Raw genomic sequence first — 288,358 nt, forward strand, 5'->3', positions numbered from 1 at the left:
GAGAGTCAGGGAAGCCAGGGCCACTGCCCCCCACGGGGCCGCCACCTGCATTTCCCCTTCCCAGTAACCAGATGGGGGGTAGCGGGCAGAGGGGGAGTTTTGGTTCTTCCTGACCTCGTCAAGAAAGTCTCTTGTCCTAGAAACTTCTTTCTACCCATCAAAGTAATTGGAAAAACTACTAAGTCCCACCTCTCCCTATCCCTTCAAACCTGCCAGCCTCCACTTCCTCACTGAAAAAGTTCTCCATTTCTGCAGAAAACCTAAATGGAGGCCGAGTGTCTCACAGGCCCAGGCTCTGACAGACAGGACAGCCCAGCTCAGCTCCCGCAGTCCAGGTCCCTCATCTGACCCTCAGGTTCTGCATCTGTAATGTGTAATGTATAATGTGGGGTGAGGGGGCCGATGCTCTATAGGTCTGAACAGGACTTGTGAGAGGATGCCTGCCACCAGTCAAGGCCCAGGAAGCCTTACCCATCACTGTCACAGTCACAGCTGGAGACCAAGGGAAGGACGTGCAGTGCTCGGTGTGGGTGCAGGGTCCATGCAGCAGATGTGTCACTGCTGTGAGACCGCACCTAAGCACAGACGCACGTGGCTGCGACTCTCACCCTTCTGCCACTGTTCGCTTGAACGATGTCCTTCCTGATTGGAACAGTAGTCTGCACCTGCTGGGGGACATTTGGAAAGTACAGAAGAACATGGAGAAGAATCTAAAAACCACCAGTCGTCCCAGTCTTTAAACAGATGTTTCAGTTAAGAGGATCGATCATAACAAATGACATAACAACAATGTCTAAATACACACCGAGAAGGACACAAACCGGAGTCCTCTGAGATAAGAGTGGGGCCTGCACTTGTGTTCTGTGTGGGGACCACACGCGGAAACATGGCCAGCCCCAGAGCGGGCAGGGCCGGGGTCCCTGGCCCAGGAAAAGGGCAGGCTGAGGTCCCCAGTGGGTGTTGACAGGTGTGGGGTGGTGGCTGGCCATTCAGTGGCCTGTCTGTGGCTGTGTCCCTGGTCCAAGGTGGCGACAAGTGGGGTGAGGGTGGGGCGATAGCTGGTGGTTCGGTGCCCGGTCTCCCCTCCGTCACCTGGGCTCTGGCTGGCCCTGCGTCGTCGGGATCACTCCACTTCTCTGGCACTAACACCATTATTTCTCTCCTTCCTGTCCCCCCAGGATGGCACTCGCCCTGGGGCAGGGCCTGCTCCACACGCTGTGTCTCCATCAGCAGTCCCCGGGCCCGAGCACTTCGGTCAGCCCGTCTCCCCGCTGTCCTGGCTCACAAACCACTTCACCACGTTGCCAGTTTTGAATGGCACGCAGTAAAGAATGGGTTTAGGTTAAAAAAAAGGAGAGGGATTAATTTTCTATCTGCAGTTACTACAGATTTATTTTTATAATAGAGTTCATAGTCATATACAACCCTTAATTACATTTGTATCTAATATAGAAAAGACTAACAGCCAACTTCCACATACAGTGTTTATCTTACTTGTGTAAGAAAATTTCTTTCTTTTTTGTAAATAATATTTTAAACGGCACCATGATGTGTTTGATTTGGGAACCAAACACAGACTATAATGTTGATTGCTATTTAACTTCTTGTTAAAGCAGCAAAAATGAGCAGAGACTGTTTTTGTGAATTGCTGCTCCAAGTGCTTGAGCTACAAGCGTGAGCAGTTGTCAGGCTAGGTTCTGTGATGTGTTCTGTGCTGACAAGCGCCACGGCTTCAGGCAGCTCGCACTGTGCCCTTGTCCACAGACCATGCAGAGGGTCTTTAGGCCCGGAAAGGAAAGACCAGTTAACACAACGGGTCTTCAAAAAGTTCATGGAGAAATGCGCATTACTTTTTAATTCCATTTTCCACAAACTTTTTGAAGTACCCTCATACGCAATAACTGTCCAGCATGTCCAGAACCGAGTGATGCGCCCTGAGGGCTCTGACCACAGCTGGGAAAAGCCGATTTTCAGAGTCATGAAGGTCATATGTTCCTGTGGATTTAGGTCAAACTTTTACAAAGTTATGCTTTTAGGTGTATGAAGGTAAAACACACAGCTAATAACTCAATAAAGCAGTATTATATATAAATATGACTAAGGATGGAAACGGCCCAGCTGTAAATGGCTCAAGGCACCACAGGGGACCAGGGCTGGGCAGGTGGCTCGAGCTAGACCCCCACCCTTGAGCAGGTTTGTCTGAGCTATCCTCAGATCACACGGAGTCTCCCAGGTCGTTCCAGGTTTGATGTTGTCTGTCCAAATTCCTCTCTGTGTTGGTTACTTCACAGAAAATCAAAAAGATGTTGCCTGAATAATGACGTGCCTCTCCCCAGCCCCACAGGAACACTCTGGGGAGGAGGTTGGCCTCCGGAAGTCTTCATGCCCTGCTTCCTGCTGCCCTGCCAGATTTGGGGACCAATGGGAACCCGGGGGGGGGGGAGTCTTCCTGTCTGGGACCTGGCAGAGGGGCCAGCCCACTCCTCAGGCTTCCTCCTTGTCTGAGGCACAAGGAAGCTGCCCACACCCCTGAGCGCCCTGCTGCTGGGGTGGGTGGGGCGGCAGGCAGGCAGGCACAGCTACAGAGGGTAAGGGGGGTCCTGGGGCAGGAGTGATGGTGGTCTGTGTGGCCACAGCTGTGACAGGAGACCCCAGGCTGCAGGCTCCACTGGCATCCTCAGCCACAAAACTGAGACAGAGCCTGGCAGAGGAGGCCATCGTCATGGCTGGAAGGAAAATGAGGCAGAGCCAAGCAGAGGAGCTTATCCTCACAACCAGGAAGGAAACTGAGGTAGAGCCAGGCTGAGGAACTTATCTTCACAACCAGGAAGGAAACTGAGGCAGAGCCAGGCGGAGGAGCCGATGGTCACAGTCAGGAATTGGGGAAGCTGGGGTTGAGCTCAGGCTGCCGGGCCTAGAACCAGACCACTCCACCCCTGCACCACCCCCTTCCACCCTCACCAACTAACAGTTCAGGGCACCCTCCCACTTGCTGGGACCCCTCTTAGCATATGCTGCCGCCTGTGCCGGCTTGTCTCCAGGCAGGGATGCCTCCCCAGCGTGGCTGGAGTGCGGGCAGAGTATCCCACAGGTGCAGCTCACTTCTCCAGACCCCGAGCAGGGTCAGCCTCCCACGGAGAAACTGAAAGTCAGGGCAAGTCCCAGCTGCTTCCCAGGAAAGTCCCGACAAAGTCCCAGTTCCCTCCCGACGTTTTCAGGGTGTTTTATTATAGCCTAAGTAGGAAAGGGGATTTCTTCCTCCTGAGAGTCTGGCAGGCCACACTGTGCTTGTCACATGTCCTTGCCGGCCCTTCGGCCATCACCAGCTCATCCCACAGCCACAGAGCCATAATGCCTCCAGAGGTGGGAGGTTTCATGACCAAGCTACACTTGGGGCAGGCTGAGGGCCACCCCAAAGTCCCCATGACTGGGGGACGGCCACCCCACCCCGCCCTAGACAGCACCACCCTGCCATGACTGAGTGGCACTAAGACACTCCAGCACAAAATGCTGTTCCTTGGCCAACTTGCCATCAGGCCTGCAATCTCCCCTTTCTAGGCCATTCTTGGGGGAAGGTGCTCGCACATTGGATGTCTGCAAGTGCCCGATGAGGACACCTGCGGCAGGGGCCTGAGCACCCTCCCCACCAGCCAGAGCCCATACAGAAAGGCAAGGCTAGAAACAGGTTTTGTTTGGGGAGACGGGAAGGAAAGGCTCTGGAAAATGGAGGGTGTCCCGGGCTCTTGGCCAGTGGGGCCCCAGGGATGTGGTTGGGACAGTAGAAAAAGAGAAGTCTGGATGTGTCCACAGGAGAGCAGTGGGTGACCTTGGGGGATCATGATGCCCCTCACAGCCCTGTGAGATGCCTGGTCCCAAGCCCTGCCTCCCACCTCCCGGGACACACAACCATCACAACCATCACACCTGCGCTGTCCCTGGCTGTCTTCTTCCCTTTGGTCTCTTTTCTGTCTCTCCAACTCTGAGTCTGTAATACTGTTCACCTGACTTTCACTCAACAAGCAGGACACGAACCCATGCTGTGCCAGGACCTTCCTAGGCCCTGGGGGTGCAGTGGGAACCAGGCAGGGTAGGCCCTGCCCCTCGGAGCAGGCATTCTGAGGGACAGAAGAGACAGCAACACAGTGTGGCACAGGCACAGGGGAGCCTCACCAAGCAGGTGACACTGGGGAGGCTCCCGAGCAGGTGAGGGAGTGACTGAGCACGTCTTGGGAAAGAGCTTTCCAGGCACAGGGAATGGCAGGTGCAAAGGCTCCGGGGCAGAGTTGCTCAGACACATTGGAGCGGCCTAGGTCAGAGGTCGGGGGTCAGGGCAGGGCTGGAGGGTCAGAGGGGCCCTGTGGAGGGTGTTCTGACTTGGGTTCTGGGAGGCATCCTCCCAGAGTGTGAAGGGCGGGTCTCCCCTTAGGGCACTGGTGCTCCCCATGCCGCCTGGCTGACCTGGGTGACTCCACTTTCACATGCTTGGGGTTTCCCCAGGAGCCATATCCTGTGTCAAGGATCTGTCCAAGAAAGTCCCAGATCACAAGTCAGTGAGGAAAATTTAGCCCCAGGCTGTGGCTGGGCCAGGCCAGGCCTGCATGCCCTGCAGGGCTCTGAGGCCTGGGGCCAGCAACCCTGTGGCCAGGGCTCCAGCACCTTCCTGTGCCAGCCTGGGGGCCAAGGGCATGTGTCCGAGGGACCCGCAGAGCAGACTGGGGACAGGTAGCTCCCTGTAGGGAAGATGGGGAGAAGCTGGGGATGGGACATAACCTGAGGGATGGGTCAGGGGAGGACCCTTCCTCTGAGAGTGAGAGAAGGGGCCAGGAACAGAGGGGGCAGAGAGCAGGGGCACGGGTCGGCATCAGCCAGAGGGTGGCAGGGGCAAGAGGAGAGTGGGAAGGGGTCCTGGCAGCCAGAACAGACCCCTCGGTTGCTGGTGCACAGTGCCACTGGGTTCTGGAGCTCCCTGCTGACCCTCTGATCCCTGTGGGTGCAGGCAGGGGTGGTTCCAGCCAGCTGGGAATTGGGCAGGCAGACTGTGGAAAGAGATCTCAGAGCTGGGCCGGAAGAAAAGGAACCATGGTGGGGGAGTCAGAGAATGGTGGGGGGGAGGGTTCGGAGACCGGAGCAGGGAGTCAGAGGTCAGTGGGGGGGGTCAGAGCCCAGCAGGGTAGAGAGCAGATATTGTGGAGGTGCCCAGGGCGGCTGAGAGAGTTCCCACCCCAGCAGGAGGGGCCACATCTCAGGTCTTATTTAGAACTGACAGCCTGGCGGACGACTTCCAGACCATCCCACGATGGCTTTTAAATCCTCCGCGGTGTTCTCGGACCAGGAGGGCCTGCCTGCAGCCCCCACCCGCACACCCCGCAGGTCTGAGTGCATGGACTGTGGCACAGGGGCTGTGCCTGCGGTGACGTGTCCGGGTGTGGCCAGATGAGCAGACTAGGTCAGGGACCAGCAAGGGGCCGGTGGGGTTGGAGCAGAGCTGGGGCTGAGGTCACATGTTCAAGGTCTTCAATAGAGGGAGGGCACGGTAATGGTCATCTCAAACCATGGCCCCGCTGCCATGAGTATTCCATAAGAGAACATGTGGCCAGCACATGCAGCCCAGAACATGCCCCAGAGCCCTCCAGGGCTTGGTTAAGGCATGTTGTCGTCACTGGGAAATGGGCCTGCCCTGGGGGCTGAGTCACGGGCTCCACTGCCCTGAGGTCCCAGCTGAGAAGGAAGGGGCAGGTCCCAGGTCAGGAGAGTGCTGCTGGGGCCTGCGGGCATGTACATGACCCCTCCTATGCCCCCTTTCACCCACTTCACCCATTTCTGAGCACCTTCCCCCAACCCAGCTCAGACTCGGACAGTTCCCTGAGCCACCAGGTGGGGTTCAAAGGCTCCTGGCTCAGTACCCCACTGCTTCCCCATCGTCCTGGGCTGCTCAGGTCCCCCTCCCCATCTTCCCTGCCTATGCCCCTTCCAGTCACACCCTGACAGGTACACCCTCGGGCAAGGTGGCGTCCTCTTTTGGGCAGCGGTGGGTACCTGCCACACAGGGGCAGGAGCCCTGCCAGCTTCCTGGCAACCCACCCGCCTCCCCGGGGCCTTAGGAAGCAGCTTCCTTGTACCCCCCATTTCACAGGTCAGGAAGTTGAGGCCCAGACAGGTGGGCAGCTTGCCTTGGCAGCACGCAGGAGGGACGGAGCTCGTTCAGAGCTGCAGCCACCCGGCTCCTATGCCTGTCTCTTAGCTGACCCCTGGGCAGCGCGCAAGGAGCCGGGCAGGCCGGGGAGCAGAGGAGGGCCCAGGTTGCGGTCCTGGCCTGACCACCTGAGGGCCCAGACCGAGGTGGCCACAGAATGCTCTGCATGGCCTAGCCCGCCGCAGGGACCCAGGGCACCACGTGGGTCTGGGGAGCCAGCGGACATGCTCTGGTGGTGATACTGTCGCTCACGCTCAGAGTGTGACTCTTACCCGCAGTGGGGCAGCGGTCCTCCCTCTGGGAGCAGCGGGAAGGGCTGGGAGGGGGAGAGGCCAGGCTCTGCCAGGCCTGGGGACATCCTCCAACAGGGCGAGGCCCCTGCCTGGAGCACCAGCTGTCTTGAGAAGCCCCAGAGGAGTCTCCGCAGTCCCCGCTGGGAAGGAGGACGGCAGTGGCTGTCTCCTGGGGCTCGGAGCCACCAGACAGCCGATGGTGACCCACAGCCAGCAGCAAAGCCACTGCGGGGGCTGGGGAGGGCAGTGGCCAGGGTGCAGTGGTGACAGAGCGATGTTTGGGAGGATGCGAAGGTTCTGGAGTGGGCAGTGGTGAGTGTGCTGACACCTCTGAACTGGGCCCAGGAAAACAGTTGAGCCGGTGACTTTTATGTTATGTATGAGGGACTTCAGAAGTTCACGGACAGATTTGCATTATCTTTCAACTCTATTTTCCATGAACTTTTTGAAGTGCCCTTGTGTATTTTACCACAAAAAAAAGGTGATATTGGTTAAAAAAAAAAGAAAAAGTTTTTGGAACAGCATGCTGGGGCCAACACCCAGTGTCCTGAGCCCCAACTTCTCGCGCTCGAGCGGGCTCTGCCTGGGGCTCCAGACCCTTCCCAGTGAGGAACCTGGCCACGTCCCCTGCTTGCCGGCTGCGCTCAGTGCTGCTGTGGGGCGGCGGGGGGACTCAGGAGAAAGGCGAGCTGGGCCCCTGTTGCTCTGTCACTGGCCACCACGTGGGGATGGCTCCAAGTGCCTTCCCGAGGCTGAAGGTGGCAGGCCTGCTCACGCTGCAGTTGAGACCCATGCCCACCACCCAGCACCGTCCGAGTATTTCCTGAGACCGAGGGAGCAGACTTTCAGCTTGTGGGGCCACTGTGGCCTGAGAAATGCAGGGCCCGCCACCTCCAGGGTCCCAGGAGTTTCTTTCCACTTCCCTCCAAGGGGGTCCACTCCGGAGACCCATGCCCACCACCCAGCACCGTCCAAGTATTTCCTGAGACCGAGGGAGCAGACTTTCAGCTTGTGGGGCCACTGTGGCCTGAGAAATGCAGGGCCCGCCACCCCCAGGGTCCCAGGAGTTTCTTTCCACTTCCCTCCAAGGGGGTCCACTCCGCAGCATGGGCCCCTACCATCTGTCTGACTCCTCTGCCCCTCGGCTCCTCCCAAATCTGGGGGCTTGTGGGCAGGTTTTTGGGGCTCTGTGACCAGAACGGGCTGTGTCTGCAGCTGCCACGGGGAGTGTGGTCAGCAAGGCGGACCTCCTTCTCTGGCATCACTGCCCACCCCAGCCCGATGAGACCTCACAGGCAGGACCTTGCCTATGACCCTTTTCCTGGCACACTTGGAAGTGGCCCCCTGCTCCTCCCCCAACCTCTCCATCCACTGCGCCCTGAGAGTGAGTGGGCACAGGGGTCTCCTGCTGGAAAGGAGGGTCCTTCCTGGAACCCTGAGTCCCAGGAGAAGGGGCTCTGTGCAAAAGCTCATTGAGAAGCAGCAGGGTTAGGGTCAAATTGACCCCCCGCTCATCCCTGGCCTTGCGGCTGCCCCAGCCCATCCTGCCACCTGATTCCTAGGGAGTCACCACAGGGCTCAGAGGACAGCCTGTCCTGGGTCACGACGTAGGCAGCTTGGTTTGGCTGTGGGGTCCACAGAGCTGCAGGGCCGGAGGACTTTTCTCTGCATCTGCCCCTTGTAGAGGATTCATAAAGCAAATGTACCTCACAGGGCCTGGTTTTCCAAAGCCTTGCAGTTTCAAATGTTGACCTTGCAAAGGACAGGAAATTTCCCCCAGGTTATTGAATCTCTGTTGCAAGGTAAGAATCCTAACACAGCAAGGCTTCTGGTTCTAAGACAGACAAGTTACTAATTGATTTGTAAAGTTTCTAAAAAGCTGTTAGAGGGAAAAGAAATGTCGGCTAAATCAAGCCTTTGTTAGTGGATCACTTAATTGCCTAACAGAATGTCATCTGACTTGTTTTTACTGAATGTTACCAGCTTCTATTGTAAAACTTGTTAAATTGTACTTAGCAAAACCCCACCTATGTCTCTTCCTGTAACTTCTTGGTCTGGAGAATAAATGCAGGAAGAGAACCCCAATTCGTGGTCAATTTCCCAAATGGCAGGAATGCCTCTATTTTGAGGATTCTGGGAGATTAACCCCTTTCTGGGGCTTCTCACTGCTCAGAAGAGACGGGCTTTGAGTAATCTTTGGCGGCTCCATCACCCAGGGGAAAAGGGGTGACAAATCCGTGGGAGGCAAAGCAACAACCCCTGGCAAAGAGTTTCCTTCAGCGCTTTCCTGACACCACTGCTGAGGAGTGAAGAAGCCCAGGCACCAGCAGACTCCTGTCCTGCAGCAGTCCAGTGGTTGCTCCCTGACTCCTCTGGCAGAGCTAGGCCAGCCGAGGCCTCTGGCTCCTGCTTCCGGGAGGGGCGTGGGGTTTGGTGCAGTCTGGTGGGTGCAGGGACACTGAGTGTCCCCTCTCTGTGGTCACGATTTCTGGCTTAATGTGGAAGTCCCAGCACACCACATTCAAAGGTTTCCATGTGGATGTGCTGAAGGTCAGGGGTCAAGGAGGTAGCGATGCTGGCAGCAGAGTCGCTTCCAGACACCCCTTCTTGGAGCCCGAGCTCCTCCTACAGGACATTTCTGGGCATGTGTTCAGGCAGCTGTAAAGGTCATTGTTTCACAATAGAAAAGTGCAGCCTGCCGTCCAAGTTCAATATCCCATGGAACAAAGATTCTCCAGAGACGTCACACACATGGCTGGTACAGCAGAGGGGATATGCCTACGGGAGGCAGCGGCCACTCAGTGCACCCCAGGCTGCGGCGTGGCTGCCATGGCTCCTCACTTGCAGACGGTGCACAGGGCCTCTCTTCACCCTCAGGCAGGCCACAGACTAGGCTGGGCCTGGACAGGAGTCTGCCTGTCACCTGCCACCACAATCTATGCTGAGAGCAGACAGACCTCCCAGCCTGGGCCGTGCCCCTCCTCCTCAGGTGCTCCTTGAGTGAGATGCCAGCAGAGACTCTCCCTGCTGCCAGTCTGGCATCTACCCTCTGCCTGACCTGAGCCTCTGAAGCTTTGGGGTCCCACCATTGCCTCTCTGTGACATCGGCTGCAGCCCACTGCATGTTCTGGAAGATTCTGGAAGGCCTGGAAGGGGTGCAGAAGCAGCCCCTCCCCTCTGCAGCTCCACTAGTGGAGTGAAGTTGACGCTGGTCCAGGAACACTATGCCCCAAAGGCCCTCAGAGGTGGAGGTGGGAGTGGGCACCTGTGTCCTCTGTGTCAAAACCATGGTTTCCAGTCTGGCTGTGCATGACATCCCTAGTAGCTGTGACACATCCTGATGCCCAGGCCAGCCTAGCCAGGATGGTGCAGGTCCACCCATCAGCACTTTGAGAGTTCCCTGGTGCAGGCAAGTGGAGAACTTCTGGTTTTGTTCCTTGGCACTCATGTGTACCCCTGCAGCCGTGAGGAACAGCCCCAGCCCACTAACCTACAGTCCTCATTCCAGCAGGATTCCAGGGCCCTGTGCTCATCAAAGCTGGAAACATGCTTCATAAGAACTAGGTTCATAATTTGGAAGCAGCAGGGTCCAGCCCCGACCTGGCTGTGGGTGGGGGGGAACTTGTTTGGTGTCTGTGTTAGTCTCCTGTGGCTGCCATAGCCAATCACCACACCTGGGGGGCTTAAAGCAACAGAATTCACTCTCTGGAGTAAATTCTAGAAGTCTGAAATCAAGTGTCCACAGGGCCGGCTCCCTGGGGAGGCTCTGAGGGAGACCGTCTGGGCTTCTCCCAGTTCTGTGCTATCGTAGCCTCTGGCGCGCCTCAGCTGGAGGATGCGCCATCCAGTCTCTGCTCCACTGTCATGGTCCTACCCCTCTCCATGTGTGTCACGAGGACACATGGCACTGGATTTAGGGCCCAGCCAGTTAATCCAGGTTGATCTCATCTTGAGGTACTTAGCTTAACGACATCCAAAAAAGGCCACTTTCTGAGGTTCAGGTGGACATATCTTATGGGAGGCAGGTCAGTTGCTCACAATGCTCACAGCTTTAGCTCAGTTCCTGGAACAGCATTCCCCAGGGTAGGTTTCCAGAAACACTGTTCTTGCAAGAAGCAGAGGAGAAGAGCATCAGCAGGTCCAGTGGGGCCCTGTGAGGGGCGCCTCTCAGTGTGTGGGGCCTCTCAACAAATGCTGGCAGCCCCCTCCAACCTGGCATTTCCTGGCAAATGTGCTGACGCCTGCCATGGGATGCCTTCTGCGGAACGAGCCTGGGAGGCCCTGCCCTGCCATACAGAACCCCCAGGCTCAGCACGACTATGCCCAGCCCCTCAGGCATGCTTGGAGGGTTGTGCCAGCCCTGCAGGACTCTTGGGTGAAATTGGGTCCCAGAGACAGAACAGAGTGAGTCCTCATGGAGACTCCTACACGGATGGGCCACCTTGTGTGCAGATGCGCTCTGGACACTGGATCTACACCCCAAAGCCCAAAGGAGGCAGGGCCCATGGAGTTGGAGACACCTCCCCTGGGAAGCTAGCCTTTCTGTGCTGATACACAGGACCCCACCTCACTGTGCCCCCTCGGGTCAGACTCTCCCAGATCCTCAGAGGTGTGAGATTGAGAGACACAAACAGCAGCACCAGAGATGCTTAGCAGACCTCAGCACTGGCTGGGCCTGGGACAGAGCATTTAGAAATTTGCAGTCTATAACTCAGACTTTCCCTGGCCCAGACTGCAGAGAGCCAAGTAAAGAAAAATTATTCTGATACATGTGGCTACAATAAGGAGGACTTTATTTGGGTCTACTGCAATGGGGGAGAGAGTGGGCCCAGCTCTGAACACAGCATGGACAAGTGGGATTTGCAGCCAAGGAGCAGGGTGGGGTCAGTGGCTGGAAAATTCCCAAGAGGAGCATCAGGGGCTGGGGGATTCCTGCTGAGCCAACCTAACAGGCTTCATGCTGAAGGCACATCAAAGCATCAATGGTGGGGATGACACTTTGATCAGCTCTGAGGTACTCAGATATCAAGGGTGGGGGATCCTCCCTAAATTGCCTCAGTAGGATTCTGGCCACTGGGCTCTGCGAAGTCAACAGGGAAGTCCAAGGTCGAGGCTGGCTTAGAAGAGGGCTCAGAGAAGCCTGACTAGAGTTTGTCAAGGGAGCATCTCTGTAATGCAGTCATTGGGTGGCAGTGCACAGATGTTTGAATCCTGCGGAGACCCTATCCCTGCTTCACAAAGTTTACGCAGTGGTAGAGTCTGAAGCTCAATACGTGGTGGCAGACCTGTGTGGGCATGTCCCCATCTGCAGAACCCCCTGGGGAGGTCGTCAATACCCTCCTGTCCTACTCAGGCCCTGATTCCAGGCCTCCACCTGAATCCCAGGAGGGTGGGGGCCTGCTGGGATGCAGGAGGCCTGGTGGAGGAGTCCTCACCCTCTGCCTGGATCCTGGCACATGCCCCCTTCTCCAGGAAGTGGGCACAGCATGGGGAGCTGAAGATGCTGTCTGTCTCATGACTTACTTGATAAAGGACTGAACTTCCAGAGCCATTTGGAGCCCTCAATGTAAAACGGTCCCCGGCTAGAAATCCCCCTGAAAAGACTGACTTTCTCTCCTGATCCCGGTGGCTGTGGTGGCGTCTCCGTCACCTGTTCTTCTGGGCAGGATGCACCTACCCTGTTTTGGTCCCTCCTGCTTCCCCAGGGGTGATGTCCTTGTAGACCCCACCCGGATCCCCTGGGAGCCAAGACTGCTGCCCCATCTGGGCCTTCCTGTGGCGCTACCCAGCTTTGTCCCGAAGCCAGAGGCACCTGGGAACCTGTGGATGGTGCGGGTGGTTAAAGGAGGCTCACACACTACCTGGGCAGGGAAACCCGAGGCCAACTCACCCCCAGTGTACTTGCAGGATCAGCTGCACTCTTTTTTTTTTTTTTTTTTAAATTTTATTTTGTCGATATACATTGTAGCTGATTATTGCTCCCCATAGGATCAGCTGCACTCTACTGAGCTCATCTGTCCCCACACCCACCCCCTCACACGCCCCCCCCCCCCCATCCTTCCTGCATAAGTCACTAGCATGGGGCTCTTGCCTTGGTGGGCTTGGCCTTGTCATTTCTGAGGAAGCCTGTGGGCACATTTTTTGATGGCTGGCTGGTAGGGAATCAGAACCCTTGACCCTGGTGTTATAACACTGTGCTCTAACCAACTGAGATAACCAGCCAGCCCCCGTGGGCACCTGTTGACCTGGAAGAAGGAAGATCTGGAAGGGTTCCTGGGGCTTCTAGCACCCTCCCGGAGGGAGCCCTGTGGGGCTCGGGAGAATGGTGCTGTCAGGAAGTGCCCAGACCCAGGGGGCCCGACCCTCAGGCCTGTGTCCAGGACCCTCCTCAGTGTCCTGTACATGAGCTCATCACATGCACTGGCACCCCTGGGTCTGCCATCCACTCAATGACAGATGAAGAAACTGAGGCACAGGCCTTAGTCACACAACCATCAGTGCAGAGCTTGGATCCAAAACTTTAAACTTTTTAACACTGTTTTCCTCCTAGGAGCAGCTCAGGAGGTTGGGCAGCCAGAGGGGGTCCTGGGCTGGAGGTGGTGGCGGCTGCACACAATGTCCTTGGGGCCACTGAGTGAGCACTTCACAATGGCCAAAGTGGAAAAGTTCATTCTGTGTGCATCTCACCTCAATAAAACCACCTCCCCACCCCCCACATGAACCCTGAAAACCTCCAGACTTGCGGGCAGCAGGAGCTGCTTGGGTGAGGACCCCAGGAGGTTGCTCCTCTCCCATGGCTGTCTTGTGTCCAGCTCTGCCGAGAACAAGCTACTCTGTCACCCCATGCGTCTCACACAAGCCAGTTGGTGGCTTTGCCTTCAGTGCTTGTATGGACTAAAAAAAACAAACAACAACAACAACAAAAAATCAGAAAAAAGAGTGTTATAGGCTTGTACCTCACCCTCAGTTCAAGTGTTGCAGTCCTACCCCCACAACCTCAGAATATGACTGTGTTTGGAGGTAGGGTCTTTGCAGAGGTAATTAAGTTAAAATGAGGCCATTTGGTGGGCCCTGATCCAGTCTGACTGATGAGATCAAGACACAGACACACACAGGGACAACCATGTGAGGACACAGGGAGAAGATGCCACCTGCAAGCCAAGGAGAGAGGCCTTGGGAGGAACCAGCCCTGCCCTGCCTTGATCTCGGGAATTCCAGCCTCCAGAGTGTGAGAAAATAAATTTCTGCTGTTTAAGACACCCAGTCTGTGGTCCTTTGTTACAGCAGCCCTAACAAACAAATACAGGCAGGTTCCTAGTTCCCCCCCAAACCATTTTGCAATCTGAGTAAGTTAAGTGGTATTCTCCCCAAGCCTAGCGAGGGTCCCTGTCATGCATTCCCCACCAGGGTGGGAAGACTGGAGATGCAGCCATGCCCAAGGAGCCCACCTGGGCACAGAGACTTCTGGTGACAAGTCCCACAGAACTTCCTATTTTGAGCCAGTCCAGAAATACCATGAGATGCCAATGAGACATATTTTATTACTTCTGCTATTTGGCCTTAGCCAAAACCAGGAAGTGCAGGGATGCACGAAAATGAGACAGAAAATATGAAAAGAACACTTTAAAAGCTGCGTGACCAAATTATGTTATTTTGGGGGGGGGTGTCAGATTATGTTATTTGAAGACAATTTTATGATCTCTTTCCAAGCCCCTGCCTGACTCCTTCTCCTTTTCTGCCCCCAGTGGGAATGCTGTCTGCTATGGGGTTGAGGACGAGGTTGTGCAGGGTGCAGGTCTGGAGGGACACTACAGCACAGCAGGACAGCAGAGGGCCAGCGAAGCCGAGGCTGCCTGCAGGAGACAGGTTGGCAGCAACCACGGAATTGCAGCTCCAGACTGGTCAGGAAAGGGGCTCCAGCCCCCACTTTTGTCTTGTGGATGGACAGTGGTTTGGATCCCCACAATGTCCGCAAGCCTGGGAAGCCCCCATGAAGCACGCACCCACGCGCTTCTGCCGGCACCTCCCTCCAGGCCCCACACACAGCGGCCGCTCAGAAGAGACTTGGAGGAGGACGCACCAGCCACAGTCAAGGGACTCCTGGCACTCGGTGTCCAGTGTGGCTGTGGTTGAGGACAGCAAGACCACGAGGATATGAGCCGGGAGGCCCACAGCAGCTCCTGGGGAAGTGCCATGGACCAGGCCCAGCAGGAAGGCCCACTGCCACCTCACACCACCAGGACAGCCACCAGGCAAGTGGCAAAAACCAGAAAGCAGCACGTGTGGGTGGGAGTGTGGAGCAGCTGGAGCCTTACGTGATGTAGCAATTCCAATCCCGGGTATGCCCCAAAGAATTAAAAGTGAGTCTTGAAGAGATATTTGCACACCCACATCCATAGCAGCATCATTTACAACAGCTAAAGCGTGGAAATCCCAAGTGTCCCTCCTTGTATGAATGCATGAACAAAACGTGTCTGTCCACACAATGGAAAATCACCCAGCCTTTATAAGGAAGGGAACCCTGACACACACTACAACACGGTGAACCTCAAGAGCATGAGGCCAAGTGAAATGAGCCCATCACAAAAGGACAAATGCTATGTGAGTCCACTTACAGAGGCCCCAGGAGTCAACCAATCCATAGAGACAAACAGTGGAAGGTGAGAGGGGGAGTGGAGTGTTTCATGGGAACAGAGCTTCAGTTTGGGAAGATGAGAAAGTTCTGGAGGTGGATAGTGGTGATGGTTGCACACAATGTGAATGTGCTTAATGCCACTGAACTGTGCATTTCCAAATGGTTAAGATGATAATTTTTATGTTATATATTTTTTACCACAATAGAAAGAAAGAAAGCCCAACAAACACAAGACAGCAGCCCCAGCCTAATGTAACCTCCACCTTGGTACCCTGCTCCTCGATCATCCACCTCTAACCCTGGAACCCCCAGCACCCTTGGCTGCTGGCACCCCGAGCAGCCCTCTTTCCCCCGTGATCCCCCTCCTGCTCTTCCTGCCTTCTGATCCACGGCACCTAAGCCCACTGCAGAGCAAGCATGCTGCACAGCCAGGGGCAGCCAACTGGGATAGGACAGCCCAGCCCCACCTGGCCAGGTATGGCATTCACCTGAAGCTCCAGGTGCTCTGTCCACGCTTGGGGCCTCTCCCACACCCCAGCCACCAATGGGCCATGTCTCAGTCACCCGTCTTGCTTCCTTCCCTTATACCCTTATGCCTGGATGTGCAGGTGTCTGGGAACCCTGATGATCCTTGGCACAGAATGTTCCAGATCCTGCTCCATGGCTGCCTGGTCAGCCTGGTAGGGAGGCTCAGCTGGGGCAGCTGCAGAAGTCCCAGGTGTTCAGTCACTCAGTCCATAAATACTGACTCAGTAGGTGCCACACACCAGGCACTGTGCTGGGGGCCAGGATGAAAGGATGCACAAGAATTGGCCTGTCCAGCCCCTGAGAGCACCATGTGTGGGGAACAATGACAGAGCCCCTCAAGTTAGGAAAGTGAATGTGGGCAGCCCAGCCTGGTGTATCAGTTACCTCCTGCTGCATAACAAACCACCCCAAAACTTAGTGGCTTGAAAGAACCATCACTTCATTTGCTCACGATCTTGTGGGTCAGCAGTTTGGGCTAGTTGCCCTGAGGTCACTCACGCCCTACAAGACAGACGTGGTCTGGCAGATGTATGGAGTGTACATCCCAGCCCAATGTGCACAGCAGGACCCATGGGATTCTAGCTCCTCATCTCCAAGGCAGCCTCTGGGCTCAGGGTCAGGGCGAGGCTGAGGGAGATGGCACAGAAAGTGCCTCAGGCTGTGCCAGGGAGACTACCACCCACGCAGCACCTATCCAAAGCCAGCCAGCCCCTCCCACAGCCCCCACCCACTCCTTTCTCACCAAAGGCCAGTGGCACCAGGACAGCAACACAGATACTTCCAGATCCCACAAGAGCTGGTGACAGCTTCCAAACCACACCCCCTCTTTCTGCAAGAGCGCAGCAGGAAGGGACATTGTGCATTGTAGCACTTACTGGGAAAAGGGCAGGGCTCTATTCCCAGAACTGTCTGCCCTGCTTGGGTGCCATGCCTGGGGGATAAATCCTGCCTGTATTTTAGAGGAGGTTAGAAGTGCTACCATGCCATTTGGATACTCTTATAGGCTAGCTGCCAAAAATAAAAAAGTGATATCATGCCATAAAATCTACAACTAGGCATATAGTATTCAAGCTGCAGACAGTCAAAGATAAGAAACAACCTCAAAAACATCCAGAAGGGGGAAAAATCCACCTTACCTAAAGAGAAGCAAGGGTAAGAACCATGTCTGACTTTTTCTCAGAAACCATGCAAGGAAGAAGACAGTGGAGTAAAATACTTGAAGTGTTGTGAGAAAAAACCATCCAGCCTAGAAATCTGTATCTGCTGAAATTATCCTTCAAAAGTGAAGGAAAAATAAAGACTTTCTCAGACAAACAAAAATTGAGAGAATTTTTTACTGGTAGACCTGCCTTGCAAAAGATGTTCAAAGTTCTTCAGAGAGGAAAAAAAATGGTATAGGTCAGAAACTTGGATCCACATAAAGAAACAGTGCTGGAGAAGGAATAAGTGAAGGTAAAACTAAAACTTTTTATTTTTCTTGTTCTTGACTGATCTAACAGATAGAAGGTTTATTCAAAATAATAATAGCAACAATATATTTAATTATGTATGCTTATGTATAAGTAAAGTCAATGAGAGAAGTGATGCAAGGGACAGAAGAGAGGAACTAAGAATTTGTTGTTATTAAAAGACACTTACATACCCATGAAGCTGTACAGTGCTATTTGAAAGTGGACTTGAATTAGCTGAAAATAAACATTGCAAACTCTAGGGCAACCACTAAAAAAAAGTAAAAACAAAAACCTAGTGTAATTGCTATGCTAAGAAAGGAGAGAAAACAGAATCATATAAAGTGCTCAATTAAAACCACTAAAGGCAGAAAAGAGTAGAAGACAAAAACAGGAACAAAGAAAAAGAACAACAAATAGAAAACAGGAGCAAGCATGGTAGATGTTAATCCAACTAAATCAATAATCACTTTGAGCAGCAATCTTCTAAATGCGCCAATTAAAAGACAGAGATTGTCAGACAAGATCAAAAAACAAGACCCAACTACATGATGTCTACAAGAAATCCACTTCAAATATAAAGACACAGATAGACTAAAAGTAAAGTGATGGAAGAAGATATACCACACTGATCAAAAGAAAGCTGGAGGAGCTATATCAATTTCAGACAGAGCAGACTTCAGAGCACAGAAAGGCATCAGGGATACAGAGGGGCATTACATAATGATAAATGGGTCAATACTCCAAAATGACATAACAATCATAAACATTATTCACCTAACAACAGAGCAACAAAATACATAAGGAAAAAACTGACAGAACTGCAAGGAGAAATAGACAAATTCACTGTCATAGTTGAAGACTTCAACACCCCTCTAGCAGAAATGAATTCATCCAGAAAGCACAAAATCACTAAGGACATAGTTGAACTCAACAGTATCATTATTGGTCCAAGCCCGTGGCGCACTTGGGAGAGTGCGGCGCTGGGAGCATGGCGACACTCCTGCCATGGGTTCGGATCATATATAGGACTGGCTGGTGCACTCACTGGTTGAGTGCCGGTCACCAAAAAAAAAAAAAAAAAGGCAAAAAAAAAAAACCAGTATCATTATTCAGTTACATCTAATTGACATCTATAGACTACTTCAACCAACAGCAGCAAAATACACTTTCTTCTCACGGTATGTGGAACATTCACCAAGATAGAACATTCTGGGACATAAAACACCCCTTAATAAATATAAAAGAATAGAAATCATGCTCTTTTCTGTCAGACCACAGTGGAATTAACCTAAAATCAATAACGGAAATATAGCTGGAAAATCTCCAAATAGTTGTATATTAAACAGCACACTTCTAAATAACATATGTATTGAAGAAACCTGAAAAGAAATTCAAAAATATTTTGAACTAAATGAAAATGAAAATACAACTTACTCACAATTTATGGATGCAGCAAAAGAGGTGCTTAGAGGGAAATTTATAGCACTGAATACATATATTAGAAAAAAAGGAATACCTAAAATCAATGATCTAAGCTTCCACCATAGGAAACTAGAAAAAGAAGAGTGAATTAAATCCAAAGTGAGCAGAAGAAAATAAAAATAAAAATTAGAGCAGAAATAAATAAATTGAAAACAGAAAATTAAGGGATAAAATCAACAAAACCAAAAGCTGGCTCTTTGAAAAGATCAATAAAGTTGATAAATTTGTAGCCAGGCTAACTAAGAAAAAGAGAGTGAATACACAAATTGCTAATGTCAGAAATGAAAGAGGGAACATCACTACAGATCACACGGATGTAAAAGGATAATAAAGCAATACTATCAACAAATCTATGCCCATAAATTAAATAACCTAGAAGAAATGAGTCAATTCCCTGAAGGACACAATCTGCCAAAACTCACACAAGGAAAAAAGTAGACAATCAGAATAAGACTATATCTATTAAAGAAACTAAATCAATAATTAATAAATTTGAAAAACTGAAAGCACCAAGCCCAGATGGGCTCACTGGTGAATCTTACTAAACATTTAAGGAAGAAATTATGCCAATTTTCCACAATCTCTTCTGGAAGATAGAAGCAGTGAGAATATTTCCTAAGTCATTCTACAAGGCCAGCATTACCTTAATACCAAAACCAGACACAGACATTACCAGAAAACTACAGCCTAATCTCTCATGAACATAGATGCAAAAATCCTCAAAAAAATGTCAGCAAATCAAATCCAACAATGTATAAAGAGCATTATATACCATGACCAAGTGAGATTTATTCCAGATATGAAAGGCTGATTTAACATTCAAAAATCAACTAATACAATCCACTATATCAACAGGCTAAAAAAAAAATCACATGATCATACGAAAAGATGCAGAAAAAGCTTGACAAAACCCACACCCATTCATGATAAAAACTCTCAGCAAACTAGTAATAGAAGGAAACTTCCTCAACTTGATAAAGACATCTAACAAAACACCTACAACTAATATCATACTTAATGGTGAGAAGCTAGAAGCTTTCCTGCTAAGATCAGGATTAAGGCAAGGAACCACTCTTTTTCAACATCATACTGAAAGTTCTAAATAAGAAAAGGAAATAAAAGTTATACAGATTGGGAAAAAAGAAATAAAACTGTCTTTGTTCACAGATGACATAACTATCTGTAGAAAATCCAAAAGAATTAGCAAAACAAAACGAAACAAAAAACTCCTGGAACTAATCAGCAATTATAGCAAGATTGAAGAATATAAGGTTAATATACAAAAGTCAATTGCTTTCCTATAAACCAGCAATGAACTGGAATTTAAAACACAATATCATCTACATTAGGACCCCAGAAATGAAATACCTAGGTATAAATCTAACAAAAAATGTATAAGATCTATGAGGAAAATTACAAAACTTTGATGGAAAAAAATCAAAGAACTAAGTAAATGGAGAGATATTCCATGTTCATGGATAGGAAGAGCCAATATTGTCAAGATGTCAATTCTTCCCAACGTCATCTATAGATTCAATGCAATCCCAATCAAAGTCTCGGCAAGTTATTTTGTAGATACAGACAAACTGATTCTAAAGTTTATGCATAGAGGCAAAAGAGCCAGAATAGCCAACACAATATCAAAGGAGAAGAACAAAGTTGGAGGACTCACACTATCTGACTTCAGGACTTACTATAAAGCCACAGTAATCAAGACATTGTCGTACTGGCAAAAGCTTTACAAATAGATCAGTAGAAGAGAGAATAGAGGGCCCAGAAATAGATCCACACAAATATAGTCAGCTAGTCTTTGACAAAGGAGAAAAAGACACACAGTGAGGAAAGGACAGTCTTTTCAGCAAATAGAGCTGGAACTGGACATCCACATACAAAAAATTTAGACACAGACCTTACGCCCTTCACAAAAACTAACTCAGAATGGATCACAGATATAGATGTACAGTGCAAAACTATAAAACTCTTAGAAGATAACACAGGAAAAAATCTGGGTGACCTTGCGTTTGGTGATGACTTTTCAATCATAACACCAAAAAATATGAAAAAAAAGAATCGATAAGCTGGACTTCATTAAAATTAAAAAAATTCTGCTCTGTGAAGACTGTCAAGAGAATTAAAAGAGAAGCCACAGACAGGGAGAAAATATTTGCCAAAGACACATCTGATAAACGACTGTTATTCAAAACATACAAAGAACTCTTTAAACAAAAAGAAAATGAACAACCAATTAAAAGATGGACAAAAAAACTGAATAGAGACCTCACCAAAGAACATATACAGATGGCAAATAAGCATATGAAAAGATGCTCCATCATATGTCATTAGGGAATTGTAAATTAAACAATAAAACACTGCACACCTACTAGAATGGCCAAAATTAAGAACACCTACCACACCAAATGCTGGAAAGGATGTGGAGCAACAGGAGCTCTCATTTATTGCTGATGGGAATGCAAAATAGTAGAACTACTTTGGAAGACAGTTTGGTGGTTTCTTACAAAACTAAACATACTCTTACCATATCATCCAGCAACTGTATTCCTTGGTGTATTTACCCACAGGAGTTGAAAACTCATGTCCACACAAAAACCTGCACACAAATGTTTATAGTAGCTTTATTCATAATTGCCAAAACTTAGAAGCAACCAAGATGTTCTTCAGTACGTGAATGGGTAAACTGTGGTACATACAGTCACTCAAATGTTATTCAGCACTGTACTAGCCCATCTCTGTTGCTTACAACAAAATACCTGGAACTGGATAATTTAAGAAAACAAAATTTATTGCTTACAGTTTTGGAGGCTAGGAAGTCCAAAGCCCAGGGAACACATCTGGTGAAGACCTTTTTGATGGTGACGGTGACCCAGGGGTCACAAATGGCAGAATGGCGGAGCAAAGAGAGAGAGAGGCTCTCACATGCTCTCCTCTTAAAGCCCTCAGAACCATGCCCACGACCACCATTGTTAATCCAATCTCTAGGGCAAGGTCCTCACTATCTAATCACCTCTTCAAGGCCCCACCTTTCAATTACTGTAATAGAATTTCTTACCCTCAACAGTTACAATGGGGATTAAGCTTCAAAAACTTTGGGGGGCCATTTAATCCACTGAATTTTACCCCTGGCCCCCAAAACTCATGTCATTTACACATACGAATACATTTCTTCCATCCCTAAAGTCTTGTCTTGTTTCAACTCAAAAGTCCAAAGTTCAAAGTTCCATCTGTGAAATCAAAACAAGTTATCTACTTCCAAGATAAAGATGTAACAGTGGACAAACATAGCATACACATTCCCATTCAAAAAGGAAGAGGCAGGCCAAAAGAAAGGGGTAACAGGTTCCAAACAAGTCCAAAACCCAGCAGGACAGACATTAAATCTTACAGCTGGTAAATCAGTAACTGGACTCCATGTTTAACATCCTCTGCATGCTGATGCAGGGGTTGGGTCCTCAAGTCTTTGTGCAGCCCTGCTCCTATGGCTTTCCTAGTCTCAGGCCACACTTCAGCTCTCCCAGGCTGTCATTCCACTCTGGTAGCTCCATAGGTCTGGGGTCTCCATGGCAGTCCTGCTCTCATGGCTGCACTAGACATGCCTCTGATGGGGTTTTTCTGCTGCAACTCTGATCTCACATTTCCACTTGGCATTGTCCCAGCAAAGGCTGTCTGCGGTGATTCCGCCCCTGAGAAAGATCTCTTCTTGGGTCCCCAGTCTTTTCCATACATCCTCTGAAATCAGGGTGGAGGCTCCCAAGCCTCCACAGCTCTGGTATTCTGCAAACCTGCAGATCTAACACTATGTGGATGCCACCAAGACTTCTGGTTTGTATTTTCCAGAGCTGTGGGTCCAGACACCTGGGGCCAATTTAGCCACAACTGTAGCAGCCAAAGCAACCAGGGTGCTGCTGTGGGGAGCAGCACCCCAAGGTGGCCCTAGGCAATGAGTCCATGGAGGGTGCCCCGGGCCTGTTCCCTGAGACCATTCTGTCTCCCTAGGCCCCTGGGTCTGTAATGGAAGAGGCAGCCTTTGGAATGCCTTCAAGGCTTTTCTCTCTTCTCTTGATAATCCCTTTCTTCTGTACACATCTTAGCAAAGGGTTCCTGGGCTACAACCTTGCTTTCGTGGCCAAGCTGAAAGTTTTCCAATATTTTGTCCTCTGCTTTCTTTTGAATTATAAATTGCCTTTACTTCATGTCTTTTCTGCCAAAACTCAGCATAGGCTGTTGCAAGTAGCCATGCAGCTTCCTTAATTCTTTGTTGCTTAGAAATTTCTTCTGCCAAATACCCTTGGTCAGCACTTTTAAGTTCCACATTCCATAAAGTTTTTGGGTACGAAGAGAATGCAGCCAAGTTCCTTGCAAGTTCATAACAAGGGTGATCTTTGCCCCAGTTTCCAATAAACTCCTCATTTCTATCTGAGACGTCCTTAGAATAGTCTTTATATTCTGGTTGCCACCACTTAACCAGTCTCTAAGACATTCCAAACGTTCCTCACCAGCAACTAGGCTTTTCCTAGCCTGTTCCTCAAAATTCCTCTAGCCTCTTGTTAACACCCAGCTCCAAAGCTGCTTTCACATTTTCAAGTATTTGTTATAAGCAACACCCTAATTGTCTGGTACCAATTTCCTGTATTAGTCTGCAAGCACTAAAAAGAAATGAACTATCAAGTGGAGTATACTAACATTTATAAAGCATATGTATTTCACAGGGCCTAACTTTTTAGAATTACACATAGAAATGTTAAGCTTGCAAAAGACAGAAAACTTTCCCCAGGCTAAAGTATCTGTTATAGATAAAGAATTGTAACACAGCAAAATTGCTGGTTCTAAGGGCAGATGTCCTTGGTGCAGCTAAACCTAATGATTGTTGCCATGACAATTATCTTACTGTTTTTTTGTAACCACCTATGCTCCTTTTCTGTAACTTTATTGCCTAGAGAATAAATACTGAGAGAAAACCCTAGTTCAGGGTTATTTCCTGAGGAATGCTTCTCTCTTGAGGGTTCCTGGGAATTAACCCCTCCAGGGCCTCTCACTGCTCAGAAGAAATGGGCTTTGAGTAATCCTTTGCATTTCTGTCACCCTGGGAGAGGTGACACTATCAAGCTATGAAAAGATATTAAATGTTACTAAGTGAAAGAAGCCAATCTGAAAAGGCTGTGTAATGTATAACTCCAACTATGTGACATTCAGGAAAAGGGAAAACCATGCAGACAGTAAAAAGATCAGAAGTTGCCAGGGGTTTAGGCGGAGGAAAGATGAACAGGTGGAGCACAGAAGGTTTTCAGGGCAGTGAAGTTACTTTATGATACTGGAACAGTGGATCCATGTCATTGTACATCTGTCCAGAGCCACAGACTGTCTAGCATTGAGTGAACCCTAATGTAAACTATGGACTTTGGGTGACAATGACATGTCAATGTGGGTTCATTGGTGGGAACAAATGCACTACTCTATGGGGACTTGATAGCACGGGAGGCTTTGCATGATATGGAAATCTCTGTACCTTCCACTCAATTTTGCTGTGAACCTAAAACTACTCTAAAAAATAAACCATGTAAAACAAAAGAGGTGATATCAAGGGAAGTGTTACAGGAAAAGTGAGGGCATGTGCTGCCCAGCAGAAAGGTGGAGGAGGGTCTCAGAGCTGGGCTGGTGTGTGCCTAGGTAGGTCCCTGAGCCTCAAGGCTATCTAGCACTCCCTGCCAGCACATGCTGAGAGCTCACCACCCTCAAGCCTGCAGCAAGGCCAGGGAGACCAAGGTTCATGAGTGAGCAGTGCCTCCTCTCCTGGAGCTCCCAGGTGGTGACTTGGCACACATATGAGTGCACTTATGGGCAAGGAGATGTGTGAGAGCTGACAGCAGGTGAAGGGGCACCTCCTTGGCCAGGGACTGTGGGGAAGTCTTCTCTGCAGATCGACACTACAACCCACAGCTGAGGTACTAGGGGGGCAGGAATACAAAAGGGAGGCTGGGCGTTCCAGGCGGAAGGGACAGAAAGTGTCGGGACCAGATGTGGCGCTAGAGTGACAAGCCTTGGAAGGAGAGGCCACGAGGAGTGTGCAAGAGTCTGGGCAGGACCTGGGTAGGCACAGGAGAGGAGCAGGAGGCCAACCTGGACATGTCTGGAGGCAGAACCAAAAGCTGGGTGGAGTGAAGGGCAGGGAGAAACAGGGTGACTGGGACAGTTTCTGGCGGACTAGGTGCATAGTGGTCTCCCTGAGATGGAGGCATGAGGCACACACCTCGGGGGTCAGGTTTGGATGTACTGAGCTGGGGGTGCCCTGCTCCAAGTGTGGTGTCCACTGTTGAGGACTAGGGTTAGAGTTGGAAGCCTCCCTTGGTGGGGGCCTAGGAAGGTGAGGATAGAGAGGAGGGAAAGGAAAGGCACACAAGACAGCCTGGAGGTCAGGGTGGGAGAAGACCTAGAGAAACACACAAACCAGGTGCAGAAAGGTCAGCAGCGAGAAGGTGGAACAGCAGGGAAGTGAGTGTGGAGCAACCAGGAACTGAAGGAGCAGCAGTTGAGGAGGAGCAGCAGCTGGAAAGTAGAGAAGGGGCAGCTGAGAAGGGAAGGAGGAGCAGTCGGGAACTGGAAGAGCAGTTGGGAACGGAAGGAGCAGTAGAGAAGTAAAGGAGGAGCAGTTGGGAAGGGAAGAAGCACCCAGGAAGTCTGGGAGGAGCAGCTAGGAAGAGAAGCAGCAGCTGGGAAGGAGAGCACCTAGGATAGGAAGGAGGAGCCCCTGGGAAGGGGGCATGTCCACAGCCTGGGGCCCTGGTGGCCTGGATGAGAGGTGAGGAGGTGCCCTCAAAGAGAATCAAAGAGACAGGGAAAAGGTGCAAGGAATTGGGGTCTGGGTATGGCTTCTGAATAGACAACCCCCCACCCCTGATGATACTGACAAGGTGAGGTTCAGGAAGGCCTCCCACCCTTGGGCAACCTTGCGAGCCTGCGAGCCTGGGGCCGAACACAGAAGATAGTTCGGCCACACCCCCTGGTGGTAGAGCCTAAAATCACAGCCATATTTTAGGGACAGTAGGAGGGCCCTGTCCAGCGCCCCCTCCCATCCCCTCTCTCTGTGCTCTTTGAACTCCTTGACTGGCTCCTGTTCCTGCTGGACCTACTGTCCCCTTCCCTGACCACCTTACCTGTGCCTGGCACTGCCTATCCTCCTGTCTCAGCCTGTCCACAAGTGCCTGATGGGTTGCCCACCCAAGCTCTTTAAGGGCTGGGGTCACATTCACTACAGTACCCCCAGCCCCTCCACAGTGCTTGACATGTAGTGGCTACTAAATCGCTGTCAAGCTAATCAGTGACTGAAATCCCTGGTTCTGGGCTGCTTGTGCCTTCTCCAAGCTTCCCAAAGTTTCTGGCTGATTCTTGAGCACAGGGAGCAAGTTCCACCTGGATCTGCATGCCAGCTCAGCCTTCCACCCATGGGACCCTGGCAGGGCAGAGCCTGGTCTGCAAAGTTGGGATGTGGCAGGACCCACCCCCCGAGGCTGCCTGGGCTAAATCGGCAGATGCACAGTGACGACAGGATGGTACACGGAGCACTGGAGATCCGTGTTGCCATACTGGATCATTTCAGTGGGACTGAAGGAGGAAAGTACACACACAGTGGGCGTATTTCATTTTGAAAAAGTAAAAGATGGACAGTAACAAGTTACCCACTGGGACTGTGCAATGTTCAGAGACCACACGAATGTTCTCTGCGGATTTTCTTGGGAGCACTCACTTCTTTCCAGTTAGCTGCCTTCTTGCTGCCTTGCTCAAGGTGAAGGAGAACTGAGCGAGGGGTCCCGGGCACCTGTCATCCCCAAGTGTGGGTGCCATTTCTCAGGTACTTTATGCTCCCACAGAATCTATGAATGCCCATGCCATGTGGGAGGCCCTCAAGTCGGTGCAGGCATGTGGAGGGCTCCACGTGGTGCCTGTGGCTGCCCCTGCGCAGGGTTCGGTTCCTGAGGTGCCACCACTGTGCAGTGACAGCTCACAGGCTGTGGCACCCTGTCCTCTGCTTGGTAGGCAACTCTGTGGCACTTGTAGGAGAGACCAGCGCAGTGGCGCAGCACGTGAACTCACAAATGTGTTGCCGATGTGAAGGCGAAGGTGAGAGAACACAGCCTCTGGAGACTGTGCAGGACAACGCATTTGTGGCCTGGGAGGGGCAACATTTCTCCAGCAGAACCACCACCAAAAATGCCAACTGTGATGTTAAGTGGGCCTCCATAAAACCCGACATGATTCACTCATCGAGATGACACTGAGAGGGAAAACTGTGAAATCGTTTAACTGACAAAGAACTTGGATTTGGGATACATAAGGAACTCCAGCTGAGAGATCAGACAGACAAGTGACAGGAAAGTGGGCAACACCTTGAACAGGACTTCACCAAAGAAGATGCCCCAAAGTCCAAATAATATACCAGAAGGCGATTGGCCTCAGCAGACATCACGGAGATGCCAATGAAAACTATAGGACACTACCCATGCCCAGCAGGACGGATGGAATCAAAGATCCTGAGTTCCAAGTGCCAACCAGGAGGTCAAACAGTTGGAATCGTGTATGTTGCTGAGCAGAAGTGTTTTGGAAAACCGCTTGATGTTAGGTACTAAAGTGAAGTGAAGCCATCCCTGTAATCCAGCAGCCACACTCCAAGGTAAAGACTAAGTGTGCCAAAGACCCTGTCCATAAAGGCTGATCTTGCTGCAGCCAAACACGAAAGGACCCAAGTGGGGAAACACATTTGGTAATATTTACATGAAAGAAAGCCACACAGCAAGGAAAATGAAGCTACAATGTGGGTGAAGCTCACGAACAAAAGGCTGAATCGAAGTCAAGCGAGAGAGGGAGAGAGGGAGATAGGGAGAGGGAGAGATGGAGACAGAGCACGCCCACCGCAAGTCTCCCCGCACATAGGGCTCAGGCACGCATGCTGTGTGGTGTCACGAGGAAGGAGCCACCACCCATGTGGACTGGAGGTGGCAGGAGGCCTGGGGGCTCTGGGGACCATGCTGTCACTTCTAGACCCAAGTGGTGGCTCTGCAAGTGCATTCACTTTGTGGAAACTCACAAAAGTATATGCTTGTGATCTGTGCATTTTTCCATCCATCCACACACACACCCATGCATATATACCCACATGTATAAACACACGTGTACACACACACACACACACACAGTGCTTCGATACATAAGCTATGGGGAAGGGAGGAAGGAGACCTAAACCTCAGCACCTGACTTCAGATGGGCCTGGGAAGGCTCTTCAACAGCATCAGACCAGGGTGACCTGGTCAGTGTGGCAGGCCTGTGGAGCAGGCTCTGCCCTGTGAGGTCTAAAGACCACCAGAGAATCGAGTATCCGTGGAGGAATACACAGAAATGCCAAGGCTGGCTAAGGCGAGAGGCTGGGAGAGCTGACGGGCCTGCCCTCCCATGCTCACTGCTAGGTCCTGCAACGGTCAGGGAGGCACTGTGGCGGATGCCTGTGGGATCAAGTGTGAGCCTTGCTCTTGCCTGGGGCCTGTACCTGACACAATTAAGTGCAAACTGGACCAAGCCAAATGGTCACGTGTACTGACTCACAGCAACTTTCTTAACCAACCAACCCCAAACACTACGGCAGCCACTGCCACCTAGGGCAGGGACCTGTGTCAAGGCAAAGACAGACCAGAAGGGGAAAGAATACAAGGGGTGAGGTTTGCACAGACGCCCAGACTTCCACCCGAAATATTCTATCGCCAAACAAAGGCACGCACACACACAGCTGAATGCCAGCAAAGGTCAGTATACTTTATTCTCCCTTCTCTGCACACCTGTGAGCTACTGCTCCCTGAGAACCCCACAGCTTGGGATCAACTCTACAACTGCTGTCCAGCAGGTCAACCATAGAGTATCTGCCATTTCCCCTTAATTAAGAGAACTGAGATTAACTAAGAAACCTCAATTACATTCCTCTCAGTTACGTTACTAAAGGCCTGAAATGTAGCTGTCAGGAATTTCCATCTTGGAAAGGAGTTTATTCTCCATGGCTAAAGGGACTGCCTGCTGTAGAAATGCCCCTATTTCAATTAGCACATATTTACTTCGGACTAGAGGATTTTTCTTTAACTATCAATAAACATGGTATTTCTGATTTCCTGATAGATTTGTAAACTTAAGATTTTTTTTTCTCTCAAAAATTAAGTATCCTAAACCATTAAGCTGCATCTAAGACTGTACAACAGCATTTCTCTGCCTGATTCCATTGCTGAAAAAGCTGGTTCAGCCTTTAACCTCTGGCACATACAGGAGAGGTAAGGTACTGCTGCTCCCTTGAGGCAGAGGATGAATGGTGCACTGTCCCACAGTGTGTGGACTGTGCCTCCCTCTCTGTGTGACGGAAGCTAAGCAAGCCAAGGATGAAATGTCTGACCCCCCCTCCAACATCACAGAGCTCCCCTCTTAGGTAGAGAAAACCTACATATTTAAACAGAAAAATAAATTCCTGCTACACTCTGAGCTGGACGGAAAACAGGCTGCCAATTCCATGCCAGGGGGAAAAGCGGTGTTCCTCCCGTCGGCATCATTTTCTGGCGAGTTCCAGCACCTTCTGCACCATGGCCCCGATCCCATCGTGGATGTGGTGGATTTCTGTCTCGCACATGAAGGCTGGGGTTGTGACCACCTTGTTTTTCTTGTCCACATGAGCTTCGTGCGCAGAAGTTAAGGAAAAAGCACCACCTGACGAGGCCCAGAGGGGATTCTGGGTGCAAAGCACCAAAGCATCAGCCGTGCCCACCCCCAGCTGCCCCGTGGTGGTTCTAACTCCACATGGAATGTGGATTGGAGGAGTTCTTCCTTGGTGCAATCTGTGCTGACAGGCCCCACTCTGGACTATTCCTGCGACTCAATTAAATGAGGAGCCAGTTTCCAACCTACAGTATTCTTGAAACTCGAGCGACGCACATCACTCTAGGTGTGCATGGACCCATGCTCACCACGCACCTGCTGGCCACGTGATGCCCAGGACCCCACGACCCCCATGGAAGGCAGCAGCATCTCCATCTTCTGGATCAGGAACTAACCCTGAGGGGGCTGGGTCCTTGCACCACTGTGAGAGTGGGGCGGTGATCGAGGTGCAATCTCAACCTGTGCTACCCAAGCTCTTCCCCCGTCACACAGACCCACGTGGAGGCCTCATCTCCATACTAGCCAGACACCTGTCCCAGGCCTGCACCCCAAGCCCAGTCACCTCCCAGCCTTCCCGCCGGCCCTGCCCCGACTGCAGGTCTGCTGCCCTCTCTGCCCAGTAGGAAACACCATGGGAAGGGATATTTACTCCCAACACTGCCTGCGACTGAACTGAGGCTCTCCAGAGACAATGCCACCTTTACAATAGCTGTAGCCTCCAAAACAGACCCCCGGAGAGTGGCACTGATTGCTGCTCTAGCCTAGTACCTGCTGGTGCCCTACACTGCTCTGTCCTCTGAATTTGGCCCAGGTGGAAATTCTCCTGGCTCCAGGCAGACCAGGAGGCAGGACCATCCGTGAATCTCCCTGAGGCTCTTGGAGCACCCCAGACTCAGCTCTGTCCAGGTCCACGCTCCATCATTTCAGAACTGAGGTCCCAGCTTTATGGGAAGGAACGAGGCGGTGAGGCCAGCTAGGGTCACTTGTCCACATGCACCCGCACAAGAGACTCCCACCAAGATAAAGTAGGACGCCCTTGCTGGCACATCCTCCACGCTCGTACACACCTTCCCTCCCCCCGCACTAGCAGGCAGTTCCCAGCCCTCCTGGTGAGGGGTCGTCCCCAGGGGTCCCGCACATTCCCCTACCAGGCGCATCCCTCCTCCTCGTGCACAGGGCCATCTCCACACCCCAGCCATGGCAGCTCGGGAACAGAGAGCAGCAACTCATGAGCACAAGGTCCAGGATGAGCTGAGGGTGCCATGAACACCCAGAGCATACTCAGCAGGCTGGCTCAGAGGCAGAGACATTCACTGCATCACGCAGCATGCTCCCCCAGGCATGTGGCCCCAGGGACTGGGGAAACCCCAGAGACACCAGCAGGTGCAGCTCCCAGTTGAAGGGGCCACCTGCCAAGGGCAGCCCTAAAGGGCCAGAAGAGAGGTGTCCCCAATGCACCCTGCACCATCTTGGGGACAATGAAGACGACAAGTTCGACCTTGAGGCTAGAAAGGATATGGCCACACCCTTTACACAGTGCTTGGCGCCCAGGGCCTTGATGGCCTCAGCCGTGCCTGCATATGGCCACTTGCCGCCTTCCTCCTGCTCATGGCCCACAGTGACCTCGATGCCTTTGAGCACTTTGGCAGCGAGGACGGGTGCGATGCAGCACAAGCTGAAAGGAGAAAAGATGATGCATCAGTGTAGACATGTGCATGGGGACACAAGGCTGGCAGGCATGAAGGACAGAAGTGAAGCTCGAGTGGGAGCAGACGGTCTAGCAGCTATGGGGGGGCCTGTGGCTCTGAGAGGTGGAGTCGGTCCCGACTCCCCCTGAACCTAGGCTGCCTGTGACCCATGGGAAGTGGTCGAAGTGGCACCAGGTGGCTCAAGGCTTGAGGCTGAGGTGTCCTCAGCTCACTCTCCACACGCCCGCCATGCTGCAGCCCCCCACCCCGAACTCTCCTGCTGATGTCAGGGAGGCCACGTGGGAGTGAGCTGGCCAAGCTGTCTGAGTCCCCCAGCCCTGGAAAGGGAGGGCATGCCAGAGGAACACCACCATCCTCCAGAGGAGGCAGACTGGACACAGGTGTGCTAAGAACACGACACAGAGCTGCCGGAAGGGAGTAAGCTGTGGCACGTCGGGTCTGAGCACAGCAGCAAGGACAAAACTGGGCTTGCACATCCAGAATCCCAGTCGGCCGAGGCCTCTGCTCACATGAATTAGGACACATTCAGGAGCAAAGGGGCACCTACTTGTTTTTTTGTGATTTTGATTCCATTAGGAAGGAGTGGCCAACAGCTCCTCCCTCACGCCCTCACACAATGTCCCTCTAGCAAGGATGGGCTCCTGGGTGCAGCGCCCTCATCTGGGTGGTGGTGCAGGAGCTACAGGACCTCCTGGCTGAACCTCCGCCGAGAGAACACAGGTGTACTTTCTAAGATGTCACTAGGCACTGTCACAGGACATCCCTGAATGGTGTCTGGGCAGGTCCTTAAGCGAATGACGATGGCAGTTATTAACAGTGATCGCTGGCAGGGATTTTTTCAGCCTCTACGGCCCACTCAGACAGAGGATTCTAACGTCACCTTGTTCTTTTTTGGTTTGCCAAGAACATGGTGGTAAGCAGTCATCAGATAGTGGGTTGGGACCCCGTGAAGTGTGCATCTTAGTGAATCTTCTTTCAATCTGTGCACTGCTTTGCTCCAATTTCTCCAACCCAGTGAGACTCTGACATTGTGCAGTTCACCACACTACAGCTCACAGACATGGACAAATAATGGCACTATATTAAAGGATGACTGAGGAGCAACCACTGAGACGTTCGTGGAATCAGAGCTATGAGAAAATCACGTATGACGACGCTGACCTTGGGCTCTGTCACTGGACCATCATCAGGCTGCAGGCTGTGGACAGCACATTTGGCTTCCAGGACCGTGACCCATGACATAAACAGGGTTGTGTCAATGAATGAGTTTGGGTGTGCAAACAAGAGAGGACACTCACACACCACCTGCAGGATCCAATCCACATGTACGGGGCAAAGGAGTGTGATCAGGCATGGCTCTGCGTGCAAGGGAGGGTGGCCAAAAGTAGAAAGGCGCCAGGGACAGTGCACACACTGAGATGACAGGGGTAGCAGAAGACCAGGGGACTGTGGCCAAGGGGTACACTGACTGAGAAGGTGGCAGCTGGTAGAGGTCAGGGGTCAAGAAAGGACTGATTTGGGACCCTCTGGAAGATGAAATAATTACAAAGGCTTCGACCAGGGGAGTGGAGCATCCCCTCTCCTTCCTGTTAAGTCCCCAGAAGAAATTCATGTGACCATATGGCAACGAAATTTTTGGAGCTAGAAGGCACCTGTGAAATCACATGAAACCCCCTTAGTTAAAAGGAGAAAATGAGCAGAGGGTTTTCAGGACCACATGGCTCAGAGTGGAGCTGCCAGCTGAGAGCCAGAGGCTGCAGTCCACCATCCTCCCTCAACCCACCAGGCCCACATTGGCCATACATACCCAATGGGCTTCCCAGCACTGTGGAACTCCTTCAGGACACGCTCAACATCTTTATTGACTTTGCAGTCTTTCCCATCTACGGCAAACGTGCTCCTACCAGGACAGAAAAGGCTTTCCTCAGACAGCTACATACCTGGAGGCTGGCTTCCTGGGGAGCTTGCTACCCCATCCCCAGGGCTCCTGTATATGGCTTCCCTAACTCTTAAGCAATTGAAATGAATGATGTATGTGTGTCCATGTGTGTACATATATGTGATGCTCCAGAGACTCATTTAATTACGTACATAACTTTTTCCCTCTTTTTTTAAACCTACAGTCACATGGAAATCATGGAAGGGGGATCATCGAGGCAGGGTGGGAGAGGAAGGACACAAGGCACAAGCAAAGCTGTGGCCAGCCTGTGACCCACACTTGGCAGCCCTTCAGAGACTGCTCGCTAAATCAAGGGCAGCAGGAAATCACAGCAGGCAGGAAAAGGAGTCTCAGAAAAAACACAGTGAAAGATACTCGCTTCACTAACTAGGAAAGAAATGCAAACTTAAAGAAGATACCATCTTTCTCATCGTCAGTATATAAAGATTGAGCTCTGCTGAAAGGTGCTCGAGGAAGGTCTCCATGTACTGTTCATGGATTAGGCAATGTACTAACACCCATCAAATCTAAAATTGTGTACACCTGTTTGCCAAGTACTCCACTTCTAGGACTCTATCTTATTCTATTTATGTACACACATTTTATCCCTTTATTCTAGGGTTTTTATTGCAGGATTGTTTACAAAGGACTGGAAATCTTTTGGAGGTGACGAATGTTCATTGTCCTGATGTGGTGTTTCATAGGGTGCCTTCACGTGCCAAAATTTAGCAAATTATGCACTTTAAATACAGGTGTGTCAGTCACACTTCCAAAATACTTAAAAATAAAAAAGACTGGAAATCATCTGAGCGACCATCAGTAAGGACTAGTTAACTGAATCACAGTTCATCTATCCAGTGGAATCTATGCCATTGTTAAAACAGTTCATGAACTGTCTCCAAACTATACTGTTACATGAAAAATACAAAGCACAAAACAATGTGTTTAAGATACTACTACTTGGTTAAATTTTTAACATACCCACATACACAGAATCTCTCTGGAATATACACAAAGTTAGGAGCAGTGACCAGGAAGAGGGTTTAGGGTCAGCAGTGGGATAGAAACTGGATTCCTGCCATAAATTTCTGTCACCACTCAATTATCCCATTGCTGTGGGCATACACTAAACCTTAGTAACAGCAGCAGCCACCTCAGAGGAGCCACTGGCTGAGCGGTCACATGGGCTCAGGAGGAGCCAGCGTGTGGAGGGCTCCCTTTCTTCTGGAAAGGTATGTAAGAATGGGAGCAGAGGCCAGGAAGATGGAAATTTCCCCAGAGGGACATGAGCTCAGGTACATGCACATATCGATTCTAAGGCCCATTAATTCCTCAAATGCTGAGACAGAGAATTCCTCACACCTCACACTTGTGCTTCTATGTTAACAAAACCTGGATCATCGGCCACACTGGGAGATGTGACCCCTAACAGACCCTCCAACTGCCCCTTCACTCCATCAGGCAAGGTGTCAGCAGTCAGAGGTAAGGTGGATCATCCTTCCAAGAAAGAAACACTGGTCCTGTCGAAAGTATAAACACAGCTAACGTGGAATGTTCTCTGCCATCTCTCGCCAGGAGTCTTGTGAAGAAGGCAATGTTATGCGGAAGCCACGGGAGAAGAGGCCAAGTGCTGCTGTCTGACACAGGGTGCCACTGCAAGTCTGGGCTCAGGTGCATCGACAAGGCTCACAGGTTTCAGGAGAGGGAGTGGATGTGAGGCAGGGGCAGGGCTTCTAGGAGAAAGGAGCTGGGAAAACTAGGCTGGAAGCCAGAAGCAGCATTCTGAGGGCCACAGCAAAGGGGAGCCTGGAGGGTGTAACCTCACTGGAGCAGCTTGCCCAAAGCAGGGTGGACAGCCAGGTGGAGGTTGCTGTGCCATTGTGGGTGGAATGAAGGTCAGCTGGTCAACTGACCTCATGGGGAGAAAGGATGGACGAGAGCTCGTGTGACTGGAAGCTCCAGGCCTGCCCTGCCCCTCCCCCAAATCTACCAAACCCATAGTCAAGCTGCTGATTTTGAAGGAAGGTGAGACCAGCTCAGGGAAGTGGTCTTGACACATTCACAAGATACTGTGATGTGACTCACAGCAGGCAGAGGGAAATCGAGTAAGAAAAAGTCCAGGTGTGGATGTGATGGCTGCTGCCAGACACAGAAGGACGGACAGAGTACCAGGAGAAGGGAAGGCTTGCTGGGGAGAGCGGAGGGAAAACCCAGGAAGAAGTGAGGCAGCGCATGCAGGACAGCAGGAAAGTGTGGACAGTGCCCAGAGACGCAGAGAACTCAGGAGGCTAAAGGGAGGAGGAATGCAGCACCAGACTGAGTGCAGGGTGAGATGTCAGTGCAACCTTCAAAGGAAGTCGGGAAGGCAGAGCAGCCGAGCAGCTGGCAGTGCAAGGCAGGGGCCACCAGCCAGGGCCTGACTGGGGACGGGTGTGGGAGCAAGGTCCCCAGGAGGCCGGGAAGTGCCATCAGCAGAAGAGCGAGAGAGGGAGGCCCAGAGCACAGACGATCGCAGCTGCACAGCTCCTGGGGACAGCCTATTGGATGGAAAATCTCCTGCTCCTACAGGGCGTGTGAGCCACCTCCTGTTTTTCTGGACCATGACAGTGTGTGGTAAACACCCGTAAAGACTTTGCAGCACTGTGCCCACCTCTCAGGCAGGGACACACTAAGGCCGGCACCAAGAGAGAAAACTGCAGGAGAAGGAGAAAGGACTACAGAGAATGTAAAGAGGATCTAAAATCCAAAGACCACCACTGGGAGGGTGCTTGTCACATCCCTCAGTTCATGTTCCAGTTACTACTGCAACAACCCAAACAGCAAAGCAAGAAAAGCGTCCTTCCTTCTTTTAGGATGCCAACCAAACCACCTTATAAGGCAAGTGCTATAGCTTGAATGTGTCCCCCAGAATCTCACGTGGCGGAAACCAGACCTCAACGGTAACAGTGTTAAAAGTGTGAGAAATCCAATTACGGTGTTTGAAAGATGGGGCCTTTAAGAGGTGATTAGATCATGATCCATTCATGGAGTAATGGGTGTGGCTCTGATGGCTTTATTAGGAGAGTGAGTGAGCAGGTTAGCTCTCTCTTGCTCAGCTCATTCTCGCCACAAGACACCCTGGTCTCTATACAGAGCCACCACAGGAAGAAGGCCTTCACCAGATGTGTTCCCCAGGCCCTGGACTTCTCAGCATCCAGACTGTAAGAAATAAGTTTTATTTTCCTTATAAATTACCCAGTTTTGGGTATTCTGTTATAAGCAACAGAAACAGACTAATACAGCAAGTAATTGTTCATGCTGTTAAGATTCTACAAAATACTCTCAGTACCTGCAAGGAGTAAATGCTCAGAGACTGATTCACTGTGTCCAGACCCAGTAGCATGGTGGTTGGATAGCAGGGAGCCCTGGACACACTCTGACAGCTGTCAGGTACCTGAAGTGCTCCGAGAGAAGAAAGTGGAAAAAAACCCATGTCTTGCTAAACTGCTACCCATGCCCCATGCATAACTGGCTCTGAGTCAGACATCAGGCATGCACGGGGTTTGGTCCCTAAACCCCCAACATCTGCTCCTGTCACCACCTCCTCCCCTCTACTGCTCCATGTGGGAAGCAGCCCAAGACCCCGACACTCAAACACGTACAGGTTTTTGGCAGCCCCGAAGCCTCCGGGGAAGATGGCAGCATCGTGGTTGGCTGCGCTGAGTGCGGCCAGGTCCGCAATCTTGCCACGGGCAATCCTTGCCGACTCAGTCAAGATGTTTCTGGGAAAGAGCACAGAGCCTAAGAAAAAAGTTCAGGTGCAGGTGGAGGGTGGGAGAGTGGGATCAGGGGACAAAGTCCACAGAGGATGCATTCTACACACAGCTCTCAGCCAGAAGGGAGCATGTTCACACACATGGGGATTTAATGCTCTCCTAAATCTATGCTGGAGTGCTTGAGATAGGCACCTCTGAGCTTTTGGTGCCAGTCAGGTACACCAGGAAACAATCTCTCCACCTCCAGGTACAAAAGCAGACAGCTCGGTCAGTTTGATGGGATAGATGGGGAGTTCAAAGGCCACTATTCGTGATGAATGCATCAACCCAAGGGTCGGGCTCAATAGGGAGCTGCTATCACCCTAGGCTTACAGGAGAGAGGGACCAGGCGCAGGTTTTAGGAACCAGGAGCCAGCGTCCTAGGCAGAGAAAGGAACCACAGGGGTCCGAACTGGTGAGAAGTGCAGCCCCCAAGAGACAGAGCTGTGGCTTCTTCTGCCCCCACCCCCTCCACCTCCAGCTCCCACCTCTCACTGTCCGTACCCAGCTGGAGGAAACATAGGAAACAACCTGCAGGGGGCTGTTGTTCTGCAGTCAGAGTAGGACAGACATGGCCAGAACACACATGCCTCAACAACAGAAATGCTGCTAGAAACTAGCTCAAAGATATTGGGAGCCTAGACAGGTGAATGAGAGGGGTGACCAAACTAAGAAGCACCTCCTTTGGTCAACATGAAGGTATGAGTATCTTTATTAGTGGGAAGCAACACCATAGGTATTTTCACTCTTTGGTCAGTACTGGAAGGTAAGAGATATTCTGCCAAGGCAGCATAATTTCCAAAACAGCCTGAGGACGACTGCTTTGAAGGACACCATTTGAATACAGATTTGGGATGTGCTGCTGGAGTGTGTGCTGGAACAGCAAGTTCTCAGTAAGTTTCCACCCCCATCCCCGCACCTGGTTTCATTTTCAGAAGGCTGCCCCTTGATGTGGTCAATCACGTGCATCTGAGGGATGTCCGGGGCAAAGATCTGGACTTCAGCCCCCCCACGGCTCAGGTGCACCAGTATTCTGAACAGAAGAAAACCACAAAGAACACTTCAAAATATACCCGATCCAGGAGATCTGTGTTTACGCACTTTCAAAAAAATGATTTTAGCTAAGCATCAGGTGTAAATCTCTCATATATGTCAGTACTCCACTTGTTTTGCAAAAAGTTATGGTTGGCTTGCTAACAACACATGCCCGTGATTCCAATTCACTGTCACGTGGTACGTTATGTCGGAATCACAAACTGGTTTGCAGGGGCTGGTGATTTGGCTGGCATCAGCCCAGGCTGCGCTGAGCAGTCTGCCTTCATCCCAGGCATGTCTGACCTCCTACAGGACATTTGCCTCTGCGAACAGCAGCAGCGTGGGCAACACGCTCAGAGAGTATGCCTGGGGGTGGATGAGGGGGATGACGACTTCTGGTCACTGCTGAGTAACTTCAACTCCTAGCCTCCCCCAACCTTCCTGTCATGGGTGGAGACATGGAGACCACACAGTACGACAGGAACTCCCTCTCCGCAAGATCAACAGAAGCCTCCATGAGGGACAATGGCTGACATTTACAAGGGCTCATCCTGTGCTAGCCACGATTCCAAATGCCAACGTGCACTAGCTCACTAATATTACCCAGATGTGGGTGCTCTTACTGTCCCTTACACAGAGGAGGAAACAGATATGAAGTAGTAAACGGCCCCACGTCACAGTTAGTACCTGGCAGTTAGGATCTGGCCCTGGTACTTGGGTTCTGCTACTTGTAAGTAACCCACCCAGGTTACCCAGACAGCCTTGCCAGTCCCCCTGGGAAGTTTCAAGCTATCTCCTGGCCATTCCCCGCCTTATAGCTCTTCATCACCCCCTGACCAAATCAGGAAACTCTTCCTGGCCCTCTGCTGCCTGCCAGCTCAGTCTCTCCAACACTCACTCCATGTCTAGTGCCAACTCCAGATGGGGTGGGCATGGCAGCCTCCAGCTCGTTCCTCACCACCACCTCACACTCTCCTCTCCAATTTACTCTGAACCACACAAGAAGTATGGTTACAATAACTTTCTAATAAAATACAAATCAAAACACTACCTACTCAGCAATAGCAATAACTGACTCCTTACAATAATGACCTACGTACAAAAAACCCAGGATACTACACGACCCTTAAAATCGTGCTTTTGAGAACTGAATGGATGGAAATTAGCTCCATGCGGAATAAACATTAGCAAAACCCTCATAAGCGGGATCCCAACGTTTACAAAACGTTTGTGCTCTGAATAACACCAAGAGAAATGCTGGAAGTGACAGTTTAACAAGTGGTATTTTAAGACTTTCCCTGTAGTGTCTCCTCCTTGTTTGCCACTCGTTTCTGCCTTTTTAAACAGAGAAAGAGTATTTGAAACACAAGCTTTCTCTACACGTTCAAAAAAAGGAGCAAACTGCTCGGGGAGAGGTCGAGGACCAGCTGTCGCCGAGGGCTTACGCAGAGGCCTCGTGGATCTCGGTCCCGTCGTAGACTCCGCATCCAGACAGCACCTGCGAGAGGAGCGGGAGCTGGCCAGGGCAGGGCGGCCTCGGGAGAGGAGGGGAGGGGGCGCTCGTGGGCGGCGGGAGGGGGACAGAGAGGGGACGCCCTGGGGCGGAGGGCGGAGGGCGAGGAGGGGATGCCCCGGGGCTGCGGGCGGGAGAGGGGACGTCCGCGGGCGGCGGGAGCGCAACTGGGGGCAGGGTCGGAGCCTGGGCGGCGGTCCCTCGACCCCGCAGTCCACTCACCAGCGCGACCCTGGCACCGGGGCGCGGCGCGGAGCCGTGCAGGGCTGCGCGGGGAAAGGGCATGTGCTCGGAAAGCGGCGCTAACGCGGAAGCCACCGCCAACCTCGACCTCAACAGGATCCTGACGGCAGCCATGGCTTCGCGGGGTCACGCGGCGGGGCACTGCTAACCAGACCCTGACGAGCGCGCAGGAGGCGGGGCCGCGCCTGCGCAGACCCTTTGGGACGCTGCGGCCCCGCCCCCGCCCCGTCCCGCGATCGCGCCGGGGGCGGGGCCGCGCCTGCGCAGAGCCGAGACTGCTGTTCCCTCTGGCAGACGCTCCGCGGCTTCAGCAGGTGCTCCCCGGCAAAAATGACTTCTTGTGGAACACCCGGAGGTCACATTCCAGGTTCTCACGCACGTCCATCTTTTCTTAATGTGCTTAAGCGAGACCCACAGAGCGTCCCCCGGCGCAGCGGCCGTCCTGTGTCCCGGGAGGTGCAGTTCCACCTAGAGGCCTGGCTCGGGCGTTCTGGGGCCGCGGGCAGCCATGGTGGCCGCGTGGCCCTCAAAGAGCCCAGATTCTCACAGCCCCGGTTCCTCGGCGTGTAGATCCTTAGGCCACCGCATGAGGGGAAACCGTGTTTCCTGGACTAGCTGGAATTCTTGCATTAAAAAAAGACCCATTTGTTATGCCCAGACTGGCTCATAGGGGAACAGCTGGATAAATGCTCTCTTCTTTACTTTGACTTACCAACTTTCAAAGTGGGAAGTTCTCGGAATAATTTTGGGACTCTGCAGACACATTTGATGTTTCAACCAAAGGCTGTCACTATTCTGAGATTCAGATTGCCCATTGTGACTTTTACTGTCGATCTCTGCAAGATAATGAACTAGAACACGGGACATTCCATAAGTTATAACCAAAGATGAGTTCAGAATGTTCTCCTGTCCTTGTTCCTGGACCTCCCTGGCTGATCTCCACTTCTATGGATGGACCCAAGGGAGCCGTTCTGATTGTTCCCCACTGCTGGGGAAGCTCCCACAGGCACGCAGGATTCTCACGGTCCCTGGGGGACCAGCTGCTCCATCCCTTTCTCCCCTCAGCACCACATCCAGGAACATCAATTGATAGTGATAGGATCATGAGATAAGTCAGATCCGCTTTGAGAAAGGAGATGCAAAAGTACAGTCTGATTTAACTGGTCTGGGAGGCCAAGATCCTGCCTCCATCCCATGCTCAGGTGCAGCTGCCACTTTCTTGGAGCCTTAGGCACAGGCTCCTGGGCCCCTCTGTAGGGCCCACCTCCAGCTGTCACTCAGGGGTTCGCTCAGCTGTGTGTCACCATATACGTGACACTCACAGAAAAGACTGAGGTGAGGGAAATATTGGAAATTCTGTTTTGGAATAGGTAATCACCAATGATTCTATTTTCCAGTCTAAGTTACAGACAGATATGGTGTAGGGACAAAACACCCAATGATACCAGGCCTGACCTCCTCGTTTCTACAAACACCTCTGATCTGCAGGCCTCTGGGCACACATGCTGTGGTGACTAGAGTGCTGACAGGCTACAGAGTGCCCACCTATCTGAAGGTGGTGGTGATCACTGCAGCCCTCAGTGTAGTGGGCGTCATATGCATCACTTCCTCTCTAGCCCACTTGGCCCCACGCCAGCCTGGGGAGGCAGGTGGGCAGGTATCAACTCCACCTCCCAGATGAGCACAGGAGACGGGTGGTGCCCACCAACTGGTGGGCCACCCCTCTGGAGAGTGACAGGCTGGGCCTGACAGATGACACCCACAGTGTTGGTGAGGCACACTACATGGGGTCTGCCCGGTGTCCTGACTCTAGAGGCCGCAGTTACTGCACCACAGGGACAAGCACCCCAGCTGTGGTAGGGAAGCTTGCCCAAGATGCTGTCACAACAGCCCTTCCCAAGGGCACCACAGAGGGGAGGGGCTGTCCCCTCCCATGTGCCCCTTGTACAGCTGGCACTGCAGGTCTGAGCAAGCTTATGGGAGGACTGGCATCCCAGCCCTGGGGCTCCCATGCGCCCCCGTAAGGTGAGTTAAGTAGGCGCTCCCTACCCTGCTCACCTGTTCCTGATCCCCCCCGGATGACATTTGGTTTCTCACACCCGGGCAACATCATAAACACTCTAATTCTGAGTTTAGACTCAATCCCCACTTATGGAAAAAATTCCGTATTTTTAATCTCTGAGTCTGTCATCAAAAACTTACATTAAAAATATAATTAACTCTCATACAAAGTTCATGAGTCTACAAAAAGTGAGCCTTTCAACAGCAGATGTTTCAACATTCATTGTTATTCACACCGCCCGGTTCCAGGGCCCTGAGTGCCAAGTTTGTGCAACCCAGCACCAACCAACAGCTATCCTGGTGGCTGCGTGTTTGACTCTTATGGGAAACAGGTCACCAGCAACGGTATCTCAGCTGCTCTCTGCATTGCCTCCTGCTTCCTGGCCCGGAAGGCACAATGGTTTCATCTCTTCTGCGGGTCTTAACCCAAACAATCCGGTATTGCAACCGTGGCGGCCCTACTCCAGCATCCCTTCTCCTCCTCCATCTCCAGCCGCTGGTCTGAGCAGGTGCAGACTGTCATCGTCAGATGCTCCCGCTTCCGCCTCACTTCCTGGTGGTTCCAAAGGGCGCTTCATGCCCCGCTGCTTGGAGACTGCCAGAGCGTACTGAATGTTATAGCGGTTCCAGTCACAGCTGTTAACAGCACACAGGAATCAGGTCAGTAGAAGCAACAGCTATTTTCTATTCTACCCGAGAATACTGGCCATCCTACACCCACCCACCTTCTCTGGGAAAAACCAGTGAGGACCAACCCTGTCCCTCCCCACCCAATTCATTTCCTCCTCTCTTCCCTGCACTGGCAGTCTGGCTTCCACCCCCCTTGGTCCTGAAGCAGCGATGGCCTTCAAGGCCCCGAGTGTAAAACACCCTCTCTTCTGGTCCATCCTCCCCACCCCAGCCCTTCCCCTGGGCCAACCCAGATGGTTTCACCACCAAGTTCCACTAAATGCTTGAGAAAGGCACCACTGCAGAGCTACAGTTGTTTTAGAGAGCGGAGGAGTACTCTCCAAATCAATTCCCCACATTAACAGGATAAAGGAGAAAAGTCACATAATCATTTCTTATAGAAAACAACCCAGTAAGGAAATAGAACTAAGAGGTAAAACAATAAGAAAATAAAGCACACCACTGTGTAGGTGACATGACTGCAGGACTCTTCCCCCAAATTAACATACAAAAGCCAGCTGCATCCCTACAAATCAGCAACAAATCACTATACAAGGAAGTCCAAAGAACATCAAGTAACTAGGAATAACCCTGACAGAAGGTGCACAGTCCTGCTCTTCTACAGAGCTGTGGGAGTTGAGGACGCCTCCACCAAGGGAAGGCTCGGCGCAGCAGGGACCACAGCTCTCCCTGAGCGGATCGCAGAATACACAGCCCCTGCCTTCCTGCAGGGCAGCCAGAACACTTGGGAAGAAAAGGGGCGAGGAGGAAGGACTAGCTTTAAACTCTTAAGACTCACTATAAAAACTGAGGGACCATGGGGACCCCACAGGTCCTAGACTCAGGTCTCAGCCTATGGACCTTAAACAGAGTGACACATGGACAGGGCAGAGAACAGACTCTTCAGGATCGCAGCTGCAACACCTGGAAACTGATTAGTGGCCAAGGGAAGGAAGATGTCAAAAGGCCAAGCTATGAGGCCTTTACAGCCCAGGCTCTGCTTGACCTTAAGGGAGGAAGATTGCATGAGCCACAGAGACAACATGGAGAAGTGGAAGGGGGATACCCTCACAGAACACCTGTGGTGGGTCAGGCACTGTCCCAGGCGCCTGAGGATATTATGTTATCATCATCATCCCCATTTTCCTCCTGGGGAAACTGAGGATCATGGCAGTCACACCTCCAGGAATCCAGACAGCCTGGCCCTGAGGCCCTGTGACCAGCCCCCAAAGCCTGTGCAAGTGACATGCAAATCCAGGAGAGAGTCCAGTCCTGAGAACACAATGAATCCATCCTGAGAGGCTGAAGGACTCTAACTGAACCCAAGGCATGTCCCACCTCCATCCGCACCTGTGGAGCAGCCAGTTCACCCGGGCAGGTGAGAAAATAAGCAACTCCACAAGAGGAGTCTCTCGTCCCCCAGATCAGTCAACACAGGGACAATCCTCAGTATGGAACCAGCAGAGACAGTGCACCCCCCACCCTGCCCACCAACCATGCCAGCAACACGTACAGCTTAGAAACGTCATCTAGGTGCCTCTGGATACTCTTCTGGAGAAAATGAACCACAGGCAGCAGCTTCCCTGCTCTGAAAAGGAGAGTCCCCTCAGTGTGTGGCACTTACTGCAGTGTTACAGTAAGTAAAGGCCTCACTCCTGCTGTTTGGGCACCAAGTTTTCCTTCTTATATACCCAGAGCAGCTAGTCGAATGACTCACATCACAGATGAATGAGCAGGTGAAACACATCGTACCTGGACTTTAACTTCTGTCCGTGCAACAGGAGCAGTTTCTGAGTCCAAATAAGATAGAATTCTAGATGACGAGACACCTCAAAGGAAGAAGCTAGAAACTCAAGCGCTTTCTCTACATACAACTCAGGAAGAGAGGAGCTGACAACTTCAACTGTAAAAGAAGGAAGAAAAGCCACGCTTATTCTGCAAGGAACTCAAATTATGAGAAAAGACGGCAACACTCTGTGTTTGCAAAGAACATGAAAAGCCTGGCCAGCAGCCTGGACCCTGCGGGCTGGCCAATGCTCACTCTCGTCCCTGGGCACCGACTCCAGGGCCTCCTGCACCAGCTTCCTCTCGTTGAGCCGGAAGGCCATGAGGATGGCCCTGGTGAACTCCTGCTGGTGCAGTGCCTCACGAATCCGCCCGGGGGTGATGCTGGTGTCCAGCTCAAACGGGTCGAAGAGCATGTGGGCATCCAGCGAGTAGATGAGGAGCCCCTCGGTGGTGGTTGCTGCCCAGCAGCGTCCTGTGAAACGAAGCAGTAATTTTCTAAAAATTTAAGTCCCCCTCCCCCCTTTTCTTAATAAAGAAGAAGTGGTGAATACGTTCCTGTGATCCAAAAGGTGAAAGTACAAGAGGGACCTGGGCATCTTCCTTCTACCCCAACCGCAGCCCCCTGCTCCTCTCTTTGGAAAGAACCAATTGGGTCACTCTCAATGCTCTCCCGAGCTATTCTACGCATACACAAGCAAACGTGTACACACATTTTATCTCTATGCTTATACCAGAAGCCAGCACACTTTTCCATTAAGGGCAGATCATTTATTTGGCTTTGCAGACCACACGGTCTCTGCAGCTACTCAATGCAACATGGTGCCTGGGGAGCAGCACAGACAAGATCTGCAAACACAAATGTGGCCATGTCCCAGTATGACCTCGGTTAACAAAATCAGGTGCTGGACTTAGCCCTTGGGCCAGGATCTGTAGATCCCTGGTTCACAAGACAGTGACCCACCATGAGCTATTCTGCACCTTGCTCTTCACCCTCAATCTATGCTGGACAGCATCTGCTGATAACTCCACTACCCCAGGACCATGTGTACCTGACAGGCCCCACAGGTCCCTAGCACAGACCCTCCTTCCTGCAGCAAGAGGAAGGGGCTGGGCAGAAGAAAGGCAATGGGAAGGTCCAGAGCTGGCAGTGTGTGAGGGGCACTCAGGGAGACAGTACACAAAGAGCAGATGCCCGGCCTGCTCCTTTTTGAAGCTTGGTGTCCTTCCTTGGGGACAAGGGCAACCATGCAGCCAGGGGGATCAGTGTCACATTCTTACCCAAGGGGAAAGATCGCAGCACAGAGCCCCCAGCAACTCCAAGACAGACGTTGTCCCTGGGAGCAGAGGTCCTACACCCAACCAGGACCAACAACCCATTTCTTGAAGCTCACCGGTAGGAGAGAAGCGAAGTGAAGTCACCCTGATTTCAGGTTTAAAGTGCCGAGAACTCATGTCACCTGGGGGAAGAGAACCAATCACAGTTACAGGCAGCATATCCAGGCTGCTGCCACCCTGCAGGTCCTCCCTACTGGCCAGGTGGCTATGGGGACCCAACCAAGAGCAGCCGCCTCTGCCATAGGGCCCTGCACAAAGATGAAGTAAGCAGCAGCCCTACCACTGTGTCTGCAGATGGGGCAGGGAGCCCTGTGCCACAGCTAAGCCATGGTTCAATGGATGCTGCTGGCCTCAGAGAGCTGCTGCCCAGTGGACGAGCCCGTGGAGCAGGTGCTCCCAAGGGCACCCAGCCAGACCAGCAGACGGCTGGGCTGTTCCAGGAAAGGCCCTGGCCAGCGGGGGGTCTGCTGCATTCAACCTGATGCCCAGGGCCTATAGAGAGGTGCATGGGATTGCTGGCTGGTGGATGTCCCTGAGTCTTCCAGAACACCTGGCTTTCTACCTGTCTCAGAGACAAATGCACCTCAATAGCAGGTAGCCCACCAGAATCCTCCTGGTGCCCCACCAGAATCTTCCTGGTGCCCCATGCGGCACAGAAGTGGGTGCTCAGGCCCTGTGGGCAAACCGAGGGGGCCCAGCTGGGTAGGAAGGCCGCATGCAGCAACACAGGGCAGTTTCTCCTGCCTGGCAGGACTGGTGGCACCTGCACCCGCCCCAGGATCTTCTCCAGGCCCCATCCACCAAAACGTCACAATGCCATCACAGTTACTGACTTCATGAACTGCAGCCCAATCAAGGCAGCAACACTGTGGTCACCCAGGAAAAGAAGGCAGACAGAGCCATGGTACGGTGGCCTGGGCCACGGGGACATGGAAGGGGAGCCTGCTCACCTTTCTTTACACCTGGCAGTGGTATGGCGACTCCATTATCCTCCCCAGCATCTTGATCAATCAGTGCCAAGTTGCCAAACTCTGTCATTTTTCTCCTGTTCAAAAATTCCTAGAATGGTAAAAGCCACATGAGCCAAGCCTCTGGCAGGTGGCCCTGCCACCTCACTCTCCCTTGCTCATGTGCCACCAATGCTAGACAAGCCCTAATCCTGTCTAGAACAAGGACAGGACACACAGACCCCGAGGACACAGGGACAGAGTCCTATGGCACCCCCACCCAATCCACAAGACCTTCCCTCAGGGCGTGCTGCGGACGGGATGCATGTGAGGTCGGCTGCAGCGGGGCACAGGAGCCCACTCAGACGAGGCCACCATCACCATCACCACAAGGGGGCAGGACTCTCAGCCTGCAGGGAAGTCCACCTGGCACGTGGGGGCAGCCACTACCTCAGGAAAAGGTCAAGGACACTTTCCCCCCGACACACTCAGGAATGCGGTGGGCTTCTAGCCATGCACAGGAGCCTCTTGCCCCATAATGGGGCCTGAGCAGGTGAGCCAGGCAACTGCACCCCTGCTCAGAGGTTTCCACAGGCTCCCTGCCCACAACCCGAGTTCCTGTGGGAGCCATAGTGGGAGGAGAGGCCTGGCAAGCGATGCAGGGAGTGCCGAGGGCTGTGTGTGGACTCTGTGTGGACAGTGTGGGCAGGAAGCCACACCCAGGCAGGGCCCTAGCACCTGCTCATTCGCTCCCTCCCTTATGGGTCTCCAGTGGCCCCTGAGCCACCATGTGCCAGTACCCCACCTGCGGGACAGCCCCCAGTAACAACCTCGTGTGTGTACAGCACAGACTCCCACTGTGCCCAGGGACCTGGGAAGCCAGGAACACCGACCTCTGGAGCCTCACATGCTCAACTGGCACTTGAAGCAGCCCTAGCCCAGAGCCACTGGCTCACCTCCATGGCATCCAGAGAGAGGTTGCAGGAGATCTCGAACTTCTTCATGAGAATCTGCTCCCTGACGTGATAAATGCACACGAACCTGGACATGCCTCCTGCAAGGACACTGTGGCCATCCGCAGAGTAGCACAGAGTGGTGAAGGCCCTGGGGTGGAGAGGAGATGTGGACGTAGGGGCCATCAAGGGACCAACTTCGGGAAGTAGGGAAGATTCTACCTCCATATTCTAGAAAGCAAGCACTGCCCTTCACCAGCACTGAGGCTCACAGCCCAAACTCATGCAAGTGATTTAAACCCATGACCTCCAGCAGTGCCATCAGCCTGCTCTGAGACAGCACCACCCTCAGATGACAGGGACACACACTTGTGCTTCCTGACAACCAAAGTCTCTTTCACAGAAGAACCGAGCAGGTGAGGGTGTCCCTGTTGACAATGGCACAAAGAGGAAGCCAGTCCACCTCCTGCCCTCCAGGCAGCCTGCCCTTGGGTTGCTCAACAGCTTCTCATGACATGAAAAGAACAAGCAACAAAAGAAAAAACAGACACATTGGACGTCACTGGAACTTAAGATCTTGCATGTCAGGAACACCATCAAAAAAGTGATGATAACTCACAGAACTGGACAAATAGTTGCAAATCATCCATCTGATAAGAGTCTCATATCTTGGATATAAAAAGAATTTCTAAAACTCAAACAACAAACAAAAAACCAAACCCCCAATTCAGAAATAGGTAAGAGATTTAAACAGTCATTTCTCCAAAGAAGACATACAGATAGCCAACAAGCACATAAAACCCAAGTTGCAATGAGATACTAATTCACATCTGCCAGAATGGCTCTGATTAACAAAAAGGCATGGGGAGGACATGAGAAGCTGGAGCCCCGTGCACAGCCGGTGGGACCATAAAGGGTGCAGCAGCTGCTGTGGAAAACAGTGTGGTGGCCCCCAGGAAATTAAACGTGGAATTATCATACAACCCAACAATTCCACTTCTGGGTCTAGGCCCGTGAGAACTTGCAAGTTGGGTTTGACATTTCCTCTTGGAGGGGACCCCTCTGTTGCACAGGAAGCCCCTCAGCTCCCAGAGACAGGCCCAGACCGCAAGGCCGCACCTGCGGGCCCTGCTCCCGCTCCCAGGACACGAGTCCCAGCTCAGTGCAGGCAGCTCGCTCAGCCCATCTGACACCACCCCCTGCAATGAGGGGACATGCATATCTTCACTACCCTCGCCGTGTGAGGTGCCGTTTACTCTTATGAAGGTCAAAGGTACCAGGGGCTAACTTCTGCTTTTTTGTTTTAAACACCAGACTGATGACAACACTTGTGTGACCAAGGTTTGGAAATGGATTCAGCCTTTCAGCTGAATGCACTTGGGTTCGGCAAATCCAAATGCCTCCCATGTTGGGTACTGCAGGAGACTGGGAGTTAAGTAAGAGGTGGCCTCTTGGGACCACCCACCTCTACCCACAGACACTCAACAGTCTCGGGACAAAGGACTATGCAAAAAAGAAGAAGCTGTGAGAACCTGGCCATTGGGGCCTTGGGTTGGAGACAAGGCTCAGAGCATGCTGACCCTAACAGGCTAAAAGGAAGCCCTCTGTGATGTCCCAATGCACCCCGGCATGAGCCCCACATCCCCTGCTGGCCTGAGAACCGACACTCACTTCCCTTTGGCTGAGTGTTTGGCTGTGATCTTGTCCAGCTCCTTCCTGCCCGTCTTGAGGTCATGCCTGCCCTCGATAGAGCCTGTCTGCACGGCATTCTCAGGGTCCCAGAAGGTGATCTGCGAGTTCAGCGTGGCTACTGCCAGCTCTGCACCATCAGGGCGAAAAGTCACAGCCAGAGCTAAATGGGGATGCGAAGTTAGGTCCTGAGGAAGATCCCAGACACGCTGCCCACGGCACTCTCCACCAGTAAGCCAGGCCAAGAGATTGTGCCACCAGTTCTGCTACATAAGAAATTCATCCTGAAGCTCCAACCCTGGCAAGGAGGGAGGCTCCAAAAGCAACAGGAGCTGTCCCCTCGCCCCCGGCTCCTCCTCCAACAGCAGGAGCCTGATCATATGTTCCTTTCCAGAGCTCCCTGACTAAAAGCCAACCTGCTCTGGCTCCTTAGCCAACCACGGGGGCCATCATACACAAGCAAGTCTGAGTTTAGGATCGTTCTTTGAACACTTTGGGTTTATGTCAAGCACACAGCTAAGAACAGGGTACACGGGTGCAAGAAAAAAAACCACAGCTGGACGATGGTAGGGTATCATGATACTGGTCCCTGTTCCTGTCACTGACCCCCTGCAGCTCACCATCAGAGGTCAGGGCCAGTGTCTCTTTGGTCCTCCAGCTATCAAACATGTCCCACAGGCGCACTGTCTTGTCCCAGGAGGCACTGGCCAGGATGGACTTCATCGGGTTGAAACACAGACCACTGATAGGCCCCTCGTGGCCGGACAGCACCTACAGCAGCGGGCAGAGGAGATATCAGGAGGTGAGAGGTGAGAAACCACCGTCATGACTCTCCAGGCAGCTCTGCACTGGATGCTTGTGTGCACAGAGGCTGTGGCTGTCGAGCCAGGGCTTGAGGTGGCTGTCACACACACTATGTTGGTGAGAGGACGCAAGGGCAGGCCAGGCCATGCCAGAGACCTTTGAATGATGCTGCTGGCCTCAGGGCTGTGATCTTGATTCCCCGCTCTCCTCTCAGGTTGGTTGGAGGGGCCCTCCCTGAGCCCCCAGCCAGTGCATTGGCCCATGCAACATACACCAGGGATGTGATGGCCTTTCCCCAGGCCCACAGCTCTCTTTGGGCCTGTCCCTTGGGGTGTGCTGCTCTTACGTCCAGGAGCCTGCCTGTCTGCATGGACCACACAAAGATCTCAAAGGAATCCTGGGCCCCAGCAGAGATGATCTCCCCACTTGAATCCACAGCCACGCAGGAGAACTGGGTGGGGCGTGGAGACGTGAAGGTGCGGAAGTTTCGGTACCTGCCAGGAAAACGGAGTCGAGGTCAGCGCCCCTTGCCCATGCCCAGGCGGCAAGGCTGCGTGCAGCTCGCCCTCTGCTGTCACCTGCACCCGTTCCTCCATCACCTGTGAAGGTCAAAGGCTCGCACAGTCCCGTCCATGGAGGAGGTCACGATGACATAGCCAGTGGCAGTAAAGGTCACACCGGTGACCCCACTGGAGTGCTCTGTGAAGGTGACGAAGCAGAAGCCACTGAGGGTGTTCCACACCTTGACCTGCGGTGGGAGTGTGGAAGGGACAGGTGGACCGCAGCCCCTGTACTCACGGCTACCCCTCACTGGTCTCATAGGTAGGCTCAGGGGCCACGGTGAGTAGTGCTGAGGCGTGGAGAGACCCTCTGCCCCTTGCCGCCTCCTGTCCCCTCAGCGACCGCCCCGCCACAGACTCACTCCCGCCAAGCAGCCAAAACCATGCAGGAGACCAAGTCAGAAACCCACCCCTCTCCATCCAGGTCCCAATAAAATGTTAAACATCTTTCAGGAGTTCGGGCAAGACTGGGTGAACCCACAAACTCCAGGCCAAGCACCCAACTCAGGGCCTGGCCACAGCAGCCCAGCTGACAAAGCCCAGCACAAGGACTTTGTCCCCCCAGAGCCACCCTGTGCCCTGAGGCCCACAGGATGGGGCCAGGAGCCCACCTTGCCGTCATCACCCCCGGTCACAATGTACTGCCCATCAGGAGAGTAGGCCAGAGCCACCATGCTGTTGAAGTGGCCCTGCTGCTTGAGCACGTAGGACTCGCTCTGCCACTCCCACACCAGCAGCTGGCCCAGGCCTGTAAGCACATGAAACCAGGCCAGGTCACACAAGGGCCCAGCCCACCTTCTCAGCCGACACAGGTCCCAGGAACAGAGCACCGGGGAGGGGGTGGGATAAAGACCCAACATGTGTCAGCACTGGGACCACCTGCCTCCCAAGAGGGAACCATGGGTAGAGGCCCAGAGCAAGCAGTGAGCACCTCTGCAGCTGGCCCTGACTGAGAGACCAACACCAAGGTGTCATGCAAGGAACTGATGGAAGGCTGAGACCCAAGCAGGAAACCACAGGACTCCCAACCTGGAGGGCAATTATTTTGGAAGCTTCACTAGCTCTGCCTTTGCAAAGGAGCCCCTGAGGAGCCTGCTCAGAACAGGCCCTCGGAGGCGACTCTGCCAGGGCCACCCAATCCTCTGCTCAGGGCTCCAACAGGCCCTTGGAGGTCTGCACTGGCCCCAACCCAGGTCTTTGCCCCACTGTTCGACCTCAGGAAAGTTTTCTTGAGGAGAATTCCATTTCTACAATCTGAGCACGAAGACTAACCTGAGCAGCCAAAGGCGATCCAGTCCCCGGAGCTGTTGATGGCGACAGAGGCAATCTTTTGGTCTGAGATGCTGCGCAGAGAAGTACAAGTCTGAGCCAAGAGCAGAGCCCGGCCCAGCCCAGCCCAGTCCACCAGGCCCAGGCTGAGCACCCCCCAGCCTGCTCTGAGTGGCTGGTCACACGAGTGGGCTGAGGGGCTGGCAGGGGCCACCTGGACACCTCCTGTCCCCGTGTGGTGTTCTGCGCCAATGTCATGCCCACCCCTTAGACGTCAACAAGACACTTTTCTTAAATCAAAGAGAACCCCAAAAGACATCTTGCGTGAGAAACTTAAAATGTCTGAGTTTTGTGAAGCCAGTATTTTAGTTTTTCTACATTCCAAAAATGAAGAACAGAAGGAAAAATGTAAGGACAAAAAATGAAAACTACCTGGTCCACCTCCGAGGCCAAAGCTCCCTGAGAGTGCCCACAAGGTGGCAACACTGCGCTCCACTCTGACCCACCGTCTCGCCCACCAAAGCCAGCGGCTGGGGCAGGTTCACTGAGGCAGCTGTCCCTTGGGCCATGTTTGCGGTCTTCGGACAGCCCTCACTGCTAAAGGCAGGCATGGCTTGTCCCTCCCAACCCCCCACTTCTGGGCGAGCGAGCAGAGAACCCACCTCAGGGAGTGGATGAGATTGAACTCCGGGAGCTCATGAAGATGGAAAGTTCCAGAAGCAAAACCAGTGACTAAGAGGCGAGTCTTCTTGTGATACGCTGCAGCTGTCAGGTTGTTAAAATCTCCTTCTTTATTGAAGAAGTACCTAAGTCGATGGGAGACGTGAGAGGCATGGGAAGAGACCACATGGCCAGGCTGGCCCCGCCCTGCTGTGCCCCGCCACTCCAGGCCCTGGCAGCTGCCGAGAGCACTCTGCTCCACTTCCAGCACAGGGTTTCAAGGGAGCCTCTCAGAAGGATCTCCATCGCTGACCCCGAGCCATAGGCTGGTGGAGGTCTGGAAGGAACAAAGTCCACAGGGAGGTGGGCAAGGGGTGGGGGAGCAACCTGTGCCGCAGAGAAGCCCAGCAGATCCCAACACTTCCTGCCTCCTCCTCCTCCTCTACCATATCTAGATCCAGATGAAGGTGGCCCAATGGCACCTGCATCTTTAACACCTGCTTGGCCCTCCCTCCCCTATGTCCCCTTCCCAACAAAGTTCCACCCGACCCTCTTGAACGAGTGCCTGCTGCCCTCTCTGGGCCAACGTGGGCCACCACCTCCTTCACACTGACAGTCTGCACTCCCTACCAGCAAGCACCCCTCCTCACGGAAACTCCAGGAACCCTCCCTCTTCCTGGTGTCTCCTCCAGTGCCTGTCCAAGACCTGACTCCAGCTAGAATGTCCCCAAGTCCATGTGGACACCCATGGTCCACTCAGACCCCCTGGCTGGGGCCTGGCTGACCCTCCGCACTCAGAGTTGAGACCCCAACCACCCTCACATGTCTCCCACTACCTGTCAGCGCCAGCACACCCCAAATCCACCCTAGTCTGGCTGCTTAGCCTCCCTCCAAGGTCCTGCTTCTCTTCCCTCTCCATTAGCTTGCGTGCAAAGCCAGGGAACCCTCCAGAAGCGGAACCATCCATGAAGCCCTCCCCCTGCCCCCTGGGCCGTCACCCTGCACAATTGCTCTGCCCTTCCGGGTCTGCTCTCCTGGCTGAGAGAAAGCCTCACGAGGGCAGGTGGTATGTTCTAAGCACCAACAGAGCCCAGCACACAGAGGCGCCAAATAATTGCTGAATGGAGGAGTCTAGGCTGGGCAATTGCACAACAGGGCCAGTCACAGTTGGTGCCATGGCTGCCCCATGGCTGTTCCAACCTTGTGTGCCAGCGATTATGACCAGCCTCCTACACAGCCCCAGAGAAGGGCCCGACGCCCAGCACCCCACCATAGGGCAGCGCCCCCTGCAGGCGGTCCACAGGCCTGGGGCTCAGTCTGCGTCTAGGTCAAGGGGAGGGAGGTCGTCCCACTGGGGCTATGTGGGGCTAGACTGTCCGCTCAGCACCCGACAAAGCGCCCAGAGGCAACCACCAATGGGCCTGTCACACATGCCAGTAGGGCGTACAGAACTGACCACTCCTGCCTGGCTGAGGATCCATCCAGGCCTCTCCCTCCAGCTTTCCCCAAATGCCCTGTCCTCATGGTGTCCCCTCCACCACCTCGACCCCCATGGCTGCTGCTGAGAGTGCACCCCCCATGCATCCTCCACATGCCAAGGGACCCTCGCCCACCACAAACTCTGTGGGAGCTGGCAAAGCCACAGACGTCTCCCACTGGACATTAGGTGCTACCACATTCCTGTTATTGAACACCTGAACGCCGTCTCCATCTGGGCCTCCCTCCCCTTGCCTGTCCCACTTCCTCAGCCCTGCGCCCTGCCCACATGGACAGACACACAACGTAGTCAGCCGAAGCAGCAGCAGGGGCCTCTGGGTTACAGGGCAGGGTCTCAACACCCCAAGCACTCGAGGGTTCTCGAACCTAGACCTACAGGTACACGGGACTGTTCTCAGCACCTCCCGGTCCTTGGCCCTCAGGATCCAGTGTCCAGGTCCCTCTGAGGGCAAGAGACCCCCACAGGAGCATCACACAGAGCCCCGTGCGCCGGGGAGACCTACTTGGCCAGCCGCGAATACGTCACTTTCCCTCTCTTCTCCTCCCCAGCTGGCGCAGTTTTCCCACGGATGGTGCTCTCCCTGTCTTCTTCATCATTGTCCTCATCCTCCTCCTGCTGCAGCAGGTCCGCCTTCCAGCCCGAGGGGGCTTTCAGCCTCAGGCCCTCGGGGGGCGTGTCACATTGCCACACACACAGGGCTCCGTCCTGGCTGAGCGAGTACAGCTGCGAGGGAAGCACACAGGGTGACACAGTCACCACCCTGGCCCCAGGACCCTCTTTGCAGCTCAGCTTCCAGGAGCCAGTTCCCCTAAAGGACCCCTCCAATGTGGAAAGAAATGGCTCTTGAGGGGCAGCAACAGCTCCTGCAAGTCCCTAAACATCCCCCAGGCAGCCCGGAGCAGCCTGAGGACACTCAGGAGGAGAGGACTTATGGCTCAGCCCCGAGGGCTTCGGGGCTTTCACAGGGGCAACACGTTGGGCTAGGGGTACTGGGCATAGGGACATACGTCCAGACTGTTGGATTCAAAGAAGCAGGCCACGATGGCATCTTTGTGTCCTCCCAGTGCGTAGTAGATGAGGTTGTCCCAGCGCTCGGCTCCAAACACCCAGGTGGACATATCTTTGCTGCCGACCACAAAGCACCTGGGACAGAGAGGCAACACCTCCTCAGGGCTCACGACCGAGCGCCACTTGCCCTTGACCACACAGGCACTGTCTGCTCTCTGCAGACAGAGATGTACAGATACCATCTGCTCTCCCTGTATGGGTCTCCAGTGTGAGCTCTGGGAAGTCTTTAGCACAGGTCGGGCACCCCAGGACGACCCGTCTGCCCTGGTCTGTCCCCATCTCTTGCCCTTCCTGGAACAGGAGCCAGCTCCTCACTCCTCCCAGATGCAGCCTGAGACCCCGATCAGGGAAAATTCTGGCCACAGTACAGAGTCAACATGCAGAATGCTGGCCGTGAAGAGGCGGGACAGCAGAGATGTAAGATGTGTGATGACCCACATGCCACCTGGGGCCAGGGTGCTCAAGCAAGTCTGGTCCTACAAATAGAAGCCACACCACTGCCAGCCTCTACCTCCCCCTGCAGAGACACGCGTGACAGGACGCCTAAGGGATGGGGACCTTGTGAGGGGAGGGCATGGCGTTGGCATACTCCCCAACTCGCCTGACTGGTTTGAACGTTTGGTGACACACTCATCTCTCATCAAGATCCAGACCTCATGCTCTGGCTTCCAGCCACAAATGCTGGGGTGGTGCAGACCTGACCAGCCACACTGGACTGTCCTAACAGTGTGGGCTGCAGCCAGCCCCAAGGAAGGCTCAGGAGACATTTCAAAGTGAAACTTCAGGACTCCAAAGTGTGAATCCATGCTCTCCACGCCGAGACTATGCAGGGGCATCTTCTGGAGCCCCCTCTGCAGAGCCTCCATGGCCTCACCTGGAGTCGTCGGTCCAATCAATGCATGTGGTCTCATCATACGGCCCAAAGTAAGTTTTGTCCAGGACAAAGGCGTTGAATTCTCGCTTCTTACCAGGGGCATGGTACATCTGAGCAATGTTGCCCTTTGTGATGACAAATTTCCTACCAAAGAAGTGGGGACACAGTCGATATTCAAGACCAGCAACAGCCCTGACACCAGACAGCTCCGAGAGAACAGCCCAGCTACAGCACCCCGGGCCTCCCTGAGTCCTGCCTCTTTTCCCGCAGGATGCAGGCCACGGGACGGAGGCCGCGGACCAAGTCAGAGAAGAAATAGACACCAAGGGGCACTCCGGCTGCACCAGCCTTCTGCTCTGGAGAGGCTGGCCATGTGCCCAATGTGACAACCCAAACCTAGGTGGGAGGAGCCGGGCAGTCGGTCTCAGATGGGCATGTGCATCAGAGCTCATCCCACCCAGGGAAGCCACCTGCCTCACCTGCCATCCGGGGAGAAGGAGACACTGTGCACAGAGCCCTTGAAGTGGAAGCGGTGCAGCACCGACCTGCAGACCAAGCTGACCAGCAGCGCAACGCCCCCTGCAGGAAGCCAGAGGTGATGGCCTCTCTGCCACCCCAGAGGCCCTTCCCAGACCCATGGTATGGAAAACACAGGAAAGTTTGGCCTGAGTCCTTCCTCAGCTCGCCCCTTCAGTCCCCACCCAAAGGGGTAATTACCTTCATCCACGATGATGGCAAGGCGGCCATCTGGAGACAGCCCCACACATTTGACATTGTACTGAGTGGCCAGGGGCAGCGTGTCAGATTTGTTGCTGAGAAAGACAAAAACCACAGCATGCAGTTGGTCTCCTATCATCAGACAAGGGAGACAGGGCCAGCCTCAGACCTGTGGTCCACTCTCCCCATGCCATGCCCCTCCAATCCCACTAGACCCCATGTGCCAGGGAAAGAGAAACTGACATGGTCCCTTGGGGAAATCTGGCAAAACATATTAGAAGCCTTAAAAGTGAACTTTGTATACACCAATTCTGCCCCTAGAATTATATTCCAAAAGGATCCTACACACGTATGCCACAAAACCAGAAACAAGCAAAATATCCAACAAGAAGGATTAACTGTGGTGACAGCACATCTATGCAAAACTTTTTAAAATGAGAAAATGCACAAAAACAGAAAAATAAGCAGTGACAACTAGGTATATCTCTAAATGTCAGGACTAGCTTGTAATCTTATTATTTTATCTTCTAAGTTTTCTTCAATGAATATGTAATCATTACTCTAGAGAGCCCATTAGATGCTGTAAAGGTAATAACACCAGCAGCCGAGCCGGCACGCCTACACGAGGCACTGCTCAGGCATGTGAGCAGAGCAGGTACTATTGCTGCCCAGTCTCACAAACAGGGAAACTGAGGCCCGGGGCCACCCAGGTGGAGAACTGCAGAGCAAAAAAGAGACCCAGGTGGCCTCTGCGACAAAAGGATCTTGCCCCAGCTGCAGAGAGGGTCGGCCCACAGCCTTCCCAACAATCTAAGAAGGGAGCTATATGTATGTGCTTGTTCGGAAGCAACAACCTGAGAAACCAAAATTAACCTCCAGCTGCAGAAAGGGAAACTCTGGGTCTGCCAGTCCAACGAGTGAGGCCCAGCAGCATCCACAGTAGCTTCAACCTTACCAGCACCACCTGGCCTCCTGGCTGTCAGGGGCCTCCCCTGCCCAGGGAAGTGCTAACCCTAAGCTATACCTTCTCCCCACCATCCCACCTTCATACAAGAGAGGCAGGATCCCAAATAATACGATTCTTACCTTTAAGAGCGACACCAAAGACCTAGATACAAAGCACTACAAACAAAAACTTGGAATTCCACAACTGACCTATTAAGCCTACTAAATCCAGTACCCCTTTCTCAGGTTGCCTTAATTAATGGGTGTATTGGAAAAAGGAAGGCCAGGAAGGACACCGGCAGCTCCAGCATACCAACTATAACTGTCACTGTCACATCATTTTAACACACTTACTTTTTAAGGTCAAACACAGTGACTCTATTGCCCACAGGACTGATAACTGAATTTCCATCGCATGTAAAATTTAAATTTCCACGTCGATAAACTGTACCCAGCAAATTTGAAAACTGGAAAAAACAAACAAACAAATCCATATTTGTCTTGATATAAAGAAAATAGTGTCTTGACTCCCAGAAAAGGGCTAAGTGAAGCATCTGGGAAGAGATGGCACAGAGCTACCACAGCAGGGTCCTTGTTCATCCCCTGGGCCCCTCCAATCATCTCCTGGGACATTTCCTGGGCAAAAGAAGAAAAAATGAGTCCAACCCTCGGGAGCCCGGAGCTCCCACCCAGGTGGGTAAGAAACACCTGTGAGCAACAGGGAAGCCTCCCAAGACAAGAGGCATATGCGGGTGGAAAAGGGGACAGGAAGAGAAAAGCTCCAACAAAGGACTTCAAGAGCACCCAGTGTCAGAGCATCCTGAACGGGCACAAGCAGACGGCGCTGCACTCTCTGTATCCAGCAGGAGGGGTGAGGAGAAGCGGCAGGAAAGACTGCCTTAGAGAGAGGTCAGGGAAGGCTGCTGGGAGGGACCGCCTGGGCTGGAACCCAGGTGCGGAGGAGCCGGGCAGGCCAGGATCCGGAGACTAGGCGGGGAGCGCTCCCAGAGCCTCAGGGAGGAGGATGGCCAGCCGGACGGAGGAGGGCTTGAAGCATAGGAATGGAGTAACCTGAAGCACATGTCCTGACAGCCCCTCTGAGGCCTGGAGAAAAGCGAAGCTAGGCCCGAGGAGGGGCCGGGCGCTGTGCGGTGCCTTCGCCAGCACGAGACGATTTCCAGGAGTTAAAACCAGGTCCAGTTTTGGACAGAGTGGACGTGAGACAGGGCTGGGCCCAGCGGGAAGGGCGGCCCGAGTGGAAAGAGCGGGAGACCCTGCAGCCTTCAGGGGTGAAGGAGCCACCAGCGTCCCCACCAGCCCCGGGGTCGGGAGCCCCGGACACGCCCGGGTGGGATCGCCTGCTCCGCCCCACCCCACGTCTGGGGCCGCAGGTCTCGCCCCACTCAAGCCCACGGGCTCCCCCGGAAGGCCCCCTGGGCTCCCCGCCGGGCCTGCTCCAGCCCCGCCCGCGCCCGACCCCTCCTCAGCCCTGCTAAGATGCTGCTGCCACCCGCGGGAACGAGCCTCGGGTACAAAGCGAACCACGACCCTCCGCGACCGCTGCCCCCCCATTAGCTGCCCCGCCCCCGCCTCTCACCCGATACGCGAACTTCATCGCGGCGCCTCACGTGCACCGTTGCGCCAGCCGCCCGCCCGCGCGCCCATCCACCGGCGCTTCCAGGGCCGCCGCGCGCACTTCCGGGGCGGGGCTGGGGCCGCCGCGCGCACTTCCGGGGCGGGGCAGCGTGGCGCGTCTGCTGCTCAGATCGTCTCCTGCAGTCTGGAGGAGCGACCCGGGCCCCCGCGTGTCCGCGCACGCGCAGTTCCCCATGGTGGGGAAGAGCCGCAGCTTCCAGGGACACTGCCGGCGGCGCCTCCAATCCCCGGACGGGCGCCCCGAGGAAGTCGCTGTCGGTAGGCCGCGGAGAGCCGGCGACCCCGGCACGCCGTGTCGACGCTCGCGAGCACCGGAGCACCGGGTGGAACCGCGAAGCCCCGCTCCCCGCGGCGGTGCTCGAAGCCTGAGAGCTGCGGGGAGGACAGGAGGGGCGGGACAGGAGGGGCGGGACAGGAGGGGCAGGACAGCTTCCAGTCGTCACGACGTGCCGCGGCAGAGTCCAGCTCGGAGCAGCCAAGTTTCTCCTTGAAATGTGTATTTTCAGAATCGTAATGCTTACATTTTAAAGTTTAATAGTCACTCCAGTCTAAGAGTACGTTACAGAATGTGAAAAATGACTTCTCATAGTGAGCCATGAAAATGGGCTCGACACCTGCAGGTCAGAGTCCCCACCCCATCGCCTTGTCCAGTTCGAGTCCATCTGACCTATCAGTGGTGTCTGCGCCTCTTAGCAGCTTCACGTGGAGGACAAGCAAATTTACAGAGGGGCATTGTCATGAAAACAAAACTTAAAAATCACATAGAATGTAAAGACCGCAGTTGAAAGTAAGACACATGGTCGGCCCACTTTGTTCTTTTATAAAAAGTAGTCTAGTTTTTCATTTTATATACAAACCTGAAATGCGAAATTTCACTTTAAAACAATCTTATTTTAATCACTAAAGAAAAATTGAATAGAAGCCTGTGTGTATTTTCTCTACTAAGTCTTTTTAGGACATCTATGCTCATTGGCTGAGACTTACTAGTATAGGGATCTGACCCACCCCTGCTATGCTGACAATGGAACTGTAGGTAAATGTCATTTTCAGATTAAATTCAACTTCCACATCAGAATCAGAAGGGTTATAATTTTTCCAATCACAGGACACCCTCATGAAATTCACATAAATTACAACTTACTTTCTTTTCCATTTACTAGTATTTACATGTTCCACAGATACTTGTAAAACGGCTGCATATTATTTGCTCCTTAGATACACATTCTATATCTGGCTTCACAATTATTTAACAGCTGCTACACCTTTAACAACAAAAGCAGCTAGTCTCAGACATATCAATCTTCCTTTTATAACAACAAAAATCAAGTTACAGCCTTTTGGTTACTCTTACGAATATTAAGAAAAAATGACGAAGTTTTGGGTGACATTCTTTGTCTTAAAAAACAGGCAGAAGCACTCGTGTCTTAGTTTGCAAAAGACCTTTTGGGTAATTAGAGGGAAAAAGACTATAAAAAGTTTGATTTTATTCAATTTCTAGACAACAAGAAACCACCATAAACATTTTGAACTTCTCCTTTGTTTTCTTCCTTTAAATATATATGGAATTATATTTAAAGGAGAATTTCACCCTGGGAGTAGAACCCCAATATAGAAAACAATCAGAGTTACAAATGAGACAGTCAATCACTTCATTCAATCATTCATTCAATCCTTCTTCCAGAAGGTGCGAGGGAAAGCTACATTATACATGGAGGAAAGGTTCTCTTGGCTCCAAGGCTGACAAGGTGGATTAAAGCTTTTCTGACAATCAAATCTCAAAGATCTCTTCATTCACGAGACTTGGCAGATCTGTAGGGCAATCACCAATTTTTAAAATAAAACACCTTATTTTAGAAACTCTAAACTATTATTAGATTCTGAAGTTCTAATTTGCCTAACTAGTTTAATCAAGTTTATTAGTTTTAAACTGCACACAAGGAAGATTAATTTCTGAAAAGTTTAATTAAACACAAAAATATACTATCTGATTTACACATTTCTCCAATTTCTACAAGTGAAAAAGACATGGGGGTATCACACCACCTTTATTTACTGGATGAGTTAAAGACATCATGTACAATACTGAAAACGACTGCTCTGTTGTGTTGTATTATTTGATCTCCTGATCCCCCACACCACACCCGCCTCTCCTGAGCACAGTGCCAGCAGGGACCAGCTGCAGCTGCATAGCAACACCTTCTTTTTGCGGCACACATCCGAGTTATTCATGTGAGACTGCACCCTCTGTAGGAAACAACTTCAGCAGCTTACATTAATCTTGTCAAGTTCCACCCCAAGCACACTTTCCCAGTGAATTAAGAGTACTCTATTTCATATATACAAAAATACATCGCTTTGTAGAGCTGGAAAAGGTTTAATACAACACTTATTTACAAGCTGTGACTTTCACACCAGTAAAAACAAACATACATTTATTTTGTCCTTGATTTTTGGTGCAACTTAAACATTTCATCAGTTAGTCTGTACTTTTAAAAATAATAAATCAACCACATATGTACAATTAAATTTACAACTGAAAGCAAATTAATCCGTTGGTATGGTATGACTACACTTGAGTGGACCAGCAGAGGTTACTCCAGGAATTGAGTCCTTCCCCACAACCAGACTAGAAATACACAGCGAGGACCCTCTTGTCATCATTTTAAATGGAACATCTTAATTGCTAAGACTTAAGGTGCAAAAAAAAAAAGATTACACAGCTACAATTAAATGTAAAGACTAAGTTTAAAGGTGAGAAAACCAATAACATTTAACCCCCACATATATAATGATAATTAAATTAAATATAATTCCAAGTGCATATGATATTCAATCAACATTATGGGTGAAAACAGAGTTTCAGAAAAACCATTAATCCTAAACTGCCTCAATGCCAAGTTGCCCCTCATGCCCTGGGCTAGTCTTTCTCATGTACCTTTAGCATGGCCCAGCTGATGGCCCTCCAGGACTGCCCAGCTCTGGTGTCCCAGGGCACAGAAGGGTTTATGTTCCCTCCCCTCCCCACTTCTCACCCCACCCACCTGCCCTAAAAGGTGTTATTCTAGAAAAGCTCAACTAGATGATGTGGGCTAAAGTATTGTGTTTTACTCCTCAGTGGACTCACAAATCCACCCTGGTCCAGAAACTGAGCAGTTGTGTGACCAGAAGGGCACACACGTGTCACAACAACGGCAAGGCCTACTGAGTGGCTCCCTGAAAGATGGTGGGCTTCCACGCAGAGCCGGCAGATAGCATCTGCTCAGTGGAGCCCACAGATAAGTCTTTCATGAGCAGTGAGCGAGGAAGCAAGGGAAGCTGCGGCTCCGAGAAAACCCTGCAGGATGTCAGCACGGGGACGGGGAATAAGTAATCTTTTATCACAGACAACATAAAAATAATGACTTAACTCAGGGGCTGTACAATGACATCTCTGATGCCTCCACGGCCACGCGGGATCACCAAGAGTCTGGCTGCAGCCAGAATGGAGAACAACTCAGTCACAGTCCCTTTAAAGTGCACTCAAATCCAGGCTGTGTGTGGCATCTGTCATCCCCAGGCGATGTCATGTGACGCTGACTTCCAGGACATGGTTGTCCTGGCTGGGGAGGACCAGGACCTGCATGCCAGCACTGGAGTTGAAGACCTGGCCAGTGGGAAGTGCCTGGAGCCGGGGCATAGGCAAACCTTTGTGCTCGGCGCTGCTGGCTGAGTGCACACTGCCTCTGCTCCTGCCGCTGCCGCCATCTGACTGCTCATCCCCATGCCTGTCCACTGACAGACTGTCGTTTTCTATCCAGCTGTCTGCAAAACACAGGGAGTCAGATTGAAGCTGCACCGCTCTGATGCTAACTGGAGACTGGCCAAACCACACTGAGCTGACTTCTAAGTGCACAGGGAGGTCATCTGAGGCAGAGGTCCCCCGAAAGAGAATTCTACTACCAAGAGAGAGGATCAACCTTCAGAGCAGGGTCCTGCAACTTGTAACCACACACTAGGTCTTTTGTAGTGGTTGCTATTAGCACTAAAAACATCATGTCAATTCTCAAACCTGCTCTGTACAATGTCAATTCATTACCTCTCTGCCCAAAGCTGTCACCTACTCAAATACTGAATCTCTACTTTTTTGTAAAAAGTACTTACCAGCATCCAGTTGTGAAGAGTGTGCAGAATGATGGGGGAGGTATTTGAACAGCCTGACATCAGGAAGGGGGAGGTGACCCGCAAAGAGAGGCATCACATCCATGCGGACTCTGTGAGTGGCCCGCGCGGCCACCGGCATGGAGATGGCACCACAGCTCTTTCCACACACCGCCCAGTTGCTGCTATTGTCAACAACTGAAAGAGAGAGAACCCGTTTTCACCCCAGAAAAAGCCGTTCAGTACTCACAACCAAGTAAGAACCATCGTTAGCCAATCCTCTCATGCTTGACAGAGTAAAACCCAAAACTGGAGAATATATTTCTCAATGTCTTGTCACTGCACCTTAAAACAAGACATATACGCTTTACTAAGATATATATTTCTTTTAGTCCAACATTCAATTAACTAGTTCTAGTTTAGACTGGAACATGTTGGATGCGAACAGAAAACTACTTTTTTCCTGTGAAATGATTTAATGTTGATTTGAAATCTCCGTGAAAATTTTGTGTAATGCTTCAAAAGTATGGTTACTTTGGCTGTTAAATTAGGAACGGGCAATGGTATAGGGCAGTGGCTCCACCTGATTAGTGGCAGGATCAAAGACCAACGGGTCTGAATCCCAACCCTGCTGCTCAGACAGGCCTCCCTGTGTGGTGGCAAAAACACCAGCAGCCTCACACAGCTGCTTTCCAAGGAGGGAAAGAGAAGATGTATGCAAAGCACTGAGTACCATTCCTGGGATACAGCAGAGTATTAATACACAGCAGGTGTTTTTATCAGCATTAATTACTAAGACATACACAAATTTAGTTCAACACAATTCAAACACCTAAGTGAGCATTCATTAGGACCAGTCTTAGATGTATGAAAGTGAGTAGCAGGGCAGGATCTTCGCCTTCAAGAAGCAGACGACCTGACAAAGAGGTCACAGATCCCCATCATGGGGATGCTGAGTAACATCCCAGGTAACGTATGACCAGCAGGCCAGGAGCAGAAGAGAGGCAGGTCACAGAAGGGGGCTTCCTGCAGGTTGAGAACAGGGGTGCTGCAAGACGCAGGAAGCCGGCAGCATCAGGCAGGGTGCCTGCAGCAGCAGTCTTCAGTGCAGCACCCAGCATCACAGGCTCAGAGCAGAACGTATACTGCTCCATTCCCACCGTGCTGACCTTGGCACTAGCAGTGCAACAGCAGGGCACCAGACTACCACGTCGTTCACGTTCTTCACCACCATGAACTCACAGCAGAAAAATGGCCAATTTTATTTGAGGATGTCCTTCATGAAGCAGTCCAAATTAATAATTTTATTAAACAACTCCTGAGTACATTTTTTTTAATATTTCAAAATGTTTATAGACTCACAAGAAGTTGCAAAAACAGTAGAGAGGTGGACAAGTGTCCCATCGCCAGCTTCCCCCAGCTGTGCCATCTCCCATGACTACAGGAACCAGGTGCTGGCACCATGCAGGCCAGACTGCAGGCCTCCCTGGCATTTCACCGCTTTTGTGACACTCATTTCTGGTATGTCTTTGTGTACAATTTGATGGCATTTGTCACGTGTCAATTTATGTAACCACCACCACAATCCAGGCAGAGAACTCTCCCTCCGTCACCACAAATGATTCCTGCTATCCACTAGATCCACACCCTAGATCCACTCTCCATCTCCATATGGTCACTTGGAGAATACCACACGTAAACGGAATCACACAGTGTGTGACCTTATCTTATGAGACTAGCTTTTTTCACTTAGAATGATGCCATCGAGACCCGTCGAGTTGCTGCATGCACCAGCAGCTCACCCTGCTGTTCCACTGTATGGATGCACCAGTTTGTTAACCACTCAGGAGCTGAGGGATATTTGGGTAATTTCCAGTCTTGACTATTCATCTTTTTAATGTCCTCTGTGATGAAAGGTAACATGTATGAAGCATCTTTGCTGTCATGTGATGGCTGTCTTGAGAAAAAGCCTGGGTGCGGTTCTCTTCGTCGTAAGCTCCTTGCCGCTGTTTTCATGAAACACCCTTTTTACTTGAAAAGCTGACAAAATAGGTTTTGTGGGGGTCGGGGGGAATGGGGCAGGAGGCATGATCATAGGCAGCCTTGACTGCTAAGCAGTGGAGTCTGGACTTTGCTTCAGGAGCAATGGAAAGGTCCCGAGTCACATGCAGAGAGAAAAGGCATCTCTAAGCGCTACTGTACTCTCTGCACCAAGCTGGGCAACTGCTGGATAAATACTTGTTAGGAGCATGCTCCCTAGTAACAAGTTCAACATCCAGTAAGCCTAGGGCCATGTGATATAATGAAACTACCAAACAAGTTCTTTTAATTCTAGGACATTCTTAGGACAAGACGCACTACACTCTGAAAGACATGGCACGCTCACGTAAAACACTGCATTATCGCAAAAGTCATTAAAAAGAAGCCTCTAGACCTACCTTCATACATAAGCTTCGTCAGAAAACACTGGTCAGATTCCATCAGCGCCTCATCTTTATCCACTTCCAAGAGGTCCGAGAGCCGCGTGATTGACACCTCCAAGGAGCACAGCAAGCCTGTCCTACAGTGCTGCATTCCCGAGGGGGGAAATATCTCAGCTTTCACGTTGTACAATGTCTGGGCAGGAAAGGGAGAGACAAGTCCAAAGGGAATGTGCCTAAATGCTCTTAAGAGACGTGACTGAAGTCAAGTGTGGAGCTGCCGCAGACATGAGAACACCAAGGAAAGACGTCTGCTCCACCAGCCAGAGGAGCGGCAGCTCGCTCCGACAACTCCTGCTGTGGACACAAGTGTTTCGGGCAAATCCTGATCCCAGGGCCTTAAATTTTCTTTGCATAAACTGTGGACATCTACTAGCACAAGAAGGAAGGACAGACAGTGCATGACTCTCTGCACACCTGTCCCCAGAGTCAAAGGCCACCAACGCTTGCTTGGCCTCCTCTATCGATGTGCCCATTTGTGCTAGCCTGAGGTATCCTAAAGCACATTCTAGACAGCCTGGCACTTCATCCCACCCACCTCAGTGTTCATGACTAAAAAGCACAGACATTTTCTTACCAAAACACAATGACAACATCACAGCTAACAAAATCAACAAAAATTCCTTGGTATCACCCAACTCAGTTCACAATCTGCCTTCTCCTTAATCAACCTATTCTCAGTTGATTTTCATAAACCCCTAACATTCTATCACCACCCACGACAAAGGACCAAAACCAATCTGCCCACTGCACAGGTGACAAGGCTCACCTGCGACCTGCTGGCAGTTCCACTTAGGAAGTTAAGCATTCTTTCATGCAAATATATAAAACAATTAGTGTGTAACTCAATTTAAAGCAGTGTTCTGTTGGTATTGTAGAATGTTCAAGGAAAAGATTTCAGAATGTTAAAAGTGTTCTTCTGTAGCTTGATGTCAAGAAAAACATAACATAACAAGGCTAAACAGTCCTTAGATAAGCCTTTCTAGGTGATTTTCCTACCTAATTAATCTATTCAGAGATGAGACAAACTTCTACTGGCCTGAAGAGGGGCCTCACCGGGACTTGCCGCAGCTCTCCAACAACAGGGCACAAACACAGAGGCACATGCAGCCCAGCCATCTGGCAGAGGGACAGCCCTGATGTCTGGGGCTGAAAGAGCGGCAGTTGGAGGAAGGAACACCGTAGAGGAAAATGCTCTACTGCAAAGCTCGTCTAAACAGCTCCCACTCAGAAGCTTCCAGCTGGAGCACACACAGTCTGAAACGTTTCTGAGCCCAGCAAAGGAAGACTGTGGGTTTGACTTAGAGCCTGAAGGAGGCTCAGAGTTAGACAGAGACACACACGGGTTTGGTGGGTTTGCCCCAGATGCACACCCTCCCGCTCCGCTTCCTGGCTGCTCTGGGGAGGAGTGGAGTGCCTCCCTCAGCCGCCTTTCAGTCACAGCCACGAGCTACCACGCCCACCCACGGAGATGGCTAGTCAGAAAGACAACAGAAGCCAGTGCTGCTGGGAATGCACACAAATCGGGACCCTCCATGTTCTAAGTGGGGCCCATGGTGGGCTGGCGGTGGTGTGAAGCAGGGTAGCCTCTCTGAAAAACATTTTGGCAGTTTCTCAAAAAGTAAGACATGGAGTTACCACGGACCCTGCAATTGTACTCCTACATGTTTACCCAAGAGATTTCCATAGCATCATGACTCACAGCAGCCCCAAAGTGGAAACAACCCAGATCACAGCCATTGATGAATGGATAAGCAAAATGGAGTATTATATCCACACAGTGCAACATTACTCAGACATAAAGAGGAATGGAGTACCAGTACATGCTACAAAATGGATGAACCTGAAAACATGATGCTAAGTGAAAGAAGCCAGTCACAAAAAGAACACACGTAACATGATCTCCCTAATACAAAAGGCTCATAATAGGCAAATCCACAGGGACAGATTTGCTTACAGATCAGTGGTTGTCTAGGGTGGAGGGAGGAAGAGACGAGGCATCAATGGGGTACAAGGTTTCTTTTTGGATAAGAGTGTTCCAAAAAAAGATTATGGTAATGGTTATACAACTCCGCAAACATACTAAACACCACTGAATTATACATTTTAAAAGGGTGAACTTCATGGTACATAGATTATATCTCAATAAACATGTTCAAAAAGAGAAGTGGCATCTACATTTCAGGTCCTCAGAATACCAGTTCTGAAAAGAGCAGTGCACCACATGTCTCTCTCTGGCCTTTTACTCAGCTTGTACACTTCTAAAGGAAAACACTTTCTATACTCAAAATTTGAAGAGGAAGAAAAAAAGACAGAAAAATTACAGTAAAATTCACAAACTAGTTAGTAATCATTGGCAGTAAAACAAAACAGACTACATTTATGCAGACTCTTTACCATATGAATGATTTGACGTACAGCTGCTAACAGCAAAAAGGTACCTGTTTGTACTACAAAAAGATAAATTATGCTAGCGATTATGTTTAACTGTCTAAGGCTAATATAAGCAGAGTTAAAAAAACATGAGGGTCAAAACAATTAGTCTGTTTTGGTCAGAAGGAGGTAGAGAAAAACCCGCTACTATCAATAACTATAAACACAAATACCTTGTCAAATAAAACTTTGACAATTTCAAGTAGTAAAGAGAAAAGGAAATACCACAAAATTGTGTGTCTACATTTGGATTTGCCTAAGTCAAATAATCTCACTAAAGGAACAAAAAGACACACTGCACCTACTCACCTAGCTCAATGCTACTTGTAGCTCCACACTTAAATTGCCTTCTACCAAAAGATAAATAGGTTATAAGAAAATCTTCACAATATTCAACAGCACATTTCAGTTTTTCTTTTAAAAAACTAGACACATGCCTTAGAAAGTAATACGCCTGAGTAGCAGCTAATGGTTAAGATGAAACAATTCTAAGAAGCACTTTCAGGAAGTTGCTAAGTCTCTGTAAGGAAGAGAAAAGGAGTCTTTGGGTCTTGTGAATGATCAACCCTCCCAGATGCCCCAAGAGTGCACGGCTCAGGTGTGTCACATGAGAGGGACCTGGGGCTCTAAAATAAAGATGGTCAGTAATTCAACTACTGCAAGAATTAACTCTTTTCCTGAGCTGCTGCTTTATTATATAGAAAAAATTCATCGATTTGTATTTTTAGATTATAAAGAATATGATACCACCTTTCGTTTTCCCACCCTACACACCCCCAAAATAATACATTACGTACAAAATAATTTTCCACTTGAAATTCGTAAGTATATGGCTTTAAGGAGACAGACAGCTGCTCCTCAGAGGCCGGGGAGAATCCAATGGAGAACTGGCCGTGCAGAGCAGGGGGCGGCTCCCGCGTCCACCTCAGCTCCCAGACGAAGAACACAGGCTGCTTGCTGCAGATGCACTGTGAAGAGAGCCAGCGTCACTGTATACGCAGCGCCCCGAGCGTCAAGTGCAACCAGGATGACAGCGAGGAAGAACATACTTCATGCCATGTGAATGTGCGAGTGAGACTGAGACACTGTGACAGAGCCCTGCTTCATGAGACCCCTGTGCAGGTCTCCACACCCACCACTGCCCTCAGCCCTCCTACCTGGCCTTGTTCCAGCTGAAGACTGCACAAAATTGGTCAAAAGGTTTTAATTTTTTTTATGATTCCATAAGCTTCACAGCATAGGGCATCATAAATAAGAAGCTTAAAGGACTATTTATTAATATGTGGTATATCCCATACACCTCCAAAACGGAGGAAATGGCATCAACCAATTGCAAAGTACATCTTCACATCCATACCAGTTATTTCATATTTAACAGTAAATTAATTTAGGGACTAGCACCACCTAATGCATACATTGAGCACAGCTATTACAAAGTCCACAGAGACAGGCACAGCAACAGGCTCAGGTAAGATCTGAAAGTGGCCAAATACGTGGGGGAAAATCCTCTGAAAATGTTAAAGATACTGGAGTCCATTAAGAAAACCTTTCATCTTCTAAACACTCAGCATTCACCATCTAAAAATACACGTGAAAAATGAACAGAAAGGGTAGGGTCAGGATTCAGCCATGCCTCGTGGACACAAGTGTGACCCCTCTACAAAGTGCACTGGCTCCTAAGACTCCTCCCTCCCAGCACAGGCAGGCATGTAAGTTCAGGTGGACGGAACAGTCGCCATGTCCTGCCGGGGATGGTGTCTGTGCAACCAACATGCAGTTCAAGCATAAACTTGGACTTGCTTAAAGCTGTGCACAGAGGAGGGCAGGTTTAAGATTCAGTTCTTCTAAAATTATGGATACCAGTCTTTTTCCTAAACCATTCACCATGCCACTCAGCTCATAGTGAGCCCGCTTACTCCACAACAGAGATGCGAGTGTGCGCACCACGGCAGCCCAGCTGCAGTTCCAGAGCAGGCTTAAGTGCACCCGGGCTCTGCTCCTGAGCAGTGAGACGGCTCTCCATGTCAAAAGGCTCAATCTCAAGACACACTACATCACTTTAATCAAAACACTTCAGATACTACGTCCTCACACTCTGGTTCTCTGTTGAGAAGTCTATGCTCAATTCCACAAATGTATACCTGCTGGGACTCCGTGTTCAAAGGTATCAGCTGTAGGTCGGTACTGTCCCCTGTAGCTACAAGATTACTGTCTGACAGCTGAAAGTCAAGTTCTGACAGATTCTGGACACAGAGTTGAACATATTTCCTAAAACAGAAAAACAAAAAAATGTGATTTTGACATTTAAGAATTTCATAAATACATATTTTAGCTTTGTTAAGAAGACTTTCTCTGAGGAATCAAAAAGTGACAAAGCAGAACGATAACACGCTATTGTGTAATCCTACTTTTGATATCACATGTAAAGCTGTCAGAGGAAAAATCTTTTTAAACAAGGTATTTCTGTGGAAAAATGGGACGAAGAACATCTGTGTCTGATACAGTATTATTACGTGATTGTATTGACCATCCTAAACACACTGCAGACTGCAGTGAGCCGGGTAGGAAACAGCAGTGACCGCCATCATCGTTAGAAGTAAAGGCTACTTGCTGAGAAACTAAATACAGGACTCACCTTAATCTCCACAGCACATAGAGTTTTGAATGGCAAGTCTTTAATAAAGCATCTCAGATTCTTTTAGAAATTACTGATGTTTTTAACCACTAATATCTACAGTTCCCTTGCTGTGATTTGAAGAAAAGCTGCTAGGACCATGTTCCATTCTCAATATGGTTCTGACATTTCTGTTTCCACGTTATGTAAACATCATCAATGAACGGAAGCAACAGGGAATGTTACAGTGAGAGGCCCGGTGGTCGACGCAGCATCATCACCAAGGTGGGCACCTAGACGTCATGTGTTCCCAGCCCAGTGGAACACAAGGCATGATCCCCCAACCCGCGTGCAGGTATTCTCAACTGCAGCAATTCAGCCCCTCCCAGGGGACATTGGGCAATGTCTGGAGACACTTGTGGTTGTCACATCGGGGGCCTGGAGTGTTACTGGCACCTCGCAGGAGAGCCAAGGAGTGGTGCACAACATCCTACAGTACACAGGACAGCCCCCACAGCAAAGAATCACCTGGCCCAAAATGTCAGTGGTGCTGAGGTTGAAAAACCCTGCTCCAGAGGTGACTAGCAATTGACAAAAGATACAGGGACCAGGAACTAGTTAAACCCACAAGCCAAAACCCAGAATGGCGGGCCTTCTAGAGGAGAGCTGAGCCGAGTCTGTCAACAAGTCAATGACTTGCAAAACAGGAGGAGGGAAAACAGAGATCTAGTAATCAAACGGGATCACACAAACCAACTACAAAAAGTCATTTTTGAGATGGGTGGGAAAATATGAATATGGATTGGGTGTTACAGGGTAATAAGAAATTACTCTCAGTTTTAACAGATGCATAATAGTGGTTATCTAAGAAAGCACCCCTAATTATTACCAAGGCCAAGCTTTGAACATGACAAATCTCCACTGAGGAGATCTTGGGACAAAAGCCAGAGCCGGGATTGCAGGTCTCCATTACCGTGTTCCGGTGGACAGCAGGGAGTGTGTAGTCCTGAAGGGCACGCTGAATGTCAGGGCAATGACTGTGGAGTAGATTGACCACGGGCAGTCAATGGACACCTGAGGTGAAGCAGAGGACACACACTCAGACCACTTGCCACCGCCACCCCCCACATCTGAAGCAGCTGCCAGTCCCCTGGACGCATTATTGTAGTGGAACCTTCAGTATTCAGAAAGTAAAGCCCTGTTAAACAGTACGCACAGGCAAACAAACGAGAAACAGGACACTGTGTACACAGACAAGAAAAACAGGTACAGGACTGGCAGGATGCCCATGCGTCTCCAGAATGGTCTCAGTGGCTCTGGAGCACGGCCGCCTTGAATGCAGCAAGACCACCCACTGCCCTCACACACAGGGGCCTGGAGGCCAAATGTGTTGTAATGTGCAGAAGGTTATGACAAAGTGCTCTCAGTTACATATGTCCAGATGATACTACTCAGTCACTCAGTCCAAAATTAAATGAATTATCAGATCATTTAACCCATCTGACGCTAAATACATAACTGAAAACCAGCCGATGTGGGGCACAGTGGAAACAAAGCTACTGACTCCCTTAAGGGCAAGGGAGCAGGTCCTGAGTTTACTTCCCACATGGACAAACAGATGTACTGAGGACAGAACATTCACTCCTTCAGTCCTGCCTATGTGCTCCTGTCGAAGTCAGTGCCATCTTTGCCTCCTGAATTTCTGTATGAGATAGGGGAAAAATTTTATTACATACTCTTCAAGAACTGAAAATTAAAGCACTACTTAGACATTGACCTGTCTGATATTTTATGCTTTGGAATGACTGTATTTCTTACCTTTTTAACCCTACTACTCTTGTGCATAAACTTTGACACGGGCTGTTCAAAAGAGCCCTTAGAATTGATACTCATATTACAGGACATGGGCATGCCCTCAGTAAACAGATGTTAGAGACACATTCCCTGTGCTGGCTCCCTGTGGATCTGGGACCAAAATTATGTTTCTCTCCATCAACCGTCAACAATATCAACACCAAAGCCTAAGGTGACAGAGCTCCTTCCTGGGTGAGTGTGACACGACCTTTCGGTTGACAGACACTGAAACATACCACCACACGGCACTCCTCTGCCTCATCACTGGGACCCATGCACCACTGACCCCAAATTTAACTCCCCTCACTCCAAAGTCACCATGATGGCTCTTGTGATAAACTTCCTTCCCTCTCAAGTTGGATAGAGAAGGTAGAGCCTGTTTGTCTTTGTCCTTGAGAGATGCACCCCTAATATAAGAAGGTGGCTCACAGACATAAGTGCTAAACACAAGAGCTCGTGGTGTCTGCCACCTGAACAGAGGCCATCTTGCATGCGAGCATGTCATCTCACCTAACAGGAAGGACAGGTAGAAGCTGCCCCCCTCACGGCAAGCCACTCCACAGCCCCCTTACTTTGTGGTCTGTGGTGACCATGCAGTGGCCAGCTGTCTGTCTGTCTTTATGCTTCCTGTGAGGCTCTGGCGTCCCCCGCAAGTCACTCTCCCCTCCAGCTGCGGGGGCTGAAGGTAAAGAGAGAACGTCCAGCTCAAATTCAATCACGTGGTACGCAGGTGCAGCAGGCAGACTGATGCTCGTAACCTTGTCGGAAGACTGAACCCGCAGTGCCGCATCAGAAGACTTTTCTATGAAAGATCAAAAAATTCCCTTCAAACACTTCCCCTCTTTTTCATTTTTCCTCTTTCTCACCGTAGGCAATGGGCCCAGCAGTGAGGATACAGCCACACTCTGTGGCTCGCAGCACGTGGAAGGAGTGAAGTGGAGGGGAGAGGCAGGAAAATCCAAGAACCACCCCTGCCCAAGGCAGAGTGGCACAGCGTGAGAGCAGTCAGGCAGCGTGAGGCACCTGTCACTATTCTCCATCTGCTCACAGGGAGGGCTTCTCCTCATGGCCCACCCAGTCCCACTAACGTCCTGCACGACGTCTTTTGCTCCATCCCATCAGCAGATCGACACCTGCCCAGAAAGGGCACAGGGTCCTTCCCTTGCTGTTCCTCACGGCTAGGGACCTGGGGGAGGCAGGAAGCTTTTTGGGGCTTCCGATCAGAGCCTAAAGAGGTTGACCTGCTTTGGCTTTTCAGCGGCGGGGGTGGAGTGGGGTGGACAGAGGCCAGCAGGGCATAATTGCGAGCACAGACCCAGCTGCAATGCAGCCTCCTGTCCTTAGCGGGTCAGCACCCACGGCCACTCAGCATGCGCACTGCTCTCAAGTCTCCTCCCCAAACCTAACGCCCAGCCCAGGTTCCGGGCCACAGTCACCTAAGAATGCTGACTTCGGATGCCACCTGAGGACAACAGGCACAAGAAGCACCAGGCCACGTGCCTGGAGGGAGGGGACAGCGGGCTTGTTCTTATGTCCTCACGGGGTGTGAGTCCACTGCACTAGGCAGCCGGCACCATACCTCTCGTGTTAGAGTAGATCACGGCTCTGTTCTCTGCCTGACACAGGATGAGCATGGCTTCTGCATTGCTGAGCTGGAGGCTGTCCCCATTTCTTACTGTATAATGGCCAGTGGTAACAGTGAACTTGACCTTCTGAGGAATACCAGCCAAAAGGCTGTCTACAGGGACAAAGACAGCAGTTAGCACACCACAAGCAGAACCGGCCAGGGCCTCCATGAGGATGGGAGGGCACACTGTTTCTTTCATTCTGCACAGAACTTGTCTGTCTTAGGTACCCCATGAGCTCACTCAACCCCATTTCCTCTGCCCCAGCTTTTCATCTCAGTGATGGGGACTGCAGGCCTGAGGGGACCCTGCTGAGAACAAGAGAATTCTGTCAGTCTGAGGTTCTTATCCCCACCTTGGTTTACAGAGTTAGGGAGGGTCTCAAAGTTTGCTTGCCAATAAGGCGTATGAGAGAATCAGACAGTGAAGCTCAAGAACAGTAAGGAAACCGAGTGTGCGGGGCTCTAGGGATTCTCTCCGGCTTTTTCAGTCGAGGGCTTCTGGATCTGTTCCAGCTCAGTGGCAGGAATAGCTACCTCTCTCTCCTACACAGATACAGAGGGCAGGGACAGGCTGAGTCTCCTGAGAGTCTATTCCAGGAAAGGCAGAAAGAAGCAAGAAACAAGGAGCCAGGAGGGAGTGGACCGGCAAGGGAGGGCCATGAAGGCCAGAGGCAGGGAGGGCGTGGGCTCAGCCTCTCGTGGTGAGAGAGCTCTGCCGTCCTCACAGAACCTTCTCCCTGGAAGGACTGTGAGAGACTGACTGTTGTGTTCACCATCTGAGGCCCTCTGGTAGTGGCCATGGGAGAAATCTGAAAGCATGAAAATAGGGTGAGTGGGGATATTCAATAGAAAAAAATGACTTTCCTGGTTTTCTTTTCTTACCAAAATGGAAGAAATGAGCAAATAAATACATCATTCTCTGCCTAAACAATGGAGACACTCACTCATGAGTGCTTAATTAAGTGCCATATGGTATTCGATCATTTGTTTACATGAGTGCCTTCTAATTTTAGAATATATCAAAAAGGATGGTAGCTTTGAATTCTCAATGCCATACCAGAGGGCCAAGTTTAACCAATACTTTCAAAGGAAATGACTTTTGATCTGAGTATAGAACACAACTAAAATCTAGTATTTAGCCTTTGATATCGAACTCTAAGAGAAAATCATATATATTTATTAAACTCTCTGCAGTAGACATTAGCTGATACTTGCTAATTCTTCTAGTTTTTGTTTTGAGATAGTCAGCCATTACAGGAGAGCGAATATTTGGAGGAACAAGAGGCAGTCAGTTCCCAGGCAAAACTTCCGTTATGCTACCCAAAATGTCTCTTCAAGGCAGACACAGCTAGAAGTATTAGAAGACTGATGTTTTCAGAGACCTCTCAGAACATCACCCACAGCAAGCCTCCCAAGCGGCCAGAGGCTGTACTCACTGGCCAGCGGCTCCACATGCAGCTGGGGCTCCTGGGAGTACACGTCGTACTGCACGAGGGGGTAGATGTGAGGAAGGACAAACCGCACAGGGCCCACCGAGGCACTTAGCTGTCTGAGTGTGTACGTTCCAGGCTCCTTGGCCTAGGGTCAAAATTAGGCGTTTGAAAAGACGTCTCCCATTTCTATAACGATGAGCTTCCTAAGGTACAGCTGTTCTGTGGTCTTTCTGAGATGACTGCATTTCTTTCTCTCTGCCTCCTCTTGCTCCTGTGCATATACTTCTATACTTGAGCTGTTCAAAAAGGCTCTAGCAGTCTCTCACAAGCTATGATTTTCTGAGTGACATGCTTAAATCTGACTTTATACTTCTAACAAGGTATTTTCAATTTAAGAAACTGCATTTGTGGTATTCTCTTTGAAAAGGTATTTGTGGAGACATTTCAGCATAAGATTAAAGACCTGCTTTGAGAAGAGACTAAAGACACATGTGGCAAATAGTATGCACAGGCTAGATTCCTCTTGAGTTAGTAGAACTTATAGCATGTGCTGTGTCAGAGAAAATGTATGTCACAGTGGGTCAGAACCAATGGTTTTGACATCCAGCAGCCACAAAGGAAAAATAAAATTTAATGTGTTCCATCTTCTTTGAAATCTCATTTTAATAAATGATGGTGTATTTCAATACACAGAGGAAAAGCTAACTATACCCCATAATTCAATTAGTTAAAAAGCTAACTAAATCCAATAACAAACATCTATGTTAAGAACTTCATTCAAAATTTATCCACTGTGCTGACCAGTTAGCACGGTTGGTTAGAGCGTGGTGCTGATAACACCAAGGACCGGGGTTCAATCCCTGTACCAGCCAGCCAAGAAACAAAAATTTATCAACTGCCTTAAAATTGTGTAAATACAAAAGATTTTTTAAAAATGTCAGTGTATTTTTCTTTAAGGATAAAGACAGGACAGAGGACTCTGCTCAATTCCCACATATTTCACACAACTCTTTCAAGCTCTAAGCCTCTTTTCTTTATAAACCTGAAAGTCAATTCCCCAGCCTGAACACATACCTGAGTCCTGAATGTTATCTTGTTGGCCCCTGGTTCCAGAGTCACGTTGCTACACCTGAGCATGTGGGCCCCGTCCTCCAGGGCTACCCCTGAGGGCGTCTCTAGAGAAGAGCTGCTTTCTTGCCTTCTCAGAAGCATGTGAACATTTCTGCAAATAATCCCTGTGGTGTTCAAGGAATTATCAGAAGGACTTCTCTCAAACATCTCATACAACTCCAGTGCAGGCAAGATGTTTTGGGATGCAGGGAAAGGCGAGGTCTCCACTGGAAAGTTAATAATCCCATTGGACGTCTTGTGCTTGGTAAGCCACTCGGCAGTCTTCCGGTAGGTATTTTTCTCGATGCTGAAGTGGACATTGACAGCAATCTGCTCCATGTGCACAGGGACAGGCATCTGACTGCACAAGGTTATCTCAACAGACAAAATACCACCCACATGGACCACGGCATTAGAAGGGTCAAAATGGAGATCTCTCAGTTGTGCAAAGGAATGCATAGGTAGCACTACTCTGTGACCTGCAAATACACATGACCACGTTTCACTCCTAGGTCACAATTCCAGATGGCGTAGAGGCTGCAGGGCCTGGGATGCACAGCATAAGGAGCAAGAGGCAGGAATGTTCAAAAGAGGCACTTTAAACCTTCCTCGCCTCCTGCACCCTCACCCCGCAAAGTTATTTTGCCAAAAGCAGAATATAAACAAATGCCTAGATAACTCCTGTAAATCACAACATCTACAGAAATTAAGGTTTCCAAGTCTGCTTTGGCAAACCTAAGAGAAATACAGGTCAACTAACTCCTCAATTTCAAAATGAAGTTTGTAAATAGTCCCGTTCCTAGAGTTTTCAAGGGATTCCAACACTTTCCAGCCTACTTGAAGAAATTCTCAAGTAAAGATGCCCATGTGCCCATGGCATCTGCCAGCCTATGAAGTTAGACAAGGAAGCCAGGAGCCCTCTGCTCCCCCAGCCCTGGCCAGCAGAAAGTGCCCAGCTCCACAGCTGCTATAGGTGAGAAGGGACCCTTCTCTCTATGACCTCCTTTCCCTAAGCACCTTGGTTTTGCCTAGAAAAACCATAAGGCTGTAGAACTGACCACTGAGTATTTATTAAATGTTCATCAACTAATGACTTGCCAAGGCTAATGCCATAAGATCATGAGAAAACAGTAAACAATTATGAAATAGTTTATCCACGCAGAGATGCCAAGGAATGCTGACAGGAAACTCAGAGCTCAAATGGCCTCACCTACTAAGCAGCAGACGTGCTCATGGCTCTACAACCACCAGTTGGCACATTTGAGAATCAAAACCAAACTAACATCATGATGCTCCTCAGAAACCTATCCGGATGGCCCTGTTCCAGTGAACACACCACAGCAATCGACAACCACATAAACCTCAATCCAAAACCTTTGGAAAAACTGGCTTTCAAGTGAAGTGGTTAACAAATGCTATGGACTGAACTGTCCCCCCACCCCACCCCCCATATTCACACAGTGAATCCTTAACCCCCAAGGTGACAGTATTCGGAGATGAGGAGTTTGGGAGGTGATCGGGGTTAGAGGAGGTCATGAGGTGGGCCCTCACGATGGCATGAATGTCCTTCTAAGAAGAGATGCCAGAGACCTTGCTTTTTCTTCTTCCCCACCATGTGAGGACACAGCGAGAAGCCTCCATCTGCAATGAGGAAGTAGCCCTCACCAGAGTCCAACCAGCTGGAACCCTGACCTTAGACAGCTAGCCTCCAGGACTGTGAGAGAGAAATGCCTGTGCTTTAAGCTGCCCTGTCTGTGGTATTTTGTTAGGGTGGCCTGAGTAGGGTAATACAGTAACTATTTTAAGTAAGTGCTCTTCTTGGTAAACTAAATATGAGAAGCTAAACTTTACAATAAACTTAATCTTACCACAAAGCATTATCTATAAAGTATATTTGCCAAAATGTTTAACCCAAATCTAAGACTTTCTGATCTAGCTTCCCTTTAGATGCTCCCATGAAGAAACGCTGAGATGAATGCCAGTGGTGGACTGGTCCATGAGACAACTGGCTTGACATACTCAGCTATAAAAAGAAATGAAGTTCTAATACATGCCACTACACAGATGAACCCTAAAAACATTATAGTGAGTCAAAAAAGCCAGTCACAAAAGACCACATATTGTGTGGTTCTATTTACATGAAACATCCAGAATTGTATAGATACAGAAAATAGACCAGTGGCTGCGGGGGTACGTATGGGGTTTCTTTCTGGGGTAATAAGAATGTTCTTAGTATTGACTGGTGATGGCTGCACACACCTGTGAATGCACAGCAGCCACTGAACCGAACACTTCAGATGAATGAATTACACAGTATGTAAATTCGATCTCAATAAAGCTATTACATTTTTTAAAAGTCAGTGTCTAAAAAAATAAGAAAAAGAGATGGAAAGAACTGTTGTAAATTAAAGGGAACTCAGATATAACAACCAAATGCAATATGTGATTCATCACCGGACTCTATTAAAGATAATTTACGAAAACATTTTTTGAGACAATCAGGGAAACATGAATATAGACTACTTAGCAGATGGTATTAGAACCTTGCTAATTCTTTGGGTATGGTTAGAAGACCATCCGTAGTTTTAGAAGATGCGTGATTAACTGCTTCAAGGTGAAGTATTACAATTTGGTCGGGAGTTTCTTTGAAGTTGAACAAAAAGAAAAAAAAGTGAATAGAAAGATAGAGATACATATTTGATACACAGCAAAATGTTAAAAATTGTTGACTCTAGGTGGTTGGTATAACTTGTACTCTTTTTACTTTTCCATAATATTTCCAATTTTTCATAATACAGCGTTAAAAATTAGTCTTACCTGGGCTGTCTGACTGTTGGTGGGCAAAGCTGAGGACCTCTTGGCAGAAGTACTTCCGCTGCTCTTCAGTTAAGTGATAGTCGCTGGCTAAAAGGCTACTGGTCTGAAGGTAGCTGGAGGGTAGAGTTAAGGGGTCTGGGGAGGGTACCTCACACCAAGGAATGCTGGGCGCATAATAGCGTCAAAGGCCCCCTAGGGCCTTCAAAGTACAGCCCAAAGGGCACTATTCTTCTTCTTCTTCAGTTTAAGTTATTAGGAACTCAAAATTAGATTTTAAAAACCGACTAGGAACTTAATTCATATTCTACATGATACACATGTATAAGGTAGAATTTTTCTCTCCTTAATATTAAGTGTATATTAAACACTCAATTGTGGGCAATGCTGCTGTATAAATAGAGAGCAATTTTCCTATTTCATGAAAACATTAAACTGAAAGGATACTTCTCGGTTTGTCCGAGGTGTTTTTGACATTCCGCTAGCTGCTTCCTTGTGTGTGTGATGGGCAGTGCCCAGCCCTCAGCCAGGTAGGTTTTCAGTGCTCCTTGAAGATAGATTTCTGCTTTTTGTGGAGACTTTTTCCTCCTGGCAAAGTCGACAACAGAAGCTTTCATTACGGCTCATGACAATCAACTGCTCAGACACGCTCTCTCATGCCTGGCCCTCCGCCAGCCTGCAGACCCATGCCGTGACAGATGCAAGTCTAGACTGTCCTTGTCCAGTCAGCCACCCGTATGAGAAAAAGCCCGGACTCAGGACTACACAAGTGGACCCCAAGGTGAGGAGCTGAGCAATGGGATCATGGTGATGCCACCATGGCACACTGTCTAGCACTATACACTAGTCAAAGAACATTCATAGCTGGACCTCAGAGTAAGAAAGGGAGGGCAGCGTTCCCATTTCCAGCCGACAGAAGGCCAAGGCTGGGAGCAGGTGGAACGCTTGTGCACACTGCACGGCCAGCCAGCAAGAAAGCTAATGTGTCTCGGCCATGCCACACCACCTCCTGAAGACACGGAAACACAGAGCAGCCACACAGCCCACCACGAGGGAAGTGCGGGACAACTCCAAGCTCAGACAAAGAGCACTAGGCAGGTTTCAGGGGTTGACAGAGAACTATGAGGAATTAAAACAGCAACACATATCACTCATGAGAAGATCTTTCCAGTCTCAATTTAAACCTTAAAGATTTTCGGAATAAAAAAGTTTAAAGCACAAAGTAACATGTCATCACTGAGTGACGACTGGGTCCGCTCACGTTCCCCAGAGAGAGGGGACTGCTGAACCCAAGGAAAAAGGCCAACATGAAATAGGCACTTGCTCCTCCTAGGCATCCTTGCAAGACACCCGTCTTACTATCCTACTCTTTAAGCAATGAGAGTTCTCAAATTCTCATGTTGAATAAATTCTCAAATTAAATAAACTTTAAACCTATCAAATTATGTTGGTTTTTCTAGAATTTTATAGTTCTCCCACTAACCCATTCTTTAAAGGGGATCAGAACATTCGATACTTCGTCACTTACTACCTCTAATTGAAGATGCTTATGTTCTAGAATGTGAAGGGACTCTACAGACCATTTATCCAGCCCCTCACCTTCAGACGAGGAGACGGGGCTGACCATAGCCCACCTGGTCTGTGGCCAAGCTGGAATCAGGAGCAAGTCCCTAACGAGCAGGCCAGCACCCTCCACTGTGACTCACTGACTCAGAATACACCAGTGATATGTGAGGTAAACTCACAGCATCTGGAGACGTGGCTTCTTTGCTACATTAACTACTGACTTACTCCTTAGATACACGAGATGGAGATTCAAGAGAGCCAGATTCTAGCCCTGACTCTGCCATTAATTAGTATGTAACTGGCTAACTGCTCCAACCACATCTGGAAAATTAGGGAGTTCACTTAGATGATCTGTAAATCCCTTTCCAGGCAATTCAAATCAGTTCAAGTAGATTATTCTTTCTTGTTTCATCTGATAAAATTATTAAGTATAGTTGGTACTGCATATCTGCATGTTCTGCATCCACAGATTCAACCTACTGTGGATCAAAAATATATGGGAAAAAAAACAATAAAAAATAACACAACAATAAAAAATAACACAATAAAAAATAATACAAATTTTAAAATACAGTATAACAACTATTTACATAGCATTTACATTGTATTAGGTATTATAAGTAACCTAAATAATTATAAGAGACGTTTTAAAGTATAGGGGAGGATTTGGGTAGGTTATATGCAAAACCAGGCCATCATATACAGGTGTATCTCGGAGATATTTTGGGTTTTGTTCCAGACCATCACAACAAAGAAAATACCACAAAACGGTAAGCCACTTGAGTTTTCTAGTTTCTTAGTGAATGTAAAAGTTACATTTACACTATACTGTAGTCTATTAAGTGTGCAAAAGCATTATGTCTAAAAAGAAGTACACCTTAATTTAAAAATAATTTATTACTAATGTTGATCTGAGTCTCCAGCGAGTTGTAATCTTTTTTCTGGTGGAGGGTCTTGCCTTGATGTTGGTGGCTGCTGACAGAACAGGGTGGTGGCTGCTGAAGGTTGGGGTGGCTATGGCAATTCCTTAAGATAACAACTGAGTCTTCCACTCATGGAAGGTTTCTCTGTAGCATGTGATGCTGTTTGACAGCATTTTACCCACAGTAGAACTTCTTTCAAAACTGGAGCCAATCCTCTCAAACCCTGCTGCTTTATGAACTAGGTTTATGTAATAATCTAATCCTTTGCTGTCATTTCGACCATGTTCACAGCATCTTCACCAGGAATAGAACCCATCTCAAGATTCCACTTTCTCTGCTCCCCCATAAGAAGCGACTCCTCATCTGTTCAAGTTTCACCATGAGATGGCAGCAATTCAGTCTCATCTTCAGGCTCCACTTCCAATTCTAGTTCTCTTGCTGTTTCCACCACATCTGCAGTGACTTCCTCCACTAAAGTCTGGAACCCCTCAAAGTCACCGATGAGAGTTGGAATCAACTTTTTCCAATATCCTGTCAATGTTGATATTTTGACCTCCTCCCATGAATCATGCATGTCCTTAATGGCAGAGAGAATGGTAAATCTTTCTAGAAGGCTTTCAATTTGTTTTACCAGATCCATCAGAGGAATCATCTACGGCAGCTATGGCCTGACAACATGTATTTCTTAAATAAATAATAAGACCTGAAAGTTGAATTTACTCTTTGATCAATGGGCTGCAGAATGGATGTTGTGTTAGCAGGCATGGAAACAACATTAATCTCCTTGTACATCTCCATCAGAGCTCTTGGGTGACCAGGTGCATTGTCAATGAGCAGTAATATTTTGAAATGAATATTTTTCTCTGAGCAGTAGTTCTCAATAGTGGGCTTAAAATATTCACTAAACTGTGCTGTAAAAAGATGTGCTGTCAACCAGCCTTTGTTGCTCCATTTGTAGAACACAGGCAGAGTAGAGGTAGCATTATTTTTTAGGGCTCTAAGAATTTCAGAATGGTAAGTGGGCACTGGCTTCAATTTAAAGTCACCAGCTGCATTAGCCCCTAACAAGAGTCAGCCTGTCCTTTGAAGCCTGAAGCCAGCATTGACTTTTCCTCTCTAGCTATGAAAGTCCTACATGGCATCTTCTTCCAGTATAAGGCTGTTTCGTCTACATTTAAAGATCCATTGTTTAATGTAGCCACCTTCATCAATGACCTTCTGGATAACCTTGAGCAGCTTCTACATCAGCACTTGCTGCTTCTTGCACGTTATGTTATGGAGACGGCTTTCTTTCTTAAACTTCAAGAACCAAAGCTAGAATCTTCAACTTTTCTTCTGCGGCTTCCTCACCTCTCTCAGCCTTCAAAAAACTCAAGAGAGTTATTAGGGCCTTGCTCTGGATTAGGTTTTAAATTAAGGAAATACTGTGGCTGGTTTGATCTTCCATCTAGACAAATAAAGCTTTCTCCATGTCAGCAGTAAGGCCATTTCACTTTCTCATCACTCGCGTGTTTACTGGAACAGCACTTTTAATTTCCTTCAAGATCTCTTCTTTGTGTTCACAGCTTGGCTAACTTGTGCAAGAGGCTTAGCTTTCGGCCTATCTCGCCTTTTCAACATGCCTTCCTCGCTAAGCTTCATCATTTCTAGCTTTTGATTTGAAGTGAGAGACCTAAGAATATTCCTTTCACTTGAATACTCAGAGGCCACTGTAGGGTTATTAACTGGCCTAATTTCAATACTGTTGGGTTTCAGGCAATATGAAAGCCTGAGGAGAGGGAGAGAGACTAGGAACTGCTGGTTGGTGGAGCAGTCCAAACACACAACATTTATCAATTAAGTTTGCTGTTTTATATGCACAGGTTCATGGTGCCCCAAAACAATTACAATAGTAACATCAAAGATCACTGATCACAGATCACCATGACAGATATAACAATAATGGAAAAGTTTGAAATATTGTGAGAATTACCAAAATGTGACACAGAGACACAAAATGGGCACATGCTGTTGGAAAAATGGCATTGACAGACTTGCTCGATTCAAGGGTTACAATAAGACTTCAATCTGTAGAAAACATAGTATCTGCCACATGCAGTGAAGCAAGTGCAGTAAAGCAAGGTGCGCCTATGTCAGGGCCTGAGCGTGCGAGTGCTCAGTATCTGCAGGGCCTGGACCATCCACCTGTACAAGGGCCTGAGCGTGCAAGTGCTCAGTATCTGCAGGGCCTGAATCATCCACCTGTACAAGGGCCTGTGTGTGCAAGTGCTCAGTATCTGCAGGGCCTGGACCATCCACTTGTACAAAGGCCTGTGTGTGCGAATACTCAGTATCTGCAGAGCTTGGACCAGCCACCTGTACAAGGGCCTGAGCGTGCAAGCGCTCGAAATCTGCAGGACTGGGGCCATCCACTGCAGACACCAAGGGACAACTGCATAGAGGTCAAGAATTTTTTTTTTGAGAAAAAAATTCCTCATAAACAAACACCTTTTCTATTATAATTTATATCTCTTCTCAGTTCTTTGAAACGGCAAACACGCTGCCAGCCTGGATTTCTTCTCTTCATTAGAATGATTTTATCACACATGCTAGAAATATGCTAAGTTTCGAGTCTTTTGTCTGGAATTAAACTCCAAAGCTGGAGCTGGAATGGAAATATTCCCAGTATTTGTACACGCCTTCTTTCAGTCATTCCCAGGTCATCTGTCTTTCATGTATCTAATGCACACAGTTACTATACATCGCTGGAGTTGAGGCTTTCAATCTTAAGAAATATGTGATATAAACTAGACAAATGCTAATACAACAAAATATCTAAGAAACAACATCCCAATTTATTTGCCACTGGAATGTAGATTCTTAAATAATTCCTCATAATTCTTTTTAAATAGTTATAATGTTTTATAAATATAAATAAGTAAATTTGATTAAATAAAAGAACCTCAAAGGCCAATAACAGTTCCTAAGGATAACAAGCTGAAAACCTTTCCACTTGGTTTTCAGAATAAATTGAAAACAAAATGATGATTGGTTGAGAGATTCTACATTTTTCAAACTACAAATTTATGTACATTTTATATTAACTCCATATATAACAAGTCTTCTCTTACTGTATGTATAATGTTTACATTCCAAAGAAAAGTTCAAGATCAATTACATGTAAAACTCTGCCAGATCTTTTCCAACAAACTTAGCAGATCGAATCCTCCCAATACTTGTGTACATTTCAATGGTAGCATGGGACAAATCCTGTGGAAAAGTAAAAAAAAAAAAAAAAAAAAAGCATAATTATGTACTTGAACTTTTAATGGCAGACAAATATTACATTTATTTATCCAAAGCTGAAGCAAAAGACATCATTATTAATGTAAATTATTTTTTACTTTGCATCTATTTTTGTGTTGAGTTTTCCTGTAATATGTAATCTATACGAAGTCAATAACTTGTATATAAATTATGAAGCACAGTAATAAAAGAAATACCCACAAATTCATCCAACATAAAATATTTAACTTTTCAAAGTACTTTCTGAATGTGGGTAACATTTTTGATAATTTCCCCACCTGTTTGTGTAACAGGGACAAACCATTACAGGCTACTTTCAAATGCTCTCGAATTAACTGTGAGCCAGGAACGAAGCTAATCCACCAAGCTCCTACCTATACTACTTTCTGAAATGTCTCTAATTTAAACCTTTTAAAATCAAGCATGATGGCTCTGCCCAAGTCGAAACTATTCCGTTTTACAAAGAAAAGTATTCACTATCCTTTCTTACAGTATCTATTCCATCGAATGAAAAAACCCATTTTGAACAAAATTGTAAGTATTCAAAGATGCTTTCATGCCTAATTATGGCACTATGTGTACTAATAAACATTTGATGAATAACAATTTTTCCATGTTTTGTCCACAACCCCCTAGGATAGCAAGAAACTAAAAAGGCCAGCAAGAAAGAGGTCCCCAATAGCAGCTCGTTCCCAATTCAAAAGGTCACATAATAGAGCAAAATGTTGTAGGGCTGATTTGCTCCATGGATAGACTAGAAACATCTGTAATACTTACTAAGTAGTGCTTTTCAAAAGCTTCCACTGATGATAAAGCTTCTTTGAGTTTCTTGTAAGGACTCTGAGCTGTGTTGGCTTAAACAAAAAGAGAGGAGAGTCCTTACTCATCTTCATTACGTACAGTCGTATGAGTTTACATTGGCCTCTATACACTGTAGGCAGATGACCTCATCTGCCTTGCATGGAAATCACAAAGACAGCCATGCCAGATGAAACTACTTTATCACGAAATAGTCTAAACCTTCATGCAATACTTTACTCTGGTCTTTAAGACTGGAATTTTACAAAGTACATATTACAAATACTCCAGTGAATTAAATTACTTCCAAAGTGATCTGACATGGTCTCAAGTTGAACCAGTGCCACATAAACATTATACATTTTTGCTTAAGAATTTATTCAGTTTAGTAGGAGTGCTTTCCAGTTCATTAGGTATTCTTTACTATACTTTAACAACAGTTTTGCTAAATCATACTCTTGTATGAGGGGTCTTCAAAAAGTTCATGGAAAGATTTGTATCATCTTTTCATTCCATTTTTCTGTGAACTTTCTGAAATACCCCCAGATCTGTACCTCAAACAATCAGTAATGATCCTTTCAAAGTGCTTTATTTTCCAAGAGTAATTTACTAATTAAAAATATTTGGCCATATGATTAGAAATAGATCACCTGATATTCAGAGGGTGACTGGTGCAGGTCCACTTTACACGGACTATAAAAAGTTATGATCAGCTCATTTAAGCCTAGGAGAAACTTAGATACATTTTTCCAAATCCTAATTTCTTAAACTATTCTAATATTTCATTATGCTATTAAAAGGTAAAATTTTTTATGTATTATTACAGTAAGCTAATAACAGGTATAATTTCCCAAATGGTAATTGTATTCCTAGAACTTGGGTTAAATGTGCCAAGTTATGAATGACACTCTCAATTATTTTCCTCCATGCCCCTCACATAGGTATAGCCAAACAGTACCTGTTTCAGGTCTCTCAGCTCCCAAACCTGCCAAAAGATCAACTGTCCTATTGAGATCTTCTGAGTTAGGTCCTTTTTCTGACACAAGTCCACACAGATAGCCCAAGGACTTTAGCTGGTGAGATAAACCCACAATTTCAATTAATTTGCCATAAGAGTCAGCAGAGAATTCATGAATTTAAATACAAAAATTCAAATCCAGCTAGATTTAGCTTCCTTATCCAAATGATTCACATCTGGATATAAAAACATATCTTACTGGGATCATTTCAAAGCACGCAACAGTCCCCAGTGTGGCTCTGAAATGAGTGATCCTCTGCTTCCTCCACTTGCCACCTGCATCCTCCCCAGGCTTCCAAGGTCCGTACCCCACCTACACCTGAGCTGACCTGGCAGCCCACCCAGCTGCAGGCGCTAGCACCAAGCGTCAGTCCCGTGCTCAGAAGCTACTCTGTGCTTCATGAAACATTTCACATTTCATCCTTCTCTGTACCCTCCCCCCCCAACCCCCCCTCGCCAATTCCTGGCGTACAGACACTTTTTCAGTTGCTATCTGCTAAAGATATTGGAACATAAAAGAAAAACAAAAAATTGGTGGTAAGTAGCAGGAAACCCTGACTTTCATGGCTGTATCTAGACACATTCTAAGAGCCACCATGCTCGGATCTAAATAAGCAACACTTCTCTGAACAGCTGACTTCCTCCACCACACAGGCTCAGCCTGCAGAGAGAATGTGCAGCCCACACTCAGGGCAGTCACCTTTTCTGTGGCATAGCTCCATAATCCCACAGTGTGAGCAATGTTTGAGTCTATCTGCGCCCGGTCACAGCAACCTTCTATCCTCTGCAGCACCTCCAAACAGCTCAGAAACACCCAGCAGTCCAGAGCGCCGGGTGGGACGGAGACCTGTGGGGGCACAAGTGCAGGTGCGTGAGGAAGCTGAGGAGAGTTCCAGCTTGAGTGTGCAAACTTGCAGCCCCTCAACAGCCACCCAAGCTGTGATCTGCAAAGCTACACGAAAGAAAAACGGGCAAGAACAGAAATTACCTAAGTCCAGGAAGCCAAGAGGAGTGATCTACATCTAAACATATTACTGGGTCTTATGTACTTGATATGCTAATGAATGACTTAGCTGGGATATGGCTTTCAATTACACGCTTTGAACGTCTTATTAAGAAAAAGGAGCCTACAAAATGGCCAACTATCATAACCTACGCTGAATGTGAGCACAGGCCAAACTTGGGTGTGAAAGGGGGGAGGGGAACTAAGACCTGAGACACCTGCTTGGTTACATTTAAGAAAGAACACATGTTCAACAGCAGAAATGAACACTGAGTAGATTTTAGATGATATTTAGGAATTACAGTTAATTTTTTTACATGTGAAACAGGCAGTGTGATTATGTTTGTAAAAAAGAGCTTCTTGTTGCTTACACACTGAAATATTTACAGATAAAATATGATGTCTAGAATTGCTTGAAAAACAATCCAGGGGAAGTGGACAGGGATCATGTGCAGATGAAACAAGAGATGGGCCACGAGCTGGCAACTGCAGTAGCTGGTGATGGATATTCCTCATATTATCCTCTCTACTTTTATACTTGAGCCTTTCCATTTAAAACACAAAAAAGAAATGTTATATTATCAGAAATACAAAAGCTTCTACTGTATATGATTGATTCTAAAATGCATTGTTTTCCACATTTTAGCATATTTGAAATTAGGAATGCATCTCCAAATCAATGACATCTGACACTTGTAAAAATTGGCAATGTTAACTTTTTTCTTGGTGCGGCTAATCTCATGATATATCTTACAAATGGTATCTTAGTTTTGGTGAAATATGTTAAAAATAAGAACTTAAGAGGTAATTCTGTATCAGCTGACAAGTGAAAAGCTGCATAGTGCTAATGAAACTGACTTGCATAAGGACTCCTTCAAAACACCCTGAGCACAAATAAAAGTAACGGATCTAGAACCAACTAGAAAGAACCAAAGAGTGTCATTAATGTGCCTATAAAACCTAAATTGCTTAATTTTTGAAAGATGAGATACTATTTAAATCCTTTTGGGAAAAAAATCAGCATAGAAAAAAAACTACATGATCAAAAGCTACTTTCTCACCCAAACAACAGACCACACCTGAGGGGCGACACAGAAGAGTTAGGAAGCAGAACATAGCTTTGAGACCTGGCAAGTGTGTCCCTCCCAAGGACGGCGGTGTCCTTAGCCATCAAACTGGAGCAGGCTTGGAGTGGGCTGACCCCCCATGCAGCCCTCCTGGTTCCCAGGTGCCAGGTAATCTGGGGTGCTTTTCACCCCACCGAACACTGCCACCAGTTCTGAGACCTTCTGTAACACACCTCCTCCTGGGCACACACTGTTGACAAAGACTGGTGGTGCAGAGCAGGGTTATACACAGCGTTTTAGGTTCATAGTCGGCTGACTGAGAACAACCCAGAGAGGGAAAGGAGAGCTGGAGGTGTCAGACCAGAGGGGCTGGAGCACAGGAGTAAACACAGCAGGGGACAAGGCACCAGTGTGCAAATCAGGGCACCGAGGAGCACTGGGGCCGTGCCCTAGAACCAGAACCAGCAGGATGTAAGAGCAGCAGAGAACCCAAGAGCAACAGAACAGATGGCAAAGAGGCATAAATAGCAGAATCCAGAAAGATATACCCAAAACATGATTAGCACTATTATTTTGTGGCAAGATTAAAGAACAGATGTTTTCTTGGTATATTTGTTTTCTGAAAGAGCAATTACCACTTTGGTAAGTTTGAACAACAGTATTTAAAAAGTAGCAGCATCAGGTGGCAGCAGCTTTTCTAGGGGTAAAAGCCACAAAATCTCGTGGCAGCCACTGGGCATTGCTGAAGGCTCCACCCCCGGGCTAGAGGAGGCGGGAAGCAGCAGGCAGGCCCTGCGTGCTCACACAAATGTGCAGCAAAGAACAGACATGGGGTTTTATTTTAGTACTTGTAACCCCAAGGCTGCCCCCAAGTCCTGCCCGCTGTCCCTCAGCCAGCCCCTCTTGGGAAGCTGCCATGCGAGGCGCCCACTGGGTACTGTTCTGGTCTCTCCAGCAAGTTCTCCTCAGGACTATGCGTTCTATGTGTTCTAATGACCCGTTTCCAGAGACCACTGCAGCTTCCTGCATTTCCTGTCACACACCACTGCGAACTTAAGATTTGTTGAAAAAAAAAGACACGCACGTTAACTTGGTGTGTCACATGATGTCTGCGACTCCTTCAGCAGTGTCACCTCATGTTGCTTTCATCTTCTTCATCACTACTTACCGCGTGCCCCTCTCAGCTCCCAACCAAAGCCCAACCAAGCATCCCGAGGGGCCGGACACCCTGTTTCTTCTCTGCACACTCCACAAGGCCTGACTGAGGGGCTCGCTGGGAGCCAGACCTTCAGCAGCAGGTCATCTAAGACTGTCAGAAATGCTGATGAAACAAATTTATTTAAAATAGAATTGTAGTGATACGTTTTCCATTGCTTTTAGAAAATAAGTTACAAAATACTACAGTGAAGTATGCAAGGGGCACAAATCCTAAATTTACAGCTCAATGAATTTCTACATATGTAAATACCACTCAAGAGAGAAAATATTTCCATTGTCCTAGAAGGTTGTCTCTCACACCCCTTTGCCCGGTCAAGACCCATTTCAAAGAGATAACCCCTATTTTGACGTCTATCATCATTGATTACTTTGCCTGATCTCATAACTTCACAGAAATGAAGTGACACAATATGTCCTCTTTTGTATATATGCTTCTTTTGTTCAACATAATGTCATTAAGATTCCTCTTTGTTGAGTCTGAGAGTAGCTTGTTCTTTTTTACTGCTGTATATTACACTTGTCAATGAAAATGCCACAATTTATTTACCTATTCCAGTTAAGTGTGTGTCTAGGATGTTTCCAGTATTCAGCTCCTCTGGATAAAGCTACTTGCAATGCCACCCCCACCTCAAAGGGGGGCCTTCTCAGACTCAGAAGACTCCCCTAGCCCTTCAAGCACAGTCTACTCAGAACACGGCAGCCTCTGGTGGTCCCCTTCCAGAGGAATCCCTGTAGCAGAGACTCTAGAGCTCATGTGCGATGAGGAGGTGGCACCAGGCAGTATAGGAGCCATCCCAACTCAGAAAGTCCATGGCCCCGGAGCCGCTACCTCCTCTAACAGCTGCTCAAGCACAGCTAGGAAGCCATAGAGCCACTACCCACAGGGCCCAGAGCACAGCCTTACCACCAGGTATCTGCATCACACAATCCACTAGTCAAGTTTTTATCATAAACTGTGGTGCCTAGCAACATGGCTACACCAACTTTCTCTAGGCTTCTATGAACAATTCCCATACTTGTCCTTCAGCTGGACTCATTCTTCTTGGTTATAAACCTAGGGACGAAATTGCTAGGTTACTGGGTAGCCATGTGTTAGTAGACCCTCCCAGAGTCTTCCAAAGTGGTTGTGCAAATTTCCACAGCCATCACCAGGTGTGAGTTCCAGTTTTTCTATATCCTTACCAACTCTTGAAATCACGGGTCCTTTTTTAAATTCTATTTTATCCATCAGGATGGAGCTTGAGAACAAAAAAGCCCCACAAGCTTGGGACAGAGTGAGTCCTCTGTCGCCATGGTTTCAAACCCTGCAAATGAGCTTCAGCCCTCAGTCCTGAAAGGCAGATGACACGGGACACATGAGGACCAAGTATCCGGCATGGTCTCCCCCAGGACCTACACCTCCACAGGCAGTGTTGGCCCACATCCCTCTCAGAACCCCATGCTGCCCCAACCCAACGGAGACCAAGCCCTTGCCCCGTCTGAGAGCTGTGCCTGGCTGCAGAGCTTGCAGCTCTGTCGTTTCACGGTGGAAGTGGGTGGCGGTCTCACCATCTCTTGATAATTCACATTTCCCTAATGAGAAATGACGCTAAGCACCTCCATATATTTCTTGGCCATTTGGATATCGTCTTTTGTGAATAACAGACTTTTCAACTAATTTCTTAATATATATTCTTTAATTTTCTCAAAGCCCCTTCTCCTCTCCTGATTGCTGTATTATTAGTAATGGCAAGAGCCAATTTACCATTTTCCAAGCCTAAAATTAAAGGCAGTCTTCTCATTCTTTCTTTTTTTCCTTCTCATTCTTTCTTTTGATAAGCCTACCTTTTGAATACAATCCACGTACCAAAAAGTACCTGAATCCTAAGCAAATCCCTGAAGTGCCCCCGTGGATGGAGAACCAGATGGCAGCAGCCCTTGGGGGCTCCCTGCCAGTCGCCGGCCGAATCGCTGGCCAGACAGCTTACAGCAGACTGGTTTTGCTTAATTTTGAGCTTTATACAAGGAACCAAAAAGAATGTATTCCTTTGTGCCTGACTTCTTTAGCTCAACTTTCTGTCGTGAGACTCATCCACTAGAACGCCTTCATTTTCACTGCTGTATGCTACTCCACCCACGAACGCAGCAGAATAACACCAGCCCTCATATGTGAGGGACATCTGGGCTCTTCCAGGTCCTGGCTATGATGACTCATGCTGCCACAAGCACTCCTGTACTTGCCTTCTAGTGCAGGTGTGTACATATCGCTGTATGTACTAGGGACGAAGCTGCTGGGTCCTGGGGCATATGCATGTCCTGCTCTATCAGATATCAGATATAACTGCTACTTTCTGAAGCAGTTGCACCAGTTCACACCATCATCAGGGAGTGAGCTCCCATTTCTCCACCTCTCACTAACACACGTCAAGCCCCTCCATTTCAGCCATTCTGGTGGGACTGTCCTGGTAGCTCACTGCGGTTTTGGTGTGCCTTTTACTGTGTTTAATGAGATCGATCACCTTTTCGTATGCTTGCTGGCCATTTAGATATCCTCTTTTGCCTCTTTATCTATTGGTTTGTCAGTCTTTTTAAACTGATTTATAGTAGTTCTTCATGTATTCTTGATAAGAGTCCTTTCTTGACTACATATAGTGCAAATATTCTTCCATTCTGTGGCTTGCCTTTTTACTCAGTTAATGGTATCTTTTGATGAAGAGAAGTTCTAATTTTTTGTAGTCCAATGTATTCCTCTCTTCCTTTATGGTTAGTGCCTTTTACGTCCTATTTAAGAAATATTTGCCAACCTTATGTTCATGAAGATATTCTCCCAAGTTATATTCTGAGCTTTCTTGTTTAGATCAAACTCCACGTGGAATTAATTATGTTTATGGTATGAGATCAAGATTTGCTTTTACATATTGATATCCAGTGGACTCGGCACCATTTATTCACTGAACAAATTTTTCTTGAATCCGCTTACTTAAAATCTACCACACTGCCTTACAGTTCAGAACTTCACCCTTTTCCCCTGGATTAAGGCGCAAGTTTCTAAGCTCTTCTTGCCTCCGTCCCACTCTGCACTTCTCTCTGCCCGCAGCCCCAACCAGCCCCAACACCTCTCATGGTGTGTGGGCTACAACCCATCAATGTCTCCCTAGTAGCCACAGAACACCACACAACCTTCCTCATCTTCCTAATCTGCCTTCCAACATCTCTGTAGCCTCGTCTCCAAGCCCTGCCTCACCCCTGAAGTTCTAGCAGGACTGAGTTCCTTCGCAGTTCCTTAAGTAAGGCCATTTCCTCAGCCTGCAGTGTGCTCTCCTGCTTGCCACCACCCTCCACATCCACCTGGTAAGCTCCTACTCATGCTACTTATTCATTAAAATGCAAGCTCCAAGGGCAGGGATTCTGTTTTGCTCTTGCTGAAAATACAGTGCCTACAACAACACCTGGCACAGAAAAGATGCTCAGTGAATATCAGTTGAATGAATATATCTTTCAAAACCAAGCTCACACAAGACCTCCTCCAGAAACCTTCCCCAGCACACATCAGGTGCTCGGTCAGTGTTTACAGAGCTGACCTGGAGTGCCAGGCAGAGCTGCCTTTGCCTCCTGCACCTGGACACACTTCTTCCACCACCCGGCTTCAGAACCAGTGTTGGCTCAGGGCACTCGACTGCAGGATTGGTGCAGAAGGTGGGGCTGTCTCCTTTCCATTTGTGTTCCCTCTCCCCCAGCCCCATGTTTGCCATGGTGCCTGGCAGGTAAGCAAATGTTCCTTGCATGATTCTTGACAGCTCCCTCCCTCCTCTTCTCTCTTCCAGGGAGCCATTGACTCTCATGATTCTTCTTCAGCAACATCTCTCACCCCAGGATCTTCTTCTTTTTCCATTCCTGCCCAGATCAGGTCCTCATGGCTCAGGGTCACACATGACCTCCACCTCCTCCTGAGGAGCCCAGCACAGTGCCTGGGGATCAGTGATTCCTCAATAAATACCATTTAAATTCTCTCACATAAACCTCTGCCTTTGTCCTCTGACAGGCCTAAACCTCAGAATACCAATGTCAGCCAGCCAGATTTGACTGCAAACCTTATCTTTTGTCTCTGGTTTAATCTAAAAGTTGCCACACCCAGCCTCTGTTCACAAACTGGCCAGCTAACGATGAGGTCCTGGCCATCTCACCCACTAGACAGGGTGGCTCTTCGAAGATCACAAGGAGTGCTGGACATGTTTGGCCCACACTGCCTGTTGTATAACCAGAACTTGCGCTGCTAAAAACTAAAACAGTCTTGACACATTTCAAAACAAAATAAAAGAAGTTCGCTTAGGCAATCATCCTGACATATACATAATGGTCTTCTAGAAAACATCTCATTTATCAATTTTGCAAAGATTAAAATATATACACATCACACTTTTTTCTCACCAGAGGTGCAGGAAAACAGGTACTGCTGGTGTTATTGGAAATGGAAGGCAAAGTGACAATGTATATTAAAAGCTTTAAAAACGTGCATCCTTGACCTAGCAATTGTACTGGTATGAACTTACACACAAAGATGTGTGCACAAGGACACACACTGCTGCAGCTACAAAGAGCTCTGAACAATGCAAATGCTCACAGCAGGACCAAGTACAGAACTGCACCTCGTCTGTATATAAAGAGGCTATTGACCAAAAACGGAGCATTTTACTGCTAGAAAAAGCAATCACATTTTCTTCTATGTATTTGATTGTATTTTCCAAATTTATGTAGAAAATATATTCAACTTTTGTTAAATGGAGGGAAAATAAATTGTTGTAGAAAAAAAAGAAATACTCTCTGATGGAGTATTTTGAACTCATACAGAACTGGTTAACTTTACACATATTACCCCTTCACCCCAATAGCTATCTGCGCAGGATCCGTACAATCTCCAATTCTACACACTTTTGAGCAGAGGGGTTGGCCTCAGGCTACTAAGTGGCACCCCTGGGGTGGAGGCCCCACTAGGAGGTGCAGAATGTGCATCGAAGTGCATGACTGAGGCGGGGCTTGCTTCCATCACCTCTGGCCACTCCATTGCCTCCTATTCTCCAACTAGATATGCCAAGTCAACTGATGAACCAGCCAGGAAGTTACCAGACTTCTGGTAAAACCAGGATGTTTTACAAACCACAAAAGCAAACACACAGAGCATCTTCCACTAAAACAAGCTAACCATTAAAAATACACAAAACAGTTGTGCAGAAGGTTTTGTGCTTACACAGACTTTGTGTTTGTACTACCAAACACAAGCTTAACCTAAACAGCAGCACAAAGCCACGCAGCCTGCAGGCTGCCTGAGCCTGGCCTGCGCTCAGAACCCAAAGTGACACACCAGCCTCCGGCCTTGACACGAATGGAGACAACCCATCGAAAGCTAGCAGACAGTGAAATGGGCCTCTTTTTAGAAGTGGAATCAAATGTACTGAAAAATTAAATAATTTTGAGTCTTTCCATAAAAATTGAAAAGAAATTCTAAGAATAAATTTTTCAAACTAATTGCTAACTACAAAACTAATTTAAGATATAACAACCTCCCTCTAAAAACAAAACAAAAAACAACAAAAACCACCTGTGAAATCTTATTGCAGATGAGGAAGTCAAGGGCGATCTCATGCTGGAAGCATCGCAGGCTGTGGGTTGCCTGCGTGGGCCCTCAGTGCTCCGACTGTGCTCTGGGCAGACACCGTCTGCTCTCATACTGGGACCCAGCTCCTCTGAAGGGCTGCGTGCCAGGCACTGCGCATGTGGTATTTGGTGGGTCCTCACAACCCCGAAGATAGCCGGTGTCCTGTCTCCACCTCACGGGTAAGAAAAACAAAGCACTTTTTAAGGGGAAAGTAAGTGACTCCAAGCCCCACTGCAAGTGGCTGATGACTAAGCAGGATCTGAACAGCGACAGTCCAGGTGCAGGGTCCAGCCCAGCCTCTGCTCAACCATCTTCCTCCAACCCGACTCTCACAAAGGCGGCTAGTAACTAGACTAGAATAGAACTACCTGTACAATGAGAAAGGCGCCTCTGCAATGAAGGACAAGTCACCTGTGCAGCAGGAAGTGCTGGGTATGAACTGCGGTGCCAATCCAGCATGGAGCCTGTGGTGCTTGGAGGATTAAGGGGCTTCAGCAGAGAGTGGTCACCGCTCCGGCCCTGGGAACCTAACAGGTACAGCACATGCCAGGGTACACGAGGGACAGTGCACCCAGTAGCATCAGCAGGAGCAACACAGGAAACGGGAGGGGGGTCATCAGAAGGACAGAGATTGAGAGCACTGACAGCATGTGGCCAGGAATGCAGCGCTCGGCGGTGGAAGGGACATGGCAGAACCAGAAAACAAGAGCAATAAGTATGACTAAAAGCAGGAGAAGATCAGGATGACGATTACAATTTTCATTCAGAAAGGAAAAAGGCCACTACAATAAGAAGTGCTACAAACAATACAGAGCATGGAAAATGCCCTCAGCAGACTCCTCACGCCACAGCATGAGAACCTGGGGTAACCCGTGCATGCCACGGAGCTCCACATGCGCCGAGACACAACCCAGAAACCCAGGAGACCAACCCGTCAACCGCACGCTTCTCTTGCCAGCCCAGCAGGGAGTAACGCACCCATGTCTATTTCCTGCCACTATGGCCAGAGCATTCCAGAATCCAGGGGACGAGCTAGGAAGGCTGGAAGAAGCTCCTCCACACAGGGAGAGCTGACAAGGGCAGGGAGTGCACTGCTCTGCAGTAAACGAGCGGGAAACCACGCAGGTACTTTGCACGGCCCAACTGCACTGTCTGCAAATGCCCGAATGGGAAAGGACCCTCGGTGGGACAAAGACACCAGTGCGCAATGCCACTGGAGGAAGTGGAATCTTCATTCCCACTTAAGGCTGGATGCTCTGGCTGTCCCCTCCGATCCACTTTCCACACTTTTCCGCCCTACTTTCTGCTGGGGGAGCCGCATGTGATACACCAGTGGGCTCCCTCGCCTTCCAGCTTCCCGAATGCCTGGAGGTCACAGGGGAGAAGGAGAGGGAACCTTCCCTTCAGAGCCACCTCGGGCACTCGCCCCTCACTAGGAGGGCACAGCCCCTCTCAAGATCGCCTGTGCTGTGCTCACCCCTGCCTGGCTGTGGCATCTCTTCCCTCTTCTCTGCAGGCTGGCAGCCATGCTATTAGTCAGCATTCTAAGTCAAGAAAAATAATTTGAGAAGGATACTTAGATTCTGGAGTTTTTGATTCGGCTGGGCCCAGCACTAAAGGGGCTGGGTCTGCACATCCTCCAAGGCTTTCTTACTACTGCCCCAAAGTGTGCAACAGCTCTTCTTAAGAAACCCTCCTGGGGTCATCCTAATTTGAAAATGCCACGTCTGAACAGCTTGGACTGTAATACAGGCCCAATTTTTTCCCCCAGTTAACTAATAGGACAGAAATCTTTCGAAGAGGTAGAAGCTCTAGCACACGTGAACAGAGAGCCCTGTTCTATGCATGGACGGTCCTCACAGTCCCACTCCCAGGTCTGCACAGCTGGATCTGAGCAACCAAAGCAGATCATCTAAATCTACACGATGACAAAGTAACAAAAGAATATAATTTTCAGGTGGAAAATGTTACTTTTCCTCATTTTCTTGATTAGATATCTAAGGCAAGGAAAATAATTTGATAAAAATTCTTAAACTCTTGAGTTGGTGACTCAGCTAGGCTAGGCTCTAATAGACTGGCTCTGAAATAAGAACTTCTCCTTTAGAAACTAACTAAAACAATTCCTCTTCACTTAAGTAAAAAGTAATGTTTAAATCTCTTAAGATTATTTTAAACTAAGTGTTAAGTTTCTAATTTAGTACTCTAGGGTACACAAAAACAAGTTGGTATATGATGAAATACTATCCCTACCAATGGTTTAGCTAATACAGTAAATTTATACTCTAAGACCTTTTCTAAACGGGCCTTAACAACAACTGTGCTCTTGGGGACCCTGGTGTGGAGTACAACAGGAAGAACATTCCCCGAGCACCTGGATAACCTGGATTCTATGACAAGTTACATGACGGGGTAAGTCACCTAACCTCTTTCAGATTCAATTTCCTGTTGGTAAAATGAAATCAGATGGCTCACTTAGGAGACGGTGATTGGGGATGCAGGCTGGGGAGCGGGAGGTACACAAATCTTCTGAAACTGTGTGTAACATTTTGTTTGTGCACATAAGAATGTTGTTTAAAGAACAATGGTCTTTAAAGTTCTCTTACCTAAGAAAAAGTGTACAGTAGTCTTTGGGTGAGTTAATCTCCAAAGCAGATATTTCAGCACAGATAAGCCACGTAAGCCTCACTGACAGGCTTCTTCCACACACCCGCAGGTGCACACACACACAACACACCTGCCACGTTTTGTGTGACTGGTTAGTGGCACAGCTTGCTGTGTCACCCACCCTGCCATCTGCATGTCCACACACAAAGCTATTTATCTGAAAAGACAGTTCTGAAATAAGGTAAATGCCTACATACAAAACCTAGCTTTGCGTATGCACCAGGGGAGCAGTAATTACCAGTGAAGACCAGCTCACAAAGTATAAGCCAAAGTTACCTAAAAGGTTATATTAAGACACTGATTTAAAGAGGCTTGCTTTGGACAAACATGAACTTCATCATGATGAGAGCAGAAATTATATTTTTGAGCAATTAATCTATGCAAAAAGTAACAATGCAAATAACACACTAAAAATTAAAGACATTCAGGAAAAGAAACCTCTTTTGTAAGTACAAACAGGTTAATGCCTGGGATTTCAAGGTTTGGAGTTTTCTGTTTGGACAATCAAGAAACAGGTAAATGGAGGGAGAAGCCGACTTACTTCTAACAGCTTCAGTTCCTGCACACAGCTGTGCAGCAGCTCTAGGGCACGCTGGGCCACCTCCCACGGCCTCTGCAGGAAGAGTAGCAAGGTGCACTGGCGAGAGAACAGGTAACTGCGCAGATCTAACAGGGTGGCTTCTTGCCTCTGTATCAATTCCCGTTTCTCCATATCTATGGGCTTTCGAAGGATCAATCCGCTCCAGCTCTTCACCGGCTGGCAGAAAAAAGTCAGCCAGTTGGCACCATCTAAACAAACACACAGCATGAAAGGCACTGATGACGAATACATCACCTTGCGGAGATTCTTGCTTAGGACTGTGAAGCCTGCTAGATGAATAGGCAGCTTAACAACTAGGTGCTCTGTGACCCCCACCCTGCCCCCCTTAGCCAAACAACACGACCTCCTCAGTTGCTGGCGCCTGCCAGTTGTGCACAGGGTGAGATGACCTAGGTGCAAGGCTCACTGTCTCAGCATGCCCACGTCACATGCAGGAGCTGAACAGGTAGAGAAGCCATCCAGAGACTGAAGGGCTATGGAACGAGGGACACCTCAGGCTCTGTGCCCGTTAGGCTGAGAGGAGGCACTAGTCTTGGATAGAGCATGGCTGGCTACCTTATCTTTACCTGTGCATTGGAGTGCAGCCCGTCCACCTGACCATCCTGGTATTTTTTTGTGTTCCTTAGTTTCCATATTTTTCCTTACTTATCTCCCCAACTCTACCACATCAATTACCTTAGAGAAGCTCCTAAAGGAAAGGACAGTAGGTAAAAGGAAGATGTAGTAGCAGCAAGCAGAGGCAAGAAAACCCATGCTTTTCAGAAATTTCAACAAGGTTCCGCAATTTTAACTTATAGCCCTAAGACTCAAATTGGATCTTAAAATAAACAAGAATCTACAACAGGAAGTCATTCAATCTTTATGGGAAAAAATTTTTTACTCTCTTCTTGTCACTCCAAAAGAGAGGTATCACAACCAGTTCATTCTATGTTCAAGTAAGGAAGTGACTCACTATTGGCAAACTGGCATGATTAAATATTTGAAGTGTCAACTCCAGCTACGACACTCTCCACTGACTCAAACTTCTCCTCAGAGCTGGTGAAGTGCTCAAGAGGGGAGATGCCAGCCAGCCTGGGAGTCTCCTGTGCCCTAGCATTCTCAGGGGCACTCCCACAGCCCGCTCAGGCCTCTGTGCCTGCTTAGAGAGGCTGCCCGACGGCCCTGTCTAGACTTCCACAGCACCTCGCATCACTGCCCCGCTTAGCGTGTCCCTTTCTACAACCTACATGGACTGCTCTCGGCGTGAAGTCACACAATTGTTTGGCTGTGCCTGTCTCCCCTTCATGAAAGCTCCATGAAGAAAGGGTTTTGTTCTGTCCCTCAGTGTAGGCAGAACAGCACCTACCACATGTGGGCCGCCCTCAGTAAGTACTTGGGGAATGAACAAACAAAAATGAACAATCTCATCATTCAGCTCAAAGCCTGGTACAAGCTAACTTTTGGGTTTTACATCACCTCAGATGTATTTTCAAGCTGAGAGAAAAAAACAAAGAGATTATGCAAAATATAAGGAATTTATAAGATACTTAAAAGATATATATGTATAATATGGACATCTAGAATATAAGAAATAAAGTTTTACCTCTTCCAATTTTTAAAAATTTAATTAGTAAATACTTTGTTTTGGTTATGTTTATATTTGTGTCTTAGCAGAGTAAGATATCCAAACCTGAACTTTGTTAAAGTTGGTTTGGAGCAGGTTTTGATCAGTGACATTTCATTATCACTTCCAGAATAAGGACAGTACCCATGGCTAGAGCTGACTGTCCCAGTACCTCACCTTGCTACAGGTTCTCTAGTCAACACTATGAGTCCTTGAAATCACTCCTCTCTTCAGACATGATGACAAGGACTCTCAAAAAGAGCAGTCAGCAAAGATAACTATGACTGCATTGCTTGTGGTGGCAAGAAGTGGAAAATAACCCAAATATCCAACACCAGCGGATGGTTGAATAAACTCTCAGGAATCATGCTATGAAACGTTATGCAGCTACTAACAAAGATAACTTAGAATCCGATCCATTACCTTGGAGAAATGCCCGACATGGACTGTTAACAGAGACAAGTCTATATAAAATGATGTCATTTCTATCAAAATAAGTATCAGTAAAAACAGTGAGGACTACCAATTTTTTTTACATGTTTCATTGTGCTAATTTTGTATTTTAAAAGAACTTAAGACATTGTTTAAGAGAAAGATGAACACCTGTTACAAGGGTGTCATGTAAAACTCATAGCAATGGCACTCAAATATTAGAGACAACCTCTCAATATAGTAAAAGAGACTTCCATTCTTACCCTAGCAAGGTATAGAATCAGAAGATAGAAATGTCACTTTATACCTGAAAAACAACTTTTTAAATGCTTTCATTACTTAAGATTCTTCTAAAACTAAAAGTGATTAATCTTTAATTTCCATTTCATTTCCTGTAAGAATCATGAGAACACATCCTATAAATATGTACAAAAACAACAAAAGACGATTATTAGGTACATAAAATGGCAGCTTCAAGACTACCTGAGATGGGAGAGAAACCAATTTTTTCTGAGAAAAGAATTTGTTGCTGAAACAGCACTACTCACCCCCAGCACCAAAGTTGACAACATACTGAGAAAACAGGGCGTCCAGCTCGTCGTACTGCACCAGCGCATCTTCGAACTGCTGTAGCATCTCAAACACAAAGGCAAGTTCCTCCTGTTTTCCCAAAAGAAGTTTAAAGAACAAAAACATAAATCAACTGCCTGAAACAGTATGTAGCCATTAAAGATTTCAATAGAGAAAGCATGCAGCATTGTGAATGATGTTCATGCTGTGTGTGTGCTATGTAACAATCAACTTGATGACCATAACATGTCAACATTTATTCATGCACGGAGATGGGGACAGCAAGAAGTAGGAAAAGATCAACATGACTCCCAAATGCCCTCCTTGACCTAACAGCAGCAATGGACACAACGGTCATTCTCTTGTCCTTGGTGTTTTCCTTGCCATCCTGACATGCAGTGACCGGCACCCTTCCCACACCCTCTTCCTACTGTGGCTCCCCTTGCCCCCCAGACTTTCTGCTACAGGCCCCAGGGCTCGGCCCTCAGACTCCTCTTTCTACACTCACTATTTCCTTTTAGAGGTCTTACCAACACATGGCCTCACATGCCACCTACACATTACGACTACAGAATTTGTCACTCCAGCTCAGAACAGATTTGTGGCTCAAACCGCATGCTCAACATCCTCACTGTGATCCAACCACATCAAGTCTGCATGTCCACACCTGAACTGCAAACCTTTTCCACAATGCACACCACCCAGTCTTCCCATCTCAGTCAGCGTTGCTCACCACTCTCAGAGGAGACTCCTAAAACCTTTCAAGGAATTCCCAGGCCCCACGAGGTCTGCCTCTCCGATCACCTCTCCAGCCTAACTCACTCTGCTCTACCACCAAAACCTCCTCCCAAAACTCACACATACGGCACACAGCCGCCTCAGGACCTTTGCACTGCCTGAAGCATTTTCTCATTCCTCCTCCAAATATCCGTGACTTGCTCTTCAACCACTGTCAAGTTCTCACCATGTCACCTGCTCATGAGGCCTTCCCTTCCTTAACAGTTGACTGAAATGGCCGCTGCCCTGCCCAGCACTGCACACCACTGGTGCTTCCTGTGCTTTCCTCCAGCACACAGCGCAATTCACCTGTTTGCTGTCTCCCCACTACAACATAAGCTTATGAAAGTTGCTTACTGACACCACCCCAGCACCTAGAAGTCGATCTGGCACATGCAAGTTCTCAACAGCATTTGTGGAATAAAAAAAATGTAAAGAGACGATCAGGTGATTTTTTTACTTTCTGATTTCCATTATTACACATTAAAAAGTAAAAACCAGGAGGGCATACGCACACACATAAATTCACACACTGACATACTCAGGTACTTGGAATCCAGCTTCACCTCAGGTATTTGTGGACCCTCTTCCAAAACCCCTAGAGGCCTGGGTCGCTGGGTGAGAACTGAGGGCACAGACTGGATCCCCACTGCCTGGGTCATATCCAGATGCTGGCACTTCCCAGATGTGGCTATGTTAACTGGGTAAGCTGTGCCTTGGTTTTTTTATCTGGATAATAAAGTTTCTCTCGCATGAGGTTTCTGTGTGCGAATTAAATTCATTTCTGTAAACTGAGTGGAATAGCCTGGCACACAGTTAAGCAGGTGGTTAGTGTCAGCCATCAGCAACTGTGGCTAAGAGGTGCGGGGATGGGGAGCACCGGAGCTGTTTTCCCCAGGGCCCAGGACTTCTCCCAGCTCTCCTTTGTATCTTGTTTCCCTTGAAAGCTGGTGGACAGTACTTTACAAGAAAAATTGCTGAGTTACACTGAATTCTTCTTTATGAAGTATTCTCAAGACTGAGCACTCCAATAAACTAATTTTTTTCTTTTTAATTGTGATAAAATATACTTAACATAAAATTTAACATCTTAACATTTTTAACTATACAGTTCAGTACTGTTACATACGTTCACACTGTTGTACAACCAATCTGCAGAACTTTCTAATCTTCCCAAATTAAATCTCTGTCCCCATTAAACACTAACCTCCCATCCCCTGCCCCCACTGTTCTACTTCCTGTCTCCACGAATTGGACCCCTCTAGGGGCCTCATAGAAGTGGGATCACATGGCATCTCCTCTTGGCTTCTTCACTTAGCATAATGCCTTTAAGGTTCAACTGTGTCGTAATATGTGTCAGGATTTCCTTCCTTACTCATTTTTAATCCTGAACTAATTTTAGACTTACAAAAATATTGCAAAAAAAATTGTGCAGTTTCCATACAGCCTCAGCTATGCTCAGCTCCCTGTAACCTCTTACAGAACCATAGTACAACTATCAAAACCAGAAAGTTAACACTGGTACAATACTATTAACTAAACAGTCCTTATTTTAATGTTACCAGTTTTTCCACTAATGCCCTTCCTTCTGTTCCAGGACCCCACGTCACACCAGGTGGCCGTTTCCCTCAGTCTCCTGCAACCTATAACAGTTTATCAGTCTTCCCTTGATTTTCATGGCCTTAGCAGTTTGAAGAAGGCTGATAAGTTACTTTGTCAATGACCCTCCACTTGGGTTCATCTGCTACGTTTTCACAATTGCCGATAAATTTTACAGAGAAAAGATGTCTCTTTCTCACTGCGTCTCCTCAAGGAACTTGTGATGCTGGTGTGTCTTCTCACGGATGACACCAGCTGTGATCACATGGCCCAGGTGGTAGGAAGCAGGTTTCCCGCTGCACCTTCTGCAGTTCACAAACACTGGGGAGATGGGGAGCTTATTCACACCCACCTCTTCACAGGCCTTTGCCCGCCACCACCTTCAGCACCCATCAGAGATCCTGTCACCAGAGTTCTCACTGTGGCATTTGCAAAAGGTGACTTTCTATTTTCTTTCCTTCTCCATTTGTAACTGAAATCCTTCTGTATGAAAGAGCTCAGCAATCTCCTTCATTTACTTTTTTAACCAACTATTTATATCAATATAGACACACAGGTATTAATTTGATTCTCTGGATTAAAATACAATTCCATCATTATTTGTTTTGTTGTTCAAACTGTTCCAGTGTCGGCCATCGGGAGGCTCCTTCAGGGGTGCTTGTGCTCTCTGGATGGGCCCACATCTTTTTGTGTGCACTTCCTTACTTTCTGGTTCTACAAGATGTTCCAGGTCCATCTAATATACTTCCTGCCCAGCCCTGTAGTCAACCACTTCTGTGATGAGCTCTGGGTCCTTTTTTTGGAGAATGGAGTTTAGAAACCTAGACCTTAGCACTGGGTGTGCTCCTTGCTTCTAGGGTGTCCTGTTTCGAGGCCCTGTCAGTGGACAGAGCAAGGAGACATGCGTGTGTGCTAATACTCATACATCAACATATCTGTGTTTCCAAATCTGCCTACCTATCCACCCATCCATTCATCTGTCAATTAAACCATGGGCTCATGCTGACACCACCAGCTCTCTTCAGCCTCTCCCTTTCTTTGTCTGTAACTCCTAAAAACTAGGCTTAACAAGCTTGAGGGTGAAGAGACAGGTCAACTAGAGAGGTCTGCGATATGTCAATCATTCAGGAAGTTACTAACATATTCAAATCCCCTTACATGTTCCAAATCTTCCAAATACCCCTAAGACAAAAGCCTCACAGAAAGAAATAGAAATCAAAATGTCTAATCAAAATGGGCCTTTTATTTATTCAAAATACGTTATTTCTTAGTAATTACAATTGATGGTTAAATACAAAAACTATGCTTTACTCAGTCAAAAGATGATGAGTAAGAATGAGGAACCCCAAGAGCAACAGTCTTGTCACTCTCTGCAGTGTCACAAAGGCCGCCTCTCCCCAAACTAAGCCAGCACACATCCCTTTGTTCATCTAAGACCTTTCTTGTTTAAAGGGAAAAAGGGCTGATTTTGAACTACAATTCTAAAGGTGTAAATATTTTTGTAAATTGCAGTAAAGAAACTAGCTTAATGCAATCTTTTATTGGAACCCAAGGTTATAAAATAAAACAACGGAGGAAAGTTTCCCAGGAAGCCACTTAATCACATAGCCTGCAGAGAGTGAATACACACCTCTATCTCCATGACCATCAGCCCCTGCCAGGAAACTCTGTCTGATTCATGTCCACGACAGACAGCCCAGAAGGCTCCTAAGATGAGAACAAAACCAAGATCCCTCCGAGGACAAGACTGTTTCAGACAAGGCTGGATGCCACACTTTGAGCAGCAGCAGACCTGGCAGAGACCACCTCTGCTCTGCTGCTTCACAAGCCAAGAAAATGAAACGTCTCCTCTGGCTACTCTATCATCCCTGTTTTTAAGAACTATGCCAGAGAGAACTACAAGACAGCTGCCTAATTTAGAAAGAAAAAAAAAAGGGATGGAGGGAAGGAGACTGTCCAGTTCCATAATTAGTCAAGTACCTGAACCATGAAATATTCACAAAAGCTCCAGCCTGGCTCAGTCCTCTTCTCCCTCAAGGTTCTCATGTCATCCTCAAACTTGCCTAGGTTTTTGGTAAAAGACATAAGAAGCAATGTCCTGAGTTTGGTCAGGAAGGCATTCCAGGATTCCTGAGTTCGAGAAGAGTCCTTCAGGGGGTCGGACAGCACCACACACCTGCAAAGACATGAACGGGCTATCTGGGAAGGACCCTCCACACACAGCACCGCTGCTCAGTGGCCACCACTTCCCTGAGCATCACTTCAGCTCCCTCCCCCACCAATCCCCCAATTAGTGAAAAACACTGGGCAGGTGGTGAGGCATCAGGTCAGGAAAAGGTTCGTCATCAATGGCTTATGGCTGCACAAGGAGTAAGTGCTGCACAAGTTCCAAGGAGGGTTTGCTGTGGAAGGGCCTGGAAGGGTGAGAGGGTTTATGATGCACTTGGAGCCCTAGACCCACTTCCAGGGGTCTGCATAAAATAAGGTGAGGGTCACACTTAGTTCTCAGCTATCATGTGCGCTGCCCCCTCAACATCTCTTCTGGTTCCCTGTAACTGATCCACTGAACTTCTGATGTTCACCCCCTTCACTGACCACATTCCTACTCACCCAACCTCACACCTCAAGGCACATCTCCCACCTCGACCCCTCTGCTCTGCACCCTCAGCTCCCACTGTGATCACACTACTGCCAAGATAAAAGCTCCATGGAAAAGCACATTCCCTCTCTGTAGGTCTGTCTCTCCCACCAGACTGTGAGCTCTGCAAGGGCAGGGTAAGTAAACAATAAATAAAGGCTTAGAACATAGCTTAACATATAGGTCTGATTCAATTTAATTACAAAGAGACTGTACCCATGATGTACAAATATCAAAGTCATAAAATTACAAGAAATTTCCAGTGGATTTGGAAAGGACAACATCTTCATCCCACAAGTTGGAAATAACTTTCTTTAGCCTTGGTAACAGTAATTTTAAAAGATGAATATATTTGAACACAGAAATAATTTTAAAGTATTGATGCTATGAGCATCAACATTTCTCCTTAGTGAACATTTTACCTGAATCACCAACAAGCAGCACAACGACCTGACACAGCCTCTTTTCCTCTGCTCCCCGCACATCTCTGGTGGGACGGCTGAGTCCACGGAATTAAAAATTGGTGGACAAAAGGTAAAGCAGCACACACTAACAAGTTCCACCATAAGAATAATCGGAACCAAGAAGAAAACTTAAAAATCAGCAGCTGGCTTTAATGCCAGTCACTCCGCCTCATGGGGCACTGTCTCTCCCCTGAAAAACAAAAGGCCAGAGCCAGCTCACTCCCAGGGCCTGCAAGGACCACAGGGTATTTATTTATGCATGTATGAGCACCCAGAATCTATCAGTTTGGCAGTTCATCCTTAAGGCATTCTCGAGGATCATAATTGTTAACAATTATTCCTGACCAGATACGAGTCCCCCTATACCCACAGGGGTGGATGGAAATGGAGATGGACACAAACACCAGCCCCTAAACAATGTCGTTTTTCAGTGACCTGTGCTTGTCAATCAGACACAGTATTCATTATATTCTCCGTCCTGTATGATGCCCTTTGACTTTTACTGTTTCTAGTTTTTGGTTTTTTGTGTTTTTTTTTCTTTAATAAAAAAGTACTATTCTTTGGATATCCACATCAAGTTTAGATGGTTAGCTCAAAAAGGTAAAGTCTGAAATAGCAACTGAAGTCAGGGACAGTGGGGCCAGACTGGGGAGCAGTAGCATCTCCAATGGGAGACCACCGCGTGGTGGTCCCAAGCAGCAGCCCACATGGGCGCAGTGTTAACAGGGAGATTCCGCTGCTGCTGGCACAATTAACAAGTCTCTGATTCGGCAGCATTTATCAAAAGCTTGAACAATGCACAAAACCTTTTATCAAGCAATTTCCCTTTAAAGCATTTATCCTATGGAAATAATTAAAGATGATCACAAAATGTGAGCTGGAAAGATGTTCATAATAATGTTGTTTATAATAATAAATAACTGTAAGCTCAGCAAAGCACTATATAAAGAACTTATGGTACATTAATACTATGGAATATTATTCACCAACAACAATGACACGGAAATACATTTATTGTTAGTGGAAAGATTTTATAATGCATTAAGTGAAAAAAGCAAGCATAAAACATTATGCACAGTATGATATCACTTTAAAATATGCGCATGATGAGAAAAAAGTCTGGAAAGACACATACCAAAATACTGAGAGTTAACATCCATTTTCTTTTTGCTCATTACCTTCTTCTAAAAATTCAACAATGAACATGTAATAATATAATAAAAAATTAAACACAAGTATAAGGTTAAAAAGAATAGTAAGCCATTTCAGGGCCAAGTGTTTCAATATTTCCAACAGCCAGAAATTTACTGTCTAATAAAATAACTGTCAATATAGACTCTATTCAATTCAATTTTATGAGAATCTAACCCAGCTTTTTACATTAAAAAAATAAAGTATAAATTTGTTTAAAGGGGTCTTTTCAAATTAATGAAAATCAAAATGGTAAGAAGGCATGCTTAAACCACTGGAGATGAAGATGAAACATTACAAATTTTAATAAGTTAAATTTTATATATAAAGAATAGTCATTAGAAAGCAACTTATGATTATTCACATCATATACATATATAAAACATTACACTGTACCTCATAAATACATAAAATTATTATGCGTCAACTGAAAATAAATCTTAAAAAATATTCTAACGTCAAAAAGAAGCAAGTTAGTTGTAAATGGGCTAAGCAAAAACATACTTTTAGCAATTAGAAAAATTACCAACACAAGGCTGGCTGGTTACTCAGTTGGTTAGAGCACAGCCTTGTAGTATCAAGACCCCCAGTTCAGATCCCCACAAAGGCCAGCCGACCCCCACCAAAAAAAAAAAAAAAAATTACAAACAGACTCTGAAAGTGTTATTATACAATGTGGGCATTTCACCAGTTCAGACAATAAACCTCATTAGCACCAATGTATTTACTTAATACAGTCCCAAACGAACATGACTTCTTTTGTTATATTAAAGAAAACCTCAAAGGCCACTTGGTTTTTGACTTTCAGCTCTGTCTAGATGTTTTATTAGTCAGTATTGGCCCATTTGTTAGTAGAGATGAGCCACAGAGAGGGAAGAGACACCAATTATGTAGCCTCTTGTTAAAATGTTATACGGATTCCTCCTGCCTAAGTAATTTATGAATAACATACCTTAAAAAAATTTCCACCAGTCCAGACTGCATGAAATTTCTCCAAAATAAGCCATAAGCACAATAATCTAATAATTAATTCAACTAGAAATAGAGCAAGTCTGATCGTGACCGTGTGCCCAGTACTATGTGCAGCATGAAAAAGACACCCACCGTGCTCCTTCCCCTGAAGAACTGTCCACTCACAGGGGTGACACTGATACACGATCAGTCACACGGCAAGATCACACGTGATCATGTGGCCCTGTCTGGCTGCCATTGTGGGGTGCACATACCCAGGACTGTTTTTCCGTGCTCCTGCCTTACTTCCTCAGCCTTCCCCTCTCTCAGTCCACCACTGCCTTCTCAGGGCGCCACCCTCAGCCCCCAGAGTAGGCCAGCTCCCCGAATGAAGCTCCTGCAGCTCTCTGGAACCCTTCATCTGAGCTTTTGCCATAGGGTCACCATGGGTATGATGACCTGCTGTGTCAGAGCAGAGTCCAGGCTCACCACCAAATCCCCAGGACCTGGGTGAGTTCAAGTGCTGAACTAAGAGAGACAGGCCATCAGTCACACAGGAGTGAACACACCAGCTGCTCAGTTAGGAATGGCACCACTGGAGGGAAAGGAAGTGAGCTGGCCCCAGGAGCCAGAGCAGGGCGCAGACAGGGAGGAGTAAGCCCATGGAATACGTTAACATACAAGTGTCGGGTTCCCTTCTAAGGTTTCTGAAGGGATTAAGCCAGCACCTTATAACTTCTACACTTGGGAACTCTTATTAGGTATTAAGGTAAACAAAAAAAGGGCCCATAGTTTAAAAAAAAAAAAAGTTTAAGGAACCTGTTCTGCACAAGGACTGCAAGACTGGCCATTGTCAGTCCTCAGGAAAGGACCCACCGCATGGTCTTCCCCAGGGTCCCCTGGGGGATTACTGTTCACAGTTCCTTGGCCTGCCAGACCAGGAACTCTGTGAGGACAGGGACCAACCAGGTCTCCTGGCCAGAGCCCCACAATCACTCACTAGAGACTAAGTCAATCAATACCTATCACTACCCAGGAAGCCAGCGATCCGTACCATCTAGAGACCAACCAAATGAGGTAAAATTAAAGATACACTTACCTGTCACTCTGTTTATTACAAAAATCATTTCTTATTTTGTCCACAATAGAAGTTCGGGGAAGGATGTTGGTTTTGTTTTTTTTCTTGGCATCATTTTCAACTACCACTATTAACCAGTCCACAGAGCTATGAGCTTTCAGAACATTCTGCCACTTGGTGAGGTCGTCTTTTACTGTAGCTTTATATACTTCAGTATCCTAAAAATAAATAATTCACTGTGAAAGCAAGTTAATCAATTCCCTTTATATGGCAAAACGTGTCTAATAACAGTTTGGCGGTCACGATGTTTCAAAGCCCTGGGCTAGCTCAGGGACGGAGCTGAGCAGAAGCCCAATGGCCTGCTGAGCCTGCGGACGGCTCCGAGCAGGCGCAGCGCCACGCTTGGTGTGCACACTCCAGAACACACACGACACTGAGGGAAGACAGCATCCCAAAACTCCAGAGCGCTAGGTAAGTTGCTCACACAGCAACAGTGGGTGTTAGGCTCTGGACCCAAGCACTACATGACTATGATCTGGGTGTGTGCCACGCCCTGATGGTGGGAGTCGAGCGGGCTGTCACCGCTGTGGCCTGCCAGCCTCCCTTCAGCTCCCTGCAAGCCCCACAGGCCACACTGGAGGCAGGATAGCGTCACATGTGCAGCCAAGAACAGAAGCAAACACAGCTTGCTTAATTCTATCCTCATTCATGGTAATGAACTGGGGAGCCACACTGGTCCTAGAAGTCAATTCTGCTTCACAGTAACAGTACCCAACACAAGGCTTCCAGAGAAGGCAGCCCTGCTACATAAAAGCGAATGAGTTCAGCTCAGCTCTCTCCCCCAGAAAGCCAGGAAAGAATACTTTTTCCTCACTCTTTGTAACTTTATTCATAACTGCCCTTGTGCTTTATAAATCCACTTAGCAGATTCTAATTCCACTCAGATTTAAAAAATCTAAACCCAAGATACTTAATCCATTTCAAAACTAGGTATTTAAAAACCTTTGGAAACAATAATTAATAGCTATTGTTTAAATATATACTTCTCTTTTAATAGTTCCTCCTTACTGTCCTGCCCTTATCCTCTTTGGATTTTTTGTCACTCAACATTTATGCAGACATATGCTAATTTTACTGATCCACAAATGAGTTAAATCTTAAGTTCTACATCCAGTACTTTTGGTTTAATTCACTAAATAGAAAGTTCCAAAAGGAATACTTATAATTTTTATCCTGATTTTAAAAACTGCTATGTCGTGGTTTAAATAAAAAAACAAAAGCAACCCAAAAAGATCATTCACTTAGAAGAAACCCATCTTGCAAAAAATCAATTTTCTGTGAATAAATACCCAAGAGTAACCTAATCACATACTGCACATTTCCCACAGAACAGCAGTTTTAGGACTTGAAGTATAGATTCTACAATGCTGGTGTACTGTTGGCTCTCCAGGAGCCACAAATGCATCATGCCTGGAAGCAAAACCAAAAGGCCGGAGGGCCAACAGCCTGACTCTAGCAGCTCTAAAAGCAAAGAGCAGATGCACAGCGCCCTGCCCACTCACCCTGAGCCACACTGTCACTGGGTGACTGGTGGAACCCTTGCTGGCCCGTCACAGCTCCGCCTTGGCTCTGCATGCCAGGGAGGAGCTGCTGCATCCCGAGGGGCACCGGACCCACTCTGCTTGGCAGTGTGCAGGGCTCTCCAGAAGAGACCTTGCAGAGCGTAGGCAGGACGGAGGCAGAACAGAGAAGTTCCAAACAACTCTGAGGGAGATTGCTCGACGTGACCCAGCCCATCACTCATCACAGTGAGCCAACAATGGAATGTCACTAACGCCACTCAGTGACACTTACAGAGACCACACTTGGCCAGTAAGGCTACTGGTCTCTAAAGAAAACAAAGCTAACTCAAGAAAAAACCATGAGCAGGAACAGGCGATGCATGTAGGGCTGGAGGGGCAAAGATAGCAGGGAAGGTGTCCACGAGGAGAAGGCAGTAGCTCAGGGGGAGAGCACCCACGTGGGGGCAGGCCCCAGGCATCAGCAAGGCCAGGAGGGTGTCTAGGTGGTGGCACAGGGAGGTGCAGCACAAGATGTGGGGCCCCAAGTGAGCTGAGGAAGGATCGGAGGGCCGGGACAGGTTGTCAGAGGCCAGGCAGGGCAAAGAAGGCATCCTTGTCAGAATGAATTCATGCAGGATGCTGCAGATCAAGGGGGGCAAGGAGAGAGTCAGTGCTGGGAAGGGTGTGACCCAGAACAGTTGTCAGCCCAGTGCAAGGACGGGGCATCCACCTGTGGGCATCAGGACGCAGTGACGGGAGAGTGGCTCCAGACAGGGGACTAGTCCAACAAGAAGACATGGAGGAGAATGAGTGCTTGGCTTCTCCCTGTCAGAGAAGGGAGATACATATGGAGAGGGAGGAAACGAGAACTAACCTGGTAGCGCTGGACTGGGGCTGGATTCTGAGTATACATGTGTGTATATGTATGTACACAGACAGCTACATATGGAAATAAACAGATGTAAATGTGTTTGTGTGTGTGGGTGTACAAACACGTATATACATACACGCTTTCTTTAGTTTTGCCCACTGGGAGCTCATTAGCAAAGAGCAGGCCTAGCTCCAGATGCTGGTTTCTAAATACAGTTTTCCACCAGAAGGATCCAGAGCCCCTTGGAGAAACAGTTGACCCCAGGGCTGAGTCAAGGGGAGAAGAAAGATGAGCCCGGATCGTCCTGTGTCTGGGAATGCTCAAAAAATAGGTACATTTCAAAACGTTGCAGAAGACAATTTGGGACAATCTGAGCACCAAAATAATGATCCTAATAGATTACACTCCATTGAAAACTAGGAATCCATGAATGCATGCTGATATCAATCAATACATGTGACTACTGCTTCCAGCCCAGATGAAGAGAGAGGAACCAGATTTACACCATCACCTGAAACAACTGAGAAAACAAAAAACAAAAAAACCCACACACACCACAAATTCATGCTTTTCAAGACCCTGGACATCAGGCAACAAAGGATAGTGTCCCCATCCCCACCCCCCCAAGATAGGACATAAGCCAGGTGAGCCTCCATATGCCCCAGCTGAGCACCATGAGGGTTTCTGGGGCTCAGCACAGAGAGAGGAACAGAGGTGAAGCCTGGCAGACTCCCTGACTTGGGGACACAGAGCTGAGAATCCAGGGAAACTGAGGTAGCTAGACTTCACAGGACAGCATGCCAGAGAGGAGAGAGCCACGTAGAAATAACCCAGAGACCAGCAGAGGACCCCGAGTATTCCCCAGGGAACTGATCGGCAAGTGGCTATGGAAACCACCCCCAAGTCGGGAACAGACCGTCAGACAGGATCTGAGGCACCAAGGCCTGGCATCCACACAGGGCTGGGACAGGGGCTATGCCTACAGGCCAGACTGAAGAACCAGAGAACTCAGGATGATCTTGCCTCAGTACTAAGAAATAATCAGTCCTGGACTGATCACTGCTCCAGACCCACCAAATTATAAAAGCTAGATCCAAAAGGCCCAGACTTAATAAGTGGCTTAACTGAACAAAGCTCAAGAAAATTTAGAAGAATACAAAAATATCCAGCATCAATCAAACAAGATTAAACTTACAGTTTCTGTCATCCAAAACAAACTGCCAGGCAGGCAAAAAAGTAAGAATATATGATTCATAGTAAGTGGAAAAATCATTTAATAGAAACAGACCCAGTACTACACGACAGCACCACTGGCTGCCTCCTGCTCGCGGCAGATAATGGCGCCAGCCGGCCGCAGGAGGGCAGGGCCAGCGCTCCTGCTCACGGGGCACTTCCGCTGGGCAGCAGCCAAAGACAGACACTGTGGCAGCTTTACGACCTCTGAGAGGAGCCAGATGCCCCTGGTGACACTGTTCAAAACGCCATCATCAACAAACCCTGAAGAAGAGCCAGGGAGGGTGCAGCAAGGTACAGGGGCGCCTCTCCCAGGAAGTCGACCCTAAAACCCCTCTCATCACCTGCCCTCTTGCCTCTTGGGCCATGACAGCAGCAGATGTTCAGCCTCTTACAGATGTCTATAGTTAAAAAATAAAAACTTTCAAATTAAAAAACAACAAAAAAATAAATAGACCCATTAATGACAACACAGGTAATAGAATTAGTAGATAAAGCAATTAAACTAGTTACTGTAATCACCATCACTACTATAACACACTCCTGCATCAAGAAGGTAGAGGAGTGAAGTTAAGCAAACACGTGAACTATATCTAGAGAAGAAGAAAAAGACCCACATGGAATTTCTAGAATGAAAAACACAACGTCTAACATGGAAAACACACTGGGAGAATTAGAGCTGATTAGACACCATGCGAAAAAAGATTAGTTAACATGAAAATATAGCAACAGAAATTATCCAAACAAAACACAGAGAAAAAAGACTGAAAAAACATCAACAGAGTATCAGCAAGCTGTGAGACTTCAAGTGACTTACTATGTCTGTGCATGTGTATATTACATATGAGTATATATAAAATATATCATTTATGTGTATAGTATACAGTATACAATATTAGTATTAACATGTTATGTAGAATATGTAATATATGTGTATATATACACATGTATTTGGAATCCCCAAAGAAGAGGGAAGAACAGAAAAAATATTTGAAAAAATAATGACCAAAAATTTTCTAAATTTGATCAAAATTATAAGCCCAAAAAACCCATAAGAAATATAGAGAAAGTTACACCAAAGCATATCATAATCAAACTGTTAAAAACCAGCATTAAAGAAAAAAATCTTAAGACGCCAAAGAAAAGACAACACTTTATGTGCACAGTACCAAAGACAAAACTACAAGACATCTCTTGGGAACCAGCAGAGACCAAAAGACAGGGGAACCATATCTTCAAAGTTCTGAAAGAAAAAAGAACTATGGAACTAGAGTTCCCTACCCAATGAAAATATTTTTCAAAAATAAAGGCAAGATAAAGACTTTCTCATATATTCAAAGCTGAAAGAATGTTCAGGGTAGTGTATCTGGCTTAGGGAGGACTTGTCTATCTGAAGATAATAACCGATTTTCTCCTGTATTTTCTTTTAACAATTTTATAATTTAGGTCTTATAGTTGGGCCTGTATAACTTCAAGTTATTTTTATGTAGGCAGGATCTAATTTTACTGTGTAAACGGGCAGCAAATTGGCCTAACTTGCACCAATGGATCTACACAACAAGAAAGGTTAAAGCAATCCTTCAGTCAGAAGGAAATTAACACCAAATGAAAATCTGGATCTAAACAAAGAATGGAGAGCAATGGAAATGGTAATTATATGAGTAAATATAAAAGACATGTTTTCTTATTTTTAATCTCTTTAAAACATAATCGACTGTTCAAAGCAAATATAGTAACAATGTATTGTGGGATTTAAAACACACATAGGGTTAAAAGATATGACAACAATTACACCAAGACTGGTAGGGGGAAAACGAAGTATACTGTTATAAACTTATACTATGCATCAAGTAATATAATATTACTTGAAGGAAGAATGTGGTAAGTTATAGGTGTGTACTATAAGCCCTAAAGCAACTACTGAAACAACACAGCAGTTTTACTTTTAAATCTAAAATCCTAAACATCAGAAACTTAGTCCAGAAACCTTTTTTTAAATAGATGATTGATAATCAAGACTTAACTAAAAAAAAAAAAAAAAAACAGGCTCTCTGGTTAGAATGTAATTTTAAGGAAAAAAAATCTCATTCATAATGGCCACAAAAAGGAAACTTAACAAAAATGCAAGATTTATGAAAAATATTATGACACATTACTGAAGGACATAAAAATGGCACAAAGAATGGAGAACATACCATGTTCCCAGATTAGAGAAGATTCGTGATCATTAAAATTCTTCTCAAATGTATCGATGACTTATTCAAGGCAATCCTAATCTTTCTCTTTTTTCTTTTCAATTGATGTTCCAGTTATGTACTGCTGTGTAACAAACTGCAGTGGTTTAGAACACTTTCCACTGGAGTCAGTCAGCACACACCCACCCATTAGCGTTCTTGGCTTCTCTCAGCCTTGTGGCTGGGTTCTAAGAAGCATCCCAAAAGGAGGATCTGACAGAAGATATGTTACCTTTTATGACTTACTCTCACCTCCACCAGAGTCAGAGGCCCACCCAGGTTCTACTGAAGGAAACACAGACCCGGCCTCTCAGCACAGGAAAGTCACTGTGACATGGAGAAGAGCATATGGGACAGGATATATCAGTACAGCCAACTTTAGAAAGTACAACTTACATGACACATGGAAGAGAATATGTACACTAACCACAAGGTTTATTTTAAAAGAACAGATATCAATACATATTATTAAAATGTAATAATTAAAAGTCTGATTCTGGCACAGAATGTTGGTTTAAAATAAAGGTGACATTCCCAATAAGTGGAGAAAAGATAGACTATTATGAAATGGTGTTAGGCCAACTTGCTATGCATTAGACGTAAAATTAGATCCTCAACCTCCACAGCTCCTACCTACATAAAAACAACTTGAAGCTATATACACCAAAATAAAAAACACCAATTACAAAATTGTTAAAAGAAAATATATGAGAAAATCAGTTATTATCTTCAGATAGACAAGGTCTTCCTAAGCAAGATACACTAACCCAGAAACCACTTTTTAAATGACATATTTCACTCCATAAAAATTATAATAGTTATGAATATCTGTGCACCAAATTATACATCAATCTTCTATACAAAGCAGAATCTACAGAAGATGCAAGAAAAATAGAAATATACCAATAATAGAACACTTTACCATACTATCAGTTAAAGATAGATCAATGAACAAAAATTAAATTTAAATGACCCAAACAACATAAACAATAAGAAAGATCTCACGGATACATATTTAACATTACAGACTGGCCAGTTAGCTCAGGTGGTTAGAGTGTGGTATTGGTAACACTAAGGTCTAGGGCTTGATCCCTGTTACCGGTCAGCCACCAAAACAAAACAAAACAAAACAAAACAAAACACATTACAATCTACAATCTGTAAAGAAAGAAAATACATTCTCAAACCTACATGGAATATCCACAAAAAGTGATCATTAGGATACAGAAAAAAAGTGAGTTTCACGAAGCAGAACTATTATAAGCAACACTTTCTGATCACAATGCAATACAACCAGAAATATTTTAATAAAATTTTTTAAAAATTTCCTTTCTGGAAACTAACTTTCTATTAAACAGTTACTCGGTGAGGAGGGAATACAAACAGAAAATAGAAAATTTCTGAAAAATAATGATAAAACACTGGGATATATTTAAAGCAGTAATCAGAGAAAATTTCATAACTTTAAAGACTTGTATCAGTAAAAATTTAATAATTAAAATTAATTCATTCTAGACTCAAAGAAAAACTAGAAAAAGAACAAAGTAAACCATAAGACAAAAAGGAGGAAATAATAAAAATGAAAGCAGAGATTAATGAGGTAGAAAACAGACTAACAATAAATCAGATTAATTAATAAAAACCTGGTTCTCTGAAAAAAAAATCAACAAACTACTGGCTAAGTTAATTTAGGAAGAAAGAGAGAAAGCACAAATATACAAAATAAGAAATAATGATGAGGAAGTAACTACTGACACTGAGCACATTTTAAAAGTCAAAATAAATACTTCACACACTTCAATGAAAACAAATTTTAAAATCTAACTGAAATAATTTCTAAGAAAAATAGGGTTTATCAAAATTGACAAATGACTGAACAGATCAATTTTCATGGAAGGGACACAGAAGTTATCAAGGAACTATCCCACAAGGAAGTACCAGGCCCGGGTAGTTTCATAGGAGAATTCCATCAAATCTTAGAGACCAGATAGCTCCAATGCTATATAAACTGTTTGAGAAATGGACAGTAATCAAAAACTTCCAAATCATTTTTATTAAACAATCATAATATTGATACCTAAACCTTGATAAAGACAGGACGGAAGTTACAGATCAATCACTTGTGAAAACTGATGCAAAAATTCCTAAATAAAATTTAAATGAACAGACTCCAATACTACATTAAGTGGGATTTATACCAAGAATGCAAATATTGTTTAACATTAAGAAACCTGTTAATATAATTCAGTATATAAGGGACTTCAAAAAGTTCATGGAAAGATTCGTATTATCTTTCAATTCCAGTCTTCCACAAACTTTTTGAAATACCTCATATTAATAGATCTAAGGAGGGAGGGAATCATGATTATCTCCATTGAGTCTGAAAAAGCCTCTGACAAAGTTCAACTCATATTCCTAGTAAAAACCCTTAAGAAAACAGGAATGGATACTTTCTTCACGTGATCATACATATATTTTCCTCAATCATACGGTGAGCATTCTACTTAATGGGGAAACACTACAGGTATTCCCGCTAACATCAAGAACAAGGCAATGATACCCACTATCTCCCCAATATTGAACAATGTCCTAAATCAGACAATTCATGGCATAAGAGGTGAAACTATGTTTATTTGCAGATGACATGAAGGGCATCTGGAAAACCCTAGACTTTGGGCCTAGAGAATCAATGATAAAACTAACTCAACAATAAAAGAATTCAGCAAGGTTAACATGAAAATCAATCAACAGCCCCATTTACAATAGCAACGAAAAAAGTAATATACTTGGAAATAAATTTAACCAGAAATGTTTAAAATCTGTAATGAAAAAAAGCACAAAACACAAAAGTAGATTTGCACAAAGACATCCCTTGTTCTTGGTTAGGATGTCTCAACATCATTAAGATGTTAGTTCTGCATATGGTAATTTATGAACTTATCATGATACCAATAAAAATACCAGAACTAAAAATGAAAGAGTAACTAGGAGGACACTGAAAAGGATGAACCAGAGGGAGGACTAGCCCGAACAGACACTAATATATACTATGACTATGTACTGTCAGTCTAGGAAAAGTACCAATTTTTTGGCTCTTGTTAGTATGTTTGTTTTTAGTTGAGGTATGTGTAGCAATTATGAAACTATCTTAAGCACGCTGAAGGACAGAGCAAATAAATAAATGTGCTGATGTTGCTGAGAGCAGATGTAAACAGGGAACAGGCAAGGCAGGGAGGAGCCATGTCGGGTTGGGCTAAAACTGGAGGCATCAGCATCAACTCACGATCTGCAAGACGCATCCCTTCTTAGCCCTGTCTACTAAAGGGGCAGAAAAGCCGTGACACTCCTGTAGCAAGGAACACACTTACTGCCAAAGGAACCAGGCTCTGTGAAGAAAAGGCTGATTCCAGGGCAAGGGTAACAAAGCTACAAGAACCCAGCATATCTTGTTATGTCAGGAAGTTAGAAAATGCTCAAAAGGATGCAGGAGCCAGCTTGAAGTGGCTCTCACTAGCCACATGCAGGACAATGTGAGCATCAGCATAAGCAGGGGTAACTGGCCACTCTCACTGAATAAACAAAAACCCACGCAGGTTCTTCCTCAGAGTAGAGGCCAGGCTGACAAATGCTGGCAGCGTTAGCAGCCCTTAGTCAAGACCAGTTCAGGAAAGATCACACTGGATGCTAAATCTAAGTGGGAAAGCCGGACAAGGAGCAGGATACTTACTTGGTCTTGGAGTGGCTCCCTAGAGATAGCTTATTAGTTGCAAAGGAAAAATAGTAACCATACCATGGAGAAACCAGAGCACTTCCCAACCAAATTATCAAGTCAGACATTACCAATGAGAGGTTACAGGGGGAAAAGCTCACACAGCAGGCCTGGGATGGCCATCCTTCTCAGGCCTGCTAACGAGGGTAGCCCTTGGCTGCATCTGGGAATCTGGATTTTTACAGGGTTTCCACCACCCTGTGATAAGAGGATCTCACTGCAACCTACACTGTTTATATACAAAATATAGTTTATGCTAAACAGCTGCTTTCCTTCCAGGAATGAGGAATGCTGGTGCATTCCAGGCAGAGGGCACCCATGTGACCAGCCCCATTAAAAACCCTGAGCACCAAGTCTCTAGTGAGCTTGCCTGGTAGAAAACTTCTCACGCATGTTATCGCACTCACTGCTAGGAATAAAGCCCAACCCTGGGAAAGGATATGGAGCAAAACCAGCAAAGAGAAAGGCAACAGGGGTCAAAGTCGGGGGGGAAACCAGGCGCAGGCTTCCAAAGTTCTGTCTCACTGAAACCACAAAAAACTAGTTCTGCTTTCTCAGATTTAAGCTAAAATGTTGCAGTGTGTAATGATTTATGTACTTTGTACACTGCTAAATGCTTGCTTTACCAGAATCAAAATACACAGAAAGAAATGATCACAGACTTGTCTATCAGTTCACAACAGAAGAATTCTGTCAAGAATGAGGTTTTTTCTGCGTTCATGACACACAGCCACAAAATACAAGTGAAGGTTACGATGCCTACAACACTAACATTCATTCATTTGATCGAGTCGCGGAGGGCTACCTAGGTAGGCACTGTGACGGTGATGAAGGAGGACACGGTCCCCCAACTCACTGGGTCACGCTGAGAGCAGAAGAGACAACAGGATGATCAAGTACAGTAAGTGCCATCACGGTGAACACAGGCATCATGAAAACAAAATGGAAAGTAAAGACTAAACACAGTTCAAACTGATTAAGGTTTGTGGCACAAGGTGAGATGGCTCAGAAGACTCAAAACAGGAAACAAGACTGTGCTTAGTGATCACCAGGACCAGAGTAAAACCATGCAGTGACAGAGCCACACACCTGGCTGAGGACGAAGAAAAGAGTCAAGAGCACTTTAAAGAGTAAACCTGAAAAAATCACACTTGTCTTAAAAGCAGGACTCAAGAATTTTTAACCCTATTACAACACACTTTCTTTCCCCTAAGTGAATACTTACACAGCATTCTGTCCAATAAATATGAAGAAAAGGGAAGGTGAGCAGAGCCTTGTTTCCTTCTTTGGGCAGCAGCTCCTCTTTGAACTGAACAAAGTTAGATTCCAGGTGAATCATCTTTGGAGCCCGGCCGTAGGACCTACAAATAATTTTTTTAAAAGTCACTGAAAAAACAACTAAACAGTGTTCTGCAAGAAAAAAAAGGGAAGATACAATAACAAATAACTTAATTCTATCTATGAGTTCAGAAGCATGTATATTAACCCTGAATCATAACTATAATATTCTGTCCAAAAACCGTCTACGAACTGTTTTAAATACAGTTCACATTTACACGTCAAATCTCCCTCACCAGAAACCTTTCATTTTACTCAAGGATACATACACAGAATACGTTCACCCAAGCATTCAATTAATAAAGGCCACCATAGACTCCTAAGAACAATGGGTTTTCCTTGCTGTATACCTCAATCTGTAAGTCACCAAAAAGGAGGAAAAGAGGGTCCAAGATGTCAAAAATGCAATTTTAATTTTAGGACAATCTGTATTGTCCAAGAAATAAAATTATTTGGTAAAAGAGAACAGGTTTTTGTTTGCAGAGCACAAATAAAACACTGGTACAGACCTCCCTTTTTTCCTCAACCCAAGAAAAAAAGCCCATAGAGAAACCTCACAATGCAATACACAGATCCCATCTAAGGCTGTAAGAGGATATGGACACTATTTACACTACTTTTAAAAGTGAATTATGCCACATACATCTTTTTTCCACACCTTTATTTTCTACCTCTGGTAGCTGTGTCTCTTTTAAACATCTACAGCTGGATTAGGTATTTTTTATCCAGGCTAAGGATGCTCTGTGTTAATAGGTGAAAGCCAACCACATTTAACATGATTAGGCTTATGCTCAAACTTGTGTACTTTCTATTTGTAGGCTATCTTTTCTGGTTCGTTGTGAGACTAATCAAACTTTCTTCCTTTTTCCTGGTTTGAAAGTTTAACCGTCTATTTTTATACCACTATTTCGATACATTTTCATTTTTAATATGAATAAACTTAAGTTTTTCTTTCAAAGACTAAAGTTATAGGATCCTTTCTTCTCTCTTATCTCCTTCCCACACATCTGAAATTCCGTATTTTTACATTTTTTAAAGGACTGACTTCAGCAAAATATTTTTATAACTTGTTTGCTGGCAGTTGCTCTTTCACCCTGTGAATTCCAGGTTCGTTTTTCTCCTGCTGGGATATATCCTTTAGTTATTTTAGAAAGGGTAGTAAGCTTTCTGATCTCATACACATCTGAAAATGTTTTTATTTACCGCAGGGCTTCCCAACTATCTCCATGTCACAGCACACAAAAAAATTCCACTTGAATGGCACTCTGGGGTAGACACGTGGCTTTCTGCAGCCAGACGTGACTCGGCAGGGCCACTGGCCATCCTGGGCACCATTTGACACCCCAAGGCCTACAGGGAACAAAATCTCTCTGCACCCATATCTCATTCAAGATCTTTAGGGTGGGAGGCTCTGACTTAGTCTTCCGTCTTGCATGATAGTGCAAATTACACAGAATTCTAAATTCAGAGGTATTTTCCCTTAGTACTTTGAAAAGACTTGTTAAATGTCGCATTTCATGTTGCATTTTAAATGTTGCTGTTAGAGATGATACGTTTGGTCCCTCCTTTGCTCTGTGATTTCTTGGCATGGCTTTTGTCTGCCTTGTTTTCTGTTCATTCTGCTTGACACTCTTGGGCTTTCAGCAGTGTCCTGACTCACTTCTGGTGACATCCTGACATCAGTTCTTCAAATGCTGCCCGTCCCCCATCCTCTCTTGTCTTGCTCTGAAATGCCTTCAGATGGACCCTGAGCCTCTTGGGTCTGCCCCCCACACCTCTGCCTCTCTTCCGTGCTCCTGCACTCTCGGCAGGAGCCTCCAGAGTCTCTGAACTCACTGACGTCCAACTTGCTCATTTGCTCTTCAGCTGCACAGCTTTCAGTACATCTGGTAAAGTTTCTGATTCAGTTTTTTTCATTTCCAAGATCTAATCCATTGATTTTTAATGTTTACTTTTTATAAAATACGTAAACACTTTAAAACATCAAATAATACTAAAAAGCTTTTAACATCCCCACCGCATGACAGCAGTTGCCCACCCCATCCTTCTCTACCTCCCCTCCTGTAGTAATTTCCGAGATCTGCTATAACAAACCTGGAGGCTTCAAACAACAGCAGTTTAGTCTCTCATACTTCAGGAGGGCAGAAATTCAAAATCAACGTGCCATCAGGACTAGTTCTCTGAAAGCTGCATGGGAGGTCCCTTGCCTCCCCCCTGGCTTCTGGTGGCTGCTGGCAACGCTTAGAGCTCCTAAGTTGTGGCTGCATCACTCTAACCTCTGCCCCCATCTTCATGTGGCCTCCCCCTGGGTGCCTCAGTGACTTCTCCTTTTCTGTCTCTTATAAGGGCACTTGTCATTGGATTTAGGGTCCACCTAATCCAGGAAGATCTCATATGGAGATTCTTACCTTAATTACATCTACAAAGACCCTTATTCCAAATAAGATCATAGTCTGATGTTTCAAGTAAATGTATGTTTTGTAGGACACAATACAACGTACTATACCTCCCCAAACTTAATTTACACCTGATCTTCAACCGCCTGTGCCCTTCCTATCTCTCACTCTCCCATGAGCTCTGTCACAACTTTTCACTGTCCATATTTCATATTTCCCTTATTATGAAATATAAGAGCACTATTCACTAATGAACCGAGTAGCATACTGATTACAGTAGCTTTGTAACCTTTGCTCTTTGTGGCATGGACACGTGCCTCCATTTTTCATTTTCTTTGCTCATGAGTCACCATTTTTAACTCCACCCAAGCTCTCCAACAGAACTGTAAAACCCTCTGAGTACCACCCACACAGTCGAGCATCAGGTAGACTAAAGCTCCTTTCCTGGTAACATCCCTCCGAGGCCCAGAGTCATCTTGCTCCAATTAGCATGTACTCCCTCTCCTGTTTATGGAGCACATCCCCTGTTGTTTCTTGAAAAAGAGAACATGGTAGTCTTTTCTCTAGGGTCATCCAGTTTTCCAGAGATGAATTCTCCACTCTCCTGCCAAGGGAGCACGGATCTGGCTGCAGAGTTCTTGGACACGAGCTGCACGCTGTTCAGAACATGGCCTTGCTGGCTTTGGAATAGCACTTCTCCCTGCCTTCTTCAGTGCCTCGTATCCAAGGGTCTGGAGCTTCTCTGTCCACAGACAGACCCCCAGATCCCGCAGAGGTGGGACAAGAACAATCACTTCACTACAGACGAGAGTGGTGGCCCTGAATCTAATTTCTCCTGTCCACGCCGCTGCCAATCCCCCTCCCAGCCCTGGCCTTCCAAGGTCCTGCGCTTTGTCACCTGTCACAGACTCACTACTCTCGTGTAGCCAGCTCTGCAGACACATGGGACGCGACTTTCTCAGCTTTCTTTCCCAATTCTTCAATCTGTCTTTCTTCTCCCCAAAGTGGGTCCAGATCTCTTGGCTGCTGCTGTACCTGCCCCCTTTCTCTGTCCTTGTGCATTTAGGCTTTTTTCATCCTTGACTCTCATTTCATGGGGTTTTAGGAAGGTGAAGAGATAAATATGCATATTAAATCTGTGCAATTTCTCTATTTCTTTTTTCTCATAATCCTCTCTCGTTTCATGGACATACTTTTTTCCTTTTATCTTTCTGAGTGTTTAAATAATATATATTTATTTGAAATCCTTTACAGATTACTCCATTTCTTCAGGTATTAAATCCCTCCATTTGCTGACTTGTTTTCTCTCCTTCACAGCTGGGGACTCCTCACGTGCTAAGCAACGTTTCTCTAAGAGAATGATCCCACATTCTGCACACCCTTTATATGAAACATTAGCAATTAAATGCATACCCTATAAGACACTATCATTGGGCAGAGAAATTAGACAACATTCACTAGGGAGCCTGGAGAAGTGGCCCCAGAAAGCCATGTTAATTCCTCATGTTACTGGAGCACACACTGGTGGTCATGAAGGAGGGATGCTGCAGGAGTCAAAACGGTATGGACTGGTGACCACAGGCATTCTGCATACACCCTGGTTAAAATCAGGTTACTTGTACTGACAAGTCAAAATCTGAACATTTCCCACAAATAACATCTAACCTTAACAGAAGTAAGTTTTCCGAGACGTGAATTCCCAGTCAATGGTTTCCTCTAAACAAGTTACTAGACGACCAAATAAAGACACACAATAGGGCAACTGGGATGGGTGATCTGGCTTCTCTTGTATTCTGTTTTTTCTCCTAATATTTAAATAACATCTTTCTGTAAACCTTCTCATTCTTGAGAAAAGTCCATAGGAGTTCAGGGTGGAGAGGGGCTCTTGCATGTTAGAAGATACATCCCATATCTTCTGCTTTAAGGTACAGTCTAAGTGAGAACATGTCTCCTTTGCAAAATGCCTGTGCCTTTAAGTCACTCTGATTAACCATAAAAAGTCCAAGATCATTCTGAAACAGTGAGTCTTTAATGCAAAAGAACTGTCTTGTAGTTATCATCCAATGACACACTAAGAAAATCATCCTATTTCTTAAAGAATAAGACTCACAGACCATTTGATGCCACTCTGTTTCTTTCCAACAGACCTAAGAACTGAGTTTTTAGCTTATACTACTTCACTTGCTCACATAAATGTCTGAAAGACAAAGAGTAGGACACAGCCCGACAAACACCCCATACCTTCTCCATTCCATCGGTTCTCGGGGAAGCTGCTGGGAAAGCGTCGGATAAATAGAAGTAAATAAATTCTGATCTCCAGCACCTACGATAGAAATAAAGAGAAATCAGTTACCACATTTTCAGGTGAATACAGTCAAAACTGGCTCCAAAGCTTATTAAATTGGTATTTTCATATAATTTTATACAGTCATGTGCCATATAATGACATTTCTGTCAATGTCAAGCTGCATATATGACAGTGATCCCCTGAGATTATAATGGCTATGCCATACAGTCTAGGTGTGTGGTAAGAAGGCTTGTGTAAGTACACTCTGTGACAACACACTTCTCAGAATGTATACATGTCGTTAAGCAACACACGATTGTACTTGTATTTAGTAAAATGACATCACAAATCAAGATTATTCTGTACCTTCAAATAACTAGTCTGAAGAAAACCCAGAGCTTGACACGTGATCAAACCTACCATCACAACACCGCCATGAGGGGGGTTTACTTTTCCCCATGAGGAGAATGAGGATCAGAAAAGGTGAGTAACCTGCCCGAGGCCACGAAGCTAAGGAGAGATGGAGCTGGCTGAGCCCCAGCTGCTCTACTGACCCCACGACCACTGCTTTCTTCAGCTTCAAGAGAACACCCAAAAACTCCATGCAGAAAGGACACCGGGAATGATAACACCAACTTCTCCATTGAAACAAACTCGGTGTTCATCCAAATGCCAGAGGAGCCAAGATTTTTGCAAGGTACCTGGCAGGCACCCTCTCATTAGTCCTCACCAAAACTTCTGGGAGGAAAAGAACCGACCCCCTCCCCCAATCACAGACAAGAAAAGTGAGGGTTGAGAGGTGAGCATATTCAGCGCCCAAACCCGGCTAGGGGCAGATGCCAGTTATGGATCCAGTGTGTGTGACTTTACAATGCACACTCAATTTTTAATTCAGCTCTCTTAGATTTAACAGAACTAAAAATTCCATTTAGTTCTCATAAAACGATAGTATAACAGTATTATACATAAGCTAAAAAAGAACCTTTCAATATAGATGGCCAAAATTCCTGTACTCAGAGGATCCTCTTACTTTAAGCAAAACCATTTCCCAAATTGCTTTTATATTGATCTTAAATCATTGGGAACTGATGTTGGCCATTAACATATTTGCTTATTTTGCTATCGTGAACCTAAAAAGAAACCTCCCCCAAATCACATAACAATGTCAAGTCACTGCAGAGAGTAGTGACATTTCTGGGCAAAGCACGTGGTAGGTGGGTATCGGCACCGGAAGCCCGAGTACCTGCGTCCTGTCTTGGCTCCACCATTTACCGGCTGACTAAGCATGGAGACCATTTACCTTTCCTGTGCCTCAGAGACCTCAGTGAAATGGGAAAATAAGAATACCTCCCCAACAGGCTGTGGTGAGGAATCAATGAGTCAATGCACATACATAACCCAAACAAGGCCTGACTCAGAGTAGATAAAAGGGTTGCTATTACTACATTTTTGTTAAGATAAAAATTGTGGCTGGCTGGTTAGCTGAGTTGGTTGGAGCTTCACCTTGTAACAACAAGGTTGAGGGTTTGGATCCCTACACCAGCCAGCCACCAAAACAAATAAATAATAACTTTTATGTTTTAACATCACTTTTCATCTTGTTCATATATTTGATAATCATCTTAGAAATCAATAAAGTAAAAATATCTTCAGTTAGCTTCAGGTTTCTTATCTTTGATTGCCAATTTCTACTGCCTCATTAAAAGGCTCCAAGGTTAATACATAAAAACCATCACTCTTCTAAGAAGAAATTAAGTCAACTTCATGGACACTTTACACACTTGGTTTTCTATAGAAAACCACACACACACACACACACACACACACACACACACACACACACACACACACACACACACACACACACACACACACACACACACACACACACACACACACACACACACGGTCCTTGTGATGAAGTCCCACATAAGTGCTCAAGTAACATACACCCAGCGTCAAAGGTGCAATGGCTCCGACATCCCTTGCAGGCTTATCTCCCATAGGAAACCCTACTGTGCAATAAGCTTATCTAAATGGAGACTATAATGTGACAATTTTTCTTATATTCTATCTTGGACTAAATTGTTAACCTGTGTCCTAGTTTAAAAGATGACAAGTCAACCAGCACATGTGCCTAGGGTAAAGGTGTCATCTGACATAAGTGGGGACTTAATCTGTTGACTGTTTGACCTTGGTATCTATTCAGGGCTGACCTGTGTCCCTGCCAAATCTGTATGTTGAAGCCCTAATCTCCAGTACGTCAGAATATAACTGTATTTGAAAGTAAGGTCTTTAAAGTTGATAAGATGATTAAATTACAATGAGGTCTTTGGGGTAGGCCCTAATCCTATCTGACTGGTGCCCTCATAAGAGAAACTTTATTTTTTTATTTATTTTTATTTTTATTTTGCTATTGAAGCATAATTGATTATACATATTTGTGGGGTACAAAGTGGACTATCAATAGTTGTATACAATATGCAATAGTTAAATGAGGACAGTTTATTCATCATTACAACACATAATCATTCTTTGAGTCCATTAACCAATTAAGAGAAACTTTAAACACACAGGGAGACCCCAGGGATACGGAAAGGCCATGGGAGGATATAGAAAGAGCTTACAAGCCAAGGAGAGAGGCCTCAGAAGAAGCCAAACCTGCCAACACTTCGATCTTGGGCTTTCAGCCTCCAGAACTGAGAGCATAAATTTCTGTTAATCCACCCAGTCTGTGGTATTTTGTTACAGCAGCCCTAGCAGACTGATACTGTATCCCTAACTTAGATTTGAAGGCCAAATTCTTCTAAACCATGGAAGATCTGCATTGACTGAATAAGAATGTGAAGAAAAACCACAAGTTTCTCAGAATACATAGCTGTTTATTAATTATTATACTCTCAAATCTTTGTATCAAGCTATTATGAAATTAGAGATGCCTTTGAAAATGGGGATAGAAAGCCAGCGCATGAAAAACAGGGAAGAGCTTAAGTGTAAACCCCCAAAGAATTCAACCTCAGTTCACATGACAAGTAATTAAATTAACAACACATACTTTGTATTTTCCCAAAATAGCCCAACCACTAAGTAGGAAAGTCATTAGAGCTCTGAGCTGTAAGCCAGAACAACTTCCAGACTGATTTTTCATTTTAATCCATGGGCAACAGAGGCATGAGAAAAACCAGCAGGAATTCAGCCATTCATAAAATAGCTACTAACAGCAAAACTGAGCCTTAAGATGGATGTGCCCATGTTCACAGAACCCTGTTCAGAAAAATTGCTGTTTACTTTCCTGACCCAAGATGCTATTTATTACGAGTCAACTCAGGCCATTTATTTCAACAACTAAGATTTCTTTTTTTGGTGAGGGAGAGACTTCAAAATAATTTATAAAAATAATTCAAAACACAATCCCATTAACACAAATCTCTCTTGCTGTGTGTGTGCCTCAGTTCCCGTGGCCAACTGGGGGAGGCCCAAAGAAGGGAGGAGGAGAGGGGAGGGGGTGAGCCAGGGGTGCTCCACAGAGGACCTCAGCCCCAGCCCTCGGGCCCAGGTGTCACCCTGACCCCAGACATGGGTGGTATGAACCAAGCAAGAGCAGCAGCGGCCATGCTGAACAGGACCTGAGCACTCCCTTTTGGCTGACCCCCAGGCTGACAGCCCAGCTCAAGGAATCCCCAAGAAAGGAAGGTAGAGCCCTGAGGTCTGATTATATGATTGGTGTTCTCAGCATCTACGCCAGCAGTAATTGGATTATCTGTTGCAGGCAGTCAGATGACTGATACAGGCCTACATTATTTCCTGACTTATTACTGCATTCTCTGAGATTTTTACAAGCACATATTCATATATTAACCATGTAATTTAAAACTTTTATGTTCAAAGCAGGTAAAAACTAATTAAACTGGGGAGAAAAGAAGAATTCAATATAGATAACAGTTAAACTCAGTGTCTGAGTCTGCTCGGGCTGCCATAAAACCCTGCAGACTGAGTAGGTGGTAGCAAGAGAAGCACATTTCCCACAGTTCTGAGGCTGGAAGTCCCAGATCAAGGCATCAAGATTCAGTGTACGGTGAGGGCAGCTTCCTGGTCACAGGTGGCCTTGCTCTTGCTATAGCCTCACATGGTGGAAGCGGTGAGGGAGCCCCATGGAGACCTTTTCTAAAAGGGCAGTAACCCCTCTCACGGGGACTCTGCCCTTAGGACCCCATCACTTCCCAGAGGCCCCACCTCCTAATACCATCACCCTGGGGTCAGAGCAGAGAGAAGAGCCATATGTTTCCCGTCTGTATAGACAGCACCATGGCCTGCAATGCCCTCCACACATGCTCACTCTGAACCCTCCTATGGAAACCGAGACATATAGAGCTTCCCCAATTGGCCGAGGTCAAGCAGCTAAAGAGTGCCAAAGTTGAGACCCAAACCCAGGCAGCCGGGCTTTGGACTCAATACTGCTACTGCTCTGTGCTGCTTCTCCACTCCTTAACTTTATTAAGGTTACTGACTAATATGCAGCAGCTGTGTTGACACTGGTTGGCTGAAAATAAAAGGTTCCAGAAGACCACCTGTGGATAGAGTGAACTTCTATCATCTACTTTTCACTGCACCAATCCTTAAACATGTAAAGCTGTGAAGGTCTTTTTATCACAAAAGTATAAAAGGATCAGGAAATTAAAACAATGAGAAAGTGGCAAGGAAAAACAAATTGTTCAACCAATTTGTAGCTGGCATCCAGCTTTCCTAAATACCTGACATCATATAGTTTCAAGACCAGTATTTTTATTTTGAGATTTATGTTGGGTAAAAGATCTTACATTAAAAAAAAAAAAAAAAAAAGGGCCGGCCCCGTGGTGCACTTGGGAGAGTGCGGCACTTGGGAGCACAGCAGTGCTCCCGCCGCGGGTTCGGATCCTATATAGGAATGGCCGGTGCGCTCACTGGCTGAGCGCGGTGCAGATGACACCAAGCCAAGGGTTGCAATCCCCTTACCGGTCACAAAAAGACAAAAAAAAAAAAAAAAAAAAATTTACTCTATAGGGCTTCATGGGCTCCACAGTACTAGTGGGTAAAAAGGGCAGAGGGATGGATTTTAGCTCAGCATAAGAAGTACTACCCATAAACATGCACAATCAATGTGTGTTAATTAAAAAATAAATAATTTTTTTAAAGTGTTCTGGTCTAAGATAGAAGAACCTGCATTTGGAGGCAAGTGTCCCACACTTGGAGGCTCTCAAACAGCAGCTGGATGATCTGCTAGTTGGGAATCTAGAGAAACCTAGAAAAGCAGTGGAGTAGCTGGACTAGGACTAGAAATGACCTAATTCTAAGGCTCTTCCAAACAAGATTCTATAATTCTATTTCTGAACAAAAAAGTCAAAGGAAAAATATAATTTATCTAGCATTTGCTTTATAGAAATGTTGCAGAAATAGCTATTCTCGAAGCACACTGTTAACAAAAGACAGCTGCAGTCCACTATCAGGCAGTCCATTCATGTTTGAAAGCAATATGTTACCTAAGAATGCATATGCTTGCCCGTAGACCATACATTAATTTCTCCTCAACGGCTTTTGGTAAAACAAACTTTCCAATGGACGATGAAAACATCCAAGATCACTAACTAGGAACTCATCTCAGCCTGTTCAATAGCCCATAAAGTGGATTTGCTATAACGCACACACATCATCAATGCAGTAAAGAAAAATAACGCTTCAAACTGGGAACTCTTTCATAGGGAAAACCTGCACCAAATGCTTAATCACGGAGCATGGAACCCTTCCTGGTGGCCTCCCAGAGTCTGCACAGGAAGGGCTTTCACATTCCGTGTGAGGACAGAAAGTAAAGGTGAATGAGAAAGCACAGGAAAGGATCCAGATGTTGTCCAATCCTTTAAGTAGAAAGCAAGGTTAATCCCCTAAAATGACCTGGCAACTGACTCCCCATTTCTGTGCATAAGCACTGTCCTCCCTTTGTTGGAAGACACGTATTTGAGAAGGAAAGCTAATGAACCCTACCACTGTTCTGCACTTCAAAGGCTGAGTTTAAAAGCCATTCTACAGTTGACATGATGGGGATCACCTTCATTTGGTTGTCAGTTGTCAGTGATCCCCTGTGTCAGGTCTGCCAAAATAACTGTGATTTTAAATTACAACTTAGTTCTGTATACCCGCCATTTCATCACTGGGTTTAATGTTATGCCCATTCCATCTAGCTTTCCTCCAGGTCCTTACTGTGTTCTCCGTCTTTCTTCTCCCAAATCCTCATCCATCCATCCATCCATCCATCCTCTCTCTCTCTCTCTCTCTCTCTCTCTCTGCCCAGTCTGTACAACAATTACCCCCAATAGGTATGATCAAAGGAAAAACAGCACAGCACAACAGTGTTCAGTGAGTTTTATACTGCAGAAATTTGCAGAAAAAGAACTACAACCAACACATAAAAAGCAGTCACAAGATAAAAAGTTCCAAAGTCTTTTTCTGTTTTAACTTAAAAGACCGTTGAACACACATGCCAATGTTAAGAGGTATGAGTAAACACTTCTAGCCAATGAGACAACAGTCACCTTCTCTAGCACTCAGAGATCAGACTAGACTTAAGATTGAAGAGTTTAAAAAGAAAAAGATTGGATAAAGTCATCTAAATTTAAGTATATGGAAGGATCAGCCTTTAACAGTTTATATATTTTTAAAATAAAGAAAACATAGGATTATTGCAGCAGTTTGATCATAGTATTTACAAGTTCAGAAGAGACCCTGCCGGCTCCTGGCACACCCCTGCACTGGGCTCTGGACAGAACACTTTCCACACTGCTCTTTCCCCAGATTTCCCCTTTGCCTTCTTAAAGCCTTCGTTCAAGGATCACCTTCTCAGTGAGGCCTAATTGCAGTTTCCAAATGGTACAAACATGGAGGAGGGACTCTGCAACATCTGGCAGAATTACACGAACATTTAGCCAAGCCCCAGCAGCCTGCCCTGTAGGGCTCTGCCCCTACAGTGCATCACCAAGGCTAGAAGACAGATGCATGCACAAGGCCTGGATGCTGGACTGTGCGCAATAGCAAAAGATGAAACAACTCAGACTCCACCAGTGCAGGCAGGACTACACAGAGCTCCTGCCTCACAGAGGTCTGCAGACTGAAAAGGGAGGAGCAAGATCTCAACACACTGCTAGCATGGAGTGTAGCCCAGGATATGTCGAGAGAGAAAAAAACAAGGTGGGAAAAGCATGTGCAGTGGGCAATCTCTTACCTAAGAAAGGGAAATACAGAATGTTTGAATGTTCTTATATTTTTACAATGGAAAGACAAACCATAAAAAACTGTAATAGAATACTCAAGTAAGTAAGTTAAGGTAGAGAAGACAGAATATATGCTAGATTTCTTTAAATATACCTCATTTTGTAGATTTGAATTTGGAAGTAAATATTTTATGTAAGTATAAAACAAAATTAAATTTAAAAAATATTTTCCTTAAAAATATCAGAAAAAATAAAACCAATGAACTTAAGTGTATAAACCTGCAATTGGTGGTTTACCCACAAAGAGAGGAACTGTGAGAAGTGACTTTAAACTATGGTAATTTGACTGTTTATTCCTGGTGGGATATACCCAAATGCCACAAAGAACTGCTAAAAAAAGTTGTAAATCTGTGTTCACTAGTCCTACTGTCGACAGCAGAGCCAACGCTACCACTCAGGGCCCATGTGTGACCAGGTAAGCAAGTGAGCCACTGAGTGACACTTGACTTAGTGGTGCCCAAGCCAGCAGGCAGCATCAGCACCACCTGGGTACAGGTTGGAGACACTCATTCTCAGGTCCCACCCAGACACTCGGGGTGGAACCCAGCCACCTGTGTTCTGACAAGCCTTCCAGGTGATTCTGAGGCAGCTCGAGTGGAGAACCTCACTCTAACAGTGTCATGCCCAAGTACCCACGAGAACTGGGATTTTCAGTGTGGGAAAAAAGAAAACACAGAACATGAAGCAGTTAATTAGAACTCCACAGTTTTGAATATTAATTGTAAAAAATCAATGTGAACTTATGATGTATTTTATCTTTAAAATACAAAAAAATACCTAATTCCTAGCACTGTGCACTAAAAAGGCCTAGAAGCAACTAGAAGCCCCAGCTTGCAGACTATGGTCTTGAAATACCATTTTCACTAAAAGCAGCCAAGGCTCCTTGGACAGATGGCTGACTGCAGATCAGGGGCAGGAAATGTACAAAATGAGCCTGGAACATCTTGTCATGCCAGCCAGTAAAGAATCTAACAAAGATGCCTACATCTTAGAAGCCAATTTGAAAGAAGCTCTCCCTGGCCAGAGAGACAACAATTCTGAACATCAGCGAGGGAACAACCACAACAGACTGAAACATACCAAGTACATTCATAATGATTAAGTTCATGGTGATACTTCTTTAAAAAGCTACTTGATCACCAGTGAAAGATGTTAGTGAACGAACCCATTTTGAAAACAGTTAAGTAGTGGGAAAGAAATCAAGCACATAATATGTCACTATACCACTGGGTAACCAAATATAAATATATGTATGTACATGTGTGTATATATGTGTATACATACACACTTCACAGAAATATTTCAGCTAATAAGTGAAAAAGAAATGGTAAAACTAGAATATCACTGTTTTGCAACAGTTAGGGAATTAGAGATGTGAAAATATTTAGCTGCTAAAATTACAAAATGAGAGACAATCAGAAATTATACACCTGTTGATGGAAGAACACCCACCAGCTATAAAACAGTCTTGCCAAAAAAGAAAAAAAATCCAACTCAAAGCTGACCCAGTCTCCTGCTCCAACTTCCAGAGTCCAGACAGTGGGACCTCTACAGGACAAACAAGCTGGGCTCTTCAAAAAACTGCAAGGAAGAAAAGTGAGATAGAGGGAAACCAAGATTTTAAGAGAGACCTAATTTATCTAAAAACTTTCTTTGGACACTAATTCAAGCAGTTTTTGTAAAAAGACATTTAAGACACATTGGAAACTTAAATGCTGAATATGTGATATTAAGAAATTGTTTTAGGTATATTAACAAAACACCATAGACCAGGTGGCTTAAACAACAGAAATTTATTTCTCACAGTTCTGGAAACCAGAAAGTCCGAGACCAAGGTGTCAGCAGATTCAGTTTCTGGTGAAGCCCACTCTCTGGATTGCAGACAGCACTTTTTTGCTAATCTTCATATGGTCGGGGGGCGGAGGGGGTGTCTCTATTCCTCTTATAAGGCCACTAATCCCATCATGAGAAATGAGAACCCCACCCTCCTGTCCTAATCTAACCCTACTTACTTCCCAAAGGCCACACCTCCTAATACCATCACACTGGGAGTTAGAGCTTCCACAGAGGATTTTGGAGGGGACACAGCCCATAGCACATACATTTATGGATAAATTATATGATGTCTGAGATTTGCTTCAAAATAACATAGGGTTGGGGAGAATGAGGGGTATAGAAAAGCAAGACTGGAAAGTCAATAAATGTGATACATCACATCAACAAACTCAAGGACAAAGACCATATGATTATCTCAATAGTTGCTGAAAAAGCATTTGACAAAATTCAACATCTCTTCATCATAAAGACTCTCAACAAACTAGGTATAGAAGGAAAGTATCTCAACACAATAAAAGCCATCTATGACAAGCCCACTACCAGTATCATTCTGAGTGGGAAAAAACAGAGGGCCTTTCCTTTAAAAACATGAACAAGACAAGGATGCCCACTCTCACCACTTCTATTTAATACAGTGCTAGAAGTACTAGCCAGAGCAATCAGGAAAGAGAAAGAAATAAAGGGAATCCAGATTGGAAAAGGTGAAGTCAAACTGTCTCTATTTGCAGATGACATGACACTATATATAGAAAAACCTAAAGACGCTATCAAAAAACTCCTAGAGTTGGTTAATAACTTCAGTAACGTTGCAGGATACAAAATAAATGCCCCCAAATCAGTTGCATTTATATACTCAAATAATGAACTAACAGAAAGAGAAATAAAGAAAGTAAGTCCATTTACAACTGTCACAAAAAAATACAATACCTGGGGATCAATTTAACCAAGGAGGTGAAAGATCTCTACAATGAGAACTACAAACCACTACTGAAAGAAATTAAAGACAACACAAAAAGATGGAAAGATATTCCTGCTCTTGGACTGGAAGAATTAACATCGTGAAAATGCCTATACTACCCAAAGCAATCTACAGATTCAATGCAATCCCCATCAAAATACCAATGACATTCTTCACAGAAATGGAAAAAAGTATCTTAACTTTCATACGGAACAACAAAAGATGCCAAATAGCCAAAATAATCCTGAGCAAAAAAATAAAGCCAGTAGCATAACACTACCTGACTTTAAATTATACTACAAAGCTATTGTAACCAAAACAGCATGGTACTTGCTATAAAAATAGACCTTCAGAACAGTGGAGCAGAACTGAAAAACCAAAAATAACCCCTCAGGATTACAGCCATCTAATATTGGACAAAGGCAACAAAAATCTACATTGGGGAAAAGACTGCCTCTTCAACAAGTGGTGCTGGCAAAATTGGATATCCATATGCAGAAGAATGAAACTAGATATGCATCTGTAGTGGGTTGAATTGTGTTCCCCCAAAACTCCCTGAAGCTTGAATTGTGTCTCCCAAGTTTTATGTATTAGAAACTTAGCCCCCACTGTGACTGTTAAGAGGTGGGAAATCCTATTATGATAACTGAAAGGTGGAGGCTCGAAGAGGTGATTGGGTCGTAGGACCCTGCAGTAGTGAATGGATTTAAAATGGTCAGGGTGTGGTTCTGAGGGGTTTAAAAGAAGAGAGAAGAGAGTCTCTCTCTCTCTCTCTGCTCTCTCTGCTTCCACCATCTTGCAATGTGAGACCCCTGAGTCACTCGCCACCACCAGTTGGACTTTGGACTTCCCAGCCTCAGAAACTGTAAGCCAAATAAATGTCATTTTCCTCTATAAATTACCCAGTCTCAGGTATTCTGTTACAGCAACACAAAACAGACTAAAACAGCACCTCTCACCATATACTAAAACCAACTCAGAATGGATTAAAAACTTAAGTATAAGACCTGAAACTATAAAATTACTAAGGGAAAATATAGGTGAAACACTTCAGGAATTAGGTCTGGGCACAGACTTTATGAACATGAGCCCAAAAGTACAAGCAGCAAAAGAAAAAAATAAACAAATGGGACTACATCAAACTAAAAAGCTTCTGCACAGCAAAGGAAACAATCAACAGAGTGAAACGATAACCTACAGAGCGGGAGAAAACTTTCCTAACTATGCATCCGACAATGTATTAATATCCATAATATACAAGGAACTCAAGCAATTACACAGTAAAAAAACAAATAACCCAATTAAAAAATGGGCAAAGGAGCTGAATAGACATTTTTCAAAGGAAGACATACAAATGGCCAACAGGTACATGGAAAAATGCTCAACATCACTAGTCGTCAGGGAAATGCAAATTAAAACTACACTGAGATAACACCTCACCCCCATTAGACTGGCTATAATCAAAAAGATGATGAATAACAAATGCTGGCGAGGGTGTGGAGAAAAGGGAATACTCCTGCACTGTTGGTGGGACTGTAAATTAGTACAACCACTATGGAAAGCAGTATGGAGTTTCCTTAAAGAACTACAGATAGGTCTTCCACATGATCCAGCAATCCCACTTCCAGGTATATACCCAGAGGAATGGAAATCATCATGTCGAAGGGATACCTGCACTCCCATGTTCATCGCAGCTCTGTTTACAATAGCCAAGACATGGAACCAACCTAAACATCTATAGATGGATGACTAGATAAGGAAAATGTGGTGTATATATATATATACACCATGGAATACTACTCTGCCATAAAAAGGAATGAAATTCTCCCATTTGCAACAACATGGATGAGCCTGGAGAAACTTATGTTGAGTGAAATAAGCAAAGCACAGAGGGATAAATACCGCATGTACTCACTCATAAGTGGGAGCTAAGAGAGAAAGAAGGAAGGAAAGAAAGTCCACAGTGGTACAATGCACTTGCAGAGGGAGAGAACATACCCTGGGATACAAAGTGAGTGGGGGGGGGGATAATCAGGTGGGGGACATGGGGTACAAACACAATTTGTGGTAAGGTACACGCTACCAGTATGGGTCTGGCCTTCACATCTTGAGCACGAGGGGTAATCAGCTTTGTATCTCATGAATATTCATAACCAATAAAAAAGAAAGAAAGAAAGAAAAGCAAGACTGGCCAATTCACACAACTGTTAAAGTTGGTAAAAGATTTGCAGGATTTCTAATACTACTATCTACTTTTGTACACATTGCACATTTCTATAATAAAAATTTGGAAAGTTACAATTTCCCATTTCCCTTATTCTTTCCTCTTTATTTTTCCATAGCACTGTCACCTAACATATAATCTATTATTTATTGCATTGTCTATCTCCTCTTGCTAAAATATAAGCCCCAAGAGGTCTGGGATCTTTGCTTACTGATGTAACCCAAGCGCCTACAACAGTGCCTGGTGTAGCAAGTGCAAAGTAAACATTCACTAACTGAGGAGTATAGCCTAACTCTCTCATACTCTACACCAGACAACCCAGGACCCCAAAGGACAGGATATGCTACAGTAGAAGTCACGACAGTGCTGGGTATCAAGTTCTCAGAATATGAATTTAATTTTGGAATAAGATTACACTAAAAATTTCTAGTGTTTATGGCTGACTTACTCAGTTCTTGGAATGCTAAAGTAAAGAAAAGTGACATTTTAATTTTTTTAACTCTAAGGCAAAGGCTTTCTTGAGGGATAATTTTAGGGACAAACCTCCCTCCCTTCCATGTGAGCAGATGGTGTCTTACTTCCCTAAGTATGTGGTAAAGCTGAGTGCTACAGGAGTCGTCAGACATCTTGATACTGGTCTGAGCTGTGCTACTAAATACTAACAATCATGCTTAAGCACAGCAAAATTGGCCCTCAGCTCTTCAACTTCAAAATGACTTACAACAACCCTTCCTGCTGTTAACCTTGACATTAGAAGCTTACTAACTCGTCCAGGCGAACTAAAAGTACCCACAGTGTGCTACAGATTTAGTAAAAACTACTACCAAATGGGTTGCTGTCAGTTCAAACGTTTTACTGAAAATTTCAGCTCTGAAATTTATTCAGTGATGTCCAAATGCTAACAGATCTCAGTTAAAAATAACAAAAGTTTCCATACATACAACGGTCCCTGGTGTGTTTTTTGATTTTGCAAACGAGGGCCTAAAATTATATTGAGAAATAGAACATCACGTAACATATGTCCAAAAAGTTGAATAAAGGCACTTGTTTCCCTAGGAAAAAAAAAATAAGGGAGAGAAAGAATACAGAAAAGGTTCATCTTTTTCTATAAAGAGACCATCTTACCTTGTGTCAACATCGAGAGCCCAAAAGCCCAGATGTCAAGAAAATGATCCCTTGGTCAGGAGTACAGAGAGGACAAACCTCCAAAGACAGAAGAAACTATATAGAACCAAAGACACACAATGAACACTGGTCAATATGCCCTCAGTAGATAATGCAAATACTGTGGTTAGTGGGCTGAATGGTGGCCTCCCCCAAAAGATTAATTCACACCCTAACCCTCAGAACCTGTAAATGTGATCTTATGTGCAAAAAGGGTCTTTGTAGATGTAATTAAGCTCATGATCTGAAGATGTGATCATCCCTGATTATCTAGGGAGGCCCTAAATCCAATGGCAAATGTCCTTATAAGGGACAGAAAAGAAAATAAATGGGAGAAGACACAGAGAGTGAGAGAAGATATCATGAGAAGACAGAGGCAGAAACTGGAGCGATGTGGCTACAAGCCAAGGAACACCAAGGACCACTGGGAGCCACAGAGGCCAGAGGGGCTTCTCCCTTAGAGACGTAGGAAGGAGCGCAGCCCCACAACACGTGGATTTTGGACATCTGGCCTCCAGAACTGTGAGAGAATAAATTTCTGTTGTTTGAAGCCACCCAGATGGCAATTTTGTTACGGCAGCCCTAGGAAACTAATACATGTGGTGTACAATACAAAAATAGAATGTGCATTACCCAAGCCAGGGCTATTCGAATTTATCTTTTAGACATGTTTTTGGCTATACCTCATCAATGTCAAAGTAAGCACAAACTAATACTAACTCAGAAGAGGTCAAATTACAAACAAATATATAAAAAACTCCTGATTAATAAACAGATATATGCACACTAAAACAACTATGATAACCTTGTGTTGGACAAAGAGTTCTTACATATGACTACAAAAGCAAAAAAATCCATAAGAGAAAAAATTGATAATCAAACTTCACCAAAATTTAAAATGTTTGCACTTCAAAAGACACCACTGAGAAAATGAAAAGACAAAGCAAAGATTGAGAGAAAATACTTGCAAATCATATATCTGATAAAGGATGTGTGTCCAGAAAATACAATGAACTCTTGCAACTGAATAATAATCCAATTAAAAATGAGTAAAAAATCTGAATAAACATTTCACTAAAGAAAGTATATGAATGGCTAATAAGAACAGGCAAAGATGCTCAAGATCACTAGTCACACAATTAAAACCAAAATCAGATACCACTTTGCACTCACTAAAATGGCTATAATAAAAAAGACAGACGAGTATCACTAAGGATGTGGAGAAACTGGAAACTTTGTACATCATGGTAGGAATGTTAAACATTTAAACAATTCAGCCACTTTGGAAAAAAAATTTGGCAGTTTCTTAAAAAGTTAACATATGGTATCATATGATAGCAACTCTACTCCTAAAATCTTCCCAAGAAAAATGAAAACACAGGTCCACACAAAGACATGCAAGCAAATGTTCATGGCAGCATCATTCACAAAAGCCAAAAAGTGAAAACAATCCAATGTCCACAACTGGTGAACGGATGAACAAGATATGATATATCCACACAGTGGAATACTATTTAGCACTGAAAAGGAAGGAACTATGGATGGATAGTGCAACAAGGAAGAACCTCAAAAACACTGCTGAGTGAAAGAAGCCAGGTGCAAAGACTACATATTACATGACTTCACTTACATAAAACGTCCAGAAAATGCAAATTTATGGTGATGGAAGGCACATTGATGGCTGGGGGTGGGGACAGTTATTAACTGCTAACAAGTACAAGGGAACTTTTTGGGGTGATGAAAATGCTCTAAAACTGAATTGTGGTGATGGTGGTGCAACTCTAAAAATTTACTAATAATCATAGAGCTGTACAATGACAATGGATAAATTTTATAGCATGTAGTTTAAAGTTCAACAAAGCTGTTTTTTAAAAAAGCCCCAAAACTATGCTAGTTTTTCTACCCAAACCATCAGACTGGCAAAAAATTAAAAAGATTAACTCTGGCCAGTGCAGTGGAGTACAACTTGGAGTAGTGCTTTTCACAGGGTAATTTAAAAGGCACTTTCAAAATTTAAACTGTTCTTGCCTTTTGACCCAGCAATTCCACTCCTAGATTCCATTCTTTATAATAAAAATGCATGCCTGCTTTGCTTATGCATTTTTAAGGTTTAAAGTTTAGTTCTGTAAAGCTAGAAATGTATCTTCATCCAAGGCTTCCTCCAAATGCCGGGTTCATTTCTCCCTCAATCCTAAATGTCCCACATCAGAAGTGGAATCAGTGACCCGAGAACACCTTGGTTTGGTCATAGTTAAATTTCTATTGACTTGTAGTAAAGACAACTTATTTGAACACAGCTCCCAAGGACCATTTCAAATATGCTCTCTGGCATATCAGTTAGCTTTGTTTCTTTTACTGGATTAACATGTATGTCCTCCATTCAAAAAGTCCAAACAGAGAACACATTCATATCAAAAAAACTGAATGCTAGCAATTTACCTAAAAACAAGTCTGAGTAATCAGGACTCAAACTCTCCAAGCATTTTCTTTTTTTTAAATACTAAAAGATTTATTGTAGCATTTTTGTTACAACTATGTTACGTATTATAATACAAATACATTTGAAACATTAATACACGGAAACTGTTCAATCATTTAATATTTCTTTTGCAAAAAGATAAATTCATAATAATTTCCTACCTGTAATGAGTGAGTCTGTTCTCATTTGGATCAAATCATTCATCACGTATGTCTCAGTCAACTTGCTGAAACAATCTATACACTTGCCTATCAACTTTGTCCAAGCATTTTCTACAAAGCTCTTACTTTAATTATAGCAAGTGTTTTTGTATGGCATCAAAAACTTCTAACTTATGAAAGCATTAAATAACATATAGCAGAGTTTTCCCTTAGAGAAATGCTTACTCATTTGTTTTATGCATTCAAAAAATATTTACTCAGTACCTATGTGCCAAGAATACAGCAATGAACAAAACAGATAAAGTTCCTGCAATTATGAACCTTACATTCTAGCCTGGGTTAAGGGTGGAGACAGACAATAAACAAAGAAAAACAAAAACAAATATTTATGTCAAGGGGTGCTGAGCCAACCAGAATGAATAAAGGCAATGGGATCCAAACGTAAGCAGGGTACAGGACATGGGCAGAGAAGGCATGGAGATGGAGTGGCATTTGAGCAGACACCAGAAGGCAGGCCAAGAACCACTATCTGGGGAAGTCAGGAGAAGAGCAACACAGGCAACAGCAGTTACAAAGGCCAGAGGCAGGTGCAGCAGGGGCTCAAGGCACAGCAAGGAAGCCAGTGTTGGGGGCAGGGGATCATGGATCATGAAGGGTCTTGGAGCCCCTGGAAAGGTCTGTGAAGGTTATTCTGAGAATGTAACTAGCCACTGGAGGGGTCTGAGCAGAGGCATTACATGCTGTGAGTCTTCTTTAAGAAGGGGGCTTAAACAGGGAGGCCACATAGCAGACCACAGCAGTGGTCCCAGGGAGAGATTCAGGGGGCTTGGATTGGGGAGCAGCAGTAAAGGTGGGGAGAAACTTGGATTTCAGATTATTTCAAAGATTACAAAAAAGATATTTACTGATGGAATGAATGTCAGCTGTGAGAGGGAAAAAAAGGAATCATGGATGGCTCCACTGATTTTTAATTTAAAAACAAATACTCTCTAAAACCAAAATACTATGAATATATTTAAAATTCACATTAAGGACAGATACAGAGAAAAACCTTGATGAGGATAAAGGGAGGAAAGAGAGAACCTACAGGAGACTCTGAGACAAGCCAGAGGCCAGCACTGGAACAGGTGAGTTCTGAACCAGTTAACAACTGTGCTGTCTTCTGGTCAGTAAGTCAAGTTCTGAGGCCACCAGACCTAGAGCTGGAGCACAGGAGGAGTGGGAAAGGCACCCCTCAGAGATCAGCATGTGATTCCTTGTGAGACCACACACTTACACACTAAATTTGGCAATTTGTGTGAAGACACTGTTAACTAGCAAAAAACTTCTCTAGTACAAAAAGTCCTTTCCACTAGAAGATAACTTCAGCATTTTCTGTGTCTCCATGGGTGGACCACAGAATCACGTTGTCAGTTGGGAGGTCTCTGGAGGAAACATGAGTTAAAAACTCCTTTCTAGGGAAAGACTGGCTCATGTGTTATGGCAATCATACCTTATTATTTCAGACTCATCAGCACTTTCAAAAAAAAAAATTACAGGGCCAGCCCCGTAGCGCACTCGGGAGAGTGCAGCGCTTGGGAGCGCAGCGGCACTCCCGCCGTGGGTTCCGATCCTATATAGGAATGGCTGGTGAGCTCACTGGCTGAGCGCGGTTCGGGCGACACCAAGCCAAGGGTTGCGATCCCTTTACCGGTCACAAAAAGACAAAGAAAAAAAAATTAGACCCTTCAACTTCACTTGCATAAACCAGAATTTACTTTACTGGAAACCCTTCAGAAATACATTTTGTAAATTAGGCACATAAGCTGAAAAGAAAAGGAAGCTTTTCAATTCTAAATTATCAGTTCAAATCCACCCTAGAGCTGGGCTAATATACTAACGGCATCGGTTCCCAAACTGCATATCCAGGCTTCTCAAAGTACCATAGCAAAGTCAGAGGCACCAAGAGATACGTTAAATGTGAGGGAAACAGCCATGCTTGAGCTGTATTGACCCCACATGAGGTCCTCAGTTTCAGCATCAGATCGAGCTACACTTCTGTCAATGACATCATTCATTATCACTGAAAAACAGGGTGGTTGCCTTGATAAAAGGCAAATACCCCCCACACACATCAAAGAGGGCAGCAGTGATCCCCAATCTGATTCCCAAGTTAGAAAAGCCATGCTATATCCAACAGACACAGCCACCCCATTAGTACATACTGGGGTTATCTGAAAATGATATAAAAATAGTTTTTCTTCCAATTTATATATTTTTTCAAACAGCTGTTAGGACATAATACTTAATATTAATTATTAGGACCTAACTACTTAATAAATGGAATTATTAGGTGCTCCTTATAGCCTAGAGGTGCCACGAAAAAATTACTGACACACTGAAGACATTGTGAACAGAGAAAGTTTTGGACACTCTGCTTAGCAGCTAACATTTTTTGGCATACTGACCATATTCCAGGCACTGTTCTGAGCACTTTTCACATATTCATTCTATTGATCCTGCATCAACCCTATGAGGTCCAGAGACATTTACGTAATGTCCAAGGTCACACATACAAGACATAACTGTTTTTAACCATGCTGAGATAGAAATAACATATAAAATAAAGCAAGTTAAAAGCATATTCAGTGGTACCTTTAGTCCCTGCCCTCCAAATATACTCTACAGAACTACTGAGATTTCCTAAGGGGAAACATGTCTCCCATTTCCCAGTCATTGGTTCACTGTTGGCTTGAGAATTCCATACAGAACTAAACCTGCAATTATGTTCACCAATTAAAAAAAAAAAAAAAAGACATTTATAGTTATTTTTCTGGTAATGAAACCAATAGTTGTTAAATCCCAAGCATGATACTTTAAGGCTTGGTGGAAAATTACAATGTGCAAATTTAAAAACTTCAGCCTACAGAGGAAAAACCAGAACTCCAACAAGGTACAAAGCATTACAGATCTGCTGTTTTTGTTGCCTTTTTTCCCCTTTCAGAGTTTCCAACATCAAATCTAAAACCCCAAATACAGAAATTCGGAAAAATGAAACAGGCAACATAAGATGTGACTAGTGAAAACAGATCACTTGGATATATGTTACTCTTCAGACACATACAACGCCCAGTTGACAGTACAGTAAGTGGTATTTTAGGTATGATGCTGAACAGTCAACAAAGACACAAATCAGTGGAGTTACATTAACTCTGTCCACTGAGTGAGAGAGCTGGAAAAGAAGCATGCCCTTCCTAATACACCTTTGAGTCAGACACCTAAGTCTTTATTCTAAGACAGAGAACTGACACTGTGGTTGGGGAAAAAAATCTAAGCTAAAGCTTAAATTTTAGATCAAACGGTTCTGCTAGATTTGTTTCAGTTTCATTGGGTATTTTTCACGATTAATAAATTATACTACAGATATTCAAACTGCTATGATTAAGTAATTCATCATCCAACTCCATCAAAGTATTAGTTTCAAACTTCATTCCTGCACATTTCAGATACATTCTTCAGTGTTTACAAGCTTTAAGTAGTCTCAGTTTTAAGCAGATCTCCTACTGAGGTAGTCCCTCTTAACCAGAGGCCATTAAGTGGCAGTTTAAGAAACTTTAATTATGGACTAAAGTCTATTAAAACTTTTCGATAGATTCAAAATATTATTAAAATAATTCAGCAAGGTGTTCAAGTAGCAGTCTACTTTATTTACCACTAATCTCTGGCAACTACTCATTCTTGTCATACTCACATATAAACAGTTCCTCAATTTACCTGAACCAGTTATAGTCTATATACTTCTCAGAAGTCTACTCATAATTCATTTTCACTGAAGTAAAATGTTCTAAATTCTATGAAGAAAACTGATAACAAGCACAGACTTTGCTTTCATTTTAAAATGAACACAGATCTGAAGTAGTAACATTTGAAGTAAGATGTAAATAGACTTTTGAAAACAAAAATGTTCCATACTAGGAGGACTATGTACATAACATTTAAAAGTTCTGAAGAGTAAATTAGCCTCTGAGTGGATTTTTCTTCCAGTAACTTTCCTACTGCCTTTGGCTGCACTGTTTATACAGCTTCTCCCCTCCAAAGGCGGACAGCCGCGGGGGGGGGGAGGGGAGGGCCTGGGGGGGGCACGACAAAGAAGGTGCAAAGTGGAGCCAGGACAAGGGCTTCCTGAAGCTCTAGTCCCAGATATACTGAATGCAACTTCAAGAGTGAAATATGCAGTCAGCCTTTCTAACAGTTGAAAAAATCTTTACTTTTACAGTTATCTTTTTTATTTCTCAAGTTAACTTCCTCTGGAATTTTACTAAAGCCACTTTCTTTTCTAAGACTCCAATGAGTGAAAGGTTGTACCTTATAAGACTGTGACACCATCAGTAAGATAATACTTATTCCTTATGCGGCTTTAAACACAGGGCAAAACCTCCACCAATACACGATGTTCTAATAAATCTGTAGGAAAGGAAACTGCATCCTTTAGCCGTCTGTTACGTGCACATGCATGAAACTAAACACGAAACACATGTCGCAAACACTGACTACCAAGATAATGAATGTTACTCCTTCAGTTATGGTTGACTCCAATACAGCCATAGGAACTTTCTCTTCAGAAATGTATTTACATAACATCTATAGAAACATATTGCTGTTGAAATGTAAGTAAGCTACGAGATAGGAGATATGATTCGGCATGTGGGTGCCTGTGTAAGCAATAAATATTTATCTAGCACTCACATTGTACACAGCACTTCGGGAGAAAAATTTTCATGACTTGGAAGACACTGAAACCTAACATGAACTGAGCAGCATGGCTTCATCTTCCCCGAGGATCAGAAAGCCCCTGGGAGTTGCAGGGCCTCCAGACCAATTCTACCCACATCTGCCCTCCCAGACTGAAGGTGCAAAGTGGGTAAGACTCCAAAACGGTTATTGCTGAACTATGCAAGTCTCCCAACTTTAAATGACACACGGCCCACTTCCCTAAGAAAGTCTATCATCTAAAGATGAAGTAACAAATTTAAACTTTAAATAGAATTTCTCAGGGATCTGACAAGAGGGGACATACAAGAAGCATGCCCATTAATCAGGAAAGAGAGAAAGGAAAGGAGAAACAGGAGAGTGCTCCAAATCTACAGAGTAATCTACTCTGGCATAGATTTTTGGAACAGAAAGAGTGCTTCATTTTAAAGCACGGAAGACGATTTGAAAAAATTAACTATACAAATTCATGAAATACAGAATACTGACAAAGGTCAAAAATCCAAATAGTTTGAAATACCTCTCAACAAGTCATGAAAATGCAGGCTAACATTTCAACACTTCCCATAAGCTTAGCGTTTTTAGAAGTATTAATTCTAAAGTCACAGTTGTAAAAATGAAAGAAACTTTTACTGTAACAGAAAAACAGTTCCTTTGTGTATGTATTCAATGTGGGGGTCGGGGAGGTGGGGAGAGGTTACCGACACCCAGAGAGTCAGCAGTCTAGCTCTCCAGAGTGTGGACGCGCCAGAGAGACGTGTTTATGGTGGAGCAGCTCACCGAACCGCCCAGAGTCTGCTTCCCCATCTATAAAATGGTTCGGCGCTCGCCTAGGGGCCGCGGGGAAGACTCGAGCAGACAGAGCGCGTGGACCTAGTCCCGGCGCGCAGTCCGAGCTCAGGGCCGGTGCAGCGCCGGCTCGCCAGGCCCACCGCACCGCGCGGCCCACGGTTACCTGCGACTCTCACTGCCTGACCCTCAGCGTTTGCAGCTCGGGGAGCCCCCAGGACCTTCCTACGGAACCGGGGGACAGAGCGCCCGCCAGGCAAGAACCGCCCGGTCCCGAGGAGAGCTACCCGGCCAGGGCCGAACGGCGCGTCAGCCCCGCTCCTCGCCCCCGGCTCGGGTTCGACTGCGGCCGAAAGGGCGGCGGACTAGGTCGGAGGGCTCCCGTGCGAGAGGTCAGAGGCCCCGCCGCGGCCGCGGCCACACCTCCAGGAAGCGACAAGGCCCGAGCACGCAGGTAGGGGGCCAGGAGGCAACGGCCGCCGCCCCCTCCCCGCTCCCGGCACTCACAGGTGACGATGGGCTTGTTCTCCATGGTGTAGATCACCGGCGGCAACGGCTCCTCAGGGGCGGCCATGGGCGATCGGAATCACCGGCTTGGTCCCCCGCGCCCCATGGGCAGCCCCGAGGCCGCCGGGCCCAGCCCGAGGCCGAGGCTGAGCGGCGCCGCGGGCCGCGCTAGGGAGCTCCCAAGCCGGCGCCGCCGCTGCCGCCCTCCGCCGCCAGCCGCGTCCACTTCCGGCCCGGCGCCGGACATGACCACTTCCGGGGCGCGCGGCTCCAGGGGGCGGGACTTCCGGCGCCCGTCTCCCGTTTCGGCGGTGGGCGCTCGTGCGTACTGCCCCACCGGCGCCGGCGCCTCGCAGACGCGGGGGGCGAAGCGGGGCTTCCGGTACAGGCTGATTGCAGTGGTGCGGCAGTCTTCGTCTCGCGGATTCCGCGCATCCTGCTCTGTAATCTCTGTCTGGTCGGTCTCGCGGCTGCTCGCTCCACCGGCTTTGCTAAGCTGAGCTGCTGCCCCGAGCAGGACAGCGTCGCGCTCGTGTGACCCTGCTCCCGAATTCCTCCCCGAGCGCTCCTGGAGGCCGCCTTCCGCGATCCGGGTATCCCCGCTGCCCGACACGCAACCGCCATCTGCTCCAGCGCTGCCCTCCCGTCCCCGAAGCTGTCTAGTGGGCCCTGAGTCTTCTGCCCTGTCCCAGCCTCGCCCACACCAGCCCCGCAAGCCTCCCAAGAGTAGGCATTGTTGCGTGTGCTGGGAATGCCACAAGATAAAACCTTACTTGTAATGGCTTGTAAGTTTTTGCGCAAGTGTTGCAGGGAACCCTAAGCATTTTCTAATTGTTAAGCCTTTCCCCTTTCCCACTTGAGAAACTTTCAGAAACCCCACTCTTGACTGCCTTAACTGCAAACTCTGGCCTCTGACTTAGCTTGCTTTCTTCCTGCACCCGCCCTGTGTGAGATAACAGCAGTCTCACATCCCCCAAGGGCCCCATGCAAATTAGGATCCAAAAGTGACAGATGGACTGTGTCCCATAATTAGCCAATCCAAATTAGCTGGACTTCATCCCTCATTTACATATGAGGACCTGAATGGGAACTTCGGTAGGAAAAGGGCGGGAATTTAGGCTATATAAGATGGTCTTTTCCTTTGTTCTGGGAGACACTGGTTTAGGAGTTTTTGCTCCCCAGTACTCTCCTTGCTTGCAAGCAAAAAGAGGTGCTGTAACACTGAACAAAGAGCTGCAACACTAAAATAAAGAGCTATAAAAACTCCAACACTGATGCCGGTCTTGGACTCTCTGTGCGTTTGCCCCACAACACAAGTAAAAATTGGTTTGGGTAATTTTTGCAAATGAAATAAAGTAAATGGGCTGGCCCGTAGGCTCAGTTGGTTAGCGAATGATGTTACAACATCAAGGCCAGGGGTCCAGATCCCAGTTCCGGCCAACTGCCAAAAAAAAGGAATAAAGTAAATGTGTGTGAGAAATAATTTGAGTGTGAACACTACTGCTAAGTGTGTGTATAGTGTAGCCTGCTGTATTGTAGCTGTGTGAGAAGCAGAGACCAGACTTTAGAGCAGCCAGAGCCCACCAGGCAGAGCACTGCAGAGGGAGCGGCTAAGCAGGAACAGGGAGCCAGGAGTCTGTGCGGCTGGCCTGGGCTGGGCTAGGTGTGAGACTCAGGGTGAGATTCCCTGGGGCTTACCACGGAGTGCCTGTACAGAGTTGAGAATGTCACAAAGTTGAGATCAAGCAGTGCTACGGGAGAGATCTTTGCGATACCAGTTACAGAAGACATTCAGCTGAGACACTAGATTGAGAACCGCTCCCCAGGGTCAGCAAACTTTATTTGTGAAGGCCCAGATGAGTATCTTATGCAGGCCACATACCATTTTTATCTCATTTGTCTTTCTTTTTAAAACAACTCTATAAAAACCATTCTTAGCTCAAAGTCTTTTTTTTTTTTTTTTTTTTTTGATAGGTCATGCTTAGCAGAAGTCTGCTTACTTCCATTGCCTGCAATTTATTTTTTATTTTTTACACACTGATCAATGGAATAGTATAGAGAATCCAGAAATCAACCCACACACCTACAGCAATCTGATCTTTGACAAAGGCACCAAGCCTACACACTGGGGAAGAGACTGCCTCTTTAGCAAATGGTGCTGGGAGAACTGGATATCCATATGCAGGAGAATGAAACTAGACCCATACCTTTCACCATACACTAAAGTCAACTCAAAATGGATTAAAGAATTAAACATACACCCTGAAACAATAAAACTTCTTAAAGAAAACATAGGAGAGACACTTCAGGAAATAGGACTGGACACAGACTTCATGAATACTACCCCAAAAGCACAGGCAACCAAAGGAAAAATAAACAAAAATGGGATTATATCAAACTAAAGAGCTTCTGCACAGCAAAAGAAACAATTAACAGAGTTAAAAGACAACCAACAGAGTGGGAGAAAATATTTGCAATATATACATCTGACAAAGGATTAATATTCAGAATATACAAGGAACTCAAATAACTTTACAAGAAAAAAACAAGCAACCCAATTAAAAAATGGGCAAAAGAGCTAAGTAGGCATTTCTCTAAGGAAGATATACAAATGGCCAACAGACATATGAAAAAATGCTCAACATCACTCAGCATCCAGGAAATGCAAATCAAAACTACACTGAGATATCATCTCACCCCAGTTAGGATGGCTAAAATCCAAAAGACTCTGAACAATAAATGCTGGTGAGGTTGTGGAGAAAAAGGAACTCTCATCCATTGTTGGTGGGACTGCAAAATGGTGCAGCCTCTATGGAAAATGGTATGGAGTTTCCTCAAACAATTGCAGATAGATCTACCATACGACCCAGCTATCCCACAGCTGGGAATATACCCAGAGGAATGGAAATCATCAAGTCGAAGGTATACCTGTTCCCCAATGTTCATCGCAGCACTCTTTACAATAGCTAAGAGTTGGAACCAGCCCAAATGTCCATCATCGGATGAGTGGATACGGAAAATGTGGTACATCTACACAATGGAATACTACTCACCTATAAAAATGAATGAAATACTGCCATTTGCAACAACATGGATGGGCCTTGAGAGAATTATATTAAGTGAAACAAGTCAGGCACAGAAAGAGAAATACCACATGTTCTCACTTATTGGTGGGAGCTAAAAATAAATAAATAAATTCACACACACACACACACACACACACACAAACTGGGGGGGGGGGGAAGAAGACATAACAGCTACAATTCCTTGAAGTTGGTATGACAAGCAAACAGAAAGGACATTGTTGGGTGGGAGGGGGGAGAGGGAGGGAGGTTTCGGTAATGGGCAACAATAATCAACCACATTGCATATCGGAAAAAAAAAAAATAAATAAAATAAAATATATTAATATGAAGCAGAACAAAAAAAGTGCAAAGACTTTACTGTAACAATTGTGAAAAAAAATAAATTAAAAAAACAGAAAAATAAAAAATAAAAATATATATTTTTTATTTTTTATTTTTTATTTTTTTTGGCCCATTTCATTTTATTTTTTATTTTAATTTTATTTTGTTGATATACAATGTGGTTGATTATTGTTGCCCATTACTGAAACCTCCCTCCCTCCTCCCTCTCCTCCCTCCCACCCAACAATGTCCTTTCTGTTTGCTTATCGTATCAACTTCAAGGAATTGTAGCTGTTATGTCTTCTTCCCCGCCCCCCGGTTTTGTGTGTGTGTGTGTGTGTGTGTGTGTGTGTGTGTGTGTGTGTGTGTGTGAATTTATTTATTTATTTTTAGCTCCCACCAATAAGTGAGAACATGTGGTATTTCTCTTTCTGTGCCTGACTTGTTTCACTTAATATAATTCTCTCAAGGCCCATCCATGTTGTTGCAAATGGCAGTATTTCATTCATTTTTATAGCTGAGTAGTATTCCATTGTGTAGATGTACCTCATTTTCCATATCCACTCATCCGATGATGGACATTTGGGCTGGTTCCAACTCTTGGCTATTGTAAAGAGTGCTGCGATGAACATTGGGGAACAGGTATACCTTCGACTTGATGATTTCCATTCCTCTGGGTATATTCCCAGCTGTGGGATAGCTGGGTCGTATGGTAGATCTATCTGCAATTGTTTGAGGAACCTCCATACCATTTTCCATAGAGACTGCACCATTTTGCAGTCCCACCAACAATGTATGAGAGTTCCTTTTTCTCTGCAACCTCGCCAGCATTTATCGTTCAGAGTCTTTTGCCATCCTAACTGGGGTGAGATGGTATCTCAGCGTAGTTTTGATTTGCATTTCCCAGATGCTCAGTGATGTTGTCTTAGCTGAAAGTCTTTACAAAAACACCCCATGGCCAGATGTGGCCTGTGAGCCATAGGTTCCTGTGTGTATAAGGCCTACTCTATATCTGCCTTAACAAAGCCTAGGCACAATCTGCAAGAGAGACAGTATTTGGAGATTGAGTCCTGCCAAGTTAGAGGGGCTTAGAAAACACCTTGGACATGCTTCAGACCCAACTGAGCAAAGCATAAAACCAATCCTACACAAGCCCAATGTGATAAACACATTAATTGAACTGCCAACTAGAATAAAAATCAAGATTCTTTAGTGTAAGATAATCCAGAGTCTCTACAATTTATTTATCTATGTCCCCACTCGGTTAGAGCATGATGCTGATATCAGTGTCCAACATACACTAAGAAATTACTAGACAAGTAAAGAAACAGGAAAATGTAAGCCACAGTCAAGAAAAAGAATAGTCAATAGAAACCAACACCCCAACGGCCAGATGTTGTATTTACAAAGGCTGTAAAGCAACTATAATATGTTCAAAAGATTAAATGAAAATATGTTCTTAGTAAAGAGTTAGGGACTCACAGAGTAATCAAGTACTAAAAAAGAAAGTGGAAATTTTAGAGCTGAAAAGTACAATAAGTGAAATGAAAATTTCATTGGATTGGATTAACAGCAGATTGGAGACAGAAGGAGTCAGTGATCTTGAAGACAGATGAATACAAATTATTCAACCCAAAAAAAGAGAAAAAAGACTGAAGAAAAATGAATAGAGCCTCAGAGACCTATGGGACAATATAAAATGGCCTAATACACATATAACAGAAGTTCCAGAAGTACAAGAGAGTAAGACTAGGGCAGAGAATTTTTTTTTTTTGCAAAATAATGGCCCTATATCCAATAACTTAGTGAAAAACATTTATTTACAGGTTAAGAAACTCAGCCAAACCTGAGCAGGACACAAAGAAAATTGCGTGTAGGCACATCACAGTCAAACTGCTGAAAACCATAGATAAAGAGAAAATCTTAAAAGCAAACAACAAAGAAGGACTTTCCCTTCAGTGGAACAATGGCAAGAAGATTGCCTCTCCTTATCAGACACAATGAAGGCCAGAAAACAGAGGTGTAAACCTTTAAAGTGCTAAATTGAAGCACCTGTCAACCCGAAACTCTATATCCAGCAAAAATATTCTTTGAAAACAAGGGCAGTATATAGATATTTTCAGATACATTGAAGTTGAGAGGATGTGTGGCCACAGGCAGGTTGTACGAGGTGCTGAAAGATGCTCAGTGAAAGGAAACAATACCAGATGAAAACTTGGATGTACAGGAAGCAAAGGATATCCCTGGAAAAGATCCAAAACATGGTAAACACTAAATATTATGCTTTTTTCTTATTTCTTTGAGACAACTGACTGTTAAACAGTAATGTGTGACAGTTTTGAAATGTCTATAGAAGTTGAAGATAAGATAGCATGAAGGGACGGGTGGACAAAGGCTCTAATATGTGTGTAAGCTCTTTTCATTTGTGAAGTGTGAAATTTCAGGTGTAGATTGGGAGCTGTGAAGGGATTTGTATGAAGAGGGAAGATTGGAGTGATACAATATTCACTAAATAGAATCTGATATGTTAAGGATACATATTTTCAGCCCTAGAGAAAGCCCCTAGAAGAAATTGAATGAAAGAGGTTTGGCTAAGAAGCCAATAGAGGAAGTAAAATGGAATAACAAAATATTTTATTTGTCTAAAAGAAGGAAGGAAAAGAACAACAGACGAAAGAAAAACAGAAAATAAAAATGACCAGTCTTCATATGAAAAGAAGCTTGACATCCATTGGACACAAGGAAATGCAGGTTAAAATGACGAGATGCTGCTTCACATCTGCTCAAATCGTTGAAATTAAAATAAAACCCCTGACAATTCCAAGCATAGAGTCCAGGCCGAGGAAACATTGTGCCTTTGGTCTGTTCTCACAGAGGACCAAGTCCAGATGCTCTGCGAAAACAGTTCTCCCTGCATAAGGGTGTAAACACAGTGTCAGGCCACACTGGCTGGCTTCCGTATGGGATGCTTTCTTCTAGAAAGCAGGGGGTGAATGCAAGTTTCTCCCACCCCGTTCCAGGCAGGAAGTAGGTCGGTTTTCCCTCTGAGCAGATCTGTTAGAGATTTCTTTCTCACATGAGAATTTAGAAGATACTTGAATTCAGCACATAGATGGGTTTAGCAATTTCTTTCAATAATGGTGAAAATGATGCTATTCCTACTAATTGATGCCCATTCCTTTTCTCAGACCCTTTTCTCATGAGACAGCATTTAGGAGCAGAGGGGTGTGGTGTTTTGCTTTGTTTTAAAAGTTGCTGGAACTTGGGCTCAAACGGTCTTCCCTTGTAGCCCATTACATTGTCTCCAGGCTGCAAAGAGCCTGTTAAATTATGTATTGAGATATTGCACAGTCTTTATCCAAAGGGAGGCACAATAGCATTTGCTCAAGCCCTCTCCGCAGAGGCCTGGGACAAAAAGAACAGCAAGTCAGCAGATGTTCATGGCAGGTTTATTAGTAATAGTCAAAAACGACACAATGCTCCCAGCCTCCTGGAGGAGTGCTAGCCACTGGGAAGGAGCCATCAGGAGTCAGGTGGCACTGGCTTTGATCCAGATGTGGATATTCTGCAGTACCCTGGGTGAGCCCCTTGGTCTTCCCAAGCCTCTCCCCATCCTCTGAAACCTGAACGTGATGTTAGCTCCCTCTTAGGGCTGCTGTGATCATTAAAGCAGATTAAATTACCTATGCAGAGGGCTTAGCCCCAAAAGGCTTCCCACGCAGGAAAGATGCTAATGTGGTAACAGGTGGGTCTTACCTGCTTCCCTCCTGCCAGAGGATGGGTTTTTCAGCTGCGGCCCATGAGTCCACAGAGGGTGGGCACTATCTGCTGTGGCTCTGGGACTGGTGGTCTGGAGAGGCTGGTTTGCCCGTACCATGTCCTCTTGGCCGGACTGTGGTGTCTGCACCTGGCCCCACTCACACTTTCCCACCAGAGCATCCAGAGACCCCAAGGGTTTCTGTGTCAGCATCAGAGTGGCTCTGAGCGCCCTGGCCCAGGAGCACTGGCTACAGGTGTCTGTGGTTCCAGGGGACCTGCATGAAATAGTGTCACAGTTAATATCCTGCCATGTTCTCTGGGACAGCATGTTCCCATGGTTACAACACAGAGGGACAGTAGTTCTCATGGTTACAACAGGTGTGGGTCAGCCCTCAGGGGTGCTGGGGACAGGGTTACCAGGCATCCCTATTCATCCCTGAGAGACTAACAGCTTCTTTGCACAGAGCAGCATTTGGAGGGATTTGGGAGCATTCCAGAAATGAGCTCTGGCACTTTGAAAATAATCACAAGCTTAATCAACTAGATCCGAGATGTTAAACCTCAGATCAACACTCCTTGGTGGGAGCTCGGGCCATTGTTGTAATTTTTCCGTCCCATGACATTAGCATTAATTTTCACCAGTAGGGTCAGAACATCTGGCTGCAATTCCACCTTGCGGCAAGGAAAACAAAGGGTGATGGAGGGTCCCTGATGTATGTGGGCCCGGGGACGATGCTGTGGGGTTTGGTAGAGCCTTGTCTGGCAGAACTAGAATATGCCTAGCTCTAGAATTCTGTGAACATGCTATGAAAAATTTATCGTTTAACAAAAACTGATGATGCACGTCCACTTAAATATTGCCCATGCTCTGTGTTTATCACCTGCCACTTCGTACGATGTGCTTGGAACACGTTTCTCTTCAGTGGTCATTGTTTGGAACCAACTGGAAAGCATCTATGTGAAATGTGAAATGAAAGACCTGCTCAGATTGAGGGGAAGTCTGTGCTCTGTGCAGTGATAAACTTGAGTCTGGCTGCAATAAAGTAACAACTGCCATGAGCATTGAATATGCCCATGTGGCCTAGTGAATTCTAGTGCCGAAAAGAGCTTTGGAGAGGTGGCTTTTTTTATGATGGGGAAACTGACGCCCAGGGCTAGACAGCCTGTTCATGGCTGCTCCCTAGTCACGAGCATGTCTGGAAGAGGTCCAACACTGCCTTAGACCCTCTCTGTCTTGCTCTTTCTACTCCAGAGGTCCCCCATGGAAACTCCAAAGCCAGTCATTTTTCTTTTCATGTTTAAGAGTGCAGACCTTAACCTCATTATGAAAAGTCTACACTGGGGACATGTTCTAATCAGGCTTTTTGCCCATTGGGCTACACGAAAAAGTCTGAGAGTGACACTGAGTTGAAGAAGGACTCCTGGCAGGGCTGCAGGATGGCAGCTTTCATCTCTCCTAGAACAACACGGGGCTTTCTTCTCAGACCCGTGGACTGTCTCATCAGACTTCCCCCTCGTGTAAGGTTGCTGGTTAAGAGGATAGCTTTGCCTAACGTTGCCATAGGAGGAAGGGCAGCATGTCCCTCATAGAGTAGCCGGGAGGCCGGGCAGGGCATGAGCAGGTATGCGCAGGTGAGGGTAAGTGTATGAGTTTATTGTTGCTGCCATAACAAATCACCACAAACTTGGTGACTTAAAACAACACACATTTGTTATCTTACAGTTCTGGAGGTCAGAAGTCTAAAATAAAGGAGTTAGCAGGGCTGGGTTCCTTCTGGAGGCTTCAGGAAAGAATCAGTTTCCTTGCCTTTTCCAGCTTCTAGAAGCCCCTGCTTTCCCTGGCTGGTGGCCACTTCCTCCACCTTCAAAACCAGCAGTGCAGCGTCTTCCAGTCTCTCTGTCTCTGACCTCTGCTTCACCGTCATATGTCCTGCTGCTGACCCTCCTGCCTCCCTCTCTCCCTTATAGAGACCTTTGTGATGACATTGGGCCCACCTGGGTGATAGCAGATAATCTCCCCATCTCAAGATCCTTAATTTAATGCCATCTGCAAGGTCCCTTTTGCCATGTAAGGTAATATACTTACAGTTTCCAGGGATTGGGGGCAGGGGAGCATTATTCTGCCAACATATGAGGAGTTTCTCCAGCCATCCCTCCATCCAATCCTCTGTCCATCCTTCCACGCATCTCTCCATCCATCTCCCCACCCGTCTCTCCATCTCTCTCTCCATCCATCTCTCCCTCTATCCTTTTCTCCATCCCTCAATCCATTCCTTCTTCCACCCAGAGTTTTCCTCAGCCTGAGTCACCAACATTCAAAGCCTAAAACCCACCCTGAGATTTGCAGTTGGGGTGGGGGTGGGGTGCCTTAAACGTGTTCCTAGTGTACCTGGTTGAGTTTAGGAGACATGAGCTAGAGCATTCTACTAGAGAACTACTAGGGAATGGTCCCGCGGTCTGCCTTTCCTCTGGCTCCCAGGAGAGTAGGGCACCTGCTGGCAGCTGCCCTGGGGACTTCGGATGAGGGTTGCCCCTGCAGCTGGCTCTGGAGGCGGTGGCTTGGCACAGTGGCAAGTCCAGGCATGACGGGAAGAACAGCGATTGTACAGCTTTCCTATCAGCTGATACAGCAGCCGGTTGTTGCTTGTCATGCAAGGGAGGTTGCATAGGTCATTCCAGAATTCCAGAGAATTCTGAACCATTCCAGTTCAGAGCTCCTTGAGGCTGTGTCATGTTCCTCCTTGCTCCAGGGTGAAGATTCCAGCTTACCTTTCTCTCAGACCTGCTCAGACCTCCTCTTCTTACATCCCATTCCCCCCAGAAGTGGCACGTCCCCATCCATGCCTGGCTTTTCTTCAACTGTGCAAATGCCCTACCTGAGAGCTGTGACATGGCAGGAGTTGTGTTCCCAGGTGTTGCTGCTGCTGTACCAAACCTGGCTCTACAGTTTTGGAGCAGGGGTCAGCAATCTACAGCTGGGGACCAAATCCGCCTTCTGCCTGGTTTTGTAAATAGTTTTATCGCAACATAACCACACCCATTTATTTAAATATGGCTGTTTTGGTGGCCCAATAACGATGTTTTGGTCACTTTCAGACCACACATATGACGTAGGTCCTGTGAGATTATAAGGCTGTACCATACAGCCTGGGTATGCAGTGGGCTGTGCCATCTAGGTGTGTGCAAGTGCCCTCTACAGTGTTTGCACAATGACAAAATCGCCCAATGATGGCACGTTTCTCAGAATGTATCCCCGTTGTTAAGTGAAGCACAACTGTCATTTATGATCCAGCCCTTTACAGAAAGTATGCCAATGCCGTCCTGGAGGACTCGAGCCTTGTCACTGTCACTACGTCCAACCGTCCATTCAAGGGGCGTGTACTGGGGGCTCCCTGGCTTGGGCACTGTGCTGGCCCTGGGACCTCGAGGTGAATCACGTGCACAGCTTTTGTGGAGCTGGCGGTCGTCTTGACACACGTGCACCTGATGAGCAGTGTGGGTGAGCGGCGCTACCGAGAGCAGGGCCCACGGACATGTGCTCGCCAGAGGTCACGGGCCTGGAAGAGGAGGAGTTGGGGTGTCTTCTCGTTCACAGGTGCCTCCTCCCCTTGATGGAGCAGCCCACAGGGCAGGAAGGGCAAAAGTTGGAGATTTCCCTGATGATCCGTGGAGGAAGGAGAGGATGCTCTGTGTTTCCTCGCGGGTAAAGCTGGTGACAGGGGCTTAAAGACATTTAGAGCAGAAGCTTACCCCGCCCCTGCAGGCAGGATAGGGAGACGGGTGCTGAGCATTTCTGGGACCTGGCTTGATGGTGGAGGAGCTGGGGCCCGGCCCCTCTCCCAGGGCCTGAGGTGCTGGGAGCGTCGCATCCCTGCATCCAGAGCACCTCTGAGCAGTTTTGTTTTGGTTCTTTGGCATTTGAAAATATTTTCAAAAGAGCTCACTAAAATAATCTAAAACTGTGTTCTCTGCAAGGAGGACAGTGTGGCCTTTGCTAGCGTGAGTGGCATCCTTAGGCAGTCAAACACCTGGGGTGTCCGGGAGGGTCCTACCCCCTCCACATGCACACACACACACACACACCCGCTGGCGGCGCTGGAGATGAGGCGGGAAGCAGGACAGAGCCTTGTCCCCTCTCAGTTCCCGCACTCAGCCCCACCCCAGCTTCTGCCAAGGAGCCGAGGAGAGGAACACATCCAGCAGCAGGAAGAAAAAAGCTAGAGACAGCCCAGAAACTGGAAAAGCTCCGGAAAGTCTCCCCTCGCTGTGTCCCACGTGTGCTGCGGGCTCTCCCCTCGGCTGTGCCCTCTGTCCCGGTGTCTTCCGCCCTCTCTCATCCCCAACAAGAGGAGGGGAGCTCTCGTGGGCAGAGCCCACCGTGGCCCACCCCAGGCGGCTCACTGGAGTCGCCATGGCTGCGCGTTCTCTAAGCAGGGAGGCATCCGAAAGGGGACTTCACACGTCCTGGTGCTCAGGGTGATGACAGTGTTGATTTTTGTGGTTGGAAAACTGACCTGCTGCCTGTGGAGTGACAGGACAGAGCTGGCGGGGACGGTGCAGTGTGTCTGATCGTCTCCTCTGGGACAGAATGTGTCCCGGTGAGAAAAGGAAAGGGCAGGGTTTGAAGCCTCACCTCGCATTTGCTGCCCGTGGGCGCAGGGTCCGCAGGTGCCTGCGAGGAGACCCGGCCGCCCCCTCACGCTCTCACTGCCAGAGACCTGGGCCTCTGTGCCTCGGGGACCTCCATTTGTGCCGAGACACCTCCTTTCCCTGAGGCTTAGAGGAGGAACACTCCGTATGACCAGCAGCCTCTGCACGCCATTGGGAAGTAAACAACATGGGGTGGTGAAGTCACCTGCAGCCGCCGCCTGGTGGGCCTCGTGAACATAGGCACTGAGTTGTCCCTGCTGTCCACCGCAGGTATTTTCATGGCACACTTAATTCCTGGAGGGGTCGGACCCTGAGCTATCGGTGTGGCATGTGACATTCGGACAACCAGGGGATAAGGCCCTGCTTCTCCGAGGGCGCTCACTGCACCTGGCCCAGCTCAGCATGGGTACACAGCATGCCTCTGTCAGTGTGGTGGGGACAAGAAGCCCAGTGATCAAGCCACCAGGGTCTCTCCAGAAACAGGTGCCCCTGTTTGTGAGCTCTTCTCTTCTCCACTTGGGGCTGGAGTATTTTTGCAGAAATTATAGAGCGACACCCAGAGACTGTACTCATTGTCTCTGTTTGTTTTATTTGGGTTGTTTCTCTCTAATCCAGGCTGCCGCCCCTCACCTGTTTAGGGAGGAAGTGGCCCTACTTTCACCTAAAAATCCATCCAGGTTCTCATGACTCATGGCCCTCAGGGTCACAGAAACGGCACTCTAAATCCTTTCCTTCTCAACTGATGAGTTTGTGCCCTGACCAATTCCACAGAGAATTTGGGGGTAAGATTTGCAGTTTAGTCTTTGGGAACTTTTGTTATTTGGCAGGTGCCCACTTTATTTTCTAGACGAACTCTCTGGAGACTGGCTCACCTTGGGGGACACAACCCAGATATCCTACAGCGGGTGAGTAAAGAAAACGCGGCACCTCCAGACCATGGACTGCTGCTCGGCAATAAGAAAGACCAATGTGCTGACATGTGTGACAACCTGGGCGGATCTCCGGATAGTAATGCTGAATGCAAAAAGCCCAGCCCCACGAGGTACTCCTGTGCTTCCATTTACAAGACATTCTTGAAGTCATAAAATTAGAGACGTGGAGAACAGAGCAGAGGTTGCCAGGGGCTGGGGGGTGGGGGGAAGAGGGTGTGGTGGCCGTAAAAGGCGGCTCAAGGGATCCTCCTGGGGATGGAGCGTTCTGCATCTGGACCTCTTCAGCGTCCGCACCTGGTCGTGACATGGTACTGCAGTTTTACAGGATGTTAGCATGGGGGATGTGGGTACAGGGCACCCTGGGTCTTTCTTACAACTGCATGTGAATCCATATCATCTCCAAATTAAAAGTTTAATTAAAAACAACGACTTTAAAGGGCTAACATGAGCTCTCAAGTAGCCCGGGAGGCAGACCCTGTGTGGCCTTCAGCGCTGCACCCACCACACCGCCTCACATTCATGCCCTTCACTCGCCAGCGCTTCAGGGGCTCCCATGTGCAAGCTACCGGGCGAGGCAGGTGCGGGCGGCCCTCAAGCCCAGCTGCTTTCTGATGTGCATTTCCTGTGTGCACATTTGACCATCTTCCCACAAATAGCATCCTCCAGTGAGCAAAGAGGCCACAAAAGGGAAAATAAAGGCAATAATGTTGGAGTGAGCATTGACAGAAGCCATGTTGGGACCTAAAGCTTCCTGGGCTGCAGAGGTGGGGAGGATTTTTAAAAGGACAGTCTTTTTTCTCTCCACTCTTGCTTCCCATCCCCTGACTTTCTTATCTCGCTTCCTAAGTAGGAAAACAAGGCCGAGAAGCTAGTTAGTACTTTGCAAAGCTAAGAGTTCTTTCTTTGAGACTTGTAGAGTTTTGAGAAATGATCAAGGCCGAATGACGGAAGCTGACCTTGGGTAACAGCCAAGTACACCAGCGCAAGTCAAAATCTACAGGATCCTGAGATAAATAGTGAAGATGAGAACAGAAACCAGATGAGGCCTTGGCAAGACCTTGTACCTGACACATAGAAATGAACCCCTCATAAATCACATCTCCCTCTCTCCTGCTTTTTCACCTCCCACATTCTATTCCCTCAACCCTTCCTTTAATAACCCCTCAATAAATGTAAATCTTTGAGATGGGGTAGCCTACCATCTCCTTCAGCTGAATACATCTGCTTTTCTAACACCAACCATTTGACTTGAGTTTTTTCTTTCCTTTTCAAGGGGGCAGGCAGCCGGACCTGAGTCCAGTAAGATCATATGGAGAAACAACCTACCTTGTGAATAAACAAGGAGGTGCCATACAAACAATTTCCCTACTAAATTAACAAAACCTTAGGGGAAAAGTGACAACAAGATGGCGAGCATGTGGGGAGGCAGCGCCCCGCTCGCCTGCAGGGTGCCTAAGCAGTCCCCTGTGGTGCCACAGCTTTGCGTTCTTTGATGCAGCAATTCCACTGCTGGAGTTCATTAAGGAAACAACCTCTCCTGCATCATTTGCAGTGGCAAAAAAAATTGGAAACAACCTAGTTGTCAACACCTGTGTTACATAAATTATGCTATGTTCCTTTGACCAACTCGTATGTCATCATCACGACAGTGTTTAGAAAGGGCTCATGACATCCTGGGAAATGCTCATCATGTGACAAAAGCCCCGAAGTAAAGCGTAGCAGCTACATTTAGCAGCAAGCCCTCATCTTGACTGTATTGGAAGGCCAGCAGCGACTGTCACCAGGCACAGGCTGCAGGCGATGTCTTCCCCATTCTGTGCACACATCTGCTCCTTCTGCTTGTTCTGTGAGGGGGGGCTGGGCTGTGCAAACCCAGCAGAGCTGCACTGTTAGGTCACAGGTGCCGGAGTGGGGAGACACAGATTCTAAACCACTCTGCACTTCTCCTCAGTCTGTCTTCTCATCGGAAAACAGGGATCAGGATACAGTGTTTTCCTCTCCAAAATATATATTCTATGCAGTCAACACACCCGGATTCTTTTAATGCCCAGAAAACCCCTGTGAGGAGGTATCCTGTCTCCATGTCACAGGTGAGACTGAGGCACAGGCAGAGGTCAACTGCTCATCACCCCGAGCCCAGAACAGTGAGCTCCTTATGGTGACTCCTGAAGGCCACAGCGCCCAGGGATGAAGCACTGCTATTATCATCCTATCTTGCACTGGGGGAGACTGAGGCACAGCAGGTTCAATGACAGAGCTAGGGTGTGCTCCCCTCGCCCTCAGCCCACCATCCTCCTCCTGCTGAGTCTCAATAATGAAGTCAGCTCACTGTCACCTGTTGCTGTCATTGTGCATCATTTTCACTAAGAACCTGCTCTCACATTTGCTTGTACAGAAACAATATGCTCCTCCCAGGTTTTACCCCCCACAATGTGGTCTAAATAAGTAGCAATAATGCAATCAAACCTGGCTCTGTGGCTGCCACTTACAAACATTCTGTCTAATGCTCCTATTTTGAACTCAGTTGCCCTTTCTTTTGGCTTCCTGACAGACTGGATTCTCACTCCCTCTTTACAAACCGAGGTTGTTCCCCAAGAGGTCTGTCCATGCCTGAGCCTCCTGTCCCTCACTTGTGTCCCTGCACAATGGTGGTGGGAGGCAGGGGCAGGAGCGGCCCCCTTGCTGGAGCCCTCGTCTGTGCTCCACCTTTCACTGGCCGTTCTCAGGACCAGGGATCCTCCACTGCCCTGGTGGCAGAAGCCGGCTGTGGCCTGACCTAGTCACAGGAGTAGGGCCAATGTAACACATCAGGGCGACATGGGTGGAAGATGGTGGTGAGTGGGAAGGGCGATTAAGGGCTGAGCCGTCCAGCTGGCCAATCTCCAAGGGCACCACGACTTGACTGGAGTAGGCTGGAAGGGCAGTGTCAACTGACCCAGCTTACCATGCCTCTTCCTACGCAACTGGCACAGTGGAAAATTGTCCAGCCATAGTGGCCTAGGTGGTGACAGGAGAACAGTCCTCACTGGTGCATGTAGACCCTAGCACCACGTTGGGGCTCCAGACCACATGTCCTTGGCTCACTCTGATTTCAACTGCAGCTGGGTGACCCTGGCACTCTTAGGGTCCCACCTCCAAGAACTGCTGGGGGCCCCACTTTTCTGCTCCAGGCTGGGAACCTTCTCCAAGAGCCCAGAAAATTGACACCACCAGGCCTTCTTTCATGATGCAAACCTCCCTTTGCTCAGAGGGGCATTATGCACAGCTTCTGAGGGGGCCCGGCAGGGTCGAGTACCAGAAGTAACCAGCTCAATGACAGTCCCCATCATGGCTCCTTGTCCTTCTCCACCCACCCTCCACACTCCCTGTCCCCTGTCTCTGGTACCACCCCAAATAAGCCACCTGCACCTCGTTCTTACTTGTTCTCCACCTGAGATGCACACTGCTCCGTGAGGGACGCGTGTCTTCTGCAAATGCCACCGTCCTGCCACCAGCCCTGAGGGGGCACCGACGGCTGCCCCAAATTCTAGAACACACGCATCCAGGGCCCACGTACTCAAATCAATGGTTCACCTTATTGCCCAAATGTTTAATGTTAATACGCTGCCCCAGAGCTTGCTGGTTCAGAAAATCACACGTAATGAGTGCTTCATTTTTAATGTGAAGAAGAGTACTCAATTGCTAGTAATAGAAAACCCACTGTCTCCCTACATCCTTTAAATAAACGTGGAAGCGATGTTTGAAGACCTCAGCTCTGAAGGGGGCCCAGTGGCCATGCTAGCCAGGCCTCCTTCCAAGCAGCTGGCCAGCTGTCCCTGGCAGGATGGCCCAGAGCTCCAGACCAAAGGCGACAGAGGGCTGTCGAGCCGGGCTGGCATGGTGTCTGAGGGAGGCTTGCCAGTGGCGCCTGTACTGTTCTGGCCCAGGTTGTCACAGGTACACCAAGTGGGTTTTCTGAGTAAAGAGACAGCTCTTCCTGATGTGGCCCATGCTGCGGCCTCCCCAGGCCCCACAGCTGCCTCCGGCCTGGGGCCACTTCCCACCACTCCCCTTCATTCCTTTGCAAGGCATCTGTAGGGGCTCATGCAGACACGCAGCAGAGAAGAGCGCTGGGCAGGACGCAAGAGGGAGACTTTTCTTTAAGGTGCGCTCTCACATCAGGAGGAGTAGAGGGACACTGGCCCACTAGTAATGGGGGATGTCCCCTCTTTTAGTCCAAGACAGACGAAAACAAAAAGTAATCCTTCCGAAGACCCCAGCAATGTCATCAATAAGGTAGATGTGAGGAATGCGCTTCCATCTCAGCAGGTGCAGTGCCTCCTCATGCGCGATGTGAGGAAGCCTCGATACGTTCCCCAAATGCAAAACGATACATTTTCTGATCAGGGGCAGTAGTATCAGAAACTGAAAATATCAGGAAACAAAAAGGCCATTTTACCTAGAAATCGGCAAACTTTCTCTTAAACAACTCCTGGGTCAAAGGGCAAATATAAACCCTGTTGCACAATTTCTAAAAACCGAAGACAATGGGAGCACTATGTATTAGGGCTGTGAGCAGTGCCCCATGGAAAACACATAGCCTTAAATGCAGATGTACCAAGTTTTTAAAATGAAAGAATGAAAATAAATGAACCCAGCACTGACTTAAGAGGTTAGAAAATGAAAAACAAATCTAAATGATAGAAAAGTTGAAACAGTTTATAAAGACAAAAGCAGAAATAAGTGATGAGAACATAGATAACAGTAGTAATAAATAATTTGGCATTTAGGAAAAAAATAAGTAAATGACCAGCTAAATGAGTGAAGGAAAAAAAGATAAAGCACAAAATAAAAAATGTCAAAGGGAGAACCACAGAAACAAGAAAAAATATTTTTTCATCTAAGTGACTATTTTTTTTTTCTTATGGTGTACTTTTATTGTTTCTTCCACAATATTCAGATGAGCAAGAAATTTCACAAGAGAAAAGTCAGCAAGCTCATAAGAGGGCAGCAAATGCTTCACAAGTCAACAGGCTCTTCCCTTTTATGTGGCTGAAGGTGCTTCTGCTCTTGTTTTTGATGCCTGGAGTTTTCAATATTTACCATGTATTGCTTTTTATTAGGCCGACTGTGTCCATATGGAGGGGAAAAAGTGTAACCAAAGAAGTGTCCTTATCTATATCCATCCAACTTCCCAAACACTCCATCGTTATCTACTTGATATTCCTTCATGTCTTTGAGATAATCTTTAACATCATTAACAAAGTCAGTGAAGAGCTTCTGATCATGTATAAAGACACCATTTAGGAAAAACTTATTGATGAATTGATCAATTTCTTTCCAATGATGAAAAGCATCCAGTTCTTTTAAAATGTTCCTTTCAATTAACTGTCTAAATTCATCTATCTTTACAGGATCCACCACAACATTAAAAAGGCTCATGGATTCTTGTCCAGCACATTCAAATCCACCAGAACAAGCCTATCTAAAAGAATGATTTTCCCTACAGTCATGCTCAGCACTGCATTTTTGTGGATTGGCATCTTTTCTAAACTCTTCAAAGTGAACTGGCTTTTCTTTCCTTCCATCTCTTTGCACAGTAGGGCCTCTACTGTTCTGGTATTGTGTAGGTGCCTTATACTGTGGATGTAAATAGTCACTAAAACCTGTTCTTGGTTTTTCAGCTGCTTCTTCTTTTGTAGCACCAAATCTTTTATTACCCTTTTCATCAAAGATATTCTTGGTGGTATCTTTAGAATGTCTGAAAGTGGATCTAACTGAATCTGAGAATTTTTTCAGATATTCCTTCATAGCTTCTTTAGCCTGCTTAATTTTTTCTTTGTGATGCTTCACAAACTCCTTGGTAGAATTCTTCATGGCATCAAATGTTTCCTTAACTGAACCCAACAACGTTTTCTTTGACTTATTTTTATTCCGGTGGTTTCCTCTGCCCCCTTTCATTTTTCCATCAGTTTCTTGTTTTCCATTTTGATCTTTTGCCTCAACATACAGTCTTTCCCACATATCACAACGCTGCTGTTCAAAGTTGAGCTTCCGCTCCAGCTCAGTGAGTCTGTCCTGTAAGACGGCTATTTCTTTTTTTTCAGTCAGTACATGGGGAGAACCTGAGCTGCCGTGTGACTGAGCAGCGCTTACCTTGCGGAGCTCTCCCCTCAACGCCATGGTTACTAGTCGCTCTCTCTCTACTCCCCTCTTTAGCATCTTTGCTTCTGCCAGTAGAGTCTTGCTCTGACTCAGAAAGTTGTGCGTTTTCTGCTTTTCTTCTTCCAAACGCTGCTGAAGGTTCTGGTTTTCTATAACTAATTCAGTATTTGTCCCTTTGTCTTCCAATATTCTAATCTGTTCTCTTAGTTTCCTTAACTCTTCCTGTAGTGAAGATAAGTCTTTTTCTTTCTTCTCTAGAGATATTCTTAGATACCGATTTTCTGTAGCAAGGGTTGTTTTCTGAGTTTCAAAGGACATCTTCTCTGCTTGAGTAAGGGTCTAACATCTTGCAAGGTTTTCTTTCAATGACTTATAATCCACGAAAGACTCTTGTTCTTGCTGACATTGGGAAAGGTAATCTTTCATATCATTCAGTACATCTTCATGTATCTTTCTGAGTAACTGTTGACGCTTCTGAATCTGAATTGTACCATAGAAATCTCCAAATCCCATGCTGATTGCAGACACCAAAGCAAGTACTGTACAATTTTTGAGACCACTACTGAATTGGCATTTACTCAGCTCCTTAGATGGTTCAGTTTCTTGTTCAGCAAGTAGACATTCTTCACATTCTGAAGTAGAAACAGCCTTCTTCCTAGCACGGCGTCATCTAAAGGCAGGACTGGGTTGATTACTGGTTTCATCACTACTTGATTCATCGTCACTAGGCTGACATGAAAATACAGTTTCTGGCTGACAGAATGCATACTGGCTGCTAGAGGGGGAAGAGCCCATGGTAAAGTCTTCTGAACTCTGCACTTCTTTAACAATGATATCTTCTTGATTTCTAATTTCTTCTAACTTAGGTGGCTCAAAGGTAACGATATCAGAATCATCAACTGGCAGTTCCAAAACAGACATTGTCTTCAGGTGACTTTTCTTCTTCTGCCTCAAGTGTTGACTTGGTTTCTTCCAAAGATGGATAAGTAGTTTCTCCCACTAACACTATGCCATTTTTTCCACTTTCTCCCTGCTCTATCTGCAATACTTGTAACTCCTCTTGCTCTGAAGATGAACATTCTTGTGTGAGTGCACAGCTATCACTGGCTGTAACAGAATTCACCATCTCTACATCAGACCCCTCATGACTGATGACAGTCCAACCACAAGATGAATCATTGTCAATGGAATTTTCAGACATTTTTCAGGTCTGAAGGGGCAGCACCACTTCTGCCCAACTGCACTGGCTATAATGGTGGTGGCGGTCGCAGCCCCGGCATCAGTGATGCTTTCATAAAAACCTAAGTGACTGTTGGTTAAAATAAATTTTAAACCGGTATGAAATATAATTTTCTAGGAAAAACTGATTTTGGAACATATAGAAAGCCTAAATAGATCATTTCCAAAGAAAAAAATCAAGAAAGTTATTAAAGAACCCTTCCACCCCCTCCAAAAAAATCCCACCCAACCAGACAGTTTCCCAGGGAAAGTCTACCAGTTTTTAACAGCCTTCCCCAGGACAGGAAAAGAAGGAAAACTTACAACTCCTCTTTAATTAGAGAAATATGACGTTGACACCAAAACCTGATGAAGACTGCATGTATAACACCAAAGTCAAGGGTTTGGATCACCATACCAGCCAGCCACCAGATTAAAAAAAAAAAAAAAAAGACTGAACACAAAAAGAAGTCTAGGCACCACTGTAACTTGGAAATATCAATGCAAAAATCCTAAATAAAATATTAGCAAATAGAATTCACAACACACTAAATAAAGAATAATCCCTTATTACCAAGTGGGGTTTGTTGCAAAAATGAAAAGGTGAGTTAATATAAGAAAATCTATTTATGCAATCCATCATGTTAATAGATTTGAGGAGAAAACCCTTATGATTATGTCTCCAGAAAAGGCATATCCCAAATTCAACACTTGTTCTTGATTTTTTTTAAAAATGCTCAATAAAAGAGGAATTAATGAATTCTTAACACGGCAACATATGTAACATTATACTCATATAAATACCAACTCAACAGTCAGTATCATACTTAATGAGGAAACTCTGGAGTTACTTCCATTGAAGTCAGAAACAAGACAGGATTTCCCAATACCATCACTACTGTTTAACATTGTACTAGATATTGGCCAGTGAAATTTGACAAAAGAAAAATTGGAGGTGTGAAAACTATCACTATTTTAGAAATTAGATGATTGCTATGGGTAAAATGTGTCCCCCACAAGTTCATGTGTTGGAAATTTGATCCTCACAGAAACAGTGTTAAGAGGATGGGGAATCAGATTATGATATTTGGAAGGTGGGGCCTTTGAGAGGTGATTGAATCATGAGGACTGTGCCCTTGTGAATGGATCAATCCATTCATGGAGTAATGAGTCATCGTGGGTGTGGACTGGTGGCTTTATAAGGAGCATATGAGAGAGCTCTTGCCTTTCACACCATGTGACAGACACCCTGTGTTGTCATGGGACCCTATAGAGAGTTCCCACCCAGAAGAAGGCCCTCACCAGATGCACCCCTGGACTGTAGAGTTCCCAGCCTCCAAAAGTGAAAGAAGTAAATTTCATTTCTTTATAAACTACCCAGTTTCAGGTATTCTGTTTTAAGCAACAGCAACAGACTAATACGATGGTCATGCAACAATAAAGAATGAATTTTAAATGAGCACAAATAATAACAGCATTCAATACATTAGTTATAATATTAAAATTAATATGCAGAAAGCAATAGACTTCATATCTATTTATCTGGCAATGAATATCTATCAATAACTAGATAGATAGATGACAGATGTGTGTGTGTTTATTGTTTAGAAGAAATGGTGGGAGAGAGGACCCCACACAGGCAACAAAAAATGATAAAATACCTGGAAACCCATGTAACGAGTAATGTGTAAAGCATACAGGAGGAGACTCTTGTAGGACCCAAAGCTGACTTGAACAAATGAAACAAAACCCAGGAGGCCGAGAAACACAACCTCATGTACATACCAACTCTTCCTGGGTTGGTTTCTAAATAGGATGAAATCCTCATAGGAAAAAGTACAAACAGCCTACTTTTCTGTAACCAGAGAAGCTGACTCCAAAAATTGTTATTGAACAGAAAGGAGTTCGCCCACCCGTGCGCAGTCCAGCCAATAAATCTGTACACCAAGATCCGCCACAGGAAAGATTAGCATTTATTGGAAGGCGCCAACCAAGTAGAGCAAGCCAGCCACCTGAGAGACCACACACTGTGTGAGTCCGTGTGTATGAAGTGTCCAGAACAGGCAAGTCCATGGAGGTAAAAAGTAGATCAGTGGTGGTCAAGGGCTGGAGGAGATGAGGGGACTAAAGGTGACAGCTGAAGGGCATGGGGTTTTGGGGGTGATGAAAATGTTCTAAAATTGACATCAGTGCTGCTCGCACACCTCTGTGAATGTACTAAAAGCCATTGAATCGTGTACTTTTTTTTTTTTTTTGGTGGCTGGTCAGTAAGCGGACCTGAACCCTTGACCTTCAATGGTGTACTTTAAATGGGTGAATTGAGCCATCCTTCTGAGGCTGGTCTGAATACGCTGTGAGAAGGCTCCCTGAAGCCTGGTTCCAGTGATGCCCTGGAGCACCCTCAAAGTGCCTCTCAGCCATGAGCATGTGAGTCCTACGCAAGCTGGGTGGGCTCTGCAAGGACAGGGCTCCCTCATGTGAAATCTGCCTGGAGGATCACACCGGTGCTGGCACAATGGCTCGTGAGCGGGTGGCCATGGGCAGGCATGGAGGCTGTGTGTGGCTGGCCAAGTAGCGTGGGTTCTCTCTTACTGAGGCTGATGTGGGATTTTTACTCAAGGAGTTCAACCAGCTGCTTGGGGTCAGACTGGTTCCCGGAGACCCTGTCCACACTGCAGGGTCAGCGTTTCATCATCACCAGGGTTGATGCCAACGCCAGCTACGGCTGCCTTCCTCGCCCACACTGCCTCTGCTGGCATCACTGTGTATGGGCTCCCCTAGTGCCAGGTTTGCCATCATGGGATCCCACAGCCTCATTTTATAGCAAAAAAGTTGTGACCTCAGCAATCACTGGTCTGTCATACATTCTCACATCACCCAGAGCAATGATGCCCTGTCTAGTCAAGGCTCAGCCACAGTGCCAGCCCTGAGGGACTGGGTTGCTAAACTCCAGGATGCATGATATGAATTTAGCCAACAGCTGAATGAAATGTCCCCATAACCAGAATGCATATCTGGGAGCCAGGGGTGGGCATGGGATTGGCTCCTCTCACCACTTGCAGAATCGAGTTGCCCTGCAACCTCAGATCCTGTTGTTGGAGTCCAGGTTTGGGGGAACGAAGGGGGTGACTCCCCTGGGGATACAGTTGGTGTTGCCCTGAAATAAAGCTGTGGCTGCCTCCCGGTCATATCGAGCTCTTCCTGTCAAAGGTGCAGCTGTCAAAGAAAGGAGTAATGCAATGTCGGCTGGGAGGAGTGTACTTGGGACCCCAGGCATTCTCTGGGGCATCTTTTGGTGCTTGGATGTTCAGTGGTAACAGTATGTTTAAAATGTTTCAAGTATTAAAAGAGGAGAGTCAAATGCATGATAAGAACCATGATAGCCTAAGAAAAGGATAGGCATGTTTTAAAAAAACACATCGTGATAACAATGTAAAAATTAAGATTCAGACTCAGTGGACAGTTAAAAGAGCAGATTAGATGCAGCTGATGAGACAATTGTGAACTATAAGAGGAAATTGCTCAGAATTACCCAGGAACATATGAAAAAGAGGCTTGAGACCGGGGAGTAGAAACGCGGTCATAACACACATCTGATCATAGCCACAGAAAGAAAAATAAGGAGAATAGGGTGGAAGCAGTATGTGGCTGAGAAATTTCTAGAATTAATAAAACACCGTATTCTCAGATTCAGGAATCAAATAAAATTTCAAGCCATATAAAAAGAAAACCATACTTAGACACATTGTAGTTAAACGGAAGACCACCACAGGCAAAGAGGAGGCAGAATTTAAAGTCAGATGGAGAGAAAGAATGGATTGCCCACTGAAGAATAAATTTCTTTCTGCAGACTTCTCAGCAAGAATAGTAGAGGCAGAAAATAATGGGAAATGTGTTAAAAGTATTGAGAGAAAGTAATAACAGCTTACAGTTATTCACGCAGCTAAATTCTCCTTTCAAAACCAGGGTAAGATAAAGACATTTCAGAAAAACTAAAACTGAGAGAGTTTATCACCAACAAATCCCTCCGAAGGAACTTCATAAAAGGTATGTTTCAAGAAAGGACATTATCCTAGAGAGAAGTAATAAGATTAAAAAGGGGGGTGCTGATGAGCAAAAAAACAGTAAACAGGGTAAATGTAAACAAATGTTAACTGTTATAAAAACAAGAAAGAATTACAGGTGCTGGAAGATAGTGATATGCAGTCCAAGGGGTGGCCAAACGCTGCCCGTCTCAGGCACCTGCATCATTGGAAGAGGAGCAGCAATGGCGTTGACCTCACGGCTTGCCGCGGTGAGAGTGCTCGTCAAGGGCGGCCGTTAACAGGTTAAGCACAGCTGCGTGACTTCCTGAGCACTGCCGGAGGAGAAACTGGGGCAGAAAGCTGAACTAAGAAGGCAGAAAAGAGACACACAGAAAATACTGAAATGAGATAGTAAAAGCAAATCCAACTGATCCAGTAATAAAGATAGGTGTAAGTGGCCTAAGCTCACTAGTTAAAAGATACTTATTTTCTTACTGGACTATAACCAAATTGACTAGTATATGTTGCTTACAAGAGGCCTGAGAGACAAACCCAAAGTATAAGGATACAGATAGGTTAAAAAGGAAGGAAGAAAAAATTATACATAGTTGTCCCTCAGTATCTGCAGGGGATCCAGGAACCTCCTATGGATACCAAAACCCACAGACATAAAATGGCATGGTATTCGATACTTTAAATCATCTCGAGATTACTTTTAATGCCTAATACAATGTAAATTCTATAGGTAAATAGTTGTTAAACTGTATTGTTTTTGTATTTGTATTATTTTTTTATTGTGTATTATTATTTTTTATTTCTTTTCTTCAAATATTTTCAATCTTTGGTTGGCTGAATCTGCAGATGTGGAATCTGTGGACATGGAGGGCTGACTGTAATATGCAGTTATATTAACATTAGATTAAATAGATTTAAAGCAAAAGCATCATTAGAAATAAAGTTCAACTCACCAAGAAGAGAACAGTAAATTTTATGCACTTAAAAATACAAAATAAAAATAGAACTTCAAGAAATTGACAAATTCGTGACATTTTAGTGGGAGATTTTAGTATCCCCCTCTGAGTGGTAGATTAAAGCAGATAAAAATAAGCAAGGATAAAGAAGATTCCAAAAATGAAAGTAGCAAGCATGATTTAACAGACACCCATAAAACTCTACAGCCCAAATGAGTGGCTGGATACATATGAGCAAAGGATGTATATAATCTGTGTGGAAAAATTATAAAACTTTATCCCCCACATTATAAGCAGGAACAGAGTTCAAGGTGATGCACATGAGTGTCCGTCATTGGGGACACGAACAGCAGGACAACATGCCACAGCTGGGCTCAGCCCTCCACACAGGACCCTGCGGCCATCTCCTTCACGTGCATGGCCGTGAGGTGCATACAGGAATTTCAGTTCCTGTGCTGGACCCCCGAGCAGCTGGACAGTCAGCAGGTCAGAGGGAGGTCCCCATGAAAGCAAGCTGGGGGATAGCAGGCAGCGCTTCTCCTCTGTGCACAGGTTGCTGCTGGGAGCCTCCTGCAAAACCTACCAGGGTGTTTCACGGCTTGCTCTCTGACCATCACTGTCCTGGCCCCTGAGGTCATCTGAGCCAGCATCATCACAGCCACTTCTGCACCAGAAAATGTTTCCCCCTTGCGCCAAGGATAGTGGAGATGTTCAGAGCTGTCCCGGACACATAGGCCAGCAGGGGTGAAGGCAGTGGGGACCCCGCGCACCCTTAAGGCAGGACACGCAGGGCACCTCATGCCATGACCAGGGTGCCAAACCCAGCATCAGCATGACCCGGAGAGAAGGCACCGAGCATCGTGGCATCTTCAGCCATGCTGTCCCTCCTCCCCTTGCTGGCATGAGCTCCTTCCTTGCCAGGTCTCCCACCGGCCAAAGGTGGCCCTGCAGGTTGGCCTCCACCACTGTTTTCTGGTTGGAAACAGCAGAAAAGGTGTTTGAGGAGGAGGCATGATCCAGACAATTCATATCTGCTCTGCTGCCTTCAGCAGATGGCATCAGTGATCACACAGTTCTTGCCACTGTGGCAGGGGGTGGTGGCCACTTTCCTGTTTTCTGTAAGGTAGTGGATGCCTCTGATGGCCTTGGGCTGGCGGGGTGGGCCAGGTTTCTTACAGAGTCCTGCCTGGTGGGGCTGACCATTAATTACAGCCATTGCCAGAATTTGTTAGGAGGAAGTGATAGGTTTTGAAAGAGTTTGTGGGGAAATTACATTCCAGAAGCCTTTGTGGTCCTGAATAGTGATTGAGACCTGGACAGAAGCTGAAGGGAACTGCAGGGCCAGACGTGCAACCCCTTCACAGACACACTACGGGCAAAGCTCGCCCGAGGTCGGGGCTCCTATGAGTATAACACTCGCCTGCTAGTTCAGGGAGCTGGAGCCTGGAGCTGGGTCAGGTGCATTGCTGTGGGTGGACAGCCCTGCTGTCGTTGGCCAGGTGTCCACCCTCCTCGTGTGCCCTAGGCCCATGTCGCAGCACAGGTGGACGGCTGTTTGTCACCATGCCCCACGTGATCGGCTGTGCGAAAAAGGACTGGCAAACATCACAGACGGACACCAGGTGGCAGGTACTTAGGAAATGCTAAATCCAACAAAAAGTGTTTTAAAGTGACAGAGAAAGATGAACAATGGGCACAGCAGCTGCTGCTGGGGGCTCGTGCACACTAGGAGATGAGAAAGCAGACCACAGCTATTGTGGCTGCCTCCCCTCCACAGGGGCAGCGGGTGCAGGTGGGAGGGGCCATCCTGACAGCCACTCCAGGCAGCACAGGCAAGGCTGGGACAGGCCTCCTCAGGGTCTGCACGTGTGCCAGGGACAGCAGCTACTGGCCCAGCACCTGTGTGTCCTCAGCTCTTGGCAGACATGAACCCGAACAACCATGCCCATTTTACAGATGACAAAGCTGAGGGGCACACAGGGTGAGCACCTTGACCTGGGCCATCTGGCGCTAAGCAGTAAGTGTTGGATTTCACCTTGAGGCCTCCAGACCCCAGAATCCAAACCTTTCCGCCTGTACCACACCGTCCCACAGACATGCATTTCTGCCCACTCTCTGCCTGACTTAAGAAGAAATGGGCCGTTTCGGGCAGGGGCGGGTTCCCGGATCTGTGAGGGTCAAGAGCAAGCTGAGAGGCTGCTTTGCAGGGTGTTCAAGCACGGGCCGGGCGCTTGCACGGAAGGATCTTTAAGGGATTTCTCACGCCTGAGATCCCAAGACTTCGGAGCGACTCCACCCTGGCAAGTGTTGCAGGAGCAAGACAGACTGCAGGGGAGCAGCAGAGGCTGCCCCAGCCTCTGCAACCCTGTCCTCCAGCGCCCGCTCCCATGACAGACCCTGTCCCTTCCCCAGGCCCCAGCTGCAGGGTGAGCATCTGCTGGTGTATGAGCGACCATGTGGGTGTGCCTCTGTGTACACACACATTTTCAGAAGCCCCTCTGGCCACAGGCAGGATGGGGGGCTAACGTCTAGAAGAGCTTCCCTGGGATCTGCCACCGCCCAGGTGCAGGCCATGCGCAGAGGAAAAGCTCACATCCAACAGCAAAGCAAAGGTCAAGCGACCTCACCAATGTCCTGAGATGTCACAACCGTCTGATTTCTTCATGGAGTTCCTTAGCCTTTGTGGAGCACTTTCCTCAAGAGGAGCTCTTCTTTCCATAAATCCCACTGCCGTGTGGGTCACCTGGATGACTCAGGGTAGGAGGAGTCATGAAAATAAGGATTTCTGAACCTCATTTCCTAACAGGGGTGTTCCTGCAGGACCACCCCAAGCTTTCTGCTTACTGTTCGGGTGTACTCGTGTGTGTGTGTACCTTATGTGTGTGTACGTGTGCGCATTGTGTGTGCTGGTACATGTGCATATGCGCTTGTGCACAAGGGTGTGTGCATGTGTGGTATGCACATACATGTATGTACATACGTATGTGTGGGTATGGATGTGCGTGTACACATGTGTGCATGTGTACACACCCCCACACACCTGCCCCAGAACATCAGGTGGCCAGGACTGACTCCTAATGCTGGTTTCCCCAGCAGAGTCAAAGCAGAGATGGGATCTGGGCCAACACAAGCAGGCCACAGGCCACATAATTACCCTTGGCCCATGCCCTGGGTGTCCCAGATGTCTGGGATACTCAGGGTGAGAAGCCATGGTGTTTGCCACCCCACCCCCTGCTGTCCCGGGCACGTGTTCACATAGGCAAAGCAGGGCTGAGTGAGCTCAGACAGAGGGGACACAGCCTGGCCCCCCACGTCATTCCCAGACACAAAATGGTACTGGGCACTTTGCTGTCATCTCCTGAGGAAGCGGCATAGCGTCATGCAGAATTGTCTGCTTTGCATTCAGGGTGTATTTTAAAAATAGGTGGTGGCTGGATACGGGACTCCTCAGAATTCCCGAGGGTGCCCAGCCTTTCCAGCTTCTCGGGAGCCCAAGTTGGACGCTGGAGGGGACACGTCACCATCACCGGCGCCACCTGTGGAACGAGGCAGCGCCACAGCAGGAAAGCATCACCAGGGGCCGTTCCCAGGAGCACGAGGACACCACGGCTCTTTCAGCTCAGTTTATTTTTGGAAGACAGACAAATAAAAACCTGGAATATCTTTTGGTTTTAACAAGAGTTTTTGTTTTGTTTTTTAATAAAGAGGAAAAAGGGGTTTCTTGGTTTTCTTCACAGAATGAATTATTTTAACAAACAATAGTGTTGGATGTATACATGCCTACTTTGGAAAATCTTTTGTCCTTGATGGCTTCTAAAATCCAGTTTTATATGGTGGGTCATTTAGCATATTTTATGCACCAGCTGATTTTTTCCCCATGCTTTTTGCCGGGTGATTTCTCTGCTCCTCAACTTCCCCCCTCCAGAAAGCAACTTATATGGAATGGAGAGACTTGAAAAGTGCCATCACAGGACAGCCTCAAAGAAAACAGGGCCCATGGGACTGGTCTGTGCAGCTAGGTGACCCCAAGGTTAGTAAGTGCCTGGTAGTCCTTTATTTCTCCTTGGGAAAATCTACGCAGACCAGAAACAAAGAAATGAAAGGAGGCAGAGAGTCACTTTCTCTTATATTGAGGATATTTCATCCCTCTCTTTCACAGCAGCAATTTTAATAAACAAGTATGATGCCTGCAGCATTTTCCCTAGAAAATACCACCAAACAAGAGCTACCGCTGTCCAGGAAGGCAAGCTCATACACGCCCATGTGCAAGGAGGTCTCTGCATAGCACAGTGGAAGCAGTCAGTCCTTTGGGACACAGGCCTTTAAAGTCTCAGCTCCCCCACCCCCTGACAAGCTTCTATAGACCAAAAATACCTGTATCCTCAACTCCATGAAGCTTGTGAATAGCAAAACTTGTAACAATGAAGTGTACAAAAGGAAACCTCCGTATAACACATCTGCATCCAGTGTACAACAAAACGTATCCCTTGGAAACTGGCCAACCGTCAGGCGTAGCAAGTTTTCCATGACAGAAAAGAACCCCAAATGTCTGCCACCTGCACTCGAGTCAATGGTTTGTGCGGATTTTCCAGAGAGATATTTTCATTTACAGTTACAGTACTTGTGGGCGATCTTTATGGTTAAGAAGTCAGTTGAATTTCCTGGCTTTCAGGAAAGTCACATTTGATTGTCACACATACAACTCTGAGACAATAAATACAAGGGCATCGGATGCATTTTTTCATGGTGTCAAGTAACCCCAGTTTAATTCAATACAATTTAGTGCATTTCAGTGTCTCATTCACAGTTCGACTTCTGTCCGAAGACTTTTGCAAAAGCTTAAGAAACTGAAAAGTTAATGAGAAAAGAAAGCTCCAGGTGATTTGTCATTACAAAGCTAAAATTTTAAAACAACTCAATTATTTTAAAGGAGTGTGCTGCTGCTGACTGATGTCATCTTCTCTGGTAGCTTCCTAGGATCCCTGAAAGTGCTCTTGTCAGTTTATTTCCAGAGCGGGTGGTAAGAATACCATCACTTCCCCTGAATTAATAAGCCGGAAATGCTCATAAAAAAACTTGATTCATGTTTGTCCATCTCACTCAATCAAGCAGATCACGGTGTGATATCTTTTATACAAAACTGTGCCTGTGTTTTTGTGATATGCAAGACTATGGAGTCTAATGTCTGCATCCACCCTGACAAGCCTGACAGCAGGGTTATGGGACAAAATCAGAGCCCGAGTCAGCGGTGGCCAGTCCTGCGCGCAGGCGCAAGGTGCTCTGGAGCGGCTCACTTTTGCTGGGGGCTGGCTCACTAGAGAAGGGGGCAGGCACGTGGGCCAGGGACATGCTTTTTCCAGAAAGAAGACAGGCAGGCGTTTCAGGCTCGCCATTTTACCCTGAGCCCAGCTACACTGCAGGAGGGTTAGAAGCCATGTCACACCGTCGAGCACTGAGTGCCACATTCCGGGGACTGCATGCAGCGTGCTGTTGGTGAGAGATTCGCAGCACGGGCTTATGCATGGGGGTGAACAATTCAGATGAAAATCCGCAGGGCTGAAAAAGTTATATTTGGCTTGTCCTATAAGTGTCTCGGGCAGAGACAAAGCAACATGCAGAAAAAGTCACTTATTCTTCACCCCAAATCTGACACAAATTGGTAGTCACAGGAGGCCTCAAGACATCTCTCAAGTTGCACGAGAGTGTAACGCGTGGCTGGTCCAACCACATGCGCAATGTGTGGCGGGTCCAGCCACTACTTTCTCTTCAGCTCTGCTTTGATGCTCAGTAACCGGGACCATGTTAGTGTGAGGCAAGGTTCTCATGCCGTGGTGCACAGAAGGGGAGAAACAGGGACAGACAAGGTGGAGGTTTTCAGAGTTGATCAATGATGTCTGCATTGTTTTCTATAAGAAAGTGCTGCTTACTTTGCTGTTTTGTTATTATTTAGTGGTTTACATCTTCAGAGCTCATCTCAACCAGGCCCTGTTCTTTTTGGGGACTGGGACCTTCAAAGCACCTCACGTGGGGCTGTGCCTCCAGCATGCTGCCACCAAGATCCCAACATCCAGCTTCCTATCTTTCTCGGGGTTAAAAGTCTTATCAGTGAGCAGTCATTTCAAACCCTCCTCAAGCCTTCATTTGGAGGAACATGCCATGTCCTCAAATCTACCAAACGCTTTCCCTGCCGACCAACTAAGTCTTTCTCTGGTGTCTGCTCACTTGCGTTTAGTGGGTGCTCATGCTTATAATGCTAACAGAAAGACCTCAAAGAGAAAAGCCAGAAAGTCCCTAGGTGCTGGTAGCTCCATAAAGGCACCATGAAATGCCACAGACATCATACAAGCCTCTGGAACTCCCCAGAGGGGGCCAAGAGAACCACAACCCTCCACCCAACTCGCCACAATATCAGAAATGTCTGCTGGTGAGCGGGCTCTGGGGTAGGCCCTCAACCCAGACTCCACTCCCCAAGCACAGCCAGGATGCATGCGTGGGAAGGCAATGAGACAGTGCATGCAGCCCTCGGGAAGATGGGCAGGACATCCCATGGCCCCTGGGCCTGGGCCTGAGCCCAGAGACAGGCTGGTCTGTGGCCATCCCAGCAGACTATTGCTAGGAGCTGGGCCTGCCAGGTGCCCGTGGAGCTCCAGTGGGGGTCTGGCTCTGGAGGAAGCTCCTGGGCAATAGGGCCAGCCACCTCTCCCTGTCCTCAGCCTGGACCCAGGACCTAGCATGGTGGGCGTCAGCGACTCCAGGCCTAGAATGTCCCCTCACCCCAACCGCAACCAGCACGGACTGTCTGAGGGCTGCAAAGCTGCTTCAGCCCGAACATTCAGCCTGAGTGTGGACATGACATCAGTACTGAATGAAGCTTAGCAGTAGGGTGTAAAGGAAAAAGAAAAAAGAAAAGCACAATTCTGGGATTTATTAATTTAATTTAGAAAATTAGAGCTCTCCTCTCCCTTTCCTTCTGAAGTGGGTGAAAAGCAAAATCTACCCACTCCAAAAAAAAAACAAAAAACCCCCCCAAAAACCCCAAACATTCACGGTGCAGTTTTTATTGCTCTCTAAGGACTCCGTATTTAGATGCATGAGCTTAATTTGTTACATCAGAGGGAAATCACGAGCTAAAACCTACTCCCTGGTCTCCATCTCTACTTCAGTCTAGGATCCTTCACAGCTCACGCAGTGACTCAACACAGAACTTACACATTATATATTAATTTCAAAGGGAGGGAACTTCTCTGGGAAACAAGAACTACTAATTAAATAGCAAAAGATCTAAATTAGTATTTTCCAGGTCATGTATGTGCACGATAGTACCCTTCAACTCTAAGATTTTGGGCGTTAGTGAATTAGTGACTGACTCAGCTCTAAACACATGTGAAGAGAGGTGAGCAGCTGGTGACACCGTAAGTCTCAAAGACACCGTAAGTCTCAGCGGCTGCTCATCCAGTGGGGCGCAGGAGGGAGCTGAGCTCTGGGACAGAGGGGGGTACCCTTCTGACACAGAAGCATTTAAACGGGTGTTTATGTTTTGTTTCGTTTACCCCTTCAACCTCTCCAGGAATCATGTTCGGTCACTGTCACTCGTGAACAAGTGCCGTTGCCTTCAACGTGGTAACCATGCAGCATTCAGTAGTGTCCTCGTCAGAAAGGATCATGTGCTGTCTCAGCAAAGCTGCCCAGATCGCACAGGGCCAATGCATAAATATTAGCTCAGTTTAGTTTATAATCTTTTCCATGCCTCTTTCCTCCATTTTTTTCCTAGAAAACTCAACCCACCTTATTCAGAGCGCTGCTTACAATACTCATTCCTCAGAAATAACACCCGCTTTTTCCCTCGCTAAGAGAGATGAGGGGAGTGCGACTTTAAAAAGCGAGTCGAAAGTTTAAGAAAAAAGCTAAATGCAGGTGGTGTACAGCGTAATGATCCGGCTGGGCTGCAGGAGGGACTTTCCTGCCGCCCCTTGCCCCTCACCGGCGCCCCGTCCCAGCCAGGCCGTGCATTAGAGGTGCCACAGGGAGCAGCACCTCCCTCTCGGGCCATGGGCCAAGGGACCACTGCTAGGGCATGAGCCCGGCCCAGCAATGGGGAGGGGAGCCGGGCACCTGCCTGGACAGAGCAGGCCCTCCCCAGGACATGGGCACAGCTTGGAAGGGCAGGGGAGGGGAAGAGACACCCCACCTCCGCTTCCATCCAAAAGTTGAGAACCGGCAACGGATCAACTAGTAAAAATAAAATCTCTAAAAACCAACAAGCTTAGGATCCACAGTCTCCAGCTACCTTGAACAGAAAGAGGTTTGATGGTGACCCCACTTCTTAAGAAGCACTCTACAGAGTCCTGCAGGCTGCTGCCTGAGGTCTCCGAGCCCCCAGCCCTCCATCTGGACTCCTGATCTGCTGGGGAGTGGCCGTGTGACCTCGCTCCCCAGCATCCAGCACGGAGGGACTGGAGTCTGATGATGGAGTCTTCCTCGCAAGGAGGAAGAGAGGGAAGAGGAGATTTGGGGCATGAAGAACCCCAGGTTTCACTGAGTTCTCAGGGAGCCGCTTACTTTAAAAACAGAGTGAAGGTATTTACACACAGGGCTGAGTAGGAAACTGGGTAAACGATGCTCTAGAAAATAAAATGGGGCATTCGCTTCAGCCAGCCCCAGAGGATGGCAGAGTGACAAGGTGCATCTGCTGCGAACCTCTGACTTACATTCAGGATGTGCTTATCACTGGACAACTTTCTCCACGGTCCCCCACCCCCATCTAGAAGCAAAGGCTGAGCCAAGCATAGCAGATGAGCAGGTTCTCAGGGGAGCGAGGGGGTGGGGGGACCGCGACCCAGTCAGTCCGTTTCCAAGAGGACAGCAGAAAATTCGTTGAGACGATTTTTTGGGGATGCAGGGGAGGAGGTGAGGGGCCAGGTCAAGTTCCTAAAATAACTGATAAAAAACCAAAAAATTTGATCTAAGTTTAAGAAGAGAAAGCAGCCAGAGGCTCCCTCTTGGAAGCAGAGTTCATGAGTCACGGTGTCCATTCATCTGTCCCTGGAGACCACCTGGCTCAGGAGCCACTGCCCCCAGCCATGAATGACCCCTCAGAGACAGCTGGCCCTGGGCCGGCGGGAGGCTGACCATCTCCATTCAGTGGGTCTTCCAAGTTCTTCACTCTTGGCTCAAGTTTTATTTGTTAATATTAGTCACCAGGTAATAAGAAAAATAGTTTCTAAATGTCTTTTTCTCCTCTGCTCTGTGTGTGTTGTTCTGTTTTTAATTGAGTTAATTGGATACCACCGTCAGGTTATGTGTGTTCAGTCGCAGCCGTTAATTATTCCTTCTTAAATTCTTGGTTTCCATAGCTGGAGCCTTTTTCTATTTCAGTTACTCCTATCAGTCTGCGGACTCCAAAGGAAGCTTTGAAAACAGGAGAAAAAGAGACGGGGTTAGGCTGATTACTTTGCCATCACGCAGGAGAAAGCACGGGCGGGGGGCTCCCTTCCTCTGGCATGGACCCTCTGCCCTGCCCCTCCTTCCCGGCAGCCTGGTCAGCATCCCGGAGGAAGTGGGTGGGCTCCTCTCCTCAGTGAGCTCAGGGGTAGGGTGGCCGGGGGGGCAGTTCTCAGGACCCCCCTTCCTCCTGTGGTCTCAGCAGGGGTGAGGGGTGCAATGCCACAAGGTGAAGGTCAGGGGCCGCGTTCTCTAATCAGCTGGGTCAGGGGTGCCCTGCCCACCCACCCGCCTCTTGTTCCTTGACTGGTCTGAGCAGGAGGGCTTCGGAGGGCTGTAACAGACCAGCCCTGCAAAGCCCCCACAAGTGCCAGAGATGGATGAGCAGGACACAAGCAGGCTTAAGCAGGGTCACGTCCTGTCCATGGTGGTCACTGCCTCTCAGGACCCTCCTGCCCATGCTCCTGTCAGGGGAAGCTGGGACAAGGGAGGAGCTGACCTAGCTGGAAGGGGCTGGGGAGCACTACCAGGCACTGTCCATGGATTGTCCTTCCATCTACGGTTACAGGGACAGGCAGGTGCCTGGCGTCACAGCACAGATATGTGCTGGGCACCCTCATCTACCCCAGGCTGTCTGATGAGTCCCAGCAGGTACCAGCACTGTGCTCAGGGCAGGCACAAGTGGGGAGTCGCTGAGGGTCAACAGGCAGTGTGAACAATGAACGTGTCCTGGCTAGACCTTCAGATCCCAAGTATGACAGAGGTTTGCAGGACCCTCTCAGGACCCTGCGGCTCAGCGGCCAGAGGCGTGAAAGGCTCCTGGCTCCCCTGAGGTCTGAACTGCCAAGTCCCTGCCTTGCAGGGCCACCACCACAAGTGTCAATCCTGGGCACCATGGGTGGCACACAGTGAAACCCCCACACTGAGATCTGCTATGATCGTGTCCACTACCTGCTCCCACAAACCCCAGGAACGTCAGGATCAGGAGGGGGGATCCGCTTGCAAAGACGCCCAAGGCAAAGCTGAAGAGAGGAGAGAGCAAGATGGTGGCCCAGCAGAGGAAGTTCAGGAGGGTCCATGGCCTCCTGGCGGGCTTGAACTGCTGCCCCGGAAATGTGCCTGTCTGGTTGTAGGTCTCCTGTAACGCATCCTGAGAGGAGGAGAGAGAACAGGGTGGTCTGTACATGCCGTTCTCTTAATGCAGGAGAAAGTCGCTGGCAACAAAAAGTGACTCCACCTAAAAAAGGTGCCACATGAAGCGGGCAAATCTCGTAAGTGCAGGTAGGAGATGACGCGGAATTACTGCTCTGGAGTCTTTGGCAGCTTGTATCAAGAACTTGAGAACATGTACAACTTTTGACCCAGGAAGTCTCCTAGGAAAGTCATCAGTCACGTGAGCAAAGCTATAAACACAAAGACGGCACCTAGTGCGTGAGTGCCCGGTGTGGACCTGCGTCATACCTTGCATCACACCCGTGTCACACCCTGCTTCACACCCCACTATTTCTCACAAGCGGAGGGCTGTGGCCATGACCTGCGTGGCTCCCACGGCCTGGGCACAAACCTGGGCATGCCTCATTGCCCGCTGCACTGGCCACAGAGAGTTTTGTGACCTCTCATTCCTCAGGTTCCTGGCCTGGCCAAGGAGGCTACTGATGGGGTTGGGAGGAGCTGGGTGAAGACTGGGGTGGAGCTTGGCCATAGTGATTCCTGCAGGTGATGCTGGGCAGGCACTTTCCACAGTGGACACGGTGGGCGCTCTGGCTTTGAGAGCACCGCCTAACACAATGGGATTCTCTGCAGCTATTGCATGTGGTGACAGGGCTATGTGTTGACAAAGAAGTGCACTCATGACAGTTTACATGTTTTGACGGAAGAGGTTAAAGTACCATACAATTCCATTTAAGTTTAAAAATATGTGTGTACGGGACCAAGTTTGGAAAGATTCACATGTAAATTATCTGGGAGAGTGGCATGTCATGTCTTTATTTTTTTCTATTTTATTTTCTGCAGTCAATTTTCTACAGTTGTGTTTGTATTATATAAAAATGGTGTGTGGGATGCTTAACAAACACCCTGTCTCACAGCCCCATCCAACCCGCTGACAGACACCAGCTGCCCTTGAGTGGCCAGGAGCCACTGTGACCTCATACCCGGCACACTTCTTGTTAGGAGTGGGAAACAACCTAAACAAATAACTAACAGGGGATCATCCCACGGCGGGATGACACACCACATTCAAAGGCATGAATCAAATCTATTTATGTGAGAACAGACCTCACGAATAATGATGGCTAAAAAAAGAAAAAAATGTGTACAGACAGTATGATGTCCCCAATGTAAATTAAAAAACAGGGACATGAAAAAAATTGAAAATGTTATATTATTATATATTTATATACTATAGAAAAACATAACAAGTAATAGTAAAATACCCGAGTAGATGGGCTATGTCAACACCTGTCATTTGCTACACTTAATTCAGATTATTCTAGAAAGCAAGACATCAGAGAAGAAGGGCTGTGCTCCCCTCGCCTGCAGGGTCACCACCCTCCTGACTCGGTGGGTGTGCACAGACAGTAACGTGCAGCACCGCATGCACGCTCTGCGGGTTCCTGTGAGCAGCGTCGGCCGTGTGCATTCTGCAGCCTGCTTTCTTCACATACTGTACTCCTGAGATTCAGCCGTGTCAAGTGTGTGTTGATTTAGTTAATTCTAATTGTTATATCAAATGGATACACATATACAATGTAACTATTTCTTAATAATAGACTTTGATTGTTTCTAATTTCTTGCTGAACAAGCACTGTTGCTTGCAAATGTCACTCATGTAAGAGTTTCAAACTTAAACTTGACCCAGATTCAGAGATGCGCTTTTCTTTACAACCTGGTATGCACAGAATCTATCTAGTTATTTACAGTCTACATCATGCACACACATTGTGTTTCTAATTTGTTTACATTTTCTTTATCTTGAGAGAGTTATGTTGTTCTAAGAAATTATATATTTTATCCAAGTTTTCACATACATGAGCATACAGTCAGTCATACCACTGTTATATCATTTTTGTTCTCTGCTCTTTGGTTGTGTCTCCTTTTTTATTCCTATTACTTTCATCAGTTTTTTAGTTAATCGGTCTTGCCCAGGGTTTTCTATTTTATTAAGACTTTTACAGAAAAAGCTTTGGGTGCAGATTTTGTGCTCTTCTGCAGCTTTGATTTCCGTTTAAATAAATTCTGCTATTGTTTTTATTATTTTCTTTGTTCTGTTTTCTCTAGGTTTACTCTAGAATGTGTGTGTGTAACAAATGTGCACCCAAGTATGTGATTATGTGTGTGATTATGTGTATGATTGTTAAGAGGATAAAACATACATAAGACATGCAGAGGAGACCCTAATATATACATGGTTTGTGCTGAATATGTTTAATGCCAACCTAGTGGTCATTCCTCTGGGCGGTGTGCATTTCCTCTCTGGTTATTCTCAGGTCTGCCCACTGTCTTTGGTGTTCTGCAGTTTCAGAACTGTGGGTGGATTTATTTTTATTTATCCTACTCAGGACTTCTAGAGCCTGATGGAAACTGTATTTTCGTCGATTTCGACAACTGTGCCTCGTCACGTGCCCTCCCTCTGGGCTGCATTCTGAATGATTTCCTTAAAATCTCCCAGGTTACTGATCCTCTCTTCAGCTGTATACAATCTGTTGTTCAATCTCTTCATTAGGACTCTACCATCAGTGACCAGATTTCTCATGCCTGAAAGTGCTACTCGGCTTGTCTCAATCGTTCTCATTTTTTCCATAGGTCTTGTTCTTATTTTCAATTCTTTATTTTGTGCTTAATCACTAAACATACTTATTTTAGTTTCCATCTGACCCTATCAGTCCTCTGTCTGATAGTTCCATCAGGTCTCTTTTGGAGGGTTTAATTTTTCTGTTTGCTCTGTCCGTTGTCCCTTACCTACAATGGACAGGGTTTGTTTCCCCCCCCCCCAAATATTCTGTATTTTGGTTATGAGCTCATCTTTGGCCAAGTTTCATCTGTGTGAACCTCGAGCACACCAGGTTGGGGTCGTTCCTCCAGTTCTGCCTTTGTTTCTGTCAGGAGCTCTAGAGTGGTTCACCTGGAGCCATTTTTTATGTTAATCTCTTGGCTATGTTGTTAGTATAAATTCAAACCCCAAACCTGTTTGAAGGCAGGCCTGTAATTATGAATTACCAGGGCAGACTTTTCTGAACCCAAGAAGAGAAAGGCAAGCTTCAAGGTCACTTTCCTGTGCTAGTAGGTACTTTTTTTAGTTTGACCTTTCTGAGGATCAACCTCTTAGAGGATCCCAGCTTCATGAGGGCCCCAGCTTCCAGTTCTAACTTCTTGCCTTGAATGAGGTCAAACCCTGCTCTTCTGGGTCCATGTCGGCATTGAAACTCAAGGCTTTGGGCTATGGGTCCAGCGAATCCCATGAGCAGAGCATGGCAGCAGCAGCTCACAGGCTTGTCACCCGGTTTCAGTTCCACCTCCCTTTTTGGTCCCTAGAGATTTCTCTTATTTTCTTGAAAGCTCATCAATGCATCTAAAAGGACATTCGTTATACACTGGAAGGACTTTCTGGTTATCCAGTCTCCCGCAATGCTGAAAGTGGAAACCTAACGTCCTATGTATTTGTGTGTATAAAATAAACTGAAAGTATGTGTTGGTGTGAGGCACACTATGGGGGAATGGGAATAGGACTGAGAGTGGTTTTCATAAGCATCTTCTAATGTTATCTGCACTGTCTTTGTTATATAAGTAGTCATTGTACGTCTACGATATGTTTGTTACACATCTATAATTTGTTTTACATGAAAAGTGAAACAAATGTGATACAGTGTTATCAGCCATGGTTATATAAGCATGATCTTATCCTTCATACTTTTCTCTAGTTCATTCATTTCTCAAAAGTTAAGAAAAAAGAAAAGAAGGATCAGAAGTACTTGAGAACTTCAAGGTCCCCCGTCTCCAGAGGAAAATCCATGGGTTACCACCTGCCATTCCTAGCTACTCTTTGAGAACCTCTCCAGGAGACCAGTGCCCAGAAGGGAAGCCAAGCATGTTACCTTCTCCTGGTACAATTTATGAAGCCACTGGGCTGCCTCTTTCTCGTCCAGTGGGATCTCTTCCAGAGGAAATCTCCTGTTTTGTTAAAAAGATAAAAAGCAGAGTTACCAGATGACATCAAACTAAACAGGTGAAAAAGAGACATAAGTCATCATGCACCAGGCTACTTGCAGGCCCTGCCTTTTCTATCCAAGCCTCACTCTCAATTTCCAAACACACCAAAGTGTTTTCTCCTTGGACTTCACCCCAAGTATGCTGGAGTCAGCCTGGCACTCAGCTGGCCACTGTGAGAGCTGTGGAGCAGGGGACAGCTGAAGCGTCTGGAGACAGGGTGGCCGTGAGCGAGTTAGCCAGGCAGGTCACGCTTCCAGTTCCTCTGTGAAGGGCAATCAGGTATTCACTTCTGTGGGACTTTCGGTCTTTCTTAACATGTTCATTCTTGGAAATAATCATGACTGCAAGTGTCTTTCATTAGGCAAAGAAGATTATGTATTTCACAAAGGAAATCTACTTGCTTCAAATATGTCAAGTACTAAAAATTTTAAAGCTTTAATTTCAATGATCAAATAGTTGATTTCTGTTAGGACACTAACTTATTTACATACCTAATCTATCACCTGGATTACAACCACTCAAGGTGAAGTGTCTACTTAGTAAGGTAAGCAGGGAAATTCCCTCACAACTATAATATCATCTTACAGCTCCTATTCGGAAAGTAAGTTGGACTTTGAATAAGCAGAAGGTATAAGCCACGCACAAAAGTTATATTATTTTAAATATTTGAAAAGTTAATGAGAATACAAACTTTGTCAGCTAAGATCACAAAGATGATTCTGAAAAGGTCAAAATACAGAGCTCGTGGGAGAGACGACACTGTTCACCGACGCCCAGCCCTCCTCTCCTCTGGGCACTTGAGAGAAACACACATCCCTGCCCCCTGGAAGTCAGTGTGCACAAATGACATGTGTCACTTCCCGGAAGGTGCGTGTAACTGCTGGTGCTCAGTTCTGAACCCATGTCTTCTCTGCCATGGCCGCTGGAAAGCCACATTGCTAAGGAAGGGCAAGGCCGACTACCACGTGGGGGACAGCTCTGCAGCCTCAGGCTTGTCTAGGCACATGGTGGGCTTTCTATGAGGCAGAGATACATCTTGGTGTTGTGTGCTTAAAATAAATAAATAAAAAGATAGGCCAGTGAGAACCTGTTTCCCCCAGGCACTGCAGCACCTCAGGACACCCAGGAGGGGTGGAGGGCCACAGGTGCTGGAGTCATCACCAAGCAATGGGGCCTGGTGGGTGGGCCTCAGCCATGGTGGTCACCAGGGCCTGGCCACCCACCCACCTCACCAGGACCCCAGCGGCTTCTTCCGGAGAGAAGAACCAGGCGAAATTTCCAGGGCCAGAGGTAAATCTCCATGCTTTAAGGAGCTTGTCTCAAATGAGGACCCCAAAGAGCTATGGTTCCTGAGGGCTACACCTGCCACTCTTCAGTAGCAGTGGAAACCTGACTCTGCACAGCATGGCGCTGTGGGGCTTGGAGCAGTGCAGGGCCCTGCAGAAGCCCACTGTCTGCTCCTGAGCAGATGGGAGCCAGGAGGGCCAACAATGCCCCAGGCAACAGATGCTTTAGTGCTGAGACCAGAGCATGCTCGGGAACTGGTGTCTGAAGGATGTGCCCCAGGCACCATGTCAGTGAGGAAACAAGGTTCAGAAGTCCTTTCTGTCTCCAGGGAGATGACAACCTAACGGTCAAATGAAGACATAACTTCCCACAGAGATGTATATAGTCATCCCTCTGGTTCCAGGAGCCCCAAGGACCACAAAACCTGCAGATGCTCAAATGCCTGCTATAAAAGGGCACAGTATCTGCATGTAACTGAGGCACATTCTGCGTACTCTAGATCATATAAAGATCACTTACAATACCTGATACAATGTAAATGCTTGCTAGGCCAACAGTTGTTATACTGTATTATTTTTTAAATTTATATTTATCTTATTTTTGTATTGTTATGTTTTATTGTTTTTTTTTTCAACACATTATTTTTGATCTGCAGTTGATTGATTCATGGATGCAGAACCCTCGGATATGGAGGGCTGACTGTATACACAAGAGTAATTTACACATATACACACTATACCCCACACACACCACACACACACACAACCCACAGAGGATTTGTTGTATGTCTGTTATTCACATTGTGAAACATGTAAAAACAAGAATTAAAAATGACAAGATAAAAAGTAAACATAAACGTTAGCTCTACTTTTTCCTGCACCCCGTTGCTCACCCTGAGCACCTGCTCCTGGAGTGAACTCAGCCACTTTGAAGATATGGGCCCAAACACCCTGGGCCTTGCTGAGCCGCAGCTCCAGGGGCATTGTCACCAGCACCAGGAGGAAAGGGAGGCGGGGGAAAGCCCAGCAGGCAGCGCAGAACCTCAGCTCATGTGCTTAAAAGTATGCCTTGGAATAGCACTTTTACTAGAAACACTGAAACTTTTGGAAATTCTAAGCATTTATCTATTAAAATATGATTGGGCAAGATATGACCCCGACCAAGGGGAAAATGAACAGATTATGGAGAGCCTTCTCTCCAGAGGGGGTGGGGTGTCCACATGGGGGCAGTGCAGCCCAGGGCCCCGGCTACGACCCAGGGACAAGATCTGCTTCAAGGCTCCTCTTGTGAAGATGACCGAGACCAGCTGGGCAGGGGCTGGACATAGGACTTGCTGCTGCTGTGACAGTCCCACCTGACGACATGTGTGGTAGCCTGCCAGCTGGACCAGCCGGGGCCCAGGGAAATCACCACAGCCTGCAGTGGCCAATGACACATCAGCCCCCAACTGGGAATTTGAGAGATGAGGGAGAAAGGACCTAGGTTCACTCCTCCCACCCCCGCATCCCGGGATGGAAGGAGAGAAGCCCACCCTGGGTTAGCCAGGCCGCCGCAGGCTGCAGGCAGGAGGCCATCTACTCATTGCCCACGTTCACAAAATTCTTCCTGGACACTTCCTAGTGTGTGGCCAGAAGAATGGGGCATTTTGTTTGTTAACTTGTACATCTCAGGCTCTCAGGACTGAAATGAAGGGGGCCTGTTGCCCCCGTTGGCCAGGTAGACTGACCAGGATGAACACCTGAGCTGGTGGTGGGCCGACAGCAAGTATGGGAACCAACATGGTGACGGCTCCCACACGACTTCACACACACAGCAGGGGACATCTTGCCTTTGTGTACACGCCTGAATGAAACAGGAGACTGATGAGGACAGCCCAACACACAGCCTCCTTCGTGCAGGTAAGAGACAAGCCCGGGAAGCCCACCTGAAATTATGCCCCGAGCTGGAGTCAAAGTCACAACCCCAGACTGTGTGTTAAGATAAAAAGATTTTGGGGTGGGCCGAGCCCGTGGCGCACTCGGTAGAGTGCTGCGCTGGGAGCGCGGCGACGCTCCCGCCGTGGGTTCGGATCCTATATAGGAATGACCGGTGCACTCACTGACTGAGTGCCGGTCACGAAAAAACGACAAAAAAAAAAAAAAAAAGATTTTGGGGTGGACTGTCTTCTCTTCACGAGCCAGAGAAACTTAGAGAGTTAAAGAGCAGCACTGTGACACTTCTGATCAGTGTCTGACCTTGACCTTGTGTTGGAATAGAGAAAGGCTGCCCTCCACAGGAGGCTCCGATGCACTTCAAAGCAGAGCCTCGGCTCTTCACATGGAGATCTGGACATGTCCTTCCTATCTTGTTTTGCTGGGACAGGACTAGGGTGCTGAACCCTGACACTTGAGGTGGAATTTAAAACAGGCTCTTCCTTTCCTTCCACCATGGTGTCCTTTCTCACGTTCTGAAGCTGAAACCACCAGTGTCGGCAAAAAGCCACTCTCAGAAAATAATAAGACAGTGCCGCTCCTGGCCAGAGACCCCCAGGAAGCCCGAACTGCCCGCCCAAGATGAGATCTAGGTGATCCCACCAGGTCATGTGGCTGCAGCCCCAGGAGATGGGCTGAACCTGTTTGGATTCGAGACCAGGCCAGGGGAGGGGCACGGTGCACACACAGCCAGCTGGGTTGGCTTCCCAAGGAGGCAGAAGGAAAGGACAGGAGACCCCTAACTCCAGCCCAACAGTCCCCCCGAGGAATGAAACATGCAGCTGGGAACAACGTATTTCCCCTTTGTCTCAGGGTCCTCTCCATGGCCTGCCCACCTGGAGGCCTGAACAATGACACAGAAGATCCTCCCCTGTGCGGCTCACTAGGGCCCTTCCCGCGAGCACCACACAGGGGCCGTGTGACGAGGGGTGACGGGCTGGTGGGGAGGTGGGGAGGGGCGGGAGAGCTCTCGCTCACCTCACACACATGTCCGCCTCGTACTTCTTCCCATAGAGGATCCCCAGCAGAGATGGGTTCTTGTTCCCCCTGAAATTCAGTGTCACATCGTAGACAGCGGTGACTGTGGGGAACACAAAGGAGGTGACCTGCAGGCAGTGCCCCAGACGCAAGAGCCAGCTCCCCCAGCAGCTCCTCCATCCTCATGCAGGTTTTCCTTCTTCTCCAATTCTCATCTTTTAACTGGGGCATGTAGTGGATTTTCAGCTCCCGTGCTACTGACCTGTGTGCCTAAATCTCCTGTCTGGCCATCTGTTCTTTCTTTCTTTCACCTTCACTCCTTTTGGATTAATTAGATACATTCATTGTCATGTTTTCCATTATATGTTTCCCATTATATACTTCTATTATTTTGTTTCCCATTAACTAGCATTTTATCACCTCAAGAAATGATGCAAGGATCTTACCACATGTTAACTCCACTACTTGATTCTTTCCTCCTTAAGTGCTTGGTGTCCCATGTTCTACATGGAACATACTTGTTTGTTTTTTAACTAATCACTGTTTTTATTTTTTGTTTCACATGGGATCTTGGAGGCCAGTGGTGGTGTCTGGTGTCCCATGGGCTCCTACCTGTCCCCCGGAGGCACTGGACAGCGGTGGTGAAGCCTTTGGTGCGTGGCAGCAGGTGATACTTGAGGGGGGGCAGCCCCTTGGAGGCAGCCACCTCCATGCTGACGCGGTGCTTGGTCTCCGTGAAGCGCGTCCCCTCGCAGTACAGGAGAAACTAGGACATGGACACGGGGACAAGAGGTTATTCCAGGCACCAGTGGAGCTGGAACCAATACCTGACATCTGTGGCCCAGAACGCTTCGGTCTCACATGCCGCCTCACCACTCTAGTGACAAGCACATGGCACAATCTGAAAGGCTGTTTCTTTTTAGGGCTGTAGTCTGCACTCCAACCATACAAGTTCGCTCATGCAGGACAGCTTTCCAAAGAACTTTCCAGAAAGAAGTGAACCCTGAAGGCCTGTGATCCACTCACCATGAGAATTAGAAATGCTAAATAAGAAGCCAATTTTGCAAGAATAGCGTCATAGCCCAGAAAGAAGGATTAGGAAAAGACACAAGAACGCACGGCTGAGCAGGGACCCTTAGGATGGCCTTGGGTCAGGGCTGGGCTTGCAGGGTGGGGGTGGGTGCAGGTGGCAGCAGGGGGTCTAGGAGACCAAGAGGAGCTTCCAAGTCTGTGGGCTGGGAGGCTGGGGAGCCCTGCCCTGCTGGGAACAGCGTCCAGAGCTTGGGAGGACCTGTGGGGCTTTGCAGGTAGCAGACCATGAGTGACACCTGAGCAGCTGACATGCGGGTTCCGAGCCTGGCGGGTGCGCACAGTGGGGCACTCACCCACATGTACTCGGGGTAGTCGGACAGGCGCCTCAGCCCTTGCACCACGGTGTCTCTGTCTTCTTCCCACTTCCGTTTGCAGAATACGATCTCTAGGAAGTACCATGTCCAGCCGATGAGGGGCACGTACAGTAGCTCCTTCTTAGCGAGGACTTTGGAGCTCTGAGGGCAGAGGCGGGAGGCGGTCAGTGCACCGTGGGGTCAGAGGGAGGACAGCGCAAGGGGTCCCCCGCCACCCCCAGGACTGCGTGGAGTTGCTCTGCAAGTCGTGGCTTCTGGGGTCAGCGAGTTTGCTATATGTGGAGACCCTGACTTCTGAGTGTGGCATTGCAGGGATCAGTACTCCCCCGAGTGAAGGTGTGCCCTCCTGGAAATGAGGAAACCCAGGTGAACAGGGCACCAGGATGCGACCCGTGCTAGGCTCCCAGGCCCCTGCTCGCACCGTGGACCTCCCAACCCTGGCTTAGGGGCCCCCACCTATAAGGGCTTTTACTGCAGTGAAATTCCTTGGCCTGTCTCGGGCACAGTTTAAATTTCGTCTGAGGCAGCTTAGTGAATCCAACTAGTTCTGCGGGGACTCAGGTAGTATCATCTGAAAGGTATGGGTTTATGATGAAAAATAATAGCTAGTTCCAGGAATAAGCTCAGGGACAACTGAGAGCACCCTGCTGGTAAGGGCCCCTCAGATTAGCCACACACTCACGGCCTGGCTCAAAGGTACCTGGCTTAAAAACCTCCAAAGAAGGAAAACCCAGGGCCTTGGAGACTCCAGACCTCCCGGAGCCTCCCCCAGGACCCCTCCAATTCACCCCCCAACACCTCCCCTGGACCCTCCATTGCTCACCCCCAGCACCTCCCCTGGACCCCCATCACTCACCCCTGGCACCTCCCCTGTACCCCCCATTGCTCACCCCCAGCACGCCAAACCGCTCACACATGGTCCATCCACAGAGGAAGTCGATCTCGAAGTTGTGGTTGAGGATGATGACCACGTGCTCCTTCCCGAAGTGGTCCACCGCAGCCTGGTCTGTGAACAGCGTGCACTCGGTGCACGACCACCACTCCAGCAGCATGACCAGCTCTGCGGACAGAGGGGGGATGTTGGCACATGCAGGACCTGGCCCCAAGCACAGCCTCCCTCCTCATGGGACAGACAGGCCAGTGTCCCCATGGGTCCTCCCACACGGCTGGGGTAATTACAGTATTTTCATCTCGAGTAGAATTGTCTGCTGGAAATATTTTGGTGGCTTATATTTAATAAGTTTCCAAAAGTTACAATTGCACTCACTAAGCAAAAGACAGGGGAAGAGACAAATGGAAAGTAGCCGAAGGAGTGGGGAGGACATCTATCATTTTATATGACATCTCCATCTTTACGTCCACTTACAATGCTCGTATGCACTGTGGTGTGACAGAATATTCTGCAGCCATGAGCAATAAGAACGTGTGGACAGATGGAGAATGGAATTAAGGGTGACATTTTCTCCTAAAACTTTCTTTGGTGCTACATTGTTTTTCCATATTTAAAAACAAAAAAGCAATGTGAACCCTTGCACACCCCAAGAAGACCTGCAGGAGGGGGCTCCCACACTGCCCAGTGCTGGCTAGGAGGCCTGAGCAGCCCCCCAGAACATGAGGGCTTACAGTGACCATGCACGATGTTAGCATTTCAGGGATGCCAGTCCCCAGCTAGAGCATCATGTTCCTGTCCGACTCAGCAGGCTTCAGAGTCTCACCAGGGGCTGCAGGAGCACTTGACAAGCATGTGGGTGGTCACCTGCACCTGAGCCCTGTTTCCAGTCCTTCCCGAAGCCCCCCACCTGTGAGTGCCTCCAGGACACTGGGATGCGGCATCGTCTGTCTCCTTATGCGGGGTTTGAGAGATGCATGTAACTTCACGAGAACTTCAGGTCTGGAAAGTTCCATGCTAAGAACTCTACGTGTCTTTGTCCAGCATAGGACCCAAGGTGAATGAGTGACTTTCAGAAGGCTGCATGGGATGGGATGGGAGGACAGTTGGGTGGGGTCCTGCACACCCAGCCACCCTGGGACCCTGTAGTCAGCAGACAGTTTTCAGACCCAGAACTGTTGGAGACGACCCATGCTTCCTGCACTGGGCACCGGCCCATTCGTTTTCCCAGGGCACCACTCCAGAATTGTGCTCAGAATTGGCCCATGGGGACGGAGGCCAGGGAACACTGCCAGTTCCGAGTCTGCCTGGGCTCACACAGCCATGACTTTAGGCAAACCACTGATCCCGGGCCTCAGTTTCCACTTATAGAAAGGGGTATTCAGGGCCACTGGGAGGACTAAATGGAATATAGCATGTGGCGTTAACATCCTCCGGGGTCTCAACCTCCTCATGCACTCTAGGCCAGACCTGGACAGAGGTCTCATGTCACAGGTGATGCTGGAACACTCGCCAGCCACAGTCCTTTCTACCCAAGGGTCAAGAAGGGGAGGAGGCCATAAAAAGGCATCAGCCCCAAGGATAGGGTGCTGATAGCAACATCGAGGGACCAGAGGGGTCATCAGGAAAGGCCATCTGTTGGAGGCAAACTCAGTACCCACAGTGAACCTCTGTTAGCCCTGGCTGCCTTAATCCAACGTCCAAATACATTGACTTCAAGGGATTCAAGAAGGCACAAGGAATAAAAAGACGAATAACCCAATGAAATAACCGGCAAAGGATCTGAGCAGACATTTCTCCAAAAATTATTTGTAAATGCCAATAAGCACATGACAGATGCTCAGCATAACCAGCTCTCAGGGAAACACAAGTCAAAGCTACAGTGGGGCAGTGCCTCACATGTACCGGGACGGCTCATCAGCATGACAGACGGTCACAAGCACTGGCGAGGACGTGGGGAAACTGGAACCTCACAAACCCCTGCTGGGGTGTGAAACACTGTAGCTGCTTTGAAAAACAGTCGGGTGGTTCCTCAATAACTGCTTTTCAAACATGGAGTTACCACATGACCCTGCAATCCGATTCCTAGGTGTATGCCCAAGAGAACTGGAAACATGTCAGCACAGAAACTTGTACATGAGGGCTCACAGCGGCATTACTCATAACAGCCAAAAACTGGGAAAAGCCCATGTCCACCAGCTGATGAACGGACATATAGCACATGTCCACACAGCGGAACATCATTCAGCCATAACAAGGAGTGAAGCACTGACTGACACACGTGACAGTGTGGATGACCTTCATAATCATGACGCTCGGTGACAGCAGCCAGACACAGAGGGCCGCATAGTGAGTGATTCCATCCACATAAAATGTCCAGAACAGGAAAAGCCACAGAGACAGACAGTAGATTAGTGGTTGCCGGGGGCTGGGGAGAGGGTGGAGCAGGGGGTGACTGTTGCATGGACATGGGTGCTTTTTGGGGTGAAAATGTTCTAAAATTAGACTGTGGTGATGGCTGCACAACAGAACTAGAAGCCCTGAACCATGTACTTTAAGTGGGTGAATATTTAACTCAGTAAAACTGTTTAAAAGAGAGAAAAAAGCAAGCAAGGTCAGGCAGGACAGAGGGTGCCCCTGGCCCATGGCACCTGGCGACGAGTCTCTGCCTCTGCTTCCACCCTCCAGCCGCCTCTGTGCAGCAGGCCGGGTTCAGACTCGTGTGGTGAGCTGGTCAGCAAGAACCTGTGGCTGAGACCACAGCCTCCAGAGCAATTTGTGAGAGAGCTAGAGTGGAGACTTCTCAAATTGTGGTAAGAACACTTAACATGAGGTTTGCCCTCTCAACAAATTGTCAGTGAACGATGCGGTGTTGTTAACTACAGGCACCACGCTGTACAGTAGGCCTCTACAACTCATGCATCTTGCAAAACTGAAATTTGACCCTCTGGACAAGAACTCCCATCTGCCTCCCCCTGGCCCCTGGCAACCATCATTCTACCCTCTGCTTCCATGAGCTCGGCTGTCTCAGGTCCCTCCTGTGAGTGGAGTCACGCAGCGTGTGTCCTGTTATGACTGGCTTCTTTCACTCAGCAGAATGTCCTCAGGTTCATTCATGTTGTCCCATGTGTCAGAATTTCCTTTTTAGGCTGAACAATATCCCGCTGTGTGTACACACACCACGCTTTCTTTATCCACTCACCCATCGATGGGCATGAGGGTGTTTCCACATGCTGGCTGCTGACACCATGGAGCGCAGGTGTCTTTTTTGATAGGGAAGCTTTATAGTACTTTCCTGTCATTAGTTCAAGGGCTACTGACAGAGATTCCACCTACTGACTTAAAGATCTCAGGGTGGTTCACCCGGCGTCATCACAAGAGTCGGGCCTGTCCCCACAAGCTGTGCTGCCCTCCCTGTAAAAATGGTGCCCCCCCAGGCTGCTGTGAAGTCAGGGAGCTCCTGCACATGAGGGGCTCAGGAATATGCAGGCCATGTCGAAACACTCGCTCAGCGCTGGCTCCTCTTACAGTCACTGTTTTGAACAGAGGCAGACACGCAGGGAAACCCACAGACAAGCGAGGGACAGAGAGCTTCAAGTCCACTGCGAGACATTTCTGAATTTTTTGAAAAAGAAACTCTTCAAAACCATCTTTTCATTTACATCCATGGTTGAATGCTTCTTTATCCATGATTGCTTCCCCAAATAACTTACGGGTTGTGTTGCTGGAAACCACGGCGCATCTGTTGAGAGTGACAGACCCGTGTCAGGACAGTCAGCTCCTGCACGTACTCATGCCTCATCTATGGTGCGACTCTGACACTATTCTGTATAGGAGAACCAGGGCTGCTACCTATGCTAGATCAGGCATCTAGCCCGGCTAGTCAGGAGCACCCGCAGATGGCGCAAGGAAACGGGAAGGCATGCACACGGCTCCTGCAGTCCAGGCCCCTCCTGGGTTGTCTCAACCGTGGGGTGGCAGTGCAGGCAAGCAGAAAGGACAAGGAGAAGTGTGACTTGAGGCCTGTTGTGGTGCCAATGGGCCATACTTCCTTTACAAAGGGAAATGTCACCTGTGAGTTGATGGCTGGCAGCCTGGACAGGAGGAGATTCTGCGTGAGGGCAAGAAGGCATGCTGGTGACGTCCCCACAGCAGCCGTGCCCTGGCGGGACAGCTCCTCTCCATTTGCTGCCCTCACAAGTACCCAGGACCTCTGCCTTTGTGTTCGTGCCTGAGCGGCATGGCCAGGGAGGGCTGGAGAGGAGGAGGGGCTGGGGACTGCATGAACAGAGGGACACAAGCACCCTCTCCCTGCAGACGTCATGTGCCGGGAATGACTCTATCACAAGTCCCCTGCAGTGGAGCCCAGTTAAGGCAGTGCTGTTCTGCAGGCTGTCAGCGGGTGACGGGCAGTGTCCTCGGCAGGTTTCAGGACACTCCAGCCTATCTGTAGACAACTGCCCATGGCTGCCAGGCTGGCATCTGCAAACTGGCTCACTGGTGTTAGGCTGCTGGGCCCAAAGTGGATTTCTCTTTACCATTTCCTTCATTCAAATCTAGGCTGCCCTGAAACAGAGGGAGTTCGCTGTTCTTCGCATATTTCAATTACTGATTTAAAAAATTCGCAATTTGCCTAAAATAGCAATGTATAGCATTAACTTAATCTTTATAATATAGTTCAAAGGTAGGTGTTCATTCTATCTCTGTTTTACAGCTGAGAAAGCTGAGGTTTAGAAAGATTAAAATCTTGCCGAGGTCTGCAGGCTGGTTCTGAACCCCTGCCCGTGACCGCAACACTCCACACTCTGGGGCAGACAGCAATAGAGGCACACCAGACACGAGCCCAAGATGTGCCGAAAGAGGTGCCACGTGTCACAGAGAGAGAACAGGAGTAAAGCACGGAAAACAAGACTACAGTGCGGCCTGGAAAGAACAAAACATGGCACGGCTCTCGCTGTACGCCCGCTGCACCTGGGGAAGGCTCCTGCTGAGCTCCAACTCGAGCGGGGACCCTAGTGACACATGTGCAGAACTCAACCTAAGTGGAGAATGAGCCCAAACTCGGCAAGTCCCGGGGGTCACACGCACGCACAGGCAGAGAGCACAGGAGGAGGCTGCGCGTTTCTTGTGCATTTGTGCTCACTCCAAATACCTGTGGATTTTGTACTCGTCTCCGGTATTTCTACCTCAGTATTTCCTCCTGTTATGCGTTTTTTCTTCTTGCTCGCCCCTTTTTAAAAAAGAGATTTGTTTCCGCTCTTGTCATCCACCTTTTTCTGATACCTACTTTGGAAGTTGTGTTTATTTCTCTTTTGTCTTCCTATACTTAGCTAACAAAGCCCACAGTTGCGATCCTAACCCTCTTCCCGACAAATACAAGAACAATAAAACCCCTGACTGGATCACCTGTTCCTCATCTATTGCCAGCTGCTGCCCAGGCTTAGTCCTGTCTTTTTTCAACCTCACAAGCTGGGCATCACTATTATTTTACACCATTGCTGGGATTTACCTATCCACCAATATCTTCAGCTGCTTTCTTGGAACTCACACCCTTTTATTTGACTATAGTTTTTCTTTTTATTAAAATACAACCTTTAAAAAAAATTAAGATGTGTGGGCAGGAAATGCTCTTACTTTTTTTTTTATCTGTTCAGAAAAAATTTATTTGGACATATTTAGAAAACTTAGAGACCCAGAAAAGTTCTTTTCTCAGGTGACGGGGAAATCCTGACAGGTTTCCCTGAGCAGTGCTAAGCGCTGACTATGAACTTGCGGTCATGACCTTTTAGCTCTGAGCTTGTGTACAGCAGGGACACGTCAGCTTCACAAGGGAAGAGGCCAGGCCCACGGACTGTAGACACAGCCCCTCCGCTTGCAGGCTCTGGGAGTACGTGTCTGAAATGACACAGAAGAGAACAAGGCTCATGGAATAGGCATATTTTGCAAGCTTCCGCAGAACTCTCTTTGCAAAAGGCTGTACATTTGTCCTTCTGCCTATCCAATCTGTATCTCTGGGAATGTGACCAGGTACGCGGCACCTGGACTGTGATGACTCAGAACTTCCCACCAAGACGGCTCTGCAGGTGAGGAGGGCTGCCTGCTGCCTCCCTGAAGTCCTCCCTGTGGGGTCACCCACCCCTTCTTTCCGAGGGGCTTCCTCCAACCTAGGAGCAGAAGGGACACTGCACTTGGCAGTGCTTGAGGGGCTGGCCCAGAGATGGGCCTGAATGGAAATGTCATGCCTGAGATGAAGGTGTACAGGGCACATGGGCAGGGAGGGCTGGGTGGCAGGTGGGCTGGCATGGCCACGTAGTCCACCGGGGACGTGTGGATGTGAGGGTAGAACCTGAGGGAGCACGAGGTGTAGTGACTTCTGGTAATCACCAGTGGGAGCGGTGATCAGCAGAACGGAGCACGAGGTTCTTGGGTCTTGTCAGACACACAGCAGGGCTCCCCAGGCCACGGTCACCTGCAAAGCCTGTGCCAGCCGGTCCTTCTCCTGGGAAGCATCGAGAGGATTCAGCTCAGACATCAACCTGCTGATCTTCTCTATCAGCGGGACCACATGGTCAAACAGGATCAGCCCTGCGTGCACATAGGATTCCCCTGGGTTCCAGTGCAGCTGCAGCTCAGAGAACCTGCAGACATCAAGGCAGAGTTTAGAGGACAAGAGGAGGGACTGTCTCTCCACGCCCGAGTCCGCTGCAAGTGTGTTACTGACGTGGCCACTGGATCAGGAGATCCTTCTTTTCCTTTCACATGCCAGTAAAATTTTATAGGCCAATAAAAATTCCTTTTATATTCCTTTTATATACATGTCAGCGGGTCATTCAGGGAGCACAGTGAGCTCTGCAAATCCTGCTGGTAGATTGGCTGCCATTGGAGGATTTTAAAAAGCCATGAGAATAGACCCTGGGTTCTCAAAAATCCAGTTGACAATCATTTCAAGCAAGTCCAAAGTGGGGCTGAGACCATCTGACAACAGGCCATAAAGCACGGTGATGGCAGCTGAACCGAGGGCTGACACCCACAGCAGGGGCTGTCCATGGGTGTCCGTGGAGGGTGGGAGGCTGTGCACTCCAGCACTGGGACTCAACACACAGCCACGGCCACAGAGACCAAGTTTTCCCAACAAGCTCGTCCAGCTGTCCTCAGCTCTGTCTCCTTGGGGGCTGAAAAGGAATGACAAAATAATCTGCCAGACAGTCCTTAGATTGCTCCTGGAAATAACCACACGTGATTTCAAGAAGCTGATGCTCCAGAAGTGAATTCACTCTTCTGGGCACCGGGGACACGAACTCCTCCAGCAGCTCTACAGGGCGCTTGTCCACCTATCTGTGAAGTGCATGTCTAGGTGGGACAGAGCCTCCCTAGCAGCACTCAGTGCAGCAGCGAGTGGCGGATGTTACTTACCCTGTGACTGCCGAGGCCCCAGCGCATCCCACTTCCACCTGGCCTGTCAAGGGGCCATGCCCACTGCTGCAGGCCAGCGAGTGCCTGAGGCTCAATTGGCGCCACTGAGAGCTGCTCTCACTCTTTGTTGACCTGAAACTTTTAATGTCATTCTTATGCTGGCAAGGTCATTTGCTGGCTACAGAGCTCCAGAGATGAAGGTGTGGGTGGGTGATCTCTCAGCGGCTGGGACATCCCTCTGGCTCTGCTCCGACTCTCCATGAGAAGCTGCTGCCAGCCCTCGTGGGGCTCTGGCTTCCCTCCTCGGGTGTCTGAAGAGCTTTGTCTCCGATGGTTTGCGGCTTCACCAGGATGGGTCCGGCTGTGGGCTCTGTCTATTCCACCTGCTTGTGGACGTTCGTCTCCTCCATCTGCAGAGCCAGGTCTCCACCGGTCCAGGAGAGTTCTCAGCCTTCACCTCCCCGATGCTGCTTCCGTCCTCTCTCCTTTGAGACAGGAGCCCGAGACATACTCTATGGACCCTCTCCTTCTGTCCTACGTCTTTTCTCTCCTTTTCATGGTTGTCTTCTTCTGGTCAGTCTTTGCTGCGCTCTGGATGATTTCTTCACATTTACGTCCAGTCTACCCATTCTCTCACTGACTGCGTCTGATCTGATGTAAAATTCAGCCACTAAGTTTTCACTTAAAAAAATCCTATAATTTTCATTTATAAAAGTTCTGCTTGGTTCTTTTTCAAATCTGGTAACTTTGTTCGTCTTTGGTCTAAATCTGCTGCTGTATGTTCGTTGTTCTTGTTCATGAGATCATATTTATCTTTCCTGCCTGTGGGATCTTGAGGCCCAGGCTGGAGATGCTTTTCCCCAGAGGGCGTCTGTTTGCCTCTGCGAAAACCGAGGGCACTGCCAACCAGCTCCACTCGAGCTGTCTCGCAGGAGTCCGGTTCAGACTCACTCCTCTCTCACAGCTAACCGAGGTTTCGGTTCCTGAAGGCAATGCTGACCCTTTATTTCAGCACCCTCCCCTCCTTTTTTGCTAACAGGATCGCAGGAGCTGAGAGATTTTCTTTACTTACTGTGAAGCCAGCAATGCATTAAGAAGCCACTTTGATCCAGAATTTAGCTGTTTTGTAGTGTGTCAACTTCAGAATATTACTGGAAGTGGGAGCCAATAATTTAGCTTTTGTTAATTAATACCTGTGCTTTTTGTGTATATTCATGTTACCCAGTCACATCAGGCATAACTCATGCATATGTTTTATGTCATAGGATTTCTAATTCTCCCTTCCCACATAAAAGCAGCAGCCTTTTATTTTGAAAGAAAAACAAACTAGGAATTGAAGCTGTAACTTGTTTAAGGCAAGTGACAACCAAGGGTGAGGTCACTGCCTCTCCAAAGACAGCGGCATCAGGGGTACATACCGAGGTGACATAAACAGCCTTTGAGCAGTGCTATGTGCTCCTGAACTGGGAGTGGTGTGGAGACAGGTGTACGGACCCATCACTTCCCACATGACATAAAGCATGCATGCCCTCACGCTAAGACACGTAAGGAGCAGGACAGTGTGAGATGAAACGTGGAAGTCCTCCTCCTTCCCCTGCTCCCTGGACATCATCACCGCTCAGTTTTCTTGTGCTTCCTGCCAAGATTCCCTGTGCATGTGCAAACACACCACACATGGGGTGTCTTTTTTTTAAAGGAAAAGAAAAGCAAAACACAAATGGTAGCATATTGTGCTGCTCACCTTTCTTTTTCACTTAAAAATGTATTTTGAAAATGGTCCTCTACCAGTAAAGAGATGGCTGCATAGGATCCCGCTATATGGACAAAGCATGATCAGTCCTCATGAGTGGGCACTTTGGTTGCTGCCAGTTTTGTGCTAACACAAAAAATGATAAATATACAATGGGGAAAGGATGGCTTCTTCCACAAATGGTGTTGGGGAAACTGGATATCCACATGCAGAAGACTGAAACTAGATCTCTATCTCTCACCATGCACAAAAATCAACTCAAAATGGACCAAAGACCTAAATTTAAGACCCAAAACTATGAAACTACTAGAAGAAAACACAGGGGAAATAGTACACGAAATGGGAGTGGGCAGCACGTTTTTGAACGAGACCACAAAGGCACAGGCAACTAAAGCAAAAACACATAAGTGGGACCATATCAAACTAAAGCTTCTTCACAGCAGGGGACACTGTCAACAAAGTGAAGAGACAACCTACAGAATGGGAGAAAGTGTTTGCCAACCACACATCAGAATCAGACAAAGGGCTAATATCCAGAATATATAAGGAACTCAAACAACTCAACCGCAAAAAAACCAAATAACCCAACTGAAAAATGGGCAAAGGACCTGAACAGACATTTCTCAAAAGAAGACATACAAATGGCCAAAAGCACATGAAAAATGAAAAATTTATAAGCCATTTAAATTGTTCATAGGTACCAAATTGCCATCAACATCACCAGTCATCAGGGAAATACAAACTAAAGCCACGAGACATCATCTCACTCCAGTTAGATGCCTATTATCAAGAAGACAGAAAATAAAAAATGATGGTGAGAATGCAGAGAAAAAGGAACTCCCCTACATTGTTGGTGGGAGGGTAAACTGGTACAGCCGCTGTGGAAAACAGCATGGAGGTTCATCAGAAAACTAAAAATAGATCTACTCTATGACCCAGCTATCCCACTACTGCATATACACCCAAAGGAAATGAAATCAATATATCAAAGAGACACCTGCTCTCCCATGTTTATCACAGCACTATCCACAATAGCCAAGACATGGAATCAACCTAAATGTCTGTCAGCGGATGAATGGAAAGAAAACTGTGGTATATATACAGAATGGAATACTAGTCAGCTATAAAAAGAAATGAGATCCTATCATTAGCAGCAAAATGGATGGAATTGGAAACCACCATGTTAACTGAAGTAAGTCAGGCACAGAAAGACCAATACTACCACATGGTCTCACTCATATGTGGAGTCTAAAAAAAAGTGGTTCTCATGGAAGTAGAGAGTAGAATAATGGTTACCAGAGGCTGGGAGAGGAGGGGGGTGAGGTGGAGGAGAAGGGGTGGACTAACAGGTACAAAGCTCTGCTGTCCACCCTAAGTGAATCACTGCACAGTATATGCATGTATTGAAACAACACACTGTACCCCACAAATATGTACAAATAAATGTTAAATTAAAAAAATTTTTAATGATAAAATGATAATACCTTTCCATATATATTATTTTGCAGATCTCTCTCTAAGTTACATTCTTATTTTGTAGAAAAATGGAGTCAAAACTTATAACCATGTCGATTGTTGATAGCCACTACCAAAATGTCCTCAAATAACACTCCCACTATGCCACAGTGTGAGCAGTGACCTCTGTCCACAGTGCGGCTGTTACCCTGCCCATGTGACAGGTGAGGATGGTTTTCTACTAAGTATAGATGCATTTGTACACGTGAAGCACATCTAGACAGCTGCACACATGCATGTAACTGAGAGCTAAGAGTCCTTCTCTTTAGAGGTGCACACTGACATATTTATAAGTGAGAGGACATGCACACGAGGTTTGCCTCAGGTTACTCTGGTGCTGGGGTGGCTGGGCATGCAGCTGACACAAGTTTGGCCAGGTAATGGGTGAACTAAGGTTATTATTCTCTTACTTTTGTTTAAAAATACCCAAAGTGCTAGGTTAAACCATATGAAATGGACATCTCTGTGGGTCAGAATGGTCATGTGCTGGAACACTGTGCTTGTGTGGCTCAACCTGACACAAAGTTTTGGTCTGAGCATCTTTTACATGACTCTGGGCCAGGAAAGGACTGCTGAGAGGTCTGGAGCAGCCCCGGGACCCTACCCAAGGAGCGAGAGCCCAGCCCATGGCCTTCCTGTCACGCCAACACATGCAGGGGCGGTCCTCCCACCGGGCCCTCCTGGCAGGGGCTTGGGATGGGCTTGTTAACTGTTTCCCAGCCGCGGACACTCACGGCTCCAGAGCGAGTAGGCGAGGCGGCAGTTGAGGCGGCGGTAGAGCTGCTTGTTGATGGGCCACAGGACGAGTGTGCAGAGCTGGGCGAAGTTGATGACCAGCCCACTCACCACAAAGATGAACCCAATGAGCAGGTGCACCACGAACTGCGTCTTCAGGTAGGCAAGCAGGCCCATGGTCGCCACTCAGGAGCGGGTACAGGGTCCCTCGCTGAGAACGGCCGTCCTGCAAGGACAGGGACTGCGGTCAGCACCGGCCAGACACCAGGGATGACAGAGCGTGGGCTGAGGATAGCGTCCTGCCCTCACGGACACTGTCCCAGGGCCGCTGCACGTGTGCGTGCAGTGGGAACGGGCTCACTCTGCTCCCCCAGAGACCTTCTCCTTCTGGAAATGAGGGGCTATGGGCTGCCAGACACACACTGTCCCCACGCTTCTCACACACACTGCACGTGCCGCACACGTACACCACACACAGCCACACATACAACCACACACACGCATGCACCACACACGCACATGCCACACACCACACTACACACACCACACACACATCACACCACACACAACCATACACATGCACACACTGCACACCACACGCATGCACCACACACAACCACACATAAAACCACACATGCACATGCACCACACATGCCACACACTACACACAACACACCACACATACACAATCATACACATGCATGCACTGCACACACCACATGTACACCACACACAACCACACATAAAATCACACACACATGCACCACCCATGCACACCACACACACATACCACACACCACACACTACATATACCACACACACACACATATCACACACACAACCATACACATGCATGCACTGCACACCACATGTGCACACACATGTGCACCACACACACCACACATGCACCACACCACACCACATCCACACATGCCACACACACATGCACTGCACACACCACATAAACAACCACACACAATCACCGCACACACACCACACACAACCACACACCACATGCACACCGCACACCCCACACAACCCCACACAATCACACATACCACACATACTACATACACCACACACAACCACACTCCACGCAGATAATGACACAACACACACTACACACAGCACATTCACACATGCACCACACACACCACACACACTACACACAGTACATATACACACACACCACACACACACAAACACATCACCACATATACCACACACAGGCACCACACACACAATCACCTGCCTAACACACCACACTTACCACACATACTACACACACACACACATTACACACCAGACACACTCACACACATACCATAGCACTCACACACCACACACGCCCCACACACCTACACACACACCACATACCACATACACTCACACACACCACACACACACACCACACGCATTCTCTCTCACACACACACACATACCACACACTCTTCTGGTCAAACCTTCAGAGGACAACAGTCCTGGTCATCAGCTTAGCTGCAACCTCATGAGTGGCCCCAAATCACCCAACTAAGCTGCTCCTGAATTACTGATTCCAGAAACTCTGGGGATAATACGTGTTTCCTACTGCTTCATGCCACTGTGTTTTGGAGTAATTGGCTAGGCAGCAATAGAAAATTAACACACCACTCAGTACAGAGGACCGAGGGACAAAGAAACGCTGCAGACAGCTCAACTACATGCCAGGGTCTGTTCCGAATGCTTCCCAGGTACTAATGCATTCAGCTTTCACACGAAGCCCACAGAGGGGACACTGCTATTGCCTGTATTTGACAGGGGAGCGAACTGAAGCCCAGAGAGGCTGAGTAACTTGGTCAATGTCACACATAAGTCGGCAGCAGAGCCATATTCCAGTCCAGGTAGTGAGGCCCAAGAGTCGACACTGACAACTCAATGCCCTGCAGCCTCCCGACGAGGGCAGGGGTCCTTCAAGGCAGTCTCAGTTCTGTCAACCAGGTTGGGTTTGGTGTCTCAGAACTTCTCTCTTGTGCTAGAGATGACATATTGGGCCAGAGTTTAAGTTACTCATGGGTGGGGGCTATGTTGCGGCCCATCACTGGCCTGATGTCCCAGGAGACCGGGGCTGTCCCTGCCGCTCTGTTCTGGGCCAGGATAATCAGGGTCCCCAAGTGCCAGCTTGCAGACAGGCCCATTAGCTGTGCCACTGCTACAGCAGATCCCCAGGGCCCACACCAGACCTGTTGACTCCATCACTAGTGCACAAGGTATAGAATCCAAGTTTTAAAAGTCAGTGGAGAGGAACTCACTCTGAGCAAGTGTGCAGCATGAGGAGGTGTGACACCTGTGAGACCAGCACCACAATTGCACGGGGAGCGTTTCCATTCCAGTCAGCCCCCATCCCAGCCCCTGGTGGCCCCAAGGGGCTTTCTGACCCTGTGGATGGATTTTTCTTTTCTGTAGGTTCACGAATCTGGCTTTGCTGGCCCAGAGGATGCTTCTGAGGGCCAGCCCTGCTGCCGCACACCAGCAGCCCATCCTCTGGCCGCTGCATGATTGCCACTGATAGGCATCAGGCTGTGTCAAGCCCGTGAGGATCATGAATCAAGCTGCTGTGCACATTCACTCAGGAACCCATTCCCACAACTGTTCACGGTGTTGTGACACAGCCCATCCCTGGTTGTCCTGGTCGTCCTGAATCTCTGGGCTAGAAAGTCTATGCACAGATTCCCTGCAGAGCCCACGGCCGCCCTCTCGCCACATGTTCTCATGGCCCCAGTGCCACACACCACTCATTCCTATCTGGGACTCTGGCATCTTGGGTCCAGCTTAACTCTAAGGTTGAAGACTCTAGGGATACCCATGAGCCTTAACAAGGGAGGACAAAAGCCAGCCAGATGCCAGTTCCAGCAGCAAGACTTCCACCCGCTCCATAGTCCAAGGCCACCATCTGCCCAATCCAAAGCAACCTGAGATGGTGAACCACCAGCTATCCACCTGGCTTACTGGCCATCTCCTGACATGCCCCCTCGCTGCTGACTGCCTGCCTGGACCACCAACCTCAACCCCTGGATGCCCCAGATACGGGGTCAATACGCACAACATCATCACTTACCACTGGCCAGACCCATCCTGAGGAAACCTCCAGTCTGCTCACTCAGGAGACTCTCCCATTGGCCACCCCCACAAGACGCCCATGCAGACGTTTGCTTGGACCACTGCCGCGTCTCTACTCAGTGTGTGGTTTGTTCCAGCTCCCTGCACCCAGCCCCCTCTGACCTCCCTGGTAAACATGTCACATGCTAACTTTCAGGGGCTATCACAGCAGTGGCGGGTCCTGACTCCCCTACTGCAGAGGGCCACAGTGAGGAAGGCACCCTGTCCCACACAGCCCACACCCCCTAGGCAGCCCACACCCCCCACATGGCCAACACCCCCCACGTGGCCAACACCCCCCACGTGGCCAACACCCCCTAGTCTCCTCTTCAAAGTCCTTTGGGCTGGCAGAGCAGGAAAGCGTCAGGAAGTGGCCTGGGCTCAGTGACCCCAAATGCATTTGCTTGTGTACCCCTTAAAGCAATTTTTAAAAAACTATGTATCCCCAGACAATTTTAAGTTGATGTCTACATTTTTAAACCCAAGTTTAAATATGCAAGGGTGTAAGTCCTGGCATACTGTAAAATTTGCTTTAAAAGCATAACTTGATTCTTTTAAATGCAGCCAGTGGAATCTACGTGGCATAGTAATCGGACAGCCACCATTTGCACCCATTTCCAAACCACACGAAAACAAGCTCTTCTCAACAGGAACTTTACTTCATCCCACTTGCTCCGTGGATTTGTATTTCCACTGCATTTCCACCACAGGATTTTATCATCATGCAATATATTGAAAGTCTCTTCTGCTTGACTTTACACTTGAAAGTCTTTTGCTGATCACCATAACTTAATATTCTGCAACAAAAATGTGTATGACCATTTAAAATTAACTTTTGCATTTCTTATGCATAGGGTTTAAGTTAAAGAATGTCTTCTGGATTATACCATGATGTTCCACAACTACGTCATTCAGTCTACGTCTCCTAAGAAATCAGGACAATCTACTGACTACAATACCATGATCACATCCAAGAAATTTGACATTGATATAAGAATACAAGCATTATCAAATATGCCATCCATACTCCAATTTCACCAATTGTGCCCCAAATGACCTTTATAGCTTTTTTCTACCCAGGACCCAGTTGAGCATCTGCGCAGCATTGGACTGGCAGGTCTCTCTACTTCTCTCTGAACTAAGATGCTCCCCCAACCATTCTGGCCTGACAATCTCAAGAGTCTAAGGCAATTGTTTTGTAGAATGTCCCACAATCTGGATCTGTCTGTTTCCTCGTGGTTAATTTAGGTTCAACATTTCTGGCCAAGAATACTCTACAGGGCATGCTTGATACTTCCTGCCACATCCCACCAGGGGACACTTACTGCCACTTTACAGGTGACATGAAATGCCATCACTGGGTGAGGGCACCACTAGATGTCTCCAGCATAAAAATGCAGCTTCTGATTGGAACTGACACGCATTCGATGAGCGAGTAGAGGCTGAGTTAACGTCCACCCCAGCCGCCTTTCACTCCCCAGCATGATCCGCACAGGTCTGTGCCCGCTGGGGTCCCGGTCCTCGCCCCCCTCACTCCCTTATCTCACTACCCGTTAAGTCAGCCGAGCTTGTTCTGATCCACAATGACTCCTCTTTAAACGAAGCTGTAAGAAATCGATGTTTCACAAATGCAGCAACACAGACTCAGCTGTTCCAAGGATTGCTTGTGTGGGCTTCTAAAAGCGTGTAATATATTCGGGCACAAATTACGAAGCACGGTCAAACATTAATCTAAGTCTCCTCCTCAAATCTACCCTCCCACCACCCCAAGAGGTGACCACTATTATTCCTTTACCTAAAAAAGTTTTGTTACACCCTAAGCAAGACCTTGTCCTGCCTTATTTTTAATTTCAGTCTTCTGCGGTTTGCTGTTTCTGTTCAACCTTGTTTCTAAAATCCCTCCATATTGTCGCGAGTAGCTGTAACTCATTTTTATTGTTGGATTGAAACCCACCGTGGGACCTCCCACAATTTATCCCCGCATCTTCCAGGGACACAGGCTTGTCTGTAGTCTTTGCTAGAACTTATGAAAGTGCTGCTGGGGCATTCTGTGCATGCCTACTGGTGCCCACAGCCCACGAATTCTGTGGGGATGGTCCTGGGGAGCAGAGTCGGCAGGTGACAGGGTGGCCTCAGAGGGACTGCACCACTTCCATCCCTGCCAGCAGCATGCAGGACTTCCCACGGGTCTTCAACCCTGCCAACACCACCACCCTCAGACCTCACTGAAGCCCATCTGGTATAAGACGGTCTCACACAGCGATCTTAATTTTTATTTTTCGGGCTGTTATGATATCGTAATAGGTTCTTGGGGTCTAAATCTCCCCATGTCACAGATGGGGAAAGTGACCACCAGAGGCTCAGAGCCAAGCTCTTGGCCCCACAGCTGCTCCCTGATTTGTACGTCTGACATGTGAGGAAGGGTCTCTCTGAACAGGCCTGGAACGCAGCTCTCTCCTTCTCCCCACCACTCCGATTACATCAGACAACCTGCCCAGTCCCCTGCATGTGGGAGGGAAGAGCCTGCAGGTAGGACCTCTGGGGTGGATGCCCAGTGGCCAGGAGGCGGGACAGCCGGCCCATCCAGTTCACCTGGAGCCTGTCCACTAATGCTCAGACGTCGCTGAGACAGCAAGGACACCTGAGTGCATTTCTCAATCCCTTCATCAGATGATAGGTTCAGATTGTTCCAGAAGACTGGCTTCAGTACATCTTGGCCCTCAGGGTGAAGCAGCTGTTTCTTGGAGCTGCTCGTGGCCCCTGTATGAGGAGCAGGGGTGACGGACAGGGCCGCCTCTGTCACCTCTGCAGGGCCAGAGTGGCCGCCTGCGGCTGGAGGAGTGAGCCAGGAGACTGGGCTGCAGAGCTGCAGGCTGGGGTGGCCTCAGAGCAGCGGCACAGACCCCTCTCCAGACAGTACCTCTGGGACCCCCACAGAAGGAGAATGGAAGCAGGCAGAGAAACCACCACGAGCCCCCCATGGCCAGCAGCCTCTCCTGGGGGGATGCTGCCGAAGTTCTTGGGAGTGGGAAGGACTGGGCCCCAAACAAGATCCTCCTCCCACCTCTACCACCCACCTCTACCACCCACCTCTACCACCCACCTCTACCACCCACCAAGAAGTGGGACTGCCATGGTCCCTCCAGTTGCCTCTGCTGCTAATTTAAAGAAAGGAGTCTGTGGCTCCTTCCCCACACTGCTGCAGCCCAGGGTGGTGAAGGGACAGGGCTGCACTAGGAACTGCGCGTGGCCCAACACCCTCACATGGAGGTCGCACCTGGCCACACCCACCCCTGACTCTGTCACCTCTGGGTATGGGTGAATTGAGTCCCATCCCTAAAAGGTAACCCCCAGGACCTCATAATGCGACTGTGTTTGGAAACAGAGCCTCTAAAGAGGTAAACAAGTTAAATGACATCATTAGGGTGGTCCCTAATCCAACTTGACCTGTGTCCTTATAAGAAGGGGACAACCACGTGAAGACACAAACCAAGAAGAAGCAACGAGCCCTGCCAACACCTTGATCTTGGACGTCTGGTCTCCAGAACTCTAAGACAGCAAATATCTGGGGCTGAAGCCCCCACTCTGTGGTCTTTTGTCACAGCAGTCCTAGCAAACTCAGACACCTCTCTCACAAATATCCAGGCTTTTGCGTGTCTAGACCTCCTAATTCTGGAAATGTCCAGGCCCTTCCACATCCTGCCACAGACGGGACCCTGCAGCTCAGGAGACCCAGACTCCCCTGGGCTCAAGGACAGACCCCGCTCAGCCCCCTCCACCTGCCTCTGAGACTGTCTCCAGATGCCCCAGGAACCCTCCCTCCCACTGTTGCTCCCTGTTCCTCTTCCTCAAGAGCCAGCCAGTCAGAGGGTCCGCCCTGCAGAACAGCTCCTCAGACAGCCCCTCTTCTTTGCCGGAACCCCCACCTTTCCAAGGACACCTTTCCACAGAGATGGAAACTAGGGTCTCGAGCCTGCCGTCTCCATGGTCCGCACTGAACAGAGAAGCTGCTGCGCCTCTTTACACACAGAAGCCTGCTATGTCACTGCATGGGGGCCAACAATCGCTCTTGCGTATGTGCACCCCCTTCTGTGGCCCACCCGCAGCATGTAAACTGCATGGTTTGGGCATCTGCAGTGGGTTGGAAATGCGGCCCCATCCACCCCAAATGGCACCCCGGAGGCCCCACGCCCCGAACACTGCTTGTGCAGGAGCCGCAACGGAGCCGTGCTGTGACAAGTGACTGCTGCCCCTGGGTCCTGAGACCCTGCCTGAGGGTCTTTCCGAGAGCAGGGCTAGCCTTTGGCCACCAGCGGTGGTGATGGGAAAGGACAGCTGAATATCCATAGCGCATCACTCTCGGTGCTCTGGAAATGAGGTCTGAATTACAGGATGGAGAGGTTTTTAGTTGTATGTGGATTTCAGTGACCCAAACTTAGTCCATGTGAAAAAGAGCCGAGAGGTGGCAGTCGCCTGCCTCCCTGTCTCTCCCCACCCCTGCCCATCCCACCCAAGCGCCGCACTGCAGACAGCACTGCTGAGTCAGAACTTGCGGGGAGAAAGGCTGATACTGGTGATGCAGAACAAAGGACAGTGGAGTCGTGATGATACCCACAGCGTCTTTGTTTAAGTGGCAACACAGCCAAGAACCTGGAACACAGCCCCGATGCTTTCCGAGCAGCCAGTCCAAGTGTCCCGAAAGTAACTGTACCTCACTCGCAGCAGGCGCCCCGGCTCCCTCACGGGCCTCCTTGCTCTGCTCTGAATGGGCTGGGGCTGGGGGCCCAGGGGCTTTCGGGCCACAGCCCACAGGCAGCACCAGATGCGGGAGGGGGCAATGGGGCAGGCATCCTTTGGAAGCAGCACAGCCACAGAGGCACCAGGACCCAGGCCGCCACTGCCTTGGAGGCCATCCAGGGCTGGGCAGCGGGTCTCAGCCCTCTGCAGGCCTCAGTGACATCAGGTGTTACAGTATAATGCAGTGGCTGCTGTCACCACTTTATCCAAGAAGTCTGGGAAGCTCAACTAAAATTTTAGAAAAAACAGTTCCATTTTTGAGAACTAAAGGGCAAACTTCAGTTCTTGGGTGAATGTATTTACAGAGACCAGCTTATCTTTCAATAAGCTCGAAAAATCTGAAATATGTTGATGGAGCTTGGATGTGTTGTCCCCTCCAAAACTCATGTGGAAATTTGATCTCCAATGTGGCAGTGCTGGAAACTGATTGAGTCATGGGGGAAGATCCCTCATGAATGGATTAATGCTCTCCCTGGGGTAGGGGGGATTAATGAGTGAGTTCTTGCTCTATTAGTTCCGGCGAGAGCTCATTGCTTAAAAAGACCCTGGCACCTTCTCTCTCTCTCTTGCTTCCTCTTGCCATGTGATCTGCTTGTACCCACCGGCTGCCTGCCGCTTTTCTGCCATGAGTAGAAGCAGCCTGAGGCCTGTGCCAGATGCAGCTGTCCCAGAATCGTAAGCCAAATAAACCTCTTTTCCTTATAAATTACCCAGTCTCAGGTATTTCTGTTATAGCAACACAAACGGACTAAAACATACATATTTGCCAATCCAAACTGTGTCAGTATTTGGAATTAGAAGAGGCCTAAAAATCAAAAAGAAGGAGGCAAAATCATCACTATTTGCCAATGATAGGTATGTATATTCTGGACCCATGAGAAGCTACTGTAACCAAAACGCTACTATAAGAATCAGAGAGAATAGCAGTGCTGAAAGGAATAAAATACAATGTACAGAAATCAATAGTTTCCTGAAATAGAATAGATGAAGACAATAGAGAAGTTTATTTCTTTCTCACTCAACAGTTCCAGGTCACCGGCGGCTCTGCCCCACATGGTCCTTTAGGGCCTAGGCCCTGGAAGCTCTGCCATCTTCCACATGAGGCTGTCAAGGCTGCTCTGGTTCTTGCCTTTTAGGCTGGCAGAAAGGGGAAAAGTGGGGGGCTGGGGCTAGGGGTGCCCTCTACAGCAAGCAGGGTGTAAGCTCCCCACCCACTGCCAGCACTCAGTGACAGGGGACATGAGGCCACACAGTCCTCTTGTGTGTCCAGACAGCCTGGCGATAGTGGCCCAGTGGACCACAAGTCCATGCAGACACACGAAAACAGAAGGTACAGTGGAGAAGACCCATGTAGATTTGCAAAAAAACACAAAATATTGGTCACAAACTTCAGAAGGAATAAACAGTCTACGTGAGAAAATCACAGAACATCATGAAAGACACAAAAGTGGAGCCTAGCAAACGGAAAAGTGCCCTGTGACCAGGTGGCGAGGTGGCCACACCCTTCCCTGCTGCACAGCCGTGGCGAGGCCATGCTGCTGCCCTTTCTGGAAGGCCTGGGCTGGCTTCAGGGCTCACCTTTGTAGAGACTGGTGGGAGTAGCATCATCTGACTTTGAAGCCAGCCTTCCTCCAGTGAGGAAGCTCGGGCCAGCCTGCCAGGAGATGGGCCACATGGAGCACATATGGACCGTCTGGGATGTGGTGCCACAGACTGACAGCCCCCAGGTGGGCTGCCAACCATTGCAGCCACACTGCAGAAGAACCATCTTGCTGAGCTCAACCCACACTGCTGACCCACACAACTGTAGCCCACAAAATGTGGTTGTTTTAAATCATTGTATTTTGAGGTGATTTCTTAAATAATAATACATAAATGATATATAAGCAATTTATAAGTGTCACGAAATCCTAATATAAATGCTACCCCCAAATAGACATGCTGATTCTATAGTTCATGTGGAAAAAATAAACAGGAAAGGAAACCCAAGAAAAACATAAAAAAAAAAAATAAGGAAGTAGCCCTACAAAATATTATACCATCTGTGAAGACTCAGATACTAAAATAGCATGGTCCTGGCATGTTGACAGACACAGACCAAGGAAACAGTCTGAAGAGCTGGTGCCCCATGACAAGGAGAAGCCATCGGGAGTCCTCTGGCACCTAGAGCAGGTGTGGACCTGCAGCCCCTGCCTGGAAAGTGGGACCCTACACACTCGAAGTGCTGACCGCAGGCTAGGCAGCAGCACACATCTCACATGTGCATGTGATGTTCTGTTGTATTTGTGTTTCTATTGCATTTGGACACTGCTAAATAAAACACGAAATTAACTAGAAACCATTACTGGTCTCATAAGAGTCTTTTGGCGTAACATATATTCTCAACCAGTGGAAAAGAGGTACAATTAAATGACACACCTAAAACCACCCCTTCAATGCTTGATAACAGAACTCTGCTTCTGAAGCATGCAAATCACTGTGGTGCCCCCCCGCACCACCCCATGCTGGTAACACAACTCTGCCACCACAGCAGTGCACATCCTGGGTCCGGGAGGATCCCAGATCTAAGTCATAAAGGTAATCAGTCCACTCTTGGAGCAACTGGTCCAGAGATGGGCACGTGGCCTAGTTCCAGCCAGCAAGATATCAGGGGAGAAGTCTGCAGGGGCTTCCAGAGAGGCCTTTACTCTTCCAGGATGAGACAAATGCCTCTGGTCCTGCCGCTTTGCTTTTCTCTGCCCACCCCGGGGTAAGGAAGGGGTGTCTGAAGGGGCCACAGCCACCTAGGAACATGAAGCAAGAAGGAAGAAGACTCCGGGTCTCCCCAAGGACGGGTGGGCAGCTGAGACCATGCTGGCACTGCCCACTTCAGGAGATGAGGACGACAAGAGCCGCTGGTATGTCAGTCACTATTCAGTCACCTGCAGCCAGAAACACTCCTTGCTCTGCCACCATTTCTATGACTTTTATTCACGTAGGTCTAGCACATTCCAAAGTCGTGTGTCACTGAACGCTGGGACACATTCTGAGAAATGCACTGCTTTGCTATTTCACCACCACATAAGCATCATAGAGGGAATGTACACAACACAGATACCACCTACTGCACACCAAGGCCGTAGCTATTGCTAGGCCACACACCTGGGCAGCATGTCACTGCACTGCACACTGTAGGCAGCAGGAACACAATAGTGAGTATCTGTGTATCTAAACATAGGAAAGGTACAGTAAAAATACGGCATGCAAGATAAAGTGGCATGCCTGTATAGGACACTGACCATGGACGGAGCTGGTGGGCTGAAAGCTGCTCTGGGCGGGTCAGCGAGTGAGCGGAGGGTGAACATGAAGCCCAGGACGTTACTGTGCACAGCCGTGGGCTTTACAGACACTGTGCGCTTAGGCTATAAAAATATTTTTCTTTCTTCAGTAGTAAATTAAACTTACCTTAATATAACTGCTTAAGTTTGTAAATTTTTAAGTTTTTAAGACTTTTTGACTCTTGCAATAACAGCTTAAAACACAAACACATTGTTCAACTGTACAAAAATATTTTCTTTCTTTAAATCCTTATCTACAAGATTTTTTCCACTTATTTTTACTTTTTGAACTTTCTTGTTGGAAACTAAGACGCAAACACACACACTAGCCTGCCCAGGGTCAGGATCATCAACATCACCGTCTCCCACCTCCACATCTTGTGCCACTGGAAGGCCTTCAGGGCAGCAACACGCCTGGAGCTGTAGTCCCCGGTGACAGCAATGCCTTCCTCTGGAGCTCCTGCTGACAGGCCACACCAGGCCCTTCTTGGGGAGGCATCACTCTTTTCAGAACAACATCCGGGGTGTTTGCTTGGTGTGTTTCTTTTTTCCATCACAGATTTACTTGTAAGCAGATAATGCACCACAAACACTCCTCTCTATTAATGAAACCTTTCGGTGTTGGGGTCCATGCGTTCAAAATTGTTAAAAAGCTTGCTGAGGTGTGCAGAAGCTTCTGCTAAACCCTTCGCTGTAAATTTTCTTGGGGGTTCTGTTTCTTCTCCTGCAGTTTCCTTTCTCTTACTTCTTCAGCTATGCATTCCTGCTCCTACTCCAACATCTCCTCCTTAATCAGTTCCTCAGGAGCCACTTCCAGGAGCTCCTCAATGTCTTCCTCCTCCACACTAGGATGCTGTCATTCACCATCTCACCACAGCCTTGGGGATGTCTGCAACCTCCTTGTCCTTGCATACCCTTTGAAGTCATGGGTGAATCTCCAGTGCCTTCTTCCAGAGGCCATTCATACACCCCTTGTGACATCACCTCAAGCCCAAGCAGGCTCTTGATGGAGTCACGGATGCTGTGATCCTTCCAGGATCGCAGAAGTCCCTTCTTGGTGTCTTCTTCAGCTGCAGCAGGGCCCAGGCAGAGGTCCTCCTCAGGTCATGAGCCTTAAAAGATGTACTAACTCCTTGATCCACTGGATCAAAGAAGTGGTGTCTGTAGAGAGAAACTTCACTTTGATATTGGGATGAAGGTTGCCAGTAAAGGAGGATGTGTGGGAGCATTACTACATAAGCAAGATCTTGAAGGGTGTGTTGTTCCCCAAACAGCCCTTCATTTTGCTGGCATGGCAGTTCCAGAGGGCATCCTGGAAGAGGAGCCTGGCACCCCTGACTTGTCGCTGCTCCTGCAGCGCCCTTGCCGTGCATGCTACTGACATGCTTGAAGGCCCTGGGGCTCTCCCTGAGCCAGGTCACAAGGGTTTCAACATGCAGCCTGCAACACTGCCCCCAAGCAAGACCTATCCTGTCCTGCAAAGCCTTGAAACCTGGCACTGGCACGGCCTCCTTATGGTGAATGTCCTTTTAGGCATCTGTTTCCAGAATAGGGAGGTTTCACCCACACTGAAGATTTTCTCTGGCAAGTAGTTTTCCTCCACAATCAGCTCATCTGGAGTTTCCAAAAGCTCTTCAGCTGCCCCCACATCAGCACTGGCAGACTCACTGCCTACATTCACGTTAGGTAATGAATAATGACTCTGGAACCCTTTAAACCACCCTGAACCAGCAGTACGTCCAGCACCGCAGTAGGGTCCAGCTTTTTCTTTCAATGTCACTAACGACATTTTGCTTTGGCCATGACCGTCCTGCAGTGAGAGGGAGATGCTTCTGCGTCTGATGATTAGTAGGTTCTCGTAGCTGACACAGACCCTTCTTGAACGTTTGCTCGTCTTGTTGACTTTGGTGCAGCAGATCCTTCAACAGCGTTGGTCACTTTGCCATCTAGCTCATGGCTGCGGCAGAACGGGATGCCCACTGGTGGGCAGCTGCCCTCACTGATCTTCCGCCTTCATCATCCCTACGCACGTTGTATTTTGTCTGAGGTCAGTCGCTTGACATGGCCTCTTACTGGCAACATTGGCTGTGGGTTTTGCGCACTTAGGGGCCGAGATGAACAGAAAACGAGATGAAATCAAGCACAAGAGAAAGCGATGCAGCCGAGGGTGGCAGTGACCAGGTGGTGCGGGCTGCTGCGGGCTCTTGGCAGGTGCAAGAGAGGGCTGCTGGTCAAGGGCATGGCGCAGTGAGCACGGGGCTGCACAGCTGGCTTTCATGTGATGCCACTGGCAGGCTTGTTTACATCCTACCAGCATGTCAGTGACATCTTGCGCTGCGGTGTCACCAGGTGGTAGGAATCTCTCAGCTCCATTGTCATCTTCTGCGACTACTGTGGCACATGCAGCCCGTTGCTGGCCACATGTCGGGATGCAGCGCAGGACTGCACGCAGGTGCTCAACTGATGTTTGCTGAGTGGGTGAGTCATGTTCACGGTGCATGCATTCATGACAAACAGCAGCATGATGTCCTAACCCACATGCCATTGCGAGCCATCTTCTGAAAGGGCCACGTGACAGGAGAGCCACGGAGACCTTCACCTAGTCTCGTCCAAGAATCAAAACCCTCATCAAACACCTGATGGCCCTGTCAAGGCTGCGTCAGGGCAGCCGCACAGCGAGAAGGAAGAGACATTGGACTTAGTGGAAAGGAGACGGCTGATGTTTCCAGACCTCACTGGAGGTGCCCCTGGGTATGGCTCCAGAAAGTAGGTTGAGCAAGTCACTTGGTCAGGCCGCTCTGGCTGTGGAGGGACACAGGCACAGCTGAGCCTCACCTGACCATGCCTTCAGCAGCTGAGGAAGCCCCAGGAGCAAAGGGAGGTGTGCAGCTCCCCCCAGGCGCTAAATCAGAAGGGGGCGGGGCCCAGGGCAAGGGCCAGTCCTGCTCCCCTTGGGGCATGCTGCTGCTGGGTCATTTCCACCATGTAAACTGCAAACCTTGGCAGGATGAGGCTGGGGCTGGGGCGGGATGTGGGGCAGAGCCCCAGGACAGAGTCACCCGGAGCCACCAAGCAAGAAGGCAGCTGGCAGAGGACATCCAGGGTCCCCTACCCTCCCACCACCAACCCAATCCTCTGAGCTCCAGAATGTTTTGTTTTCTACCAGCTGTTGTGATGGTTTTAACTAGCCTGAATTGTGGTGATGTTGGTGTGGGAGGTGGAGGGAGGTGCAGAGGTCCCAGGGCCTGGTGACTGCACAATAGACCTGTGACAAGCCTCTGGGCCACAGGCACAGCCAGTGCTTCTCGCAACAGGGTGGTTTCACAACCTGTGACAAGCCTCTGGGCCACAGGCACAGCCAGTGCTTCTCGCAACAGGGTGGTTTCACAACCAGTGGAGAACGCTCTCTAATGGCACAGACTTGTGGGAACCATGCTCCAGAACATGTACGCACGCGCGCGCGCGCGCACACGCACACGCACACACACACACACACACACACACACACACACACACACACACACACTACTTGGAGCTAAGGTGACCTGGATATAGTTTTCTTACAACAAACTGCACGTTATAAAAATGACATTTTACTCTTAGACAAACATATGGATGTTTGCCGTATATTACTCACTGCCTTGCATTGAATGTACCCCCAGAACTTAATCTCCCCTGTAACTATTGAGGGTGGGAAATCCTATTATGGTAACTGAAAGTTGGGACCATGCAGAAGTGATTATATTGTAGGACTGTGCAGTAGTGAATGGATTAATAATGGTGGTTGGAGCATGGTTCTGAGGGCTTTAAAAGGAGAGCGTGTGAGAGTCTCTCTTTCTACTCTGCCATTTTCTGCCATGTGAGACCCCTGCATTGCTGTAAAACCACCACCAAGAAGACTCTCACCACATGTGTTCCCTGGACTTTGGACTTCCCAGCCTCTGAAACTGTAAGCAATAAATTCTGTTTTCTTATAAATCACCCAGTTCCAGATATTTTGTTATAAGCAACAAAAATGGACTAATGCACTCATTAAAATGGTCATTAATGTTTCATGCACCTTTCTCTACATACATTATATTTCACAATTTAAAAAGTTACATAAGGGCTGGCCAGTTAGCCCAGTTGGTTAGAGCACAGTGTCATAACACCAAGGTCAAGTGTTTGGATCCCTGTACTCGCCGGCTGCACCCTCCCCACCAAAAAAAAGTTACGTAGGAGGCAGAGTTTCAGTTTCCCCTGGAGATGTAGCGAGCTCGTCACTACTACACTTACAAGAATAAAGACAAACTGTAAGTTCACGACTTTTCTTCCATCAGCGAGGTTGCAGGACAACCAACTAACTGAGATCGGGGGAGAGGGTTTCCCTGTGCAGCCACAGAAGGAGGAGCTGGGCTTGAATCACTGAGTCCTGGCAGAGGTGTGAGCAGCTGGGGAGAGAATGACTCCTGGAGCCACAGTCGGGAGCCCCACCCTCCCCTGGCTGCTTCCCCACGACCCCCATCCGCTCCCACCAGGTGCTAACAGGTATACCTGGGGGAGTCCTGAGAAAGCTGCTCTCCTGCACAAATTCTGGAATATGTAGGCAGCTAACAGTGCTTTCTTTAAAAAAATTTTTTTTAATTTATTTTTTATTTTATCATTACACAGCGTAAACTGTTTTTGTGGCCCTTTACCCACCTCAACAGTGCTTTTTAAACAAAGAGTACACAGGCCACAAAGCCAGTTACAAAGATACCACTGTTGTCACATTTGCCATCACATAGGCAGCGCAATCCTCACATTTAAAAAACGATTTCAGAAAAGGTAGTGATTCAAAAAGGGATAAACTAAGTGGGTTTCAAAATAGCCATCCTCAGCCCTGGACAGTTCTCAGTAGCTGTGGATGTCACCTCGTGGGATCCTGCGTGGACCTGTGACTCAGGTGCTCGCGGAGGGAGCTCACCGTGTGAAGGAGGCTCAGAACTACTGGCCTCATCCAAGCTGTGGGACCAGGTTCATGTCCCTCCAGCAGTCTGTCTACTATCTGAGCTTCCTGACGGACACAAACTCAGAAAATCTCAGACATACAAATATTTTGAAGTGAAAGATAGTTTCTAAAATATCAGATAGATGTAAGGTTGAATGGGAAGTGTAACGAAGATTGTCCCAGCCCATGCAGTACGTTGCATTTCCTTCAGGGTTGTCAAGCGCACGCAAGGGCTGTCGGTTCTCCACACACAGAACTCCTAAGCCGTGGTCCTGTCCCCGCAAGCCAGACCAGCTGGCCACTCTGCTCCCTGCCTGACGCCCCGCTCCAAACTGGAAGGTGGGAAAGGGCTGGCCTGGTGTCCCCAGATGTCCCTCCCATGGCCGTAGGCAGTGCTCCCAGTGCCTGCACCGCCAGCCCTTCCCTCCATTGTCACAACCTGTGGCTTTGATTTGTGGCTGCGGGGTCAAATCAAATCAAACGTTCTTCCACCTTTACGACTATAGTCATAAGTGGTAAGGACTGCCACGCCAGCACCACGATGTTCCAAACCAACGTAACAACATCCTGCCCTTTTCCACTTCTATCTCCGGGTGACTCTGTCTGCCCCATGCCAGTTCCCAGCAGGACAGTCCCTCTCTCCCAGGCTGAGGCAGGGGCTTGCAGGTGAGTGACTAGCTGAGAGGAGTCTGGGCTCCAGGAGCAAGAAGGGCCGGGGAATTACTGGAGGCAGCTGTGGTGATGGCCAAACAGAGCGAAGAAAGAAGGGCTCTGCAGGAGGAGACCCTGGGGAAAGGGCCAGAAGCTGCAAGAGCTATCTGCCCCAGCTCTTCAGAGGTGATACATGGTTAGCTTTCCTGTAAGTTTAAAGTAAAGCTGATGACAAGGACCATGCTTGGACCTGAGGACAGATCTTCTCCTCAAGGTTTGTTTTGAACTGAGCCCCAGGAGGGCGGGCACTGCTCACCGCTGTACACGCAGAGCTTAGGCAGTGCCCGGCATACAGTGGGTGGCCAATAAAAGCTTATGGGAGTGAGGGAGGGAGGAAAACACTTCTGGTTTACAAGTAGAAAGTGACGTCCCATGTGACCACGGGCTCTGGTCCCCAGAGTGGGACTTCCTCCCTTTGTACTGAGAACACCAAAGGAGTGGCCAGGTGGTACCATGGCAACGGAAGATGTTCTGTCTTCATCCACCTGAAACAGGCAAGGAGCCTGGTAACCACCATGGACAGCTTTCTCTTTATAAGACACAGCTGAGTGGAGACACAGAGCAGAGCTTCTGGTCGGTTTCCCTGTGCTCAGACAAAGCCCACCATGGCCCCACCACCCCCCTCCCACCCAGCGAGCCACCCGAAGGGCTGAAGATAAGGCCCAACCTGACCTCCACGCAAGGGAGACCACTCGCAGCTGTGGCTGGGTGTCCTGCCGCCTCTTGTGGATTTTTCTCAGCATTCTGACCCTTTGCTACCCTCTCAAGAGCAGTTTCCTCAGCTCAGCAAAAAGCCTAATTATTTCCTCTCTTCACTGTAGACGGAGCACAGAGGATCCTGGTCCAGAACCCCCTACTCAGAGAATGTCACATGCTGGGTGCTGAGGGATACCCTAGGGGCAGCAGTCTCCAGGAAGAACTGCAGAACTGTGACCCCCGCCCACCCACAGCATGGCGCCTGAGAACGTGGCAGGTGAAGAGTGGGCAGAGGTGCTTCAAGAACACCCCATGAGATAACACAGTTGCACAGTGAACAGCAAATGCAGGACACACGGTGACCACCCTCTCACTGCAGCTGTCCTTTCTATTTCTGTCTGGGGACTGGCCAAGGTCACCCTGGAGCCACGGTGCTGCCAAACACAGAATCTTCCCTACCACAGTGAGGCTCAACATCTCTGTCCTTCCCCAAAAAACCAACCTACCCACATGGCCCTCCAGATCAAACTGGATCAATAGAGATCATATGAGCCCATGAGTTCTGGAAGGTTCCAGGTCGTACCACAAGCACAACTGAACAGCACTGTGGGCATACCACCACACCTCTGAAGACAGCCCGAGAGCCCTCAAATTCTATAGTAGTTTACCTTCTTAAGATTTAGCTCTAAAGGAAAAATAAAAGGGCAAATTCACTTTTTGCCATCATCTGAGAAAAATAAAATGAAATGACTATGACTATTCTTCCTGCAAAGTGATCAGCAATATGTACCCCAAACTTCTGAAAAGTTTGTGTCCTTCAACCCCAACACCGCAGTTCAGTGTTTGGGCATCTCAAGGCGACTGGGGAGGAGTGGGGAGCTGAACTTCAAGGTGGTTGTTGCAGTGAGATGGATAATATCGAACGACTGGACACAATTTCAACAACCCGCACAGGGGCAGACCCGATGGCCCATGGCACACATCTCATGGCAGGCACCCAGCCATCAAAATCGAGATGTAAAGACTATTTATTGATATGAGAAAATGCATACAATATAGTGCTGGGTGAAAAACGTACATACACGTTTTGCTATAAAACAGACAGACACACACTCTGGGAAGACATCAACCAGAATGTCATAGTGCTAATCTCTGGGTTATAATATAATAGGGTTTTGGGGGTACTTTTCTACTTTTCATATTTTTTGCCATGAGATAATTGCATATATAATTATAAAATATTATCAAAAACCAAAAGACATCCTTGAAGTTATGAATAGCCTTAAAGAGTCATTTACAGCAGATAAAGGTGAAAACATTTCATCGACAACACTTTCTACGCTACCCACACCTGTGCTGGTCCAGGTCAGCAGAACTGCCCCCAGCTGACCACAGGCTGCACGTGGTGACAAACACATGCTGTCTCGAGCCTGTGAGTTTGGCCTGGTTTGTCATGCAGGTTTGACACCAACCTGTGTCAGTGTGGTGGCTGCCCTTCAGATATAATTGCTCTTTCATCTTTGCCAGTATTCTGCCACCGAGCTACTCCACAAATGCTCGGTGACACCACGTGGCGGCTGGGGAAGGTGAGTGAGGAAGACAGATGGGGGGATATTAAAAGGCACTGGGAGTGCTAAGAAGGTGGGGCTCCTGCCTACACCACCGGAGAGGTGGATTATCTGCTGCACTAATTTAGGGATCTCTTCTTAGATTAAATGAAACTGAAAGGTCTGGCTAGAGCTTGCTGGCTGCACTTGTGTGTTCAGTTAAATGGTCCACAAAAGACATTTCTTGGGGGATACTCACCCACAAGTTTTACTTCCAAATCAGTCTTCCAAAAATGCAAGACAGCTTTTATCTAAAAAATGCCAACTATTTAGGAATGATTTTGCAACACTTTAAATGTTTAAACTGCTTTGAATTTTTAACTCCTTCTGATTGGCACAGCAACTCCAGGCCCGCCTTTGTATACTGGGCTCTGCTGGTGGAAACTCCAACAGGGAATGCTTCACCACTCAGTGCAGAGTGCCATACACTCTGACCTGTCCCTTCCAGAAAATGCATCCCAGAATTACTGCTCCCAGCAGTCCATGGCAACAAGACCTTTTCTACCCCCTCTAATCTGCTCTTTTTTCCTCCTGCATAACTTTCTCACCCCCTTTATACTGATTTTTCTAAATTATAACATACACACCAATAACAGGCCTCTTGACTATCTGAACCAAGACAATAATCATTTCAGAAAATGCATCTCTACCACAAATGCTTTCTTTTCACTACCAGCAGTATCACGCTATTAGCACTTTTAGAAATACTGGCAATCAGGTTGACACCTTTGGGTAAATAGAAGTGGAATGTGACAGGTTTTTCCTTAGAATTCAATACTTGAGCAAACCAGTATCAGAGCACAATCCGAAATTTGGTCATTTTACAAATTTCCCAGAATTTGGACACTGGGACCGAGTAAAGTAAAATTTAATTCCATGATACTCCTTCTACTTTTCCCTGGACCCTTTTCCTCCCCACAAAATTTGGCTGAAATAAGCTATATTACCAGCAAGAAATGCTACTTTATTCTAACCCTCTCATTGCTTTTCTTAGTCCTTGCCTACACCTTTGAAAACAGCCCCTTTATCGCTTCTCCTCACTATACACACTTTGAATACCACTATTTTTCTGTCAAGACCCTGAGTGATGCCAGATAGGAAGAGCAAAATTATGGCAGCCTCAAGACACATGAAGTTTCAGAAAACTTAACTTCCACTCATGTTTTGTGAGATTACTTGAGGATGTGGCCCAGCAAAACAAGAAGAACTCTAATGAAGAGGAAGACATAGGGTTTAAGGAAAAGAAATAACCCAGTTCTGCAATGAAAAGAAACCCCAGGAAGACAACTTTATAGATGGCTTGGAAAGAAACTGGTCCAAATTAGAACAGGAAGTCAGAGCAATATTTTCAGGAAGAAAGTGGAATTTATTCAACTAAGAATATAATGAAGGAGCTGAAAGTTTTTGGTATTGAAGAGGGAACATGTTTCTTTTCTCAAAAATAAAAAGAAAGGAAATTTAAAATTCCAAGTAATAAAAAATGCCATGCAAATCAATTACAATCCAAATGTAAATCAAATTAACATGGGGCATGATTTTGCACAATCTGTTTAATGAGGTGTCTAAATCCTTCTTCAAGCAGCAAAGACTTCATGATTTGGGATTATAGTCCTTTTCTGTGGTTTCTGTAACAACTAATTTTTAAAAACTTTATTATGAATGCTATTTCTGGATTTTAAATATTTATACTCAACCTATGGAAGAAGCATGGAGAACTTAATTACAATGACAGAACAGAATATAAACAGCATAAACCCAAATTACTTTACATAACAGGTGCCAAGAGATTCTCATCTAAAGTTAATGCAACCAAAACTGGAAGTTTAAGTACATTAAAGTTTAAGGAAACCAATAAAATAATTTTTAAAAATATCATGACTAAAAGGCTTAGTGGCAGTATGGGAAAGAAGGTGAGAGGTTTGTAGACTGACTCACTTGCAGCAAGAACTTAACAGGTGCCACTTGTAAGGGTTTATGACAACTTAACCTAGATAAGCACCTGGCACATGGTAGATGCTCCGTAAATATTTGTTAGAGAACTGAGTAAAATTAATAGATCAAGTGATGGATGTGTATGTAAACCACTTACAACAGAAAACAACAATAATTCTGCTCTTTGAGGAGTAGCAGGGCAAGTAGGAAATGGTGGAAATTTATTTTCTTTTAATTCCACTTTGTGCTGCTTTTTTTTAAACCAGTGCATGTTACTATTTTTATAACAGTAAAAATGTAAAAACACTTTAATGCATGGATTAACATTGATTATGAACAAGTATCATCTTCAAAGATAAAGAACAGATCCTTCTGTAACTTAATCAAGTGGAAGTGATCTGTAGAAGGTCTCAGTTCAGTTCACTTCATTCCTCAGTGCCTGCCACCCACCCTGTGTGACGCACCCAGCAGGACAGGCCTAGGCTGGTGGCAAGAGCCTTGGCCGGGGTGCACGAACCTGGGCTCTTGTCCCATTTCTGTGGCCTCGGCATGCAACCTGATGACTTTGAATGTGTTTCTTGTCTGAGATGAGAAGATAAGCTCTCCTATTAGTACCACAGGGTGGATTTGCAGATAAAAAATGAGAGCTTTTGGAAAATTTTCAAGTTAAGAGGTGGCACAGCTAGTCCCTCCCCACCTTATCAATAGACTGAAGTCTAAGAGATCCTTTGTAAGCCAATAATTAATTGTTATTCAGGTTCCCAGGCCAGCAACCAAAGGTGCTATTTTCCCAACAAATAAGAGATCTTTGACCATCTGAAGCATTTGTAAAACTGCGCAATTCAGCCACTAATCCCCAAAAATGACTTCATAAGAGAGGGTCTCGTGGAAACACGAGTTTGGGAAATTCCACCTACTCCACCCTGTCTTGAAGATGACTGATGCACATTCTCTGTGAAGCATCTGAAAAGTCTGCAGGAAGGAAAATGGTGTGACTGGTCACATTCTCAAACCACATGCTCAGTGAAGCTTTAAGTGTCTCTTGTTTGCAAGTTTCACTAACTTAGATTCACTCTTTACATGAGGCAGTCTACATGAGTGAGGTTTTAATTATTTATACATGCACACGCACATACATGCTTCATCCTGATGGGAGGGCTGGAGCTCGATTCTTAAGCATAGTTATGAATCACTAACACTGCGAACAGCTACTTCTATGATTTCAAATAAGGTTCTTGGTATTAGTTTTTCTGAAAGAAACAGAAGGTTGACCATGCATTGACTAGGACAATGGGGAAACTCAGCAGCAAACCAGCTCTGAGGAAGTTGTTGGCAGCAGCACTAATCACAACCACACCATTTTCTGGACCCAGCAGAGGGTCAAAACAGTGCGCTACAAGAGCGATTTCCAGGAGGGCGGCCAAGACACGTGTTCATACAGCACAGACAAGCTGACAAACTGTCTTTCTCCTGCTAAGAAATTTCTTAGTGGTAGGAATTTTGTTTTCTTTAAAAACAGGGAAAATGCCTAAGTCAATGTAGCACATGGCCTGAGCAATAAGGTGAATTAACTTGTTAAATATTTCAGATGCAAGGAAAGAGCAACACAGCTCTTAACTCAGAATGACATTCGCCATGGGCTGGACCCACGGGCTGATCAGCCCCTCCCTGCCTCAACTTGTCATCTTCAAAGTGCTGAGATGACAGTGGGAGCCCTCGCCACCCCAGAGACCACAGCTGCCTTCCACCAGGCACCCAGGAGGGCCCCATGTGGAGAGGCCACCCATGGGCTGCGGTGGCCACACTCTTGGTGGCCCAGGACTGTCCTGCTCTATGCGGATGGTCCCCTTCATGCTCACAAGAGTCCTGAAGTTTATGGTAAAATGAGCAGTCACTTCCTGGGGTCTGGGAATTCCCAGCCAACAACTGCCCCTCCCTCACACCCACAGAGGCCAGGAATCCTTTAAGAAGAGACAAAAGTCTCTTTCCCCGACCTGGGCCAACTCCTCACCTAAATTCCACACTTCTGTCTTTATCTTTTCTTTCTGTGTAAATCCCTTTGCAATCTGTATCAATCATTTTTATATAAACCGAGAGTCACTGGTAAAGCCCATGACCTTTCTGCCTGCTTGCGCCACCGGCAGCGACCTTCCCCATCATTAGAAATGGAAGAAGCCTTAATCGGATCTACAGGGGAGAAATCTTCCAGGTCAGAGAAAAGAATTCCCAATCCAACCAAGGGTGTACTGAGAAAGCAGAAATAACCCGGGCAGAACTTTCAGAAGAGCCCAAGTCTCTGCACAGGAAATTAATTCCTGTTCTCCAGATCTAAAAAATAAAATTAGCACCCAGACTTGGGGTTTTTGGACGTCCCCACAGCCACCTTCTCAACCAGGTGAGCGCTGGCCCCATTTGGATTACTCCCATCACGTGGGGCCATTATTAGCCACCCCTGTGTACAAAAGGGTGCCCTGTAAACAAGATGCGCCCCGGGATCTTCCTCAGAGACAGGCTGGCACCGGATCCCCAAGTCACAGAAACTGGAGGCCGAAGCGAAAGTGTCCTGTGTGGTCCCAGCCCATTGACAGAGCTGGGCTGGGCTTGGGCCTGGCACCCGGGCCGGGGTGGTCTGAGCCACCTCCCTGCTCCCAGCTCCGCTGCGGGAGCGGGCGTGGGCTCTGGCCACCAACCGCTGGAAAGATACGCCCGCGATTTGCCATAAACCAGCTCAACAGGCGACAGGCACGACCCACTCGCTGCTCAGTTTGCAGACCCCAAGTAAATCCGCCGCCCCCGCAGCACCGCGAGGCGGGCGTGAGAGGAGCGGAGGCGACGCGAGGGGCTTCTCCAAAGGAAAAGGCTTCCTCTAAAGGCAGGTAGACCCCAGGCCCTGCGAGGGACCAGCACGAGCTCCTGCTTCCCCGCCTGCCCCTGCTCCCGCGCGAGGGGGCGGGAGGAATTTTGCAGGCGCGGGCGCGGAGCTGGGAGAGGAGGGGAAGACGCAGCAGAGGTGACAGCAAGCGTCGCAGCCCCCAGTGCCGCTCCCAGCCCGGCCCCACCCCCAGCACCCCCAGCACCGCCCAGAGCCCCCAGCACCGCCCCCAGCCTCGCCCCAGCACCGCCCCCAGCGCCCCCAGCACCGCCCCCAGCCCAGCCCCAGCACCACCCCCAACGCCCCCAGAGCCCCCAACACCGCCCCCAGAGCCCCCAACACCGCCCCCAGCGCCCCGACGCCCCCAGCCCGGCCGGCCGCTCACCAGTAGAAGTAATAGGCCAGGGCCACGGCGACCAGCGCGACGCAGACGCCCGAGAACAGGCAGGCGGAGTATCCGGCCAGCATCTTCGCCCTCTGCCCGCGCGGGCTCTCCAGGTCCCGACCAGCAGGTGCAGGCCGGCCTCTGGCCGGAGAACAGAGATGCAGACTCAACCAGAGGGGCCACAGAGGCCAGCTCGAGGGACGACGGGACGCGGGGAGCGGGACACGCAGCGCTGGCTGTGCTGCCGCGGGCTCTGCCGTCGAGGCCGCTAATCCCGTAAGCGGCTTTCTCCGGGAGCCGCTGTAAACAGGCGTCACGGGGCGGCCAGCGCCCCCCCCACCCCCAGCACTGACCCCAGGACGGGGATTCGAGAGTGCCCGCACGGTCCTCCTAGTCTGTCAGAAGCTGACGGAAACCCCATCCGCAGCGTGGCCGGGGCAGGGTTGTGGGCGAGCCAGGGACGCAGACCCTGGGCTCAGCCCAGGCTGGAAGGGTCCCCCAAAGGCCCCTGGTGATGGGGCCAGCCGCCTGTATTCGGCCCAGGTCTCCAAGGCCACGCACCTGCGGCGCCCCTCCCACCTCAGGAAACGTGTGTGAGTTAGTGTGCTTCGGGCACGGTGTGTTCCCACGTTTAAAGAATTGTGGGGACAGTCACCTCTTATCCTCCAGAAAATCAAGTGCTGAATAAATGTGGTGAGTGAACGGGCTGGTGTGAGAGGGCTGTCCCCACATCTCCCCAGCCCAACACTTTCGAATCTGAAATGCAGGAGTTCGAAGGCAGCGCAAAAGAGCTGATCGAGTGAGATGAGGAGTAGTGACCAGGGACAAGAGTGTCCCTGTGACAGCTCCTCCCAACACCAGGCCTTCACAGGCACGCGGGAGCAGACAGGTCTCTTCGTGAGACAGCAGAGGACGCTGCCACCAGTGCTCTCTTCAGGATGAGGGAGTCATCACTCCACACACCTCCCAGGGCACAGCCCAGAGAGGAGGAAGCCGCTGCTGAAACGCAGTCGGTGCCTCCACTCCGTGCTCAGTGGGGGCTGTGGACCCAGCGAGGGGCCTCCCCACCCAGTCCCGAATGCTTCACTCACGTCCAAAGACGCTCAGGCTCTGCCCCCTGTGAGCTGCAAAGGGGGTGGCGTGATGGGGCGCCTGCAGATCCCCTGGCCTCAGAGAAGCCCCTCCTTCCCCTCAAGTCTTCAGATGACTCCATGTGACCCCAGGAGGGACCCAGAGCCACCTGCTGAGCTGCTCCCAGATGCCTGACCCTCAGAAACTGTGTAAGATAACAGATGTTTGTCGTTTTAGCTGCTTGGGTTTGGGGGTAATTTTTTACACAGCAATAGATAACAAATACAGTAATGCACACAGGCAGATCAATATCTGATGTGCCACTTACTGGAAGTCTCTGAGGACTATTGTTAGAGCTAGAGTTAATGTCTGAAGAAAAACAGAATACTTGCGAGTTCAAGAATTCCTACTTTCAATCTTCAGAACCTTCTTTCCCAAAGAGCAGTATTAATGAACCTAGCTCCCTGGGGTGGAGTACACACTGTGCCCTCAAGACCAGTGTCCGTTTAATCATGTTGAAGCCCCCAGAAGCCCAAGACTGTGCGTGAGAGACAGGGGGAGACAGGAGAAGACAGCCCTTCCACCAGGCAACAGCGAGAGTGCTGCCTGCTTTAAGCTGCCCCCTTCTGCCGGCTGGACCTGCACGACTTCCTCAGGCTAAAACACGTACGCAGCACAGGCAGGACCCTTGCGCCCTGCACACAGCACACGCAAACCGACACCTGGGCATTCCTTCCTTCAGAGAGGACCTGCTGGAAGTGCAGAGTTGGCACTGGCCTTGTAGGAGGTGGCAGGTCTAAGGGATGAATCATGACTGGTCTGAGATGGCAGCTAGCAATTGCCTTAGAGGTGGTTAATAAGATACAGGGAAGTCTTGAGGGGACTTCCAAGGAAGTGTTGCCCCTGATGAAAGGCTGCAAAGAGAAGCCCCCCCTTCCCTGCCACTGGGCTTCTCTGCACTGAGATGTGATGGCTGCGCAGAAGCAGTCACTGCGCCATCTCAAAAGCATAGAAATGCCAGAGGCTGGGGCCATGACAGACTGCGCAGGGCTGAGGAGTGGGAGGCTCAGGGAACGGACCTCGGGGGCTCCTGTCTCAGTCAGCGTGCATTCTGCCGTTTTCAGCTGCATGCCGCAAGCTGCCATCATCCTGTCAGTGGCCTTGGGGACTTCCATCTCAGGGACCACCTTCTTATCTAAACTCTACCTGCATGTCCCGAAATAGAGGTCACACACAGGAACCCCTTTAAGAACCATAAGCCAGTCTTCTCCAGGGGCATGAGAAGCCACAGGATCAACATGGCCCAGCACCCAGGAGCATAAATGTCACCCAGGTTTGGGGACAGGGGCATTCTATTTCAAAGCAAACATGGCTGTAATACAGAACAGTTATGTAAAAAAAAAAAGAATTCATTTAAAAAAATGAAACCAAAGATTTCTATTAGAGAAAGATCCTCAGGGAACTAGCATCCCAATGACCCACAGCCTACTTTGAATTAGTCTTTTTTATATATTTTTTTTATGGTGGAGGAAAAAAGTTTGTTCACGTCATCAAGATTTTAACAGATTTTGCTAGGCAGATGGAATGGTCTTAGGGAACAGGCCGGAGGCACTCTACACAGCTTTGCTGCTCAGGACCACCTCGAGAAGCTGCTTCTAGCACCTGCATCCCAGCTGCTTTTGTTGCTCCAGCTGTGGGTAAATTGGCCCCACGTGTGGCTGGACGGGCAGCTTTGGAAAATCCAAGCTGGAAGCCTTGGCGTCATCCACGTGGTGTTAGGTCTGCAGGCTTCCAGCATGCCAGAGATCTGGAGGCTTGAGAGCCTCAGCTCCAATTTCAAAGAATGTATGGAAAAGTCTGGGGGCCCAGGAAGAGATCTGTCACAGGAGCGGAGTCACTGCAGACAGCCTTTGCTAGAGCAATGCCGAGTGGAAATGTGGGATTGGTGTTGCAGCAGAGAAACCCCATCAGCATCATGCCTAGTGGAGCTGTGAGAGTGGGACCACCATGGAGACCCCAGACCTGTGGAACTACCAGCGTGCAACGCCAGCCTACGAGAGCTAAAGCATCAGCTGAGACCAGGAAAGCTATAGGAGCGGAGCTGCCTGAGGACTAGAGGACCCAAACCCCACACCAGCATGCTCAGGACATTGAATATAGAGTCAAGGTACCTGATTCACCAGCTTTGAGATTTAATGCCTGCCCTGCTGGGTTTTGGGCTTGTCTGGGACCTGTTACACCTTTCTTTTGGCCTATTTCTCCCTTTTTGAATGGGAGTGTGTACTCTATGCTTGTCTCACCATTGTATCTTGGAAGTAAATAACTTATTTTTAATTCACAGATAGGACTTTGAACTTTGGACTTTTGAGTTGAAACAAGTTAAGACTTTGGGGATGAAATGAATGTATTTTCATGTGAAAAGACATGAGTTTTGGGGGGCCAGGGGAGGGATGTGGTAAATTGAATTATGTCCCTCCAAAACTCACTGAAGCTTGAATTGTGTCCCCCAAGTTTTGTGTATTAGAAACTTAGCCCCCACTGTGACTGTTAAGAGGGTGGGAAATCCTATTACGGTAACTGAAAGGTGGAGCCCTGAAGAGGTGATTGGATTGTAGGACCGTGCAGTAGTGAATGGATTAATAATGGTCGTGAGGGATGTGGTTCTGAGGGCTTTAAAAGGAGAGAGAGGAGAGTCTGTGTCTCTCTTGCTCCCTGCTCCACCATTTTCACAATGATACCCTGCCAAAGAAAGCCTTCACCAGATGTGTTCCCTGAACTACGGACTTCCTAGCCTTCGAAACTGTAAGCAATAAATTTCATTTTTTTTTCAAAAAAAAAAGATTTTAACAGATTTTAGGGAGAGGAAGCAGACTGAGCAGAAGCCCAGAGGCCTGCATGTTACAGGTAACATCATTAGCCCATCTTGTTCCAATACAAGCTGCCGAATATTTCTGTACCCTACAGCTCTATGATCACAGGCTTGTGCCTGTGTTAGCAAGAAAGCTACAAGCTGCCAGCTCTTTCCTGTGTAGATGAGAGACAACGTTGCTCTCTAAAGCAGACCCCTCCTCAAGTAACTTCCCTTCCTGCCCTTGTACCCAGGAGTAATGAAGGCCTTACCTAAAGTTTGTTCAAAATTATGCCTGTAAGGAAGGTTTTATGCTTTGCTAACTTGCATATTTTAGCTTTTGTAAACCAGCTGTGCTTGCTCTTGCAAAACATCTTGTGTGCCTTACAGGATGTCACTAGTTAACAACTGAAGGTTAAACATGAGTAACACTATTTTGTAAAAACATCTATTTGGTTCATCTCAAGGATAGTAGGGAGGGGGTAGGATGGTCAAAAAGTCCTGACCAAGGACTGTCAAAGAGTCCCTAAGTCCCTGAGTGCCTGCCAAATGCTAACTGCAAAAATTAGCTTATGTACACAAGGCTTGCTTGCATTGGCTAAAACAAAACAATCACCCGATCGCACCCAACTAAGCATAAAAACCAAAAATAAATCAGGCTCGGCGCCACAGTTTGAATTGGCTGCTGCGGTCCCGGCTGGAATAAATCTTTAAAACTCCCTTCTGAGTGTGTCTCCTTTGAAACTCGGCTATAACATGCAGACAGAGCCGCTCTGATGGCGGACGCTCAGGAGAGCAAGCCAGGCTGCCGCCAAAACGGTCCAGAGGCGATGGCCAAGAAACTGGAAAGACTGAGTGCCTCTGCCATGGCACCTAAAAGCATCTGTGAAATCCTTGTGAGGTGGCCGTCGAGTGAGTTTTTGGCTTATGATAGAACAAAATTCCAGAGGCAGAACTGATTTATAAATGCATCTCTAATGTAAACATTATTTAGAATGCCTCTTGGATTTTCTTACTGTGTCTTCCTCTGCCGGAGAAGTCCTGATACATTAGGAGGCATCTGGGATCTCCAAATGTCCACAAACTTCCCACTTTTATTCGTGAGTCCTTCATCAAGAGGATGGCGAAGAACAGCTGCTGTGGGCCTGTGGGAGGACAGGGCCAGCGCCAATCCCATCGTGGCACATTTTCTTCCAGGGGTGTTGCTGCCTCAGGCCCCTTCAAGAACCAGAGGAAAGCTACAGATGCTCTCTATAGAAAAGCATGCCACCCAAAACACGTGACATTGTTCACACAGCTTCTGTGGCCGGGGGCAGGAGCCCTGCTGGGTGGCAGAGGCCGGCTGCGGCCTGGCACAACTTCAGTGCACAGTGACTGGGGGTGCTGGCTGTTTTCCTCTCTCTCTGTTTTTAGCTTTTATGTTAGTCTTGGCCTCCCACTTTGGGCTACAGAGCAGGGGTCTTGGCAGGTCACTTGACCTCCCTGACTCTCAGCTCCCCTCCTGTGAAGTGAGAGGTCTGACCCCACCACTGCCCCCAGGACTGCCCAAACCCAAAGGGTCAGGACCTCAGTGTGACACTGGAGTGGCTGGTCCTGGGACTGGTTTGGGAATCACTGGCAGAGAGGCTGCAAGGCTCCTTCCAGAGGCATCATCCTGTCACTCTACACTCTGGCTCTGTCCAGAGGAACCACCAGGGAAGAAGACCTGTTGTTCTCCGTCCTCTTAGTTCATGTGGGGCGAGGCCGACGGCAGCCCTGAGCACAGTCTTGCTGGCTAAGGCTTTCCCGTTCCTTAATCCCAGCTCAGCCGGGCACTGCTGACGCACAGGACTCGCCCCCCGCAGCTGCGCGCCATCACCTGTGAGAAAGCAAAGCTCCACGAGACTGCTGTGCCACATGCCACATCACTGCCTTTCTAACAAACGATGAGAAGAACATCCTCCTGTCTCAGAGAGTTGTTTGGCTTTCCACGTATGAATAATAAACCACCCAAAGGTCAAGCAGACACAGCCCTAAGGCTCCCAGGAGCCGTCTGGTGTGTCGGAGCCAGGGAAGGTGGCCTGCACGTGAGCACGACAGGGTGCAGCAGGGACTGAGGGCCTATTGCTGCTGTCTCGGGTGTGGCCACCAGTGTGCCCAGCGCCGTGAGTCTCCTGGGCCGCAGTTTCCTGTGACTCAGCCTCTCTCCCTCACCCCCCCTGCCCCCCTCCTCTGCAGGTTTCTGTAGGCTTCCTCCTCTCTTTCTCCTGCCAATTACTGCTCAGCCTCCTGATGGGTCTTGGGACCTCCACGGGGTGGCAAGACTGGCTCATCTAAACATAACTGGGCATGGCCCACCCATGTGGCCATCGCCAGCCCCATCTAACAGCCGCCTGCCTGGGTCCTCGTCTGCACGCCATAACCTCTACAGCCTCTCCAGCCAGGCTGGCCCCTGCCCTCCTGCACACCCCAGATTGGACCTTCCCGGGGGCTCCTCAGGTGCCAACTCCCCGCACTGGGCTGGTTTTCATTTCTCCTCTGTGTCCCCTGGACTGTGGGCTCCCGGGAGCCGTGACTTCTGTCTACCTGGGAATAGCATCTTCCATCCATGTGCACAGGAAGTTTTCAGCCACGTGAGGGAGGGAGCATCAATGAACAGCCCAGCACGGGAGCACTCAGGAGACACTAGTTCTCCATGTCCTGCGTCCACACAGACCCTCTTCCAGCTGCTCATTTCTAAACCTCAGGTGGTTCCATACTGTCACTCCTGCTGTCCCTGGTGAGGCGCACAATAGGTGCCAAGGATCGATTGCCCTCTGGCTGACGTGGCCTTGGCCCTGGCTCTCACCTGGACCTGTGGCCCTTCGGGGTCTCTGTGCATCTCAATTCTTCTCTCTTGACCTACCTCCCTGAGCCCAGGTGAGGTTGCCTGTCCCTCCCACACTTGCTGCTCCATCACTACAGCACTCCTGTCACCTCGGGCATCTGTTCTTTGGATTCTAACCCAGCACCCTGCCCCTGCTTCCTAGCTGTGCCTCAGTTTCCTCAACTGTAAAGTGGGCATAATGACATGCCTATGTCAACAGGCTGCAGTGAAGTTTGAAAGATCACTACAGGAGAAGCACCTAGAATGATGCCTGACATGGTAATGCCAAGAAATGGTTAGCTGTCCTGACAACATCAGCCTTATTCACAAATGTTTCCCTGTGGAGGGAACAGAAAGACAGAGACTTAAAAAAAATCTGCAACAAAAGCAAAAATAGTCAAATGGGACCACATCAAACTGAGACACTTCTGTACAGCAGAGGACACAAGAGAGTGAAGAGACAACCCATGAGCAGAGAGAAAATATTCACAAACTATACATCTGATAAGGAGCTGATGTCCAAAATATAAAAGGAACTCAAACTCAACAGCAAGAAAACAAGTAACCTGATTAAAGAATGGGCAAAGTACCTAAACAGACATTTCTCAAAAGAAGACATACAAATGGCCAACAGCAATACCAAAAAAATGCTCAACATCACTGATCATTCAGGAAATGCAAATTAAAACCACAATGAGCTGTCACCTCAGGCCTGTTAGAATGGCTGTTATCAAAAAGATGAGCGATAAGGCACAGTGGCGGGGATGTGGAGGAAAGGAAGCCCTCATGCACTGTTGGTGGGACTGTAGACTAGTGTGGCCGATACGGGAACACAGTACGGAGGCTCCTCAAAATATTAAAAGTACAACTACATGTGACCCAGCAGTCCCACTCCTGGGTGTACATCCAAAGGAAATGAAATATGAGCATCAAAGAGACATCTGTCCCCGTGTTCATCACAGCACTGCTCACAATAGCCAAGACATGGAAGCAACCTAAGTGTCCATCAGCAAATGAATGGATAGGAAAACGTGGTGTAAGTACACAACAGAACACAGTCAGTACTGAAGGAGGAGGAAATCCTGCCATTTGTGACAACCTGCTTGAACATGGCACACATGACACTCGGAGAAACAAGCCAGGCCCAGAAGGGCAAGCACACGGCCCACATGGAGACACGCCAGTGGTCTCCCTCACAGTCTCAGAACACAGCAGGTAGGTGGCTGCCAGACGGGGTGGGGAGGAGGAAATGTTGGTGGAAGGGTGCAAAGTTCCAGTCAGACAGGAGGAGCAGATGTTTCTGGTTTGTGGCTCTGCCCAGGGACTGAAGCCGATCGGGCTAGGAGAACAGATTTTTAACATTTTAACAGTAGATTTCTCACCACACACACAAAACCAGTAAGTTGGTGAGGTGACGAATATGTTAATTAGCTTGACTGAATCTTTTTACAATGTTGATAACGTAAACATCACATTGTACCCCCCAAAATACCCAATAATTATGCGTTATTTATACGTAAATAAGGGAGTGAATAGATAAATAAAACCTGAGATTCCTCCTCAGGCTGGAAACAAATCCAAAATAAAACCTAAACCTGTTTTTTGGTTATACTTGTTTTGGTTACCTGAGTGGAACACTGAGATAGTTGTAGCTTTTTATCATGGTCTTTACAACCACCAGAATGTGTAGAATCTTGGTCTCACTTGTTTTGAAATAATGGTAAAGGGATCCAAACCCTTGACCCTGGTGTTGAATACCACCCTCAAACCAACTGAACTAACCGGCCAGCCCACAACCTTTCTTTTTATTGACTAGATAAATCCCAGAAATTTCCACATTCACTTTCTTGTACAACTAATTGAGAGAAACTAAAGGTGTAATTAATTTTTCCTACCTGACAAGGAAGTGAAGCTCCACTGAGAGCATGGGTGGCAGGGATGAGGGCCAGCCTGTCATGTGGCCACTGGGATGTGGTGCCCACAGGCTTTGCCCTGGGCCCAGTCTCCAGAGCACCCTCGGGGAGGGGAGGTGGGACATGCCAGCCTGGGCCCCCTCGGATTGACCTGCTGTCCCCGTTTTACTCAGCCCCTCCCAGGGACATCCTGTTCTCCCTGCTCACCTCGGCCGTCCACTCAACCCGCACAGAAACTACACCCTCCCTTTCCAGCACCCGCACCCTTCCTGGCACCTTCAGGAAACATCTCTCAGTCGGGGGCTGCAGCTCCCAAGTTAACCAGGCAGGGCTTGAGGATGCTCTGATCTGAGAGCTGAGTCAACGTGGCACTGAGTAAGGTCACGAGGGCCACAGTGAGAGACAATGACACAAGGACATATGGGTCACAGTGAGGGACACTGATGGGAGGTCACGAGGGCCACGCCAAGGCCATGCTAAATATTCACGTACTGAGCGCCACAGCTCTACTCTGTCAGTGCTATACCATCTCAAATACTCCTGCCCAAGACCATGAGGTGACCGGTAGCCTTGGGACTGGACAGCAGGTTGAGCGGACGCTGCACCTGAGTACTACCCACCCCACCGTGTGGCTGCCTCTGCCCTGAGACCTCCCATAGATAAATCTGACGTTTCCATCCCAGGAGTGTTCCCAGGGGCAGGGAATCCTAGACTTTGTCTCAACTGCTCTCTACCTCAGATTCTTGTAATGAAATTACAGTTAGCAACCATATCTTCCACACTCCCCTCAAAGACACTGTGTTGCCTGGTGACATCCTGAACCTCAAGCATGTTCTGATAAACCCAGGGTTGCAGGACAAGGTGCTCCTAAGCATCTCTCTTCATCACGCTGGGGCTTCCAGTACTCAGGAAAACACACTTGTCACACGCAGCCGTGGTGCCTCTGCCTGACGGCCCTACTGCATTTATTAGGTTAATGAGATGCTGTGAGCCCGCTGGGAACACGCCATCTCACCAGCCTGTTTATCCTGATTTAGCTCGGCATCGAGATCGGGAAGGAGTGGTCCTGAAGCCAGTGACTTGGGGTGTGACAGGCAAGGAGACCCAGGGCTCCCACCCTCCCACTCTGCAGCTCGTCCTCACACCCGGGGCATCCCTCTGACAGCTGCCTCTGGGGAGCACTTGCTGTGACATATCAGAGGTCCTCGAGCCGTCTCCTTTAGTCCCAGGAAAAGCAGGACGGGGCAGTGTTGGTGCCGAGCACTTTTCAGAGTGGCTTTCCCAGTGCAGTGCTCCACCCCGGGCTGCATGTCTCCTCCACAGGGACACTCCTGGGCACAGGACAGTGGCACCTGGTGAGGCAACTTCCACCTTCTGGCCAGTAGGCATCGTCTTCTGTGTTCCGCTCTTCAGCCCAACCTGCCCTTCCTCATCTTTAAATAAATGAGTACACACAAAAACAGAAATCCCACCGTGAAAAGGCTCTGCCTTGACTTGTTCTGGGTAAATGCTGCCTGTGGTGGCAGAGGCCTGTGATCCAGGGACACTGATAAAACATTCTTCCAACCCACATCGGGACACACAGGGACGGGGTTACTATGCAAACCAAACAGAGAGTAAACAGCCTAAGGCGGGAGCCCAAGGAATCCAGGGCTTGAGTCTCAAGTGCTCTGAAGCATAGGCAACCTTCCATCCAGCGTGGCTGTGCGGCTTGCACTGGTCCTATGGCACCTGTCAGAGGTGGGGCAAGGAACACACAGAGAGGCTGACTGGTGTTAGGTAGGCAGGGCTTGCTTTGTGAAGGGTGGGCTCCATTCTGAGACAGGGCCCATGCTGCAAGCCCCTGACGGATGTGGGACCGGCTGCCTGGCCTTCTGCCTCCCAGGGGCTAGGATAACGAGGATGCACGTATTTTTTCAAGAGGCTGCATGTCTGCATGGGTTGGCCGACTTTGTCTCCTGGATAGGTGGTCCTCCTAGACACAGCCATAGTCACATGGTAGAGGACGGTGGGGAAACGTGTACGCCCAGCCTTGAAGAACCTGCAGGAACCTCCTCGTGGTCGTTAATGAGGTGAAAACACAGCACGGCAGAAGAGTATCGGCATGGGGACAAATTTCAGTTCATTGTGAAAAAAAACAAGACAGCACCGTACTCTGTACATAGCTAACACAGACGCTACACACCCTTCTTAGTAAATCTGATGCTGCTTCCAGTAACTCCTGCCACCAGCTTAAAGCTCATCCAGAGAGAAAACTCCTACATGGAAAGCAATTTTTAAATAAAACATAGTTTCAGACACAAAATCTGTCTGAACAATTACCCTAATTCTTAAAATTCATATGGATCAGTTTGCTTTGTTCCTAAGCATTTCAACTAAAAATCACTATGAAAATGTACATCAAACCTTAAGGCTAAGTAATTAGCCACGTGGAACACTGTGGTCTATGGGTTCAGAAGAAAGCAGGCAGAGGTTTCTCTTCCCAGGCAAGAGGGTACCTGGCCCGCTCCAGAGAGCTGTCTACTCTGGTGTTCAAATCTCCTCGTGAAAGTTATCCTAATTAAGGAAACAAAAATGGTCAGCTGTAAAACGCTGTGATGCTGTAAGCACAAACGTGCCTCCCACGATGTTTATAGTAGATAAAAAACAGAGACAACGTAAGTGTCCAGCGATGGGAAATGCACGATGTTGTATGTTCATCTGTCCGTTTGCGTTGCAGATGGAGGAGATCACGCAAATCTGAGAAGCAGTCTATAAAACACTGGGGGATGGCAGATAATAGTAAGAGCAAGATCATCCTCAGGTTGAATAAAATGTGCTGCTCTCAGTGGCAGGACACCATGGAAGACAGCCTCCTACAGGAAGAGGAAGGCTGGGCTGGGCCTTCTGCCCTCCGCAGGCCCCGCCTGAGACAGAGGGCCAGGCGCCAGGAAAGGAAGGAGGGAAGCGGGGGACCCAGAAGCCTAGGACCCATGGGGAACTGCCTGGTGGGCGTCTGTCTCTCCACAGGACTCTCTTTGTGGCCTGTGCAGCCACAGATGCTTGCAGGGACTTGCCTGGGGCCGTATGAAGTGAGCTGGCCTCTGAGGCCAAAGCCTGGGCTGGTGCCCACCACAGAGGGCCGTGCACCATGCCTCGGGCCAGGGCACAGGAGAACCTGCACGTGGCTTCCCTACTGGAGGATGGGGGTTGGTATTCTGCCTGTGTGCGTGCTCTTTAATGTTGTTTAAATGTTTTTCAATATGCATTTTCAAAACAGTGCAAACTGGTACTGTTTCATTTTCAGTAGAGTGAAGCCTGCAATGGAAAGAATAACACATTTGGAAGCCACGGACATATGATGTGATTGCTACATGGGGCGCTGCAGTTGAGACACAGACCGCCAAGGACTGAACCCCCTCAGAGCATCCCGTCTTCTTGTGGAGGGGACCTCCACTCCCGATCAGCTGAGGGTGACAATGTGCTTCTGGAGTGGCGTCTGTGAGTGGCAGACAGTGCTCGCCATGGGGAGCCTGAGGCTGTATCGCCCCTGCTGGCAAGCCGCAGGCTCACCATGGTCCCTCCACACCCAGCTCACTGCACAGGGAACACAAGTTCTCTCCACACACCGTTAGAAGGAGCTCTAGAAGTTCAGGCAAGGTGTTCTGACCCCAGCAGTCCCCATCCATGTGCATGCTGGTCACCATCCCTGGGAGCCTCTGTGGGCATCTGCTCGTTCACGCTTCCCAGCAGCCCTGAGGAGGCAGGCACTGCCATGAGCTTCATTTTACTCAGGAGGAAACTGAGGTACAGAGAGGTTCAGCAACTTGCCCAAAGCCACATAGCAATAATTAGTAGAATCAGGACTCAAACCCAGGCCATCTGCCATGTTTTGAATGTCCCCTCCAAAACTCATGTTGAAACTTAGTGCCCAGTGCAACAGTGTTAAGAGTTAGGCCCTTTCAGAGGTGATTGTGTCTCTGCCGTCATTAATGCCATTATCTCAGGAGTGGGTTAGTCATTGCAGGAGTAAGTTCCTGACAGAAGAACGAGTTTGGCCCAGTGTTCTTGCTCGCCGTGAGATGCCTTCCACCATGGGACAACCCTCGCCAGACGCCGGCACCAGGCTCTGGACTTCCCAGCCTCGGGAATCATGAGCCAAACAAATCTCTTTTCTTTAGAAATTAGCCAGTCTGTAGTAGTCTGTGATAGCAGCAGATAATGGACTAACACACCATTTAACTGTAAAACCACTGCTTCTATAAATAGGAACTGTGTTCCAAACAGCCAAGGAGTAAAAATCAACTAGAACACTCTGAAAACGCCCATTCTCACATCTTCACTGAAAGGCACACTCTTTAATCGAGGCTCTCAGCTGGAGAGACCCTGCTGCAGTTTATGACGGGGCGAGCTGAAGAGCCGATTAAAGAAGTAGCTTTCTTTTGCTGACTGCTAAACTCAGGTCAGGTGAATCGGGAGAAAACTCACCCTTGTGTCCAACCTTGGCGCTGAGGTCTGGCACTCCTTACCTGGTGGGGACTGGCTGGCCCCAGTTCTTTAGCTCAAATAAAACATTTCAAGCCAAAAATACCCCAATTTTTGAACTCTATGTTTTTTAAAAGATTTTTTAAACTAACAGAGAGTGATACACCTTGCTGTAAAAACATCAAACCTGGTGGAGGTGACGGTCCACAGGGAATTCGGCCTCGCCACATCTCCACCCCAGGACTGACTGCTGTTAAAAGTCCAGTGTCAGGGGCTGGCCGGTTAGCTCAGCATTAAGGGAGAGCCTGGTGCAGATAACATAAAGGTCAAGGGTTCGGATACATGTACTGGCCAGCTGTCAAAAAATACAATTTTAAAAAATTGAAAAAAATAAAAGTTCGCTGTCTGTTCTTCCAGACATATACAATTGTTAAATCTGATCACACATCGTGACACTGTGACTCTATTAACTTTCTCACTCAGTGCTGTAAAGGGAGGTCTTCCAGCCCTTGCACACTGGAGAGCAGCAGTAGAAGATGGTAAATCAGACCACAGAGCACACCACCTAGGTTCAAATCCTGGCTTCAATACCAGTGAGCTGTGTGACCTTGCAAAAGATATCAAATCTCTCTGAGCCTCCACTCCTCATCTGTAGAATGGAATAGAAGCTCCCACATGGCCGGGTTATGGACTAAGTGAGCAAACCAAGCTGGTGGGCAGGCGGGTCTGCTCCTCGTGCACATCGCTTCCTTTGTTCTCGTAATGGGAGGGCACATCATCCTGGCTACATCTTTAATTACAGAGTTAGCATAAGCCCAGATGCTATGCCCACATACCCCCAAATGTCACCTTGCCCAGGCCAGGTCAGTCATTTTCGTGGCACACCAGCCACCAGGGTTGTGAGGGCTCCCCCCTAGGGCTAGCAGCACCGAAAGGCCCGATGCCTAAGAGGCACCAACAGGAACACGGACCTCTGCAGTGCAGCTGTGAGCCAAGCGTCCGCAAAGAAGGTTGCAGGGCCGCAGAAAAGGATACCCCCAAAATGCATGAGCAGTTAAGTCCCCTGTGCTAACATCTTGTGGCTCGGAGCACTGAGATGCTGTGCTCAGAAGCCTTGGTTGACAAAGTCTAATACGTTTCATTTTGAAAATGGGTATGCATTATTTTTATAATCTTTAGAAGAGAATGAAAACAGAAAAGCCCTCAGGCTAGCTGTGGATTGATTGAATTGTGTCCCCCAACGTTCATGTATTGAAGCTTAATCTCCCTGTAACTGTCGAGGGTGGGAGATCCTATTCTGGTAACTGAAAGGTGGGGCCTTGAAGAGGTGATTGGATTGTAGGACCTAGCAGTAGCGAATGGACTAATAATGGTGGTCACGGGCGTGGTTCCGAGGGCTTTAAAAGGAGCCTGCTGAGAATTTTAGCGCTCTCTCTGCTCGGCCATTCTCACCATGCAAGACGCTGCATTACTGAAGCCACTACCAATGAAGACCCTCACCATATTTGTTCCCTGGGCTTTGGATTCCCAGCCTCAGAACCTAAGCAATAAATATCATTTTCTTTATAAATCACCCAGTTTCAGATATTTCTATTGTAAGCAACAGAAACAGACTAATGCAGGATTTCCTAGGACCCACTGTCTGGTATTCACTTCGGAGCCAGAGCAGCATGGTGGCTTTCCAGCCACAGCTGACCAGCAGCAGCCTCTCAACTGCCCCAGGCAGGCGCAATGACAATGATGTGACAGCTGTTGAGAGAGATGCTGAGCCCCACCCCGTCTCCTGTCACCGCCAAGGTGCTCCTCAGTCCCACCCAGCTCCACACTGCCCACCCAGCCTCTGACAACACACTCTCCACCCTCCTCCCCATCACAGGGCCGAGCATTGCAGAAAATCGAGTCAGATTTCTAGTAATTGCTAGAAATTGGGAGAATCCTTTGTAGAAGAGTCTTTTTAATTCCCACGCCCCATGCTAACGCCCTGCAGAGCTCAGCAAATGCTGATGGGTGTGGCCCACAGAAGGCACCTTTTCCTCATCCACCAGCAGAAGGGTTGGTGGGGCAGACACCTTCACTCACCAGGCAACCTAGACTCCACACTCCCATCCTGGACAAGTCAGCATGTGCAAGAGCTAAAAGTTACATGTAAAATGTGACCACACAGCCATGACTCCTAGTGAGTGCCGAGGTGGGGCCTGGGGTCCTGGCCCCGCCAGAGCACAGGTGGGCTTGGTGGCTGTGCCACGCCCACCCTGACTCCTGGCCTCCAACGCATTTAAGCTGCACAGAAACTACACCCCAGCGTGACTGCCAAGGACTCTTCCCCCTGACACGTCTGGGGGCTCATTTTGTAGCATAAAAACACACCACGCCTAAGAGCCTTCTGGTCCGAGCTTCTCATCAGCTCATGGTCCTCTGTGCAGGTGCCTGTTCTCTGCAAGAGCCAGGCCCCAGAGCCAAAGCCAACACTTCCTAGGGGATCCCAGATAAAATTACATCCCAAGCCTGAAACACAGACCTGAGCATGCACTCCGCCTTCATTTATATGCCTCCTCCTGTCATTTATATGTTAACCCAATGGCAGAGAAATGGCTTGTTCAGCCAAAGAAGGCGAGGGTGGTGACAGATCTCTCTGGGAACATGGACCTTAATAACTCACAGATTTCACAATCAGCAGAGAACAGCGCTACAAGGCAGTCCATGTTGCAAGCAGGTGTTGGTGTCTCAGGCAAAAGTTTAAAGATAACAATCTCAGTATTGCTGTTCAAAGACAATGAAATGAGCCACAGACGTGAACCATCCACGTAATTAAAAATGTTTGAGTAGTCACATTAAAATAGAGCGAAAGGTGAAATTAACCTTGAAAATGTATTTTATCTAACCCAATATATCTCAAACATCATTTCCACACACAATCAACATTAAAAAGACATTAATGAGATATTCCACATTATTTCTTCATTTATGTCTTTGAAATCCAGTGTGTGTTTTGGATTCTCAGAGCCTCACGATCCACCCTCATCACTTTTCAAGGGCTCATGCTATGTGTGGCTGGTGACCACTGTACTGGGGAGTCTGGCTCCAGAGTTCTGGTTACTCATGTGACATCTGCCACAGTCGAAGCTTTGCCTGACCTGAAGGAGGAGAGAGTGCAGACTCAGGGAGATACTGCTGTCACAACAACCTGGCAGACACTGTGGTCAGGTTGCAAGTGCTGGAGATGGTCATGGGACAGGCCAGAACAAGATGTCATGCTTACCCCACCTCACCTCCTGCAGGAGCTCAGGGTTAGGAGGGACAGACACTGGTCACAGGGACTTCCCAGGTCAGGGAGAAGCCATTGCTCCCCTTGGAGGGACAGTGCAGAGGTGGGGAGGGGGCCCGGCTGGGTAACTGATGCGAGGGCTGGAGCTCAGGGGGAGTCCAGCACACAGAGGGTGCAGACTCAGGGACAATGTGGGTCTGAGGTGACAACCCACACTCCTGCTGCCTTCCACCCAGAAACTACTGGGGGCCTTGCATTCAAACAGGGAAAGCAGAAAGTCCTGTTTGAGACGAGCCTGGCCAGGCTAACCCCACCTTACCTGTTGGTTCAGCAGGGCAGGTCCCTTGTGAAGTTTGTGGGTGGCATGAGGTGGCAGGGAAGCACACTGGGGCCCAGCTTTTATCCTGCCCCGGCCCCTCCCAGGCTGGGAGGGGCAGGAGGGAGGAATACTGTTGAATCCTCCTGCCGGCCCAGGAGAGGCGGGGGCTGCTTCCCACCCATGACCTAAAGTCTCTGCAAACCAGGACAGAAGCAGCCGGGAGTGTGGCCTGAAGCAACGGGCAAAGGGTCAGGGACAGCGCCCTCGGGCTGCCCATGGCCAGCTGGACCAGCACCAGAAGGGGAAGAGAGTTTTCTCCTCTTCCTGGTTTTCACAGAGCCTGAAAACAAGGACCCAATCAGGCCCCCATGCTCAAGGCAGAAATTCTAGTCGCAGCTGCAGAACGCCCGATGGCGGTCTGGAGGCAGAGCAGTGAGGAAGCAGGTGCAAAAGAACAGAAAAAGTGCCTCCTTTTGGGTCAAGGGTCAAAGATACGCAGGTTTCTGCAATCCTGACAACTCTGCCATGTGGTAGGAAGTTTCTGGCTGACCACCCAACAGGGGACAGCCCAGCCCCCAGGCAGCCAAGTCTGGCCAGAGGGTGACAGCCGCTGTGTGGGGCTTGGGGACAATTGTCCAAAAGGAAAGCCTAGGTGTGCCCTTCTCCTCCTTCCTGGAATGCAGATGAAATGGTGAAGCGAGGCAGCCTTCTCAGGCAAGCATGGGCTGAGCGGGGGCCAGAAGCGGTCTGGGTCTGTGGCTCTGGCCCTGACCATCTCACTGTTGGCAGAACAGACTGAGCACTTGTGAGAACAGGTGTAGAACTCGGGGGCTGTGTAAGAAGAAATACACACGTTTTGGTCTTAGTCCCCTGTCCCTGACACAGAGCTCCTAAATCCCTCTAATTTCCTGGGTGATCAGGATGACAGGAGCATCTTTGTTATAATATTTGGTTCTTGTGCAAAGTTCCTAAGACCCTCGGAATTTTATTGTCATTCATAACAAATCCTTTTGATCACACCTGCATTTATGCAAATGAGGTAACTTAGGGTGGGACCCTTAGAAAGCCTCAGGATGGGGCTGGTCACCAGGAATACCAAGTAATCAAAGGACTAGACTTTGGAAATTTCTCACCTGCCCCACCTGCCACCCTGCAGAAGGAGGGCTGGAGATGAAGCTCTATAAATTACTCTTGGATGAGGAGACACGAAGAGCTTCAGGGTTAGTGAACGCACCTACATGCTGGGAGGGTGTTGCACCCCAGCTCTGTGGGGACAGATGCTCTTGTGTCGGGACCCTTCCCGACCATGCCCCATGCACCTCTCCATCTGTCTGTTCATCTGCATCATTTGTGACATCTTTTAAGAAACTAGTAAATGTATGTAAAGTGTTTCCCCGAGTTCTGTGAGCCATCCTAGCAAACTAATTGAACTTGAGCAGAGGGTCACAGAAGCCCCAACTCACTGCCATTGGTCAGAAGCACAGGCCACAACCAGGGATGTGCAACTGGCATCTCAAGTGGGACTGAGCCCTCAGCCTGTGGGACCTGATGCTGTCTCCAGGGAGACAGTGCCAGAACTGAGTTGAGATGGCAGACCCAGCTGGTATCTCCTGGAGAGCACCTGGTCCCAGGAGTGCTCCATGTTGAGTGTGAAAGTAGAGTGGGAGAAGACAGTTTTTCCTTTGCACAGGGCAAACCATCATGCACCAGACTGTAGACCCTGACACCTGACCCTGACATGAAGGCCTGAGACATTCACACGTCCCCACATCTGTGAGCGTATAGATGCATGGAGCCCTTGGGACTGCTGGCTCCCCCCATCCCCTTCAATCCCAACATCTTGTCCTTGCAGCACAGGACAGGTCTAAACTAGCAAGCGCTGGTGCACACAGGACTGCAAGGCCACGTTTCAGTCCAGAGAGACCCCTGGGAGGCCATGCTGGGTGCAGACCCCAGCCCAGGGTGGATTCGATGCCCACTCTCCTCGTACGTGTCCCAGTGCTCCCTGGTCATTTTTCCTTCCAGCGTAGACACCTGAAGCTGCTGTTCTCTGGGGAACACACCGTCCACACAGTCTGAAATCCACTCCATGTGTTGGGAGGGAAAAGCAGAGACTCTCAATGTAGAGTAGACACCAGCGAGCCACAGAGCCCGCCCAGCTGGGGACCGCACTGCCATGTGCAGCATGCACTGCTGTCCCATGAGGGACATCTCAGCCCTGCAGCAACAGCCACTACCTGCTTCCTATAGTAGCACTTATCAATTTTTAAAATTCAGACACCATGTACCCAGCCCCAAAAGGAAACAGTGTGCCATAAGTGCTTCAGATCTTTGCAAAAGAAACAGCCCTGTGTGTGTGTGTCTATGAGTGTGTGTGGGATATGTGCATGTGTGAGTAGGTGTGTGTGGGTAGTGTGTGCATGCGTGAGTGTATATGTGGACAAGTGTGTGTAGTGGTGTGTGTGTGTGGTTGCAAGTGTGTGTTCACATGTGAGTCCATATGTATATATAAGTATGTGCACATGTGAGTGTATGGTATGTGTATACAGGCATCATGTGGGTAGTGATGTGTGCATATGTGAGTGCACACATATGTATGAGCATGTGTGTGTAGTGTTGTGTAAGTGTGTATAGGCATGTGGGTAGTGCTGTGTGCATGTGTGAGTGTGTGCACGTGTGAGCATGTGGTGTGTGCATGTGTATAGTGTGTGGGTGTGGATAGTGCATTCATATGTGAGTGCACATATATGTATGAGCATATATGTGTAGTGTGGGGGTGTGTATAGGCATGTGGGTAGTGTCGTGTGCATGTGTGAGCGCACATGTATGCATGAGTGTGTACACGTGTGAGCATGTGGTGTGTGTGTAGTGTTGTGTGCATGTGTGAGTGCACATGTATGTATCAGCATGTGTGTGTAGTATTGTGTGGGTGTGTGGGGGTAGTGGTGTGTGCATGTATGAGGGCACATGTGTGCGTGTGTGTATATGTGCTCATGTGGTGTGTGCATGTGTGAGTGCCTCTGTATGTATTGTTGAGCCAGCGGAATAGGGGAACGTCAGCAAAATGGCAATGGGGACTCCATCTTGTTGGACCCAACCCTGGGACTTTCCCGCCCGACCTGAAGCTCACTTTCCAAGAGATCTCCTGCCATCAGAGCAACGGCTCAGGGCCATGTCACATCGGGGGAAAAAAAGAAGCTATGCAGGAAACCGAAACTTAACTTTACACAGCTGCGCACCATATACGGGCTGCTGGCCAACAGCGGCCCACCCTTATAAAAACCTCGCCTGCCTTTGCCCGGGTGCGACTTCTCTTACTTCGCTTCCCCGTAAGCCATGGAACCTCACCCGGGAGCGCTTTCGTTAAAGCTTCCCTCGAACCTCTTGCCCACCTCTGTGATCCTTGTTTTCCATCACTGTTTAAACCTAACATTTGGTGCCAAAACCCGGGAGGAGATTGAAGGCCCCAGTTGGACTGGGAGGCCTCTCTCCTTCCCCACACCGGGACCTTCCAAGCCAGACGTTTTCTCCTACATCTTGAGACTTTGGGTATGTCCCCTCTTGATCCTAGGCCCCGCTCCGTTCTGAGTGGTCCTGTCTGAAACCACGGCTGCGTCAGGACTATCTCCTCCAGTCACCAGGTGACTTTCTTCAGCACCGGAGGGATGGAAGATGTTCCACCCTCATGGTAGTTGCTTTTCTCCTGACCGTGCCCAAAGACCCAAAGGGGGATGCCTGTTTTGGTCTCTGGGTCACCCCAGCAGGGATCATGGGGACTCCCAAACCCAAATTTGATTCCCCAATCCTTTGGGTTGTTTATTGGCCAATCTTGAGACTCTAGGAACTTTCTCAAGACATCAAAAAGCAACGCCTTATTTTTTATTCTTCAACAGCTTGGCCTCAATGCAAATTGGACAATCAGTCTCAATAGCCCCCTGAGGGCACTTTTGATTATCAGGTCCTCACGGATTTAGACAATTATTGCAGGCACCAGGGCAAGTGGTCCAAGGTCCCATACGTCCAGGCTTTCTGGGACCTGCACTCCCACCCCTCCCTGTGTGCCCCATGTTCCACCTCTCAGGTCCTTCTTGCAAGAGCCTCCCCTCCATCTACCTTGCCAGTGCCATCGGCCCCAAACCCAAATGCTGATGCCCCCGCCCTTTTTTCCCCTCTCTCGGAGCCGCCGGGAGATTTGGCCTGTCCACCCACTCGAAATCCATCTGCGCCTCCTGCCCCACCGCCACACCAGCCCCACGCATCTTCAGCCCCTTCCCCTCCCCCTTATTCTGAGCCCCTTTCTGCTTCCTCTTCTTCTCTTTGTTCGCCTATTCCCTCTCCACCCGTTAATCCCCCGCCTCGTGGATCGTTCCCCATTTCTGCTCATACTCACTCTCGGGTTCCCCCTCCTCAAGATCTCATTTGCCCTTTGAAGGAAGTTGCAGGGGCTGAGGGGGTGGTCCGGGTCCACGTGCCCTTCTCCCTCCTTGACCTTTCACAGATCAAAAAACACTTGGGCTCCTTTTCTGCCAACCCTCAACAATATATAAAAGAATTCCAATATTTAGCTCAAGCGTATGATTTAACATGGCATGACTTACATGTCATCCAAACCACCACTCTAACATCAGAGGAGAGGGAACGCATCCAGGCTGCTGCCCGAGAACATGCAGATCAGGTCCATTTGACTGATGAACCATGCCGGTCGCGGCTCAAGCCGTTCCCACCATTGACCCTGAGTGGGACTATCAAGATGGCCAAGATGGCCAAGGTGGCCACTGGCGCTGTGACCGCATGGTCCAATGCCTTCTTGCTGGAATGTGGGCAGCTTCCAATAAGGCAGCAAACTATGATAAACTCTGAGAAATCATTCAAGGACCTGATGAAAACCCACCATGTTCCTTAACAGGCTCACTGAAGGTCTATTACAATATACTCATTTAGACCCCAACAGCCCGGCATGGGCCACCATCTTGGCCACCCATTTTATTTCTCAGTCTGCCTTAGATATTCAGAAAAAATTTTAAAAGGCTGAAGAGGGCCCTCAAACCCCTATCCCTGATCTGCTGAGAATGGCATTCAAGGTCTTTACTACCCGGGAGGAAGCGGCTGAAATTAAAAAGCAAGCCCGTCTCCAGCAGAAGGTCCAGCTCCAAACCCAAGCCTTGGTAGCTGCCCTGCGGCCGGCAGGCTCCGCGCACCAACCCAGAGGGGAAATCAACGCACCCCTCCAGGAGCCTGTTTCAAGTGCGGTACCAAGGGACACTGGGCCCGTCTTTGTCCTAATCCAAGGAAACCAACACAGCCCTGTCCACGGTATCATGCAATGGGCCATTGGAAATCCTACTGCCCCAGTCTCGGCGCATCCCCTGTGCCTCCACGCGGGGGAGACGCTAACCCAGCTGATCCTGTTTTCCAACTACTTGGTTTAGACGACGAGTAACAAGGCCCAGACTCGGAGACCCCCCTCACCCACGCCATGCCCAGGGTTATGCTTCAGGTAGCGGGTAAGTCCATTTCCTTCTTGTTGGACACAGGGGCTACCTATTCTGTTTTGCCCTTCTATTCAGGCATTGGTCTTCCCTCTCTGGTAATGGTCGTGGGGATTGATGGTACCTCTTTTAATCCACATGTTACCCCTCTCCTTTCATGCAGCCTGGACCAGTTTCCTTTCTAATTATCCCCTCTTGCCCTGTTCCTCTCCTCGGTCAGGATGTTCTTCAGAAGCTCAATGTCACCATCCGTTTTTCTCCTCCTCCCAGCGCCGCCACTGCCCATCTCATTTTATCTCTTGTTTCCCCCGATCCCCTGCCACTGCCACTGACTCCCCTTCTAGTGTCAGTGGATCCCCAAGTATGGGACATTTCTAAACCAATCATAGCTTCTCACCACACTCCAATAAAGGTACAATTAAAGGATCCAACTACTTTCCCTTCCTGCCCACAGTTCCCCATTTCACATGCCCACTTGCGGGGACTTAAACCTATCATAGACTGGTTACGTGGCCAAGGCCTCCTCATTCCCACCAATTCCCCTTGCAACACCCCTATTCTCCCTGTTAAAAAACCTTCGGGTGCATATCATTTGGTCCAAGATTTAAGAATCATCAATGAGGCGGTGGTCTCAATTCATCTGGTCGCCCAAAATCCATACACTTTATTATCCAACATTCCTCTGGGCACGTCCCATTTTTCTGTTTTGGACCTCAAAGACGCCTTTTTTACCATCCCCCTCCACTCGAATTCATATTTCCTTTTTGCCTTTACATGGGTGGACCCTGACACCCACATTACATAGCAGCACACTTGGACTGTTTTGCCACAAGGTTTCCAGGACAGTCCCCACCTTTTTGGCCAAGCACTGGCCAAAGACCTCAGCTCTTGTTTTGTCCCAAAGTATTCTTTTACAGTATGTGGACAATCTCCTTTTATGTAGTACTTCATTATCTGTCTCCCAGCAGGACACCGCCACCCTCCTTAATTTCCTTGGGTCAAAAGGTTATTGGGTCACCCTTCATAAGGCCCAACTTTGCACCCCTACTGTTACTTACCTAGGTATATCCCTCACTCCCACCTCTAAATCTCTCATGGAGGACCGCATCAGCCTCCTCCAGGATCTCCAGCCCCCCCCAAAACGTGGATGAAATTTTATCCTTTTTAGGTCCTGTAGGGGTTCTCCGACATTGGATTCCCGATTTCTTCCTCCTTGTGCGGCTGTTGTACAGGGCTGCCAAAGAAACACCCCGAGGGCCCTTAACTGACCCCACCACTATTAAACACCTTTTTTCCAAATTACGAGACCATCTTGCTAAAGGGCCCAATTTGGCCCTCTCGGATCCATCTAGGCCCTTCCAGTTATTCAAGGACCACTGGTCTGGCTCAGCAGTGGGCCTTTTGGCCCAACCCGTTGGCCCAACGCATCGGGCTGTGGCATATTTATCAAAACAATTGGATCCTACAGTTCTGGGGCGGCAACCATGCTTAAAGGCTTTAGCAGCAGCCGCCTCTTTAACTAAGGAAGCCCTCAAATTCACTTTGGGGCAGCTTCTGTTTTCTCCTCCCATAGGTTATCAGATTTACTTAGTCACAAATCCCTTGCCCATTTGACCCCTTCCAGGATTCAGCTATACCACCTCCTTTTCAATGAGAACCCACAGGTGTTTTTGTCCACGTCCCCCCATTTAAATCCTGCAACCTGTTGCCCATGCCTTTTTACACTTCTGAGCCAGTCCACTCTTGTCCTCAGCTCCTGGAAAGCTTTGCTCCTTCACACCTGGGGCTTTTTGACCAGCCTTACTTTACCCTGACCAGGTACTTTTTGTGGATGGAAGCTCCTTTATTGCCCCAGATGGCCAGAGGCATGCAGCTTACACTGTAGTAACTTCAAAAATCGTCCTAGAGATGGCACCCCTTCCCCCTGGTACAACTTCTCAAAAGGCAGAATTGATAGCCCTCACTAGGGCTCTCCACTTGTCTAAAGGCCAGCAGGTCACTATACATACAGATTCTAAATATGCTTTCCTCATTGCCCACGTTCATTCTGGCCTCTGGCAGGAATGGGGATTCCTCACTACCAAAGGAACCCCTATAGTCAATAGGCCCCTTATCCGCAAATTGCTGGAGGCCCTCAGTCTCCCAAGCGAGGTGGCTATTGTTCACTGCCATGGTCATCTATCATCCAAGGACCCTATAGCTCAGGGCAACAAGGCGGATTCCACTGCCCGAGCCACAGCATTGGGCTCAGCCCCGGCTCCTGTCCTTTCTTTACAGACACCTCATTTTCCCTCATATACTTCACAGGAAGCCCAAACTCTCAAACAGTTGGGAGGTATTGTTGGCGACAAGGGCTGGATTTTCATTCAACACAAAATAGCCCTTCCAAACCAACTTGCTCCCATCATCATTAAGGATATCCACCAATCCCTCCACGTCGGTCCAAAGGCCTTGTATTGTTTTCTGGAACCTCTTTTTTATCACCCTCACCTCCATCAATTCATCAACGAGGCCCATCAGTCATGCATCATTTGTTCAGAAGTCAATTCTCAGGGGGGAATACGGAGATCGGGGCCTAATCACCAACTTCGGGGTCACCAACCCAGTGAAGACTGGCAACTTGATTTCACCCACATGCCCCACCACAAGTCTTATCGTTACATACTAACCATGGTGGACACTTTTTCAGGGTGGGTCGAGGCCTTTCCCACAACTCACGAAACAGCAAACGTCATAGCATCAGTGCTTATCGAGCACATCATCCCGAGGTTCGGCCTCCCAAGGACATTGCAGTCCAACAACAGTCCCGCCTTCATCTCCAACATCACCCAACAAGTCTCCAACAGCCTAAACATCACTTGGAAGCTTCACCTCCCCTATCACCCCCAGTCTTCGGGTAAGGTTGAGCGGGCCAATGGCCTTCTCAAGGACCATCTTACTAAACTGATCCTTGAAACTCGTTTATCATGGCCAACCCTCCTCCCATTGGCACTAACGCGGCTTACAGCCACCCCCCGGGGACCGTCGGGCCTCAGCCCTTTTGAGCTCCTTTACGGTTGGCCCTTCTTGCTTACTCATAATTTTCCAACTTTATCCCCCGCCGTTCATCGTATCTCCCTTACTTAACCCTTTTGAGAGCCCTTCTCCAGGCCCATGCTGATTCAGTCATCCCCGCCCCGGGAGAAACCGATACGGATGTCCCCCCAGTTTTAAATCTGGGAGATAGCATTTTATTAAAAAGCTTACACCCCAAAACCCTCCAGCCTAGGTGGAATGGCCCGCATATTGTGGTACTGATAACCCCCACTGCCGCTAAGCTTTTAGGACACCACTCATGGGTACATCTGTCCAGACTTAAGCGGGCCCCTTCCCCGAACCAGGATGTCTGGACCGCACAGTCCCTGGGGCCTACCCAGGTCCGGCTCACTCGCCACCCTTCTCCTCATGGCTCTGACTCTTAGTTTTTCTTCAGCCGGTAGATGGCGCTTTTATTTAATTGAGAGTTGGGCTGCCAACTCAGGAACCTCTTCCCAGGTTATAGGGACCGCTGACTGTCCTCCTCAAGGATGTCAGGTGCCTGTTTACATTCGTGTTCAAGCCTTTAATTCTACCCCACAAAGGACTTCTAGCCCTGCCATCTGTTTCATTTATGACCAGGCCCAATACAAGTGCTACACCTACTGGGTCCAAACTAATGGTGGCTGCCCTTACAATTACTGCAACATCCATGATGCTAAATCTGCAAAAAACCCAGGTGACCTCAATCATTACCGGTTCCTTTACAATGTTTCCGCTGCCCACTATGTCGTGACCATCCCAGACCCTTGGGATCAAAGATGGGCAGATGGAGTTGATGCCAAATTATACCAATGGCCTTTCCATTCCTACCCTGTCACTTCCCTTAAAATTTACAGAGCTTACAGAACAATTTCCTCATTTTCCGCCTCCCTCAGCCATCAGACTCGGGTCATTCAGACCCAAGAAAAAAACCTCCAATGTTTAATACAAGCTGCCCCTCCTTCTCGCAATCCCTTTTCCTGTCTGAGGCTCATTCAACAGGGCGCCGCCCTTGCCAACCTTTCCGGCATGGGCAACTTATCCCATTGTTTCCTTTGTGCTGCCCTAGGTAAATCTCCACTTATGGCTGTCCCTCTTCCTAAACCATTACATACTTCTGCCACATCTACCGGTCCTTCCCAGGTTGAACTTTATAATGTCCCATTGTTTGTCAACCTCGAAAACCCCACTTTCCCTTTTTGTTATTCTACCCCTAATTCTTCTCTTTGCAATGTCACTTCAAATTCCACTTCCAATGACACCCCGGATATAGGATTTTATTGGTGTAATGGCACCCTGTCCAAATCATTAAGCATGTCAGCTTCTTCCCTTTGCCTGCCTGTGTCACACAGTCCCCCTGCTCACTATTTATACCTTGGCTGAGTTTGTTGACCGTGCTAGCTTTGCCAGTCCTGGAAACCACCAGAAACATGCAGCTTTCCTTCCCCTAATTGTCAGGGCTTCCTTAGCCTCCTCTCTAGTGGCCACAGGGTTGGGCACTGGAGCCCTTGCCCATTCTGTGGGCTCCACCAGGGACCTCTCCAAAAATCTCCAAGTGGCTATCGAGGCCTCAGCCGAGTCTTTATCTTCCTTACAGTGCCAGGTCGCTTCAGTAGCCCAGGTAGCCCTCTAAAACCGGTGCGCCCTAGACCTTCTCACCGCAGACAAAGGAGGCACCTGCTGGTTCCTCAACGAAGAACGCTGCTACTTCGTCAATGAATCAGGTATAATCAAAACCAATCTCCATACTCTCAGGAAAATTCGTAAGTCCCTCCAAACCCGATATCACTTGGGAGACCCCACTTCATTTCAATGGTGGCACACCCCACTGATCACATGGCTTCTCCCTCTTCTAGGCCCACTTCTTATTTTTGGTCTCTTGTTAACTTTGGTTCCTTGCATGTTTCATTTCCTTCAGGAACGGATCCGTGAAATATCTCGGGTTTCCGTCAATCAGCTTTCGCTACACCCCTATTCCCACCTGCCCACTTCCAATGGGCCCTTCAACGTCCTCTCCCAGCAGGAAGTAGCTAGAGTTTGATTCGCCACCCTATAACACCAAAAAGATCGGGATGTTGGACCGGCAGAATAGGGGAACGTCAGCAAAATGGCAACGGGGCCTCCATCTTGTTGGACCCAACCCTGGGACCAAAGGACACTTTCCAAGAGCTCTCCCACCATCAGAGCAACAGCTCAGGGCCATGTCACATCGGGGAAAAAAGAACCTATGCAGGAAACCGAAACTTAACTTTACACAGCTTCGCACCATATATGGGCTGCTGGCCAACAGCGGCCCACCCTTATAAAAACCCCACCTGCCTTTGCCCAGGCGCGACTTCCCTGGCTTCGGTTCCCCATAAGCCACGGAACTTCGCCCAGGAGCACTTTCATTAAAGCTTCCCTCAAACCTCTTGCCTGCCTCTGTGATCCTTGTTTTCCATCACTGTTTTAAACTTAACATGTATGAGTGTGTGCTGTGTGTGACCGTGTGCATGAGGCCCCCAATAACAACTAGGGTCTAGGCCACCTCACAAGTCTGCCGACAGAGCAGATGGCTCCAGCCAGCCTCCCGCCTCTGGTCACAGGCTTGGCATGAGGCTTGACTCACTGCATGAGGCATCTTCTCCAGGGACCCCTCCCAACTGCTGCCTGTGGCAGGTGGCGGGAGCCCAGGCTGGTCCGCCTCTTCCTCGGCAGTGGCTGATGAGGTGCAGGGCAGGTTGGATACCTCAGGCACCTGGGGAGTCTGGAGGGTGGGTGCCACATCCTGGGCTGCTCATGGGCTCCCCCCATGCCTCCAGGATGACCCCTCCAGCACTCGCCACCTGGCATCTCTTGCTCATTTCCTTGTTCACTGCACTGTCTCCCCCCACCCATGGGAAGGCCCCCAGGACAGGGGCCTCCTCTGCCTTGTTCATACCTGTGTCCCCTGTTTGAGAAGGGCCTCAGTACATGAATAAACCTAAGAGTAAGCACACTGCAGTGGGACTTCAACACGTGCTTCTGTTTCTCTGTGGCGGGCCTGGGCCCTCCACAAGCACCAAGTCCATGGGGTGCCACCTCTGCCCCCAGCACCCCAACACCGACTAAAGTTATAGCTTCTTCAACAACTCAAGGTGGTTGAGCACTCTCCCCATGTGGGGGTAGAGGCTGGGGTTGGCCTTAGGAAGGGTGTGGGTGCCCCTCCTAGAAGGAGCCTCGGCAAGCCCAAGTAACGGCCACCCAGGGGCCACCGTGATAACAGACAAGATTAAATGCCAAGGCTCCCAACCTGAAGATCAGCTGTACCTCTACCTGCAGCCATGGAAATCGCAGACCAAAGTCTCTGCACTTGAAAGCTATTTTAATTTTCAAAGCCTTAAATGGCATAGTTCCTTAAAAGCAGTCTGATTGTTGAAAAATGATGAGATGTTGCTAGTTACTCTATTTTTCTAGCATGCATGGCATTCAATGCCTACACCAGAGAACAGCATCCCAGATCCTCAACGCAGCATCTCATCTCCCTGAACATTCTACTAGCACTAGCAATCAGAGCTTCCCTCCTACCTATATCATGGGATTAAGGATTTTAACTTCTAAAAAGGGAAACCTTTTTCATTATAATTAATTTACTCCAAATAAAGACACCTACAGCTTCACAACAATCTATCAAGTATTTGCTAAATCTTCACAAAAATAGCATTAAGACACAGAGAAATCAGTAAAAGAATATCCCAACACTCATACCTACTACCAGTCTCCCAGCAATCTCCTTGGATTCGTAGAATGTTCTCAGCACACTCACCCCCCACCTTGGCCTGGCAGCACAAGCCCACCCTCTCCAGACACCCAGTGTAGCTCATCTGTTGTCTCTAGAGGTCTTGGGGGCAGTCAAGAGGTTAGTGTCTGGTTAAGAAAGTAGTTGATGCTTTATCTCAAAAAAACGTAGCTCAGAGAATCAGTGCTATAGAGCTAATTACTGATTGACAAAAGTACAACCATCAACCCCCAGTTTTTTATTACCAATTGAAAGCAACTTTTCCAAGGCACTGAATAGCGAACTGTTCCAAAGTCGTTCATTACCTTGATAAACCCAGTGTCTCCTCGTAAAGGAAGAAAAGAAATGCTTTTCTCTCTGCTCTTGCATTCAACACTCAACACAGAACACTTCTGTCACCACAATGTGTAGGGATTTCCTCACACATCTAGCAAGCAAGCAGTACTGCAGTGGACACCAGCTGGTGTCCTTTAACTCAGTTCAATCCTGACACTGTCTACCTGGAGGCAGAGTTAGATCCCACTGATTAAGGGCTCAGTCCCACAAGACCACCCACTTCAGATGACAATCGCATGTCCCAGTTGTGACCTGTGCTTCTGAACAACTGGCTATAAATCAGGGTTCCCAGGACCCTGTCCTCAGGGTCAATGAATTTGCTAGAGTCACTCACCGAACTCATGAAATACTTTACTTATGTTTACCCATTTTTTATGAAGTACATTACGAAAGATAGAGTTGAACAGCCAGGCAGAGAAGATGCACAGGGCAAGGTACGGGGAAGAGGCTTCCATGCCCGCATCCCCCTCCAGGCACCCCCATGAGACCTGGAAGATCTACGAACTCTGACCTGTTGGGTTTTTATGGAGGATTCGCTATGCACGATTGATTACATCACTGGCCATCGGTGACCAGCTCCACCTTCAGCCCGCTCCCTCCCAGAGGTTGGGGGGTGGGACTGAAAGCTCTAAACTTCTAATCAGTGGTTCATTCCTCTGACAACCAGCCCCTACCTGAGGTTATCCAGGAGCCCCAGCCACCAGTCACCTCATCAGCATACAAAAAGACCCTTGTCACAAGGAGATTCCAAGGGTTTTAGGATCTGTGAGCCAACACCAGGGACAGAGACCAGATATATATTTATTATATCACAGTACCAGTCATCAAGTTCTTAGCATCACCTGAGCTACGAAGACGAGCAGTTCTCTCTCCTCTCAGCCCTGAGTCACACACACCACACACACACACCACACACTCCACACCCATCACAAACACACACCACACATACATCACACATTACACACACACACCCCATACACACACCACACATAAACAGATACACACACATACCACACACCACACACACACCACACATGTACACACGCAGACACAGCACCACACACAGGGGAGGCCGGGGGCAGAACAGCTCCCCATCATGCCACGCCTTGCCACACCACAGGCAGCAGCAGGAGCCGAGGTGGCAGAGTGCAAGAGCAGACCCAAGAAAGGCGACACAGCAGCAGCGTACCGCCGGGGGCGGGAGGAAGGCAGGGTCCTGTGATGTTCCATTGTTGCTCTCAGTAGGAAACAATAGACATTGTCCAAAAAGGAGGGGACACAGGGTCTTATGTAAGGATATTAGCATCAGATAACCACTGGAAACACAAACTTTCCCAACTAGCAGGTCAACAACACCCAAACCAAACCAAAGCAAAAAACCAGAAAGGCCAAGAACAGAAAGCACACGTGGGAAGACAGGTGTGGCCAGGCTGCGTGTGCATGTACGTGCACACCTTTCATCTGCAACTCCCCAAAACAGACAGAGCAACCAGCACTGATCCAACACATTGATCACAGCAACCAATGCCGAGAGGCTCAAATCACCTAATAAAAGGAAAACAGTATCATATTGGCTTACAAAACAAAACCAACTCTGCAGATATAAGAGAAATGCCTAAAATAAAGCAATTTGGCAGGGTTGAAAATAAATGAGTAAGTGTATACCGGGAAAATGTATAAAAAAAAAAAAGGGTTCAATATCTTGATAGACAATAAAATATCAGGCCAAGCAGAATTAAATGAGGCAAATTAGGAATACTTAGAATTCTGGAAACTAAAATTCTTCAAGAAGCTACAGCAGTTTAGTATCTATGCATCAAATAATCCAACAGCACTTTTCTAAAGCAGAAATTATGGAGGAGGCTACCGAAATAAATCAAAGCATGCTAAAAACAGGAGAAATTAAAACATCTCAGTCCAAAAAAGAAGTCATCAAGAAATGAGTACACACAGCCACAGGAGACCAAAACAGCAGAGTTCACGAGGCGGAGCTGGGGGTGTGCTTCACAGGCACTTCTGAACTTGACGGCACAGAACACACCTCTCTGCAGCTGCTCGTGGAAACATTCGTGAACGGTGCCCGCATATTAATCCACACAGGAATTTTGAACAAATTCCAAAGAGCAATTAAAATACAAACAACATTCCCTAGAAATTAGTAACAAAATCAGAAAGGGCTATCTTTCCACCTTGAAATTTAAACATTCTTCTCTTAGATATTCCTCTCAAAGGGGAATAATAATCAAGACTGAAGACTGTTTAGAAAGCATGTTAATGAAAACTAAAGCACTGTTTAGAAGATGATTTATCCCATTAAATGCTTTAAATCATTAGAAATGGAAGCATAAAAATAAGAGAACTAAGCATCCAATTAAAAAAGTTATGAAATTTTGAAGTAACTGAAGGAATTAATAAAGGTAAAAGCAAAAAAAAAAAAAAGAAAGAAAGAAAGAAAAAAGATTTAGGAAAAATACCTTGATAGATAACTAAATTAAAAGGTGGTTTTTGAAAAAGATCAATAAAACAGTAAGCTACCTATAGCACTAAAAAAACTAACCAAGAAAAAGAACAAAAATACAAAAAATAAGAAAAGAGGAAATAATCATTAAGAGAAAACAAGTTTAAAAAAAACATGGAAATAATTGCTCATCTCTGTGCAAATAAATTTGAAAACCTAGATAAAATGAATAATTTTCTAGGAGAAAAAAATTATAAAATATAACCACAGAAAAGATACAAAGTCTAAAGAGATTTATTTTTATAGAATTAAGAGATACCTATTTTTATAGAATTAAAATATCCATCAAATAACTTCCTCTAACAAAAGATACCAAAGACAGATGATTTCACAAGAGAATTCTACCAATCCTATGAGAACAGACTATCTTAACATGATTTAAGCTTTTTCAGAGCATAGAGAAGGAGGGAAACTTCCAAATACCTTTAACAAAGCAGGTGTGAGTTTAAATTCACAGGGAGGGAGGGTGCAGAGGGACAGCAGGGGGACCCACGCAGGGTATCTGAGAGTCTCTGTTTTCCAAGCACATATCTGTGTAAAGCATAATTTTCTTTAAATACTGCAACCACAGCAACACAGTGCAATGGATTGAACGTCCAAGCAGAGACTTGTAAAAATATAAAACAATGCCACTGTTCTTGATAATTTTGGAAATATGTTTTTTCTTTATAAAAGTAGTATTACATGAACACATGCTGGGTTTATTGACACTACTACTCTACTCTCAAATGAATTATTAAATAGATATTTTAAGTGTTCTCACTGTTTATTTCTAATACAGTGCATATCAATAACAAGGTTTCTCAACACTGTCACCACCGACATTTTGGATGGAATCTTTGTTTGTTGTGGAGCTGTCCTGTGCACCGTAGGACATTTAGCAGCATCCCTGGTCTCTGCCTACTAGATGCCAAGATCAACTGCCCCCACCCCAGCTGTGTCCACCAAAAACGTCTCCTGACATTGCCAAATGTCCACTAGGGAACAAGGGGGAATCACCCCCAGCTGAGAACCACAATAGATACAATTCACAAAAACAAAAGCTCTTTGAGGTCCTCAATAATTTTTTAAGAGTGTATAGAGACCAAAAATTTGCAAACCACTATTTATTCATGAATATGAATGCAAAAATTCCTTTAAAAATATTAGCAGAGTCTAACAGTGCATTAAAAAGTCAATACATGATAACCAAGTGGGGTTTGCTCCATGAATGCAAGGATGGTTTGCTACAAGGAAATCTATATTCAGTACTTCTTTAACAAGAATGCAGGACAGTAATTTAACAAAATTCACCCCACATCCTGGTAAAACCTCTCAATAAAGTAAGAGCCAATTTAAAATATTATATATACTCAATATATGCTTCCTCCCTACAGTGACGTACACCCACTGCCCTGTAGAGTGTGAACATCTCAGCCGATGTCAGCCTCAGTCAGCACTTTACATACTGGAAAAGTGCCAAACGTGTTCCAGCAAACATCAGGAACACGATAAAATGCCCTTTGTTTAGAGGCCAATCTCCCACGTGAGCACACATGGAATGCTCACAATAAATAAGATTTATTTATTCCAGCCAGGTATTTACAAAAACCAAACCAAAACATCATGACCAAATTTGGTTTATCCTAGGACACAAGAACGGTTTACTTTAGATAATAAGTTAATGTAACTATTGACAATAAGAGATAAAAGGAGAAAAACAACTTGATTATTTCCTTAGATCAGGAAAAGCCGATGGTGACGTTCAAAGCCACTGATAACTGTTTAAGGACTCCTACTATTGAGGCTTCTGTTCCTGAAGAGGACCCACTGCAGCCTCTGTGATAAGACAAGTAGGAAATAAGAAAGAGAGTGATTAGGAAGAAAAGAATGAGCTTTCCTCGTTTGCAGAAGGCGCAGTTGTCCACATAGAGAATGCAAGGAGTCCCGAGGCCAGCTGCAGGAACAGCGAGGAGAGCGTCAACCACGCTCCTGTCCAGCTCTGCCCACGCCGCTAGGAGAGAAAGCCACCTCTACTCTGGAGGGACAGGGAGGAGAGAACAAAGTCACTCACAATGAGACTCAACCACATATCTGCGGGGGACAAAACTCAGGACAATGCCAAGGGCCAATCCGTGAGGATAGCCGAGACACCTCCCAGGCTACAAAGGATGTCGACTCTCGTTAGTCCCCATTCCTGCTAGAGCCCATCCACAGAAAACCAGACCACAGAGCCCGGAACCCCGTGGGTCCTCATTTTTGAGTTACAGTCACCAGGAGATAAGGAGGGGCCAGGCAGATGGCATCTGGGAGACACCACAGCTTGTAGCCAAGCATAGTCGGAGGGAGGCCACGGCCTGTGTCTGCTTCTGCTGCCCTGGCCCTTCAGAGGACAGGAGGAAATCAGCTGTGCTGTGGATGCCGAGGATGTAGTCAGCAAAATTCATGGACGTGGGCATGCACGCTAGTCTTTACCTGAGTTCCACGAGGAGGAACAGAGTGAGGAATGTTCCCGGTAACAGATGCTCCTCAGTGGGAAAGGAATCCATGGCCCAGGCACTGTCCCTCCTGAGGCTGCTTGTCCCCCTGTGAACTGATGAACAGCAGTGGCCAGAGAGACAGAAATGGAGAGCCAGTTCCACACCAGGCAGGAGGTAAAGTCCGCCTTGTACCGAGGTGGCCACCTGGCCCGGGCAGGGCTTACTCAGGACAGCAGTGCTACAAGTGCCAGCGGCCGCTTGCACCGCCACTACTGACCCCAGCCAGCCCTGCAGCGCCTGAATCTTTCCCAACCACACAAACACATTTCAAGTCTTGAAACCACACTCTGCTTCTAATAAACTGATAATCAGGTAACTGTGCACTGAAACTATCACACAGACACTTGTAATGTACATATGCAGGTATGTATGTATATATATGCATGCTCTTTAGAACATGCATTAAAAAGTTGTCTTTTTTAAGTGAGGTAGATCTATGCGTACAAAAAGAATTCTGAGACAAGATAAAATCAAGTTGCACAGATATATATTATGACATATAAACACACTTTTAGACACTGTGTATGTAAGTATGTTCTTATGTGTATTTTTACAAGCTGTGGAGGGACGAACTATAAATCGCTTATAGTAATTCCCTCCAGGAATAAGAGTGGGATTTGGGATGGACTAAAGAATACAATTTTAATTATTTATTACATTTGGTTCTGTGTCTAATTTTTGCAAGCATGTATTACTTTTATAATTAAAATTTGAATATTAAGAAAAAAATTAGCTTGCTTGCATATTAAGCTCCCTCATTTTGTCTCTTTGGTGGCTGCAAAAGTCTAACCAACTGTCCTGAACTGATAAGATTTGCTTCTTCATTTGAGAGAAGAGCTCCCCTTGCAGGATAGCTGCCTTGCCTAGACACAGCTCGGCTGATCCAAGTCTGAGCCCGTTGCTCTACCCGCATATCACCCTCCAGAGTGCAAAGATAACTCCCTCCTCCAACACACAGCAAAAGTACAAGCACTGCACAGGGACTGGCACCCACCCCTCAAGTCTGCCATTAACACTCTTCCAGGCCTGTTTTCTCTTGCGCTGACAGAGAAGCTCCACACCCCCTCCGCCCACCCATCACCTAGAACTTTCCAGGCGGCTTTGCTGCATTTTGACCTCAGACTGCTGGGTGCAGTACCCAGAGCCACACCAGCTATGGGCCATCTGTGGGGCTATGTCATGGGGGTGTAGGGCTGGCCTGGCACACATGTGGCTGCTGTCCAGGCTGCATGTCTCCCCCACCCCCAGAAGGAGGCTGGAGTACCAAGAAAACGGTCTCCATGGGCCTCTACTCCACGTCCCCAGTGGGCGTGGATTACAGTCCTTTGTGTCCCCCTTGCTCTAGACCTCATAAGACAGTGGGGTCCCAGCCATGGGGTGTGCACCCACCTTAACCGTGGAAGCCCAGACATCACAAACCTGCACTGCCTTTTTCAGAGGGTGCTGGGTGTCTCACAGCTCGCAGGAGCAGAGACACGCTCCCCATGGGTTGGTTCTGCAGGACAGCAGACTAGCCTCTCGGGGATGAGGGGAGCCCCCTGCCCCCTCACTGCTCCCTCCTGCTGTCGAGAACGACGTCCACACCCAGGGCTCCTCAGAGAGCCAGGGCCGCCGGGCCCTGAAAAGCCAGGCTCCTGATGGACCGCGGGCAGAGCGGGAACAGACAAGACTGTGTATGAAGCATGTGGGAAGGGTGCATCCTGACATCATTGCTGAGAAAGACCAAAGAAAACTTCACATCATCTCACATCAAGTAAGAAAGTAGAGCAGTGATGGCAGTTGTGTAGCAGTGATGGCCTGTCCACCGCTTGTCATGGACGGCACCAGAGCAAAGTGCCAGATAGTCTTCTCAGAGGCCTCCTGAGTGGCCTTCTGAGGAATGGCCCAAAGGGACCCTCAGGACACCCAGACCCCAGGGCCACTTGTGAGGCCACAATGAGGAACTCCTGTCCGCCGAGGTCCTGTCACTTGCAAGGTCCTTCCCACCAGCCTCTCACCCCAGGCCGCAGCTGTTCGTCCTGTGGTGCTGGCATAGGCGTGCGAGCATCACTGGGCGCTGGCTGCAATGGGGCATGGCAGAGGGATCTCGTCCTGAGCCTACATCCTCATCTGAAAAATGGAAATCCCAGGATTCGCTCCTCGGGCGAGAAGAGAATGAAATGAGAAAGGATTGGTGAGGTGCTTGGCAGAGCCGCATGCAGCAGCGCTGCGAACCCCGAGCTGCCACTCCCCGCCCCCAGTGAGCATCCTCCTTGTCATCGACGGGCCTTTCCTTAGGACCCTGTGGCTCTAAAGGCTGCTTGCGCTTGACACTTCTGAACCAAGAGCTGGAGGCCACACAGCCACTCTCCAGGCCCTGTGCGGGCTCCGACCCCCAGGCTCCTCCCCAGCACCCCGCTCCTCCCCTCCTCTCTGCACGGCAAGGCCTGGCTCTCTAATCTAGATGCTCTCATGCCCTCTTTACAGATGGGGACACTGAGGCCCAGAAAAGCAAACACCTGGTCGCGAATCTTGCAGGGAGTCGTAGACGTGGTTCTATGCACTGGTCATGGCCATCTCCTCTCTGGTAAGTTCCCTCCCTTCCCAGCCTCACTGCGAGGGCCTGAGCTCCATACTCAGGTGCAGCCGGCACATGCTGTGGGTGAACTCAGGGTGCTCCACTGAGGACTCGTGCTCCTGTGGGCCTCTGGGTCCATGGTGTGACCAGCCCCCCATTCAGCTGGTAGTTCTGGATGTCCCCAAATTCACCCTGACATGTGTGTTGTTAGGTCACAACAAATAAAGCTTACCACAGGGCCTCATACACTCCTTTGAAAATTTCATGAAAGCTTTAGGCTATACACATACTTTTCCATGGAATTTCAGCTCTCGAAATATTCTGGTCTCCTAGCACACTGGACCAGGGAGTGTCCCTGGGGCCCTTCAGCCATTGAGCCAGCGCTCTCCCCCAGAGGATGGCCCATGCTTCTGCTCTGCTGCCCACTGGAATGTGCTCCACACAAGGTGGCTTCCTTGTCCCCCCAGGACACAGCACCCAGAGCCATGCTTGCAGAGTGAGCGCTCAGACGCCTGAGTGGACAAATGTACAGCACACGTGTGTCTGTACCACAGGCCTGTCTGCCACTTCATGAAGCTCACACTTTCCACACAGAGGGAATCAGATGGAACTGGAAACGAGACCACTTACACAGCTCACGTGGTGCGTGGCACAGGAAACGCCTCGTTGAAGCAGAGCAGATTCAGAGAGGTGCACGGACCTTAAGCACGTGGCTAGATGGATTTTCAGAGAGAACTCACTCCAGCCAGCACCCAGTCAAGAACTGGACATTGGCAGCCCCTGGTGGCCTTGGCCCTCCAGGGTAACCCCTCTGTTTGCTCCTCTCCTGCGGGTCAGGGTCTCCTGGCTGGAACCTCCAGGTTTCCATCGCAGTGTGTTTGTAAGATTCTCCCATCCCAACTGCAACTGTGCTTCATGCCCCTGCATTCTGGCTATTCCTCTGCGTAGATGTGTGATGATCGAGTCACCCAGTCCACCTTGCAGGGCACACAGTATCTTCAGCTTGGGGCCCTGATGCACAGTGCTGCTGAGAACATCCTCACGCCTGGCTGTGGGCATATGCCCAGGAGTGGAGTCAGGGTTTGCTCAGCTTCAGAAGACACTGCCAGAGAGTTTTCCAAAATGAGTGGACCAAGTCACAGCCAGCACAAGGTAGGAGCTCCCCTTTGCGCCATGTCCCCATCGACTTTGGTGTTATTTGTCTCCTTCATTTCAGCCATTCTGGCGTATGTGTAGTGAGATGACACCTGTAGTTTCTAATTTTCATTGCTCTGGTATCTAATTAAGTTGTGCACCTTTTCAGATGTTTATTAGATATATGGACATCTTCTCTTGAAAGGTGCCAGTTCAAGTCATAAGTGCGTATTTTGCTATAAATTTCAATATTAACAATTGGGGGGGAGAAGCTGCAGCACAATATTATCTGTTTAATTTTGTTATATCTCTCCTGCCTCCTAAAAGTGACAAGTTGTATATATATAGCTGAGATCCGTTTTCTTCTGTGAACATTGAATTAATCTCACTGGATGCTTGGATATAAGTCTGATTTGGGAATTGTTCCATAGCTATTACTAGTTCCGCTGTCCTTCCCATTCTTTCTCCCAGCCCTCGATTGTCACAGAACCTTGAAGGTCACATCCCCAGAAAGGGGACCAAGGAGATCAAACTGATTTCCGTCCTCATCCTCCCCAAATTTCATCTTTCTGAAAGAGGTCTCTCTGATGACCAGCGAGCCTCTGCCAGTTTCACCTCCACAAAGAAGCCACCGCCAATGACACATGCCGATGTGCGTGGAACACTGTGCTTCCCAGGTCAAAGGGTTCCCGACCCCTCCCTCAACCCTAGCCCATGTGGCCATGGCAGCCAGCCGTGTGCCCTTCCTCTCAGCCCTGAGTATAGTCAACTAATCGCCAGACGATAATTTAAAAAGAAGGAACACAGTAAGAGTTTGGCTTTAGGATACAATACATTCTGATTTTCTTTTGCACACAGTAGTAGCTGGCAACAATGTAATAGTCAAAACCACAAGCAGAGTATTAAATCAATACCGAGCAATAAAAGCAAAGAAACTTTTCTTGATTCAGAAGTTGGAGATGAGATGTTCTGAGTACAGTCAGCTAAGGGCTACCCTGTATCATGTTTACATGATCAGTTATCAAACAAGCAGCCATAATAAAATATTTAATTATAAAGAGACAGTGAACACTGCCACTTTGAAAACTGAGGAGTCACTTCCATACTCAGCTTACACATTTAAGCAACACTATTTCATACAAGTCATGCCTGTCAATTCGAGGGTGCGAGCCCGGCATTGGGTGACGTCTATCCTCCTCGTCTTGGTTTCCACACTCGTGGCTTTCAGCACATTTGGGCTGTGAGGATGATGCAGGAGGTGCAGTTGCCTGCCTGCAAGAGCTGGGACTGCAAGTTAACTTGTATGTAAACTTCCAAACACAGTGGATGTGATTCGCTCTGTAGACGGCGCTCTAGAAGGCAGATGTCTTTGGGTCCCAAGGAGAAGAAGGGCACGTGACGAACGTGAAAGAAACCAGCAACTTCATCGCCAACATGAGCAGACCCGGGAACACGAGTGGAGCAGGAGCGAGGGTCAGTGTGGAACCTAACAGAGGGGCCCCAGGAGCAGGGAAAGGGACGCCTGTCCCCGCAGGTGTCTCAGTGGGACAGCTCTGTCCTCAGGCCCAGTGTGCACGGGCCCATTGATGACTGTGCATCTGGGTGACTCCCTGCCCTTGCCCAGCATGCGCTCCCCAGTGAACTTCCCAGGAAGCACAGCCGGGCTCTACTTCTCATGGGGAACATGCATGTGGCCTCAGGCCACACATCCACTCCAGCCCATCTGGACAGCTACCAGTCTGTCTCCAGGAGACTGAGGGACCCCAGGGCTGCTGGTGGAGCAGGGCCAGCTTTGCCGAGGTGACCCAGGTGCCATGGGCCAGCATCACTTTTAGCTGGGCTCCTTTTTAGCCCAGCTCATCCCTCCCAGGAAGAGAACAAGTGATCTGAACTTAATCACTGGGATTTTGGACAAATGAAAACTGACTATAGTAAATATCCTTTTGACCATAAGAAGACATTAAAATATACACTCTGTAAGAAAATCAGCCAACAGTACATTAAGGCACACAGGGTCCCTGATCTCATCTGAGCTCAGTGTCAGAGACTGGCCTTCTGTGTCTGCCAACAAAAGCCAGGTTCACATCACTGGGGCAACACCCACCCCAGGGCTGCGCCCCAGCAAATGCAGACAAACACACAGACGCATACGCACCGCTCTCAGCACCAGCAGCTCGCCCTCCTACCTTACCAAGGCACAGGTCAGCAGGGCCCGTGGGAACAGCTGTCCTCTGAGGGTTCCAACTGGAAAGGCCTGAAAATGAAGGCATAAACGTGAGCATGCTCCCTCGTGCAGGACTGGACATGGGCATGCGTGCCTGCGCCGCACACACTTACTTCAAAGTCAGAGAGGCCACACAGCAGGGAAACTGACAACTACGCAGTCACCTTCCCGATTAACTGAGTATTCCACTGACTTAAGTGAACATCAGGGGCACAGCCTCTTTGGGGCCTTTTTGAGTGTATTTACTTCCCCCTGCCTGACAAGAAGTCCCAACAAATGGCTCATAAATGAACAAACCCAGGACAGCCAGGGGCCACATCCCAGGAAGGAGACCAGAAAGCCATCCCGACCCCCACAGGCCCTTGGGACAGCTGAGGTGGGCTGTGTCTTGCACACAGCACAGAACAGTCTCAGTCCTCTGGCCCCATCAGGTGGCCAGGCCCCAAATGTCCACACACCACTGTCCCCTCATCCGCACTCCCGCCCTTCCAAAACCCTCACCCCCACCACTGCAGGGCTCCTTTCCAGTCCAACCCAGCCCATGCAGCACGCGGTCAGCCTACCTCTGATCAACAAAGTAAATCCCTTGTTCCCTTGGTCTAAACTGTGGTAAAATACACATAACACACAATTCGCCATTTTAACCACGTTTGATGTACAGTTCAGTGGCATTAGCACATTCGCACTGTCGTCTCCAGAACTTTTCATCCTCCCAAACTTAAGCTCTGTCCCCAGTAAACACTCACTCCCCTTCCCCCTCCCCCACCATTCCACTTTCTGTCTCTATGAATCTGACCACCCTAGGGACCTCATAGAAGTGGAATCGTACAGTACATGTCCTTCTGTGTCTGGCTTACCTCACTTAACATAATGTCCTCAAGGTCCATCCACATTGTAGTGTGTGTCAGAATCTCCTTCCTTTTGGAGGCCGAATAATCTTCCACTGTGTGGTTGCTAGGGACTGAATGTCTGTGTCTCCCCCAAATTCATATGTTGAAACCATAACCCCCAATGTGATGCCTGTGGGAGGTAATGAGGTCATGAGGGGGGCTTGTGACTGGGACTGGTGCCCTGACGAGAAGAGGCAGAGCAAGCCATGAGAGGACACAGTCGGGAAGCCCCTCACCAGACGCTAGAACTGCTGGAGCCTTGATCATGGACCTCCAGCCTCCAGAACCGTGAGAAACAAATGTCTGTTTAAACTGCCCAGCCCATGGTATTTTGTTACAGCAGTCTACACTAAGACAATGTATGTATCACATTTTTTCTTCTATAAATCATATAGTTTGGGCTTTCACATGCAGGTCTGTGATCCATTTTGAGTTGACTTTTACATGGTATGAAGTAGAGGGAAAGTGTGTGTTTCTGCACACAGGTGTCCAATATCACCTTTCAGTGTCTTAAAGACGTTCCTCCATTGCCTTTGGATTGCACAGTTTCTCATGAAAAGTCTGTTTTCATTTTTATCTTTGTTTCTCTGTACGTAACAGGTTTTTGCCCCTGACTGCTTTTAAGATTTTCAGTAATTTCATTATGATGTGCTGGTGTGGTTTTCTTCATGCTTCCTCTGCTTGGGATTTGTTGAGCTTCTTAGATGGGTTTTCATCAAATTTGGAATAATCCTAGCCGTTATTTTTTTCAAGTATTTCCCAACCACACACCTCTTTTCTGGAAATTAATTTCAAATGTCATTCCACTGGATATGGTCCCAATGATGCTCTGTTTATTTTTTGTCTTTTTTCTCTGTGTTTTATGTTACAAAGTGCTCTGTCTACGAGTATACTGATCTTTTCCTTTATAAAGTACAATCGCCCATTAATCCCATCTAGCGTATTTTCCATCTCTAGAAGATTTATTTGGGTCTTTTTTTTTTTTGGTATCTTCATTTTTCTCTTGATTTGTTCATATTTTCTCTGTTATTGAACACATGGAGCATATTTACAATAGCCATCCTTGTCTGCTAATTCTGTCATCTGGACACATGTTCCTCTGCCTGGATCTATTTCTAGTAATTGATTTTTCTCCTCTTCTGGATTATTTGTATGGCAAGTATTTTTTGATTGGCTGCTGGACATTGTGAATTTGATGCTAGATACTGAGTTTTACCACAATCCTTTAACTATTGCTGGGCTTTGATCTGGGAGAAGTCAACTTACTTAGAATCTGTTTGCGCCTCTCACGCCTGCTCTTATGCTTTGTTTTGCTTGTGTCTAAGGGTAAGGCAATGACTTTCAGAGGACAGTACTCCAGTACACTTGGAGGTGCAATCTCTCTCCATCTGGCTGCTGTGAACACAGACTTCACTCCCTGCCCCATGTGAGCTCCAGGAATTGCTCTCCCTGCTACTCTCCATGGGTCCTCTCCCTCACCTTGGCGCTATTTGCATTTGTGTGCACGGATAAGGACTCAGCCCCTCCTGAGCTCTCTAAAGCTCCTTTTCCATGCAACTCCCTTTCTCCAGTATTTCTCTCCACAAATTTTAGCCTTCTTGGAGTTCCTTAACTCCACACTCTATTTCCACCAGATCTCAGCTCCCTTACCCTGTGCCACAGTCAGAGACTCTGTTGGCAATGACCAGGCAGTCAGGGGGCTCACATCTCTCACTCACCTCTCATGGGGATCACAGACCTGGGCGGCCTGCCATCCACTGTCTGAAATCTGTCAATTCATATACTTTGGTTTCCTGGCTGATTAAGGTAGAATGTGAAATTCGGTCTCTATCATTCCATCATGGCTAAACATGGAAGTAGGAATCTTTTATTTTGAATTCAATTTTTCACTAATCCAAAGCAGGCTTCTCTATCTGATGTTTCCTATCCAAAACATACTGATCTGTAGCTCCAAAGCAGAACCTGTCTCCAGGAGGGGCCTGACTGTTGCACAAGCAACCTAATGCCACCTCTTGAGAAGAACAAAAGTGTTTACTTTTTATTTCTACTCTCAGATCACTTACTCTCAATGAAAGCATCTCATTAAAAGTACATTTTTTTCACATCAAAATGCAATGTTAGGACTATTTGCCTGCAGTTAATTAGCAGAAAAGGCGAGGCAAGGCTCAAAAACACACCATGTGCTTATAGCACCTCCGAGACTCTCACAGCCCTCCCTCTGCCCCAGTAACCGTCTCTTCCCAGCTTACTCAGTAGGGCCAAGAGCACCGCTGTCAATCAGTCACAAACAGCTCACACTGGTGAGAGACCTTTATACGCTGTATTCTGAATACAAGTCCCTTGTCAGACGTGTGATTCACAAATATTCTCTCCCACTTATGGGTTGTCTTTCTGCTTTCTTGATGGTGTGCTTTAAAGCACAAAAGTTTTAAATTTTGATCTTAAAAGCAGCTAGAGAAAAAAGACAGATCACCTTCAAAGGAGAGACAGCCTGGAAATGATTTCTTAACATACAAGAAGGCTGTCAAAGGCCACTGGCTGATATCATCCACATGCTAAAAGAACATAACTGCCAACCCAGAATTCTATAACCAGCAAATGTATCTCCGAAGGAGCAGGAACACAAAGAACATTTTCTGACAAACAAAAACAGGGTAGCTCACCATGAGCCGACTCTGACTGAAGGACTTTCTAATAAATGTGATTTCAAGCAGGAAAAAGTGACCCAAATGGAAAGTCAGAGATACACAAAATAAAGGGCAAAAAAAGTGGTCAACATATGTTCAAATCTGAAACAAAATAGTAATAACAATAATAATATGGCAACAATGTCTTGTGAGGTTTAAAAAAATCATACATATATATGAACCCAAAACCAAAGCACCCAGATATATAAAGCAAATACTATTAGATTTAAAGAAAGAGATAGAACCCAATACAATACTAGTTGGGGACCTCTCTCAGCACTGGACTGATCACCTAGGCAACAAATCAACAGAGAAACACAGGATTTAAACCACACTTAAGACCAACTGGACCTGGCAGACATCTATAGAACATTTCACCCAACAACTACAGAATATACATTTTTCTCATCAGTACATGGAACATTCCCCCAAATAGACCACATGTTAGTTCACAAATCAAGTCTTAACAAATCTTTAAAAATTGAAATCATTTCAAGTATCTTCTCAGACCACACAGATTAAAACCAGAAATCAATAACAAGTGGAACTCTGGAAACTATAGAAATACAAGGAAATTAAACAACATACTCCTGAATGACTTATGGGTCCAAGAAAAAATTAAACAGGAAATCAAAAAGTTTCTTGAAATCAATAAAGATACATCATACCAAAACCTGTGTGATACTGCAAAAGCAGTACTAAGAGGTAAGTTTATTGCAATAAATGCTTACATGAAAAGAGTAGAAAGATTTCAAATAACCTAATGCTACATCTCAAAGAACTAGAAATACAAGAACAATCCAATCCCAAAATTAGTAGACAGAATAATTAAGACCAGAGCAGAACTAAATGAAATAGAGACCCTCAAAATGATACAAAAGATCAATGAAACAAAAAGTTGGTTTTTTGAGAAGATAAACAAAATAGACAAGCCATTAAGTAGACTAACTTAAAAAAGGAGAAGACCCAAATAACAAAAATCAGAAATGAGAGAGGAGACATTACAACTGATATCACAGAAATACAAAGAATCACTAGAGAAGATTATAAACCACTATATGCCAACAAATTTGAAAACCTGGAGGAAATGGATAAATTACTGAACACATACAAACTAGCAAGACTGAACCAAGAAGAAATAGAAAGCCTGAACAGATCAATAACAAGCAATGATATTAAAGCAGTAATAAGCAGCCTCCCAACAAAGAAAAGCCCAGGACTGAATGATTTTACTGCTGAATGCTACCAAACATTCAAAGAGGAATCAATGCCAATTCTCTTCAAACTATTCCAAAAAATTGAAATACAGGCTGTTTTCCCAAACTCATTTATGAGGTCAGTATTGCCGTGGTAACAAAACCAGACAAAGATACAACAAAAAAAGAAACTACTGCCCATATCTCTAATGAACGTAAATGCAAAAATCTTCAACAAAATATTAGCAAATAGGATACAGCCACACATCAAAAAAATTATACACCACGATCAAGTGGTATTTATCCCAGGGATGCAAGAATGATTAAACATATGCAATTTAATAAATGTGGTACACCACATCAACAAAATGAAGGACAAAAACCATATGATTATCTCAATAGACACAGAAAAAAGCATTTAACAAAATTAAACATCTCTTCATGATAAAGACTCTTAGCAAATTAGGTATAGAAGGAGAGTATCTCAATACAATAAGAGCCATGTACAACAAAACTACCACCAATCTCATCCTCAATGGGAAAAAGCTGAAAGATTTTCCCTTAAGAACAGAAACAAGACAGGAACAAGACAAGGATGCCCACTCTCACCACTCCTATTGGTCCTATTTAACATAGTATTGAAAGTACTAGCCAGAGCAATCAGGCAAGAGAAAGAAATAAAGGCATCCAGATTGGAAAAGGTGAAGTCAAACTATCCCTGTTTGCAGATGACATGATTCTATAAATGGAAAAACCTAGGGACTCCACTAAACAACTCTTAGAGTTCAGAAATGATTTCAGTAAAATTGCAGTACACAAAATCAACATGCAAAAATCAGTAGCATTTTTATACTCCAATGAACTAGCAGAAAAGGAAATCAAGAAAGCCAGCCCAAGGGCTGGCTCATGGATCACTTGGGAGAGTGTGGTGCTGACAACACCGAGTCAAGGGTTAAGATCCCCTTACCAGTCATCTTTTTTTTAAAAAAAAGAAAGCCAGCCCATTTACAATAGTCACCAAAAGAATAAAATACCATGAATCAATTTACCAAAGAGGTGAAAGATCTCTACACTGAAAACTAAAAATCATCATTGAAAGAAGTTAAAGAAGACACAAAAAGATATTCCATGTTCTTGGATTAGAATTAACATTGTGAAAATGTCCATGCTACCCAAAGCAATCTACAGATTCAGTGCAATCCCCATGCAAATACTAATGACATTCTTCACAGAAACAGAAAAACAATCCTAACATTCATATGGAACAACAGAAGATCCCAAATAGCAAAAGCACTCCCAAGTAACAAAATAAAAAGCTGGAGGTATAACACTACCTGACCTCAAATTATAGTACAAAGCTATACTAACCAAAACAGCATGGTACTGGCATAAAAACAGACACTTGGGTGCTCGCTTCGGCAGCACATATACTAAAATTGGAACGATACAGAGAAGATTAGCATGGCCCCTGCGCAAGGATGACACGCAAATTCGTGAAGCGTTCCATATTTTTTATAACAACCACAATTATTTGAAGTTGATATGACAAGCAAACAGAAAGGACATTGTTGGGGGGGAGGGGGGGAGGGAGAAGGGAGGGAGGTTTTGGGGATGGGGAGCAATAATCAGCCACAATGTATATCGACAAAATAAAATTTAAAAAATATAAAAAAAAAAAAAAAAAAAAAACAGACACTTGGGCCAATGGAATAGAATAGAGAACTCAGAAATCAACCAACATACTTACAGCCAACAGATCTTCGACAAAGGCACCAAGAACATACATTGGGAAAAAGACCGCCTCTTTAATATGTGGTGCTGGAAAAACTAGACATCCATATATAGAAGAACAAAACTAGACCTGTACCTCTTCCATATACCCAAATCAACTCAAAACTGATTAAAGACTTAAATATACAACTGGAAACTATAAAACTCCTAAAAGAAAACACAGGGCAACTGATACTTCAGGAAGTAGGACTGGGCAAAGAGTATATGAACAAGACCCCAAAAGCACAGGCAACAAAAGAAAAAAATAAACAAATGGTATTATATCAAACTAAAAAGCTTCTGCACAGCAAAAGAAACAATTAGAGTGAAAAAACCTATGGAATGGGAGAAAATATTTACAAACTATGCATCCTTCAAGGGATTAATGTCCAGAATACACAAGGAACTCAAACAACTCAACAGGAAAAAAACAAGTAATCCAATTAAAAACTGGGCAGAAGCTATACAGGCATTTTTCAAAGGAAGACACAAATGGCCAATAGATGGAAAGATGCTCAGCATCACTAAGCATCAGGAAAATGCAAATCAAAACCACACTGAGATATCATCTCACCTTACTTAGACTAGCTGTTATCAAAAAGAAAATAACAAATGCTGGTGAGGATGCAGAGAAAGGGGGACCCTCCTACACTGTTAGTGGGACTGTAAATTAGTGCAGCCATTATGGAAAACAGTACAGAGGTTCCTCAAACAGCTATAGATGGAACTGCCATATGATCCAGCAATCCCACTGCTGGAAATATACCCAAAGGAATGGAAATCATCATGTCAAAGGGATACTTGCACTCCCACATTTATCACAGCTCTATTTACAATAACTAAGATGTAAAGCCAACCTAAATGTCCATTGATGGATGACTGGATAAGGAAAATGTGGTATATCTACACAATGGAATACTACTCTGCCATAAAAAGAATGAAATTCTGCCATTCGCAGCAGCATGGATGGACTTAGAGAAAATCATGTTAAGTGAAATAAGCCAGACAAAGAAAGAGAAATACCACATGTCCTCACCTAAAAAAAAACCAAATAAATTTTTTAAAAAAAGAAAGATACAATGATCACAATAATTCATTGATCTTTCAAAAGGAGAGAACAGAACTGAGGCCAGCAGAGGTGGGGGAGGTGGAGGGGAGGTTAGTGAGAAACTGGTAAAGGGCCACAAAACATAATTACATTGTATAATGTTTAAATACTAATTATCCTGATTTGAGCAGATTGCACACAGGTATTGATATTCAATGCCATACCGCACAGATATGTACAACCAATTATAAATTTCAATTTAAAAAAGAAGAAGAAAGAATTGAATGCACAGCAACACAGTAGTCAGAGGGGAATGAATGACTTTATGGGTGTTCTCAGGTCCCTGTGTCATCCCAAACGGTAAAGTACTGGCTAAGTTCAGATTTTTTGCCATTTCTGGGGAAACTCTCAAAAGGACAGAGTCTACAACTTCTAGATTGGTAGAGTGCAAAAAATTAAAGGATCAATATTTGACTAAAAAAAAATTAAGGAAAGAGAAGAAAAGCAAAAAAACTTAGCATAGACAAAAAATCAGCAAAATATAAGATAGTAGGTTTAAACACAAATCTATCTTTAGCTACATTTAAAAGAAAGCAAATAAATAATCCAGTTAAATTTTTTTAATTGTCACACTTAAAAAAAACTATCAAACTTCAATTTTTAAAAAACCCTTTAATTATATGCTATTTACAAGAGACACATCTAAGATACAGATAAAGATACAGAAAGGTTAAAAATGAATAGGAAGAGATATGCAAGGCTAAGGCTTACCAGAAGGCAGTGGACACAGCTGGATTAATTTCAGACAAAGTTGACTTAAAGGCAGAAAGCATTAGAAGAGGTAAGATCATAATAACAGGCATTTCATTCATGAGGAAGACATAACAATTTAAAACTTATATCACCTAATAACATAGCCCCCAAATAAATAAAGCAAAAATTGATAGAGCTGCAAGAATAAATAGACAAAAGGGATATCTGGAGAGCAGAACAGACCTCCGGTTCCAAGTAAGGAGACAGGAGTCAGCACACATTTTCTGGGAAGGCAACAGGTAGTAAATATTTCAGATTATACAGGCCACATAGTCTCTATCACAACCACTCAGCTCTATCCTGGTGCAATAATAGCCCTGGACAATACCTAGACCAGTGAGTGACTGTGACCCAATAAAACTTTACTTGTACAAACGGGTGGCAAGCCAGGTTTAGCCCATGGGCTGTGGTTTGCTGACCTGTGATACAGAAGAATTCAACAACACGATTAATGAACTTGACTTAATAAATCTACCCAAAATGCTACCCCCACCACTCCAGAACATAATCTTTTCAAAGACACACAAAACTTTTTGAAATTTGACCATTTGCTGGGCCATAAAGCAAATCTCAGCAAATTTAGAAAGACAGAGATCAATTAGAGCAGGTTCGCTGACCCCAGTGCATTTAAACCAGAAAAAAAAAAAAGAGTTATAAAAAGGTATTTGCAAAAATACCCACATGTTAAGAAATTCAAAAGTTATCAACAGTCAAACAATAAATTAAAATAAGAATTAGAAAACATATTGAATGGAACAGCAACAAGAATATTTTGTCACAACTGATCGGCCGCAGCAAAGAGTTCTTAAAGGGAACGTTATACTTCAGTGTATATTAAAAAAATTTGAAAGGCTGAAAACTTGACATAAAATATATCTCAAAAAGTTAGGAAAACAAAAAATAAATTTAAAAAAGGAAGGAAATCACTTAAAAAGCAGAAATTAATGACATAGTACACATACAAAAAGCTACAAAGCTGGTTCTTTGGAAGAATCAATAAAATCGACAGTTTTGTCAAGAGAGATCATGATAAAAAGAGAGGAGGCGTGGATAATGCCAGGAAAGAAAGGGAGCAGAGCCAAATGCTGCAGAATTTTTAAAAATAAGAGGGTATTATGAACCACTTTATAGCAGCAAACTTGAAAGTGTAGATAAAAGAACATTATTATTCCCAGAAAAATAATGTATGAAAATATACTTAAGAAGAAACAGAAAACCCACAGAACACTATGACCGTTACAAAACCAAAGCAGAAGTCAAACATTCACCACCAAAAAAAACCCAAAACACCCCAAGTTCAGAATGTTTTCACCAGTGAGATCTAGCAAATATTCAAGGTATAGTGAGTCCAATCTTTCATAAACTCTTTCAGAGAAGTGAAGAAAAAAACAGGAAAAGAAAAAAAAGAAGCACCCGGCCCCAGCCTGTGCATTTTGAGGCTAAGTACAACCTTCTTGTTAAAACCTGACATCGTATAAAAAAGGATAATTATAAAACAATCTCATTCATGAGCATAAATATAGAAGCCAAAAAAAAAACATTAGTTAACTGGGTCTAGTAATTTATTAAAAAGATCATGGCTAAGTTGGGTTTGTCCCAAGAATGCAAGAATGTTTTAACATTATGTTAACAAGCCAAAAGGGCAAAACCACACAATCAGTTTAATTCACAACATCCGTTCATGATTACAGTTTTAAAAATAAAATAAATCAAAACCTCCTGGCAATTGAAGAATAGAAGGAAATTTTTTCAAATTGATAAAGAATATATATTTTTAAATCCACAACAAACATTACCCTTAGTAGTGAAAGCATGAAAGCCTCTCTTTAAGTCAGGAGCCCTCCCCTACTTCAGCCCCACCTGGCGCTGGAAGTGCTGCTGGCACGGGAAGGTGAGAAAAAAACAAAAATCTAAGCATCGAAAAGGAGAAAAAAAAAAAAGCTGTCATCACTCACGGATGACATGGCTGTGTGCTTAGAAAACCTAAAATTAAAATAATAAATAAATAAAATACTCATAATTTGAAATAACCTACAGGTAAATTTTTAAAATCAATAAGAAAGTTTAGCAAGGTGGCTAGATAAACAGTAGAATCAATCAATATTCTTATTTATCAGCAATAAACATTTATTTTTTTTTTTAATTTTTTTTTTTTTAAGAAGATGACTGGTAAGGGGATCTCAACCCTTGGCTTGGTGTTGTCAGCACCACGCTCAGCCAGTGAGCCAACTGGCCATCCCTTATAGGATCCGAACCCGTGGCCTTGGTGTTATCAGCACCACACTCTCCCGAGTGAGCCACGGGCCGGCCCAGCAATAAACATTTAGAAAATAAATTCTTTAAATACTAGTACAGTAGCACCAAAAATATTAAATAGCAGCAACACATTTAACAAAATATGACCTACACAAAAAATCCATTCAAGGTGGATTAAAGGCTTAAAATTTTTTAAAAGAACAATCAGGGCGTTTTCTCCATCTTTTTAAATAAAAATTTTGTACAGAGAAATTGAAATAATAGTACCAAAAAAGTCTGTATACAGTACTTAGATTAAAAATTACTAACATTTTGCCTAATAGCCTTTGCACATGCATGTGTGTGTCTGTGTTGCGTGTTTTCATTCCTGAACCATTTGAGAGTTACTTGCAGACATCACAGTACTGTATGCTTCAGCATGTCTCTCCTAAGAGCAAGGTCATTCTCCTTCATCACCACAATAATACTAGCACACTGAGAAAACAAGCAATTAGTACCCAGCATCACCTAACAGCCAACCTACATCTGAACCTCCCTAACTCTCCCGGCAATGCTGATCCCGTTGTTTTTCAAACCAGACTCTAATCAAGCTTCACACACTGTTTGGCTGTTACGTGTCTTTGTGATCTTTTAATTGAGAACAGGGGTTGGCAACCTTTTCCGTAAAGGCAAAATGGTAAATACTTCAGGCTTGCAGGCCACACAGTCTTGTAGGGAAGCAGCCATGTGCAACAGGGAACCAAACGGAGTGACTGTATTGACAAAACTTTATTTCCAAAAGCAGGTCAGATTTGGCCTGTGAGCTGTTGCTTGCTGACCCCTGGTCTGGAAAAGTCTCCCCCCACCCCCACTTTCTCTTCATAAGGACGTTTTGGAGAAACTAGGCCAGCTCTTAGAACGTCCTTATTCCAGGTTTACGTGGTGGCTTCACAGTGGCCGCCACTTAACCAGTTCCTGCATTTCCATGGCTCTTGGCCCTGGAAGGGCTTGGCTGTTTGGGTGAACCGAGGCTGATGTTAGCAATTCTCCTAACAGTCAGCTCTGAGTCCTGCAAGTCTCCTCAAGGTGTCTGCCCTTCCCCTACCCTCTCCGTTTGCCAGGCCACCAGCCTCGTTGTCCCAGGTCTTCACAGACTTGCTCTTCCTAAAGCATCACCTACGCTGCATCCTGCCCCGGCTCTGCAAGCCCCCTCTTCTGCTGCATCTCGCCCCAGCCTGGCGACCTCATGGCCAGTAGCTCCTCCAAGGAACCCCTCCTTGCCACCCCAACCTTGAGCCAAGATACCTCACCCTTGGGCACCTGCACACCTCTCCCTGAAGCTCCCCTAAGCGTGCGCATTCCCCTGGGCTGGAGGCTGGAGCTGCAGAGCCTCCAAACAAGATGCCTTTTTTTCTTTCCAGATCAGCTTATATAAGAAACCAGCAATCATAAGTAGAGAAAAAAATTTTAATTGAAAGTTATTTATTCAAGAACTGGAGACCAACTAGGAACACGGAAGACAGAAAAGCAAATCTCTGTGTCTCGATCAGTGACTCCAGAGCAGGCCGTACATGGACACCTGTCCAGCCAGCCAGGCCTGCAGTTCTGGGCCTGTTGCAGGGTCCTGGCTGCCAGTAAGGACACAAGAGGCCTAAAGGAGGCAGGACACTACATAGAATCACAGAATCAGGTGAAGCATTTAGCTCTCACATTTCCAGGCCTGGGTGGTGCAGACAGGTCCTGAGCCCCTGGCTCCCTGGCCTTGCCCAGCGCTCTCCTATCACAGGGCTCAGGCAAACCTTTACCTTCGGTAAAACCAGTGCTTCCATTAAAGCAAGATCTGTGGGGGATAAGCATTACATTTCTGAATTAAAAACAACGCATCATTGTTAACCCTGAATCACTCAGGGTAACAGAGAAGGGAAAGAGCCACGACAAAGAAACAGGCACAGCCAGTGGCTCGTTACATGTTTTGGAATGCTGACACATCTTGTCCCCACATCCAAGGTCAAATCTTCAGATACTGTCCCTCTGTGTCCAGCACACACCACAACAAGGCCCCCCAGGGCCCACTTGGAGGAGCAGGAAGCCTCAGGAAAGGGCCCCCAGCAGTGAGTCTGGGCCACCGCATCTAACGACTGCGTGGTGCTGTGAGCCAGACCAGAGGCAGGACAGGGAGAGGCTACGGTAGCTCCTTCCCATTATGAAAATAACATGCTCCACTGAGCAGAAAACAGGGATGAGAAGGAAGAGGAACTACAGAAAGACCAGAGACTCGCTTCTCTTCTCGTGCTGTCTTCTCATTCGGATGAGTGGGTCACTGAAAGCTTAGTCATTGAAAAAGACACCACCCCTATCAACTGCAGTCAAATGCCTTTGTGATATAGAATGGGGGAGGGAAGGGGAGTGGGGGAGAGGAGAGGATGGGGAAGGGAGGGGAGTGAGATAAGGGAGAGAATGGGAGAGGAAAGAAGAAGTGGGGGAAGGGAGAGAATGGGGGAGGGAGGAAGAGTGGGGGATGGGGGAGGGAGGAAGAGTGGGGGATGGGAGAGGATGGGGGGGGGAGAGGATGGGTGAGGGGAGAGGATGGGGAGGGAAGGAGGAAGATGAGGAGGCAGTGTAGGGGACAGGAATGAAGGAACACAGCCCTGGAGACTATTTTGGGACATCCACAAAGTTGCCTTACTCTTTGAGACAGGGTGACACATCCTTGGGGACAGAAGTAACTACCTGGCCAAAAGTACTTCTTTTAAGAGACACCTACACCCACTGCAAAAAGACCAAAACACTTAGGACTTTATGGGAAGAAACTCAGGAACTGAGCTGGGCTGAGTAATAAGGAATGAAAAGCTGCCCCTGGCCCAGGTCCTGTAGGTCCTGTAGGTCCCATGATCAACAGGGCTTTCCCGTCCCAGATACATGACGAGCTCCTACTTTTAAATGGGAGAGGAAATGCTGTCCAGAGGGCACGGCACAGCAGGGTCAGTGAGGTCCCTTCTGGGGTTCCAGAGCTTGCAGGACGGTGATGGCTGTGGAATCTGGGCCCCTCTGACATGGGGCCACTTGCTCTACTGCCCTGTGTAGGTCAGAAAGGTCCAGGCTGTTACTGCCCTTGAGTTTCCAGAAAGCTCGTCCTCCAAGGCAGGTGAGCCCTCACAGTGGCCTTGGAGGACACCCAATGGAGCCCCAGTGCTGGAAGTGTCACCTAGCCAGAGGCCGGCTCCCAGCTGGGGTCGGGGGGGGTACTGGGGGCCAAGGAATACCTCTTGGCTTGTGTCAAGCTTCACAGTCTGCAGCAATTCATATTTGTCCTCTTAAATTTCTAGTGCTGGTCAACTCACAAATGAAGGAAGAGGAAGCTGTTCCTTTTGCCTTCGGGGCCTTCATGCATGTGTGACTATGTCCACACCAGGCCCTGGCCCTGGTGGGGCCACAGCTTTCTGGTGCTCTGTCTAACCTGTGCACCAGGATCCCAGTGTCACACCGTGGCACGTAGGACCATGTTGTCATGTCCAAGAGGACAGACACAACAGGCAGAGCTGAGCAGCTGTCTCCCATAAGCCCACCCAAGGCACAGCACTGAGAGGTCAGCATCACCCAAAGACCACAACACCTATGGCCACAGGAGAACCAAGGGCCCTCTGCCCAGTGGGTCTCACGACTGTCACTGCTTGCTTCCCAGAAACATTAACAGATGTTATGGAGGCTATGCCATCACAGTGACAGGAGGCACTGCCGGCTCTCAGAGGCTGGACCAAAACGCACCTTCCACGGGTCCCACCAGATACCTGCCCTTGGAGCTCAGAGCCTCACTCCAACTTGTACGTAAACATCATGGATCTGGGTTTTCACAGACTCTGGATTTTCCAGGAATGCAGCTACGCATAAAACACACCCAGGGAAGGGAGATGAACCCTGCCTTGGCTGCCCCCAGCGAGGGGCTGAGGAGCCCACTGCCCCCTGCCCCCTCAGTGCAGCTTGAGCTAACAGGGGCCATTCTGTCTCCCAGCATAGACCCATGCTGGCATTTCCACATGAAAATATGTAATTTTCAAATTCTGGGTGCAGACAATCTGTGAAATCCATGTCCATACTGTAAAGGTATTACAAACAATATTACTATTACTATTAATACTTAATATTAATAATTGCTATAACTATTAATTAATATTGATATTATCGGTAACAAAATGAATCGCACGTGGTAGTTAGCAGCTGCCAGGCCCTGCACTAAGCATCTGCATGTATTAACTCCAGTGTACAAAGGCATGGGGTCCAGCAGGTGGAGACTGATTGCTCCTTCCTGGGGCACAGGTCCCCTGATGAGGTACCAGCCCAAGGTCGCCAGGCTCCTCCCTGGATGAAGTGACTCTGGACCAGTGCTGAGCAGCTGTGAGTCACCCTGCACTTTTACATTCCTAGCAGCCATGTTAACAAGTCAAAAGAAACAGGCAAAAATAATTTAATAATAAATTTTAATTAACCCCACATGCCCAAAATGTTACCATTTCAACATGTAGTTGATAAAGGAGAATATTCATGAGCTGGCTCGTGTCCTCTCTCTCACGCTAGGCCACTGAGATCGGTGTGCATTTCACACCAAGAGCACATCTCGGCTCCTACCAGCCACGCTGCCAGTGTGGCTCTGTGCACCGCATGGCCCATGATGTCCACGCTGGACGGCACAGGTCGAGACACAACAGTCTCTGAGGTGACCTCCCTCCCACTCCCTTTCTTGTTCACATGTTAAGAGTTTTAGAAATTTTTAGCTTCACCTATCTTTTGGCTTCAAATGTACCTATAATGGTTAATTCCTCCCTTGGATGGTTAATGTAGGGGGTCCCATATTTTACTTACATGTTTTCATACACTAGAGCATTTCTTAATTTTAAAAAAAAGAAAGAAGTTGACCCATTCTTGAAAATACAATATAATCACAAGGTACAGAATAAAAATTATGACAAAATTCTTAATACTTCAAATTTTCTTTTCCTTCCATAAAATTTGAAAGAAGAAACTGTTCCCTTTCTGGAAATAAATACATGATAAATGGCAAAGTAAACACAATTAGCAATTACCATCACTTCCTTTTCAATTTTCTTTTCTACCTAAAAAAGCTCTTATGCTAATTCTCTCTCCCTCTCCTGTTCTCCTTGCTAGGAAGGACCAACTCTATAATCAAGCCACAAGTCTCATGGCACCTCCTCCTCGCTATGTGCAGTTGGCACAATGTGATGTGCAATGTGTGCACCTCCATGCAACATCAAACACGGAGGACTTGAAAGGCCCCGGTGCCATTGCACTCACTTCCTGCCAGTGGATGGGAGGGCGCCAATGTGTGTCTCTAGCTGGCACCTGTGTCTGGTTTTCCGTGGACGTACATGAGCGGGGACAAAAAGAGTGAGTGATGAATCACTGTTAAATAAGCCCATCCTGCCGTGAATGTGAATGCAAACTTTGAAGTTTATTTTCAAAACACCACAGGCGCATACATGACCCCTGCCCACACACAAACGGTGACACCACGGAGGAAGGGGAATGATGCTGTCTGAGCCCTCTGAGGCCCGAGGCCGGGCTCACCGCGCTGCACCACAGCCCCAGCGTGTCTCTCCTGCATGAGGCTGTGCTGGACAGGGCGGGTGCCAGCGGGAAGCAGCGACTCTCAGACCCACCGAGCCCTGAGATGACTCAGCAACGAGGGGTCAGGAGCAGGCTGCCAGGACATGCACAGACGCCCAGCTCCACAGGTTCCAGGAACAGCAAGAACTGGACCAACGCCTGTGGTACGGTGCATGCCACCCTGGTCCTCAGGAGTGAAGGATGGTGGAGAGGGACAAAACCCACCACCCTCCTCGGCTGCACCCCAAGGGGACCACAGGGAGAAGCCAGGTGAGAGGCAGGAGGCCAGGGGCCCCAGACGCAAGGCCAGTGTCGGGACAAGCTTGCACAGAGCTCCATCCTTCGTTTCCACAACTGACCTCCCTTTTCAGCATGGTGCTCCTGGTCTGAGTCACTTGCTCCCCGGGACTCTGTTCCCTGGGCAGTCTGGCCAGGGCTCACGCTGCCCTCAGCCACACGCAACACCACTGCTCCAACATGTCCATGGCGTGGCATGATGACACGCCACTTACCATTCTCAAAGAGCTTTGTCACGAGAGCTCCTCTAAGCTCGCAGCCTGCTGCGGGGACAGCGGAGGGGCTGAGGTGTGTAGCCCAGAGGAGCAGGGTACGGCGGCCACACCCTCACCAGACCCAGCCCAGCACAGCCAGCCCCTACCACCTGTCTTCCCTGCTGAGCTTCACAAGTAGGGCACAGCGTGGTCACACCACCCATGGGACTTTACAGTGGGGTGCAGCCAGAGAACCCCCAGCATGCCAGATCTCCCCACCACAGTAAATGGGGACTGGAACACTGGTGCACCTCACACAGTGTTGTGCTCTCAGACATTGCCACACAAGCCCACAGATGTCATCTTGGCAGATGTGAACTGGCAGTGCGTGTTTAATGTCTCTGAAATGTGGAGACCCTTACTCAGCAGCCTGTTTGCAGAATTTATCTTCAAGGAGTTGACTCGAGAAGAGCTGTCTGTCACCTTTATAATGTGGAAAATGGCCACACTGCAGCATCCCCCCCCAAGCGGGGCCAGGACAGACCTCAGGGAGTCAACCATGACAAGGGTGAGAGGTCTGCAGTGCTCGTGAAGCAAAGAAAGCGGGCCACGTGCACGTGTGATTCCATCTGTGTTGTTAAAAGTGCATGTATGTGTGCACGTGTGTGCTGACTCAGACTCAGGACAGGGAAGGCCTCCCCAGCAAGTGGCAGACACCTGGAAGGCGAGGACTCATCAG

At 47.5% G+C, this 288,358-nt stretch overlaps 4 protein-coding genes, 1 non-coding gene and 2 pseudogenes across 10 annotated transcripts in view; 1 reads left to right on the top strand and 6 right to left on the bottom strand.

Annotated features, from left to right (window-relative positions):
- Positions 1-28,370: 28,370 nt before the first annotated feature.
- Positions 28,371-39,662, bottom strand: GATD3 (glutamine amidotransferase class 1 domain containing 3). The gene is made up of 7 exons (XM_063100414.1): positions 39,487-39,662; positions 39,197-39,249; positions 37,636-37,749; positions 36,564-36,683; positions 32,791-32,883; positions 30,793-30,949; positions 28,371-29,296 (listed from the first exon to the last, which is right to left on the bottom strand). Exons 1-7 carry the CDS (start codon positions 39,619-39,621, stop codon positions 29,168-29,170), a joined length of 801 nt encoding a protein of 266 aa, XP_062956484.1. The 5' UTR covers positions 39,622-39,662; the 3' UTR covers positions 28,371-29,167.
- A 2,114-nt stretch (positions 39,663-41,776) lies between these two features.
- Positions 41,777-59,034, bottom strand: PWP2 (PWP2 small subunit processome component). The gene is made up of 21 exons (XM_063095865.1): positions 58,942-59,034; positions 57,699-57,811; positions 56,400-56,494; positions 56,162-56,261; positions 55,683-55,826; positions 54,748-54,883; positions 54,243-54,463; positions 52,245-52,388; positions 51,586-51,656; positions 50,925-51,061; positions 50,353-50,501; positions 50,100-50,247; positions 49,570-49,720; positions 48,932-49,112; positions 47,264-47,411; positions 46,311-46,419; positions 45,417-45,482; positions 44,279-44,497; positions 43,990-44,140; positions 43,751-43,825; positions 41,777-42,204 (listed from the first exon to the last, which is right to left on the bottom strand). Exons 1-21 carry the CDS (start codon positions 58,957-58,959, stop codon positions 42,027-42,029), a joined length of 2,754 nt encoding a protein of 917 aa, XP_062951935.1. The 5' UTR covers positions 58,960-59,034; the 3' UTR covers positions 41,777-42,026.
- A 1,973-nt stretch (positions 59,035-61,007) lies between these two features.
- TRAPPC10 (trafficking protein particle complex subunit 10) lies at positions 61,008-148,636 on the bottom strand. Of its 3 annotated transcripts, none has more exons than XM_063107645.1 (23): positions 148,436-148,636; positions 126,225-126,306; positions 121,475-121,610; positions 110,602-110,798; positions 106,239-106,434; positions 101,861-101,972; positions 99,218-99,465; positions 87,793-87,939; positions 87,033-87,147; positions 86,054-86,130; positions 85,149-85,240; positions 79,950-80,090; positions 79,506-79,618; positions 76,653-76,813; positions 75,582-75,723; positions 74,098-74,256; positions 73,091-73,320; positions 71,638-71,738; positions 70,192-70,318; positions 68,848-69,018; positions 65,576-65,753; positions 63,141-63,335; positions 61,008-62,801 (listed from the first exon to the last, which is right to left on the bottom strand). In XM_063107645.1, exons 1-23 carry the CDS (start codon positions 148,500-148,502, stop codon positions 62,563-62,565), a joined length of 3,426 nt encoding a protein of 1,141 aa, XP_062963715.1. In that variant the 5' UTR covers positions 148,503-148,636; the 3' UTR covers positions 61,008-62,562. The 3 variants fall into 3 exon arrangements, with proteins under 3 accessions (XP_062963715.1, XP_062963706.1, XP_062963725.1); XM_063107636.1 differs by having other exon boundaries at positions 76,653-77,167; XM_063107655.1 differs by lacking the exons at positions 106,239-106,434; positions 110,602-110,798 and having other exon boundaries at positions 76,653-77,167.
- Positions 148,637-166,181: 17,545 nt separating this feature from the next.
- Positions 166,182-168,528, bottom strand: LOC134361140 (cell cycle progression protein 1-like; annotated as a pseudogene).
- Positions 168,529-178,275: 9,747 nt separating this feature from the next.
- The window catches only part of AGPAT3 (1-acylglycerol-3-phosphate O-acyltransferase 3), a 116,965-nt gene continuing 6,882 nt past the window's right edge, over positions 178,276-288,358 (bottom strand). Inside the window, exons 2-10 of one of the 4 annotated variants that reach the window (XM_063092124.1) lie at positions 270,838-270,900; positions 206,133-206,359; positions 194,722-194,891; positions 193,811-193,972; positions 193,038-193,191; positions 192,426-192,528; positions 188,076-188,151; positions 183,934-184,132; positions 178,276-182,949 (exon numbers count right to left, since the gene is read on the bottom strand). In XM_063092124.1, coding sequence (XP_062948194.1) covers positions 182,864-182,949; positions 183,934-184,132; positions 188,076-188,151; positions 192,426-192,528; positions 193,038-193,191; positions 193,811-193,972; positions 194,722-194,891; positions 206,133-206,310 — 1,128 coding nt within the window. In that variant the 5' untranslated portion in view covers positions 206,311-206,359; positions 270,838-270,900 and the 3' untranslated portion in view covers positions 178,276-182,863. Of the gene's footprint in view, positions 182,950-183,933; positions 184,133-188,075; positions 188,152-192,425; positions 192,529-193,037; positions 193,192-193,810; positions 193,973-194,721; positions 194,892-206,132; positions 206,360-264,890; positions 264,912-270,801; positions 270,901-288,358 lie in introns of those variants that run through there. The other 3 variants (XM_063092130.1, XM_063092141.1, XM_063092146.1) reach the window with 3 other exon arrangements.
- LOC134387693 (integrator complex subunit 15-like) lies at positions 200,471-202,160 on the bottom strand (annotated as a pseudogene).
- On the top strand, positions 277,050-277,156 carry LOC134365030 (U6 spliceosomal RNA). Its single transcript, XR_010021918.1, has one exon. It is a non-coding gene; the product is annotated as a U6 spliceosomal RNA (small nuclear RNA).

Source organism: Cynocephalus volans, chromosome 1 (assembly GCF_027409185.1).
Source record: "Cynocephalus volans isolate mCynVol1 chromosome 1, mCynVol1.pri, whole genome shotgun sequence".
Taxonomy (NCBI): Eukaryota; Metazoa; Chordata; class Mammalia; order Dermoptera; family Cynocephalidae; genus Cynocephalus; species Cynocephalus volans.

Excerpts from the sequence above, each read along its gene's own strand:
- GATD3 (XM_063100414.1), bottom strand. The coding sequence starts at position 39,621 with ATGGCTGCCGTCAGGATCCTGTTGAGGTCGAGGTTGGCGGTGGCTTCC. Across the intron at positions 39,250-39,486 it reads CCGGTGCCAGGGTCGCGCTG|GTGCTGTCTGGATGCGGAGT; the intron begins GTGAGTGGACTG and ends CTCCTCTCGCAG. Across the intron at positions 37,750-39,196 it reads GAGATCCACGAGGCCTCTGC|AATACTGGTGCACCTGAGCC; the intron begins GTAAGCCCTCGG and ends TCTTCTGTTCAG.
- PWP2 (XM_063095865.1), bottom strand. Across the intron at positions 50,248-50,352 it reads CGAGCCTTTGACCTTCACAG|GTACCGAAACTTCCGCACCT; the intron begins GTGATGGAGGAA and ends TTTTCCTGGCAG. Across the intron at positions 49,113-49,569 it reads ACTGGCCCTGACCTCTGATG|CTCTGGCTGTGACTTTTCGC; the intron begins GTGAGCTGCAGG and ends ATCCCCATTTAG.
- TRAPPC10 (XM_063107636.1), bottom strand. The coding sequence starts at position 148,502 with ATGGCCGCCCCTGAGGAGCCGTTGCCGCCGGTGATCTACACCATGGAG. Across the intron at positions 99,466-101,860 it reads TGTCAACTTTGGTGCTGGGG|ATGGTGCCAACTGGCTGACT; the intron begins GTGAGTAGTGCT and ends GTGTTTGTTTAG. Across the intron at positions 73,321-74,097 it reads GATCTACTCTAACACGAGAG|AAAAGTCTTCTGATGCGGCA; the intron begins GTATGGTGCCGG and ends GATCTTTCATAG.